Source organism: Anas acuta, chromosome 9 (genome assembly GCF_963932015.1).
Source record: "Anas acuta chromosome 9, bAnaAcu1.1, whole genome shotgun sequence".
NCBI lineage: Eukaryota > Metazoa > Chordata > Aves > Anseriformes > Anatidae > Anas > Anas acuta.
Genome location: NC_088987.1, coordinates 16,986,971 through 17,272,087, shown reverse-complemented (window position 1 = coordinate 17,272,087; position 285,117 = coordinate 16,986,971). Strand labels below are relative to the sequence as shown.

General features: G+C 42.0%; 10 protein-coding genes and 1 long non-coding RNA gene across 35 annotated transcripts in view; 4 read left to right on the top strand and 7 right to left on the bottom strand.

Annotated features, from left to right (window-relative positions):
• WDR33 (WD repeat domain 33) overlaps window positions 1–60,786 on the top strand; it is a 66,694-nt gene extending 5,908 nt beyond the window's left edge. The window contains exons 2-23 of one of the 2 annotated variants that reach the window (XM_068692565.1): window positions 11,368–11,592; window positions 12,941–13,009; window positions 13,450–13,554; window positions 14,232–14,327; window positions 14,810–14,961; window positions 16,719–16,816; window positions 41,839–41,965; window positions 43,016–43,170; window positions 43,305–43,383; window positions 43,877–43,987; window positions 44,439–44,533; window positions 44,760–44,768; window positions 45,423–45,509; window positions 45,750–45,889; window positions 46,229–46,381; window positions 46,708–47,754; window positions 52,424–52,526; window positions 52,806–53,268; window positions 56,882–57,048; window positions 57,179–57,271; window positions 58,130–58,315; window positions 60,122–60,786. In XM_068692565.1, the coding sequence (XP_068548666.1) occupies window positions 11,389–11,592; window positions 12,941–13,009; window positions 13,450–13,554; window positions 14,232–14,327; window positions 14,810–14,961; window positions 16,719–16,816; window positions 41,839–41,965; window positions 43,016–43,170; window positions 43,305–43,383; window positions 43,877–43,987; window positions 44,439–44,533; window positions 44,760–44,768; window positions 45,423–45,509; window positions 45,750–45,889; window positions 46,229–46,381; window positions 46,708–47,754; window positions 52,424–52,526; window positions 52,806–53,268; window positions 56,882–57,048; window positions 57,179–57,271; window positions 58,130–58,315; window positions 60,122–60,354 (3,972 nt within the window). In that variant the 5' untranslated portion in view covers window positions 11,368–11,388 and the 3' untranslated portion in view covers window positions 60,355–60,786. Of the gene's footprint in view, window positions 1–11,367; window positions 11,593–12,940; window positions 13,010–13,449; window positions 13,555–14,231; window positions 14,328–14,809; window positions 14,962–16,718; window positions 16,817–41,838; window positions 41,966–43,015; window positions 43,171–43,304; window positions 43,384–43,876; window positions 43,988–44,438; window positions 44,534–44,759; window positions 45,510–45,749; window positions 45,890–46,228; window positions 46,382–46,707; window positions 47,755–52,423; window positions 52,527–52,805; window positions 53,269–56,881; window positions 57,049–57,178; window positions 57,272–58,129; window positions 58,316–60,121 lie in introns of those variants that run through there. The other variant, XR_011099539.1, reaches the window with a different exon arrangement.
• SFT2D3 (SFT2 domain containing 3) lies at window positions 50,593–65,105 on the bottom strand. Its single transcript, XM_068692571.1, has 3 exons — window positions 63,641–65,105; window positions 60,951–61,039; window positions 50,593–57,248 (listed from the first exon to the last, which is right to left on the bottom strand). Exon 1 carries the CDS (start codon window positions 64,686–64,688, stop codon window positions 64,092–64,094), a length of 597 nt encoding a protein of 198 aa, XP_068548672.1. The 5' UTR covers window positions 64,689–65,105; the 3' UTR covers window positions 50,593–57,248; window positions 60,951–61,039; window positions 63,641–64,091.
• A 751-nt stretch (window positions 65,106–65,856) lies between these two features.
• Window positions 65,857–96,856, top strand: LIMS2 (LIM zinc finger domain containing 2). Of its 2 annotated transcripts, none has more exons than XM_068692569.1 (10): window positions 65,857–66,021; window positions 77,397–77,556; window positions 78,350–78,416; window positions 78,842–78,962; window positions 88,875–89,024; window positions 89,880–90,030; window positions 90,844–90,936; window positions 91,781–91,829; window positions 92,016–92,091; window positions 92,858–96,856. In XM_068692569.1, exons 1-10 carry the CDS (start codon window positions 66,011–66,013, stop codon window positions 93,003–93,005), a joined length of 1,026 nt encoding a protein of 341 aa, XP_068548670.1. In that variant the 5' UTR covers window positions 65,857–66,010; the 3' UTR covers window positions 93,006–96,856. The 2 variants fall into 2 exon arrangements, with proteins under 2 accessions (XP_068548670.1, XP_068548671.1); XM_068692570.1 differs by lacking the exon at window positions 65,857–66,021 and adding an exon at window positions 66,632–66,654.
• On the bottom strand, window positions 80,396–86,908 carry GPR17 (G protein-coupled receptor 17). 2 transcript variants are annotated; one of them, XM_068692568.1, is made up of 3 exons: window positions 86,776–86,908; window positions 84,931–85,091; window positions 80,396–82,296 (listed from the first exon to the last, which is right to left on the bottom strand). In XM_068692568.1, the coding sequence occupies exon 3, from the start codon at window positions 82,260–82,262 to the stop codon at window positions 81,228–81,230; it is 1,035 nt and encodes a 344-aa protein (XP_068548669.1). In that variant the 5' UTR covers window positions 82,263–82,296; window positions 84,931–85,091; window positions 86,776–86,908; the 3' UTR covers window positions 80,396–81,227. The 2 variants fall into 2 exon arrangements, with proteins under 2 accessions (XP_068548669.1, XP_068548668.1); XM_068692567.1 differs by lacking the exon at window positions 84,931–85,091.
• Window positions 96,857–98,385: 1,529 nt separating the features above from the next.
• On the bottom strand, window positions 98,386–147,147 carry MYO7B (myosin VIIB). Its single transcript, XM_068692538.1, has 48 exons — window positions 147,008–147,147; window positions 142,902–142,944; window positions 141,432–141,545; window positions 140,456–140,608; window positions 139,778–139,962; window positions 139,057–139,178; window positions 138,224–138,366; window positions 138,020–138,133; window positions 137,397–137,550; window positions 135,969–136,045; window positions 135,538–135,657; window positions 135,171–135,313; window positions 133,798–134,008; window positions 132,334–132,469; window positions 131,898–132,058; window positions 129,565–129,702; window positions 128,469–128,621; window positions 127,842–127,940; window positions 127,207–127,301; window positions 125,581–125,665; window positions 124,401–124,550; window positions 123,379–123,558; window positions 122,416–122,625; window positions 121,401–121,565; window positions 121,042–121,122; window positions 120,345–120,472; window positions 118,727–118,853; window positions 117,408–117,527; window positions 116,393–116,566; window positions 115,275–115,502; window positions 114,681–114,848; window positions 114,003–114,120; window positions 113,786–113,912; window positions 112,871–113,040; window positions 112,088–112,269; window positions 111,208–111,335; window positions 110,534–110,691; window positions 109,920–110,073; window positions 107,858–108,013; window positions 105,547–105,652; window positions 105,298–105,411; window positions 104,332–104,419; window positions 103,079–103,185; window positions 102,532–102,717; window positions 101,639–101,755; window positions 100,754–100,837; window positions 99,895–100,014; window positions 98,386–98,927 (listed from the first exon to the last, which is right to left on the bottom strand). Exons 2-48 carry the CDS (start codon window positions 142,917–142,919, stop codon window positions 98,844–98,846), a joined length of 6,351 nt encoding a protein of 2,116 aa, XP_068548639.1. The 5' UTR covers window positions 142,920–142,944; window positions 147,008–147,147; the 3' UTR covers window positions 98,386–98,843.
• Window positions 115,496–153,063, top strand: LOC137861317 (uncharacterized). Its single transcript, XR_011099540.1, has 7 exons — window positions 115,496–115,622; window positions 125,217–125,441; window positions 131,491–131,606; window positions 137,419–137,573; window positions 141,412–141,573; window positions 148,181–148,266; window positions 150,653–153,063. It is a non-coding gene; the product is annotated as an uncharacterized lncRNA (long non-coding RNA).
• Window positions 153,064–153,416: 353 nt separating this feature from the next.
• IWS1 (interacts with SUPT6H, CTD assembly factor 1) lies at window positions 153,417–170,421 on the top strand. Of its 4 annotated transcripts, XM_068692550.1 has the most exons (15): window positions 153,417–153,591; window positions 154,042–154,157; window positions 160,221–160,854; window positions 161,352–161,544; window positions 161,786–161,843; window positions 162,185–162,285; window positions 163,043–163,193; window positions 164,671–164,753; window positions 165,038–165,167; window positions 166,132–166,249; window positions 166,965–167,076; window positions 167,258–167,314; window positions 167,495–167,606; window positions 168,205–168,363; window positions 170,018–170,243. In XM_068692550.1, exons 1-14 carry the CDS (start codon window positions 153,558–153,560, stop codon window positions 168,331–168,333), a joined length of 2,028 nt encoding a protein of 675 aa, XP_068548651.1. In that variant the 5' UTR covers window positions 153,417–153,557; the 3' UTR covers window positions 168,334–168,363; window positions 170,018–170,243. The 4 variants fall into 4 exon arrangements, with proteins under 4 accessions (XP_068548651.1, XP_068548650.1, XP_068548652.1 ...); XM_068692549.1 differs by lacking the exon at window positions 168,205–168,363 and having other exon boundaries at window positions 170,018–170,421; XM_068692551.1 differs by lacking the exons at window positions 153,417–153,591; window positions 168,205–168,363 and adding an exon at window positions 156,317–156,371 and having other exon boundaries at window positions 154,071–154,157; window positions 170,018–170,421.
• Window positions 170,422–172,903: 2,482 nt separating this feature from the next.
• On the bottom strand, window positions 172,904–185,582 carry LOC137861311 (coagulation factor X-like). Of its 8 annotated transcripts, none has more exons than XM_068692555.1 (10): window positions 183,685–185,582; window positions 182,967–183,133; window positions 180,586–180,746; window positions 178,949–178,973; window positions 178,703–178,816; window positions 177,423–177,557; window positions 176,134–176,792; window positions 174,729–174,776; window positions 174,497–174,614; window positions 172,904–173,992 (listed from the first exon to the last, which is right to left on the bottom strand). In XM_068692555.1, exons 2-10 carry the CDS (start codon window positions 183,049–183,051, stop codon window positions 173,415–173,417), a joined length of 1,923 nt encoding a protein of 640 aa, XP_068548656.1. In that variant the 5' UTR covers window positions 183,052–183,133; window positions 183,685–185,582; the 3' UTR covers window positions 172,904–173,414. The 8 variants fall into 8 exon arrangements, with proteins under 8 accessions (XP_068548656.1, XP_068548654.1, XP_068548659.1 ...); XM_068692553.1 differs by having other exon boundaries at window positions 182,967–183,070; XM_068692558.1 differs by having other exon boundaries at window positions 183,766–185,582.
• Window positions 185,583–185,625: 43 nt separating this feature from the next.
• Window positions 185,626–196,514, bottom strand: PROC (protein C, inactivator of coagulation factors Va and VIIIa). Of its 2 annotated transcripts, XM_068692563.1 has the most exons (10): window positions 196,269–196,514; window positions 195,546–195,705; window positions 195,095–195,178; window positions 194,564–194,724; window positions 193,804–193,828; window positions 193,153–193,263; window positions 192,314–192,454; window positions 191,830–191,939; window positions 190,754–190,871; window positions 185,626–186,298 (listed from the first exon to the last, which is right to left on the bottom strand). In XM_068692563.1, the coding sequence occupies exons 3-10, from the start codon at window positions 195,159–195,161 to the stop codon at window positions 185,727–185,729; spliced, it is 1,305 nt and encodes a 434-aa protein (XP_068548664.1). In that variant the 5' UTR covers window positions 195,162–195,178; window positions 195,546–195,705; window positions 196,269–196,514; the 3' UTR covers window positions 185,626–185,726. The 2 variants fall into 2 exon arrangements, with proteins under 2 accessions (XP_068548664.1, XP_068548665.1); XM_068692564.1 differs by lacking the exons at window positions 195,546–195,705; window positions 196,269–196,514 and adding an exon at window positions 195,420–195,465.
• A 3,948-nt stretch (window positions 196,515–200,462) lies between these two features.
• DGKD (diacylglycerol kinase delta) lies at window positions 200,463–263,359 on the bottom strand. Of its 10 annotated transcripts, none has more exons than XM_068692539.1 (30): window positions 263,165–263,358; window positions 248,202–248,312; window positions 245,980–246,060; window positions 230,082–230,186; window positions 229,105–229,237; window positions 228,242–228,348; window positions 227,557–227,682; window positions 226,367–226,469; window positions 225,698–225,860; window positions 223,497–223,605; window positions 222,589–222,728; window positions 221,812–221,896; window positions 221,154–221,248; window positions 220,958–221,057; window positions 220,532–220,805; window positions 218,517–218,678; window positions 217,139–217,267; window positions 216,155–216,251; window positions 215,187–215,297; window positions 214,293–214,389; window positions 213,391–213,498; window positions 212,670–212,783; window positions 212,190–212,324; window positions 209,355–209,506; window positions 208,464–208,575; window positions 208,206–208,298; window positions 207,691–207,810; window positions 207,253–207,370; window positions 205,890–206,020; window positions 200,463–204,748 (listed from the first exon to the last, which is right to left on the bottom strand). In XM_068692539.1, the coding sequence occupies exons 1-30, from the start codon at window positions 263,315–263,317 to the stop codon at window positions 204,659–204,661; spliced, it is 3,654 nt and encodes a 1,217-aa protein (XP_068548640.1). In that variant the 5' UTR covers window positions 263,318–263,358; the 3' UTR covers window positions 200,463–204,658. The 10 variants fall into 10 exon arrangements, 9 of the variants coding, with proteins under 9 accessions (XP_068548640.1, XP_068548643.1, XP_068548649.1 ...); XM_068692542.1 differs by lacking the exon at window positions 263,165–263,358 and adding an exon at window positions 251,228–251,386; XM_068692548.1 differs by lacking the exon at window positions 263,165–263,358 and adding an exon at window positions 250,778–250,798.
• A 1,076-nt stretch (window positions 263,360–264,435) lies between these two features.
• Window positions 264,436–283,899, bottom strand: SAG (S-antigen visual arrestin). 2 transcript variants are annotated; one of them, XM_068692537.1, is made up of 15 exons: window positions 281,011–283,899; window positions 280,410–280,470; window positions 280,271–280,315; window positions 279,823–280,016; window positions 278,572–278,631; window positions 277,390–277,457; window positions 277,061–277,196; window positions 276,620–276,704; window positions 275,305–275,377; window positions 274,279–274,416; window positions 273,903–273,980; window positions 273,202–273,225; window positions 272,728–272,792; window positions 266,651–266,660; window positions 264,436–266,008 (listed from the first exon to the last, which is right to left on the bottom strand). In XM_068692537.1, exons 1-15 carry the CDS (start codon window positions 281,233–281,235, stop codon window positions 265,912–265,914), a joined length of 1,359 nt encoding a protein of 452 aa, XP_068548638.1. In that variant the 5' UTR covers window positions 281,236–283,899; the 3' UTR covers window positions 264,436–265,911. The 2 variants fall into 2 exon arrangements, with proteins under 2 accessions (XP_068548638.1, XP_068548637.1); XM_068692536.1 differs by lacking the exon at window positions 266,651–266,660.
• Window positions 283,900–285,117: the final 1,218 nt, after the last annotated feature.

Below are 285,117 nucleotides of genomic sequence, written 5' to 3'. Positions count from 1 at the left end.
CCCGGGGCTGTTTGTCAGCCCAGCTGGCGTTGCAGCCTGCAGCACTGACTTCCCCTGCTCCTCCTTTTCATTTGTTTCCTCATCAAATGTCCGTCTGTAGGGGCATTCCTGGAACTGTTAGCGAGTTGAGAAGATGCTTTGGGTTTTGACTAATGATAACAAAAAAAGGTTTCTCAACACAGTAGTTCCTTAAGGGGATGGCCAGTCTGGTCACACAAATCCTCTCTGGATTAAAGGAGGGGTATTACAGGGCGGGAACATGCAGCTGGGGGCAAGGCAGGACTTGATTTGGTGTCAGCAGCTTTAGGTTTGGTTCAGGTCATGACAGAACTTGATCTAAGCAATTCTCTAGGCTCTTTGTACTGAAGTTGACAGAGTAGTTATCGCCACGTTTAATTTGTGTGACCAGGATGAGGAGTTGTGCTTTTCCACATTGTTCTCCTTCCCCCAAACTCAATAAAATTAATTTCCTTACAAAATGCCTTTTTTTCTTTAGAGTCATGTTTGGAAGCAAATTGTTATGCTTCTTTGCAGAGACTGCTCACATTTTGTAGCAAGAAAAATCATAGATTGACCAAAACTGCAAGTAAAAGGGCTGCGCGCTCTGAGCCTTAATACAGCATACTCATTCTCAAATGTTTGTGCAGTTCCCAAATTGTAGAGCTGGGAGTTAAACTCATACTTGAGCCAGTCCTCAAACCATGTTTTGCAATCTCTTTCTGTTGGTGGATGCAAATATTTCTGTGTCTCAACAAATTTGAGCCTCATAAGCACGCTTGATCTATTTCTGGTAATATCTTGTGTAGAGCCTGGAGCAGTAAAGCTGTTGAGTATATAAGGATGGTAAGATGAAAATACCGGCCTAGAACTGCTGAGTGGGATGCTGGTTTTGCTAGGAGAGCTAGCTTATATTCTCAGGGCAGGTGATATGAAGTAGGAAAGAAATGCCAAGGGATTTTAGACCTTTGGAGAACTTAGTTTGCTGACCTGTGTCTCTCTGGGGATGTGTTCTCTTACTGAACTGCTGTTCTCATGGGGAGCTTGATTCTTCTTGTAACTAGGGGAATTGCGATTTGGCAACCTTAAAGGCTTTGTGCACAACTGATATATGTGAAATTGCATTTTCTTTACCAAAAAATGTGTTGGTGGAGAAGATGAATGTCTGTGCTTCTATTGACCAACACTAAATGGTAAACACTGCTTACTATACTAGAGAAGCTTAAATGCAGTGGTTGAGCAGTGTACATAAAGTCACGTACAGGCTTTGTAATCACACACAGGGATTTGTGAATCATGAGGAAGGGCATCTGGATGAGATGATGCCTGTGTGATTTCAGCTAAAAGAAAACGTATTTCTAATTCACATTTGTTAACATGGTTTTGTTTCTGAATTTAGTGTTTAGTAAAAACGATGCAATTCTGTTCGTTCAAGTGATTATAATGTAACCACATGAACTGGGCCTGGCTCTTTTTGTGCTGAGCTAGCAAAACTAAATGTCTTGTTTAACAAAATAAGAAAGTCTACAGTGCATAGTTGAATTTGCCAGAGCTGCCAGAAGTCTTAAATTCATGTTTGAAGGGTGTCATCTCTTTTTATTTCTTTGAGAAAGAGTGACTATAGAAAATAAGTGACCTGAGACTTAGTTCAAACTGTATGACAGGATTGTGTAATACCAAAAATAATATTTACAGAAAGAAACAAGTCTTAAAAAAACCTGAAATTAGTTATTTGGGGGCTCAGTTGTGCAAGTATGTGGTATATACATCAGCCATCACTGTAGAAAGTGTGTTCAGGGTTCCTTGATAGGAGAATCTCCATGTTTGCTGTTTTTAAACAGGCGTGTTTCAAATCAAGCTGCTTGGAAGGGCTCAACTAATGTTATGCAGACTTGCAGACACACAGAACAGAAGATTACAATTATTATTATTATTATTATTATTTTTTTTGCTATGGTCAGCTTCTTCCTCTTCAGATAGTTTCTAGCCCAGCAAGTAGCAAACAGGGTTTATACATCGACCTTCCACAGCAAACTGGCACAAGTTTACAAATATGCTAGACTTAAATCTTAAGTGGAATAGGTAATGGGAAACTGAGCGCTGCAGTTCTGTCTCTATCCATGTAACTAATGCCACGGTCATAACTTGACTTGATCAGAATAATTCAGAAGTGTTTTTTGCACTGTTTCCATAATTTAGGGTGTTTTTGGTTGGTTGTCATGTGTTTTTTTTTTTTTTTTTCTTTTGCTTGTTTGTTTTTAAACTGGCTTTCCCTGACTCACCAGTAAGTTAACCCTACAGTGCAGCGTGGGGTGTGAATTTCTGTAGCAGGGTCTGTAGGAATTGTTTAGCAACATTGCATGATTTGGTAAAGTTTGAACTGTTCTCACCAGTTCCTCTACTCTTGACTAAACGTGTTTCTTCAATAGCTGTGTTGGGGCATAGCAACTGAAGGTATTAATTTGCATTTTTTCCTGCTTATTTAACTGCTCCAAACTCTGGATTTTGGTCTGGGGAGGGACAAAAACAACTCTGCATCTCTGATGTATTTTTTTGTGTGCATCTACTATACGTTTTCATCAAGAGAATCAAAAACCTTTGAAAAAATCTCCTTGGGTATTGCTAGAATATTCCGGTGGGCCAGCATGTTACAGGGCATTTATTCTGCAGTGTGGCAGAAGCAGTATTTAGAATCTTCTCGTGTTGGCTTCACGAGGTAAGGACGTGTTGAGAAGATGGGGGCTCTGTCTTGCAGTGGTCTCTGCTCCTGGATGTGAGTTAGCCAGGGTGTAGACATGGCTGGGGAATGATTTTGAGCATTAAAATAGACAAATAAAATTCTTTTCTCTTGCAATGTTCTGTTGAAGTACAAAATCTTTTTGGAGAGAGAGGTAGAAAAGAGTTTTTAATTACAGTTAATAACTACTGAAAAAATCTCATCTTTTACTTTTAGTTGAGTTTATCACGATTCTCACTTCCTCTGTAAATGCACCTTTTCTTCACGTGATTACAAATGATAGCGTTGTTTTGCTTCCTCCTGCTGTTCTTGAGGACTTCAGTTTCTTAGTAATGGAAATTTAATATGCTGTTCTTCTGTTTTTATTTGGCAAAGAATCTGGTATGGCAAACAGCACTGCAGAAGACTGGCCAAGTAACATGAAGGAAAGAGGAGCGTTCTCTGGGTCACCACATAGATTTCCGTAATCCTTTTTCTTTGCTTTTAGCATTTGCTTTTATGTAAAAGCTGTACAAGTTATGGGTGTGTTTGCTAACTCTTCAGTGGAGAAAGGTTTTGAAGGACAAATCATTGTAAAAAGTTCCAACTTGTTAATTCCCAAGTCTTTAAAAAAAAATAAATAAATCTTCGATATTTTCTTGTCATTGAAGTTGCAATTCTTAGGGGTTCAAATACTCAAGTTTAATATTTTTAAAATGTTTGGTTCTGTTTCATAGTGAGAACAGCATCGGACTGTCATTACATGATGTAGACTTCATTTATCAGCTGAATCTCAGTAGATTGTTCCTGAATCAAAGATAGCAGCAGCTGCTGTGTTTTGTCCTGCAAACTGCTGTAGTCCCGCTGGTTCTTTTTCCCCTGCACTGATCATAAAGTTCTCAGAGGACTTTTTGTAGGATTTCTTTTCATTATTTTTTCCTGCTTTCTGCTGATTGTGTGTTTTATAAAATGAGGGCTTGAGCCTTTATTAAGGTCTCTCTTGCCAGGAGCTGTGTAGCCAAATGGAAGCACAGCGGCTGTATTTCTTCCTGTGGTGCCTAAATCCTAATTTGTCTTTAGAATCCAGAAAAGTTCCAGTTCAGTCTTACGTGAGATGAGAAGGAAAGATGATGACAAGCTGGTGGTTTGGGAGTTTACATACCTAGACAGCTCTTGAGTCGAGGGAGACCTAGGAACGCTTGAGGAATGGAGCAGCAGAAACCTTGTGAAGATGAGCAAGGAGACTTCGGGGTCCTGGCCTTGTGCTCTTGTGCATTCCTACCAGACCCAGCTGTGTCTTTTTAATTTGTTTCTTGCTAAGGTTATCATTAGCTCAGGAAGTCTAGATATAATGCCTAGCTGAAGAAGAATATCTTGATACTTAGGGTTAGCAAGCATGAAAGAGGTCTGTTGTGCTTTTAAGTTGTCTTTCCTTTGCTGTTTTTAGTGTTGTCATCCTGTGTTAAGTGATATAAAAGTCCAAATTTTGTTTCCTAGCAAAGTAAGCTTCAGAGCAAAGCAGCATCGGTAAACCACGTGTGCATGAGAACAAAGCTGGACAGCATTGCAGCCAGTTAAGATGAATTGCTATTGTATTAGTGACTCACAGTGGTAAAAGAGACAGACTGGGTTATAATTTAAATGCAGCTCTTGTCAAATGCCACGTAGAAGGCAAGATGAAGGAATTAATTGGTAGTTCAGAGAGGAAGAATGTTGTGTTACTATTAAAACTGATTGAAGTATTGCAAGTCAATTTTAATTTATGGCAAAACTAGCAGATCAGTAACATTGAAACCATAGGAGCAAAACAAATCCTGTGCATCTTCTAGCTGAAGTCTAGTGCAGCCTTGCCAACATCCATCCTTGTTTGAAGTGCATGACAGGAAACTTACTGTGCAAGTCCCTTTTGTGGGGTGCAGAAAGGGAGTTGTTCTGGGGCATCTGACTTAGGGAAGCAGTTTTCTCTCCTGTGGCCAAAGCAGTAAAGCAGGAGATGTCTCTGGAGTCCAGTGAACTGAAGTACTTTGATTTTTTTAATAATGTATTTATGCACCAGTCTTCTGCAAATGACATGTCTGTTCAGAATGAGTCAGGGGTTTAGTCTGAGCATAAGCTGAATTACATCTAAGATCTTCTTGGTTATTTGGTATTTACTTATCACTCGAAATGCAGATTTTGAAGGAACTGTTACATGTACATGTAAGTTAAGTGCGGCTGAGCAGACTCAACTGTTCAAGATCCTCAGGTTAACAAAGCCTGGGAGACACTTCCAGTCTGTAAAGTTTTTTCCCTTTGTAGCCCATTCTCCCTTGGGCTTTTAGATGTCTTCATTTCAGATTATCTGCTTGCATGCTTTCTCCAGTGTTCCAGAGAGTCTTGGGGTTTGTGTGTTTGTATGTAAAACTTGAAAGGTGTAGGGCTTCCTTTGTGAATCAAATGCTGACACTGCTTCTCCTCCTGCAGAGAATAAATCTTCTGAATCAAAACCATCAAAATAATTGTATTTTTCCAGGTCTTGCTCACAGTGTGTGTTTTTTTTTGTTTTTTTTTTTTTTGGTATGCTAGAAATGCTATGTGTTCGATTTCGATTGTTTCAGACTCTGTCATTTGTTTATATGTGTTTGGGGTGCGTGCATACAGAGCTGAAATGAAGGGGAAAAAGCTGTCAATGTAGTAAATTCAGGGCTGTGTATGAAACAGATATTTCAGGCCTCTCCAAATAGGAAGAGGTTGTTAAGACTTTAGGGCAGAGTAATAAATTTTGAGTTGGTCAACGGTGACTTTATCAACTTCCTTATTTTTTCATGCAGATGTAGGAGATGATATTTTATTATTTTACATCTGTTGGAATAGAATGGCCGGGACTGGAAAAGCTACCAAATCCTTTGCCCCCACTTTGTATGGTCCGAATTCAGACCCCATTCTTCTGGAAGTTCTTGTTACAGATAGAAGTATTCACTCACTGCTCTGTTCTATGTATTACGAGTGGTTTTAAAAGCAGCAGAGCCCTGGGGAAATCCTGTGAAAATGTTGATTAAAAGCAGTCTTGTATGATATAGGTCACTATTTCTGTCTTCAGTTTTGTGATTCATGTTTTAGGGACACTTTTATTTAGTTTCATTATAAATTTTATTTTAAATATTTTTTTCTATTTATAATAAAAATTTATAAATTTTATTCAAAATTGGTGTGAGATTTTAAAATACTCAAAGGACAGGAATTTTATGCATTTTCTCCTGTTACTGTAGGTTTTTTTGTCTTTTTTTTTTAAAAAGCATGTCATTGCATGGCCATGGGGCTACGTTGGGCAAACTTGTACTGTACTGTTGCATGTCAATGACCACTGCAAGCTTTTCTTATCTCTGCATTGTATGCTCTTTTTTTGTCAAAAGTCCTGTTCTGTTAAGGAACTACTTTTGTGTTCCTGCTTAACATAGCCAGTAACTCCTGGGAAAGACACCAGCGAGGTGTAGAACTGCAAATCTGTGCAACACAGGAGCTTTGGGTTGGCAGTGACCTCAAAGACCCCTGCCCATGGCCCAGGCTGCTCCCAGCCCCATCCAGCCTGGCCTTGGGCACTGCCAGGGATGGGGCACCCACAGCTGCTCTTGACAGCCTGATCCAGGGCCTCACCACCCTCACAGGGAAGAATTTCTTCCTGTATCTAATATAAATCTGCCCTCTTTTAGTTCAAAGCCGTAACTCCTTTCCTGTCCCTGCACTCTACCGTGCAAGTCCCTCCCCAGCTCTCCTACGGGCTCCCTTTACGCTCTTGGTTTCTGTGAGGTCTCTGCGGAGCCTTCTCTTCTCCAGGCTGCCCAACCCGAACTCCCTCAGCCTGGCTCCACAGAGAAGTGCTCCTGCCCTCTGAACATTCTCATGGGGTCTTCTCCTGGGCCCCAGAGCTGAATGCAGGGCCGCAGGGGGGGCGTCTCATGAGAGCAGAGCAGAGGGGCGTGATCCCCTCCTGCCCTCTGCTGCTGTTGGGGCACACCAGGGTACGGGCAGCTTTCTGGGCTGCGAGCATGCATTGCTGGCTCGTGGTCAGTTTTTCCCTAAACACCAACCCCAGGTACTTCTCCTCAGGGCTGCTCTCAATCCACTAATTGTGCGCAACATAATGTTATTTCTATTATTATGAAAAAATATATTTTCTATTATTTTAATTATTTAACTATGAATTAGTTATATTTGTGTTATTATTTTATTTATTTTATTATTTTTAATGTTACCGTTAAAAGGTAATAAAAAGTACTGTTTAAATTGTTTGAGATTCTTGAGTGCCTCACACATTTGTACCCTTTTCAGACTTTGGGTAATTTTTATACCGTAAATGTAATGAAGCATTTTCCAATAAAACAGGAGATTGAAACACAAAGTAGTTTGAGGAATGGGTCAAAATAACATATTCTTTATTAGCTCTTTAAGCTAGCATCCTTTTTTCTTCATATTTTTTTCCTCTTTTTTTTTTTTTTCCTGTGGAATTTTGTTTTGCACTGTGAAGGAGATGTGATCAATCTTTTCTTCAGAAAAATTGCAACGTGGAGCAGAATCAAAGTTACCTCTGCTGGGAAGGTTTAATTCATCGGCAGCTGGATCAATTGCTTTAAGCAGATTTCCAGTGTATCTTCAGGAAAGTGTAGTGGAAGTTGTTGTTCATGCTTTTTTTTTTTCTTTTCAGCATTTCTAGTAATGTGTATTTCTAACATTTGTAGATTATAACCATATCTGCTTCAGCAAATGAAGTAGGGGAGATGCAAAAATGTTGATTTAATCTTTTACTGGGGTTTGTTCCCTCTTTAAAGGAAGAACTACTTTCAGAATGCCTAATTCAGGTAATTTAAACCATTAGGAAGACAGTTTGCTTCAAGATTAGATGACTTGCAAAAACAAAATCTTTTTTTATCTAACCCTCCCCCGGTAATTTTGTGCTTCCAAGACAGGCTGATGAGTCTCACAGTTCGAAGCCCTTAGCCATGGTGGTTTGCTCCATTCCTATGTAGTGGAGAGTAAAATGAGCGGTATGAACGTATCTGGGTTTTGGTCTTTAAAACTTGAAACATTTTGCTAAAGATGGCGGGAGTAGCATGCATCAGGAATACGTTCCTCCACGTAATTCTTTTACAATGGGAAGAAGATTCCCAGGTAAGGAAGAACACTGGATGGTGAGATCTAGAAAGAGGTTTCCCAGAAATAACATGAATGTTTCAGGAATGGGAAGGACATGGAAGTGCCCGCTGCTGGTCTCCAGAGCAGAGATGAATGTTGTTTCAAAGGATGAAAAAAGGGAGAATGTTTTTGGAATGCCTTTGCTTGCAAAGTTTCAGCACCGAATAACGTGTTGGACTTGGTCTGATGTTTGTTATTTAGATGTACTTAAGGGTTTCTTAATGCAGGGTGTTGGTTATTCATCATAGGATTTTTGAAACTGGACAAGCACAGCTGTTAAACCTACAATGTATAACTGCTGCTTTCTTTCCTTTTAGTAACCTTTCTCCAGTCAAAGGAAGTGGGCATTACTGATGTGTTGAACAATGACTCGTTATGCTGACTTTGCACTGTGGGGCTATCTTGTACTTTCTGCCTGGGAAAGCTGAATTAGTTCTTCTATAAAAGTTTTCTTTTTTTTTTTCCACTGAATGACCTGAATCATACTTTGGACTCCAATGTGCTATTGCAATGCAAATAATGAGTTAATTTTCACTATTTGTTATACTGCAAAAGTGTTTTCCTTTAAAGTTTGTTTAACTTTACAGACAGTTTTTTAGCTGATACAAGCAAGCTAAGGGAGAGACTGTAGAGACATTGGTCTCAGAAGCACAAGACAAGTTAGGGTACTGGTAGCTTCAATATTAAACTGCTGTGTTTGTCTGACTCCAGTAGGAGTTCTTGGAGGTGAATGTTTCGTTTCGATCTGGTAACTGACTGCAGAGGATATACACACACCTGCATGCTATAGCTATGACATATGCAAAGATGACTTGGGTGTAAGGATATTATGTGAATAAAAAACATGATATTTGAGGCATTATTAGAAGGATATAATTATGAGCAGCTGGGTTAAATCCTTCTGTAAATTCATACAGTTTGCAACTGCATGTAGGAAGCTTTCTGTGATGGAGGCAGTGATCTCAAAAGCTGGAGAAAACATGTTTTTAAAAAAGAACATAAAGTCTTCATTTCCTTAATCCTGCATCATCTTGTGTTTTGTCACATGGTTTTGTCACAACCACAACCTCAGTGAGCAGGGCCTAAGTGTGAAGAGGTGTAATTAACATTCACATATGTCTTTGATAACCATAAACCTTTGTTTCCTCTGATACTCCTGTTAAGTGAATGGTGTTTGCAATAATCTAAGCCAGAGTCTGCTTGCAATAGCTTTGGGAATGTCCAGTCTAAAATGGCTCACATAGCAAATGTTTATTTAACTACACTTGAAGGAGATTTTTTTTCAGGAGATCTGTTTTTCTGAAATACGAGAGTGACGGGTGAATTAACCTGTTGCTTTGGAGCATTTCTCTAAGAAGGCATTTTTATATAAAGTCTTCTTGCAAATACCTGATCAAAGTGTTTTGGAAGCTGCAGCATGTGTGTGTCTGCATTCTTACTCTTGGTTCTTGAAATTCATTTTTCCATTGCCTATAAGGGAATACAGATATTGTGTGGGTTTGAAAAGTTACTTTTTTTTTTCCTGGCTTAAAGGTATCTTCAGACTTGAGAGTAGTTAGAACTGGATTTTTGTTTCTAGTTTTATTTTCCTAAGAGTTGTAGGAGAATCTGAGATAGCGTTGGGGTACTTGGCAGAACTTTCTCACTCAGGAAGTACGCCAGGAACTTAATGTTTCAGTAATGGTGTGGTGACAGTGAATGTTACTAGGTCTATCTCCAAACACTGTATCTTATTAGGCTGCTGGCTACTGAGCAGCTTTCAGGCAAATATGAAGGCTTTTTTATGTAAAAGTTCTTTTTCCAGTTACACAAATTGGTCTAATAGAAGATGCTATTCCTGCCAACGGTCTTAAATTTTTTGACCTCATTTAAGGAAATGTCATTTTAGATCAGACTTTTGTCTTCATAGCTAACAGCCAGATGTCATCGTTGATGCGTGTTGCTGTTCACCTGACGCACATTCGGTCAGCAGTAGGAAGGAGCGTGTGACTTGTAGGTTTGCAAAGCCTGTGCAGTGTCAGCACTGCCCCATACCAACAACCGCGTGTTGGAAGGGCAGCCTGCACCTCGGCGCTATTTCATACCCTCTTTTATATCTAACGCGTCTATCTTACCTTTATTTCGCTGTTTAAAAACTTGAAACATTTTCCAGTTACTGAGATTAAAAAAGGCAAGATAAAGCTGTAAGCTCAGTGGTTGAAATACCTTTCCAGCTCCCTCAAATTGAGGGTCTGAGTACTTTAAACAGGAAATTGCATTCATGGGCGTACAAGCAGATTTCAGTTTCTTGTTCTGAATTCTACCAGTTCCATTTTCATTCCTTTTATTAAACGTGCACTGACTCTGTAAGCATGTTAGCGTTAGTGCAAGTAAGGCTTCTCAGCATTGTTTGCTTTCTTCAATTTATTTTGGTTTAAAACTAATGCTAAACTACAACCTGGGGACAGAGGAGTGCTAGCTGAAAATTAAGTTTGAGTTTTCACTGGTTCAGCATTTGTCATTACTTAATCTGAAGTCAGTATTTACATTAAAAACAGTATATTTTGTAGTTTTCAGCTGTGAGGAGCTTGCTATGGTATCACTTGGAGATTTTACAGAATTAAAAATTACTTTTAGGCTAATTTTTCTGTGTCAGAAAAAAAATCTGTATTGCTGCTGGTGATGAGCAATGGCATTTTGCATCACTAGATTTGTACATTATTTTTGTTCTTATTTTTATTGCCTTTTTTTCTGTCCCATTAAACCTTCTTTATTTCAACCCACATTTTTTTATTTTTTTATTCTTTTACATTTTTTTCCCTGTGTCTCTCCCTCATCCCACCTGGGATTGGTTGGTTGGAGTGAGTGGATGGCTATGTGGTGCTGAGCTGCTGGCTGGGTTAAACCTCAACAGGGGCGATGTTTGGTTATTCTTAGAGCATCTTGAAAATTGCATCATTGATTTATTTTACAGTAATGGCATTGAAAGCGTACCTTAAGGCAGAAAGTTATCTGTGGTGTGTTTATGATAAACTATGTAAAGGAAATGCAATTTTATTTTTGCATCCTAGAGTAAGATTTTAGGGCAGTCCTTTAAAACTTCTTTCCTTGTTAATAGTTTAAATGGCAAGTACCATGGTGTTTTCTGCTGTATACTGAATCTGAAGTGTCACCTTGTTTGGAAGGAGCTGCTTGTTTCTTGCCTGTATTATTCTTATTGAGGACATCCTTTTCCTGCACAGTTAAGCAATAATAAAAGAGACTTAATAGCGATCAGTTGCAGTACAAAATTCCTCTCAATACTTGTTCAAAGCAAGTTGATCACTTTAAGGTGAGTGATATGTGACACAGAGGAAGAAAAACACTTGTTCAGAGAACGCTGCAAATGTAACTTAAAGAAGTCCTGTTTACTGGGTAGAAGCATTATTTATACTTAAGTTATTGGAAGTATTAATATTGCAGCTTTATCATTATTGTGTAGTAACCTATTGTTTTCCTTTTTTCAGTCTTTCAGAAACAAGACAGCCATGGCCACAGAAATTGGCTCCCCGCCCCGATTTTTCCATATGCCGAGGTTCCAGCACCAGGCGCCTCGGCAGTTGTTCTACAAAAGACCTGACTTTGCACAGCAGCAAGCAATGCAACAGCTTACTTTTGATGGAAAACGAATGCGAAAAGCTGTGAACCGAAAGACTATAGACTACAATCCCTCTGTAATTAAATATTTGGAGGTTGGTTAATTTTCTGGTTTTGTTTGAAAAACATTTTTCCTTCATGAAATGTGGAATTCCATTTTCCAGATGTCTGTAGAGCACTCTGGAATATTGAGATATCTCCTGCTGCATTTTCAAACTAAGTGACAAATGCCTGTAAACTTGGTACAGGGTGAACACACGTTTTTGGTCATTCCTAATAAAACTGCACATATACGCAACTGGATTTACAGTTAAATTGGAAACATCAATTTTAACATTGTCTGTCTTGGAATTACAACTTGGGAGTGCATATGAATGTCTTGTGCAATGTTCTGAGTTCTTGGTGGGCACAACTCAGTGTAAACAATGTAATCATTCTTTTATTTTGAAATAAAAAGTTCTTGAAGTGGGAAATAAACCATTTCCCTTTGTCCTCCAAAACCAGATCACCATAAAATGTATTTTCATTTTAGTAAATAACACTGTTTTGAACTGTGGTCTCTGAAAATCCTATTCTGTACTCCTAAAAGACAGAGAGCAACTTTAATGAAGTTTTCTGAAGCAGTGGTTCTGTGAAAAGTGATTATTTAGCTTTCCTGATGGGGTGGTATACATTTCTTCGTAAATAAAATTCTTTGATCAAGATGTACTCTACAAATGCTGACCATTAGCTCAGAAGACAGAGAATCAAATCTGCAGATAGAGGAATTGTTCAAATCTCAACAGCAACATTGCAAAGGTGTGATGAACTGAATTTGGTCTGCTGTGGCCAGTGCATGATTGTAGTTTGTAGATGTTAACAATTCAAAGATTTTTGTATTACTTAAATTTATAAGTTATTGTTTAAGATCTGTTTAAATACCAAATATTAAAACATTCTTAATATTTTAGGAATGCCCCCCCCCCCCCCCCCCCCCCCAAAAAAAAAAAGGGGGTGGGGGGTAGGTTGAAAATTCTGAGACTTTTCTTCTCAGAAAGAGTAGTCAGGCATTGGGACGGGTTGCTTGGGGTGGTAGTGGTGTCGGGGTGTTCCTGGGGCTGTTTAAGAAAAGGTTGGACGTGGTGCTTGGAGATGTGGTTTAGTGGGTGACATTGATAGTAGGGTGATGGTTGGACCAGATGATCTTGGAGATCTTTTCCGATTTTAATGACTATGTAAAATACTTTTAAAAAGTTGTTGTTGGCATGTCAAATTTAACATACACAAGGTATTTTTATCACTGGGTCTTTTAAGTTTTTTGCATTTCAATGCTATGTTATCTTTACTTGATGCTTAGGCCACTGTGCTTTGGGATTTGCCAACCAGGCTGTCCACACGTTATTTTCTGTTGTTTAACAGTGAAGTAGTGGTGATATGAACTAGAAGTTGTTTTTTTCTTTCCAGAATAGAGTATGGCAGAGAGACCAGCGAGATATGCGAGCAATCCAGCCTGATGCAGGATATTATAATGACGTAAGTAAAATCTTTCTTCTGAAACTGATGACGTTCTGTAGATAAAATTGGTCCAGAAAATCAGAGCAACTCTGCCTGTCAGCTGAGATTATCTTTCTGTCCACAAGAGGTCTCAAATATATGAAGGGAGTCTTCTCCTTACATTATTTTGTTCTGTTGAAATCTGTCCATGAGAAACTGCAATTGGGTAGCCTTTTAATTTATGACCATAAACTCTCATAACACAATGAGCTCAGTACATTGCTCTTGAAGATGCTTGTTCTGCAGATTAGAAATGGTAAATCATACAGACTTCTGTTTCATACAGTCTGCTTCCATGGACTTACTCCTGATAATATTCCTGCAACTGAAAAACTTGCTTTTCTAGAAATGGGTGTTGAGAATGCATGCTTTCCTTTTAGTTAGAAATGTCACTTCTAAATCTCTTTCTCTTTTTGTAGTTGGTCCCTCCCATAGGAATGCTGAACAACCCTATGAATGCTGTAACAACAAAATTTGTTCGGACATCTACTAATAAAGTAAAATGCCCAGTATTTGTTGTCAGGGTGAGTATAGTGTTGGATTTACTTAGTTGTATTGTCTTATTTTAAGGTTGTGATATTCTTAACTGCAGAGAGAAACAAAGGATCAGATCAGTTAAAGCATTTTCAAATAAAACTAATGTAGGATACACGGATGACTACTGTGCCTACTTATAGGCTTTTTGTGGAGGATTTTAGGAAACTAAATGGTAAGGTCTGAGTACAAAGTACTTCTTTCAGAGTTTGGGGTGCATTTAATCTTTTTTTCGGATTGTTTTGGGGACTAGTAATCAGATAAAAGGCAGTTAGGTCTTTGTGCACCTTGACTCCTGTAGCATCTTTTAACAACTTTTCCATTATGTCAGCAGTATTGTTTAGTATCGTCTGCTAGGAGTGTGTTGATGCCAATAAACTGTTTCTTCTCTTTGGTTAAATTGTTGGTGGTGGTTCGACAGCAGGCTAGCTTTGTTCTCTTGTTACAAAATTCAAAAACTGGTTTCTGCATTTTTGTCTATTTTGCATTCACTAGCCAATCACTTAGTAAATACTAGTTCTGAAATTCCCTGGAAGAAGCTTAAGATTTATTTAGAGGGTTGTGAAGAAATGCTACAGTTAAATCTTTAAAATTTAATTTAAAATTTAAATCTTTAAATTATTAAATAAATACAGTTAAATGCACAGTTAAATCTTTCTTTTTGCAGTGGACTCCTGAGGGGAGACGCTTGGTTACTGGTGCATCTAGTGGAGAGTTCACATTGTGGAATGGACTGACTTTCAATTTTGAAACAATATTACAGGTAAATTCATCTGTCAAGGTCTCTGTGCATTTCCTTGAGGTCCCAGAGCATGTTTTGGGGAAAAACTTTTCACCTGCTCCTCATCGTGGGCCAGTGATCTAAGTGTGGTAATGGAAGCCTCAGGGTGTTTTGTTGTTGTTTTTTTTTTAATTTTTATTTTGCTCTGACCTTATGTCAGACTGTGATGCTTCTCATTCCATTTCTGTATGCTTTACTAACTGTTCTCAGGGACTCACTACTCATACTAAAACAACATAATTTGGAAACAAAATGTATATATTCTTTATTTAGAGGGCAGTTGTATACAGTACAAGGGAATGTTTTTTTCCCCCAACAAGAATTTATTGAATCTCACTGGATCGTTACTGTTTTCATTTTTTTGTTTAATCTGTTTAAGTAGGAACTTGTTAAAACTTTGATGTTTGTTTGGGTCAGACAGTATTTGAACAAGTTTGCTAGATGTTTTGTTTCTGAATTTACAGGCTCACGACAGCCCAGTAAGGGCTATGACTTGGTCACACAATGATATGTGGATGCTGACAGCAGACCATGGGGGATATGTGAAATACTGGCAGTCCAACATGAACAACGTCAAGATGTTCCAGGCACATAAGGAGGCGATTAGAGAGGCCAGGTTTATACACAATATACCATTTTCTGTAGTACCTATTGCGATGATTAGACTGTTCTCTAAGTGTATTCTGGGTGAAGAAATGCATGGGTTCTGTCAGATTCTGGGAAACTTCCTGCACCACATAAACACAATATTTTCTTTTGTTTCCACATTCTCACCGTTTTGCTGGCACCTTTCTGAACTAGTATTGTCCCAGTATCCGCCTCTGCAATATGTTAGAGATGTATTTGTCTGCCGCATTTTGCACTGGTATTCTTTTCATTTTTATATGGTGACGATGTGTATCAGTTATTCCTTTTTATACGCACTGTGTAAGACAACAATTTCATTCCAAATAAAGAATTCAGTCTTTAATAACGTAACTGAATAAAATATAAAGCCTTCAGAAATAAAACACCTGCATAGTTCTCACAAAATAATAAAACACTAAATAAAGTGAAGAACTGCTTGGCTTGGTGAAGCCAAGACTTCCAGTAATACTAAATACCAACGCAGACTGCCACATACAGAAGTCTAATGTTAATACTGAATGGGTTCTTCAAGCCTGAAACTGTAAGCAAGCCATTGAAAAGAAGACCATAGGATATTCTCTTTGGTTCAGTGTTGATGCCTCAGATGTGCAAATGTCTATGCATATAAAAAATGGAATCTAAAGTGATACTATCAGTAAGATGTAAATGAAGGGTGTCTCTAAAGCAAACCTGCATATAATCTTTAATAAGATACGGAAGTAGAAGAACTGTTTTTAAAGTAAGACTGAAGAGAAGCTGCAGACCCCAAATGAAGCTAAAGCAGTGATTCTTCAGGTTCAGGTGCTGGCCCTTGGTGGTAAAGGTTCACTGCCACTAAAACGTGTTCCACTAAAGTCACCATTTTTCTTTGATAGGTGTAGCATTTTCTGTTAGTTTGGTTATGAAAAGTGCTTATGTTGGATTCAGTTACTGTCTGACTATATTGTGGCCATACATTGAATTTCTCTACTATTTTAAGCTCTCTCCTGATCATAAAGATCCTAAGATTTCAAGAGGGCTCTCTCACGGACTTTCACTGCATCAGAAAGGGAGTGAGTGCTGTCAGTTGCTGGGGATGTTCTGGCCTTAATCACATGGCTAAATAACTCCTTGCTTTTCCAGTGACTTCCATCAAGAGATGTTGACTGCTCAGTCTGGAAGCTGCTTCTGTGTCTGTAGAAATCTTTTCAGGGTGTCAATGGGGTTGGCAATAGAAGGGATATTTTTCCAAATTCCATTTACAATGAGTTTTATGTTTGTTTTATATATTGTTTTTTTCCAACTAGCTTTTTCCTATGACCAGCTTTCCCTTATTTTTGCTTTTCTGCTGCAAAATACCTGTGGCCGAAGAGTTTTTTCCCAAGAACTGTTCTTCTGTGCCTCTACACAGTGTCACTTTCTATTGGTATTGCCAAACATGAAAATCTAGGGTGACAGTTCCCAAGTCATTGGCATTGCTTCTCATGCTGCAGAGAAGGCACTACTATACGCAGTCATAGGTAGGAAGGTGCTAAGAATAAATTCTGGAGTTCTCATTTCACCGGGGACTGCAGTGCAATAGTAATCCTATGCTAAATTCATGTCTTGTGATGAAGTGGCAGGCACCATATTCACTTAAAAGTCCCTATGTTCAAATGCATCTTTCAGTGTATAACACCTTACAGTATAATTTTGCCCTGTCTGAGAAGCATAGATAATCTGTTAAATGCTGACTTCTTTCCCCTGCTGTGTGTCTTCATGTAACAGTTTCTCACCCACGGATAATAAATTTGCTACATGCTCTGACGACGGCACTGTTAGAATCTGGGACTTTCTACGTTGCCATGAGGAGAGAATTCTTCGAGGTATGTGTACCAAAAGTACTGATGGGGTATTTCAGAAGGGGGAAAACCTTTTTTTAACTAGGTGTTCACAGTACAAAAATACCAGCTTGTCTACATTTTTGTTTTACATCCCTATCTTCAATCCTCCAAACAATTTTTTGTTTGGCTGCTGTTGTAGGTGCCTTAAGCTCAGACCCGCAGTTCACAACGACATTACTTTGTTTACTGTCCACTTAAACTCTTAACGATGGGGGTGGATAGAAGGACATTTTTCTACCCCTGTTGCTTTTCTAGGTCAGCAATACATTTACCTTTCTCCAGGCTTCAATCTTTGTGACCGCTTTTCCTTCAGAGCACACATTTTCATGTTGAGGATTCCATGCTTTTCATGGGAGTGCCTTTCATTCTGATTTACGTGGAGGCAAGGTAGTCACTATTTCTCAGTTCTTAAGAGGAGAGCTTAGAGAAAACAACTGCGTTTTGATTGCATCATGCATAGCACATGCAAAGGATTTTTCAGTCCAACATCTGTGTACGCTAACTTCTGGTGCATTTCCGCTGATTGTGTAGAGCTTGCTCCCTTTCTTGCTGCAGTCTTACTGAATTGCAAAAATAGGTTTTGACAGCTATTCCTTTCTTGCAGAAGATGTCAAAGGTATATAGGAGGAGGATATATAAAAGGGTACCTTGAGATTGGGGACTGTAGGCATGTAGATAAACTGCAAAGAAGATATGCAATAAAAACATGGAATTATGCTTGTAGGTGTTTGAGCTTGTTCACTGCTTTCCCAAACTAAGGATTTTTCTTTTCTCTTATGAAATAGATCTCTTTCTCTTGACTCTTAAGCTCTTCCTTTACTAATGCACTACTTTCAAACACCGCCACCTGGAAAAGATACTGCGCTCCAGCATTCTTGCAACAATGATTTTCTATTGGAAGCTGTGTATAGGCATTACTGTAGACATGTTCTTTACAGGAGCTACCAAGCAAATTTCTAGGTGGCATCATTTAGATTCATTATTCCAAAAGCACTCAAACAGTATTGGGACGTTCTCCTTGAGGCTTTACAAAATGTCATTCTGCACTATACATGCTCTGTATCCTCCTCCAGGTTTGTACTTAACAACACATTTAAATTGTGTGGAGGAAATGGGGATTGCCTGCATGCAGAGTTGTCAAGATTACAAAAAACTCAAATTCTGCTACATTCTTAAAATGTTCTGCATAAAGTAGAAGGAGTAAAGCATTTAATTTACACCATAGAAAACAGAACTTACACTACATTTCCTTCTGTTACATGGTGTACTTGAACGCTGTGACTACATCTTAAATAGAATTTTGCTTTAATGTCTTGTAGTTCATATATATTACCATCTACAATTTTTAGTTGGCAAAACAGCTCTCTAAAGAAAATCTTTGTGGGTACATTGTACAAGTAGAAGCAGTGTACTTTGTTATATAAGTTGGAAATATTTCCAAGACTTCACATCTCTGGATAAAATTAGACAGGCCAGGTTACTTTGTTTCTGCTGTTAGATAAGTAAGGTCTGACAAGTAAAAACACCAAAAAACAAAACAAACACAACCAAACAAAAAAAAAGAAACAACCTACAAACACATACACTGGGTATTTGGGGAGTATCGGGGGGATGTTTCTGTAAAACATACAAGTTTAGTTTTGGCTTTATTCCCTAGCACTATTTAAGTGATCAGAAAACGTATTTGAGAGAGCTGTATGGGAAACACTTAAATAGCTTCCTTGGTGGAAAATACTTTCGTTAATTATTCAGAATCTAGTGTGTATGGCTTTCAGAAACTGATCTTAAGCTTTTTGCTTCTCCACGTGCATTTTGCCTTTAGGTAATACACTGCTTAGTACAGCCTTAAAAATCTAAATTATTTTGTAATTGCCCTTCCAAAGTTACAGTGATCTGCAAATTAAAATTCTGGTGGAACTTCACTATATTACATTATGTACAAAAAGTGTTTATATCAAATACCCTGATAAATAGTTTTTATTACCTTCACAAACCATGTTTCAGCTGTTCTGGTTAATATTGATGCTGTGAAGTTTAAGTTATACTACAGTATAGTTCAGATAAGCTTCACTTAGTATGTTGTAGTACTCTTCAGGTTATGTCACTCAATTACAAATTCAAATGAAATTGTCAATTTGCAGTCACATTCACAAAAGAAGAAAATGTATCACTCAAGGATAAAACAAATATATTGGTCTTTGTACTTCTCTGTTTCTTAGCAACCAATTAAAGAATGTAGTTTAAAAAGGCAGACTTAAGAACTGTAATGCTAGAGAATGCTTTTAAAGCAATTCTACAAAGAATTTTAAAGGTAGTGGGATAAGCTTTGGTATAGAAAGGAAAATGTTCTGCGGATTTACTATAGACACTTCAGTTTGCACTGGAATCAACTGATACAATTTATTTCCATTATTCAATGAAATTGTTCCCTTTACTCAAAAGCAGTCTAAACGAGCAAGTCTAGTCATAACTTCTAAGGGTTGAGAAAACAAATTGGAAGCGGTAAATTATGTGGGACTTCTTGTTTTAGAGGTTTTGCTGGAGTTCTTTCAGCTCTCTGTAGTAGGCTATGCAACGAGCTAATAAATAATACATATGAGCTAAATCACTCATTAAAGACGTTTTCAGCATGAGGCAGAACATTTTACCTGTCCAGCTTCCATTTTGGTCAAATTGAAAACAAACAGTGCACCCTGTCTTGTTCTTCATGCATAATGCCAGTTCTGGATCCTTTTTCTTTAATCTTCCTTAGAGTCCCTTTGCTGCCTAGCTTTTCACTGATTTATGTTGCTTTCCTGCTGTTTCTACCACCATGGCTTTCTGTATGGGGGTTTTCTGTTTTGTTAGAAGTATGTGCAAATCAATCAAGCGACTTTTTACTAACGTGAAAAAGTAAATAGGATAAAAATCTTCCATTCTTTGGGGGATCCTTAAGTCAGTCATCTTAAAGTGAATTACCTTAAAAGAGATTGAAGGTGGGGGAAATGGCATCATGTCAAAGTCACATACCTTCTTGTTTCTCCTCAAACTGATTGTGGTCTGTCTTTTCTATTGAAGCAAAGCTTTTATTCTAATTGTGTAGCAGTAGCTTCTGGCTATGTTACTTTCTATAATGTTATTTTAAAATGATGGTAACAAGTATATTTGGTGTACTTCCTAAAAAGCACTGGTAGGAATCTAACTCGTTGAATTTATTTTATTTTATTTTTTAAATACGAGGACATATAAAGCAGTCAATGGAATATCAGTATGTTGTTTTCCTGTCAATAGTCTGTGGCTCTGAAGGGCATTTCCTGTAATGACACATAACAAAACACTGTTCGATCTTCAGTCTAAGCAACTGCAGTGAAGTTAATGCCAGGACTCATATAAACAGTTCCCATTCTGTGTGAACTTACATGTCAACGGCTTTTAATAGTGCTAATTACACCTGAAACTTTTTTTTTTTAAAACAAACAAACAAAAAACATTCAGTGAAAGCTTGATGTCCCTTTTTGTTTATTAAGAAATTAATGTTATCAGCGATTTGGCAGATGGATGGGGATCTCTGGGCATTGGGTCTGTACTTTTGTATTCCTGAAAACATTTTAGGTAGATTATTTGTGAACATATGATTTCTTAATTATTCCCAGCATGAAACCATTGGTTAGGAGGCTACAAATTCAATTTTCAATGTTGTCAATTTCATTGTCACTCCTTCTTTCCTTCACACTGCACATAACATCCAGTTGAAATGGGTACTTGGGAGAACTGTAAGGTTCTCATTCTGAAGTCCAGGTTAGCTGTATGTTCTCAGGCTTCAAAGGTTTTCTGGCTTAAGTAGATCTCTTTACCAACAAAATAACATGTATGTTGTGTACATGCACACTTGAAATAGCTATACTATATTATTTCTCATTTGCTCACAATATCTGAAAAAGGTATCTCCACAGCTATAATTTTTTTCTTCCTTCCTTCCTCCCTTCTACTCTATTTTTTGGGTGTTCATAAACAAATGAAGTATCATGTAATGTCTCTAATTGTTTAAGTATCTTGTACTGTGAAGGGTGAAGGATCTCTTCATAGTTCTTGCTATCTGCTACCTTATTGAAATGGCAAATCTTGTACTTTAATTTTGGAGGTCTGTTCAGTAGATGAAAGGAACCAGAGAACCAGAACCATATCTTCATATTAGTCCTCCAATATTAAACATATTTTAGTAGCTAACTCTTAGCCTTGGAAGCAGCGTAGCTTCAAATTGTTACCTTTTCCTGGCATGTAATAGAACATTACATTTGATTTCTTTCACACCATTGGATGATGTGAAAGAAAAGATGAAAATAGCATCGATTTCTTTTTCCCTCTCTTCCATATGATTTTTTTTCCCTGTTTTTGTTACATTTGTAGGGGTAGAAAACCCATTAAATTCAAGAAATGCATTTATGCTGATACTGTGTAGAGAAGGCAAGTCCTTCAATTTTTTAACTTAAAAAAATATATATACATTTGAAATGTGAGTATAGAATCAGTTAAAACTCTTCTTTGTTGTTGGGCTTTAGTATGCCAGTTACACTTTAGGTCTTTGATCTTTGTGAATCTTCATTGCCAAAGCAAATCTTGGGATGGGATGAGAGTGGGAACTAGGTTGCAGCTAAGTCTGTTGAGGTACAGTTACACTCCAAACAGCTGTGCATCAAACTTTTCATGTGCTTTAGACACGAATACTGTTGGGGATCTCAGTAGGATGTTAATAATGACTCTGTGATGTGAGGGTCTCTTTTCAGAGTGATCAGATGATTTTTGCTCCATCTGACATATTTGGGCACTTCAGCTGTATGTGTAGTGCCAGCCCTGATGCTTCTTTTTTGGAGTTATGCAAGGTTCTTGACACAGTCTCAGTTGTCTGCTGCCATTCACTTTTTAATTTTATTAGGAAACCTCTCAGTTGCCTTTGTGAGATTGAGTTAGAAATACTGTACACAATTTCTGGCTTCATCAGTGGAAGTCATCAAGCAAAATGTATTTTCCTAGTCTCTTTTCTTTACTCTTTTTCCAGAGTTAAGTAGCGCTAGGGATTTGGAGTGTGAATAAAGATACTTTCTTGAGTTCAATCACTCTGATGCTTGTTAGGATGGTGGGTATAGTCCACATGGTAGATGGGAAGAATCAAACATCTTCTGGCACGAAGCTACTAAAATATGTTCATGTCATTTCATAACTCAGTATTATCGCTGAATGCGCTTTTCCAATGCTACAACATCTTGGTTTTCTCTATAGGAGATTTTAGTGAAATACCGAGTTCTGCTTGTATTGAACATAAATATGTCTCTGAGAGTTGAGAAACTTCCTGCTATGTTGGCTTCTATTGGGTTTCTATTTAAAAAGTGTTCCAGATTGAACAAAACCCTTTGTTTCAATCAACTACACTTGAGTTCATTGGTTTCTATAACGAAAAAGTGGTCGTTAGGGGGTAGCTTCATGATGCTTTTGCTCTGATCCTACAGCAGTTACAGGGGAAGTGAGAATATCAAAGACTGCCCTTGGGGCTTTCTGTCTCTGACAAGCCTGTAAGTTTTTGGTCTTTATTACAGTTCTGTTCTGAGTTATGTTATGGTTTAAGTACAACATTCTAAGTCTTAAAGTTCTGATTTTCATCTAGAATCTAGTATTGAGTTACCAAAAAAAAAAAAAATTCATAAATAAGCAATATAAAGGATTTTCAATTGATGTATTAGAGATCATGAAAGATAAACCACAGCACAATGCTTTTTTTAAAAACAAACAAACAGATACTTCTGTCAATATTTTCGTACTACAAGAATGAAGAGGCACTGTGTGTGGGAATGAGATTATTTTGGATTCAGCCTTGAAATGATTTTTTTCCTCCTGGTAAATATCCTGAAGTTTAAAGTTGCATAATCTGTCACATCAAGTCCAAGGGCAGATTTCACACTAAAAGAAGGTTTTATTTGCTAATCTATTTTGTTAAGCTTGGAGGGAATGTTGGGAGAATGCTAATGTTTCACAGAACAGCCAAGTCTTAGCACGGTTGAGATAACAGATGCTTGTAAAAGAAGTTATGTAATTGCATCAGTAGGGTTTCTTGCATCTACTTCCTTTTGTGTGTTTAATAATTACAGAGGGTAGGTGAATACTGGACTAGGTGAAAACTTTCTTGCAGCTTGTTAATGTAAATACTGTAGTGACTATTCAAAATGAACATATGTCACAACACCCTGCGTAGTGTTCAGGATCTCATCTATGGTGTGAACCACTGCTGCAGGTGTGTTTTATCCTAATGTTCTGCATATGGTTTTTGAGAGGAAAAGCAACACTTTAATCAGATTTCATTTACATTAATGAAAAAAATCCCAAACTGCATAGGCATTTAAATACTGATACTAAGATAAAAACATTTTTGATACCTCTGCGCAAGTGTAATTGTTGAACAGAATGTAGCCTGTATGCATTAAGGATGGTAGCTTCCTTCTAGCTACTCTCAGTAGTAATTGTCCTATTAAAGGTTCTCAGCAGAAACAGAATGGTCTGGAGTTACTCTTACAAAAGTGTTGTAACTCATCTTCTGATAAAATCTTACATGGATATGTACTCAAAATTAGGCACTTTTTTTTTTTTTTTAATGGAATCTAGACTAGATTCCTACAGAAATTTGCTATTCCTGAAGAAATGTTAGAGGTCATCAAAAAAAAAAATTCTCATCAGTGCATAGAAGCTTTCCTTGCAGGCCTCTTGATTTTTTTTTTTCCTTGTGTGTGGGGGGTTAAACAGACTTTTTAAACCATTCTGTAGTTACTGTACTCAAAAGCTTTTGTGTATCTAGGCAAGCATAGATTTTACCAAGCTTTTGATATTTTCTTTCATGTAATTTTAATTGCATGCTTAAGTTACTTAGTATATTAATCTCTGAGTGATATTCTGACTTTAGTAGTAAGAGAGCTCAAATTTTACTATATGAGTAGTATTTTAGTTAGGTTACTCAACATTACATGTTCATAAGGACAGCCAGGCACCAGAAGATCGGGAAAGCTTGGAAATATTTTCCCTAAAATACAGTGGTTCTTTTTTCTCTTTCATACTTGCCTGAAAAAAACAAAACAGTTCTGCTCGTCATGTTACATTTATAGGAAGACACAGAGCCAAAGCTGAAATTGGGATGCATGATGAAATGGGATTATGTAGCAGACCAGGAGAAAGGGACTAATAAGAATCCTGAAGGGAGAAAAAAAAAAAAGGGATGAAAAGTGCACATACACATACTTTTTTCCCTAATATCTTTAAAATTTTATGTTCTGTGTCATGACTTTGAGAGACTCAAGTGTGAGTGCAGTTAGGAACATATTCTGTTCTCATTTTGGAAATGAGTTTGCAGCACTGTTTTAGCAAATGCTGCCATGTCTCCTAGCTGTAAAGAGACAAAGCTGTCAGTACAGGTTGATTCAAAACTCAATGCTTTTATCACTCCCCAAGAAGTGGTGTGGATTCTCTTTTTTTGTTGTTGTTGATCTAACAGCTTTAAAACTAAAATATCTAATATTATTAGACTGAAGGCCTGCTCTGGATTGCTTCATTTGCTACATATACAAAGCACATGCGTGCTGCATAGTTCTGCAAAAAGTGATTGGTTAGAATAAGCATGCAAACATAATCAACATTTATTTTCAAAGCAGAATGCCACAACATTCCAAGTGACAAATTCATTTTACAGTGAAAATCCAAACTGTTATTTAATTTTGCTACTTCCAGATAAGGATTTTTTAATGAAAACAATTTTATGGGGAAAATATTTTCATTTCTACTGCTGAAAGTGTGTGTGTGCATGTGTATTGCAGGTAAAGTAACTGACAGAAATTTTATAAATTCAAATTTGATAGAGAAAAGTATTTTTTCACTTTTTTTCTGTAACTTAAATGCTGGGGCCATTAAGTGTCAGCTTCCAAAGAAGCACAGTCTTAAGGATCAGCAATTCAGCCGTATAGGAGAAAGCTACAACTTAAAAAAATATTTTCTTATATGATAAATTTCACAGAATACGTCATCAGTTCCAGAGTGTTTAGATTATTATTTGTAATTATTATCTGTATGAAAGCATCTGATACTTCTAGTTCTGCAAGAGGATATTTTCATACAATATTTAGTCCTTCAAGTTCTGGTTTATGTATGATACTACTAAAACACAGGTTAGTTGTATTTTTCTTTAAAATGTATCTTCTTAATGTTTGTCATATTGTATATAAATTAGTTTTAGTAAGGATATGTAAGTGGATAGGTAGAGCTATTCCAGAGAACAGCTACGGCCACATAAGGAAGTGGTTGTATCAGGTCAGAGTATTTTTCTGCTGTGGCCAAGCAAGGGGTGCAAGTATCTTGCATATATTGTCTTGGAAGATACAAGGTTATATCAAATGATTCTTTATAAATATTATGTAATACCCTGTTCTGACCATTCATTTAACACTCATACTATGTATCTTTTTGCTCACCAAAATAAGCTTTGAAAAGGAGCATACGATTACTATTTAAATATGAGCCTGACCTGAGAAACTGGAAGTTGTCAGTAACAGGGGACTGGAATATGAACAAACAAGATGTTCCTACCATGTTCACAAAATCTCAAAGTAAACTTATTTGCATTCAGGAAAGCTGATAGGTGTGTTCCCTTGCCTTCTTAAAATTGGAAAAAGTGTACTTTAGTAAAAAGTAAACCCTGCTTTCTGGTATGTGATGTCAGATGAACGTTTGCTATCTACCACATGTGGAATAACAATTTGCCTTGCCTTTTTGTTGAGAATGATGGAGAGAGAACATCTGATGTTGCCTTAAAATCTTACTTTTTAAACTTCCATCACTTAAAAACAAACAAAAACAAACAAACAAAAACAACTTCCTGTAAACACAGAGTCATAATGCTCAATAAACTAGCTTAACTATAAATGTTCTATTCCTCAGAGTCTAAGATAAACTGGGGGAAAAATGTAGCTCAGGATGTAGACTCTGTTGTTATTAATAGTAATTTCTAGACAATGATAGGGAAAATCAAGTGTAAATATTTATTTTATAAAGTACATTTGAAATTTTCTTTATAGCTGACTTTCTGTCCTCTCAAAGGTGATCCTATTCTGGTTTATTTTTCTGCGTGCCTCAAGATTTCAGGAAGGCGTGGCTTTGATAAGTATTTACTCTTCTCAGGTTGAGAATTTACATAGCAAGACTTTTTCATTAATATTGGTTTAACACAAGGCCCGATTTTCATTGAGAACTATTTTTCATCAGATGCTCATTTTTTTTCCAATTCATTATGAAGTGGAAAATTCATTTCCAATTCCAATTTCATATGAAAGTAAAACATTTTCTTTTGAAAAGAGAACTTCCACAGTTCTTTTATATTTAGAGATATGTAGCACAGCTTGATGTATAATTGGTATTCACAGGTAAGTAATTTACCATATAAATACAAATCTAAAGTTTGAGCTGAAACTCATTTGATGTTCCAAGTATGTTGCCATTATAGAAATAAGTATTCTAGATTAGTTAGTAGTTCTTAAAATGTATATACACACACACACACACAAAACATATCTCCTCGTCCAGTCCAGTGGAAAGCACATTTAAAATCCCATTTTATCGTGGGAGATTTTTCACGTTTTTTGCATTCTCTTACTGGTGTAATGAAAGTTTAGTAGAATTTTAGATACTGTGCTGTCTCTGTCCACAGAGGCTTTGAAACTGGATAAAACCATGAGCAACCTCTTCTGACTTTATAGCTTTGAGCAGGAGGTTGAACTAGAGAACTGAGGTTTCTTCCAACCTGACTTAATACTCTGATCTTAAGATACTGAATTCCATCTGGCAAAACAGAGGGAAAGAAAGGAACAAAAATCCTAATTATTTAATTTTTAGTTTTACTTCACTGTACTATATACATACCTAACTTCAGTCAGTATCTATAAAGATCTGGCCTTTATAATATTACCCAGCAGCAGACTTTGTATTTTAATGTTAGTTTTCTGCTTCCTTGTTTCTGTCCAAATTATCTACTCCTGAAATATATTGTATATACAGTGTTGTAAAGCCTTAAAATATGTGCAAAGGTAAAATAGACTGCTGTCAAAAAAAAAAATAAAATAGATACTGCTTTACTCTAAACTGAATGAGCATCATTTTGCCAATCTACTTTGTTATTACTGTTCTTGAACGTATGTTTCTCTAGAGCATCTTTCTAAGTTCTGCAGAGGAGCTATAAGTAGACCTCGTATGTTTGTAAACATCATTCTTTATGAATAGGTGAAATGGATGTTAAGTATATTTTTTCTGTTGAGCAACAACGTAAGAATGGTCATGACCAATTTAGTACACTATCCCAAGTCCTGATTGTCCTATATCTCCAAAGACAAAATATTTAATTTTCATGTTTAGGCATATTAACGAAGACTGTAAAATATTAGAACTTTGAGACTGTAAATTATCTTAAATAGGAAATCAGAAGTTATTTTGTCTTGAAACATGCTATTTCAAGCACTTGAAAAGTTCAAACTATATTTACTCTGGTGTTTCCATTTTTCTCAAAAATTCCATGCTTCTGAAGGAATAACAAATTCAAAGAAACTGAATTTGAAGTGCCATGTGAAGAAAGTGCAAAAATCCTTATGGGTTATTAGATGAGTTTAGAAAGGAATAAGCACATCAAAATCTGTAGATGTAATTCTTCATTCTGAATTGTAATTACTGACAAACAATTGCACATGAGATAATTTGTGGGCAGCTACCAGACACATTTGGATACAACATAGTACGTGATGATTCTATTTTCTGAAGATTGGCACGGTCTGCTGTTTGGTACGCTGCAGTGTGTCACTGCTGGCTGTTTGTGCCTGGTCAGTGAGAATCCTGCCTTTTTCTTTAGGCCTGCCTTCTTGTCTTATTCATACAGGATGCATAGGCAGAAATAACACTTAAAATTAGACCAGCTGGTATAGTTAGGAAAGAAGATTAAAATAAAAACTAACAACAAAAAAAATCCACATCTGTCCTAAGGACTCTAGCTTGCTTAATTTTAGGTCAGCTAACATAGCTGATAATCACCAGGTGTTGTCTTTTTCCAGCAGATCTCACTCTGTGGTCTTAAATTCTCACTGCAACAATTGCATCTTGCTTCTCTAGCAGTAACTGCACCTACTTAAGGTGAATATATGAAGTGTTCTCTCTCAATGCATATAGTCCCATAATCATTATTAGTTTGCTATTCCCTATTCTAGTGGTTAGAAATATCAATAATGTGAATGAATGTGCATTTCTGTAGATCACTTTCTCCATTGGGAAGTCCCTGTTCTCCTGACACTTGAAAGTAAGCATGTGGTATCGAGACTAGGAAAATAAAAAGCTAAATTTGCTCAGATGCCTTTTTTATTATGTTAGATTGATTTATGCTCCACAGTTGTAGTCTGGAGATCTCTGGGCAAAGGTAGGTTCTCTTTCACACCATTCAAAACTAATCATGAATATTACTTGTTTCCAAAGAAGTGGAGAAAAAATATCATTCCTATCATCTATGTAAGCATTTCTGCAGTATGTGTTATGCTTGCTGATGATTTAAAACCAGGCACTTACAAAAACGTAATCAGAATTTTTAATGCTAATTTTAAACTTCGAATTTGTGTTCACACTACAAAAATTGGAACGGTAGCGGCTTTAAATAGCAGGTGCTGTCCTGCCGTTTTTGTAGATATGTAACTGCTGCTTCCTGTCTGCAAAAAAAATCCTGCTTGCTCAAAGGCTTCTTTCTTCACATGCTGTGCGCTTCCCTCCAACTACCATTTTACTTTTCCTGCATCAAGGAATTCTTCGAGAAATATACAGTCTTCCTGCCTACGAGCACTTAACTTATATGTTTCAGTCTACGTTTTCATCATGATGATCTCTGTGCCCAGTAAGTCTAGATGGAAGTACTGGTAATTAAATCTCTGTTCTGCACGATGGTTGAACTTGCACTGGTGTCTGCAGAACTCCATCCTATCAGGTATTATCACTGTAGTACATCAGGTAACATCTAGAAAGCCATAGCACTTCACTGAAACTTAAAGAAGGTTCTAATTATAGTATTTTATTCCGTAGAAATTATTTACTAGAAGTACTAGTAAATAAGATCGGTAATCTCAGAAATTAATATTGAATTTAGTAGACATGAAGAGCATCAGAATATTTTTCCTGCCACGTCTGCTCTTTGCAATCCTTGCACAGACAAGAGGACTCGTGTAGGAGTGAAAAGCAAATTAATGTTTTCAATGTGTTATATAGTCTATACTCTCTGGTGACAATTACTGTGAATTGGACATCTGTGCGGCAGCAGCTGCTAATCCTGCTGGTTTAAGGAATGTGTTCTACCGATCAGATGGCGGGTGAATGGAATTCCAGTTCCAACCAGTCTGAATAAATTTGCTGGTAGTGGAAGGTGGTAAATTGTATTAATCATGTAGGACATCCGTCCCTCAGAAAAAGTTTCTTTTCATTCACTTAGAATAAAAATCTCTTCATAAAAACTCTGTGAGGTATGTCAGGCTTTTATTTAAAGTCTATTTGTTTGCACACAGTAGCAGGAATAATGTTTTTTGCTGTTTATTTTACTATAGGATGCATCTGTCATGCATTGCGTGTCTCACTCTAAGAACTTAGCCCCCCATGTTTCCTCGTGAGAAAGATGCACTGACACAGAGGCACAAACAACCTCACTTTTGTGCTGTCTTGGGGAGGTTAGGATACTGCTGAAGGCATACAAATAATTAAAGCCCAGTCTCCAGTAGATCAAGAAACTTTTCCTTAAGGCCAGGTATTTCCGAACCTGCTGTGTCTTTTCCTCCACTGTAGTGCTTGTGTCGCAGTCACCATGTTCATGACACGTTGACACTTGTAACACTGCATCTAGCAGCAGATAATTCACAAGGGAATATGTGATCCAAAAGCAGAGGTTAGTCTAATGAAGGTGTATTCTGTGTATTAAAGCAATAACTGTATTTTAACTTGCACTGAAAATAAACTGTTGACATGGGTTATACCTGCTAAAGCTTCCTCTTTTTTTTAAAATAATTTTTAAGGTTAAAATGCACTTTGATGCTCCCAAGTACAGGGTTGCTCTATTAACCAATATATTAAAAATCAAAATGTGATTTTGGCAGAGCTGTCATCTTTTTGCATCATTTTGCCAAGAAATACCTCTTTCAGTTTCCTCTGTGGTTACTTAATTATCAATGTCATGCTTTAATGTAGCTTGTTCGAAAACAAAAATGATGCTGTCTTCCATGTAAGTCATCTTTTTTTTTTGTCTCTACTTCTGTTAGCATTTCAATGGGACCACGTATGGAGAATTATCTGCATAACTGGAGATGAGACTTAACTATCTCTTGTGAAGTCACTACCTCTATTTATCAATAACTTTATTTTACAGAAGATTTCTAAAGTCCATCTTCCTTAAAGAGAAATACAGCACTTTTTAATTTCACAGCCTTTGTACACAGCACAGGCAGTACTGTAAAATGTTTTTTATTTGAAGAGCACAGATCAGTTCCTTTCAAGGGCTAGGCTAGCAACCTTTTCCTGGTGATGACTTTTCCCTCACTATTTACATTCTTAACCTGCATACTTTGTTCCTTCTTTTATTTTGCAGATGTGTCCCATTTTTTCCAAAAGTACTGCCTTTTTGCTTCTGTCTTCTGTCTTTACTTTCATATATGGTCCCAGTTCATTCTTATTACATGGACTGGTTTGTACCTTTCTGGTCTGAAAAGGTATTTTATATATACTTTCTCATTTCTTCATGTAAGATTTAAAAAAACAAAACAAACAAACAAAAAAACAACACTTCAAGAACTGGTACAAAAATATTGAGAGTAACTTAGATTCCTTAAGAAATAACTTCTTTCTGAATCACATCCATGCAGTAAGCACTTGTTATGTTTAGCCTTTTATTTTAAACTGATTATCTGCTTGACATTTTCTTTTGGTGGTTTGAACCCACTTTTTTTTTTTTTTTAAACACATCGGTTGTTGGCTTTTGCATGGTTGAGGTCTAGCTTTTGTGGTAGTGTTTTCATATAACGTACTGCTCTAAAAACCAAAAAGTAATCGTATCCCATAGATAACTTGTTTATATTTTCAACTTTTATTTCCAGAATAGGAATAATAAAAATCTTTAGTACTAATTTGATTGCTTCTGTCTATTCTTGTAACAAAGATGACTGAGTTAAAAATCTGCAGGCAAGATGAATGTTTCAGAAAAAAAGTTTTCTTTTTTTCCTCAGCATTGATGAGGAGATAATCTCTTCCTTTTCTCCTATGCTTGCACTTAAAAATAGATGGACATTTTTTATCCTGGATTCTTCTTTCTGTCCACATCATTTGGGTTTGCGTATTTTGTATAATGATTTAATTTCTTCCCTGCTTTTTTTTTTTTTTTATTTAAGAAAAAAAAAATCAAGACAATATTTCTGGTGCTTCCATGGAGGAGCATACATCCTGAGTTATTTGCCCCAGCTGTAGATGTGGCTTTTGAATTGAAGGCTTTTCTGCTTAATTCACAAGAATATCCACTTATTATATATGTGTAATTTGTTATGTTTTTATGATACTGTGCTGCAAACCTCCACATCATTCTTCCTATGCTTGTTTTGGAGCTTTTTAACATGCTACTGTGTACATACCCCTCTAGATTCAAATACAGATTCAGTCATAGACTGCATTACAGAGGGAAACAACACACTTAATGCTGGTTGCAAAACAAATGGCTTTTTTATTGTTATTTATTTGAAAGAATTAGTTTAAAAATAAAATCTAACCTGTAGTCATTTCAAGAAAAGTAGGATTCAAAGAAGCATCCAATCCATCTGTATTTAATATGGTGTGGTAGGGCTTATTTAATTGCTGTATCCTTTATTCCAATCTTGAAAGAACCGTCTCTTAATATGATATCATAGGCAATCTGTTTCACACCTGTATTTTTTTTTATGTGAAGAAAAGCTTTTTTTCCCCTGCACGTAAGATCAAATCCTGCTGATTTTGTTCACATTGCTTCTGATGTCAGCTGAAAAACAGCATTTTCCACTAATTGTTTTCAATGCTGTTTGCAACCCTATTTAAATTGATGGGTCCCCTTGGCCTTTCTGTCTCCTAACCACCTATTCGGTCTTTTACATTCTCCATTTTTTTCTCCTGATTTTTCATGTAGCAGAATTATTTAAGTACTCTTTGGATCGTTTTATCCCGTTTCTTCCTGTTGACATCTCTCCCTTTCTTTGTTAGGTTTTATCGCGCAAAATCCCTGGTAAGTTTTCAGCACCATCACACGCAGAGTTTTACTGTTTGATCCATTCACGTGCTTGTGGAATTTAAAGTGGTACATGGGTGTGCATGGTGTTTTATAGAGCTTCATTTATATTTATACAGCCACACGCTCTACACAGCAGTCCCTTAATTAGGGGACCTATTTTTAGAAGATAAGTAAGTTTTGGGTTCCCCTGCTTAAACAGGGACTTCAGTGTAATTTTTAAATCTGAAAGAGGAAAAGATTTTGCAAAAGATTTCATAACTAATAGGGGGCTGGAAAGAGAACTGAGTCCAGAGACGTAGTGGTGATAGAGGAAAGCTGAGGAAAATAAAAGGAGGTAAAATGGCATCAATAGTGCAGAAAACTGAAGCGAGACAATGACAAAACAATCCTTGTTTCTATCTCTTGTGAGCCCAGCTTTTTCTTTGCTACTTGGAATTTCAGTGGAAGCTATTAGCTCTGTCAAGTTCCTGCAACACTGTTCAAATCATTTTGCTCCAGCATTTTAATTACATTTTTGCATTGAAAATGTTTTTTTTCCATTTTAATCTCCTTGTTTCTCTTTGTTAGCCCCAAGCTCAGTAACGGATCAGACGTGTTTGTAAATTACCGTATGTTACATGCCATTTTTTTCTAATTTTTGTTACTGGTACACTGCTCATTTTGAGTGTTTGTCTCTCTTCATAATTTACAGCCCTTTCTCTCTTTTTTTTTTTTGTTGTTGTTTTAAAATTGGTCCCTTGCCCTTGAGATGAGAATTCTCTACTCTATTCAGCTTTTTTTCTGTACAGAAAGAACAGTGCTTTTAACTCAGGCCAACATCATGTGCAATGCTTTCTGCCGCCAGTTTACTTCAGTAGACCTGCTGCCTTCCTAGTTTGCTCAGTCCTGGTGGTAGTGTAGAGTACAAAGAGCATTTTAAATGATCTCTGTGTATCCCTTCTTGAATTTATTGTACTTGATAATTGCCTGGATTTCTGTCTGAAACCAGTAAATTCCTTCCTAGAGACTACACCAAATTTGACCGTCCTTCTGTTGTCCCCCCACCTTACCCCAGGTCAGCTCTTCACTTATTATTGAGAGCAGTTGCTCATGGGGTATTTGTTCTAGAACCAAAGAAGATACGTTCCCTAACTTCTTTTTTATCTAAAATCATTATTTCTTTGCATAAAATTATAAATGTCTTGTACTTACGGGATGTTCTATATTGGTAAAGTTGCTATATCAAATGTAGCTTACCTGTTTTTTTTGTTGGCAAGAAAAAAGGTTTGTGTATATGTGCTGTTCCTTGAAGTGAAAAGCACCTGAACAAGCATTCCTCTTCTGTGACTGCCCAGATGATTGTCGCTGTCTCTAAAAGTAATCTTTCTAGTAGAGGAGGGAGTTGGTAGTATCTCTTCTCTCAATGGGATTTAAAGTAGGAATTTGCCCTTTAGTAATAGCCATAAGTGACATTGAAACCTATTCTTTCAAACAAGGAAGATCAAGTTAACTGAAAGATCTTGGTAGTCCTTCTGGGTTGGGCATTTTTATTAAAGGATTCTGTGTTTGCTTGGGAGCAAGGGTGTATGAAGTTAGATAACTTCTCACCACCTCTTTAGCTGTGGTCCACCAAAATTAATCTTTGGTTTTAGCAGCTTGCTAAGAACGTTGTCTGCTCATGTTGGTCATAACAATGGTTTGAAATTGGGATTAGCCTCTAACCTAGGTATTTGAGCTCTGCTTTTCTCTTGTGACAGCCATAATTGCCAACAGACATTTAGAGAACTAACAGGATGCTAAAGAAAAGAAGTACAGAAAATGATTATTGATGGTTACTGTTAGCTTTTGTGGAAATACGTTTCTCTTCCCTAAGTTTGGAACTAAATATTCCATCTCTACTGCTTATGTCCTTGACTGAAATTGCAGTCGGAGTCCAGAGCTTGAGGTCAGCTGGTACTAAATTCTGCAGCGTGCCCTAGTTTCCTTCTTTTCCCCTACTTTTGCTAAATTGCCTTGATGGATTTTAGGATCCAAAAAAAAATTCTACGATAGCTTCAAGTTAAGTTACAATTTTGTCTAAATCAATGCTGTTTTTTTGGCATTCCTCCTTTCTGTTACTTCTAAAAATCTCAGACTTTCCTTAGGGGTGTGTTTAATACAGATCAGGTGTAACAGGCAAAGGCTTGACAAGCAGGTGGAAAGGCTGGAGATTTTGACACTTTGATTGGCAGCAAGTGGGTAAACATTTGTAGTAACTAAGTGATGAGCAAGTGTCTTAAACTATGCATTTAAAAAGAAATAAAAAAAAAAACAACAACACTGTAGCTACTGTTGGATCAGTGCATTTTAAATTTACCTCGCTTATTAGGCATCAGTTTTTAGTACATTCCCCTTTTTTTTTTTTATAAGTGCATGTTCTGACTGAACAACAGTGGAGTAGTTACTTTTGAGGTAAACTGTCGTGAAGCTTCGAAGTATTTGACATTCTAATCAGACTTGTGACATTGCTTCATTTTCTTTTTGAAGTTGGTGGTTCACACTACCAGCATACTCCAAAAACACCTGTGTAGTTTATGTTTGGAGGGCTTCACTAGGAACATTTTATAGTGAAAGCTCATGCTTTTCTGGGATATGTTTGGTGTTTTTACAACAAAAAAAAAAAAAAAAAACATGCTGCCCAGCAAATTTGTTTTATGCCCAAATAAAAAGACACAAATCTGTGGAAACTATGGACTAACGATCAACAAAATCATTTATTTATTTTTTTTCTCTCTCAAGTTTACACTTTTTCTTTCCTTGAGGGCCTGCCAGTTGTTCTATTCCTAGACACTGTTCCACTCACACAATTCCTGCATGGCATTATGTAGTAATTGCAATGTAGTATTAAAGAGGAGAGCCATCTTGTCTGATGGCTTCAGACTGCAAACACTCGTTAGATGCTGTGCAAACTATTTCAGATCCAGTGGCTAGTAACAGGCACTTGAAAGGAAGGTGCCAGAAAAAAAGCAGTATAAAGCTGTGGGACAGTTTCTCCATGAGGGAGTGTTTTTTTTGGCTCCTGTGAGCTGATTATGTTAAGAAGGATGAGAATTTCTCTTATAATTACTGTTCCTTTTTTAATGTCTCTTGTACATTTATTTTTAAAACCGTTAAATGTAAATACTGTTCTAAATAAATGCTTTCTGTCAATGAAAAGCAAGTGTGTTGCTGCTTTCGAAGTAGGCTGGCTAATTTTTGAACAGAAAACATCTTGTCCTAGCTACTTTACAGATATAGTAACCAGAAAAAAAATAGTATACTGTCCTATATTTTTAATTTTAAAGAAGCCCTATTGATTCTCTAATGAGTAACTGAAAAGGAATTGCAAGAAATGTCGTGGGAATTGTCCCAGACAAGTGTGCCTAAGCGTGAAGTAAAATCCAATTTGCGTTTTCATAAATATTTTATCTCTAACGCTGTTGAAAAACTGGTCTTTGTCCACACTAACGTATTTATTGAATAAGGTGTCGGACAGTTGTCATTTGGCGCATCTTTCCCTTTTATACTCTGTCCTATTTCTCCTGTAATTTCTCTATAGCTAGTTCTGAGCTTCCTGGCTGCTTCCTATTTAAAACTGATGATGACTTCTCTATTAGAAATCGTGACTGTTGCACTCCACTAAGCATTGTGCTACATTTCGAAGCATCATCGCATAGGAAAACTCTGACAGAGATCCACTTAGTGTTATGCATGATTTTTTTGGCTAAGTGCATAAAAATAGTGGTAAGCTGAAAATCTGAACACCAATTAAACAAAATGAATGAAAATGTTATGTTTTTACAAACTAAAACAACTTGTTGATAATAATTCTGTGATAAATCTACAGAAAACTTAATTATGTCTTAGGATTAGAAATTGTAAAACATGCATACTTTGAGGACAGTCATGTAGTCCTCACTGCCACAAAAATGTTAAATAGCTCTTTGTGTGTTACAGATGCTCTTCCCATTACTTCCAGAGATATTGCCCAACCTGCTCTCACACTTATTTTGTCTCCATATGTTTTGCAACATACACAGGAAGTGACCTGATTGGGTGTAGATGTGGTATGCTCAAAACTATTTTCAGAAAATTAAAAAAAAAAAAAAAAGGCAAATCCCTTTAAAAGGAAAGGTGTCTCTATAATGATTGTAGATTTTACTGTAAGTGTATTCAATGATTTAGGGCAAAAATAAACAAATAAATAAATAAATAAATCCTCCCCCTCCTCCCCCCCAAGATCTAAAATAGACATTTTCAGTTGCATAATTCTTGTTTCTGTTCAAAGCAAAGTATTTCAGCTTTGGAAGTTGCCCAGCATTCTGCCTTCACTGAAGAATTTAAACATTCCCTTTAACATGAGAGTAGTCCGTTGTTTGAAGACAGAACTCTGCATGACCCAGTTTCCATATGTACTGGGACCTAAATGTTTTTCCCGCTCTGTATAAATCCCTATTTAAGACATTGTCATTGAATTTCAACTGATACAAAGAATTCAGATTCCTGCATGCCATTGCTGGTAGTTGCATTTAACGTAAGATGGTTTCAGGATTTTTGCCGTGCGTTTGCCACTATGTGAGCACATAACTAGCATTATGTTCAAGCTCTTTCTTGCTAACTGTTGTAGGTTTTTGCAGAATTCAGGCTCTTCACCAAGTGGTGTTAAGTCCTGCTGCACATACACTAGCACATACAAATTCTGAACTCATCTACAGAACTGCGTTTTGGGGGCTTTTTGACTTCTCATATTTGAGTCTGATTACCTGTTCAGTAGGGTCGAACTGGGAAATCTATTGTTTTCTCACACCTGTTTCGTCAGAGCTTACCAAAAAAATAATAAAATCCTGTTTTAAACAACTTTTGTCTGAAAATAAGACAGTATGATTATAGAACTGTAAAAATGGGCTTTGTGAACAAGACTTGATTATGTCCTGTGTGGCTGCTGGTCTAGAGAAATATTGACAATACAGGAGACATTCCCTATGGGTAGATTAAAGCTCCGTCAGTCTCTCCAGATACCATTTTTATAACCTAGTAGAGAGCTAGAGAAAGATTCTGTGAGCAGATTCTGCGTTCAGAAAAGAAAATTTAATTTTAGGGAACGCAGATCTAAAAGTAGTTTGAAGCATTATTGTTGCAGGCGGAAAGGACCTTTTCGTTTAGTTTCTTATTCACCAACCTCCCACGCTATGCTAAAAAGAGAAGGCATGCTGTGTATGGAGAGGGTTTCTCCAGGATTCCTATTTGGAGTGGAGAACAGGAGGTCACCTTGCTCACAGGGCAGCTTTCAGGGGGTGTGTAGTTCTCATAACGTGATGGGACAACGAACAGAAGTTCCTGGAATTAAAATATCCTTACCCTTATTGCTAACCTGGCCAGTGTTAGCTAAACGCTACTTAAGAGTAGTATTCTCATTTCTGATAGCGAAGTGGTGCTCAGGTCCTAAGTGGGATGTGCACAGAAGCAGGGAATCTGCCTGATACAATTTCAAAAGCCTTCCATAAGAATGGAATAAGCAGAATAATCTAATTTGATAGTGATCCGGAAGCAACTAACAGAGTCTAAGGGAATTATATAGAGAACAGAACATCTTGTTGTTAACGTGGCTGTTTTCAGTTGTCTTTGATTTGCAGATGGTCTTGTTTCTATTGTGCTCTGTTGTGGACACCCTGGAAATAGTCCCATACAAAGGGCCTGCTCCTCTGAGGGGTGGCTTATTCTTTCAGGGGTACAGATTACAGGAAGGGGAGCACTGATGTGTGTGGTGAGAAAAAAACTTTAAGTCTGACTAATTCAAATAAAGGGTATGCAGTGCTATTTACCCCCATTTAAAATAGCCTATGAGAGTGATGAGCTTTTTGAGCTTTTTTTTTTTTTTTTTTTTTTTTTAAATTCTAAGGAAGAAAGAAACAGCATTGTTGCAGTTAAACGTCTACATTCATTCTTTAAAATATATGCTGTTAGAAACGTTCATCTGTGTTTGAATGTTACAAAAGTACAGGAAGGTGCTCTAAGGTAGAGTCACCTCAGTATGTGTATAAACATCTAAAAATTGCTGAGAAGGATCTAGAAATCCTACAGCATCATCCATAATGTCTGCTTGCCCATTTACCTGCCGGTGAAACGGGGCTCATTCCTAGGGGAAAGGAGGTAGAGGAAAAAGTTGAGCTACACCATTAAATATGGTATCTGTACACAGTTGTATTGTAAAATACATGGATCTGTTTACATGCTGATAAAAAGGCAGTGATCTGCAGCAGTGATTTTTTTATACTATATCTAGAATTCACTAAGTCATACATGCAGAAAATAGGTTGAAGGAACAAAATAAGGTCTTAAATTTCTGTGCACTTTTTCGTACTTGTGTCCTGCTGGATTTGATCAAAACCTATTATACGTGATCTTGTCACGTCTTGATACTCTTTTTCTACCAGCCAGAATGTCTGTTCAGAGTTCTTTAAAGAACGGTTCTTCAAATAAGTAGTCTAGAAGTATTAACAATCAGTATTTTAATTACCTAACTGGATTGTGACTACAGTTACTTTTTTCAGAAACTTATGTATATGAAAAAATATTAGAGAAAATTCTTTCATATATTTATTTTTAACACATTAGTTTTCATTGATTTTCTTCTGCAGAATTTAGGTTTTTGAGTAGCTTTAGTACACTAAAACTGACAAATGTTAGCATATCGTTTTATGCTCAGATGTTCTCAGCATGATTTTAAAAGAGTTCAATTTATCAAAAATTTTTATCTTCAGTCTTCCTCTTCTTTCAGTTGTTTATAATCCTTTCCTTATCATGATTTATAAACAGTTCCCACACTTCAATTCATTTGTCCTTTGAGCATCCCTGCAAGATAGGAAAATGCTCTGGCAGGCATCCCTGGTACAGGTGGGGGAAGCGCTGTTCAGATGGTGCAGTTCCTATCCTGGCCCACTGGCTCTGCTGGGTCAGAGATGCCTGTGCAGCTGCTGGAGTTACAGAGCCAGCTGTGTGAGCCAGCAAGTAAAGAATGCAAACTACAGAGGTTTGCATGATTTTTGCAGGGTGTGGTGCTTGGTGACGGGGATTCTGTACCACAGGTGAGTCTGGCTCCCTGCTCTGATCCCACTTAGGGCAGGACTTGGTCTACAAGATGCCTCTCTTGTGGGCAGGATAGATCATTGTGATTAGCTATAAAAGGAGGGTCCTATGCTTTCCCTACTATTGCTATAATACAAAGCCTGCTGGTTGAAAGATTGATCTCTAGAAACTTTTGGTTAACTGTCTTTATGATGGCTGTGTTTTTCCACAAGTGATACACTTGGTTTCTTCTGGTCACTGTGGTCAATTTTCATAAGCTGCTGGTGGTTAAATCTTGCTGATCAGTTCCTATTGATTTAGTTGCTCTGGTTGGAGGTTCCAAGTGTCTTGGCATTTTGTTACTACCCTTTAACTTTGTGGTTTAGAGCTGATATGCAATAACTGTCCAATCTGGCTTCCAAGAAGCTCATCACTCCTGTACTGCCCATCATCATCACTCCCTTTTGAAACTTTTTACAGGATGGGTACATCAGTTGCTCTGTTTCAAAGAGTGGCTCTGAACTTTAAGGCTCAGTCTGAGCCTTTCTTTCCCTGGGATACGTATTTGTGTTGGCTTAACTCATGTTAGATCTCCAAAGAAAAGCCTAAAGGAGGCATTGCACAGGGTGAGCTTTTATCCAGAGATGGCCTTCTGCCAGCATCACTCATTTTCCAGATGCAGTCTCACCAAGCAGAGAGCAGCTCTTTGTCTCTAAGCATTGTTCCATTTCTAAGTCTCTTTATTTCAGGAACAGCAAGGCCAATTAAATTCATGTCCATATGGGCAATTATTTTATTTTTTTCCTGGCTTTTTTTCTTCATATCTATGATATTACTGGAGTATTCTAGTCTGAACAGATTTTCATATGGTTCAGCCAGTTATAAACCGTAATAGAACATTTCTGTTGTTTCTTTGATGTCTTTCTGGAGGCTGAAACCAGGTACCCACAGAATACTGTCAGTTGAAAACTTGCAAGCATGAATTTGCTTTCCACTATTAAGGGAAAGTTCTTTCTTACTACTGGTGGAATTGCTCCTCCCAAATACACACACAGAACCAAGACTTGCTCAGCCTTCTGTTTCCTGTTTCATTTGAAATGGACTTAGCCAGAGCAAATCCAGACAGACAGTACCTTCTAGTTCTTTCTGCACCAGAAGAACCTGAGAGAAAGAAGAAACAATACCTCTGGGAGTGCCCCTGTGTTGGTAGGGAAGACCAGCACATGTACAGTCTTTGCAGCTTGAGGATCCTGCCCTTCCCTGAGACCAGCGTGTTCTGAGGCCAATTCTGCCTGCTGTGACTGGGGGAGGAGAATTGGCTTCCTTCATCCATACTTTCCATCCATTCAGTCCTTGAAGTTGTTATCTGTATGTTCACCAAAGTTGGATCCATTTCGTCTTGGGTCAAGAAGTTGCACTCACTTGATGGAAAGTGTGCTTTGTGTGTTTAAATTTCGCTTGTAAGATAGAAGTACAGTGCTTTTCCTAGCTGGACTTTTCTGTGCCCTCAGGAAAATTAAAGTCATTAATTTCTAATGTTTTGTTGAGTTGAGGCCTATATTGAGTAAGCTTGTGCTGCTTCAAGTTACGTGTTCCACCTTGAAGGAAGGCAGTACCTGGAAGAACTGTCTGACAGAACCTGTTTGGCTTTGATGCAACATGCTACCATTTTTCCATACCATTTTTCCATACCGTTTTATGACTTCAGTGCCTCTTTGTTACAGACGCCCCTTCTTTTCTCACCTTGCTTTTTTCTTTAGTTATCGCATGCTGCCTCATTTTCTGGCATTGACTGTTGCTGTTGGTTTTCTATTGAAGTGGGATGTCAGGGAGAGATACTAGAGAAAGAAATCATCATTCATTATTTCTTGTGTCAATTCCTATATTCCAGCTCAGAAATCTCCTCATTTTATTGTGTAGCAGTAATAGGCATTTCTTCGTGACAGATTTTGTATCACCTGAGCAGCACAGATTCTCTGGCAAGGTCAGTCAGTCAGTGTAAATTGAAATGACATCATGAGGGTTTTTCTCTCCCAACTCTTGACTGTTAGAAAAACCTGAATCCTTTGGGCCTGATAACAGGTTACATCTCATAAGATTTCTTTTCATCATGTGCTAATTTAGTTTTCAGATCCATGATTTAATTTCTTTACTTATTTTCTGACAGAATGACAAAAGAGTAGTACTGATAGGATGGGAACGCATACATGCTTGCCTTTCACTTCTACAGTACTTTACAGAAAGCAAAGTGTCACAGGGTATTTTCCTTTAACACCTCTACGGAAATGCTTATTCAGCTTGTGTTTAAAATACTGTGTAATAGTATGGGGCCAACCCCCTCTCCCCCCCCAAAATACCAGGTTCAGTAGAAATATCGTAGAGAATGCTTATGTTGAAGTGAGCTTGGTGTATGTAATCTGAGAAGATGCTCCCAGTGATTAGCGCTACTTAACTATCCTGGGAGAGTTTCTCTTTAGCTTGAATTTGTGTTTTGTGAACTGTGCTGTGTGATTTTTTTGTTTAGTTTTATATTACAGTTATATTAAGTATATTAAGTAAGCCCTTAATTTTTGGTGCCTTTTCAATTTCAGTTAAATTTCTAAATGAATGGCTTTTATATTATTAACAGGACATGGAGCAGATGTGAAATGTGTTGACTGGCATCCAACAAAGGGTTTAGTTGTATCAGGAAGTAAAGATAGCCAACAGCCGATCAAGTTCTGGGATCCAAAGACTGGCCAGAGCCTTGCCACTCTGTAAGTTCATGTCCACAGACTTTGCTTTGCTCAAGTACAAGCTATCTGCATAAAACCACTGTCTCTTTTTAGCTTTTTGCCTCGTGTCTTTTCAGCCATACACAATTGCTTCAAATAGAAAACTAGTGCTTTAGCTGTGCCAGAAAATCTAGATTAGATCAAGTCTGAACTCTGAAAATTGTGACTTAAATGTTCCTTCTTTAAACTGACTTTGTCTTTATTCATGGATTTCCTAGTCACACAGTTCCCATTTGAAAAACAAATGAAATATGTGTTTAACTGGCAGATTATAAATTTCTTGTGCTGCCATAAAAACATGAACAATAACTGAATTCTGTTTCAATGAGCACTACCAATTACTCTAAAATATGAAGAAACAATATCAAGGCCCAGGGCCTTTGCGCAGAAAGCTGTAGTATTCTGGTTTAGTGGCCTGAACTAAGTCTGCCCAGGTCTGGGCTCCCCAGTACCAGAGGGACGTAGAAGTACCAGAAGGAGTTTGGAGAAGGGCTCCGAAGAGGATCAATCAGAAGACTGGAGCACCTGTCACACAAGGACAGGCTGAGAGAACTGGGCCTGTTTAGCCTGGAGAACAGGAGATGGGAGATCTCATTAACATATATTTGAGTACCTGAGGGGAGGGTGTCAAGAGGATGGAGCCAGTCTCTTTTCAGTTGTGCCCAGCGACAGGATGAGAGGCAACGGGCACAAACTGAAGCACAGGAGGTTCCGGCTCGATAAAGGGGGGCACTTCTTTACTGGGAGGGTGACAGAGCACTACAACAGGTTGCCCAGAGAGGATGTGGAGTCTCTTCTCCAGAGATATTCAAAACCCACCTGTATGCCATCCTGCACAAGGTGCTCTAGGTGATCCTGCTCTGCGGGGGCATTGGACTAGATGATGTTCAGAGGTCCCTTCCAACTTCAGCCATTCTGTGATTCTGTGAACTACTTTATTGCCGACCTAAATATTTGCAACTGGTAAATAATCATGTCTGATTTATCTTAGAAACTGGTTTCTGTACAGTGTTTTTCTTTCTGTGCTTGCAGACATGCTCATAAAAACACAGTGATGGAGGTGAAACTGAATCTGAATGGCAACTGGCTGCTAACTGCTTCTCGTGACCATCTCTGCAAGCTCTTTGATATTCGTAATCTAAAAGAAGAACTTCAGGTCTTCAGGGGTCATAAGAAAGAGGCTACAGGTCAGCTTTTCTTACATTTTGTGAATTTTTATTAGTAAGTTTGGATTAAAAATGAAAGTTTTTGAGATCCTGATTTACATGAATTAGGAGTTCTTGCATTGTACTTTCTGATTGTGGCTTATTTTGTGTTTCAGCTGTGGCCTGGCATCCTGTTCATGAAGGGCTGTTTGCCAGTGGGGGGTCTGATGGCTCTCTGTTGTTCTGGCATGTTGGGTACGTGGCATTTTTTCCAGCGTATCGGAAAAGATGTTGATCAGATGTGCAAGCCATTATACCAAGCATAAAATATACTTTTCACCTTTGAATGCATGTGTATGGTATAATTTTGCTCTGTCAATGAGGATGTTTGTGAATAGGCTTCACTTCTGAAGTTGTTCTGTGCAGTTATATTTTAAAGGATACAATAGCTCATACAGAAAGTAGTCTTTCGCTGAGGGGGTGATGAATGATTGAAGTACCTAGTTTCTTAGGGTTTCTCATGAGATGTTGTAATTTTGCTTTTAAATATACAGTTAACAAAATTACATATACAGTTAAAAAAAAATCCGACGACTGAATTATCTGCTAAGTACATGCAACAGAAAAAGAATTGAAATTTTTAGCAAAGTAGGGGACAGAGGAATAGGAACAACTGAATAGCAAAAGTTTTGTATTGTATCTGTAGCAGATATTCATGTGTGTCATGATTGATATTTTGATGCATCAGGGTTGAGAAGGAAGTTGGTGGAATGGAAATGGCCCATGAAGGAATGATCTGGAGTCTGGCATGGCATCCCCTTGGACACATTCTCTGTTCAGGCTCAAATGATCACACCAGGTATTTCAAAGTATTTAAAGAAAAGATCTAAGGGAAAGTACATGCATTTAGAAACTGGAAGGGTGCATGACATTGGTGAGCAAGAACAGATCAGGATGGTTTTGATACACAACCTGTAGGGGAAGCAGAAAGAAACTTATTTAAGTGGGAAGGCACTGATGTGTTTTACATGAAAAGGTAGAGTGTTGTCTCACTTACCTTTCACCTAAGGAAGCCTTAAGAAATGAAAGGTTTGGGGATTGTGTGAGTTCTATACAGTTCGATATGGTAATTGTTGGGATTTTTTTGTTTGAACCTCAGAGTTCAGATGCAGTGCTGAACTTGATAAGGCAGATTTGAACCCTTGTATAGTCAAAAAATTAAAATTTAAATAAACAAGCAGTAATTACATTAAAAGTACTTAATGTTCTTGACTTTCTACTGAGATCATATCATTTCCCTTCACCAACAGCAAGTTTTGGACTCGAAATCGTCCTGGAGATAAAATGAGAGATCGTTACAACTTGAATTTGCTGCCTGGAATGTCAGAGGATGGTGTGGAGTATGGTAAGGCAATTTCCATGAGCATGGAGAAAAGAGAGTTTGGGGTTAGGAACAAGCCTAGGGCATTTAGCTAACATTAGAGTGCAGTTTCTGGGTAAGGTGATGAGACAGTATAGTATTGGTGACTAGCTAGATAAAGATATCTTTTTTTTTCTTTTACATAAATAATCTCATTCTCTGTGTTATCAGCAAGCACTACTCCAACAATTTGTTGTCTTTTATTCCACAGCTCCAGGAGGTAAGATGTGCTCTGTCAGTCACAGAAAGGAGGTTTGGCTCTCCCTCTGGCGCTGTCTCCAGATTACTTTTCTTCTTGGAAACTTCATGTGACTGCAAGACTTTCCTCAGTCCTGAACTACACCAGGAAGACCTTTCAAATTATACAACTTGACTCAAATCTTTAAAATTTTACCCTCCTCCCTTTTAAGAATTCTTGTAATTTTGTGCTGCTCAGGGTTGCCCAGCTCTACAGCATTGCCTCAGCAACCTTTTTTAATTCCCAGGATTGCATCTGTTTATTAACGTTTCTTATTACTTGCCCCTTTGGGTTTGGGAATGACAATTAAAATGCATTATTTTAATCTGATTTAAATTTTAAACTACATGCATTTGTTATTGCAAAAATGGGAATTGGTATGAGATGATATTTCCTTTTCAGACCCCCTACGCTAAATATTGCTTTTCTTAAAAGTATATAATGTCTGTTCTTTTGGGGTGTTTTATGAATCTGAATTGTCAATTCTTTTAATATCTGTAATTAATGTATGAGATCTAAAAACTGACCCAGCAGCTGTGAAATGCATAATGGTGAGAATGTGAGAAGCTGAAAGAATTTAAATTATAACGTAATGAAAAAGTTTTTGAAGTATAAATACTTATTGTTTTCCTGTAGATGATTTGGAACCCAACAGTCTAGCAGTTATCCCTGGGATGGGAATACCCGAACAATTGAAAATAGCCATGGAGCAAGAGCAGATGGGTAAGTAGCAGCTATAGGGAGGCATTTTCCTGAGCCATCCAGATGCTGTTTGACTTCTCTTTCATCCTTTCATATAATTGGGTAGCACAGCTGTTGTTTTCTGAGGTTCTTAACTGCATATTTTCAATGGAAAGGAAGAGTTGAGAACCTTGTGGTCTCTTCTGTTAAATAAGCTGTAAGGAGAATAACAAGATTACTCTGTAACTTGTATTGCACCTTTTGTCTTTCCTGGTGTTAAAGGGAAAGATGAGTCCAATGACATTGAAATGACAATCCCAGGACTGGATTGGGGAATGGAGGAAGTAATGCAAAAGGACCAAAAAAAGGTGCCACAGAAAAAAGTGCCCTATGCAAAACCAATACCAGCACAGTTTCAGCAGGTAAGTACTGATAAACAACAAACACTGGAACCACTTATAATCCCAGCTTCAAAAAGTTTGTGGCTGTTGGAGTGTTTGGATTTCTGACATCATCTCTTGTATCAACATCCAGTGCAAAATAATTTGCCACATTAGTTAAATTATTATTTAAGGATAAAATATTTTGTTAAATACCCTGTACCTTAAAAGTTTATAAGATATGGATGTTTTATTCAGCCTAATCTTCAGCTTCTGGATATCCATAATGTTCAGCATTCTGGCATACCTTTTCCAAGTGCAGTGTTATGTTATATTACATGTGTAGCATTCCTTAGTATTAAGTTTACTTATTCTGCGTAGGCATGGATGCAGAATAAAGTTCCTTTGCCTCCCCCACCTGAGCCACTGAATGATAGAAAGGAAGATATTAAGCTGGAAGAGAAAAAGAAGACACAGGCAGAGATTGAACAGGAAATGGCAGCACTTCAGTACACAAACCCACAACTCTTGGAGGTAAGTACGTAAAGCCAGTTATTCGTTGGAGCTCAGCACTAAGTGTGTAGCTTGCTTTTGCAGTCTTGTTTTCACTTTTTCTCAAATGCGTCTAATTGAATGAGAATTGGATTCAGTGCACGATGCTATGATGCCACCAGTAAGGTTTCCACATTTCAGTTAGTTATACCTGTTTATGACTCTGTAGTTGTATTTCTGTTAATTAAGAGGACAGTACTAAATCTTTCCAAACTCCTGAGGACGAGATAGCTGCTTCTGATTTTTAGTTGTTTCATGTTTTTCTGTGCTTAGTTGATTTTCTATGTCTCTTTTTCTTTTTTGGACAGCAATTGAAGATTGAGAGACTTGCACAAAAACAAGCTGAGCAAGTGCAGCCACCACCTCCAGGAGGTTCTCTTCATGGACCCCAGCCTTTTCCAGGGCAAGGCCCAATGTCACAGATGCCTCAAGGATTTCAGCAACCCCTTCCACCTCAGCAGATGCCAATGAATATGCCTCAAATGGGACCTCCTGGTCCACAAGGACAATTCAGGCCTCCAGGACCCCAAGGACAAATGGGACCTCAGGGTCCTCCATTACATCAAGGATCTGCAGGTCCTCAAGGGTTCATGGGACCACAAGGACCTCCAGGCCCCCAGGGGCCTCCACAAGGAATGCCACGGCCTCAGGATTTACATGGACATCAAGGAATGCAGAGACATCCTGGCCCTCATGGGCCAATGGGGCCTCCAGGTCCACAGGGTAATGCTGGTCCACAAGGCCACTTAGGACCACAGGGCCTACCTGGGTCTCAGACTCATTTAGGACCACAAGGTCCACCTGGCCCACAAGGTCACCTGGGTCCTCAAGGTCCACCTGGTGGTCAAGGATTGCAAGGGCCACCTGGTCCCCGAGGAATGCAAGGACCTCTTCCTCATGGCATGCAAGGAGCTCCAGGATCTCAAGGGATGCAGGGTCCTATATCACAAGGGCCTCTGATGGGACTTAATCCAAGAGGGATGCAGGGTCCACCAGGACCCAGAGATAACCAAGGACCTTCTCCACAAGGGATGATGATGGGTCATCCGCAAGAAATGAGAGGCCATATGCAAAGTGGTTTACTAGGACATGGTCCCCAGGAGATGAGGGGCCTACAGGGACCCCCGCCTCAAGGTACAATGTTAGGACCGCCACAAGAATTGCGTGGGCCACCAGGTCCACAAGGCCAGCAGGGACCTCCACAAGGCTCTTTAGTAGGGCCTCAAGGAAACATGCAAGGACCTCAGGGACAGCCGAATCCTTCAAGGGGGCCGCACCCTTCCCAGGGCCCTCTGCCTTTCCAGCAGCAGAAAACGCCTCTGTTGGGTGACGGGCCTCGTCCCCCGTTTAATCAGGTATGTGTCAATCTGTATAACAAGGAGAGTGTTCAGAGTGTAGGAACGATAATGTCACATGGTACAAATGCTGAGCAGGAGCAGAGGGTCTGGAGGTTAAATGGATTTACAAGATCCTTTTAACAAGGTCCGCCTCAGGAGAATCTAAATGATGATTAAAAAAGTTATGGAGCTTGGAAACAGCAGGGGTAACGGGAGAAAAGGATTACTAGAAATGCTGATAGAGAAATCAGTATCTGTTAGGAAAAATGTAACCATAAGAGAAACTCCAGATTTTTTAGTTTAAGGACACTGAACTGTCTTAAATGTGGAATTTCCTAGGGATGTAGGTAAGCACTAAGAAAGGTTGAATTTAAGCAAACTGAACATAAGAAATGTGTTAATTAAAACAAATTACTGTTGACTCTGAGTTGTCCCAGAGTACTTTATCAAAACTATGGGATGAATTTACTATAGATGCTGATGCACCTGGAATCAGCGTAGGTCTGGTTGAGCTTTCCAGTTCAAATTAAATGCACAGGAGCATAACTATCCTGCTTCCTACACTGGTGTAGAAATTGTTTCGCCACCTTTATACCTTCTGGGCCACGAGTTAAGAGATTGGCTCTGTGTACCTGAGCTTGTTACTGCACCACATGCTGCAGAATGCAGGGAGGGGGCATGGGCATTGGGCAGGGCTGGGTAGGACCAGTGGGTTGGCGGGGTGGGCGCTGGGCTGGAGCTGCTGTGCTGGCCATCAGGTGGCCCTGCGTGGTGCTGCCACGGCACGCAGCTCCTGCAGGGCTCAGCAGCTCCGCAGTGTACCTGCACTCAGCTCACCTGGCATACTGGAGAAGTGTTGTTTGTACAGGCACTGATCACATTTTCAGGGATTAAGTCTGGTTCAGCACCAGCCCATCAGGTGCTGTCATGTGTAACCTGCTGTGCCCTCTTCAGCACCGTTATTACGGGGTTATTCCATCTCGTAATCACCAGAGATACAGAGAGCTTACTGTACTTACTGCTCCTTACAAGTTCCCTCTTAATCATGGCACTGGTTTTGTATTTAAAACTTCTTGTTTATCTTCAGCTTTAAGGTGAATTTTGAAGGGGATGTTTGGGAAACAAATCTACTTATACGACTTTAAGTAACGTGGATTTTTTTAAAACAAAAATAACTCTTCAACTTGTACTGAACGGTTTCTAGCTAAAGCTTTGGACAGATATGGATATACTTTGTGTGGAGTCCAGCATCAATCACAATAATGTGTGATGACATTGACATGAACTTTGTCAGTGGTTGGACTTCAGAGATCAGAGTAGCCTACAAATTGTGTATTCGTTTGAGTATTTTTTCTTACATATCAGCAATAACTTCCTGGGGACATCTGTAAATGTGTCACTGAGGTTTCAGAAACATCCAAGTTAAGAGAACAGGAATTGGTCCCACAAGTATTACTCATTTAATGCATGCTACCAGTTGTGGGCTTTGCTGTTATCCTAAGGAGACTAATTTCTCTGTCTAATAATCCTTACAGAGCATGTGTGTGTTTACATGCATGTGTTGGGCTGTCCTCGTCTGACCCTGCTGTAAACACTTGCGTCAGAATTCAGGAAGTTGCTTGTGACAGATGAACAGTTATTTTCACTAAATACTGCTCTCTGGAAGTCTTAATACTAAAACAAAAAAAAAAGTTGACCATTTTTTCCTTCCTTTTAGCTTTAGGAGGCTAATGTCTTTAGAAAATGAACAGATTTTAAAATTCATAATGTTCCTGTCAGGTTTTGGTCTTGTTTGCTTCTGCGTAATACGAATATAATGGTAGTTCCCTACCTTGGAAATCTTTAACAGTAAGCTTTGACTTTTTTTTTGGTCCTAAATTTGATATTTCTCTTCTGTAAATTTGTACAAATTACTGACCTTCCTTTGCAATAACAACAGAGTAGGAATACTTATTTGCTTCATCGAGGGCTTGTGAAATTAATACTGCATATTTGTAAAGGTTACTGCATATTTGTAAAGGGGGCACCGTTACCTGCAGAGGTTTACTGCAGATGTGTAGGCGAGATGCACATCTCTTCCTGAACGTGGGATCTGCTACTTTCTGCAAATACCTAACGGAACAGAAAGCTGGTTGAGAAGGAAATTGACTGAGATATGGCAAAATCGTGTTCTGGAGACGGGCACGTTGGTACTGAAATGCAGACGGATAAATACAGAGTGTTGCCAGTTTGGCAGAAGTACTCTGGAGCCTTTTTTTTGCTATTGCTAATTCAGAATAGTTGATTGTCCGATATCTAATCCTTCTGGTTAGACGTGCGTCTCGCTTGCTGCTTAGGTGAGTCTCGTCCATATAGTGGAAAACTTTGGGAACTTGTGTTTTAGTTGAAATGCATTTTTTTTTCTTTGGATCAATACAAAACATTCTTTCCCCCTTGGGCGCATACGTTTAACTACTACAGATAGCTGTCAAGGAGTGGCTGTGCTCTTTGCACGCAGAGGCCAGACAAGCCAGTAAGGTGGACGAGTTTTGTTTGCTTCTCCAGCTTACCTGCACTGTGCAGAACCTCAGCACGCCCCAGGGAGCCCCGATCAGGAGGCAGCTCAAACACGGCCGCTTCCAGGGGCTGGTGGCAGCTCTGGGTGCAATCCGTCCTTCCGAGCTGTGCAAGTTAGTTTTTCGTAACAATTTTGGGACCCATAATGTATTTTAAAATTAAAAGCATGCAAAAATGCATTGTGACGGTTCTGTCTATCTTGTCAAAGCATAGTTTGCTTGGAATAGAGGGTTTTGGCAAACGCTGGTGAACTTCTTGTAGCGAGTACTAAGAAATAATGATTTGGTTAAACAGTGACAGTTTAAGTTTAAGAAGTTCAAGACTTTATTGTTAGTTAACATATGTTAAATACATCAGAAATTATAAAACTCCAGCAAGGTTTTGGTCAGGAATGGCAGAAGCCCCGTGAGAGCTGGATCTTTCCTAGACAGGCATTTTGTTTGTTTTGGACTCAAGTTGTCATTCATTCCCTAGGAAAGTTGTGTGCTTTTTTCTTTAATAAACATTGGAAACAAGCTTTTTTTTTTCCCCAAAAAAGGCATTACAAAAATACTCAATGCAGAGGTGATGTTTGTAGTACATATTTGTGTGCTTTTGGTCACCTATACTGCAGTTCAATATAAAAGTTTAAGAATATAAAAGCAGTATATAAAAATGGCATTTCAAGCTATGGTAGGAAAAATGCTCAAATGAACTTCCTGCTACTCTGCAGCACACAAAAATACACCCAAATAGCAGGATTTCTCAAAAGTAGGTTCAGACCATGAAAATCATTTAACTTCAATTCCAGGAGAGCTGAATCAGTACAATTACAACGAGGAAGTGTAATTGTCAGTGTACTTGCAAACGGCCTGCATCTGGAAGGTTTTTACCAGCCAAAATAAAGGCCAAGTCTAAATCTCTCACTTGAAATGTTTTAGGAAAAAACACTCTGTGTTTAGGGTTCTCTTGTATGTGATTTAGGGGGGATTTTTTTTTGGTGATATCAACATAAAAGGTTTTGTGTACCAATTGTGCACGTTTCAACTGTCTTGTTCAGTGATACATTTTTATTGTTGGATAATATTGCTAGGCAGTAAGTTGTGTACATGCCCCTTTCTAGTTTCAGTCAGATACAGTCCCCAGGTGTCAACTTTTTATCTGGCCTTTCCTGCTGAAAGGCAGAATGAGACAGTTCAAACATCTTGTTTCCCAGCCATGTTTTCATATTGGGTCCAGCGTAATTTGGTACCTGCAGAGAAATCTTTCAGGGGTCCGTAACAGTGGTGGAATTTAAAGAACATTACCTTATCCTTCAAAATCCACAAACAAACAAAGAAGATAAAAATAACCAAAGGCTTTACATCTACTTTAGTTTTTCTTTGGGATGCTGAAAGTTCCACAAACCTCTGCTTACCGTGTTTCTGCCTGAGAATAGCAGGTGACTGAAGCTTCTACTTTTAGACCTGCCATTGCTTAATAACCCATTAACAACTTGTTTCGTTGTGCTTAGCCAAGCATCCTAAGGGTTTTAATACTTTTCTTTTGATTTTAACTTTAGAATCAGGAAAAACAAAATTGACCACCACGTTAAAAATTAAACTCATGTATTTCCATGTAAAGCATTTACACAAATTTAAAACAGAGATTCTCTGATACCACCAGCAGTAGTTGGTGGTTATTCCCCCACCCCAACATTGCTAATATTCTTATTTTTTTATTGTTCCTTTTTTTTTTTTTTGTTCATTTCCAAAGCAAGCTTTTGGTCCATGTAGCTTTATAACGGCATATAAAAAACAGTACTAGTATTTTTCAAGCAAACATACACAGTTCCCTTGTCTTTTCGAACAGGCAGATAAAATGTGAGCTTTAATCATCTTTGGTTGTCATGGATAAAAAGTTAGTCTTTGAAATGTTAAATTTTCTATAAAATTATGTATGCTGCTCAGACAGGGAAGGAAGAGAAAACTGTTAGTGATGTGAGCCTCTGAAAAACGAGGCTGAAACCACTGGGAAATCAGCTGTTCCTATTGTAAGAAGATGTGGTCTTTGTTTAAGCAAATAAATTTGGCTTACCCCCGTAGGAAATGCTTAAAAGCAAAAATGCTCATGCATGCTAATTCATATGGCTTCTCCTGTTATATGCTAATAGGACGGACAGAACCCAGGTCCTCCACCACTGATACCAGGACTGGGGCAGCAGGGAGGACAAGGTCGTCTCGGCCCTCACAACCAAGGACCTGGTCTCAATAAAGGTAATTAAATACATTGTCTGTTCTTCTGTGAGTAATTCTCCAAAAGGAAGCTGTTGAAGTGCAGTGCCTCTAGATAGAAAAGGGTGCAGCAGAACAAAGGACCTTTGCTGAGAGGGAAGCTTCTGTAGGCTTGGGCTGGAATACAGAGGAAAAGTTTTTCCCCAAAAATTGTTTAATGTGAAATGTGTGGTGTATGCTTTCTAGAACTGTACAAACTAGAGCATCCTAGAGCATTTTTAGAAAACATTACAGAAATCTGCTATGATTTTTTCCCTCAAGGTGACTCCCGTGGTCCACCAAACCATCACATGGGCCCTCTCTCAGATAGAAGGCACGACCAGAACAGTGGTGGTCCTGATCATGGGCCTGAGAGAGGGTTGTTTCGAGGTGGCCAGGAGTGGGGTGATGGTAGAGACAGCAGGGGCATGCCAGATAGACGAGGACCTCACCCAGATTTCCATGATGACTTTGATCGACCAGATGACTTCCGTGACGACTTCCATCCAGATAAGAGATTTGGCCATCGATTACGGGAATTTGAGGGGAGAGGAGGCCCACCATTGCAAGATGAGAAATGGAGACGAGGTGGACCTGGGCCTCCCTTTCCTCCTGATCACAGGGAATTTGAAGGAGGGGGTTCAAACCGTGGCCCTCCTGGTGCTTGGGAAGGAAGGAGACCTTCAGATGATAGATATCCACGGGATCCTGAGGATGCACGGTTCCGAGGAAGACGAGATGAGAGGTAAGGATATGTCAATTCATTGTTTTTGGGTAAGGGGTGAATGGAGGGAATTCTTTTTTTCCTGGTTTCCTTGTCATTAAGGAGTCTATCTGTTTCAGATTTATAAACTGGAAACCAATAAGGAAATGAAAACTCTAATATACCTGAGTATAGAGTCCATAAAATCATTCAGTAATAGAAGAAAACTTGAAAAATGGTCATTGTACACAGCAGCTTCCGTGTCTGTAAACAGTAAGTAAAGAGAAGGGAGGAAATTTGTAGAGAAGATCCAGTGACACAGGATGAAGATTTGAGATCGTTTTGATGAAAATTGAGAGGAAACTTGAAGGTTAAAGTGACAGACTTTTGAACACTAGAAGTGGAATTTGAGACTTGTCTCCAGTCACAAACCACAGGATGACTGTGGAGACTGTAGAATGAGATGTAATATACTTGTAAGGAGCAGGAACAGTGATCCTACTATCAAATATAAGGGGCAGAGCTACAGCATCTGTTGGACTGTTGAGACTATTTTCTCATGTTTTTGCTTGTAGGTATTTTATTTCTCTTTCTGACTGATTTCTTAATGCCAAACGAAGAACTCAAAAATAATCTAGTTTATAGCAATGTCCATGTCATTGCTCGCAATTTCCAAATAAATCACAAAGGGATGACTTTGCTTCTAGTTATTACTGTAAATATGGAGGAATTACTCAGCTGGCAAGATTACCTGTCATTGAAATTGCTCCAGATTTATGCTAGTTTAACGGAGTTAAATTTGGCCTCCCAGGTCTAAGCCTCTCACTGACCACCAACTCCACATGTATAAAAATGTGTACTTGTACAAATATATTGTGGTCTCCACATAATGTGAATTTTGTGTGTTTTAGTTGCCTTTTTAATCATTTTCTTACATTCCTTTTACTTTGCATCTATACAGCTCTTCTTTTAGCTATTTTCTACCTAGCTCTGTAAAGATGTACCTTCCTTTTGTGTGAAGAGTATGAAAAGAAATGAACAGTAACTAAAAGAAGGTAACAATTAAAGCCATTTAAAAAACAAAAGTTAAAATAGAATCCAAGCTGAATGGTCTGCATTATATAATTCTAAAAGACATAGCAGACAACATTTTTAGAAGCTCAGTAGAGACTTTTGGATCTTATATTGGAAATGTATAGGGACTGGGAAGTATTTTTTTTATTATCCTGATTTTAAAAAGGTTTCAGGAAGAGAGTCCAGGAATGTTTTGACCTGTGAATCTGACTTCTGAACTAACAAGAGTCTGTTTGTCACAGTGCAAGTGTTTGGTACAGACCATTTAGTTTAAAGAGAGTCAGCACAGGGCTATAAAAGGCTTATTGTGCTTACAAGCTTAATGAATTCAATTGAGTGAAGGTGAATTAGATGCCATTTACTGCAGATGCTCAAGTGAACCTAAGAACCCCAACTACTCACTTAGCTGACTTGGTTTGGAATTTAGATTGTAATTGGTTTGATCAAGCATGAGAGGGAAGTGTATGTATGTGTGTTTCTCTCTAATTTCCCGTCCTTTTCATCCCTGTCCTGTTCTTACTCTACCTGTGCCTATCAACACGATGCTTCTACCGCAGAGACCTGCCTCTTCCTGCCTGCTAATCTGCAGTGTATAGCTCTGTACATTAAGGTCCTAGGCCTCAAGGAAGAAGATCTGAGAGCAGTCAAACAGGAACTGAGCCCTATACAAGGCAGGGTTTTACATGTGACTGATATGAAACAATGAAAAAGGAGATACAAAACACAATATTAGGAGCTGTGGCTATGTCAGGCATAGGCATGATAGATTTCAGAGCTAAACTTTGTCCATGAGGTTGCCTGGAAATAAAAGGCAAGGCCCTATTCCTGGTAGCCATGGGACCTCGTGTTGCAAATCTTGGTAACTTACAAGCTAAGCAGAATCACACCAAGTCAGTATTAAAAATGGGAGACCCTCTAAAGAGTATCTAGAGGACTGTGCTGTTTCAAGGCTAAACAACATTGCTATGTGGTTATTTGAACCATTTGTACCTGAAACTGTTCAGTTTGTTTTCACAAATAATCCAGGTTAATGTAAAATGGTTCATTGTCCATATACAGCACTCCCTCCATCCACTGTTGCTGTACAGGCACAGCAGCCTCCTTTCTGTATTGTGTTTGTTTTCTGGGAGGTGGAGACAGACCTATTGTTTTTAATTAAAAAAATGTAAAAGTTTAAAAATATTGTATTGTGTTATGACTACTGTTAAAATATTTAAATTTGTAATTAAAAGGTTAATGTTGTTAAAATTCTAAATAAAAGTATCTAAAGTTTTGCTTGTAATAGGATGCACTGTGTCGTTAATGAGCTGGGGAAGGGGATGCTGCACAAAGCCACGACCACCTGAATATTACGGTGCTGCAGTTTGGCCAGTGTGGAACTGGGAGAAGAGGGGAGGTGGGGGGCGGCATCAGTGTGAACGGGGAAAGAGAGAGCTCAGCATTATCACTGCTGTCACTGAGGGGTGGGCAGCAGCAGTGTGGGAATGCACTGTGAGGACTCCCGAACCACTGTGCCTACGCCACCTAAACATCCCCCCTGTGCTCGCACAGAAATTGTAGGAGCTGAGCTGTAACCTGAGAGAGCCCTACCAGCTGGTGGTACTGCACACCTCTGGAGTTGCAGTAATACACAGAGCATGTATGCAGTCTGACAAGCACTACAAGTGTTTAAACTGGTACTGTAAAAACCAGACCTGCTAGCATTCATGCAGCCATCTGTAGGCTTACCTGAAGTGGCACTGACAGTTAAGAAGGAACCGTTCTCCTCTCTGAAGGTCTGTGTTTAAAGCCCCAGTGTGATACTGGAGGAACTATACTGATTTCAGATGAGACGCAGAACCCAGTCCTATCAAATTACTGAAGATGCCATGGTACTTACAAGAAGGATATTACTGACTTCAGGCTCATAACTACATTTTGCAAAACAAAATTATTTGTTATTGCGGTTGGATAAGCTGCTCTTGAGGTTGTAAAGGCCACTGTGCACACTGCTCAGCGATCAGCATTCCTACAGAGCCAAGTACAGGCTAGAATCATTTCCTGAATCTGTAAACTTTAAAAAAAAAAAAAAAAAAATCCTCTAAGAATGGGATGAATAAGATAATGTTCTAGCAAAAGAGACCAAAATCAACAGGAATTTGTGCTGGAATGTTCACTGTAGCCTCGACTCTCATTGCTTGCATTTTTTCACTTTGTTTTTATCAGTAAAAGGGAAGGGAAAAGTAAGACCATCACAGCTAAGGGAAATTCACTTGTCTTTTTCCTTACCTTACCTTATACCTATCATCACTCAGTGATTTTTTGTTTCCCTTTTCATTAAATTAATGCAATATATTTGACAATATTTTTTCTTGTGTGAAAAAAAAAACGACACATTAGAAGAATATGAGGAAAAATATTAAAGTTCTCAAGGGCAGAAAATAAGCACTTTTCCACCCACAAATCCTATTTGAATGATTGTATGGTGCTATAAGTATTAAGTGAAACAGTTCAGAAAAGGATTATTAAGCTGAAGCTGTCTCAAGATTATCCATGTAAATTCTGCCTATAAACCACCTTTGTACCATGTTCTTTCTTGTAGCTTCAGAAGAGGAGGACCCTCAAGACATGAGGGCCGGGGACCCAGGGGGAGAGATGGCTTTCCTGGTCCTGAAGATTTTGGGCCAGATGACGCTTTTGACTCTCCAGATGAAAACGCAAGAGGAAGGGACCATGGTGTTCGGGGGCGAGGTCGTGGTGCACTTAGAGGTGAGGGGAACGTTCTTCCACACTGAGATACAAGGATAAGGAACCAAAGACATTTCTTGGGCAAATTGCAGTAGTTTCATTAATACGATGTCTCTTCTCATTCTTGTTCCCTGCATCTCTTACTGCTCAGGGGGCCGGAAGGGTCTACTTCCTACTCCCGATGAATTTCCACGCTTTGAAGGTGGGCGGAAACCAGAATCCTGGGATGGAAACAGAGAACCAGGTAAAAAAATAATTTAACAAATATAAAAAAAAACATTGAGGTTTGCTTCTAATAATAGACTAGACTTCTAAAACATAATCACTTCAAGAAAAATGTCACTATTTTGCCTGTACTTCTTATGCTGACTGTTAGTCTTTTATCACCAGAGAAACAAAAGGTAGTTCCTTGGACTTCTAACTTTAGAAAACACTTAACCGTCCACAATTTTACTGTCACTAAATGCAGCAGTCTCACTGAATAAAAAATGTTTGTGGTTTTAAAATCTTAAGTTGAAATCTTATACAGTCCAAAAGCTGCATGTTGTTTTTCACCTGTGGGTGACTGAGGCATAACTTGTAGATTTTTGAGATATATATTAATGCCAATAGGAATCTTTCGCTTTGATGCCATCGTCTTTATTGTTTGCAAAAATAATGTTTTTAGCTGCAACGTGTGACAGCATATTGATATGAATATTTGTGTTACTAAAGGAACGTATATAATTACATATAGGGTCAAAACTGAAATTTAGAATGTCATGGAAAAAGTGAGCACAAATGACATGTGAATCATGAAAGGAGCTTGTGATCATCTCTAAAATGCGTGAAAATATACTGAAAAGAAAGCTTTAAATCCTTCACTTCTTTCTTCCTCATCATCTTTTAAAACTTTCTTATCTTTAGATTTCTTGCAACTTTTACTCATCCAGTGTTTGCTTGTTTGCCTTTTTAGCAGGTGGGGGAAGCTTTATGCAATTCTAACTCAAAATTTTGTGCACTATAGCATGGAAAGTGTGTACGTTTATATGACTGCCTCTGAAAATGAGAGATAATGATCAGATGAACACTACTTAATGATCCTGTTTTTTCTCATGATCAGGTCCTCGTCCAGATCATCCTCCTCATGACGGGCATTCTCCAGCTAACCGAGAACGTTCTTCTTCGCTCCAGGGCATGGACATGGCCTCATTGCCACCACGTAAACGTCCCTGGCATGATGGACCAGGGACCTCTGACCACAGAGAAATGGATGCTCCAGGTGGACCCCCGGAGGAGAGGGGCAAAGGTAAGAAGTCCCTTATATTGAAAACCTTACGTAACACTGGCACATTTTTCAACAGTAGTCTCACTCAGATTTTTTTTAAGAAGCATAAACTCTTGACATACACAACACACAGAGATGCAGCTCTGGAACTTAATGTTGCAGAGTGTTTTCTTAAATAAATTTTAAAAAGTAAAATACTGCTTTTCTCTTGTTTGAAGCCTGTCATTCACTAATTTAATTCATTGATGTCTTCCGTTTTAATTGATCTTTATTATCTCTGAATGTCACCTCTTACTGTATCAAACTTCACGTTTCCAACCTGAACTGGCTCTTCTCCATGTCAGAGCCCTGATCTGCTCATCTTTTGTCTCTGGAACGCTGTTCTGTATCTTTTGCTATCCTTATTACCTTGCCTGTATCTTTTTCAGTTTTAAATGGGGTAACAAAGAATTGCACATGCTATTTAAGATGTGGTTTAATTTCTTCAGTTCACTTGGTTTTATTGTATTTCCTCCATTCTTTCCTAATAGCTCCTGATAATCACATCTGACTTTTTAACTATTACTGAACATTCACATGACACTTTCTTCAGTTAGCTACTGCAACCCACTAAGTATTCTCTTTTGAGTCTAAGAGCTGGTTCATAGCCTATGACTGTGTATCCAGTTTCCAAAATAATCTTAGCCCCACACCAGTTCTTGGCCCCTTTTCTTATAAATCTGATTGCCGTTATCTTTTTAAATAATGTCCTTATATTGATTACCCACTGTTTTGTAGCGATTAGTAACCCTGATCCTTCTCAGTTGCTTCCAAATGTTGAGCTGCCGGCCTATAGTTGACATTTTTGTCAGCCCTCTGCTGCACAGTTTTGCCTTTGATGCCATTCAATGTCATCCTGCTTCTGTTATTGTAGTTCTGAAGCTCATCTAGTTTAGAGTGTATGCCAATCCTCTGTGTGGACTGTATTTGCAATGTTGTATTAACAGCAGGTTTCATCATTACTTCACAGATGTTCTTAGTAAAACTCCACTGGTAAACTCCCTCTATATCATTATTTTTCCTTTCAAAACAGAATGTTGTGTTTTCCCAGTTAGCCATAGCGTGTATGTCCATAAAGCACTTTTACCATTTATTTTTTGAAAACACTGCTTCTGTTATTTTGGGCTAATGACCTGTTTTTTTATTTTTTTATTTTTTTATTTTTTTATTATGATTTTAACTTACATATCAGTACTAAAATGATCTATGAAAAGTAGAAAATCCTGAAGTTCCTGGCAGTAAGAGCTTGTGTAGTTTATATTCACACATAGTAATAAAATCAAGCATCTTCCCATTATTTCTAGAAAAAAAAAAAAAAAAAAGGAATCTAACAGTAACATTACTCATTGTTCTCACCAACAACCTCAACTGATCCATCAGTGCAATGTTGTGTTTAGGAGAAAAAAAAAATATTTTGCAATAAACACATACAAAGAACCACAGATGGTCTTGAAGGATAACAATCAGGTATGCCTGGCAGTTTTGAGGACACTATGACTATCGTTGATCTGACTTATTTAAGTACTTGCTGACTAGATCAGACATATCAGACAATCTCTTATAATCCCCAAAGTATTGTTTGATTGCTGTCCATCTTCTGGACTGTCACGGAGATACTGAATCTATTTAACAAAAAAATGGATAGAGGGAGCAGGCAAAAAACTGTAGGTCTCAACTATATTCAGTTTCTGACTGTTTGTACCACCAGAGAGCTACCTAAGCAACAGTGTGTCTGAGAAGAGATATGGCTTCCACTTCAAAATCAGTAACATTGTGCTTCATTTTTAGGACGTGGCAATTCAGGACCATCACAGAGAGTGCCAAAATCTGGGAGGTCTAATTCTTTAGATGGAGACCATCATGATGGATTCCACAGAGATGAAGCTTTTGGTGGAGGACCTGCAGGAGGCAATAACCCTTCTAGAGGAGGAAGGAGTGGAAGTAATTGGGGAAGAGGAAACAACATGAACTCTGGTCAGTCAAGAAGAGGAGCATCTAGGGGTGGTGGAAGAGGCCGATAGAAGAGGCTTTGACTGGGTCACACCCAGTCCTTGCTGGACAATATTTAAATAGACTGCTACTATGGACTCAAAGAGAAAGTAACCCTGCAACAACACAAACCTGGATTCTTAACTGGGATAACTGAATGTGCATTAATTAGTTCCTAACAAGGGTCTTTTCCTAGATCAGCCAACTGCTACTAGCTGCAGTGTATTGCAGCTAGCTTTCTGTTTTGTCCTCTCCATCCCTGTTTTCCTCACCTTCTTTTACCTACTTTGTTTTGTGAAGAGCTGGAATTTTTTTTAGTGTTGAGACATGGAGCACCTCCACAGATTTCAGTTCACCTCCAGACAGAAACTTGTTTCTATATGTACAGTTTGTCAGAAGAGTTACATTGTTTTTTTTGTATGAATACAGAATGTAATTTGTGCAAAAATTAACAAAAAAGTCAACGCTGTGTGATTCTTTACTCACCTATTACTATAAAGTGTCATCATTAAGCAAACTTGTGTATCAGATGGAACAACAGAACTACCTCCTGCAATCTCAGCTGTTTAAAATACTAATAGCTTATTCCTATTTTTTTGGTTTATCATGTATAGAGAACTTTTTTCACCTTTAGACACAGCTGTCTATGAAAACAAGTGATGCTGACGTTAAAATTCCAAAACACAGGAAATCACCGCTGCTTGCTAGTCTATCACCCTGAAAGAGAAAAACGTGGAACACTGTTTAGAAAAAGTTGTCATAGACATAGTGTGAGTTATAACCTGGCCCACTAGCAAAACAGACAGCATGACAAGTCATTCTACACTTCATCTGGGTGAGTCAAATACATGTGTTCGCAGGAGCAAAACATTTTACACTTAAAGGAATTGGGGAAGAAGTTTCGGAGCTTGATTAATATGGATGCATATGTTTTACAGTGGCTGTAGCATATATCGCTTAAAGATACGGGTGTCCAGCAGAGTGATCCATTCAAATACTGAAGTGCAAACCTTGATAGTTGATGGCTTTCATCTTAACATTTCCAAATACTTTTAGGGTATGGTTCCCTAGTTTTACTGGGGGGGAGATGAGCAGAAGTTACTTCTATTTCCCCCATTTCATAATAAAGCTGCTTACCAACCACGACTTTCCAATTTCCCCATAAACTGTTCATATCAATCATCTCCAGTCACCAGGCTCCTTTAATGTCTAAAGCCTGAATGAAAAGTTTATTACATAAGGACATACTCTAAAGGCAGCTCTCAGAAAGGTCCTAAATTAGAAGTACAGGACATAGTATAACAAAAACTAGCACTACCTGTTTTTTTTTTTTTTACTCTCTCCACTTGAATTTCAAAGAATGGTTTCAGTTGGAGGGGACCCTAAAGACCACTTAGTTCCACCCCACCTGCCCACAGCCCAGGCTGCCCCCAGCCCCATCCAGCCTGGCCTCAAACACCTCCAGGCATAGGACAAACACAAGCTTCTCTGGGCAGCCTGGGACAGTGCCTCACCGCCCTCATGGTAAAGAATTTCTTCCAAATGTTTAATCTAAATCTACCATCTTTTACTTTAAAGCTGTTAGAATATTCATGATAACAAGGCAACGTAGCTCTGTAGCTGACAAAGGCACTGCAACAACTTAGCAATACGCAGCAGCTATTTTATCTTGACTTATGCAGTCACATTTTTTTTTAAAGACTGACTTAAGTCCTTAGGATCTACTTTTTTTAAAGAGATCAAAGTGTAGATGCTAAAATGCTGTTCTCTTGATTTGGTCATGGCTAGTTTTTTTTCTTAGTTTTTAACTTGTAGTGTGCAAAATGGCATGTGAAAATTACAGTAATTAACTGAAAGGAATCTGAAAGGAACTGACTGGGGAAAAAGCTGATGTGACAGTTTTTCCTTTGAGGGAAAAAAATACGTTGCTTTTACCTCTACCTGTAGAGGGGCTGTGGTTGCTTTTGGTGTAGGATTGCTTTTAGGTTTTGATGATTAATGCTGACAATTTAATCATCAGCAAAGGAGAAAGCTTTTTTTTTTTTTTTTTTTAATATAAGCCCTATGTATATTACATACGCGGCTGAAAGTGACTTTGCTAGTAGTTAGAATACTTGATTTAGAGGATGAGCTTTTGGCCCTTAATTAAGCTACAGTCCTCTGCAAAAAAAAAAAAAAAAAAAAAAGTGTACCTAGTAACAGGCAACACAGGTTTCTGTATTTAGACAAAATGGAAAATGCTTATTGTACTTGGTGTTACATTCTTCATGAGTGCCAGCTTTTTAAATTAGGTAGAATTTTTGAGATATTCTGTGGCCATGGAAGGTGCAAAAACAGTCAAGAGATTAACTGGATTAGCTAGCTTTCATATAAAATCTTGAAGACCACAGCATATCAGAGGAGACAGAAGGTTCCCAGTCTGACTGCTGAAAAATGGATTAAATTATTTAATGGGAATATGCTTCTGTCCTCGCCAGGTGAAGTTCTTTCACCAGCACCGCATGTAGAATCCTTACGCTCTACCTGCTAGCTTACAGCTTCACCTTGTCTAACACTTACTTTGATACTGATGTTAGAAATAAGAATAGTTTTATATACTATAGCTTAGGAGTTATAAAAGTGAGAAAACTAATTTAATGCTATTCCAGATGGCTCTGACCTACATTTTTAAGGAAAAAAGTGACCAGTAGTTGAACGTCTATACTGACATTTGGTACACAAAGAGTTTTATTAAGACAATCTATGTACATTTAAGTACTTCCATTTAACAATTTTGGTTTAATTAAGAGCAGCTATTATGTTGATAGGTTAAACCCTACATAGCGATAGTGGACGTGTATTGCAGTGTGTGGCTCTGTGTTGTATGTGAGGCATGTACACTCAACGAGACAGCCACTGGGGCTTGGAGTTGGTTAGGCCAGGCACTCCATCTACCTGCAGCAATGCACTGAAGTACCAAGCACTCACCAGGGACCGCCAGCCACCTTTGTACAGCTGCTTGGTTTCTGGATTGAAACAGAGCTATGCTGGCTGAAGCAAGCTCCGACCAGCAGCAGATCTGTTTTTGAAGGTCATGCCGTGACAGCAAGCGGTTCCTGACCAGTTTGAAAAAGTGAAAAAGAAACATATATCCAGAAGAAAAGTCTTAAAAGACGAAGCTATCCCTTTGTGGTCCGAGTATTTGGTACCTCACAGCAGCTGTACGGCAGCCCTAAGGTTAGCACCTGCCACTTGCCCACCGCCACGCAAGCCAGACTCCCCTCACAGCTACGGCTAGGCGTTGTGACCCGCAGCCCCACCACGCTTGGTTTCACTTACTGGACGGCATTTTAAGGACGGCTTTTCTCTATGCAGTTTATGGGCACGCAGTGCTCGTGTTCACTACGGGTCCGGGCTGGCTGACGGCTGTGCCCGGGTTTGTGTTCGGCCCGCGGGGCTCAGCGCGGGCTGGGGGCAGCGCCAGAGCCGCCGGCTGCGAGCCGAGCCCCGCTCCGCGGCCCCGCCGGGCTCGGTGTCCGCGGGGGCTCCGCTCAGTTCCACGCGGGGCGGCCGGGCCGCCGCGTCCCGCTGCCGCCGCTCTCACTCACGCTTCGCAGCAGCCACGCGGGTCCGGTACTCGCGGGGGGGGCCGGGGCTGCGGGGCTGACTCGGCGGTGAGGCGAGGGGAGAGGGGGGGGGAGCCGCGAGCAGCCCCCGGCGGGGGGCGAGGCGAGCGGCGCGGGCGTCCTCCTTCAGCCTTCCTCCTCCTTCCTCCTCCTCCTCGCCGGGCTCACAGCGGCAGCACCCGGCGGCGCAGCGCGGCGCCCCCGAGCCCTGCGAGGCGGCGCAGGCCGGCGGCGCCCCCGGGCAGCGCGTCCAGGAGCGCGGCGGCCGCGGCCCCGAGCTGCGCGGCGGCGCCCAGCGCCGTGAGGGGAGCGCTGCGCAGCCCCAGCGCCGCGTACAGCGTCCCGCACAGCGCGGCCCCGTACAGCACCGAGCCGCGCCCGGGCCGCCGCAGCAGGGCCGGGCCGCGCAGCAGGGCGGCGGCGGCCAGCGCGCAGAGCGAGCCCAGGGACCAGAGCAGCGCGAACTTGCGGGCGCGGAGCAGCAGCAGCGGCGCGTACAGCGCGGCCAGCCCGAAGCAGAGGGCGGCCAGCAGCGCGCACAGCCCGGCCGCCGCCAGCCGCTGCCAGCGCGACAGCCCCGGCAGGCACGGCTCCGTCTCGGCCGCCCAGGGCCAGCCCCAGCCCGGCCAGCCGCCCGCCCCGCCGGCCGCCGCCTCCTCCTCCTCCTTCTCCTGCTGCTGCTGCTGCGGGCTGGCGGCGGGCGGGCCGGGGGCTTGGTGCCGCGCCAGGTAGTCCCGCAGCTGCTGGCCCAGGTCGGCCATGGCCGGCTCGCCCCCGCCGCTACCGCGCGCCGCCCGCCCGCCCCGCCGCCATCTTACGCGGCGGCCGCATCCGGGCTCGCATCGCGGCCATCCGCGGCGAGGCGGGGCGGGCCGCGCCTGCGCCGTGCTGCCAGGCGCTGAGGCGGCACCGGCACCGGCGCTCGGGGGCCGCCGCGGGAGGGGAGCCCTCGAGGCGGGGGCGAGCCCGGTGAGCCCCGCGGGGGCGGCCGGTGCGGGTGGGCAGCAGCCTGGCACCGCCCCGCGGCTCCCCAGGCTCAGCCCCCGCAGCCTCACGTTGCCTCGGGGGGGGCTGGCAGGAGGCGGGCGCTGCCCGCTGTGAGGCGTTCAGGTGCCGTTACACCGGGGGAGACAAAAGTGGATGGGCTGACTGGGAGCTCGTCTGTGTGCGCAGCCACAGACCGACACTCACCCCTGTTGGCTGCTAATTAACGAGGTTGCCTCTTACCCGGTTTCCAACCAACCGTTAAAATATGAGCATCGATCTCAGTCCATTACCCTGCTTTAAACAAAGAACTAAAGATACTCAATCCATTACCTGCTCAAAGTATTAAAAAATACCAAGCGCTAGATCAACCTGTATGATTCTAAATGTTCACCGGAGGGCTGAACAATGGGATGTTCGGACACCATGAGGCGCAGGGAGCACAGTTCCCATCAGCAGCCCCAAGCTCAGGAGAATATTTGTGGCAACGGTGGGTCACACCGCAAGGGGCTGCCTCACGAGATGAAGTTTTAAAGCAGGCTTGGACAGCAGCTCCCTGCCCCGTTAGCACCGCGGTACCCGCCGGAGCTGTTGGGGCGCCCAGGACACGGCTGGGTCCCTGGCAGCAGGGGCTGGGTGCCACAGGAGCGGGGTCCCGGCGGGGGATCGCTGCCGCCTCGCTGCGTTTCAGGTGGCCTCCGGGCGGGTCTGAAGCGAGCACAGCGAGTGTGGGACCCCCCTCCCGGCCGGCAGGAGGATTTTTTCCTCGGGAAAATGTCCCGCCTGGCTCCCCAGCGCTAACTGCCCGCCGGGTCACGGCTGCAGGACCATGGCCGCCTGCCTGCCTTCCCCCTCCAGCACCGGAGCGGGAGGCGGGCCTGGCCCCGCCGCCTCGTTGCTCAATTTTTCTTCCCTTTATAGGAAAAATATGCGCGGGGCCCGGGGGGGGCTGCCCTGAGTCACCGGGGGCCGCGGCTGCCGCCCACGCCCAGGGGCTGGGGCGGGGTCTGCGCTGCCCGCCGGGGCCGGGACCGGGGCCGGGGCCGAGCCGAGCCGAGCCGAGCCCCGCCGAGCGGCCGGGGGCCCCGGGCGCGCCGCCATGACGGGCAGGTAAGGCCGGGGCAGCCCCCGGGGCGGCTCCGCGGGAGCGCAGGGCCGGCGGTGGAGGGGCAGAGCCGGGCGGCCCCGCCGCGGATCGCCCCGGCCCGGGGGAGGGCAGAGGGTGGGACGGGGCCGGGAACGGAGCGGTTCTGGGCTCAGCGCCGCTGTGGCTCGGGCCCCGGCAGCCCGCGGTGCCTCACGACCCCGCCGCACAGCGAGCGGCTCCTCCGGCCGCTGCCTCCGTGACCTCTGCTTCGGGCTGGCCTCGCGGATACGGGTCCGAGCAGTCCTTAAATCTGGAGTTTGGGTCTCCTCCCGCGCTGTCTGACGCCGGGGAGCTCTGTAATGTCCCTGAATTGACAGATGTAAACGAGAAATCAGCGGCGACAGCGTTTGCTCGCATCTTCTGAGGGGTCGCACAAGTGCTTTAGTGTTTGATCGCTTCTTTTCCCGTCCGTAAAATAAACCCCAGACATTATGAAGCAGTTTGGAAACAAGCTTGCTTTTGTAAAGTGTCTTGAAAGACGTGAAGAAATAATATCAACAGTAGTAGGATGTTTATCTAAGGTAGTCATCACCCTGAATCCTGCTGTCACCGTGATTCTAAAGCACTGTTATTTGTGACCAGAAGCCCCGATACAGGTCAGTTTGTCTCTAAGTACTCGCTCTCTTGTGTAAAGTCTTGATGTCTGGATTGTGCTGCTGCTTATAGTCACTTGATGTGTCTCATATTTGGTGGGTTGCTAAGTATGCGCTGAATAGTTCTGTCCTCATCTGTCATTTTGATCAGTGTTATTTTTGCTGTCTGTGATGACAAATTGTTGTTGATAGGTGGTGGTACATGCTTAAAAACCTTTGGTTTTTGCCTCCTGTCTTAAGGTTATTTTTTTTTCTCTGTCTAAATTACCACTTTTTGTTCTTCTGATGTGTCACATAGGTGTGTATTTGCAAGTTCACAGAAATTTCTCAAAACTAGAGGAAGGCTGAGGTCATGGTACCCATGCAGCTCCTAAATAGAGACAAGAAAGGGAGGACCTGGGAAGTGTTGTCTGTGAAAACCCAACTTGCTTTATTCCCATACAGCTTTGGTGTGGGACTGTTTAGAATGACATGTTCACCTCGGGTGAAATCACGCAGCTACAGGGGACAGTGGGAAATGACTGCGCACAGCAATCCTCATCTTTTCTCCTGTGCTTCTTCAGAAACTTGCCTTTTAAGTTATAAGAAATTATTACTGTGTTCATAAGAAGCTCTGACATGAAGCATGAGGCTGGGTGGAATGTTCCAAGGAAGCTGAGCAGGGAGGGTAGAGTGCACAGTTCTGCAAAGTAACGCAGGATTTGTCTCCTTTCCTTCCAACGTACTTCAGAGGGTTGTTAAAGTGAGCAGGCCTTGGCTTTGCTTTTGAAAAGTCAATTGCATGAATGCAAGTGTTACTTAAAGTTTTCAAAAACATTTATACTGGAAAGTTTGTCAATTATGAACACTTGTGAATTTCCTAGGACAGAGCGATCATCTCAGACTGGCTGTTTCTCAGCAAAACGGAACCTGCTTTTGGTTTTCAGTGTCTGGGAAACACTGGCACGGCTCAGCACCTTGCCTGACTGATGCCGTTTGGCGAGCACCATGTCCAGCAGTGTAGGTCTGACACCTAAGTCATGGGAAGGAGCTCAGCATGGAGAACAGGCTTCCTCAGACCAACCCATGGGTCACTGAGCTGAGCTCTTGCTAGATGTTGTCTGATGTTTGTTACGTGGTAGTTCTCAACATCTGCCTACAGTATGTAGACATGTTCTGAAACTTTTGAGGTTGAGGGCTTTTGAGGTTCCAGAAGGAGATGAACTGCTTCACAGCTGGAGCTTCTCCACAACATTGAGCAGTGGGAACCTTCCAGAGGCAGGAATACGACATCAATGTGTCTCTAGTCTTGAAACCGTTGACACACCAAAGGGGATGGTTTTGTTTTGGTTTGCTCTGTAAAGCGAGGAAGACTGTAGGGAGGATGTGCAGGGCTGAAACGTAATTATTTTTCGCTTCACTTTTCTTGTCAAATAGGAACAAATACGGACTCACCGCTAGGTACTGTGATTACTGATGCATTATTAGTGATTAAGATAGGTGAAAAATCAATCTTCATTTTGAAGTGTTCCGTCCTTTTTAGCTGCAGAATGTGTCTTCTGAATTTAAGTAGCTACTGTAATTTGATTTACTGATTTCTAGCATTAGGGAAAAATGTAGTTTCAGAAAATACAAAGAAGGATGTGTACTTCTATATATTCATAGTATGAAATTACTAAAAATAAGTGACTATTTAGCAAGTGAAATCCAAATACTATGTGTGTCCTATTGTGAGCTTACATTGCTCGTATGTGAGGATGTGTTTTATTAGAGAACTCTGATGAGCAGATTACTGGAATTTGCAAATGCTAGAGCTGAATGCCATGTCTTGACAGAGCAGTTTTGCTTCCCTGTATCTTGATGTTAAAGTAGCTGTTACAGCCCCTAATTCCAAGAGTAATCTGTGGTTTAAAGGGATGCTGGCAGCTTAAAAAACAGAACAGCCTCTGTTTGAACACAGCTGTTCCAATTAAGATCAAAAGATAATAGGACAAAAGAAATTAGGGAAATATATGTTAATTTTACTAACTTACATATTGTTTAACTACATTTGGAAATAAACTCTGAAAGATAATGTATATTGATAAGATAATGTATATTGATAAGATTGTACAGATAATGTATATATATATATATATATATAAAATATACATACATATAAAACCAGTATGTTTCTAAGCAACCTTTCTATATTTTGCAGTGGTGAGTAAAATGCAATTTATATGATTTTTGGTGCCTTTAGCACCAAATGCTACTGTACTTCTTTACAACTAAGTGCATGAAGACAGCTTCAAATCAATCTTGCTTGATTTGGTGTGTTTGCTCCGTCTCTTAGTTTTTGCCTTTTTGAGTATTGTTTTTTTTTGTTTCCCTCTTTCCCTCCTGTGTTTTGCCTAGTTTTCTTTGTTGGTTGTGACAGAATCATTCCTAAGAAAGAGGAGCAGTGAATGACCAGTGGGCAAAACATTGTCAAATGCTCAAAGTAGGAAATAAAACAGAACTGAAGATAATTTTATTAAGACTTTACTGCTGTGCTGTTGCTTAGGGAACATAAAGGTAAAAAAATGCCTGTGCTGTATTGTGTTGCCTTTGGAAATTAGTATAAAGATAATAAAAAGCCCAAGGAAAAACATTCCCTTAGTGCATGTTTCAGGACATAATTATTTTTGTGAGAGATCTTTGTCATCACTAAGCTTGGTCTAATTGGGATCTGGATACGCCTATGTACTTCCTGCAGTCAACAAAAGAAGAACAGCTGCATTTACAGATATGCTTATTGATTGTTCCTAATCCAGTTGAGGTAAGAAATAAGGGTATATTATTTACAATTAGCCAGTTTTTGACTAGATGCTTTTTAATTCATTAGAGAGCTGCTGCTGTGCTTGTGCTCCATGTTATGAAGTAATTGCAAGTAAAAAGGTTTGATGGATGAGGAGGAGGTGAGAGTATAAAGGTTGGTAGTATTTAAAAAAGGTTCTTTGTGCAGGATAGAAAGTACCTGGATCAAACTAATAGATGTCTCATCTGAGCAGCCATTTCTACTTTTGGTTTGGAAAAAATGTGGTTTTAATATTATAATTTTTTCCAGCTAAGTCTGTTCTCTGAGGCTCTCCAGATGCATTTTAACTTGTTGAAGGATCCCTCATAGTCTGTTCCTGGGGACACAGAGGTGCTTCCCTGAGAACTGCTTGTTAGTGCCTAAAAGGAATCTAGCTGCTTTCTGCTCTGCTTTGGCCCAGAACGTAATCTGCTGTAAGATTTTGTCATTGACCCTCTCCCTTAAAAGTGATCCTTCAAGAGGGAAAGAAAACCAAAACCACGCATTTTCACATTTTCCCTATTTATGTGCAGAACAGTAAGAACAGAAATAGGAGGGAGTGAGCACGTGTGTGTTTGAAGGGGTGGAAGACAGGATGGGTATTGTTTTGATTCCCCCTTGCTTCAATCCCCTTACGCTGTTTTTTGAACAAGGGACTCACTGTTGTCTGTGGAATATTGGCTATTTGAAAACCAGTAAAATAGCTCTGTAGCAGCCAGGATGGTAAAAGCTTAGGTGTTTGAGAGGGGAGGGGAGGTTTGGCCAGATTGCTTAAGGCTGTGGGAGATAAAACGGTGCAGTGGCTTGATATTTTGCTTTGTATTAAAAGTAAAAAAGGTAACTTAATATTGCATTAAAAAGTGTTTTATCACTGTAAAAGGTCAGCAAAATGACTCATTTTGGAGGATATTTTTATTCTTCCTTTCCATCTTCTGGTTTTTATTTTATAAGGTTCCATTTATTCTTCTGGTCTGTCACGTAGGAATGAATAAGGAACAAATGCAATCTGCAGGAGCCAGTAGTGGCAGATTGCTGTCAGACCTGAAACTTGCAAAGACATGTAGGATGAATTGTAGACTTTAGGTTACTGAAATGATCATGTTCTCTGTTTGTGCCTTTTCTGGTGGATCCCAGTAAACCTTTCTGGTTTTGTTTAGAGAACAGAAAGGATCTCTGCTGGTTGACACTTATCTAATACTTATGAAATCATCACTTCTCCTTCTCTTACTTATTTTTCCTCCTACAGCTTGCCAAACTGTAGTCATGGAAGGCATTTTGCTATCATGCTACAAAAATCCTCCTTTTTTGTAATTTACCAGAAAATGATTTGTTGGGGATGACTGTTGAGATGGGTTTCATGGTGATGCTGATCAGATGACACTGATTCAGCTGTGCACATTGTCCTCCATTAAAACTGACTTCTGTATTCTCCAACTTTTTATTCTTTTTATCCTCCCTGCCCACTGTGCCCAGAGCCCTTTGTGCTCTGTAATCCTTTATCTCCCTCGCAGGGGCGGGTGGAGAGGGGGAGCGTTGGAAAGGGCGAGCTCCTGGTTAGGGCCCTGCTCAGTTCCCTTCCCGGCGGAGAGCTCTGGAGGCTGGAATGCCAACTATGTGCCTTCTGCCTGCTTCCTGACCCTCCGCAGCACGCAGCTTCTGCAGGCTGCAGTGTGTCGGCAGAGCAGGAGCCTTTACTCTCCTGGTTCTTGGAACATGCTTCATCCAAGTGGAAGGCATGACTCTGCTGCTCGCTCTGCTGCTTGCTCTGAGTTTGCTTTTCTGTATGTCTCTGTTGCTTTGATCAGCGAGTCTTCTTGAATTAAATGGGTTAATTACGAGAAGACTGGGGATTTTTTTAATACAATGTCATCTCCTGGATGATGGAATTTGTACAGGTACAGTATGCCAGGCTAACAGAACTGGTTGCTGCTGCAAACTCCTCGTGTGCTGCCTTCAGTAGGTAATTACCAGTGGAACACAGGAAAGAGGTTGTCTGATCTTCAAGACCGTAGCAGAATGGCAGATGAAGTGTGAGAAACAATGCCTGAGCAGAAGCGTATGCATCCTGCTTCAGCTCTTCTAAAATGTAAAGGCAACTCCCCAAAGGAAGGTGACTCACTGAGTATCAGCGCTGCTGGTGTTCTCTCCGGTCACCTCTCTGCATTCCCCTCCACAGTGGCACTGGGTGCCATGGCTGGCTTGAGGCTGCAGGGGCTGGCATCCTCCAAACTGTACCAACGCCGGCAGGATCGGCTAAGTGGCACAGGCTCGCTCCTGAGCAGCAGGACAGATACAGCAGCTGGGAGACCTGGGTACGTCTCTGAGGTGAAGGGAATGGTGTTGACAAAGCATTTCCAAGATTTGATACATGTTCATTTTCGGTGGTGGGTTGTTCCTTTTTTTTTTTTTTTTTTTTTTTATAAGCGGGAATTGTATGCACACAGCAAGAGGGGATGAAGTCTGTTTTTATTTCCAAGAGGCTTATGAAGGAAAGGACTTTCCTGACAAGGAAGCTTTCAGTTTTTAACAATAACAGGAAAGCAGTAATGGAGAACCTTTCCCATTTGGAAGCCCTGTGCTGGACTGTTTAGATCCAGTGTCAGGGCTGGTCTTGTTAATGGTGAAGTGTTTAGGTACTGTGAGAATGAAGTATTTCTTTCACTGTTTGTGAAATGCAGTCATTTTTCAAAATGCTGATATGATTTTACTGCACCTTGATTTTTAGGGCTCAGCAGTCTGTTTATTCCGTAAATTGCAGGCTAGTTGATTTTACTTTTTGTAAATGAGTCCAGTCTATCAGAAACTGAAGCTTCCAGTAGAGCTGCTTCTCGAGATTGTTTAGAGCATACCAGACAAAGCTTCTTAAGTCTACCCAGGCACCTACATGGCTCGGCTCAGTGGGTGATTTTCCTGCTTTTCAGACTAAAATTGTAATTGTCTCCTCAATTTTCATTGAAGTTAACTTTGGGCAGAAATTAATTAATATTTAACACTGGTCAGATTAATTCAAATGTAAGTAATTTATTGCATTGTGGGAGAGCTGTGAGCTGCTGCAGAAGTACGGGATGTGAAGTCTGCGTCACTGGCAATAGCAGAGAGCATGCAGCAGCAGAGGTTTTCTTCTGGCAGCCAGAAGTTTTGTATTTCAGTCTTTTCTTAGCTAGAGATAGCCCTGATGCTTATCTGCAATAGAGCAGTTGGTTTGAACCCTGCATCCCTCATTAGAGTAGGAGGACAGTAAAGAAATGTCAGCCCCGGTGAGAGGAGAGGATGCTGCTCAGGAAGAGCAAGAAGCACATAAGGGAGTGGTGAGAGAAAAGAAAATAAGCGTTGAAAAAGCAGCAAAGAAACAGACCTGTAACACAAAACCACTGTGACATGATGATAAGAAGAAGAAGGAGATGATGTGAGACGACAGCATTCTTCAACGTGTAATTTGCTTCCAGCTGTTTGACGTTGTTGGGTTATGTCCCTCCTTCATGCCCAGGACAGTAATCCAAAAGCAGTGTTGCTGCTCCTTGGTGGAAATTGATGAACCCATTTGAGAATGATGTGTTTTACCAGTGCTGGTGAATGCCCATCACAACATGGTCATTGTAGTTCCTTTGACTAATGGAGGTGGAGAAGGGCCATACAGAACACGTATGTGAGCAGTCCTTTACCAGGTCCATGGCGCAGGTGAAGCGGTACATGCCTGATAATAAACAGGTGCTTCTGGTGTGCCAGAGGCAGAACCTGTTCAAAACATGCACCCTTCTTGGTTGTCACTGCTCCCCTGGGCTGGGGGAAGGCTCTGCCACGTGTGTGTCTATTGAAGTAATCAGTCAGGGGTTACTGGAATCGAGTAACTACATCGAGGGGGGCTGCTAAGTACTTGTAGCACAGGATTTTTTCTGTGTGAATACTGACAGATTTCCATTGCTGCTGCTGGTCGCAGAGGTCTGCCTGCTGGTGGTTTCCCCTGCAGGCCACCTGTATGGATACTGAGCTCTGTTCTCAGCTCAAGTGTGTGAAGCAGTGGCATCGTTTTGCTTTTAAAATCTGTCTTCTGCAAATAGCAAATTGCTGTAGCTGGTAGGTCAAGGAGGGAGTGATGAGAAGCTCTAGATTTTTCTCCATATTGTGATGTAAGTTGCATTTGTATGTTATTTATATTTATATATATATACTTATATATATACATATTTATATAATGTTTATAATAAATTTATATAATGTTTATTTCATTGGGAGGTTGGGGGCTGTGCAGTCAAGAAGATATGCTGAAAGGCAGAAGGAGAAATTCTGAAAATATTGAACTCTGCTCAGGTTATCAAATGTACAACATATCACACATTTAATACATGGGAATGCTTTTTTTTTCCTCCAATATTTTAGGACATGTTTAAAAAAATCATTTTAAATTTTAATAAAAATACTTTTGCAAATCACATAACCTATTAATAATAACCGTAAAGAAATTGAGCTAGTTTGAAAAATGTATCCAGATAAATGTCAACCACAGAGCAGAGATTTCGAAAGAGTGATAAGTGTAGCTAAGGGCTATTTTTCAGCAGTTCGTGACCTGATACACTTCCTCCTTCTTATTATTTTTATTGGTTGTTATCTGTGAAATGAATCATAGCCTGGTATTGTCCCAGTAAATATTATTTTTTTTCCTTTGGTCGTTGTCACCATTAAGGACTTAAAGCCCCAAATGCTCAGCCATGCCAGGGGGATGGGAAGGAGCCTGGAGTGCTCCAGTTTTTCTCTCAGCTACTGGCTCTCTGATACAGACACATGACGTTTCTTGGTGTTGTGGTTTAACCTGGCCAAAAAGGGTAAAATGCTTGTGGGTTGAGATAAAGACAGTTTAATAGGACAGAAAAAAAAGAAGGGAAGATAATACTGACAATAACGACGATGAAAGAACACACAAAGGAGGTGATGAACAGTGCAGCTGCTCAGCACCCACTGACTACTGCCCAGCTCCCCCAGTGTTATGGCCAAGCACAAGCCCTTTCTTTCAGCTTCTCACCAGTGCTGCATCCCTGGGGACAAATGTGTGAAAAAGAAGGTAACATTATAGAATCTGGAGCATTTTAACCAGTTGTCTTGGTGGTTAAATCCAACCTTTTTTTACGGAAGTAATACAGGCCCAACTTCCAGAATCTAGAAGAGAATGTGATATGAGAACATGGCATTTGACAGACAAAAGATGTCTGAAACTGTTTGTGGAAAATAAATCCATATTCACTTCAGTGATCTAAGAAGGTAGAATGCTTTCGAATCTTTCTACAGTAACTGTAGCGTCAGCACAGAATAGGTCTCCTAATAAACTTCTGCTTCATACAAACAATGATTTTTCTTTTGGAACTTGCCAGCAATGCTGATACTTTACAACTAATATTTCTGAGAAGTCAAAGCGTGAGAAACCCTCTCTTAATTATAATGGTCACTATCTGGTTCCTGTAAAGTCAGCATTTTAACCAAGAGAATTAGTTAAAGGTAAGGCGCGTAATGATAAGAGATGAGAAGGCGTGCTGTTGAGCACTGCTATTTTGTTGGGTTTACACCGGACGGGAGAGCCTCAGGATGCTGAGCTGGTCATGTTCTAAAGCCCTTCCTGTCTTTGTGTCACCCGCTTATTGTTAAAACAGAAGAGGATTTTATATTTCGCTGTGTTGCAAAAAATTGGTGAGCAAATAGAATGCAAGAAGCTTTGAACAGTGGCGGCTGTCTTTTGTGGGAAGGACTCGTATCTCAGTGTCTTAAGATTGTCACAGGAATTCAAACTTCTGTGTTCATGCTTGGCACCACCACCGAAAGGAAGTTTTTGGTGTTGCTCATTCCCTCCCCGTGCTACTGTCATAAGTGTTTCTGCAGCAGTGCGGTAAACTGGATTGTAGAAGTGCTCTGAATTAGAACTGTCCAGATGTTACATTGTTTAGAAGTTAGGGTTTACTGTGCAACTCGCTGAGATTTGCTCAGTTTTCTCCCATATCCCAGAGTAACTTTTTCACTGATGTAAATGTGAAATTGTCTTAATCATGGCTTTTGGCTAGCTCAAGGCTTGGAATTCAGGCATCAAAATCTTCAAGAGAGAAGCAGGATTAGTTGGGGAGGTTGTAATTTCAAGTACTGTTGCATACTTGGTGCATGATTTAACTGAAGAGTGGCAATTGAGAGTAAGCCGATGAGATCAGAGGCACAATCTCTCAGCTTCGGTACAAGCACTGATATTTTTGTGTTGACCTAATCTTCTGCTACTCTGGCAGGATAAAATGTTTCTTTAACCCACGGTCTGTAGTTTATAAAGTTCCAGGATTTCCTGCTGGTCCCTAATTCCGGAGCATGTCCATTTTTTAAAGCTCCTTCCTATTGCAGTAAGGAAACAAGTTCTAACAGCTTTCTCCTAAATTGGCACTCCATATGTGAAATGATGGCCAGTTCCTTGCTCCTTGTCGCCCTGGGAGCTGCGGTGGCAGGAGGAAGGTCTGCCCCGCTGCCAGCCCCGCTGCCGGCCCCACTGCCTGCTCCTTCCAGTGGTGCTCAGAGCCCAAAGCGCTGGCATACGAATGGCAGCGTGTGTGTGTAGGGATGCCTCTGACCAGAGGAAAGAGAATTGCTGCAGCTAGGACATGGTTTTTGAATTACTGCTCTTCGTAGACAGATGTGGAAAGCAGAAGGTCAGGTTGTAGAATAGCTCTAACAATGGAAATGCAGCTTTTTGCTACAGTAACTTATCACATCTTGAGCAAGGATGGTTCTGACCTCTAGGTGTGCAAAAATAAACCATTTAAATAGCTTGGTACATGAAAATAAATTCTATGATATTAAAATAAAGGAAAATAAAAACCTTTAAACCAAGCCATCTTTTATTGTATATACATAAATTGTATATTGTGGTTCAGGAAAACTACTGCAAAATATTTCTGAGATCTTTGATGTGCTGAAAATTATTTACATGTATTCCCTTGCCTATAAAATTGCCGCCTTTCCAATGGTTAAAAGAAGGATTGTATTGAAACAAGCAACTGAGACTCTTTCCTTATCATAGTTTTTTCCATCCTGTTTTGGACATGAGATACAGGATTTTAAACCTACGTTCTCTTATTATATAGAGAACTTCGATTACCATGGTGGCAAACATGAAAATCTCTTTGGAAAATGTTAGGTTGATTCCATGTTTTAGGGGAGAAAGATGAAACGGTCTTTTGCATGATTTGGAAGTGAGGTGCTTGTTTTGTTTTGGTTTGTTTTTAGCCTTGCTTTCTGAGGAAAAAAAGCTGATGTTACTTATACTTGCCAAGCCAGTCAGGGGGGTGACTTTCTGTCCAGACATTTTTAACCCTTTGACAGTTTCAACTAATTTGTCAGGAAGACAGAGACATTGTACGTAATTATTTTTCAATGCATCTTGTATGTAAAATGTACCTTATGTACATAAGCTGCTTGGTAGAGGGGAAAGACCCTGTTAATTCCCACAGCGAAGGGGAGACTGTAGTGGGAGGTTGATGCTTACTACACGTTAGAAAATCTGACAAGTGTGCATCCTGAGACCAGAAATCCTGAGAATTCAGGATTTATTGGATTTGCTGCTCTCAGAACTACTGGTTTGTTTTAAATTGTGGATATTTGGTATGAGGATGACATAATGGGGTGAAAGACTGGTGAAGCAGCCAAAAGTGTGCAATAGATATCTCTGCTACATGAGTTCATTTAGCCACAAAGGGGCTGGCCACCCTGTGTGAGTTGCAAGAACATTATTCCTAGCTGATGTCAGTGCTGAATTGACTTGCTCATTTTTATTTTTTTTTTTGTGTAAAAGGGAGTTTTTTTGTGTAAAAGGGAGTTTAAAGCGGTGGAAATGTTGTGTTTCTAGATGTTGGGGAAACTTCGATGGTGTAAGTATACTTGTGGTTAGCTTGTGGCATTGCTCATGTTCCTACTCTTGTCTTTATTCCAGTAATATGTCTGATGCTCTTGCAAATGCAGTATGTGAACGCTGCCAGACTCGATTTGATCCTGCCGAGAGGATTGTGAACAGCAATGGGGAGCTCTATCATGAAAACTGCTTTGTCTGTGCTCAGTGCTTTCGTCAGTTCCCAGATGGACTTTTTTATGAGGTGAGGTCATAGACTGTGTGTAAGAGAAGAGAAGTATCATCAGTAAGGCAAGGAATTAGGTGAAAATTGTGGCAGAAATAAGAATTCTCATCTTTCCTCTATGTTAATATTTTTTTGAGGGATTTCGAACTTAGTTTCTTTATTTTTCTTTTTTCTTAAATACTCCTTCTGTTCATCAGTAACAACAAAAACTTTGTTTGCTCTCTGCGTAAGAGACATATCAAAAAGAAAACACTAAATATTTCTTAATATTTCATTAGACTCAAGTGATTTTTTGTGTTTATTTCCAGATATTTTGTAACAAACTTTTCCAACTGGCAACTGACATTGGTGAACCCATTTAAAAACAAAGTTTAAATATTTTTGGAGAATCTGTGCAAGCATATATTTTGAATAATACATTATTTTAAATGTGCTGCATTTTTAATTTGCTGTGGGTATGTCTCATGCAGGAAGAGTACTTCCAAATACATGATTTAAAGAGGAAAAAAAAAAAAAAGAAAAGTCTAGGAAAAGATCTTGGGACACCTCAAGATTTTTTTTTTTTTTTCATAAGAGCATTGCTATTGATTTAACTGTTTGCTAAATGAATTCACTAAAAGGCTGAAACCGTATCTGGATGTTGCCTTAAGAAAAACCTTGGGAGTTTAAAAACAGGTTAGAAGGGAGACTAGAATTCTAAAATGTGACTTACCTTGACCAATTAATCATTTCAATGGAAAATCATGCTGAACTATTTGAACTGAACGTGGTTCACTTATTCATGAGGACTACTTCTCTCTTTTGTTTACAGTTTGAAGGTCGGAAGTACTGCGAGCATGACTTTCAGATGCTGTTTGCTCCTTGCTGTGGGGAATGTGGTAAGGTGTCCAAATACAGATCTGTGTAGCCTCATCCAGCTATGGATTTACTACAGCTAACCTCAAGGTTAGGGGCAAGTGGCCCTTCTTTTAGCAGTGTCTACCTTGCAGCATATGCATCCTTGTCAACACCATGGAATAACAGCTACAGGGCTGTGCAAACCTTCCACCTCTGAGTGCTGTCCAGCCCTGGGCTGGGATTGTTGGAGTCATTTTAAGGAGCAGAAACTCTGGAGAGAAACAAAACATATCATCAACAGTGATTTGGGGCATCCCCAAATTTGGGACTGTGGGAAGAATTATTTTTTCTGAAGTTAGAATGTAGCAGTTCTTGTGGGTTCAAAAGGGGAGAATTATGAAAGGTGGTACATTTTTGATAAAACTGTTTTCTGCCTGCATCTCAAGGTGTTGCTTTTCTTTTGTAGGTGAGTTCATCATTGGGCGTGTTATCAAGGCAATGAACAATAACTGGCACCCAGAGTGTTTCCGCTGTGAGCTCTGTGATGTAGCACTTGCTGACCTGGGTTTTGTGAAGAATGCTGGCAGGTAAGATAGAGCAGGAGCTCTGGAAGTTGTGTCACTATGTTATCAATACAGTAGTGAGATGTGGAGAGTGTTCGGTTGACTGTATACTGGGAGGTAAAGCTTGAAAAGGTAGAAGAGATGCTATAAGGAGTAGCTTGTTAGGAGATGGGAAATGGAATGAAGAATAGTGTTCTTCATTCAATGAAACGCATAGAAAGCAGAAATTCAAATTTTAGTAGCAAGTGGATAGGCTCTGGAAAATAAAGGAATTATAGGCCAGGTAGCAAGTGGGAAAAAGGGATTATGTGATGCTGGGTAGGCTATTTGTCAAGTAAGCTGCAGAGCAGCAAATCAAGGCATAGCAAAAGTCCAAGAGAATAACATGAGGGTTACATCAAAGCATATTCAGCATAAGATTCTACTGGTCTTCAGAAACTATTCATTTTACATATACAGAAACATAAAAACAGGTCTTAAGGTTGATTAATGCATTTAATTTAGAAGTAAGAAACTAAAAACATAGAAGGAAGCCTGTACAAAAAGAAATCTAAGAAAACAAAACTCTCTAGCAGATAGCACCCAGTGTTGCACAATTCACAGTTAATTTCTGGCTGTCATATGTCTTGGACAAAGCTTACTAGTTTCCTGGAGTTTATATTGTCACTAGCTGAATGGAGGGGAAATAAAGGTTCTGTATTTGTATCCTGTGCAGTGGGATATCCTCAATCCCTTTTCTGTCCAATCCTGCATGCAACTTCTGTGCCTTAGTTTTTAGAGTTGGGCATAATAGATTTTCTTTTGACACCTTAGCTTGTTAGAATTTGTGCTGTTGTCATACCACCTAGGAGAGTTCCTGGGTGTTTTTAGGAAAGCAGCTAGGATTGAAACAATTCAGGAAAGAAAAATAGGTTTGGTTTCATAATTTATGGACCAAACCTAAAATGGTAAGTAGCTTGTTCCTAAAAGCATAGGAGAGGGATGTGTGCGCCTAGGTATGTGTTTGTCCAAAATGTAATTCACCTATCATAATTTCTGCTAACATTTATCACTATAGCATAGAAGCTTTCTGCTAGTAAATACTATCGGAAACTCGTAGGTCCTTTTTCCACTTTCTCATTGTACCTGGTCTTGTCTGATGTACTTGTCATTCCCAGACATATTCCACTGGATGCAATTTATATCAGTGAGGCTAGTTAAGGTAATCCCTACTTTACCTGCAGTGAATAAATAGTCTTGCTAGATAAATTGCAGAAATTAAATAAATGTAAAACACCTCAAAGGTAAGGATCTCCTTTGGGCACATGGGACTTCATTACACTGGAGGTATTTAAGAGGCATGTGGATGTAGCGCTAAGGGACGTGCTTTTGTGATGAGAGCTGGTAGGTCAGGTTGATGATTGGACTTATCTTGAAGGTCTTTTCCTACCTAAATGATTCTATCATTTGTTCCTATATTTGCTTTTCTTCACCTTCACCATTTTAAAGACAGAAGTTCATAGTATGTAGTAAAGGTGAATGCTGTGTTCCTAAACTGCCTTCTTCCATTCTTCAGTTTGAGTGCTATCAAGACATCTGATGTTTTGCATGGAACTACATAAAAGATAAGGTGTAGTGAATGTTGCCTGGCTCCTGTCTGAAGACATGGAGCCATGGCAGAGGGCAGATAGAAGTAGTAGTGTGAAGCTTAGAGCTCATCTCCAACTCTGAATGCTGGGAAGCAGTTAAATTGTGAGTACTATCTGAATTCTAGTCCTGGTTGGGAGCGTTGCAATATTTTGCTTTTTTATTGCCATGACTTAGTACCAGTTTTCTGTCTGTGATGTATAAACACTTTGAATTTGCAACTTGAACAAAATGTGCAAGCACGCTCTCTCTTCAGGCAGATCTACTTCAGGAATGGGTCTCTACTGCTGGTACAATTCCAAAGTAGGCTGTATGCATTGTGCATAGGAAGAGTCATTTCTGAATGCTTTGGGAATTAAGTCCTTTTGAAAAAAGAAGCTGTCCATTTAACAGCCTCTTTGCTCCCTTCCTTATTCCTAAGTGTTTAACCATGAGTTTCACATCTTGGAAATCGGTAGGACTGTACTTGTGTTTGCAGTTTCACTAGGACAGGAGCATGTGATCTCAGTTGTCAGAGGGGTTTTTACTAATTTTAGTTCCATTAAAATGACGGAACTTCCCTCGTCAGGAGTGAGCTTCACTTTGGGTAGACTGTCATGCTGCATATCTGCACTCTGCTGATTTTGGTGGAGCAATGTTCTCATGTTGAAGCAGCGGTAAAAGTCACAGCTCAGATTTAGCACTTAGCGAGCTTTCATTTGTCTTACCCTCATACGTTTGATGCAATATTACAGTCTTTTTACCACAAAACAGGTTGCACAAAGCATCACGGAATTTCTCAGCTACAAAAAAGTACATGACTGGGTCAAAGGCACCGTTCAGACTCGTGAGGCAGGAAGTGATACGGTTACTGAGTGCTAGCACGCGCTGCGTTTCACAGGAAGTTTTGGTCCCGTTGTAATGGAGAATATAAATGTAGCGGTTGACATGATAAGGTACAAAACAGATCATGAAGATCATTAGGACCATGATGATCATTTTGATAGCTTTTTCCTTCAGGTGTGTCTCAACTCTGTTCCCACTCTTGAGGCTTCTGATGATTAGTAAGTAGCAGGTCACTGTGGTAACAAATGGGAAAGTGAATGCAACTGCTAAGGACACAAGAGCATGACGTGATGCCTTTTCTCTGTAGAGCTGCAGGCAGATGGTTGTGTTGTTCATCTCTACTGTCTGCACGCTGAGCAGCAGAGGTGCCATTGCAACACCAACTATGACCCATAGAAATGCGCATGCCAAATGGGCATAGAGGGACCTGCGAAGCTTGATGGACTTCACAGGATGCACAATGGCTAGGAAACGGTCAACGCTGATGCACATGAGGAAGTAGATACTGGCATACATGTTGAGGTAAAAAAGGAAGCCAGTGAGTCTGCACGGGATCTCGCCAAATGGCCAATGATTGCCAGAGAAATGGTACACCAGGCGGGTGGGAAGCACCAGCACAAACGACAGGTCTGCCACTGCAAGATGCATCAGGAAGATGTTGGCAGGTGTGCCAGACTTCTGGTCCCGGATGAAGAGCCAAAGAGCCAGGGCGTTGCCAACAAAAGCCAAGATGAAGTCTAGGAAGTAGAAAGTGGCAAAAAGTATGTTCTCGAGGTGTGTCTCTTTGCCACATTGCTCTGAAGCTTCCAAAGAGAAGTTTGATTGATTTGAGCAGTTGAAAAGTAAGCTTGAGGGATCTGCTGGGCCATTCATTTTTCACCGCAGTTTTGAAGTACAAAAGAAAAACCTGAAGGAATTGAGACAATATATTACAAAAAAGCCTGGTTCAGGGGGTAGGAGGGGAGAAGGAGGAGAGAGGGAGAACATAACGCAACAAAACACATGGAAAGCAGTGATGTCTCATGTTTGCTGATACAGATATTTTATAGATCATGTCAGTTTGAGTTTAATCATTTATATAAAAATTCTGAATACCTCCTGCTCAGCTGGTATTCCAGCCCATTAATTCCTGTTGAAGAAGCAACCATAAAGAGCTAGCTAGCTGGTTATGAGCTTGTCACCAACCTGTGCTGAGATCAGCTGAGTAATAGTCACATGCTTATGTATCTGGTTAATGGAAAAGTAGAAGTGGGTTCTGCATGTCTAGCTAGAAAGTACTTGCTCTGTTTAATTTGAAAGACTGATTTAGGACTGAAGAGATCCTAATGAATCAGCTTTTCTGAACACACACACCTGTTGTAAGGTGACCTGCAAGAGTCCTGTTCATAAAAGTAGTAGAAGACAGGTCAGGTATTGCTATTAAAAAGAAAAAAAAAAAAAAAAAAAGGAAAAAAAGCAGGTTTCCTGAAAATCTTTGATAATTATTTAAGTCTGATGTCCTGTATTTGTGGCGAGCACGTTGAGAACCAATATAAAGGGAAACTTTTTGGGTGGGTCGCAGCATCTCATTTGAACAGCAAAAAGCACTGCATTGATTCAGAAAAGATTACTTGTAATGGCCATGCTGCCAGTTACTGTCAAAGTGCCATCCTTCCCTTACAGCTTTCTTCCTCTTCCAGCGTAACTTTCTCTCTTTCTCCCTCAAAAGCCTGAGCTCCACTGTAGCTTATCCAGGAGCTTTTCCAAGTTGGAGCGTGGTAAAATTGGGCTCAACTTTGCCAGTCTCCCTGGTGTCTGCAGGGTCCTGAACAGCATCAACAAAAGGCGATTAGATTTTTCTGAGCACCTACCCAGGGCTTTTTGTATATTTCTCATCTGTCAGTGCAGGTGGTAGGGCAATGCAGGCAGTCTGACTTCCCAGCACTGCCTGTTTCTTGGATTCCTCAGATGTGTTGCCGTATCCACAGCAATACCTCCATTGAGCTCACTGTTGTATGTTGTGCTGATTGACCATTGCTCCATAATATTCAATTCATATTCAAAGGATAAGTAACTAAGGAAGCTGAAAAAAGCTGAGGCAATGTTGTACTCCAGCTTCCTGTTTCTGTGTACTTTTTTAGCAGTCATCAAGGGAGCGGCAAATACAACTGTATTGGAAAAGCATTATTAAAAACACTGAAGTAGTGAAAGCTAGAGACAGAAAGAATTTCCGTTGGCTTGAGTATCTGCTTTGCCTAGGGAAGCAATAAAGTGTCTGTTGTTTCTCTGACACCTTTGTCACCCATGAAAATGTTTTTTCTTTAAGATCGGCCTGCTCCATTTTCCTCTGCTGAAACTGACATTTTAAGATGGTGGCTGACATCATTACCTAGAGTATGTAGTCTTGGGCAAAAGCTGTGCTGTGTGCTGAAATCTTATGTCATTAGACAGCTGATCCAAGGTATTAGACAATGCATCCAACTTGCCAGTAGAATTTACAATTAGGATATTGGTGGCTGATTGAGGAACTGAAATGGGTGATTAGAACAGACCAGTATATTGGAAAAAGTAATTACTGACTTTTGTTTGGCTGCTGTCACTTTCAGGTGAGCAGAAAACTACAGGAGTTAGAAATGAATGTGCTGGACCACTTTGCTTAGTTCAGAGTTGAAGAGACAAAAGTCAACAGAAGGGAGAACAAAGAAAATTTAGAAAATGAAATTTCTTCACATGGCCACAGAGGGGCCTTCTTACTCCAGGCACTGCCTAGCTGCACTGTATGTTTATGGCACAGAAAAGACTAGGTTTGACTCCGGGTTATTACTACCTACTGCCGGTTGCGTGCTAGTTCATAGTCCTAGAGAAGGCAACCACTTATTAGCTTGGCATCACTAGAAGTGCATGTGCAAAGATGACTTTTTTTTCCAAAGAACATTTAATTTTATAAAAATATGTGACGTCTTCTACTATGCAGTTCCTGCTAATTCCACGTACAAAAAAGAAAACTCACTGTTTTCTGTCTGAATTTCCTGGGGTTGCAGAGGAGCCCACAAGTTTTGTTTTTAGTGTTTGTTTGTCCTTACAAAGTAAAACCTGCAAGTATTTTTTGAATGCAAGTGTTTGTGGTTTCTATGTGTTACTAAAGTTGTATGCTCAAATACTTGTCCCGCCTGGATGGAATTAGTTTAAATATGTATTTTTATATTGCATAGCAAAGAAGTATGCCTTTGCTGGCTGTTAATCTACAGTGGTACCTATCTTCTTTATTTATTTATTTTTCATGTGTAAACAATGTAATGAAGTGGTCTTTGTATATACATACACACTTGTCAGTGATGAGGTGGTCTGATGGTTAAGTATTACTCTTTATAGGGTTATGACACCATTGAAAAAGCAGGAAATGTTGGACTAGACCAGCTGAAATAGCTGAAGCGAGGGGAACTGACAGGGATGTCGCTTGCCTTGATGACAGTCATTTAAATCAGTTCAGGAAAGCGGTAATCCCTGGTCACAAGGTAGATGCTAGCGGTTTAGCAGCCTGATGCATCAACCATGTTCTTACTTGAGCTTGTTTCCTGAGGAGGATCTCTGGAATTCAGATTCAGCTAGCTGTCAGTGCAAGCCCTGGAATAGCCAAGGCATTTAAGTCAGGTTTTTTCCTCGGTGATGTCAGTGTTGACTCTGCCATTGATTTCTATCTGGACATGTTTTCACTGCAAAATACTGTGGGGTGGAGTCTCAGAGCAGATGATAAAATTTAAATCTATTCTGTCTCCTGCAAACGAGTGCCTTCACATGAAGGCTGCTGTTACCTTATTTACTTTTTAGATGAAGGTGAAGGAAGATATTTTTCATTGCCTGTTCAAAACTGTAGAAAAGAGAAGAGGGTCTCTGATTTTGTGTAGGTTTTGAGTTAGAAAGGAATTTATATCACGTTTTTTATTTTCTTTACATTTCTGTTTGTTGACATAGAAAATTGTGATGTTGTACTTCACTAGAACAGAAAAAAGTTTTGCTAGTGATAATTTGCTGATGTGATGTGAGAATTAATTGTTGAGCTTATATTTAGAATTGTGTGGTTTTCAACAGAAAGCTGCAACTTTACAAAAATAATTACAAAAATGACAACTACAAATATACAAAAAAAAGTTTTTATGTATTTGTAGTTGCAGACTGTAGAAAGCCCTTTACTGTTATTGAAAGCTGCATTTTTGTTTTGCTTGATTCTATCCTATCAATTTAAATAACTGTTTACTTGTTAGACTTTTTCTTTCTTTTTGGCTTGTTATGCCTACACAAATACATACTCTTCAGTCCTAGAAAACCTGTTGTACTCGTCTATATGAGTGCTGACAGCAAATTAGCAATTTTCCCAAATGGCCTAGAATGTGTAGTTTGTGCTAAGGTACATAGCATAGTGCAAGAGGCTTTGACTCCACAGACAGAACACTTCTTTAGGAGTCTGGCTCATTATCCCCTTGCACCCTTGGTGTTGTGTGAATATGAAGTGATTTACGTGTTGCTGAACAGAGCACTATTCTGGAGTAAGCCATTATCCCAGGCCTCCCAGGACTGAGCTGTGAGAGGAATGTCACTTCTCATTTGAAATGCAAGCATACTGACCAGATTTTCTGTGCCTCTTTCTCTTCAGCTCAGAAATAAGCAAGAAAAAATCCACAAGGCTGTCAGGATAGATACAACATGGTTACCTTTTTTAACAGATGCTCTACCTATTATTAATGCAACAATTAATAAACAGAAAAAAACAATTAGCTTATCATATGTTATTTCCCTAGCTAATTTGGAGATTCTGTTACAGTGTCCACTGCAGGTTAAGTGTGAAGTATATGTTGAGGTTTGTGGTGGATTTCAGAAATTACTGTTCCCATGCTCGGCTAGAGCAGTTTCTGCTTTGGGAATATGCCAGTTCGTGGCGTTGTATGTTTATGGTTGCAGTGTTTTCTCAAATGAGAGTGTCTCCTATCTTTCAGTGAAAGTACTTTTCATTAGAAATAGTCCAGTTCTGACTGATACTATTCTCCTGAAAACCGCTCTCTGCTGAGCCTCCCACCCTTCAGCAGAAATATTAGTTCCTTATAAGCATCAAAGCAGTGGCAGAGTGTGCAGGGCACACCACGTAACTGTCAGTTTTCCAGGCACAAACGGATGGACATGAAATACAGAAATTTGAGAAGTTTTATGTTTTGGAGCAGTGATGTAAAGAAGAGTGAGGATAATGAAGTTATTATTTGAACTTGAAAAGACGCTGCCTGTTCTTAGTTTCAAACATTTCAATTACATTCATCAGGCTCTCCATGTGTGTCTTTCCACCTCGCTGACACCAGCTAAAACTAACGCCACTAGGAAAGTTCCTTCATTATTCTGCTAACAGAAGTTTGTCTCTTACCTCTTTACAGTGCAGTCCTATGGGTGGAGTATAGGGTCCTTCTGGGGAAAATCTCAGGGAACTCCTTCTGATGGCAGCAAACCAAAAAGAAGCAGCAGTGGTGAAACAAGGAGATGATCCAAAAAGAGCACAGTTGCAGAGTTGCTGAGGGTGGAGAAGGGAGCCCCTCTATATAGTGTCCTTCTAGCTCTGATAGTGCGTTATCAGCTCAGTCACACAACAGAGCAGGGGAGAGGACACCCCTGCACTGAAGAGCAGTCTTCTTCCCAGCTGAGCCCTTGGCATGGGGTTTGCTGCTGCTGCTACAGATATGAATATACTGTATGAATATTCCAGTGTTCATGGTGCTCCTGTGGTAGCTACAATGGCTAGTACTGAACTCCCAGCCTTTAACACAGACTTCTTGGAGTCCCCTGATTATTTTAGGAGGGTGGAGAGAAGTATTGTTTGGGGGAAGTCGGGTATTAATAGACACAACAGGACATTTCAGAATGGGATAATTCCATAATGGTGGGAGTGCAGAGAGGGAGAGGGAGAGGGGCGGCTGCTATGGTAACAGCTCAGCCTGTCCAACACTTCCCTTTGCTTGCAATAGAGGAGGGTCTATGGGGCGGCTGAGAGGGTTTGTGAACGAGGAGGGGTTGATAATGGTTTATCAGTGCAAATGGGTGAAGGCACCTTATTCAGCTGAAGGAGAGGGGGCTCTTTCAGGACACTTGCTTCAGGGTCCCTATGTCCTGCCCCATATAATTACGCTCCATTTGACAGTGCCGAATAAAATTGATGCCTTTATGCTGAGATGAGCACAGCTGCATGTTTCCTTATAATGGGATGCTGTCTGCTTTTTCTGGACTCCGTCTGGGCAGACAGTAGTTCCAGCCCTGGAGAGAAACTCTTGCTGACAGGAGGGCTCAGATTTGGAGAGAATAATAATGATACTTAGCACTTAGACAGGCGCCTGCCAGCTGAGGGTCACAAATGTTTGACGTCTCACAACAACATCTGTGTTGTATCCTGATCCCCATTTTACAGATCTAAGGGTAAGGGATTCATCATACGAGAATTTTGGAAGGGGCCCTGCAGTGAACCCACCATCTCAGCCATAAATCCGCCCTTTCCGATTGAACTTTTCCTTTTGTTTGGTGTCTGTTGAGAATGACCTGTAGTGCTCAGAGTTTCTCATAGTGATACTGTGAAAGGAAGTAAGCAGGATCTCTGTTTTGTGATTGTGAAACCAGCAGAACTCATTCCTCTCTCATTTTTGTTTTACCATAAACTCTTCCCAGCCTGCAGCATTGCTGCTAGAGCAGTAGGCAAATAAACCAAACAGTTTCTTCCCTGAGCTTCTAAGCAATTGAGATAAAACTGCTAGATTCCTTCAGCCTTTACCAAAGTCCCTTTTATGCCTTTCCCCAAGTTTTACTGCCACAAATTTGGCTTATCTGCCTATTCAGGGCTGTGCTTATAATGTTTTAGAACAAGAGATGGAAACAGTTACGTTTGCCACTTAAAACTGCATAGTTCTTTTTTTTTATTAAAACTTAGGACAGAGGAGCTAGGATTCAATAGCTTCTTGTTTGTCCGAGCTATTGAAAACTAAGGAACTCAGCCATGGTAAAGGCATTCAAGCAATGTGCTGTGATTTAATAGTTTTTAATTATCATTCCTCAACTTTCCCCCCTCCCCTTCCCCCAGTCCTGTAATGCCTCTGATATGGCTGGATGCCATAGTTATTAACAGAGAGAGGATGTTGCCACCTTTCCTTGTCCACCTCTCAGAAAGGATTGGATCTAGAAGAGCTGGAAGGACTACCTGGAAAACTGTCAGGTGACGGTAGATGTAGAACATCTATGATATGGTATATAAGTCAGGGACTGTTGGAGGAGTGTTCTGAGGAAATATGGCTTGGAGACTGTTCTATCTGCGTATTATTTTCTGTGCAACTGGTGTGACAGACAGGATACTAAACTAAATGATGTTCAGTCTTACCTCAGAAGATATTTCTCCTGTTACATAAAGTACATCTTACAGCATGCAGTATACATTTTTTTTAGGAGGAAGAATGTCCTGATGTTTTCTTTCTTTCCTCTGTTAACCAGGCATCTGTGCAGGCCATGCCATAACCGTGAAAAAGCTAAGGGCTTGGGCAAGTACATCTGTCAGAAGTGCCATCTGATAATTGATGAGCAGCCGCTGATGTTTAGGAACGATTCCTACCATCCAGATCACTTCAACTGCACTCACTGTGGGTATGTTTTTGTATTCTAAACCCTGACGACAAAGAAGAGAGACAAACAGTACAGTCAGCAATGCAGCCCTTTCCAAGGCCTAAACTTTGCTGCCTTCACATTGTTGAACAAACAGAAATTATTTGAGGAAATATGAAGACATTGGGAAAGGCCAGAACTGCAGTTTTATTTTTCTGTTTGTTGTTCTTCTGTCCTGTAGTGAAAATGATAACAGTTCCTTGGTGTGAACTTACATCAAAGGCCGTGTGCAGATTATAATCAAAGTGCTGTACAAAGATAGCTGCTACCAGTCTACTCAAAATAGTTCCATTTTGCATTTCTGGATAGGTGGAAAAAAAAAGACTTGGAGAGGTGTGTCTATCTTCTGGCACAGTCTATTATTATCATGCTGATACCTGTCTGACATAAGATACTTCTCAGAGAGCTTTGTACTACCCTTGTATGGGTAACAGTGCTGAGGAATAAGGTAAATTGGTTGCTGCTGACCACTGCTGGAATAGTCCTTTTACCTGAGCTATCCCATTCAAAGAAACTTGAGTCTTTGTGTGACACAATATCATTGCATGTGAGTGCACCTCATTCTTTCTGCCAGAGTATCTAGCTGGAAACATGATACTCCATGTGTGTTCTCTTATCTAGCAACCTGAGAAAGAAAATTTAGAAAAAAAACAGTCAACAATAGCTGTATTTCACTAGCTGAATTTAATGATGTAGTATTTACAGCATAAACATTGCCATAAACATGAACATTGCCAAAATATATTAACTTTCAAGCTTAGTCTTCCAAGGTATCATCTCAGGCTTTAAGGAGCTTCACTTGGTGTTCTTACTTCAGGGACGCATTTGTGTTTTCAGGAAGGAGTTGACTGCTGAGGCCCGGGAACTGAAGGGAGAACTGTATTGCCTGCCCTGCCATGACAAGATGGGAATCCCCATCTGTGGAGCGTGCCGCAGGCCCATTGAGGGACGAGTGGTCAATGCTCTGGGAAAGCAATGGCATGTTGAGGTGAGGCTTCTCTGAATCTGAAATGTCCTTCAGGAACCATTTTGGAAGAGGACTAGCACTGTTTGGAAGCTGTAGATGATTACATGATGTGTAACATAAGAATTAGACAGGAAGCAATTGCTTATATTTCAGATTGTCTTCACCTTATGTGAGTGAATGAGTATAGCAGGTTCATCAGAATTGCACTGCAAAACTTCCTGCAGAATATGGTTCACAAAATAGGGTTTACTTACTAACAAATTTAAATAGTTACTTACTTGGATATACTAACATACATTCTTTCCACCCCTAGTTAGAAGGTTTGTTACAATGTTAGAATTTGTAATGTAGGCAAAAGCAGTGCAATTCTCACCTTTTCAGGTCATTTTTTCTATAACTTTCAGCTGAGTTGTCTCAGCTTGCTCTGAAGTTTTGTATTGATTTATGTTTTTGGTGACAAACCTCCCAAGGCTGAACTGTGAGATAGATGCTACTGCTCATTTGGACTGCATTCATACCAACCCTATTTTATGTTCCTGTTTCTTTTCTCTGAAACAAGCAAGATAGTATTTCACAAGTCTATCAGTATTGACACAATGTGATTCCCTTTCAGCAAGTGTTCTACTTATCTTTAATGTAATTCTTAGTTACTAATAACAGACTAAATATTTCCTCTTTCTTCTCACTCTCATAATTTCCAGTCCCAGTTTTATTAAATCATTAAGTCTCCTCTACTGAGCTATGATTTGCAGCCAGAACAGTACCTATGCAAATTTTTCCCTGGTGATAGAAAAGTCACATTGCTCGCCACTGAGTGTCATCTTTCTTTCACAGCATTTTGTTTGTGCCAAATGTGAGAAGCCATTCTTGGGGCACCGACACTACGAGAAAAAAGGACTGGCTTATTGTGAAACTCATTATAACCAGGTAAACTCTGCCATCTATTCTGTGGGCACACACTCTGGCTGCCAAATGCTTTTTAATCTCAATTTGTAGAGGCACATAGCATTAAGAAACTAATGAGATTTAACTGAAAAAAAATAGGTTTTCTTGGTAGATATGAAAAGTGATATTGAGAACAGAATAGAAATGTCTTGTGGAGTTTGACTTTTCTTTGTTCCATTGAGAGAAGAAATACTGACTATAGGTAGCAATTAAAATCCCTTTAATTCTACTCTGAAGCTATTTGTATGGACTTCTTTGTTAATTACTGACTTCTGTGGGCCTGAGATTTTTGTTGTGCTGCCTAACATGTAAAAAAAGTATGTTTCACCAGTCAATACGAATGTATTTTTTCTGTATGATGACAGTGGGCAGCTATGAATTTGTTATTTTCTTCTCTCAGATTAGTTAGTCTCTTTCTTTTGTAAGAGATAAGTGTTACATTTTTGAAAGTAGCTCTAGGTTTTGTTTTGGTGTTTACAGTGTAACATCAGGAGATGTTTGTCTTCAACGAGTATCATACTTTACAGATCCTGTAATACTCAAATTGTCCCATGTACAGGACTTTAAGATCACATAACAGTGGTAGAGTGTGAGGCATCAACAAAAAAGGTCTTGTAGTATTTAGTAGTATGAGATCCAAATGAACATAGAAAATTTGGCAAGTGTATGAAAAGTTATTCAGAAGACTTAAATTGCTATATTTGGGGGCCACTGCAATGTCTGGTAATTCACTAGGTAGAATTTAGTGTTCCCACCAGCTGTGTGATTTGGGGAGCATGAGTAGTCAGTAACATGAGTTCCTGTTCTTATTTCTTTTGCTGTGCAGCTCTTTGGCGACGTCTGCTACAACTGCAGCCACGTGATAGAGGGAGATGGTAAGATTTGTTCCCTACTTGTTTTGGGTCGCTGTCCCTTTTCTATTTGTTAGTGCAGCTGTTGCAATCCCACAGTTGCAAGGCACCAGTGTTTCTTTACACATCTGGCCCCATTTGAATTTGGATACAAATCTGAATTCAAATAATCTGGCAGTTTCCTTTTATTCTGTGCTTTTGCTTTTGCAGTGGTATCAGCTCTTAACAAGGCCTGGTGTGTGAATTGCTTCTCCTGCTCCACCTGCAACATCAAGCTTACACTGAAGTAAGTCAGTGTTTATAGTTTGCCCCTGAGGCAGGGTATCAGCTTGGGGGTGCCATGAGCCAGTGCCCCTCTGAAGGGCAATGACCCACTGAGCAGTGATGTTTTTCTCTGTGGGAGTGGGTATTTTCAATCCCTTGGATTTCAGAACTGCAACAGAACTGGGACTCAATGTATTCTCTACTTTATTTTCCATCTGTTCATGAAGGAAGAAGCTGTTCTGTGAGAAGATTGAAAAGCTCTAAATACCTGTAGCTTCCATGGTTCCTAAGTCTGTATGCTCCCGTCACTGACAGTACTTGCAATTGCTTAGATTAACATAACATTTTCTTTCAGAATAGTTACCCCAAATATGTAGAAGAGGAATAGAAAACAAAGTGATCCTACATTTTATTTTCTCACATTCAAACCCCTTAACCTGCTATGCTGGATTGGCCCTACCGGTCTTGCACATGAAGGAGCTCTAATTCATCACAAAGGGGACCTTTCCATTTCCATTTCCATTCCAAGATAACATTGTTATTCTAGGCTGTTAAGTACAAATGCATAGCAAAATCTTGCTCCTTATTAAGCTAGCAATACTAAAGGCCCTCATTCCATGATTAAAATCTGATCTTTATACTTGCATGACCAGACAAGGAGGTGAGGTGTTTTACAAATGCAGTAGAAAGCAAGCAGCTGCATTTATGTAGATGCATGCAGACTTAATTTAGTCAGGGATATAGTTTGAAAATAGTGCTTTAATAGCCCTCTGTTCTTTCCATTAAAGGAATAAATTTGTGGAGTTTGACATGAAGCCTGTATGCAAGAAATGCTATGAGAAATTCCCACTGGAGCTGAAGAAACGCCTGAAGAAATTGTCGGAGCTGGCATCCAAGAAGGCACACCCCAAAGCTCTGGATTTAAACTCTGCTTAAACAGGTCTGTCAGCCTAGTGACTGTACCCTTACAGTCGTAAGATGCTGCTCACAGCAGCTATTGACTTCAGAGAGAACAAGTGAACTAAGAACAAGTGAAAGAACTAAGAACAAGTGAAACCAAAGATAAGTAGTACCTTCCCCTGCTTCTGGTAATGTGGCTTGCATCTTTACTATCCCTTTTCTTAAGCAATTTTCTATTAACACTGGCACAAAGAGCAGTTTACAGGCTGGTTATTAATTTGCTAATAACTTTTTTTTTGCCTTTGTTGAGCTGTACACAATCTTTCCTTACTCAACTGAACTGTACTTCTCTTTCCAGTCCTCTAGAGTCTAAAGAATTTGGAAATACTGGGTGAGAGTTGGGGTGGAAGAAATATGTGGTTTGCTCTTTTTTTTTGGGGGGGGGGGGGGGGGCGGGGGGTTAAAATATAAATATTTCTCTTCTTACCCTGGGAGAAGACTTTTTTTTTTTTTTTTAAATATCCAGGCAAATACTCTGAAAGCTGTCACTCCTTGTTACATGCAAGATGCAGTAGGCATTGTTCAGATTCCTACTGAGCATATATGGATGCTGTACTATCCTTCTGGTTTGCAGGTTTACTGACTAAGCCCAGAAGCCAATAGTTATTGTACTCGATGGCATCTATGTTGCCTACTTGTCTGACTCAGGACCAATGATAAGGCAGCTGAAGAAGTTTTCTTTGCTGCTTCCCTGTTCAACAGTAACAGGATTGCAGTTACCAAGGCCAAGTCAGCCTCTTCAAAATAGTGGGCTCTCCATTAGGAGGTGGCTATGGAAAAGGACAATTATTTTTTTTTAAGAAACTGACACTACATTTTTCTCAGTCTGTTCTCTACTACATCATGGGTACCAGAGCTTCCAGTGGTCAACACAAAGCATGTCCTGTCCACTGACACAGCTGACGTTTTCTGAGGCAGTGTGGCTAAAGCTGTAGCCGTTCTTTTGCATGGTGAAATCCAGTTTATAATATGGTATTAAGTGCCTCAGTTTCAAATCCAGTCCTTCTCACTTTATTTGAAAGGCAAAAATATACTCTTAGGTCACTATCCAGAAAGCAGAGTTACATGATGGAATTTCTAATATTTAGAGTTGATAGCAAATGCAATTTTATGGAGGAAAAAAATAATAAATAGTTTTCTTAAATTTTTTCAATCAAGTAAGAGTTACCCATCAACTTTCTTCTTAAGATCTGAGCGTACTTAAAGAGAAGACCTCAGACCTCTATCTGTACCTCTTAAGAGTACTGTTTTCCTTCCTAGTTTCTTTCTGCTCCATAGTTTTCCTTATCACTGGTGCAATTTCAGTGGTCCTACTGCCTCTGCTAGTACAACCTAAGGTGCTGAGAAACGTACTGGTCTTGAACATTCTCAGTACTTCTTTAGGGGTGAGCCATCAGCAGAGCTGTTCTGAGTCCACCTGTGAGCTACTGAGACCTTTGGTGGTAGGTCCTGTGGTTTCCTTTGCTGAACTTAGCTGAACAACCTGAGAATCCCTTTCCATGAATATTTGGAGACTACCTGCCCTTTTTGCAAAGTGAACAGGATGGAAGGCACTGGAGGACTGCTGTCCCACGTGTGACTTAAATCTGCCCAAAAGCGTATCGTTTAGTAGGTCAAACGAACAAAGCAGGTGGGCCTTGGCAGCATCCTGCAGCCCCAGGTGAATTAGTTAGCAAGAAATTAAAGCTTCCTCACTTTTGGCATGTGTGAGCAGCAACTGCCTTGGGGGCAATAAGCTGCCTTAGAATAGCCTTCAGTGCCATCATACTCTGCTCAGAATGGATCTACGCAAGGTGATAGCTAAAGCACTGATAGCTGTTAACATGCAGGCTGTAGCCACTACCCATGAAACTGCACCAGCGATATGTCATAGCAGTGGTGAGAAATCCTGCTTAACTCTGTGCAGGTAAGAATCCCACCATCTCTTAGATACTGGCTTTCCTAATTCAATTTCCTTCAGCTGCTTTGCTTTTTTGTTGTCTTAATTTACCATAAGCTCTTAACTGGGGTATACTGCATCCACTGTAACACTGATGAGGGGATAGGCTTTAATCTGATGGTAGAACTCCTGCGTTGTCTTCTGACCAATGTGCACTGCAGATTACACTAATAGTAGCTGCTTTTGTCACTGCTTTAGGAGAACATGTGACTTGTCCCTGTTCTCTCACTAGCCTTTAAATGGTCTTTTAGTTAAGGGCACAAAGAACAGCATGTCTTTTAGTGCAGTAGTGTGTGGCCACTGAAAAGACTGGTCTTGTAAGCCTATTCTTTGGCATTTGGTTGACACAGTAAAGTGCAAAACTTCTGATGTAGGTGCAATTCACTATGTTATGCAGATTCTTCTCAGCATAAAGCGTGGAGGTCTGTTCCGGTAACCTTAGTCACAGGCCACACCTAATGCCAAATTTGAGCAGCTGTGTGTCTTCAGCTTCCTGGGAAAATGGTGGAGGAACGCAAAGCTGTGTGTTTACTGGTAAATGCAGAATGGCTGTTTAACTAGCTGGCAGTAGGAAATACTCTTTTAGTGGCCACTCAAGTTCAGCAATGGAAAATGCATGCATGTAGAGGCAAATGGAATTACTACTGCGAGTAGAGATTTAGTGTGTGCTCTCACTTTGTCTCATGTTAGAAATTCAGTAGACCAAATATGCTTCAGCATTCAAAGGATAGTTGATTGATATCATTTTCTTTCATAAGCTGTTCAGTTCTTTACAATTTGGATTTTGCCCTTCAGAGCATTTCTCAAAATTAGTGGAGGGAAAAATCATCATAGCCATTGATCTCTGTAAGTAGCATATTGTGACGATCTGATAGCATCTCTTAAATTATTATTTTTTCACAATTACCTGTCTTATCCTGCCATGTGCAGAGATGGAATAATTAACGTTGCTGTACCTTTTGTGAGACAGTGGAATTGAGGGAGTAGGACAAATAATTATAAATACTTCAAAGAAGTGCATCTTCCCTCTACCTTTTTGAGTCTAGTTTTTTAGAAAATAAGTAGAAGGTAATGCAGACTTTAAAGTTCTGCCTAGTGTGTTGACAGGCTGACATTACTTTTTTTAAATAAAGGCCAGGTCTTGGTCAGAAATAAGCTGCATGCTTTTTTCATTGCTGTAAATAGACATTCTGACCAAATTCATCCTAGGTGTCATACCACTGGAGAGCATAAATTTATATCAAGGCTGAATTTGGCTCAGAAGTGTATACTGACTAAAAGCTGTTGTCTCATTATATACATTTATAGTTTACATTCATATTTATACTGAATTACAATGACTAATATTCACTGACTACACTTGAAAATGGTTATGCTTTTAAAAATCACAGCATGTGAAGCTTATTTGTATTAAAAGGGTATGTTAATCACTTGCTATCTTTCTTTATGGCAAACTAATCTGCTATCTAGGGTTTGCATCCCAGCCTTTATTCTCACAACAGTCTGTGCAATGTAGGCAAATGTTCAGCCTTCTGTACAGAGAGCTTCTAGATGTTGTGTGTTTTGTATTAGATGATGTGACTGACGCTGTTAAATCAGTGGTTAGATGGTGAAGGAATAGGTTGCAGACAAACGTAATAAATGCAGTTGCACTAGTCTGTAAAGCACCATGAAGTGCTAAGGATGCCACAGACTGAGTAAAGGAATTAGCAGCTATTAGTCATGGTTCAGGCCTTGATGATAAGTGTAGATTCTGCACAGTGTGGAGCTCTCGTTTTATCACACATTGCTTATACTGTCTAACCTAACATGTGACTGTGGATTGAAATACTGTAATACTATACCTGTTTGTGTTCTTGTAATAAAGTTAATTGTAATACGTTTTAAATCTTTGCACACACACAGAGAAAAGTAAACCAATTTGCATATAGTACCTTTACAATTGCAGTGCTGACCAATGGAGCATTACACATCATGAGGAGCTCTGAGGATTGCCCAGATCTGATTCAATGTTGTGTTGAATTTACATTTTGGATGTGTTGCTTCAATGGTGATGTGTTAATTGATGAAGATATGCAGAAAAGGGATATCATTTTCTTCGAGGTTATGCCATACTGCCATACAATTTGTATTGCATATATGAAAAGTAGATGAGGTGCTATGATCATTTACAGACTGTAGTGGACGGTTTAAGTTGCATCGATCTGGAGTGAATACTCACTTTACGTGTTGAAAAAGACATTGTGGTTGATTTTCGTCAGAGTTTATTTAAAAACCAGAAACAATACATTTTGGATGCAAAATTTCTTTTTTGTACAGGTGAAGTATTGAATGCTTCTCACTTACAGTCAGATCAGACATAAGATGACAAAACAACTCAAAAGTCATTAGTCCTAAAAGTGTCCACTGCCAGCAATGGACATTACAGCAGGAATACCTAATTGTTTGCAAAATGATCAACTATCTGACAAGTGTGGCACTCATTCATATGCACAAAGAGGATGGGGCTCTTCCCTGCCATGCATGTACAAAACTCCCTTTAGCGTTTGAATTGCACACACACATATCTGAGGAAACAAGGGAACCATTGTGCATACATTGGCAAATTAGTGAGAGATCTAGCAGAGCTGCTTTTCCAGTGCTGCCAGATCATGTCTCAAGGAACTTGGTGTAAATGCTTTAAGACATGTCCATGTTTCACCATACGCAAAGGAGGGGTTGTCACTGAGGAATGGGTGCTTGTTCTCTGGTGGGGTGAGCATCTATATAGTGACAGGCTTACTGTCACTGCGGTACATATGCTTTATGTGCTCTGGTTCCTGACGGTCCAATGCTGTGTTTTTACTAAGGTCTGTGAACAAGCACTGAATCAAATTACCACTCAGTGCCTGAAGCAGGAAACAGCTTTAATTTCGCTTGATCTTTTCTACTATTCTTGTCTTGTGAATGAGTGTCTGCATAACTCCAAGCTGAGGACATTGCCATATAGTAGAAATATGCCTCTTTCAACAGATGTCTGTTACACTGAGTTCTTCAGTTCTAATTTGCACTGACTAAGCATATCTATAACTTGAAACAGGAGCAACTGAATAGAAGTAATGGGCCCAAAATCCAGATCCATTTCAGAGTTTATGCTTAATAGACAAAATCCAGATCCATTTCAGAGTTTATGCTTAATAGAAATTGAAGAGTAGAAAGCAATTGTTAGTTTCTGAGTGTTTTATGAATTGTTGGACAAAGAAAACTACTTATTTTAACCAAGGCAGTGATAAACTAGTGGACAGCCCACTAATTTAGCATCACACAGGAGTGACATTTATATCGTGACAGTAAATGGTTGTCATAGTCTGCTGTAACTTCGGTACATAATTTAGTGGTAAAAGGATGAAAAACATTATTTTGCCTTTCAGGGTGTCCTATTATCCTTATACTAAAGGGCATTTATCCACTTTTAGAATTTCCAGTAGGAAGGAAAAGATGTTACCTTTATTTGCAAATTATGCATTTGGTAAGAGTGTAGGAAACTAAGGGGGCTCTTCTCTCCAGAAAGAAAAAAAAATCTGTTAATGTGTCTCTCTCTTTGAAAATGGAGGAGATCTGGAGTATTAGATTAAAATAGAGCTAAATGTTCTCTGAATCCAAAGACTGAATGGAATTCTAACACTACACCTAAGAAAGAGAAGCACTGAAGATATTTGAAAGCACATGCTCTGTGGAGCTTTTCTTGTGGTAATATTTCAGCAGCACAGTTCAAATTCAGTGTGTGATCAGAAAACTGATCAGCAAGATTAATATTTTTAAAATAATTTTTCTTCTAGTAGATGAAATTACAGGTAGTTTGGCACTGATGTAGGTCGTGAATTCTGTTTCTGCTTTCAGGCTGGGAGGCTCTTTTGCTTGTTTACAGCATCCATTAGCACACGTACATAGGATGTTAACAGGTCATCCATTTTGTAACCCTGTCAGAAAAGAAAGAAGTCTTAAGTCTCTCAAATAGCCCCATAAGCAAAAATAACTGTCATTTCCTCTCTGATTGACCTTCTTAGATACTTTACTGCATGGATGATGTACTACAGGCTCCCCAGGGAAGTGGTCACTGCACCGAGCCTGTCTGAATTTAAGAAGAGATTGGACTGTGCGCTTAGTCACATGGTCTGAACTTTTGGGTAGACCTGTGCGGTGTCAAGAGTTGGACTTGATGATCCTTAAGGGTCCCTTCCAACTCAGGATATTCTATGATTTTATGATGTCTATACCAACAGCTATTGCTGGTTTTATAATTATTTATCTATTCCTCCATCCAGTCTTCCTTTCATGGATATAGAAAAGCACAGCTCTACTGTCAATGTTATATCCTTGTCATTCAAACCAAGATTTGATACTATAGCTTGATATCTTTTACTTAGTAATCCAAGGTTTTCCATAAGAGAAGTTAGAGCTTAAGTGTTTTAAGGTTTTCTTCACAATTTTACCTTTTACCTTTAAATATCAATACAATTATGTTTGTCTGAGTCTGAACAGTCTGAAAACAGTTCTTAAAGAGTTGGTACCATTCATTTAAAAGAGGAAAATCTTACAAGATGTCATTGTATAGCAGATTAAACCACACAAGATGAAAATCCTCCTACACAGTTTTGTGTATAAGTGCAGTCGTTTTTTTTTCCCAAACAGAGAGATTTTGATGTATGGGAAAAACTTGGGAATTTGCTATTTTTCCTCATTTCTGTGGCTTTCTTTTTGCATCAGATAGCATTGCAAAGCACTGAACTAGTTCTAAACTGCAGTTATACTGACATGAACAGTAAATGTTTTTGTATCTGCACTGGTTTTAATGGTCTGTTTTGGCATCATCGTTCTGTAACAGGTCTGGATTTAAAAGAAAAAAATAGGAGGCTCTTGTCTGTAATTTAACAAAACCCTTCTTACCAGAGATGTCTCACATAAGATTCGGTTTCCTCGTACCAGGTTCCCTATTGTCATGTGAAAGTATGTGCTCCCACTGCTCCAATTGGAGATTTTGTTAAAGGGATAAACTGTTAAAATTTCCTGTAAGGAGAAACAAACCGATTTAACTGAATTGTGCAATATTTCTCAAATGAATATAGGCTGTTATATACAAAAACATGTAGAGCAAAAGCATTCTATGCAGTGGATCAAGGTAGGTCTTGCATCCACACTAGTGATATATGGTATTCTCACCAAGCAGATGCATCTTAAGTCTTAATCACTCTAAGAGACTTCCTCTTATTATGTGTTTTCTTTTCTTTTCTTTTCTTTTCTTTTTTTTTATGTCCATAGCCTGCTGCCATCATATTTACAATAGTCTAAAACTCCCTGGATATGTATTCTCTTATGAAAAGCAAATAGTGATACTTCGAAATGTTTTTGCCTGGGAACTTGGTAAGACCAGACAGTTTGGCTAGGTTAGAGGGCTGGCAAACACCATCATTTGACATGAGCTTTCAGATAGCTTGTGTTTCCTGCAGAGCATTTTACTGAAGCAGTCTCCCTAGTATAGTATCCATCAACCGGATGCTACCATTTTGTGTAGATCCATCATTATTACCATCGCTTTTTTCAGAGACACTCTACACTGTAACGATTTCAGTGCAGAAACTACAAAGAAGTGGTCTGAGGCTATAACATCTTCTTCAGTTTGTTGCAGAAAATGAGTAGAGGGACTGGACTCTGTCCTCTTTAACACTGAGGAGAAGGTCCTGTTGCTGTCTCTAAATTAGGAGTGTCAGTGAAACCCTTGTTTAGGTTCTTGAGAAACAACCGTTACCTTTGTCTTCTGATGTATCAATGAGACTCCTTGCTTGTTGATTGCAATCAGCACAATATCTGGGAAATTTGGCTCGGAGGTTTGCTATAAATGAGCAACAGAATAGAAAATAAAAAGAAAATGTGAAAAAATTATCTGTATTAGGTGTGGTGACACACGTAACGGTGCCCAGCACTGCTTGTTCTCTTTACCAAATAAACACTGAAACCTGAAGTTCTTCAGTATTATGTAACTATTGCTAAGGATGACTTTTTTGGGTGTATAATTATAACTTGAGATAAGTAACTCACTGCTGTAAAAGCAGAATCAAGCCTCCTATCAGCCTAAGAAATAATGGACCTAATGGTTGATTGCAGACTAGTCTGGTAGGAGCGTAATGAGGAGAAATTAAAGGTAAAAAAGGGGGAATGATCCCTAAAGGTACACAGAGAGTCAGACCCCAGAAATAGGAGATTGGGCAGCATTTTGTTGTGGAGAACAATGACAAGACAGTACCTATATAATTATTCCCCCCACCCCCATTTGCTACGCAGTCATAATATTGGGTATTACAACTGGATATAATGGTAGTTGTACTACCACTGTGTCTTACAATTGGTCCTTCCTCAACAGTGCATATGGCAGCATGATTTCTTTGCAGTGTACCCCTACGTTTGGCAGTTCTGCCCCTTCCAGAACCAGAACAATACAGCCAGTAAGTAACAAGCATTGTTCCGAAGGGATAAAGAACTGATCTCCCCACTTTCAAGGAACCACACTTTCCGCAGGGAATGATGGGAACCCACTTTTATAATGAATTCTCACACAGATACTTTACTATGGTCAGTCCATATCTCCTAGTGCTGGTGTACTACCAAAGCTGTTCATACAGGCCTTTAAACCTACCTTCACCTCGAAGAAGGCTGATCCAAATGTTGGCCACCGGTATATTATTTTCAAGAAGGCAATCTTGGCCTCGTCCACAGTTTTTTCTTCATGTTTGCTATATGCTGCAATAATGCTCTGTTTAGAAGAAAGGACACACAGCATAGTCAGCTGGAGACGGGCAGATTTCCACTGTCTAGCATTAGCACTAGAGAAGGCATCAGACCATCAGCAAGGTCAGTCTTGTGCCCACAGCAACAGAAGACCATGAAAATCAGTCGCCTACCATGCCATGGGGCAAAGTGGGACCAGAACCTCCCCAGTGTTTCTTACTAATGAGTTGTGTGAAGGAAGTCCAAGAGCTCAAGGGAACAGATTCCAGGGCAGAGGGGTGATACTAGTGTTCCAAGCAGACATAAATCTCATTTTATACTGAAACATTTAGGGGGGACCCTCCCTCTGTTTATGAAGTATGTGCTGAAGCTTTCTTGTCTTTTGGTGAAGCAAAGAGCCTTTTGCTGTGAGTAGCATGTACACAGTGCAAGGTCACTGATTTGCTGGACAACCTTTTAAATATTTAGCATGTCTTAATTTTCTGTTTCTTTACAAGGTCCTCAGATCACCAGGCCCATCACTGACTTTCAATATCTAACTCTTCTTCTGGACGTAGAAAAGAGATAAATATCTCCAAGAAAAATGCACATCTCAAAGCAGTCCCAGGCATGCAGATATCTTTCAGAGGTTTGGTAGAGATGATGACTACATCTGGATCATAAGTGGCAAAACAGCATCACTCTACAGTGCTTTCAAAGATTCAAATCAAAAAAGTAGTGTGGATTGATGTATTTCTTCTCTCATAAAGCTCTATCAAAGAAGTAAGAATAATGAAAGCCTTAAGAAGTGCTATTTCTTACCTTCTTCCACTCATCTGTTGAGATTGCTCGGAGCAGATTTTCTGGCACCAGCTCCTTCAGGATTTTGGGGATGACTGCCAACTGTGTGCGGTCATTGTTAAAGCGCACTTTATAAATCAACCCTGCCAGCTGGACAGCTTCATCCTTGGAACACTTGTGGTAGCCTCTGAGGTACTTTGGCAACTCCTGGAAGAGACACGCTCTGAATCCAGATAGAAAGGGCTGAAGCAAACACTGACTTATGCATAATAAAACTGTGAGGTCAGGGTGTGGGTCTCACCAAGCACATTCCAAGAACTTTTGGCTCCTTCTGGAGTTTCTCCACACAGTCATGGAGGAAAATGAGCATGTCCAAGGAGCAATTAGATTAAGGAGCTGTGCTCTGTACATAACTGTACAGCTAAGGTATGAATACTAGCACATAAATCTGCTTCGGAGTCTGAACTGTGCTCCCCAGTGAGTGAGAGGGTAATACTCCCAGGCTTACTTTTTCAGGAGTATTTCTTTGCTTATTGCTGATACATTTACACTTTAGGGAGCTGGTTACCTGGTGGTAATGAAAAATTGAATCAGCTTTCAGGTCTTTCCCAGGAGTTACATTCAACCACAGCTTTCTCATGAAGTACACTTCATAAGCCACAGACATAGCAGCACCTAGGGAAACAACATCTTGTCATTGTCCTCTGTGTCACTGCAGAGTTCCACAGTGAGTGGAACTCCAGTTGTGAGCTTCTTTGGAAATACAGTTCTGCTTTTAATAACAACAAAATTACAAACAACATCAACAAAAACAGCACAGAAAAGGACATTTTAGATGGCCAAGGAATTGTGACTGGTTGTCAGTTCCTGGACACCCATCATGCATCTGAGGTGCAGCATTAGACTCTTCAGAGGTGGATGAATAATTGAGGATCCCAACAATATGAGTGTGTATTCCTTGCTGCTCGTGACAGCTATTTGCTGATGTTCAGCACACTTGAATTCTGTTACAGTGATGCTGGTGCATTCCCCAGTGGATGTGTTTATAGAAATGAACTGTGATTTAGTGCACTGACATCTTTATGCTGTGTTTTTCAGAGATCCTAACAGCTGCATCAGGTGTGGGGAGAGGAGGGAAGCTAGAAAGTCTTAGATACCTAGTGCTTCTGGAAGTTGAACCTCACTGTCCTGAAATAAGCAAAGGTCAGGGTCAACAAGTATGAAATTTGAGGGGAGCTTGAGTTTGCTGTGGATTTCAAAATGTAAGTTATGCCTGGGGGTGAAGTGGAAAGAATTGCTGTCATTACTGTTATATTTTTTCATGCTAAAAACACATTCCTCTAGCAATACAACTTGTGGTCTGGTTATCAACAGGTAGTAATGCAGACAGCAATTTTCTAATGACCCAAGGAATGGGAATGACACTGTGAAGAACCTATTTACATGTATTGGCTGATCCCTGATCTGGCAATGTATGAGCCTTGAATCATAAGCAGGATCAATCTATCTAACTTGCGTACATTCAGGTGTGTGTTTTGGATGCAATAAGTCAAAGAATAATTTGTACCAATTTAAAATTTATGCAGAGATCCTCAGACAAGATATTCTGGTGTTTCTGACAGCCAGTGGCCGGCTGCATGAGGTCACTGGGTCTTAATGCTGGTGCAGGCAGTAACTATGTATGTACAAACAAAAATGGTAGTAAGACAAACTTGTCACACATTTGGCAAGATGGGATAAATCCTACTGGGTAAATTTGCTGCTTTTCCAGTTCAACACATCATTTCACACAGATTCTTGTCATGCTGGCACTCCCCTTACCATCTTTCACTGGTTTGTTCCTCCTGTTCCAATCTGTCACCTGCCTTAGCGAGTCAAAGAAATAGTCTGCTTCATTCTGACTGATCACCTGGAAGACGCCAAGAAACGAAGGGCAGAAAAGGATTAGTAGAATTTATAAAATACTATCTGTGCCCGTATACACAAGTATTTTCTTTCCCTTTCTACAGCAAGACAGCACAATTACAGCAGGAAAGACAGAGGCAAGGGGAAACAAGTGGAGAAACAGGAGAAGGAGGGCTTACATGATTTCTGTTTCATATGGGAAGGTTTATTCCATTTTCTGTTGCTTTTTTCCTTCCAACCTCCTTACTGAAGTCAAGCTGAAAATGCCTACCTTATCCTAAGCGATCTCATAATAAAATATTGGCAGATACTGGGTTCTTCTTCTCAGGAACACAGCATATCAGAATCTCCCTGTGCTTGGACTCAGTATTGCTTTTGCCGTGATCACAGTCTTCAAGCAGTTCCAGAGAGAAGAGACCTCAGCAAATCAGCTACCCAAACTTCAGGGAAGGCAAGTTTTGAGAAACTAGTGAGCAATGACTGGTGCTGGTCAGCCAGTGCTTTCCCTAAGACTAGTGAGTACTGCAGATATACAGTGCATCTCTTGGGCAAAGCCTGAGTTCAGAAAAGTTGAATCCAGCAGCATGCAACATGCAGTTTGCTACCATCCTAGCAGCTGCAAGAAAAGCTATGTCCTCTGCTTTTAGTACCACGTGTGTACCAGTAGACTGAAAGAAACTCTGCATCTGCATCCAGCTTCTTCAGGAGACTCAAGTGTCAAGTGCTAGAATTTCTAGACTAGGTTGTATTCCTTCAGCAAGACAGAAGCAGTAATGACTGGCTCTGTTGCTTCATTTCATATATGGTTGCTGAGGTGGCCTGAGGGAGAAGTAAGAGAGGAAGAGGGAGCCTGACTACCCCACCATATCTGAGAAAAGTTACCTTGTCTGCAATCTTGACAAAGAGGCTGAAGCCTTCCCAGGAGCTCAGCTGTAATTTGGAAGCGATGTTCTGACACAGAGTCCGGATTTTGGTATTTGTTCCCACATCAAATGTCTGTGAGATAACAAGACTTAAGTTACACAGAGGAGAGGAACAAGTAAGAAGACTGAATATCTTGAAACCTGTTGCTGATTAAATACATCATGGCTGGGAAAATGGTCAAGGCCAGGAAAACAAGTAAGTTCTCACCTCTTCTGTTTCATTGGGGAAGCAAATCTTGTGTGAGATCTTGGTGTTGTTCTGTAAGATGGCCTCAACCTCCACAGGATGAGGTGCCCACTTCCTGGAGCCATTCCTGGAAAACACCACCACCAACATGAGAGAGATCAGTGCTGGTTGTTTCAGGAGTCAGTGTTCCTCCCAAACAACAGATTCCATTTAAAATGCTTAGCTCTGTGACATGGGGAGGGCTCTAATGGACCTTTGCCCCACTGCAAATTCATTGTATTAGGAGCAAAAACTGAGGAGCTTATTAGCATGTATATTACAAGGCTGTTGTACTCTGCAAGGAGGCTGTACGAATAAGGCACCTTCCTACCCAGTACCAGCAATCCTTCTGTGTATTCAGCAGCTGTTTTCCTTACTGTTACTGAAGTGTGAAGATAGTGGCCATTTTATTTTAACTCTTGCATCAGCTAAAAAAATTTGCATACAGATACAAAATGAATATTACAGCTCAGGATACAAGTACTGGAAAAGCTTGGACAGCTGCTCTAAGCATTATGGCTTATATAAGAACCGGCATGTAATCACTGACTTGTGAGATGCTGAAGCTGCACAGTCCCAACTCATTGAAATTATATCTCAGAATAGAGCTGTCCTTTAACCAGAGGAACTGGGTCTAGATTAGCTGTCATGCTACTTGGTATGCTTAAAGTGAGGACAAGCCTAGCACGTTACCTTCCAGGGCTGGTCTTTTCCTGTCCCCAGTGGCATAGGGCAGGCTGTTGGGAGATGTTACATACTGTAGCTTTCTGCACCAAGCTCTTCTCTCACACGGAGTCAAGCTCTTATGAAGAGAGCTTAGTCTGACGTCCAGCTTTTGTTGTGTAGTTTTGGAAACACTTTTTTTCCCCAGTAAATAAAGTAGCAGTTGGAGAAGGAAAACCTGACTGTAAACCCAGAGTTGAACAGTATGTGTTCTGGTACTGCACAGGCCCTGTATGGAGCATGGACTCTGTCATCCATTCCTGGCCATGCTGCAACAGGAGGCCACAGGAGACCAAGGATGTGTAGCAGCTGAGCTGGAGGCATAGGGCCATCTTCCCTTGCAACCTCAGCTAGGAATTCATTGCCAAAGAAATACATGTATCTGCTTAACACCCATCAGAATGCTCTGTTTCCCTGGCCAGGAGTCTGGGGATGAAGCAGTAAAGCTTTGTGTTTGTGGAAGAAAAGGTGTACCTAAGTGCTCAGTGGGCTTTCACTCCGTGTAATTGGAGGTCAGTCCTTTGAGCTGTCTGCTCTCCTCTTAAAAGCAGGTTACTCATAAGGAAAAAAAATAAGTGTGGGTGCAGGAAAGCAAATGCTCTCAGAAAACAACATTTTGTCTTTGTTTCTCTTCCCCTCCCCCAGACTCCAGATTTGGGGCAGTTTAACAAAAAGATCTCTCCTCCAAAATAGTCCATTATGCTTTCCTCTCCCTGGTTCACCACTCTAAAGAGGCTCTATACAGCTCACCAGGGCTTAGAGCATGAATAGCATATGATATAGGGAGGCGGGAAATGTTCAGTCTTCTCCATGGAAAGAATAATGAATAGCATTCCTCGCCATGCATTTTTTTCATGCATCTCAAAGGCACATTCATTGTGCAGTGACATTTCCCCAGCAGTGCCAAAACTCATCCACTGCAAGGGGGGCAGCCACTGTGTTAGCAAATTCCTTTCAGTTTGCGTTACTAGACTTTTCTTTTAATTCTTGTAGCTCATCATTGTCTAAGGAGTAGCACTGCCATATGGCCATGTGAAGTGGCTTCCACTCCCAGCAACATAGAAATGATGGCCCTTGCATTGCACCGAATTGCACCCATCATGCAGAGCTTGGGAAGCACCACGGGCTGGACGCCCTGCTGCTCCAGCCCTCACCAGGACAAGGATAATGCTTAGCACTCTGAGAAGTGCCCTGGTGTGAACAACCATGGAAGTCTCAGGGCTTGGTTTATTTGTGTTTCTTCGAAGAAAAGAAACTGACTGTATTGATCTTCTTTTCCCAGCAGGGATCTGCCCATGGATAGCCCAGCTCTGGGAATTGAGTGATTATGTGTAATGCTCAACTTTTTTGAAATGTTGCTAACACTGAAAGAAAGGAGTGAAACTGTGACATGGACCTCTCTTAGTGGTTCAGAGTCCCTAGGGCAATGAAAAGCAATGACCATTTCAAAGTAAAAGATGTACAGAGAGAAAGGAAAGTATGAGTATTGCTGTTTTGGTCCATGTGATTTTCTGGCACCCGATTCATGATGTTTGAACATTTGGGGTTGGCTGTATCTAGGACTGTGTACCTCATCACTGTCTGAATCCTCCGACTGCACTCCATGGCCAGTGGCTCTTTCTTACGCGTCTCCACGAACTTCTGGGCATGTTTTAGCAGTGACTTGCTGGGTGGGAACAGGCCGGTGCAGAGCCAAAGAAGCTGCCAGCCCTTGGTCACACTGTACCTGTGAACACAAAGCAAATGGTTCTGCTGGAGCTGCACGTAATTCTTCCTTTGAGCACACACCAGCTTTAGGGAAGAGAAACACTCTCCCATCATGGCACATGGTGGCATTCAGCAGAGAGCTGCAAATCAACAGAGGCTCCGCACAGGAGCTGACAGCCATTCTCTGTGCAACAACCACAGCCCGTATGTGAAGGTAATGCTAAATCCTGGCTGATAAGTATTGTAGCAGTTGCAAATCTCATGAATAAATACAAGCTCCAGTTTAACAGTCATCTTGGCAGCAGTGACCTTGGTGCTATTCCCTGCGAAAACCACTGTCAATTTACTGTTCAAGCTCACAGTTGTTTGGATTGTGTTTTATCAAGCGTTTTTATTTACCTGCCCTCTGTGCTGGGCAGCTTTTTTTCAGAACACAAGCACTTTGCTTGCAATTTACTTTATCTTACATGTGTTCCTCTTCTGAAAAATGAGCAAGCAGGTGACATCGTGTAGTGAGGTAGTTACAGCTCTTAAAAATGACAGTTTCTCCAGCCTCTGGGTCTGTGAAATTTGCCAGCCAAAGTTCTTCTGGCATCTCACCCTAATCAGTAGGTGGTCAGTGATTCTGCTTTCAAAGCCAGGAGCAAAACACACTTCATCTGTGTCCCAGGGATTGCTCCAAAATGCTAAGTGGTGTTGCTTGGGAAAGCCAGTAGGTCTGTCTCTAAATTGGCATCAGGACTCTGCAGAATAAAGAGGTCCTGGCTTCTTTATTCCCATTTACTTTTCCAGTTTTGCAGGTGAAGAAACACTATTTTAATCCCATTTATACTCTATAGATCAGTGGTGTTTGTGTCTGTTTGAGAGCAGGACATGGTCCACAGGGCAGGAGCCTGGGAAGGATAAGATTTGTTGCTGTGGCTGTTCTAAAGAAAATATATGGAAATAACCACTTTTCAAGCATTTTCTCCACCTCTCAAAAAAAACACTGAATGACCCACAGGACTAAATTGGTAGAGTATAGCAGGAATGGCACTGGCACCATGGTTACAGACTGTGCATTAAATATCCTGTAAGATTTACTGCATGCAAGGAGATTTACCATTTAATAGTTACACTCATGGTAAGAGTTCCACTATATAATATATATATAGTATGAGCACAGTCCCACTATACTAATTTGTACAGTAAGAAAAAAGACACAAATAAATAGAGGCTCCTTCTCTAACTTTTGCAGTGTCACAATGCAGTCAGAAATTGACAAACCATTTTGTTAATAATTAGAATTGTTTTATTAATATCTTAAGCTTCTTTTTGCAATTCAACTCCTCTGAAAGTAAGTCAAATTAGTATTTCATAGGTTGGGAAGCAAAACACCAACCTGTTTCCGAGACTTACCTGTGTGTAGGGGCTCTTGTGTAACTATGCAAGCCAGTTGTGTAAGCTAATTAATGTAACTATTCAGAAGGATTCACTGGTGGTAAAAAAAAAATTTAGTGTGAACTACATGCTTGTAAAAGGGAAATATTGTCATTGGGAAGCTTAAAACAAATGGAGGGCTGGCAGAACCGTCATTGAAAGCATCCAAGAACCCTCTGCAATATCATGTTTTCTCCACAGGCTGCATTAGGACAAAAAAAGGCTTCAGTAACACCTTTCTGGCCATAGTGCACAGAGATGAACAATGAATGCTGATGGGAGCAGCTGAAGGGAGATGAATAAAGGTCCCACTCCATGGCCTAGCAGTGCCAGTCAGTGGTTCTGAGTGCTCTGAAAAGGTGAGCCCCACAGAGGGTGGCAGTCCATTTGCACACCCTTCTGTCTGTCCCCACCCTACCACAGGTGTAGCAAAGTTTCCTGATCACCACCTGCACTTAAGAACCCTAGGGCCTATAGAAGAAGGCTGTTTGAACTTTGGTGAGTACCTGTTTCTGTTCTCAGTCAGCTGCTTCATGATCTGACAGTAAATTTCATCCCGCAGGACCTCTTCCTGAATAGCTGCCACGAATATCTGGTCAGTGACTTCCACAGAAGAGTGTGCCTGTTTTGATGGGTAGTCCCCCATGAATTTCATGATGGGTAAATGCTCTGTTAAGGACAAAAGCAGGTCATTTTTGAAAGATAAATGGGAAGTCTTACTTGGATCCTAATATGTTAAGCTACTCTGCTGAGGTGTGAGTGGGAAATACTGAGAGGAAGGTCTGGAATATATTCTGTGATCGTCCCCTTTCCTTGAGCAGCAGTTACTGCTTGTTCTGGGTATATATAGTAAATCCCACTCACCCCTATAGCCCCGTTCTCAGTTAAGTAGGTTGTCACCAGTTGTGGAGTATTGGGAGGAATAGAAACTCTGTAGACAAGGGAAAAATGTTAAGTCATGCAGAGCTGACTTAATTCAAACACACCATCCCTCCTCTGATTAATGTAAGTGAACCACAAGTAATGTGGATGTGGTATTATCTCAGTGGAGGTGAGTTTAGTGGAAGCAGCTCTTTCCACCAAGAGTTCTCAGGTCCCAAAAAGAAAAGTGAAAGGATATCAATGAAGGCCTGACAAGCCAGGTCCCGAAGATCAGGGTCTGTGCATGCTTTCTTCAGCAAGGGCTGCTTTAAGGGTTCCTTAGAGTGTGCCCACAGCTGATTGCGTCCACGAGATTTCTGGAGAACAGCTTTGCTAATGGATTCCTTCTCAGGAGTCCTGAATGAAGACAAGTGCAGGCAACACAAAATTACTGGATCAGTATTGCTGTGAACATAGATGATGATCAAAAAGAGAGATCTCTATGCATTCTTTCCCAAGACAGTGTTTTCATATTTGCTTTGATTATGCAGGTCAGCAAAAAGCAGGAAAATGTAGCTTCTTTAAGATCCAGAAAGGAGGATGGTGCAAAAAGAAGTTTTTCTCCCTCAGATGTTGTGTAAATGGTAAGTTCTAGCTAGTGTGTGCTCAAGAATGGATGAGAAGTAAGCACAGGGCCTGCTGGAAAGAAAATAAAAAGTTCCAGCTGGGATTCTTCTACCTGTCCCTCTGTATTTCTGCAGACAAAAGATAGAAGCAGGCTATATGACTGAATCTCTGTATGTCCAAAGTTACACTTCATTACAGGGAACAAAGAGAAGAAACCCAGGCAGGAACTGATTACATCCTAGTTGTTCTTCAGTGATCCTTAAGCCTAGAACTTTCCTAGGGCCCATGCTGCACAGGGAGCTTCACCTGAAGTGTTCATAGGAGAATTCCTCCAGGGTGTAAGGCTTCACTTTGAGATCCTCTTCATCAGGCTGATCCATGTAGGAGTTCTGTGAAGCTGTCCTCCTCTGGTCTGGAGACATCATCAGCAAACTCTGAAAGGACACATGTACAGATGTCACATGGACAGGTCTCTGCACAGCTTGTCAAGTGTTACTCAGCATATATTTGCAGATGGTATATACTAAGCTTGGGTACTGTATGCTGTAGGAGATCTTCTGTCTCCTCAGCAGCATCTACAAAGGCTCAGGAAAGACTTGGGAGTAGGAGACTCAGGGAAGTGACTTCCAGAGTCCCAGCAAAAGTAACCATCATAATGTGAGGAATTATGGAGAGCATAATGCGTATTAAAATTGCACCTACTTAACACTGGTGTGGGGCTTTTTGCCCACTTCTTCAGTTTATAACTTGTTAGCACAGTAGCCAATATGCTGAGTCTCCAAAACTGAAGAAAAAATTGTTAACAAACAGTGATCAATGGGAAACCTTGTGTTGAATCCCTGGAAGATCATGTTCTTTTAAAGCACCCTGCTGTACTTTGCAGGAAAGCTTTTCTGCAAGAAAATTCAACTGCACACCTATTAATTGCTACAAGTTCCATGTACTGAACCCTCTAATAGTGAATGTACTATTATTTTGAAGGTCATTGCTTTTGTGTAAATGCAGTCTTCTTAGAGTTTGGGCTAGGTTTAGTTTTGTTTTCAGAGATGACAGAATAAAATGCTTTGTTTCACTGGAAGATACAGAACTTGTCTGAATTCAAAGGAATGATTAATTTCCATTTATAAATTTAATCCTATTTAACACTTATCTTCCAGTCTCTTGAAAGACTGTACAGCTTTCTTACCAGCACTTGACTAGAGGGTTTTGTGAGAGAAGGAACAATGTAGATCTCTTCCAAAAATACATTCCCTGTTTTGCCTGTCCTTTCATTCTGGGCATAAATCCAACCAGAGCTTGCATCTAGTCTTTTATCCTCGGTCAAGATTAGCAAGTCTCCCTTCTTGAAGGACAGGATGGCAGGATCTTCTGAAAAAACAGAATAAGGGAGTACTGTTCAGGCTTGACAATCCAAGAAATGGAAAGGCATTTCAACATGAAAGACAAGGGAATTGTATTTTGAAGGTCTGAATTCAATTAGCAACAGAAAGTGATTTGTGTAAATACAGTTAATCGTCCAATAACACTTCATAGAAATCACTTAAATTTTCTCTGCCAGACTGATTTTGGTTCCAGTGAAGGCAAAAGTAGAACTCCATCTGAATCAAATGGATACAGAATTTCTGTCTAGAGCTGGCAGTAGAGCATGGAAAGAAATTCCAGTTTACCACCTGTGAAAGTTTTCTGGAAAGTATTTCCAGGGAACCCAACTCCAGATACCTACTATAAGCAGGCTGAGTTGTTGGCCACCTATCTAAACAAAATATACACGAAAGTAGACTAATCTGTAAGTGAAGGTCTTGAATCACCTTGCCTTACACTTGGCATAACTGTGCTGATCACTGTGCGTTCATCCTGGAGCAGAACAAGTCTTGCTCAAGTTCTCCCACTTCTCTGAGCTCTTCCAAAGAAGTGCTGTGGGTTCTCTCAAGGTTTCTTCCCTACTCTGTTGAAAAGTTCTAAAGCTTACCTTGGGGTCTCTTCTCATTCATTGCCACAGCAAATCGTGATCTCTTCTTTAGTCCTTCCAGAAACATGACCACCAGTTCAGCAATGACAATGCTGTTTACAGATGTCAGAACAAACTCCTCGGCACGAAGTGTGATGAGAGTGCAACTCTGTCCAAACGATTTCACTGCCCTGTGTATTATTGAATAGTTAGTTACCAGAGTGTCTGGAAAACTTACAGAGCCATCTGCAATCACAGCCAAGGAACCTACACCTCCTTGTAGTAGACAACTGCCTTAGAGTGAGCATTGGTAGATCCTAATTTGTCTTCTTGTGATTTGGTAGGTCTGAAGAACCGACATGCTTCAGGTTCTTTGGACTCCAGTATATTATGTACAAAAATGCTTCAGTATAGATAGCAGAACACCTTTCTTTTGGATTAACTGGGCAACTAATTAAATATGTTTTCATCCTCGCAGAGGTATTCTTTTTGTATGTAAGACCCTAAGCTCTAAATGATCTGATGCAAGGATGTGTGCCCTGAGTGAGCCAATGATTACACCTTTTTTCTCTAAGCTATTCTGTTCGGCTCCATCACACTTGAGAATTATAGGAACTCCCCACGTGTACAGCTGTTGATGGCTTAACTGTGCTATTTGGGTCATTCTTGTCTCACACATCTGTGTTTCCTTACACCTTTCCAGTTGAGCAGTGTCCTTCCACTGATCAGGAAGATTTGGCCATTTCAGTATTTCCTTTACAAGCTGCTAGAATGTGTCCTTTTTTTTTCCCAGACTTAGGCTAAACCACCATTCCAGGCTCAGATCAAATCACTTAGGGGGACGGCAGAGAAAGTACACCTCCCTCCTACATGGAGACCCCTTTCTGAAGGTGGGCAGGGCTGCCTTCTTCAGATCTTGTATTTCTGTGCACTCACCGATTGGTGTGGATGCCAGTTATCTCTGGGAAGGTCAGATCAAGGATCTGCTTTTCTGACTCATCCAAGAAGCAGATACCTTTCCAATTTACAGCAAGTATAAAGTGGTTCTTGGGCAAGCTGGGACCTGGAAATGCAGAGAAAACTACTCAATGCTATACAAGTCCTTCTCTGTTGATTTTATAGTTGTCCTCTACTCCTAGGCTGAAGACATTACCTGAAAACTTAGTGACTTCAAAGAATCTGGAAAAAAGCAAAGGCCACTGAAAGCGAGCAAAATCTACAAGCTGTTCTTTCACAGTCTGACGGGAAAGACGATCCTGCGTGTATGGGGCCTGCAATAGAAAAAGGCAAATTTTTCTCAGTAAATTCTGAGTTACATAATCTGCAGACAATAAAGAGCAAGTTCATTCCACAGGTTCCCAACAGCCCTTTGCTATCATTGATGTCAAGAGTACCTGGTGAAATTCAAATAGGGAACAGTCTCCAGGGGACCAAGCCACAAGCAGCTAAGGCTGCCCATGAACACGTGGATTTCAGGTTTCCCTCAAAACCCCACTGATGGGTTAAAAGTATAACACGTTCTGGGTGCCATGAAAATTACTCAGGTAACCTATTTGCAGACCAAAATTATTCTCCATCCAGTGCCCATTCTGACTCAAATGTCAGATGGGAAATAACCTTAAAAAAGAGATTTAACTGTACTTTGTTCTGGCTCCCTGTTGAGCCCTATATGTAAGAATGAGTGGAAAGATTCTCCTCTCTCCCAGTCCTAACTATTTGGGATAGACAAACAGATGTTTTTCCTTCTTCCCTCAATAGAATAGAAATGATGAAAGATGCAGAAGCTGGTGCTTGAGAGTAGTTACCCAGAAGTGCCAGACAAACCTCTTACCTTAGCATGTGCGTAGGTTATAAGGCTCATCCACTTTTCCAGGGACTTGGACTTCAGCTGTTTCACTGGGATGCAGTCATGGAGTGCTTTCTGCACAAGTTCATTGTGGATAGAATCTCCAAACTGGATGTAACAATATTTTGCACCGATCTCCACCAAATCCTCCTCCTGAAATAATTAATTCATTAAAAGAGGCCTAGAAAAATGTCACAAAGTCCAGCTAGCTTTGTTCAGCCTTGAAGGCACTTTAGGAACTGATTTTTTCCCCCACCTTTTTCTGGATAACTCTTGGCAGCCATACAGCATAAGGAGAGATTAACTTCATACAATCATAGCATCAAAGAGATTATTAACAAAGATATTTCAAAGGGACACAAATTGTTCCTCTGAACATGCCTCCAGTTGCCACATGAACTGAGCTACAAAAAAAAATCTATTACAGCTGCCAGCGTGACAGCTGGCATAATCACCTTGACAAGAATTGTCCATTAGACGGAAAGAGTTGTTCACAGCCATTAGAAACTTTGTTCATCCTCTCACTTTCTAATGTTCGTTCAGTTTTGTCTCTTTAGGAGGATGAACAAGGAGACCCACCTTCTCACAACGATATTCTCCAAACCGGATGCCACGAATGACTTGATGGTAAATGAGATCTGTGCTGATGGGATCCTCCTGGGAGTTGTGCCAGGGGGTGAAGATTTCCTTCCTAAAGTAAAGCCTCCAAGGTGCATTGCGTTCATGCGTGCCCTTCTCCTTTGCTAGCTGCTCACATTGAGAGATGGCATCTAGGACATGATCTCGTCCCCCACCCAGTGACCAGACCTAGAAGAAAGGGACACTGCATTTACTGGCATATCTACTTTGCATCTGAACAAAGGACAACAAGCCCAAACCTCCTTGGTCTCCTGACAGAAAAAAAAAAAGACGAAAATCTCTGAAAAGGTAAGCAGATGGATGTGCAAGTTACACTTTGGCAAGTGTGTATTTTTAAGTGCAGGGATGGTATTGGAAAATATAAGGTAGAAGATGAGATGAGACAGCTCTGCAAGGTTTGCAATCTTCTGTTTTGTCTCCTTGTACTTCTGCTTATCCCTTGTATATTCCCTTAAATGTGCATGTAAGTGTTTCTGTAATCTAAACAAACGTGCCATCTCTGAAATATTTTTTTTTTGCAATTGGTACCTAACTCTGAGCACCAAGATATCATCCTGTTGTGTATATCTGTTCCCCAGTATTACTGTTAAAAGAGAGAGAGAGAGGGAAAAACAAAACAAAATGGAGGCTAAAATGCCATCATGTGAGCTAACAGTAGCAGCCCTGCTGCAAAGCTGGTGGCTTTCAATGCACGCACCACGTGGTAGGGACTGTATCAGCAGCACCATATGTAACACAAGACAAGAAGGTTGTGTGCAGCAGCGCAGGTAGGAAATACATGTAGGCCTTTAAACAGGGCACCCTAGTATATGACCTGCTAGTTTGACCCCATTCCAGCAGTTCTGCAGTGCTGCATGCACAGCCAGCTGTCGGTGGGATCCCAGAACTGGGGGAGACCATAGTGCTGCACTGCCCTGGTATTCAGCTGGTGTCCAGAACCGATTTGATTCAAGCATTAGGATGGGGACAGAAATGCTTTCAGAAGTCACAGGGATTCCATGCAGCTGTAACTCCACGGAAAGAGAAGGCAGCTCCAGTTCTAGTTTTCTACACCTTACCTTATCAAACACAGCAATGTAGAGTGAAAAACCAAACACATCCTTCAGTTTGGTTTTATCTGCTATGAAATGACAGATCTCTTTGGCAATGGAAGCAGAGTCTGCAGGGACAGTGATGCTTTGGCCGTTCATCAGGGTGACATTAAACACAATTGGTTTCTTCTGCTTTGTTGCCTGTAAGTCAGATATAAAGGAGAGAAATAAATTATGTGCAAACCTTATTTTTCCATAGAAACTGAAGAAGGCATTTAGATTTAAGAGCTCCGCACTCTGTACACCCTAGTCAACAATCTAAGTAAACCTTGAAAGCCCACCCAGTTTCTTCAATGCATAGTGAGTTTTAAATATAAACGACCTCTCTGGAACAGCACTGGAATCAAGTTCACAGCTCAGGGGAGCTGATCATTGCATATCAGCGTGGATTGATAGACTTTTCCTGAGTCCTTTTTAGCACGTTGACTTTTAGGTGCAGCCTTATCTGCATCAGTGGACAGATAGCCTGCAGCAAGCATTTTGCCCAGGAAGATGCATGTTAGGCAGCGGAGTCACTCAGGTTTAGGAAGAACTTAAACAGGCATCTTCATTTACGGTTTATGTGACTTCTAATTTTTAGGCTGACATTTAAAGGAAGGGGGTGGGCAATGTAACAGTATCATATGCACTTCTGCCCTCCATTTTAAAAGCACAAGCCCCACTCAGTTCTTTCCAAAAATATGTAGAGCTTCCCTCAGTAGATGGTTCTGGCCTGTAGCTCCTGAGTGGATGGAGGTATCTCGCTGCAAATCACGTGGTGTAGCTCTAACTTACATTCTCCAGTGGATTTAGGTTAATGGAACAGCTAGAAAACCCATAAGAAACCTTAAGAAGCTATACAGACTAAGGCAGTTGGTCTTCAAACCCCTTGCACAATTCATTTCCACTATTGGATTTAGGAAGATCTGTTTGCACAGATTAGTAAATGCAGTCCAGCATAAAATGACACAGTTCAATATAACTAAGCAAAAAGAGATGCTACCTGAAGTTCCAGCCAGCTTGGAGGTTCAGTCCTTGCTCCATTGACATAGGTACGTCTCAGACGTTCAGCACAATATGGTGCGTAGCCTGAGGGCCCCTTGTGGATGAAATTCAGCAGGTACTGTATGCACAAAGCATAAAAAGAATTAGGAAACACTAATGTCCATAAAACACTAGAAACCCTCTTTAGCTGATAGAATATATTAGAATGATGAAGGCTACCTGCATTCTGCAAGCTTTTAGACTGAAAGGAAGGCTTGTGTCAGTATACGTCTATTGATTGTGTTTAACTGTACCAGAAATACTAGGCAATTGAGAGTGTTTATTCCTATGCTTATGCTACAGACAAGGGTTAGTGTTTCCAACTGAAGAGCCTGAGATCTTGTGACATTCTGTATGAAGAGGGCTAATGGCATGTTAGGGCTGCTGATTATGGCTACTCTTAGTTTTATTAAGTTCTCTGGTAATATAAATGGTTGAAGTCCATGATTAATGGAAGAGAAGGGTTGGAGGAACTGAGCTTTTGGAGTTGTAGGGCTCAATTACCTTGGATGATGTGGTATAAGCATGGATATATACGACCAAGCAAGTATTTACATACTTGACTTGTATTTATTGCAAGCGTGGGTCTACGGCTTGTGTCTGTTTTTTGTAAATAGTGACCACTTGGCAGCATTTATGAGTAATCATTTGAGCAAGAGTATCAAATAAAGGCTGAAGATTCAGGGATATCTATGGATTGTGTATGCTTCTAATACTTAGAAGGAAAGCCGATGTCAAGTTGAAGCCACAGTTTGTTTTTCTGTGGTGAGGTGGATTTATCAATCTAAATTTAGAAATTAATGTATTTTAAAAAATGATGAAAGAGCCCAAATCCAAATCTATTGGATTTTATGGGGCTTGGAGATGTAGGGTAAGAACTAGTGAAATATAGGGGGTGATTTTACACAGGACTCCTGAGTATACTTAATGACTTGGATCGTAACTGAAGATAGGTTTTAAATGCTGGAAAAGCAGGAGTGGAGAGGGTAAAATCTGCCAGATTCTTTGGAGATTAAAGATCTAAAATGAAGGCTGGATCAACAACAGTAACTGACTCGTATGGCATGTCAAGAAAAATAGTTTAACGTGAATACAGTGATAACTTTTTTAAATTACAAGGTAAGCATATGAGATGAGATTGTTTCTGCAAAAATCACAGTGCCAACTGCTATGGCAGCCAAACAGTTTACATGTCTATTTGTATCAAAACACTACCATACAAAAGAAATGAGATCAGCTGAGGCATTTAAGCTGCTATAGGAGAAGTGAACAATGTACCTTCAAAAATGTTTCTGAAGGAGGAAAGCAACCAAGGCAAAGTGACAGAAGTATCCAGCCTCGAGCATAGCTGTTCTTGTTGCTGTTTTCAGATAGTTGTTTGCAAATCTGGCAATAAATCTCATCTCTGTAATAAAACATGTGAAAGCAACAGATAATGATGATTAACAGTCTTTGGCTACATTTCCATCACAAGCTTGGCATAATGAAGTAGATCTGAGCTAGATTTAACTACGTTAACTAGGATACCACCTGCAGTGTGTGACAGTAAATTACTGTGTTGTTGCTTTGGTAGAAAAAAGGCTCAAAATAAGCCTACTGTCCTTTGAAACCCCTTGTTACTCATGCAGTTCAAGTGCAGTTTCCATGCTGGAATACCTCCCATGATAAGCTGGGGGGCTGTGCAAGAAAACGAGCTCCTGGTTTATCCAGATGCAAAATGGCCTTGCTGTCTACTCTGTGTGAAACTTGCTCTAAGCTCTCCACAGTACGTGGCTTTTTTCTCATGGCTCTTGTTTGTCAGATCATATGTAGATTTTGAAATAAGAGGGGGAGAGGGAAGGATATCCTTCTTAATTTTACATTTTTAGAAAACTTGGAGCAAATGATGTGAGGCCTCAGACAGTAACAGAGAAAAGGGTGCTTCAGAGTAAGCTTCTGAAAACGCAAGTTGCCTGAAGCAAGGATGTATGGGAAACAGATGCAAAAAGCTGCATACAAATAAAACTCATTTTAAGTTTTCCCTTGGAACACACATTTGATGAGTTTGATGTGGGAAGATGCAAGGCAGATGAAGTTTTTGCTCACAGGTAGCACATATGATGAAAAGCAGACTGAGGGAGCAGATGGCTTGTGGCCATTATGATACATTGATTGAAGGCAATTTTTGCCAGATGGGGATCTGCTTCTGGGAGCATTTTGACTGAAACAAAACACTGAGGTAGAGAGGAATGCAACCTATGGCTGAGGTCAAGGCAGGGCCTCTGCCTAGGTACATTGTAACAGAAGTGTGTTGCATAAGCTAAAACAGGCCAAAATGGAAGAGAGAATTCACAAGGTTCAGACAGAAACAACCAGACTGCCTCATCCTCACACCATGCTTAGGCTAATGCCCAGCCTCATGTTGCTTGTGAGCAGAATTCCCTGTTTAGTGTCTGAGTTGCTCAGGAAACCAGCCAGTCTTTGATTTGAGTACATTGCTAGAGGCCCAGAAACATGCCATTGAGAAACTGAGGTTATGAGCATGTCTTACACCTAGTGTTCATAAACCCCTTATTTCTTACTCTCTCTTAGGTTTTCTTTTTCCTCATACGAGGGCGTGCATGTATTATTGGTTTACAGCACTGAGCTCTGCTCCATTACGTACCCAAGAGAGATTCAGAAAGCCACACGTGGAGGCAGCTGACCTAAACCGTGAGAAAGGTGAACCATCTGCTGAAGAGGTGCTTGGCCTGGAGTCTCAGTTGTATGCGTCTAGCTTGGACTTTCAGTCAGGAACCCCGAGAGGTGAAAGTGGGACATTTCCAACATAAGGAAAACGTCTCAAGGATTTAGGAAAGGGGATTTCCCTGATGTAATGGGTCCCTGATCCTAGAAGGGAGAGGTGCAAGTTTCCTACCTGATGGCAGGGCGCAGAATTGCATTGCCAATGATGAAGTGCACTTTTTCTAAGTTAGACATAGGTCTTTCAGAGATCGAGGTGTCCTCCTGGAAACCCTCTTCTCCACTTCTCAGCTGGTCTGTCACCTGAAAGAAGCCAACCAGAACTCCTGAGTGCTCTAGAAATCTTCCTTCTTACCAGGCAACTCTCCCAGAAATGAGAGACATTCTTTCTCAGTCTTTCTGGCTAAATCTTTTCCTACTCAGTGCAAAAGTGGTTAGGACCAGATCATATTTCCCCCCTCCTCACAAACTTAGTCATAAAATGCAGTATTACAGTGCTATTATTACTGGCTAGGTAAATGTTATTGTACTGTCTTGTACAGCCCTAAGCACATGGTGGTTCTCGTTCCGCACAGGACTTTAGGCAAACTGTTCTGTAATAGCAACAGTTCCCAACAATAAATTGTTCACTGTGTTCAGGAGTTACTCTCCAGCAGGAAGGGATGAAGGGAATCTGCCAGATAATGAGTGATATTAGTGTACATGGGGATAATTTCAAAAGAAGGATAACAATGCACCAGGTATCCCATAAACACAGCTGACCTTGCTTGGCAAGGGAATGAGTTCCCAGCCAGGACGCTGCTGTCACACATTTGTCAGACAGGGGTCCAGTCAAAGAGACTTAGGGGAAGCCATTTATTTCCAGCTCTTACCTTCCCTGTCAACTTGGAGGACCGTTTCAGCTTCAGGGAAGAGATACCCTTGGAAATCTTGTTATCCTTTCTGCTTTCTCTCTGCAACACACAGTACCATTATGGGAAATTACTTTAATACACAGCAAGAACTATTCATTAGGAAAGGAAAGATGATCAAATAGAGATGTTTTTGTTTTGTCCTCTCTTGCCAGAAGGAGCTGCTGTGTCCTAGGACTGACAGGGGCCCTTTTGCACTTCTGGTATTTCAAGACCTGTAGCATGCAAAGGTTCGTTTGCTTTTCTCAGTCTTGGTAGAACATCAGAGCAATCAAGGAAAGCATATGAAAATACAAACATAGCCTCATAGCTCATCTTACCATGCCTGGGCTGTCGCTCTTGAACTGGACCTGGTTTTTCCTGCCAAGTGTGTCATATATCTGTGTCATCACGGAACTGTTCTTGGTGACGTTCCTGGCAAACATTGCTGGCTCTGGCAGGTCCCCCATGAATCTCAGGATAATTACCCAAACAACTAGAGAAGCCTGCAGTGACAGGAAGCAGAGTCAGACAGTGTCAAGAGAATGAAAGGCTTCATGCCATTTCTTCCTCTTTAGATTAGACCACTTTCTTCTTTTACCCAGACAAGCTGTTAAAATCCCGTCTCTCCCACTATTTACACCTAAAGTTTACTTTCGCATCATACCACATGTGAGCAACATTCATGACACTCTCATGAAGTGGGTGCAGTTCTAGTGGGATTATCAGATTTGCTCTGTGGTTGCTGAACCCTCACCATTCCCGTTACTGGCACTTTGCATGTGCACTGCAGCCAGAGTGGAACAGAGAAACTGTCACTGCACTCTGCATTTACCCACCTGGGTGGACAGCAATGCAGTGAGCTCTTCTAGAAGCCTGACACCCAGAACTAGGAAGCCAAATAATAGCAAAGTTTTTGCAGCACGGGATCCTCCATTCTACAAAGCTGCTTAGCATCAAGAAAAACTCCCCTCCTCCACCCCCCTATGGTTCAACAGGAAAATCTGGTGCACAGGCCTCCTGTCCACTTCTGTCACAGACAAGCAACCCTAGCAAGAGATGGGTGAGCCCTGATGCTTTCCTCTCCCCAGTCCACTTTTACCCCCAGTGGGTATCTGGAGAAGTCAAAATAAGCCTCGGTGTTCTCTCTGTTGGCAAACTAAAGGTGAACAGATATCTTGTGCTGGGGAGGTATCCGTGTGAAACGCCTGCCTGCAAAGCACCACAAAATGCTGATGGAAACTACTATTTTCATACAAGTGCTTAGGGGTATTTGCTTGACTCTAAAGACTCTGGTTCCTAGGGTTGTGCCTGAGGCAGGGGGAACAGGTTCACCGACACGCAGGAACAAGATACCAGGACGTTGTCTTTATCATCATGGTAAAGTAGCGGGTGTCGCAGTGGTCTCCGGATGTGTGTATGTGTAGACGACCCCTGAAAATAAGTGGCGGCAAATTTGGGGAAGGTGTACTCCTCCAAGCCATCTGTTTCCTCTTCTAGCTCCACACTCATGGGAATTGTGTCCAGGTCCACCTCTTCCAGCTTATGGGGCTTTGTTTCCAAGTCCTGTGCAGAACATGAGGAAGAAGTGTATTTTCCTTCCCTCTAACCTGATATTCTTATTTTATGTTATTTATTTATTTTATTTCCCTTTTCTTTCTTCTCTTTCTTTTTCTGCTTAGCCATAGGTCCTCCAGAATGTGGCTTTACAGTTAAACCCAAAGCCATTTTCAGCTGATACCAATAGACTGCTGGGACTTGGGGCTTGTTCTGAGATGCATCTGTTCTATATGGCCTTCCTGCCCTGGTCTTCAGCTGGCCAAGAACATTGATGGTTGGAAAATGCAGATACTCTTCTATCACTCATATCCTGCGCTAATCCAGACTATTCTGCTCTCCCTACCCCATTCTATCCTCCACTGTTATCAGGACTAGTATATCTCAAATTTTGCTTTTCAGAAAATGGGGTAATTTAGGTCATAAACTTCCAGCTTGTGTCAGCTGGAAAATCACTAAGAGCAATGGCAGCAGAACATATGGTCAGTGCCAAAATGGAGAGAATGGCTCTATTTGGTGGGGGGCTGTTGGAGGAAAGAAACAAATATTAAGTGGCTTTTGAAGACACACAGTTCTTAAACTGCACATGATCAAAAACTTTTGGGAGCTGATCTCTGAAAGCAGTTCCTGTCTGGATGACTAATTTGGGTGTATCTTCCACTGTACAAAAGTCCATTAAACAGAATTGACAGAAATTCAAAGAAAGCTGATGGATTTACACAGGGAATGAACATGACACATTACCACTCTGCAGCTCCATACCTCAAAGCCCAGGGGAGCCTGTCCTTCTTGGCCTCCAATCATAGAAGGTAAAAACCCAAAAATTTTGTCAACCATCTCTTGGTCACTGATAACCTCATCATTTGCTGGTCTGCTGGCAAAGACATCTGTCCTCCTTTGTCTTTCTTCTTCCTCGTTTATTTCCAGAGTAGACAGGTGTTTCTTTAAACATAGAATTTGGTTAAGCATAACTGGAACATCATTCTGATACAAAGAATGGGTGCAAGGATGAAAGGCAATTACAAAGGTGCTATGACAGTGAGGTCCAGCTCTGCTAGTGCAATGCTGGAATGTGAGGGCAAATGTTGCTTGTGCTAAGCAGTCACAAAGACATATCAACAGGGCTTTGCTCTTACAGCTATCCCAATAGACTGCTGGTCTATTAGTAATAACGCACAATTTTGAAGAACTGTATCACTAAAAGAAAAAATAAATCACTTTAGGAAAAACAAAGTATTCCTAATAGTAGAAAAATAATACATGTTATTTAAAATTTTAAAATGTTTTCTGTCAGGAGGCTGTAATAACATTGTGCATGCTTGGCTAAAGTGCCAGCTCATATTGCAAACAGAAACGTGCATGTGTTTACCTTGTCCCATTTCTAAATCATCCTTACAAGTAAGTTTACAACTCTGTGTCTTACTATTCTCTAAAATATAGCAGTATTCAGGTCTTTGAGCAAGTCCACATGTAAACTGGGCAAGCCATCTTGTCAGCCAAACTACGTAGCGTTCAGTGTTCCTTAGTTGACATGCCTACCTCTTCAAACCTGGTAGCTTCTTTTAAAACTCTGTTTTTATACCTCAAAATAAAATATTCCAAAATTAATATCCATATTCAGTGCTATCCTATGGCAACGCTTGCTGGTCACTGACTCTCAGAACCTCATAGAAACAACATGATATTCATGAGGTATCTGGACAGATACGCATACCTCCCTCTTCATTCTTTGCAAAGTTTGGCAAGCAAACATGCCCCTTGCATTGTGCCTGTATAAGACATACCGCTTTCTTCCACGTTCCTATTTTTTGACGTATTAGATAACCACGGCATGCAGCTTGAAACTTGATGACACGAGCCCGGGTTGTTTCATACTGTTTGGCAAGCTGACGGCTCCGGTAGAGGGCCTGCAGGCGCCCAAAACCCAGCATAATCTGTAGGAGGTGGGGAAGAAAAAAAAGTGATTGGTGTTCAAAGCAAGTGAGACTGGGGTTAAGTTGGGATGAATAGAAGATAACAAAATTCAGTAATTGGATAAAGCCACTGGAAGGGATTCATGGGTTACTGCCATCTATAAAAGAATGCTTTAATTTCTTCTTCCAGTGGTACGCTTTTGAAACTAGATGAGATAGAGTTCTTTTGAGGAGCTTTTCTATGGAGTGGCTTCAGGCAGCGTCAGCCTGAGATTTTGACAAGGGAAAGAAGAGAGTAGAAATGAAACTTAGTATACTGGGGAGAAAAAAAAAAAAAAAAAAAAAAAGCAGCATGGACTTGGGAGAGATAGGTACCTTAATACTGAGAGAAGCAGCAGAAATGGACAGGGCCAAGTGCGGGACAACACCCTGGCTCTTCAGATAGGAATTGTGTTACTTTGATGCAGAATAGAAGATGTTTCTCACTGAAATTGGCAGTTTCTCCTCTCACTCCTTACAAATGGGATGTTCTCTTACATAGTAATAGCAATCTCTCCCATACAAATACACAATATGTGGGCACCTCCAATACAATGTAGCTTTCCTTAACCACAAAAGCCACCATCTGTAGAAGTTCAGCTTATTAATTTTTAGAGATCGATACAATGATTTTTTTTTCTATTACAGATTCCCAGTTTTCCTGTAACAGTTGTGGAAGATCCTTTGCTCACAGCTTGGTAGTGATGCACAAATGCTAGCCCTGGACTCCTGACTAGAAGTGTTGGAACACTTGGGTGCCAGCTTGCTGCAGCCAGGCCTGCCAGAGGTTAGTTGTGTTACTGTTTCACCGGAAAGCAGAAATGTCACAAGTTCAGCAAGCCCTGAGATGCCCCCGAGTCCTCCGTGGACCCGGTAAGTCCTGACATTCTGCCTCTTCCCTTTTCATTTGTGAATATCTTCATTCAATCACTTCACTCAATCTTACAAAGCACAGTGTATAAATACACACACACACTCACACACACACACACACTTATATATACACTCTTACCATTCTGAAATTCTTCCGGCAGCAGTAGCCTCGCCAGGCTGCCTGAATGGCTACAGCAGACTTCCTCTGTTTCAGAAACTGCTTCCTAAGCAAACAGACAGGTGAGGTGACAAGCAGTACGTTATTTCTGCTGCTTCATATGATAAGAATAAAGAATAAGGGTGTTTTTTTTTTTTTTTTATGTGTTTTTAATGTTTATGGGATTTCTAGACTCTGATCTCAGGCTTGACTGCTATCTAAGAATGCTAATGTCAGGAAAACTGTTGTTAAACTTACTAGCTCAGATACTAGTAGCTTGCTAGAGCAAGCTTGAAGCACAGCAAGGGCTGTTCTTCTTGCTTCCAAGTAGCCCAATAAAAGTATTATGTTGCAGCACAAAGGTTAGTCTGGTCAGAAACTTTTGTACCATGTGCATCAAAATTATCCTTTCTCAAAGCATTTTGTCTGCTTACACCTTCTCCATGCTGATGCAAATGCCAGAAGAGACTGTTTTGCCCAGTTTCACCCAGGCTCAGCTCATCCTGCTAGTGAAGCAGCACCATGAATCACTCAGTTGAGCTCCTCAAAGTGAGAGCTTTCATATTTGGTTGCTATCCATTTGCTAGTAGAAAGCATGAGACAAACGTATTACTAATCCACCTTTTTCGTCTGAGCTGGCTTTGCCCTTTAATGCTGCAAAAATATTCATAGCAACTGCAGACCAAATTCATTGCTGTAGTAGGAGAGTTCTGTAAGAGCTGAAAAAGCCTTCACGTAAAGCAAGGATAACTCTCCCATCTAATGACCACTGCTTCCCAATGTCCTAACTGCCAAGGCTAGGAGCACATCTGAGCAAGAACTTTGTATGGTAAAAGCTGTCACACAGTGGCTGTCAAAGCTTGCACATAGCTCTGATAGTCTAAAAATAAGTCAGGTGAGTTTTTTAGAGAGGGGCAATACTCTTGTAGATAACAGGCAGAGTTGGACAAAAAGGGAGAATTTTATTGGCATCTGTGTCCTGTGTTATAGTTATTGCTTCACCACTGTCAGGAACGTTTTCTAAACCAAACCAGGAGTTAGTCTTATATTATGGTTCTGGTTGGGCAATACAAAATTAATGAAAAAAATCATGATGTAAAGCATTTTAGCAAGGGCGGCAATTTATCTGACAGTGACTAAATTTTAGTTCTGAAGATATTTCAAACTGAACTAGAATTGTGCATCTTTGTCAAGAAGGACTAGTTAGTTTTCTATCTTTCCTATTCTTTTCTACCTATGTCTTTTATCAAAGAAGCATTCTAAAATAAAAGATCCTACATTCCATGCAGACTTCCTGCTTTCCAGATACCTCTCTCTGCTATTTGCTGTAAAGATTAAGTGCAAATCCTACTTCCAGTCCTTCCCCTACATACAAGTTGCATGTGCAGCAGTCCTGCATTTTGAAAAGCATCACGATAATAAACTGATAGTACAGATAGAACAAATCTTTGTGTAAAGTCTGCATAGATGCACTGTTACATGATGAGCATTGAATTGAGAGGTAGCAGAAGGTATGAATTGATACATTTAATACTCAGGAATGCTTCACTTAGGATATTAAAACCTCACTAGAAACCAAAGGAAATCCCATTTTGTGAGATCACTGACCTGTCCTTGAATCCTCTCATCACCTTCTGGATAAGAAGAACTTTATCTGTGAGTATTTTTTGTCGTTGCAACTCCAATACTGTGTCATGGTGATCCTGTTAAAAGAAAACATTGATATGCCAGCTGAATAGACACAACTTCTGAAAACTGGACACATGGTCTGAAAAAGACACAGAATCAGCATGACATAGTGCAAGCTGGGATTAAAATGTGTTTGTGGAACTGCAGTAGGAAGAGTTGTCACTATCTGGCCATACCATGTCTGGCTATAGCAATAAACAATCACAGAGTCTGTCTAGGAAAAGACTGCTTTTACCTTGCACAGGGCAAGGACTTCCCCTGGGACAGTGTGTTGGTATCCATTGTGCTCCAGGCTTGAGCAGTACAATACATTGCTCTGTGCTGTTTCAGCTGCACCACTGGAGCACAGGAAAAGGATCAGCCCCTCCTACACTAAGCTTGTGTCCATCAAATTACATGGTCTTCAGGAACACAGATCCGGTCTCAGATTCAAGAGAGAGTTTACAGGAGAACCCTGTCCTTCTGGTTCACCACTCTTACATTGACAAGTCAGGCTTAACTGTGAAATGCCCAGTTTTTCAGGGGAAGAGGTAATAAACTGTCCTTTTACTTACTTTAAGGAAAATCTTGGTCTCTCCAGCTTGCCAGCTCTCATCCTTGCCCAGCACTGCTTCAGAAATGCTGATACAGCACTGTCGAGCATCATTCTTCAGCTGATGTGCAAAAGCATCATTATATTAGTGCTTGGTTGGACACACAGTGGTGGTACTATGTAAGGATCTACTGCCTTGCATTTCATAGGGCAAGGAATACAAACAGAGGAGGTCTGACAGACCTCTGGCCTGACAGGATAATGAATGAAAGTGGTTTGGCTCAAATGGTCAAGAAACAGAGGAACATTAGTGTTTGGTGGAGCGTTCCAGAGTTAAATTGCCTGGAAGCACGTCAGTGACCTCAGAAGTGTGTAATTACAGAAAATGAAATATCTGAGGGCAGTAGATATGCCACCGTGCCTGGGATGTCTATGTGGAGCAACTCCAGGACTTAAAAGCACCTCTATTGTTTCAACTAAGGTCCAATTGAGCATGTAAGTATTTAGAGTTTTTTGTAATTTACAGTTACTGTGATGACAGCTGTCTGAGCTGTGCCAGCAGTAATCCAAGAACTTTCTACCATGGGAAAGACTATAGCTTCATAAGGAAAAGTTAGATTAGCCTTAAGTCCAGCTTGTGCTAACACACCTGTTGTTGAACAGACCGCGGCAGGAGAGCTCTGTATCTGTCAAAGAACTCCTCAAAGGTGTAGCGAATTGGGTAGCCAGCTTTCCTGATCTGAATGGTCTCCATCATCCCTGAATATCGCAGCTGTTTAATACACAGCTCCCGGTCAAATAACTGGAAGAGAAAGCAGACAAAGATGAGGCTTAGTACAAAAAGGAGCTGTACATGCAGCATTCCTCAAAATATACATATATCTATTAACCTGTGACCTCTGAGGGCCTTTAAAATGGCCTACTATGGCTTTTCTTAATTGCACTTCTCATTTCAGTGTCCTAAATTAATTCATTACAGGCATAAACATTTCACTCCAAACGGTCTTCAAAAATTTGTGTTTGTTGGCAGTGGAAGCAGTCCATTAACTTCAGACTGTCTTCAGCAACCATTTTCAATTCTAAAACTGTGATTTCAGGTGAACAATAAATTGTTCATATTGTTTTGCAGGTGTAAGTAACTGTAGTAGAAACTTACGTTCTTTGGGCATACATAGCATGAGTGCTGCTATTTTTTTTGTAACACAGATTAAAAATAGGCTCACTGGGCCATATGCAGTACTTTAAAAATGATTAAGTCACTTGACAAACACCATACAAGAATTTGGTGTAGAACTGGGTTGTGATCTCCCAAGTTCCAGCCAAGTATCTTAACGACACACTTGCTCCTCTTCTTTTGTAATGTCAAATCAGGCTACATCACCTCCCTCTCAAATACCAACAGCTCCCTTCATCTTTCTCAGGCTATTTCATAATATGATTGTGGCTGAATCCTATTTTGTTTTTCATTTGTCCTCTTGATTGGGCTAGGAACTCTCCAGTTCGCTCCTTATCTTTACAGGACTGGCTTTTGCAGCTCCTCTCAGGAACACACCTGTGTGCTTTTTTGCCATCCTCCACTCTATTACTCTATTACTATATCCTATTGCCCTTTGTCTTACAGTAATGGCTTGTACTCCAGCTCTTCTTGGCTGAAGTACAGATAGAAAATGCTACATAGCAACTGATACCTTTTAATCATAAAAAAAGTTTACTGAAGGCAAGAGCTCAGAATGTTAAAGCATTACCAGTGGTTTCTTGTAGTCATTCGGTTTGATGCAGCGGATGAAGTATGGCTGGCACTGACCAAGGATTTTCATGAGTTTTTCTAGGGATTGCTTGAACTGTCCTCCCAGAGTAGAGACCCGTTTGGTGGTATCCAAGCCCTGGGAAGAGTAAGCACATGCTGACTGCTACATCATTCATTGTCAGAGGGCCAGATGATAAATCTTCATATTTTTGTACGAGTAATGGTATCAAACAAATGCCAGGAAAAGTTATCTACCTATATGGGAGTTAAATCTGTCATCTGCATCTTATTTGGGAAGATTATTTTGAAGAAACCCCACTGAAGTCCTTTACTTACTTGGGCAATAATTTCTAGCAGTAGGGGTGGCTGTGGTGGAAGAAATTCCTCCCACAGGGGCCCACATAGGCCTGTCTCCAACCAAGGCTGTGCTTAGTGTGGGGCCTGGGTGTCAAGCCATTATTCATGGATGTGTGCCTGAAAGTTTGGTAAGAAACAGCCACTTCCAAAGCAATAATAACCTCCAGGCCAGGCATTTTGCTGCCAGTTCATAGCTAAGTAGAATAGCTAAGGATTCTGAGCAGTTTATTCCTTATTGCTCAGGATGGTCTCCTTGCTCATTAATGCTACGGTAAGTAGTGAAAAGGCAAACTTCTACTGGGGGATAATGTAAAAGCTGCTCTATCTGTGGCTGCAGATACAGTGCTTTATGACAACTTTTCTGACAACTCCTGGATTTAATTTTGCTTACAGGTGCAATAGTGTAACCCCAGAGGGACTGCACTTGGCTGCAGTTAGCTCCTGACTTCCCCTGCTTCACTGTAAGCACAGTTCTACCTCTTTCCACACAGATTATACCAATAACCCTTAGCTGCTGCTTCTATGTTTTGAGAGCATATTAAATTACAGTGACAGCAGTGCAGATTCCAGGTAACAAAAAGATTCCGTTGGCCTTTTTCTTACAGGCTTCTTATAAGCTTGGAGCTAATCTTTGAAACACAATACTGCTATATATAAAGATGTTTTTTTTTCTCTCCCCCTCCCAATCACCTCCTGTTTAAAATAAATAAACCATTTAAAGCCCAGTGGCTCGCATCACTTTAATGGTCTTTATAGTACGTTGTTACTCTGGTTCTTACATTTTAAATCCCCTTTTTTAACACTCAAATTGCCACTTTCTTCTTTAAGCTACAGGACAATGCTGCCCTCCAGCGACCAAACCCTCATGCCTTGGAAAATAGTTCCTGGGAATGCTTCGTAGCAGCTCTGATGCGTTTTAGGGCTAGCAAGCTCCTGTTTGAAGTGGGCAGCATAACAGCATATAGACGTTTAAACTGTACGAGAGTTAAAAGCAATTTGCACTCCCAGACCTTCGAGGCTTTTCTGCTGTACCACTAAATCAGCGGGACAGTCACAGAAGGCTGATGTCCAGGCCCTCATGGTCTCACAGACCACCTTCAGATACAACACTGTTAGCCTGTCTTGTTGCTGGAATGGCAGTGAATTTTCTCCCCTGGTGAGTCAGGAGAGAGACTCTGACACCTCAGAAAAGCACTTTTTTTTGTTTGTTTGTTTTTTGTTTTTTCTTCTGGCACTTCATTTCCTGTTATTTTCTGTAGCCTGCTTCTTAGGCTCCCCAGCAGTGGCCCAACCTATTTGAAATGAATAGAGATGCATCACCTGACTTCTATGCATTTTGAAATAGACAGTAACCCACATTTAGTAGCTCCTTTCTTGACATGCTACTTTCTAAATGTTCTCCTAAGGAAAGCTCTTTTTTCCCATAACATAACCTTCTTTAAAAAGACAAAAATCATTAGAGCAATGCAGGTGGGCCTGATATTTAATCTTAAGTTGCTCATAACGTTTAATAAATGCTAAGCCATTTCTCAGTTGCTGCTTGTACCACTTCTTTCTTCTCCCACAGGTTTTTAACCTGTCCATAGCCAGATGTTCTGGACAGCAGAAAGCCACATTGAGATAAAGACTGAGGAAGAAAGAACAGGATCAGAAAACAATGCCAGGAGAATAGGCAGATAACAGGTAAGATAGCAAACTGACTGTTTACTCTCTACCCTGAGAAGGAAACTCAGGAATATAAACACTAAAAGCACTCCTGGGAGACAGGGCTGACATTACATTTGTTTACAGCATGAATGCCAGATCCTGACTTTTATTCCAGACTCCTTTGTTGAAATGGGTTGAAGAAAAAGGTATGCATGAAAATGTATTTGCAGAGACAGTGTAATAAAAAGAGGAGGCCAAGAACAGCCAGAGCATTATGGAAGGGAGGAGAAATGAGTTGTTTCTGCAACCCAGTGTCATTTAGCCAACCTTGTAGGCTTGGTCATTTCCAAGACGCCGGATGGTCCCACGTCCTAGACTAGGTGGGGTTGCTTCCACCTGGAAAATCTGCCTCAGGAATTTGTTTTTGGAGGAATGAACCACCTGCATTACATTAGTACTCAGTGTGTCCCGATTTTTCTCTAGGAAACCTATAGGATGGAAAAAAAAAAATACAAAAGCTTGTTATCTCTGCAGTCAGCTGGCTCTAGTTCTACTTTGGCTAGCTAAAATCTATTTCATTTACAGTAACTTGCTGATTAGTTTAGAGTAATCCTCCTGATCTTCTGACTTCAGCTAAGTAAACATGAAGGTTTTTAACTCCCATCCTGAGAAATCACAGATCAGCACTACCCTGGAGTGCTACACGTCCGTGGCAAGCTATGCTTTTCTCTTCACCCTCCACATCTGGCAGTGACAGGCTCACCTTTTGATTCATAAAAGACAGCCCCAGCAAAGTGGTTAATGCCAAACTTGGTGTCATGGTCACTCTTAGGTGGGATATAGACTTTATTTTTGCCATGGAGGGAATTGATTTTGATGAGCATGGTAGCATCTGTGCCCTGGGAACAAACACAGGCAGAAAAAGACAGTTAAGTAGATCCCCTTTCTGCACTGGACTATGCTCAGTGAACAAATAGACGTGGTGCTCAGAAATAGCAAAGGCTTAAATTTTGCTCATTATTTGTATAATAAATCTGGAAGAAGTCAGTGCCAGAAGTACCTTCCCTTTTACACAGACCTTCCTCTCAAGCATCAGGACAGAACACAGCACTGGTGTGTAAGGCCTAGTGTTTTAGGACTGTACACAAGGCTCTATAACATGACCAACATCACCAGGCATGCTGAAAATTTCTCAGATCTTTGATGTTCACAAGCAGAATTCCCCACCAACCTTCCCATGCCATCCTAACCAGCCATGCTCTAAGGGTGCATGTTCCTTCTTCCAGGTAGGCACACCAAGCCTTCTTTCACTCTCCAACTGGTATAAGACTCAGAAATCACCAGAAGAAGGCTGCTGAAGCAGATACCAGTCAGCATGCCCAGATTGTGACTTCCACAGGCAGACAGCTTCTCTTCAGCTGATGCCATCACAATCTCATCCCCTTGCAGTGCACGTGAGGCTAGCTCTGCTCACTCACCTGTGCTAGGTTTGTGCTGTGCTATCTGAGAAGCCATGTGCTCTGGGAATCAGAGGAGTTTTTTCCTCCTGACTGCAGGACAGTTAGGACCACCCTCTTCTCAGGGTAGAAAGGGGAAAGTCATCTGTCTGTCTGTACACAATCCTCTTAAAGGACTACCAGTAAGCTGAGGCAGGGGCTTGCTGTTTTGGATAAGCTGATGTTGCCATCTGTACTAGCAGTCCTGCTTACCCTCACCATGCTCTGGAGATGAGGAAAATGTTCTTCAGGAATGTTTGAGATAGGATCTTCAACCCCTGCTCTCCTGTTTGAGATGCCTGCCTTTTGTAGAATGACATTTTTCACAATGATATTGCACAGCTGTGACCATCATACAGGAGAAGAGAAAGCTGCCATCCAGACCAACGGCAGAACAATACTCAAACAATATACAAAACTAAATGTTTCCTAAAAGGGCACTTCTAAATGATCAGGAGTCCTTCCTTCTCCGCTTGGAACAACTATAAGAGTTTCAACAGCGAGATACCAGGAAGAGCACACTCCAGCAAAGACAAAAGTATTCATATAGCTAATTTAAAAGGGACATCTTTTAAGGGGGAAGATGTTGCCTCTCAAATGTCTTGAGACATTGCCTCTCAATGTCAGAGACATTATCTCTGGAAGTGTTTTTGCACTCTTCTGTGTAAAGCCAAGCATTACTGATGCGCTGTGGTGAAAACCAAACATTACAGGTGAAACCATAAAGTTACCTTTGGGAACTTGCTCTCTTCATCAATGAGGGAGATGATGTTCATGGGTTTGAGTGCAATGATTTCCAGAGCCTGGTGGTTGTCAGGGAATTCAATGTTATTCCAGGCAATGTGCTCTGCAAGGTATTCCTCTTGTTCCAGCTTGAAGACATGGTGCACAAAGAACTGCTGAAGGTGCTCATTGACAATGTTAATGCAGAGCTGCTCAAAGCTGTGGAAAGACAAGGTAGGAAACCATGGTCATCCCTGGACCTCAGCCAGTGCTGCACTGCTACTGCTCCGTGGTATTTGTTTAAATACATATTAAATACATATCTAGATGTACTACTGCTATATTCCACAGTGTTAATGACTACTACCACTGCATGTTGTCAGTCTTAGGAACGTAAGAGATACATTTTCGGCTGTGATAAAGATGATCATAAATGAGCCAACTGATGACTGAGGGTTGATGGGTAAGCAAGAAAAGATCATGTATGTGTTTCAAGAAACTCTAGAGTAAAGGGGACATATAACTGTGAAAATAGCTTGACCTGTTTTTACTTGCACTGGCATTACCGCTTCTTCTGTCAGTTAGTCCTAAATGCTGCACCTGAGTTGCATTACCTGGTAATTGCTGTAGCACAGTGTGTGCCTGTGGTGTACTCAACACAGTGAGGCCCCATGTGGATTGCAGCCTCTGGGAATAGCATAAAGTAATGGATAGATAGATATAGATAGACTGTGAAAGATGTAGGCTGTCCTGAACAGATCTTAGACTGCATTCCAAAGGTCAGTGAGGAATAAAATCTTGCTGAAAGCAAGCAAAGTACATCTGCTGAAATGAATTGGAAGAAATTGCCACGCAGAATTTAGAAAAAATGAAAAAACATGGAACGTTTTAAGTGATTTATCAAGGAGGGGGTGACAAAGGTGGAGTGAAATAGAATGACAGAGATAATATTAGTTATATTAATAATTATTACAATATTTATTACTGTAATTAATAATAATATTTGCACACAGTAATTTACTACATCCCTGACTGTAGCATACCCTGCTACAATAGTGCTCGCATGTTGTCTGTGTCACAAAATGGAGAAAGCTTCTCTACTCTGGTCACCAATGTTTGTAGACTGCAGAGTTTGTAGACTGCAGAGATGTGGCAATGGCTGCAGCAGAAAGAAAACTGAAGGAGAAGGCAGAAATGTGACCAAGACTGGAGACAAATGGTATCTGTGCAAGATCATCACTGGGAAAACTCAGTGATGGAAATTTCACTGCTTCTCTGAGAATGAGGACAATAATGAAAGAACATTTCTGTTTCTTCATTCTTTCTATTTACATCAGCTGCTTATCAGCTTCCCAGTGGAAACGAATTTAGAGCCTCTTACCTGTTGTTGCTAAAGTTTTCAAACCCAAAAATGTCCAACAACCCAATGGACTGATGCGTATTTTTAGGCTTCTCAGAAGTTGGGTTGGAAATGGCTGAGTTGATCTTATTCACTATCCACAGGAAAATCCGTCCATATATACCCTGGCAAAAAATTAAAGAGCAAATGGAAAACCATTGTTACAGTCTTTGGACATATCTCAATGCTTTCCTTCGTGCTACAACAATGATGTCAGACTATGCCTGAAGACTAGGAGGGAACAGAGCCCACTGGGTGAATATTTATCACAAAAGGCTCTTTCACTAGTAAGACAGACAGCTTTGAAAGCATTCCCAATCTTAAACAGAGAATACGTAAGAACCAATACCTTCACAAATGCGTCCCTTCCATCTGCAGCTTGAGCTACATTCAGAGGCCTGGACACACTTTCTCCTCGAACAATGATTGAGAGGTTTGTGAGACTGTTCTGAAGTTCACTGGAGTCCACCTGGAGGAATGGGAATGGCAGTCTGGTCATTCAGGTGGATAAAGGAGATCCAGCAAAGAAAGTCTGTTTCAGGCAGAGGGCTGTAACAAACTGCTTGTCCAGCAGCATTCATGACAGCATTCTGCTGTCCTAGACTGAAAGCTCTCCTAGCTCAGACACATCTGCAACAGAATCATTTGAGTATCAGCGGGAAGAAATGCCCTTTTTACGTGCTTCCATACATAAGCAATCCACAGAATCATGTTTTGTCAGTGTGCTCAGGGAGCATGGGTGAAGGAGAGAACTAGTAGGAGAAGATGAAAGTCCATTACCTCAAGCAATTTGGTTGCAATCGAAAAGTGTGGTGAATCCATCACATCAGAGCAGTCCAAGTTGTCATACACAGCCGCTGGAATAAGGAAACAGTCAGTCTTGGGGTGAATCATTTCTGTCGGGGTGGGGGCTGTGCTATTATTGCAGCCATATTTCTGTAACCCCATAGCTCTGGGAATGTGACAAAGCAATCAGTTCCCTGATGAAGCTTCCAGGTTTGATGATTTTATTAAGAAGAGTTCTGATTTCAGTCAGGGATCCTGGCATGTATGGGGTCCTCACAACTGCTGAACATCAGGCTAAAAGTAGCAGCAAAGCTGACAAGGTTATTACTTTTAAATGGTAGCAATTGGAGATCTGGAGAAGTTATATCTTCCTTATGAGGAAAGGCTGAGAGAACTGGGTCTGTTCAGCCTGGAGAAGAGAAGACTGAGAGGGGATCTCCTCGGTGTATATAAATATCTGAGGGGTGGGGGACAGAAGGATGTAGCCAACCTCCTCTCAGTGGTTTGTGGGGATAGGATGGGGCAATGACTGCAAGTTAGAACACTGGAAGTTCCGCACTGACATGCGAAAGAACTTCTTCACGGTGAGGGTGACCGAGCATTGGAACAGGCTGCCTAGGGAGGTTGTGGAGTCTCCTTCTCTGGAGATATTCAAGGCCTGTCTGGATGCCTACCTGGGCAGCCTGCTCTGAGGAACCTGCTTTGGCAGGGGGGTTGGACCCGATGATCTTTCGAGGTCCCTTCCAACACCTACAGTTCTGAGATTCTGTGATTCTGTGATATCTGACTTCAGAAAACGTTTCTGAAAACATTTTTCCTTATATCTGGCTTATGGGAAATTTAGACAAAAAAGGTTGTCTAAATGTTCCATTTTAGCAGCCAACGTTACTCCAAAGATCCCTTCTGGCATCACTGTATTGAATCCTCTGCATCACAAAGAGAAGGAGGCCTTTTCTAAAATGTGAGAGCTCCTGGCGTCCTGCTGCTGGGTGTATGAGGCTGTGCCTGTGCCATACAAGAATTGCATTCACACAGGTGGGTGTTCACCATACCCAGCCCGCAGATGACTGCTATCATCTCCACAGCAAGCATGACTCAACTGCTCTTCTGTCCTCTGGCTCGCAGAGCGCTACAATCAGCAAATGTAGCATGGCATTACATTATCTAGTGTTTCAGTTTGCGTGATAAGGGTTTATTTGTAGCTATGGAAACCTGAGTGTGACAAAAGTAGATGGATGTTTTTCAAAAAATTACCTAATGTTTAATGGTGCTTATCTGCCTGCCCCTCCAACCCTGTCCACCCGCCTGTTAATGCACGGCAGAGGAGCACAGCCTAAGCTGCACAGTGGGAAGCAGACAGCATCTCTAGGCCTTTAACATTGAGTCTGAGGAAAGACCAAGCACAGACAATGCTGAGTTTACCTTCAAACTCTACATTCCCCAGGTGCAGAATAGCAGCCAGCAGTTTGCTGATGTCCCAGTGCTCAGAGTCTGAGAACATGAGGATCTTCATAGCCGAGCGGATGTGGGCATACTCCTTTGCGTCATTCCGGCCATCACAAGATGTGCAGTTGCCCTGCAAGACACCACACTCAACAAGTAAGGAAAATCTCTTGTTTCTTTTCAGATCATATAAATATCAGATATAAGGATGAGGATTCTTGACACTGTTTCTGCTTTTTCGTTTTCTCCTAAGGTATACGTACTTGATTAGCTTTCTCCCTGGCATTCATCCGAAATCTAAGTGCCTGTGAAAGCAGGAGATATTTCCTACCTGCTTTAAGATGTCCTTTATGTTTCTTAAGGCTGACCTGGATGGAAGTCTTTGGACTGCCACAAGCTGCCGCCGTGGTAGATGGGTGGACGTTACAATAAGTCTCCAAAACCGAGACTCACAGCACTTTCGATGTTACTGCTTTTGGTACTCTAAGGAAAGGACTGCTGATACTCGGTAACTACCCATCTGCAGCTCCTATTGATGGTACTTGTTTGCTGGAAGAAGCAAATGGCAAAGGGATAATGGAGAAGGAAGTAGAGATTGTTACCATAGTGAGATAAGTGTACTCTGAAGCAGTTCCCAGATTCAGCATCTTTTTCTGCTCCAGATTCATCCCCATTAGCATGCAATAGAAGATATGATAGTTCCTCTCCTCTGGAGCCTGGAAAGAAAGGAATAGGCCAATATAGCCTTGTTAGTACAGGCTTGTAACACAGGAGCAGGCAAAATGGACATCTGCAAGTGGCCTCACCTGCCGGCAAACACGTGACTTTTCCAGAAGAAACTGTTCTATCTGGGCTCCTTCTATCACACCACTGCGGTTGAAGCGGATATCAATGTATTTCCCAAAGCGACTGGAATTATCATTTCGAACTGTCTTGGCATTTCCAAAAGCTGATTGGCAGAGGGCAAAGGTAGTATCTTGATTACTGCAGTTAATGAACATTGTGTCTATTTTTAATCCTCTTCTGTTTTTCTGCTGGCATTTTACAAGTTGTGCACCACATGATAGTGCTGACAAGTACTAAAGAATACATGGACTAAGGCTCCCTGCTGAGATGACAGGCAGGCATACTGCACATCCAGATAATTGGGCCCTAAAAGATATATTCAGGTGATCCACATATACACTGTATCTGACCAGCCAAGAGAGCTGAGCACTTCTTCATTAAGACCTGCAAAAGGACTTTCTGGGTACTCATCCAATCCCTCTACTGAGAAAGATGGATGTCTTAGGGACCTACCCTACAGATGTATCTATTCTTGGTCACTTTGCCACAGTCTGGTGCAAATGCCAAACAAGGGGGCTTTACCAAAAGGTCTCTGCCTTTCCAAAGGCTTTTGTGCTCCCTGCAGTTCTGAGTTACCTGCTATGGTGGCATCTCCTCCTGCAGCATGGGAGCTGCTGTGGACCTAATGGGGACATGGCAGAAAAATATAGAGAATTTCTATGCTACATTGTCAATACTTGAGGGGTTTTAGCTGTTATGCAAATACAGCAGTTCTAGGGTCTGTTCCTGAATTTTTCCTGACGCAAAATTCCTGTGATAAGGGTAAATCAGGCCTTTTTGCTAAATAACCCACCTTCCAGAATAGGGTTGGCCTCTAGGATTTGCTGCTCTATCCAGGAATGCTGGCCACTGACAGCTGCCAAAAACTGTAGTATTAGCTTTGTGCTTTCAGTTTTCCCAGCTCCAGATTCTCCACTGCATAAAGAAAAAATATCATTAATGGTTTCATTTCTTCTTTTTTGGCTAGGGTGGCAAATAGCAGACCAAAGTGGAAAAAATAAATCCTACTTATATTTACATTGTGAATGGCAGATCAGGCTTTCATTGAGGACTAAAGGGTGGTGTTTAAGGAAAGGTTGGACCTGGTGCTTAGGGACATGGTTTAGTGGGTGACATTGGTAGTAGGATGATTGGACCAGAAGATCCTGGAGGTCTCTTCCAACCTTAATGATTCTATGATTCTGAGTTTCTATGATTCAGGAAATCTCTGCAGAAAACACAGGTAGCACAAGTATGGTGTCCCTACAGTGAAAGATAGCCTTACACCACAAAGGATCAGATGTGCACAATGTATCACCATATTCAAAGAGTCTGGGGGAAAACAATGGACTCAGGAAATCCCTTGTGTATGTTCTACCTTTTGAAGCCCTGACTGAAAATGAAGTAGCAGGGGAGAAAACTCTTATCTCAAGTCTTATCTGTGCCTTTGCATTTGGAAGATTTCCTATGTCCTCAAAGGTGCCCCAAAAACATGCCAGATTTGGCTTTCTGCCACTCATCTTGAGTCCAGTCACCTGATCACACAGCACTGGTCTCTCTTATTCCTCTTCATATTGAAGTAACAATTGTCAGCAATGGCGAAGACATGAGGTGGCAGCTCTCCGATCCTCTTGTTGCAGTACAGCCTGATATAATCAACTGTGTAGAGAGGCAGCAGCTGGTATGGATTCACCGCTACCAAGATAGATCCTGTGTAAGTCTGGAAAACAGTTATGAGCATTACCTCTAGCAGCAAACCTGCAAACAAGAATACAGCCAAAGGCACTCACAGTGTGATACTAAGCAGAGGCAGGAGGGAAACCTGGGAGATCCATAGTAGCCCTTAGGTGAGGCCTAAGTGCTAAGGTCTGGTTGTTACTAAATGTTTCAGGATATCTTTTTTTTTTTTTCCAGAAGGAATAATGATAACTATAATCTCCTGGTCAGATCACAGCTCACCTCGCTGTCTAAGGCTAAAACACAAAAGCTCAATTTGGCATGGCATTTTTCTGTGTTATCATAAGATGCTTTGTAGTGATTTTTAAGCTGCTTTTCTGTTCTGGTGCAGATGTAGCTGGACTTTGCACTGGACAAAGTTATGGTTGTGGGGCCCTATGCACGAAAAAAGGCTTGCAGGCAGCTCAGGTTACCCTGCTGAAGGTGCATTAGAGGTTATTGCTAGAAGTAGCGTGCTTGGTAACCTTGGCACTCACATAGATTTTGTGCTGCTGGTGGCGGATGAGGAGGTTGTGCACCATGCCTGCTTCATGAAGATCTCCAAGGCGGATCATGTCTTCCACCCCTTGGACAGAGGATGGGTGCATTGGGCGCACCATGTGCATGTTCTGGGCCATGACCCAGTGCTCCTGAAAAAGGCAAGGCAGAAGTTTCAATGGATTGTGCTGTTACCCAGAGGCAAACAAAGGAAAGCACCATGTTAGACCAGAGCAAGCTTGAACATAGTCCACAGTAAACCCAGCATATTCTAACAAACAGCTGACTGAACTACAGAAATTAGCAAGTGCGTTGCTCCGCAGGACTGGATGATTTAAAACCTTAAACAAAGCCACATAGGTGAGTTCTGGACATCACAGAATCTTAAAGATCATTTAGTTCCAACCCCCATGCCATGGGCAGGGATGCCACCCAATAGATCAGGTTGCCCAGGGCCTCATCACACCCAACCTTGAACACTTCCAGGGATGGGGCATCCAGAGCTTCTCCGGGCAGCCTGTTCCAGTGCCTCACCACCTTCTGAGTGAAGAATTTCCTCCTAAATTGTGAGTGTTCACAATGCAGTTCTGTCAGATCATTACAGCCAGAACATGTTTGAGGTAGGGGTAAATCTCCAGCTCAACAGACTTTAGTGGGATCATGATTTTACCTAGAACTCTACTAAATTTAGGGATTGCAGCTTGTCCATTTCCTGTTCTTAGCTACTTGGTTATAACCGCTAGCTCAAGAAGATCTAGATCTTTATACTGTTGGGATCTGTAGATACTAGGGAAGCATCACCCTATGTTGGCCTTATTTTTATATTATTTCTTTCAGTGTATCTCACCAGTCATTATCGAACTCAGACTATTTGTCTAGATGAAGCTGTGGTCTGATCCAGTACGTCCATTCGTTTGTATTTTGTACTTTTGATTTTTATGTTTACCTTCTACAGAAAGTTGTAGCATAACCCACCTTGCCTTCATCATCCTCCAACAAGATCCGTCCTGAGTCAGAGTCTTTCACAACTGCCCCAATAGGGACATTAAATTCACTGCTCGTCTGAGTTTCCAGCCACACATGATCACCCTGGGGGGGAAAGAAAAGTCATTGTCAGGTAATGTGACAGACTTCATGCCACGTAGTTCACATGCGTACATGTCTTGGTCTTATTTTTCTATTGCTTTAATTTCTTCCGCACTGTTTAACTGGACAAGTTCTTACCACTTGCAGGTAGTACAGTCTGATTGTGATAGCATTGGGATCTTTGAGTACTATTCCCAGCACCACAGCTGGCATGGAAAATGGCTTTGCCTGAGTCATCCAGCCCAGCTGTATTACAAGAGGATATAACATAACGCCTTTTACAAGGACCGTGATTACTCAGCTCCACTACCTCGTAGAAACTGGGGGGGGGCACTGTGAATGCTGGTAATGTGCCTTGGCAGCCTCACAGTAGCTGTGGTATTCTTTCAGATGAGGTGCTTGAAAACAAAGGCATTCTTGGGAGGAAAAAAAAGAGGGACAGGATAGATAGCTGGAAGTGCAGAGAGCCCCATTGCAACAGTTTATATGTATTTTTTCTGCTATCTTTCAAATCACTTACAAATGTGGTTGCATCCGTGATCTGTCTTAGGAAAACAATGCATTATTTGTTCAGCCCAGCTCCTCTTTACATTTGTGGAGTCGTGGCAACATCTTGCCTGCAGAGCCAGCATGCAGGGCAGCTCTGCTGTCGCTGGAGGAAAGGTGTGAGCTATGGCTGTCCTTCCTCTGGCATAAGCACCACTGCAGTGTTGCCTGAGCTACTGCCCTGTTTGTATTCCCCAGGAATATCTATCTACTCTTGCTCCAGTCACTAATTCAGATTTAAACAAAAAAATTACTCCAATGACTAGAATGAAAATGGAACAAAGCTGTAGGTTGTTATCTTCAAGGGGGTATGAATTGACTTACACTTGATGAGGAGCTGGCTTTCCAGCTGACTGGCTTGTTGCATACAAACTTTGTTCTCAACGTAGCACTTACTGTCAATGTTTCAATTTTTTTTTTTTACTGAAAAAATATTTCTTTTTCATCTTAAAGTACTTTGTGGGCTTACGTTTAAAACCAAATAACCGGAGCATAAATGTCTGTAAACGTCACACAAGATTATAAAGAACATTACAGTGCTCCAATTTGCACTGACTAAAATTCCAGAGGTAATCTGCAGTTTCAGTGCCACACCTTGTGACAGAGGTCACCAGCTCAGCATAAGCACAGCCCGGCTAGCCCAAAGTTGGCATGACGCTTTTGCATTTTTAGTCCAGATTGATATTATTTTATATCTTGTTGATATGGGGTTACTTCTGCTATTCTTTTTGAGATGAACAAGGATGTTAAGGTCCTTTTTTTCTTCTTTGGGCCTCAGCTAACCAGTAAATAATAGCAAAGAATAGGACTTACCTTTCTGAAAAGGATCATTATGTTTCAGATCACTGTATGCAACCTGCAGTCCCAAGAAGAACATAACATTAGGCTCAGGCTTTGATCAGAACAGGCAGTGAAATAGAAATGTCCTTGTAAAGAGTAAAAGCAAAAGGCCTTAGAATCATTCTGTTTATGGATTGCATTAAAACAAAATAGATAATCATAAACTGCACCAGCTGTAGAAACAGTGAAATGATCTACTCAAAACAAAGTTTTTACAGGGTGGTGATCTGTTCCAAGTTCCTCCACATAGCCCTGGAGATGCTTGCAACCCCAAAGAAGTATATCCTCATACCAAATGGTTCCTTCAGTCAAGCATTAGGCATGTTTATTGCCTGAACTTCAAGTTCAGGTCACAAATCAAAGGACCCCACAACGCAATGCAACTCGCTGCACAGCAGAGTTACCTTTGCCTGGTCCATTGTTCAGTTGCTATGAGCAGTAATCCCAGTGACACATTTAATTCACACTCCCCTAAGCTGCTCGGTTCCTTCAGACCATCACAGCTTGAACCTTCCGCCATTGAGAAAGTGATATCTAGAGGTAACCTTCCTTGGTGGGAATGGGAGTGATTGCAAGGAAGGCATGAGCAGCAAGATAAGGAACCGGAGGGAGCCACAATAAAATTAGGAGCTTAAAATCAGGAGCTTAAAAGCGAAAAGACTGGTGAACAGAAATCTACACCACTGCTTTGATTGAGGGGTGATAGTGTTTAGGCTGTGATCCTTAGTTCAACCAAGGAACCTAAATCTTCAGAAGGTGCTTCCTCTCCCATAGGCTACTACAGGTGGAATCTGGGAGATTCCAGGACTGTGATTTGCTTGCTGCCACTCTTGGTACAGCAGGAAGGCTGCTAGATGCCTTTTACTGGGTGGGGGAAATTACAGGCAAAGGCTCTTCACAAAGTTCACTTTTAATGTTTACAGAGTGTGAAAGGCTTTGGCTGGGACTAAACCCTAGAAAGCAGACCACATTTAAAACTGAGTAATCTCTTATCACTCATGCAGACTTACAGTCCAGATAAAGAACACTGAGGAATGAATTAAAATATGATGTTGGCCATATAATTTTAGCAGTTGATAATGGTGAGCTGGCTTTCAAACTTCCACTGTGCAGGTAGTACTGAATAAAACTCCAATCATTGCTGAAAGCTCTGCAGTAACTTGAGGAAGGCATATTCCCTCATTCTCCAGAGTATCAGAGACGAGGAAGCACTCCTCTGTAGCAGAGCACACAAATTAAGCATTCATATATGGCTCTATTAAACGTAACCTGGGTGAGTTCATGTATGCTGATCCTGTGCTAAACAGTGAGTCCAAAAGTGCAGTCCCTGCAGCTGGCAAGCTGTGCATCTGAGAAAGGGCAGGTACAGCCACAGGACTGGAGCATGTAACTAACAATGATTTGATTTCATTTATTCTTTCTTCCTCTGCTTGCTGCTCTTCGCTCCAACTCATTGCAAAGTGAGCTAGGTTCACCTATCCACCAAAAGGTAAGTTGTTATTTTTTTTCTTTTTTTTTTTTTTTCCTGTTATCTTTTCCTACTAAGCAAAAGCCATTCCCAAATGTAAGGCTGATGAATAATTTGTGATTTGGTAGCTGGTGTGTGTCCAGGCCTGCACAACCTCATATTCCAAACTTCTCACAGCTGTGTGACCCATTCTCCACTTCTCTAAAGGATCTCTCCCCTTACCCATTGTTGCAGCACACCCAATTAGAAGGCTCAACTCAAAGTTCATGATAAGAATAAAATACTTGCAACAAGCAAAATGTTCCGCAAAATGCTAACCTTGGACCAAAAATTAATTCTGTTTCTACCTTTTTATGATCTATTATTAATGATGTTTTCTTAGCATTTATATCAAGCAGGTTTTACAACTTCCTGCTTGGATGATGCTCAGCAAGGACATATTGAATCATCTGCATCCCTTCTGCACATTCCTGTTTGATGGCAAACCTCTTGTAAACCATTTTACAAGACAAGTGGACACTACTGGACAAGAAAATGATCTTTGGTACTTATTCTAGCTAAGTCCATGATATCTTGGAACACCCCCCCAAGAAGTAGAGAGACACCTGCCCCGATTTTATCTTTACACTCAAATTCAAATTTCTTATTTTCTCATTGACTTTTGAGAAGTTATTTTGTTCTGGCCCTAAATTAAGATAGGATCTTGGACAGGTTCTCTGAAAAGTTTGTGAAAAACAAGAAAAACAAAGATTAACTGAGCTGGATGTTCTGTTTTTTACCTTTTCTATACAGATAATCATCAAAACCCCAGTTTGCAGTGCCATTAATGTAAATGATTGATGGGATAATTCGTAAATAATTTCACTGAAACCCTTGAGATTTTTTTCTTTTTATCATGTGTAAAGGCTTTAAAATGTTATGGTTAAATTTTATGATAACTATTTACAATTCTATGTAATATTTTGTATACATATTTTTGAGAGGTACCCAGATTTCCTTATTTTTCTGATTTAATACTTTCAATCATTTAATGGTTTATCATCACTTTATGCTGCAGCTATGGGAGTTTCTGAGATTTAAAAATTTGCAACTAAATTACTAGAAAAGTGTTTAAAGTAATTGTTTGATTTTGGAAATTCATGCACTTTAAAAATGAAAATCAGCATTAAAAAAACCTTAAGCTATAGTTTGGGGACAACATTGTTTTCTCCCTCATGTTTTAATGAACTTTTGTATTCATTGTTGGAAGAAAAGTCTGTAGTGGGAGAATTAGGGCTCATTTTATCATGTGCTGCCCACTTTTTTACCTCTGTTATTTGGGAAGGTGTAACTAGCTTCCGTAAATCACAGCCTTAGTTAAGATGGATGGGTGTGTAAACCACCTTTCCTTCAGACTAAATGCAAGGAGCAACTATACCCATATATGCCAGATACTGCCACTGTGTGGGTTATATCAATGTCCTAAACATAAGGAAGGTTGTTATGGTAGCAAAATGGAAACTAGGAAGTACTTTGGCAAGCTGCGTGATCTTTGTGCCCTATCCATGGCTATAAAGGGCTATACAATAGCATGGATCTAACAAGTTTCTGAGCAAGCCCAGAACAATTTACCGCTTTTAAAATCATCACAAAATATGTTAAAAATAACAATTTATCAAAATTCGAGAATGTATTTGTGACGCCAGGGTAAAAAATATCAAGAGATGTCATCAAGAGATGACAGACTATTGCAGTAGAAGTCCAACGCTAACGCACATTTTAAAGCAGAAATTTTAAATGCAATTTTCACATGTGACCCAATAACAGGAAGGGAAGTAGAATGTCCCAGAACAAAATGTGGCACATGGAGAAATGGCAACTGCTGTGTACAGTACAACACACTATATTATGTGACCATATTATGAATTCCCCGTGAGACTAGAGCTGCCTCCAGAGCTCATCTATAACTAAGATGATTCTGAATTTTGTTGCACTCCTATGAAAACTTAGCACTGCAACGTTCTTTCTGGCTGCCATTTTTCCCCCTGTTCTTTATTACACTCTCTCAAGAAGGAATTTCCTTCTTTCAAGACCAATTATTCTTACCACCACATCCTCATGTCCTTATTCATGATGTGGGAACTGGATTTACATGCTATCTTCCAGTTGGGGTGACCTGTTAGTATGAGTGAAGCCAGGTGGTACAGAATCACAGTACGTGGCAAACAAGACAAGGATGAGCCATGGTCAGCCACAGTGACTCACAATTGATAGGTACTTTCTAAGCTGAGACAGAAACCAGAATACTGCAACCAGGCAGAAATGTCCACCCAGAACAAAGAGGAAGTGGTACAAGCAAACATGAAGCACAGCCCTGCTGGGTCAGATCAAAGGCGTAGCTACCTCCAGTGGCCAAGAATGGACATATAGAAAAGAGATCCCAAATAATCTCAGGATACACAGGTTCAGCACTTGAAATGCTTTTTCCCAGATAAATCATGATTGACCAACCCCCCTCCTGCTTGAATGGCGGCTTTCCCACAACACCTGTCTCTCTCTGTCAATTTTCTTTCTGAAAGAAAACAATAATGCAGCAATAAACCAACTTGCAGCCCACAGGATGGGAAATTACCTTTCCAGAAGAAATCTTCACTGTATGGTTTCTGCAGCTTAGTTCCCTGTTTTTTCATAAGCGTAGGAGTAAGAAGGAAAGGGACGGTGAGCCTGGCATTGGTGCCATTAAAGGATCCCTCACCAAGTGGCAGCTTTCTGCTGCGCAAAGGCGGAAATAACTGAGGCACAGTTATTTATTACAGGACTTTGCTCCCAGTTCAGCATATATGTCATTTGCAAGTCAGGTGTTCCAGTAAGCAGCAAGGCTAATTCTTGCCTGGCTGAACCTTAAACTTCAGTCTCTCCTCCTCTGTGCCTGAATCCTTTCAGAATACCTGGAACGCACTCCCAGTAGGAAACCCTTTAACATCTGGTCTTGTGCTGCTCAAACACCACTGACTTCCCTGAGGTTCTCTTTGAGTGACCCTGTTAGATAAGTGAAAACTGGGCCTGTGTCTCTCGTCTCTCCCTTTGGTGTTGTGCAGCTCTTTCTGCAAGGTCAGAAAATGCACATCAGTCTGTGTTGGACTTGGACTTGGACTGTGGTGGACTGTGTTTCACAGTACCTAGAGCTCAAGACAAAACGAACTTGGGGCAGTAAACTGAAATACCGATGGTTACACACACACCTAAAGGGACTGGGATTTGTAGTCTGTTTAAAACATCCTGGTTTTGTTATCACTATCTCCTAACAAACACTCTGTCCCTGTGTTCCAGCACCTAGGTGCAAGTTAACTCCCTGGAAATTAACTCCACTTCTCTTTCCACATGAGGACGGGATGGCTAGGAGTTTCCCACTTTCTGGTTGCTCCAAATGCACTCTCAGCAATCCCATGCTCTTCTTGCATATGCTTTTAAATTCCAGCACAAGATGTGATGTCTGGGAAAGAAACAGAAAGGTAGTATACCTGGAGTGAGGCAGGTACAGGGTTTCTCCAGCTAGAGCAAGTATCCAGAAGTCAGGCACATTTCATCCTTGAACTGCAAGCCCAAGCAGTGGGGATGAGTTTTTTTCTAGACCCCCTAACCTAACTGCATTACCTTCCTTCGGGACATTGTACACAGTGGGTGGTTTGCCTCGCTATGCATTACTCTGTATGACTCTTATTAAATATGCAAATGCAAATGTGCAACAATTGTGAACATGTCCTGGTATACCTACTGCCTGAATTCTTACTTTCTTGTTTCCTAGGTTCAGTTTGGCTGCAATGTGTGATGGGAAAGATAACAAAAAGACTCTGTGCCTGAGATCCCTGGGGTTCCATAGCAAAATCGGAGGTAAGCATTCAAGCGCAGGAGTAAGTATGTGGGAGTAAATTATGCTTATCCATGTTACATCTTTGTGTTTTAACGTTAGCCTCTTTACCTGAGTGTTTTGTTTATGTTTTACAGCAGAAATAGAGCATAGGCCCTTCAGGGCTCAGAGGCTTTTAGACAGTAAGGAAACCACAAAGCAGAGGGCATTTTTTAAGTTTCTAACTCTGAGAGTCATTCTCACTCAGGGATTTTGCCTCAAGCTAGTTCTTTAACAGACTTTTATTTCTGATACAACAGTTTTTAGAAGTCTACAAGCTGTATGTGATTAACAACATCTTCTCAAGAAGTACTGATTTTTTTAGATGAAGGTCAAAAATCAGCAAATAAATCAAAGTACATACCTTTATACTGCCAAGGTGGATGTCTAAAACAAAAGCTTTTTGTGCAATTAGACTGCAGGAAAAGGTGCCATACATGTTTCTTCAGCAAATGAAACATACCTGCTGAAATTCGAAATGCAGCGTGGTTTTGGGCAGAGAATCACATTCTAGAACAGTACATTTTTAACATTTGTGACTGAAAGACAGTAGCAGTGCTATTACAGAGAGTACTACAGTATTTCTGTACTGGCATGAAATGTAAACAGTATGAGATGGAAACACAGGGAACTCAAAGTGGTCTGAAGTAAAGCATAACTCATCATATGGCTGAAATACATATCGGAAGGGAGGTGGATCTCCACAGTTAAGTCTAGACATAGAAGAGGCAGAAAACATAAGCTAAAGGAGCAGAGACTTGATATACCAAGCAGAAGCAGCCTTGTTTTTTTGTAGTACACATGTACCTAGTGAGAGATGAGCAGGCAGCTTGCTACTGGCTTCTTCAACAAAAGTGCCTGTGACTGAATAGGGGGGAGCTCAGGTCAGGGTCACTGAGCTGTGTGAATATGGAAAGATAACAGGAGTTTGCCAGGAGTGAGCAACTCTGTTTACTGCTGAAGACAGTTTGGTAAGGGACTCTGCAAGGCATAGACACTTTTATAGTTGTAACTAGGGGTAACAGAGGCACTGGAGTAATTTGCAGTACATTTTATGCACATGAATAATGCACTGAGAAATGTGACAAATTAAAATTGGATAATCCCAGGTGAAATTAATCCTACTGTTGTGCAGAGCAATAGGTCTACTTGGATAGACATGTGTTAACAGAACTGCCTCTTCCTGACAGCTTCCTAATTAAGAGATTGATGTCAGGATCAAAGGGCTTAATTTGCACATAGCACTCCCTCTCACATTTCCTCTCTAGCTAAATCAAAGTGGCCTTGTCATTTCTGTATCACCGAGCCCTAGATGCCAAGCATCATTTTATGTTAAACTAGTTATTTTGATGAGGTTTCTGATGGGAGGTGGATTGGATATAACCATCTCCAATGTAAACAGTTCATTCGGAAGCCTTCCTGTCTACAGTAACCGCCTCCCTCTAAGCAGATTTGTAGCTTTAAGTCACTGATGTCTGTTAACTCTGAAAGGCATACTGCAGGGACAAAGCAAGCTAAATAAGAAGTACATACCAGAAAATGATTTTTCAAGTGCATCCCTTGATTGTCTTGAGCAGTCTGTCCCTCAGGGAAAGGCTTATTTCATTCCAGCCAGTTCATGATGGTGTACAGAGAGGCAGACTGTTGGGGCTCTGGGATCTGTGTCATTACACACCTCCACACACGCCAAGTGGGTGCTGCGTACTCTGCTTGCTAGAAGGCAGGTCATTCTCCCCCACTGTGCAATCCCATTATGGTCTGAGTGCCACTCCATCCTTCCTCTTGGGATGCAGCCAAGAGGGTATTACAAGAGTACATTACAGGCCAGCAAGTGCCACATTCTGGCTCATGAGGGACAAAGACATGTGCACACACGCTTGCATGCTATTGCACACAGATGTTACCTGCAGAATGGCTGTCAGAACCGACGTCTGACTACTTGCCACTGCTGAGATGAGGGTGCTTAAGACACAGTCGCACCCTGTCCAGCATGGTGCGTGTAGGATGTCACAACAGTAGGTTTGGGGTTAGGTGGTTTCCTTTCAGAGACATGGGGAATTCATTACTTTTAGGGAGAAAAGCCTATGCCTCTTTTCACTTTCAGCAAATGCAGAAATTCTTTATTTTCTCATCTCAGCCTAATTACAGATGGAGTTTGAGACAATGGCTTGACATCACTGCAGAACATGGCATATTCATAAATAATTAATTAATAATTAATTTCCAAGGAGGGTTTCCATCATAATCTGATGCTGCTTTATAACCTAGTAGGCTTCCATGTTTCATAGGCACCTTGGTACTCATTCAATCTCTTTTTTGTTTGTTTCTATTTATGTTTCCCCTTGATCCTTATTTTCTATGACATTATAGGTCATAGAAAATGGCAGGTACTTCTATGGCAGGTATTTATATAGACTGGAAAAAGAAGAACTTGAGAGCAGCCCTGCAGAGAAGGATTTGGGATTCCTGCTGAACGAGAAGATGGACATGAGCCAGCAGTGCATGCTTGCAGCCTGGAAAGCCAACTATGTGCCGGGCTGCATTAAGAAAGGGGGGGCCAGCAGGGAGAGGGAAGTGATTGTCCCCCTCTATTCTGCTCTTGTGAGACCCCACCTGGAACACTGCATGCAGGCCTGAGCCCCCAGCACAAGAAGGATGTGGAGTTCTTGGAACTGGTCCAGAAGAGGCCCACTAAGATGATCAGAGAGCTGGAGCACCTCTCCTATGAAGAAAGGTTGTGGGAACTGGGCTTGTTTAGTTTGGAGAAGAGAAGGCTCTGGGGAGACCTCATTGTGGCCTTCCAGTACTTGAAGGGAGCATATAAACAGGAGGGGGAATGCCTGCTTATATGTGTTGGTAGTGATAGTACAAGGGGGAATGGTTTTAAACTAAGACAGGGGAGATTTAGGTTAGATATTAGGAGAAAGTTTTTCCCTCAGAGGGTGGTGAGGCACTGGAAGAGGTTGCCCAGAGAGGATGCCCCATCACTGGAGACATTCAAGGCCAGGCTGGATACAGCTCTGGGCAGCCTGCTCTAGTGGTTGACAACCCTGAAAAAAAAAGGTTGAAAGTAGATGATCTTTAAGATCCTTTTTAACCCAGACTATTCTATGATTCCCTGACTACTCCCAACTTATTTCCTACTTTACTGCTTTGCAGAGACCTTTATTTACCGTGTTGTTATTAGTCAGATTAAAGTTGTCATTACTTCTTTCTATTTAGTCAGTTGTAAAGAGCCATTAAATTTGTTTAACAAGTCAGATAAGTGAAACAATGAGAGCCTTCTGTCTTATACTGGCATGTGCCTGCTCCTTCCAGAGAAGATCCCAGTGAAAGCACACAGTGTAAAAAGATCTAAAAGCTGTACATCACATAAAAGAAGGGAAAAAGGGACACAATACCATTAAGAACACAGTTCTTAGGAGTGCTAAGAGACCATGGAGTCTGTCTGCAAAAGAGCTGTGAAGAAAGAAACCTTTTGTTTTTATGTATGCTGCTTTTCAGAAAAAAAGAAAAAAAAAAAAAAGCCTTTTTGCTAAGAATATAGTAAGAATATAGGATTGTATCAAAGAATCATTTGACAGTGTTTCCACTACCAATTTCTTCTTCTAAATGAAACACAGAAGATTCTGACACTGTGAGTAATGACTCAAATAAGGGCATTTAGCTGTATTTAACATGGTAGAATGAACTTCATGTATTATAAGTGTGTTTGCTGCTGTGGTGTATGTGTTAATAAGGGCTTAACCTCTCTGCCATCCATCCTGAAGTGTCCATAGCATAGAAGAAATGATGACTCATTTTCACTTCAGACCAGAGTTCTCAGCTGGCTGAATTTTGATGTCCCTGAACAAGAGAGAAGCATGCAGGATTATAAAAATAATTGATGTTTATCAGAAGTATCCCAAATGACACTGCTTCAACAGATGTTGTTTTCTGTTTGTCACACGAGAGCCTGTACCCCCTGAGAAAATTAAGATGTTTTGTCACAGAACAAGAAGAGGCAGATGAGCATCACATGGATATATTAGGCTTTCTATTTTAAAATGACTCATCAATGACAGAAGATGGACCTCGTAATCCTCTACTGACATATTGTAGGTGTTCCAAATAATTGAATAATGCAGCCGCTCAGAGGATAAAGGCTCCTAAAACAATTCCTGAAACAGACATGGATCTTTCTACCTGTTTACTCCGGAAGTCAGCAATTAAAAGACGTCTTTAAGGCCAACTTTCAGTTGACTCTGGAGGCTAAATCTGGAGGCACCACCCACACATGAACTGGATTGAACTGCAGCTTCAGATAGGGCAGGCAGACCTAAATTCATGCAGACAGCCAGGCCTCAATATCCAGAGCCAGCCTCAGGTATCCTCTTTGGTCTGCAGTACCCTAACAGCAGCCAGTGCCCACCAGCGCATCCAGAGCCCACAGTGTGCCTGCTGCTGAACTCTGGTTTTGCTCTTCTGCCTTCTTGGATAGATTCAAATTAATTCTTGTTAACTGGATCTGCAGTGAGCAGATTGATTCTGCTATTTTTTAAATGGTAAGATCTTTGTTATTCAAGGCCACAGCTGAAACTTTTGATCTCCCATCTTTTATCAGTCTTGGAAGTGTTTTTACCAGACATTCCTTAGACCAGCTGAAGGTAAAAGTTGGGTAACGAGTTTAGTTCTGGACTGTGTGTTAACAGTCACCTAATATTTTCTGTGTTTCTGTCTCTTGCAAGTTCCCCAATGCCCATACAAGGAACCACCTTTATTAAAACAACAAGCATTTTACATTTCTGTACTCGTTTCCGCGTTGATACAAGGGCTCAGCATCGTCTTTTTTTCTCATAGCCTTCTTCAGTTGCCTCAGTACTTAACTAAAACTAGTTTATAGTACAAGAAACAAAAAAAAAAACAACAAAAAAATGCAAAAAAAAAAAAACAAAAAACAAAAACAAAGAAACTAGAAATAAGAAACTCTGAGCTAGCTTCACCGCCCCGCACCCAGCGATTACACGGGGCGGGAGCACCCCACCTCCCCCTCACACCGCCCGCACCGCCCTAAGATGGCACCCACCCTCCCGTCCAAGTCTCGCGAGAGCGGCCCCGCCGGGCCGCCCGGGGCAGGGGGCTGGCGCACGCGCAGTGCCGGCCGTTGGCCGTTCGGAGGGGAGGCGCCATCTTGGGCCGGGCTGAGCCGGGCGGCGGAGGCGCAGGTCGGTGAGCGGCGCCCCGGGGGCCGCGCCCCGCCGCCAGCCCCGAGGGCCGAGGCGGGAGCGAGCCCGCCATGGAGAGCGAGTACTACGGCGGGGAGCAGTCAGGTAGCGGCGCTGGGCTCCGGAAGGGCGGGCGGGCACGGCGGGGCCTCAGCGGCCGCGGGGAGCGCCCGGGCCCTGCGCTGCCCCGCGCCCTGTCCTGGGTCGGCGCCCGTCAGCGGCCAGGGCCGGGCCCCGCCGGGCTGGGACGGGGCTGGGCTGGGGCCGGGGCCGGGGCCGGCCTCCGGGGCGTTATCGGGCCCCCGAGGGCATGTGGAGCCGCTGCGGCCGTGCTGCGAGGGCTCTGCGGAGACCTCCCGTTCCGGGGCTCCGGGGGGCGTTTGGTTCTGCTCCCGGCCGTCCTGCCCGGGGGCTCTCCGCCGGTGCTCCTCGCTGCTGGGGGTTATCTGCCTTCCTGGTCACCCGTCGCGGCTGTCAGGGCGCTTCTTGGCGCTGGGAGACGTCACCGAGTTTTACTTTTTAAATAATTAATTTATTTGTTTCCATTCGGAGTAGATGACGGTGGAGCTACTCCGGTGCAAGATGAGAGAGATTCAGGATCTGATGTTGAAGATGAAGGAAATGAGCAGCATTCTGGATCTGAGAACGGAAGCGTAGGGCACCACTCTGAGGTACCATGGGAACTTTGTCTAGATAAGGATTGCTCTCTCATAAACTGATAGTCATTTTAAAGAAATATTGCTCTTTTAACTGAGACTTTTACATTTTTTGAGTTGTTCTTAAGTGTCCTGTCTGGCAAAACTTCCCGAAAGGGTTGTGTCACGTAATCTCCTGACCAAGAAGTAGGGTAGTATCTTTTTATTTCAGTCCTAAATTGTTATAATAGCATTCCCTGTTTTGTACTAAAAAAAAAAAAAAAAAAAAAAAAAAAAAAAAAAAAAAAAAAAAAAAAAAGTGTAATATTGCCGTACTTGATTGCAAAAAGATAATTTTTTGGGCTTGAAAAGGTAAGCAATGGATTTTGAGGAATTCAGAACTTTGCTTTAAATTCTGCAAGGTAAAATGCATGGTAAAACCATGCGTTACGGAGCATATGTTTCATTAGCAAAGAATGAATGCTTTTTTGTCTCTAGTCTTTCTTCTTGAATGTGAATGTTACTGCTGAAGACTATTTTATCCTGTATTTTTTACTTTGTCATTTGCAAAGGAATAGATTTCTTTGTGGAAAGCCAGGTTTCTAAGTGGCATTTGTCTTTCCTCTGAAGAGCTTTTTGCTTTGAGAATCCTACCCTATGAAAAGGGTGGTGGTGTTTGATCTGGGGTTGTCTTTGGAGGGGAGACGCTTAACTTGTGGTTTGATTAGTGTAGTTGGAAAGAGATTCTGATAAAAATGAAGGTTCTGTGTCTATGACAATTATGGGGTTAACGGTAATTTTAAGGAATTTTTTGTCTTGAGATAGAATTACATCAGGTCTTTGTAGGGCCTTCTAGGAAGGACTAATTTTAGCTTTGACATCCTGTCTTCTGTCAGCAAAGTTCTGTTATGGAAAGCTTTGTGATGCTCTTCAAAGTTGAAATCAGAGATGTTATACTCTGTTCTGCCAATTCTGTTTCATGTTGTATAAAGATCAGGATTGACTCTGAATGGGTTTTCAGTGGTTATCCACTTTAAAACTCGCTTAAAATGCAACCTAACAGAATTATAAAGGTTGAAAAATAACTCCAAGATCATGTGGTCTAACCATCCCCTACCTCACCTCTGTTGCAGTATAACTAACAATCCTTTTTCTTTTTTCTTTACTGAATTCGTAGTATCATCAGAGTTAGAAAGTAAATGAATATGTTTTTAAAGAGTATAAAAGGGAAGTTCTTTGCACTTACTTGAATTTGAGTGTAAAGCAGATTTGGATTTTTTTAAAGCTGTTGATACTTCTTTACAGTGGAAGAAATTGAGTTGTCAGGCAGCATTTGCTGTTGTGATAATCAGGATTTCAGTGGGGGAAAATGTATGGTTTTGTGTGTGACAGAAATAACTGTCTTTGGTAAGGATTAAGTGCTTCTGTTTTAGTGGAAGGAAATTCTGATGAGAGCATGGAGAGTCATGTTGCTGCTACAGTTATGTTAAGCTTTTTCTTTGGTGTTTGAAGACTTGGTCGGTTGTTCTTACTCTTCTGTACTCCTGTGATTTTTAAATTTTGCTTACTGTGATCAAGTAATTGGAAATCTGGCCTAAAGAACAGTCAACTATTATTTACATCTTTGGCATGACTTTTTCTGATTTAAATAATCAAAAATACTAGGACCCGTTATCCTTGCTTACGGACCCTCTTCATGTACCTCCACTATTGTAAGGGCTTTGTTCTGTGTTGGCTGTTGAATCTTCCTCTGTAGGTAAAACAATACAGAAAGTACATTTAAAAAACACACACATAAAAAGGATTTTTAAGATTTTAACCACATCGAATCAAGTACTAAGGCCTTTGAAGGTTCACGTTCACTATAAGACACAAAGTTTTAAGTATTTTCTTTTGTTACGAACTTTTATATTCCTAGTAAATTGATGTTTTCTGTACATCAAAGTGCAACTCAACTGATAACGTGGAGCTGCTGTCTGTAAAAGGAGAGTAGCTTTCAGTAACTTACTTATCTTAAATTTTCTTATCCTCTTATTTCCTTCATCTTTAGGAATATGTGGGAGGAATGACACTCAAAGGTAATAATACCTTTGAGACAGCCCAATCAGTTAAGTCTATTTAATTACTATTTCGTCTCTAATTTAGAACTCAAATTTAAAGAACTGAAGTTTTAAACTTTCCAACTTTTTTTTCAGGTTCTTAACTTTAAAGAAAAGGGGAATCCTGAGGAATTACTTATGTAGGTCTCAGGTATGTGGGTTTTTCTTTTCCACAATTCTTTTCTGGCTTTCCTTCCCCCAGTCCCACTTTATCTATAAATGTTCTCCTTGATGTCCTTACTGATTCTGTTTCAGACAAATAGAATTAGATAACACATAGTTTTAGTACAGTAATGAATATTAAATCACATTTACAGTGTTTGTACAAGTCAGGCTCATACGGAAATCTTTAATGGCTTAGATCTTACACTCTAACCAAGTTGCTGCTGTCTTCTTCATTAAGTTATGGTTTGACTGTGACTGCTAAGAAATGCACAAATATCTTACATTTCTGAAAACAGAAGCTTCCTGATCTGCCCGTGAAGGTCATGTATACCTTAGTTTAACAAATGTCATTCATAAGATTGTAGTGGATGGGTCAATTCTATTGAACTTATTAAACTACCATAATAGTACATCTTAAAAGTGGCTGCATGTTGATCCCATAAACTACTTGCTGACTGAAGCTTTATATGGAAGGATAACACTGTAAATTTGATTTTTATGTATTCCTTACTTTATACTGTACTAAAGCCTCATGTTACAGAATTCTTTCAGTTAAAAAAATTAAGGACATCTCAATTAAGAAGTTTATAGATAAAGAGGAGGAAGAAAAGAAAGCAAAGGAATTACAGAAAAATGTGGTAGCAATTACCTGAGACCTACTTGTTTTTGAGGATGTCTAAACTTTTAATTAAATAATTGGAAAAATAAAAATAGAATATTCCAAGATAACATAATTGATTTCTTTGAACACACCTTTTTAGAGACAAATCATTTTAAAAGAAAAGGGGGGAGGGGTGGTAGGGGAGAGATGCAGGTGGACTGTCCTGCAGAGTTTAGTCATCTCATTGTGAAGTTGCACTTACTTCCTACATGAAATACATTCCAAAACATTCACAGATGCGTTAATTTATTCAGAAGACCTTGCACCAACAAATGGCTGTGGACAGGGCCTGTTTGTTCTGCCTAGGTTCTGAGTGAGTCAGGTGTGTCTCCCCTCCGCTTTAGAAGCTGCTCAGTTGCGTTGATGTAGTGCTGAGTCTGAGGTAGCACGTGTCGTCCCACTGCAGGGCTGGCTGTCTTGGCTTGTCCAGCTATGTGCTTTTGGGTTAGCTTGAGTTGTGCTTTACAGGTTCAGGACTGGAGTAGATGATACCTGTCTGTCCAACCCGTGCCGGGACACCTGTTACCTGTGTTTTCCTGAGTTCTCTCTTAAGTGGTTCTGTAGGTGATGGTATCGCAGTGGAGTTGAGAAGCTGTAATTACCATCATGATCCTGTGGTGCAAAGCACCGTATGATCATGGTGTGAGCTAATTAGGATGTGTGGATGCTTCCCCTCCCCAAATAGCTTCCCTCTGAAGAGTGACTGTCAGTTTGCATAACAGATTTGAGGTTCAGTATGTTGTAAAATGCTTTAGTAATACTGCTATATAATTGGAATGATTTCTTACCAAGTATTTTGCATAGGAGCTTCTTTGTAGTTTAGCAATGTATCCTGAATAGGAGCATGCGTAACCTGCAGCTATGCTTTCAACCTTAAAAATGTTGAGTGGCTAAGAATTGTTATAAATTCAAGTTGGTTCTTTAATTCTGTTTACTTTTTTGCTGAAGACTTTCTAGTCTGGTAGATAGTAAACCTAATAGTTTAAACAGAAATATTTCTGTTGATTTCTTTGGTTTTGTTTAGCAAAATCCTTTATTGCTGCTGACATAGTTATAAGTACCTACTCAGTATCAGCCATCTGAAATCAGGAAAAAACAAATAAAACCACCAAACATTAAATGGCACAGAAATAAGGAGTGAAGAACGTGTATTTTAATAAGTGTCAACTTAAGTGTAGACCTCTGCATTTCTTCTCCTCTCAGTGATCCAATCTGTAACATAGTTGTAAAATCTGGATTTCCTCTTCCCTTTGCAGCTGTAGCTTTTTTTTCTTCATTAATACTGTGAGAGAAAATACATCATCTTGATGAAGAGCACAAAATAAAATCCTGTGAGAAACAGGGAGCAGTTTGGGTGTGTGGTGTTCCTCAGTTCTGCACCCTCAATTCTGTAACTTCTTCCTATTTAATTCTTTAAAATTCCAGTTTCAGATTTCTAACTGAACTGTATCTCCGCTCTGTAAGGAGAAATGAGAAATACCGAATGGTGCCACCAGCGTGGTTCAAAAGGCTGACACCACTGTAGGGTCACATACAAGCAGGAGACAGAAGAGTACTCGAGTTATCACAGCTGCAGTTCTATAGCTAGTGTTAGGTAACTTGGAAGCAGTGAGGTGGTATTTGAAGTGTGTTTTAAAATTCTGTAGTCCTGATTTTGTTCCAGTGTGTAACTTTCTGTTAGTAATGTTGCAGTTGTTCAGAAGTTGTCACTTTATCAAGTACTAGCTAAGAGAATAAATGCATAAGATCCAGAATCTTAAAAAGTGATGTTATTTATCAGTTAATATAATTGTGGAAGGAGTAATTCCTAAAAGCTATTATTTGTTTTATTTTAAAAGTCCTTTTTATTCATATGTCATAAAGATAAATAATATTGCTTGTCATACCTGTAGGATAGATACACCTGTGTTGTTGTGCGTGGGTGTGGAATGACCATACAAAATAAAAAGAGGAAGTCTGTCCTATCAAGGAGAAGAGACTGCTAACAAGAGACTTGGAAGCTCTAGGACATGTAGGTCTTAAAGCATCTCCTAGGACAATAAATACTCAGTTTGCAGAGGTGCTAGTGAAAGGAGTCCGCAGCTGAGAAGAGAGAATCATCCCTGAAAAAAGCTTCTCTGAGTAGTATTTAGGAAAGAGGCTCTCATCAGTGTTCTTTTCAGCTGAAAACGGGATTATTGTGACAGTGACTGCTGTAGACATGCTGAATTAAGGCACGGGAGTTCAAGAGAGTCCAATTTTGTTTTCTTAGGCAAATGCATTTTTTTCCAAGTGGAACTTAGATCTTCTAGGAAAGATAAAACTGCATTCTGTCATCAGTAAGGATAGAGACAGGTGGCTTGCTGAAGTTTTCCATAAATGGAATGTTTGGCTCTGTTGTTACTGTGTAGAAGACATAAAGGATTGCGTTTCAGTAGTTTTCAGAAGGTTGGTGTGTTTATACACACAAGTTATCTCAGGTATCCGTGTAGGCATGGGAGCTGTGAGCTTAAGGGAGAGAACTGTTGAACCTGTTCTTAGGTTTTTACCCACCGAAACCCAAAGCTTCTTAATAATGCTCTTAAGGCTCTAATTAAAACTTTATTCCTGTTTTTTATAGGCCTTTTGGTCTTGGCATATTGTTAAGTAAGGAGAGGGTGCAAGCTCTCTTGAGCTTTACTCTGAAAGTAACACATGCAGTTTCAGTAAAATGTACTTCGTACAAAAATGTCTATTTGAGATCTTCAGAAATGACCAGTGTGGGAGTCTGTTTACTTGCCTTATTTTGTAGGATTTGGACTAAACCATTTTGAAGGCCTCACTTCTTAAAATGAAGTAATTAAGTATTTACACTCGAAGGACTGGACCCTTCTTGGGCCTCTTCACTTGAGATGTTTTTTTTTTTTTGGATTCTGTTTCTAAAATAGGATTGAGTAGCAGGATGGATGGTGTTCTGTTGATCTCTTAATATTTTTCTTGATCTGTAGTATACGATAGTGAGTCCTTTGACTCAAATCATCTAATTTCTGTATATATTTTATATATGTAAAATAAAGTATTTCAGTCTGCAGTACCCTTGGCAATCACATGGGAGGAAGGACAAGCAAAAACACAAAACACTTCTTGTTTTCTTTTTTTAAATCTTTTTTATATAGATTTTTGCTTGCTTGCCTAAAATTACTTTTCTTTTTTCAGAATGAACACAGTGATGGAGAAGAGGATGGGCAAACAGGAGAGCCTCATATGACAGACTCTGAAAATGAAGATGTACCGAGGCAAAAAGACAGTGACTCAGATAACGAGGAGCCTCCAAATCACAATGCAAGTGATTCAGACAATGAAGCAGATCATGGAGGGAAAGACAGTGACTCTGATGCTGAGGACCGTCCAAATCAGCATTTAAGTGACTCTGAAAATGAAGATGCCTTAAATCATCAAGCTAGTGACTCTGAAAATGGAGAACCTCACAGGGATCACAGTAGTGACTTTGAAAATGAGGAAACACAGAAGCAGCCGGCCAGTGACTCGGAGAGCGAGGAGGTCCGCAAGCAGCCGGTCAGTGACTCGGAGAGCGAGTCTGCTCCCAGGCACAAACAAGAAATAGAGTCTGATGACAGTGATGGGGAGGACAGGAAGGAGGAGGTGCAGAATGATTCTCATCATTCAGATAACAAACGTGCGAGGGAAGGATTTCAGGGCTCTGACAGTGAAGAGGAAGGTCCTAAGAGACGAAAAATCTCAGACAGCGATGAAGATGAGAAAGAGGAGAAGACTGTGAAGAGGAAAACAGCCATCCTTTCTGACAGTGAGGATGACACTGAGAAAGCACGTAAGCAACTTTAGTATGAAAATAAAAATGTGACATGACAAGTAGTAGCGTTATTGTTAATTCCTTATTTTTATGTGAAGAAAGCATCTAAGATAAATGTGAAACCACAAAGTGGTTTTCCTTTTAAAGTACAACTGCTTGTGGAGAAGGTATTGTTCTCACTGCATTTCTGTGTGAATATGTATATAATGTTTTGGAGTAATAGGTAGGTTTAACACAAGTAAAAGTATATATATATTCTGCAGTAACATTGCTTTATGCTGGCACATGTTTTCATGTTGAGTATTTCCATTGTACTTCTTTACTTTGCTGTTTTTTCTCTATATTTTCTAAGATACACTAGGGGTGAGAGTAAGTTCTGAAATGACAAGTTTGTATGGATGGTGTACTGTATGTAGTTAGTTACCAACTGAATAAAAAAGATTTTAGAATGGACATAATTTTTTTAAAATGGCAATTATGTTTGGGCAGGCAGTAATGCTTCTTTCTGTTGGCAGCTGCAAAAAAAGTACGAATCCTTTCTGATGTTGAAGAATCAGATAGCGATGCTGCCTCAGAGAAGTCTGATAAAAGGAAGAAAAATATGGTATCAGATAGTGAAGAAGAGGAAGAAAGAAAAGAGAATGCTGGGAAGAAAACAGAAGAGAAAGATCTGTTTGGCAGTGACAGTGAATCTGGAAACGAACAAGAGTAAGTGCTTCTGGGAATATGAATTCCTTCAGGGCTGCAGGTAGTGATGCTGGTCACTGATGGGGAAATGGAGGAAAACCAACCAGAGAATGAATGTCTGCTTTTATTGGTAGCGTGAAGAGGAAGGGCAGTGTGGCAGAATGGAAGGTGGATCTCCACTCAGCCGTATTAGAAATTTCTCAGGAAATGCAGTTCTCACTACTGCAGTATAAATAGATAAGTGTTACTATTACCTTCACAGGAACCTGATTGCAGATATATTTGGAGAATCTGGTGATGAGGAAGAAGAGGAATTTACCGTAAGTGCTATTGGGGATGTTTCTTATTGGGTTGCCAGATGAAATCTTCATGGGAAGCTATTCCCGGAATGCCTGTTGGGGTTTGCATTTGTGTTCAAGGATGTACTGTTTTGGGATGAAGATTTTTATCTGCTGTACTCATTGAGTTAAATAACCTTCACAGTGCTACTACTGGGAGAGCCATTGTTGTGACAGTCATAGGTGAAATTAGGAATCCTTTGTTCCTCTTTCAGGTAAATCTGAAGGGGATTTAGAGGAAGCATTTAGAGTGTAAGAGTCAGGCACCTGCGTAGATGCTTTGTCTTAATTCCTACACTGACTTACACTGCCTTTACCATCAGGGCTTTAACCAGGAGGACTTGGAAGAAGAGAAGGGTGATGCAGAGATGAAGGAGACAGCAGATGAGTCGGACTCTGATGATAACATCAAACGAGGGAAGCAGTAAGTGGATATGTTACGTACTCCTTTGTTAATAGAAAATGCAATATTTGAGCAAAAAGGTTCATCCAGAACTTGGCTAGACTTCATGAAAGGCAAGGAAGGGGCTGTGTGTCTACAGAAAGCATGTTTTTATAGACCATGACTTTCTCTGCTTGTACAGTTCAGTCACTTGGCAATCCATAGCAGATTGCCTATGCTGCTGCTCCTGCTCCAGAGAAGTAGTAGTATTTTGTAGGTCATATCAAAACCTGAATGAAATGAACATCTAATGAAACAAACATCTAACCCTGCTCCTAGCATCAGGCCATGCGAAGGAGCGCTGGAGCCACAGTTTTGTTTCTCTGCTGCTGTAGGGGATAAGGTGTGCCAAGGCTTGACCCCAGCTTCTCTCCTCTTTCCTTCCTGTCTGATCCATTAGAGTTAGAGCAGTGTATTGCAGGTACAGGAAAGCTAAATATTTGCTTCAGTGACAACTTTAGCACATTTTCAACCCTGGATGTGTGCATCTCTTTAGGTGTTTTAATAAGGTCTTTTACAGACTTCTGAGGGCATCTCAGAGCTGCTGAAGCCCTTTTCTAGTTTCCCAGTTAGCATACTGAGGAGATCTAATTATCTTACGGGGGGCATTGAGACATAATGCTTGTAGAGTTCTTAGAGATTTGTGGAACGGTTGTTAAAGAAATACAAAATATTTTCTACAAAGGTGGTGAAATCAACCCTCTTCTGACCATCAGCAAACTTTCTTCTTGCGTTTCAGTATGGACTTCATGTCAGATTTTGACATGATGCTGCAGCGAAAGAAGAGTATGAGTGGCAAGCGTAGACGAAACCGTGATGGTGGAACTTTTATTAGTGATGCAGATGATGTGGTCAGTGCTATGATTGTGAAGATGAATGAAGCTGCAGAGGTGAGTTTTCTAGGTTCCAAAAACACCAATTTTCCCTGTGCAGTCAGTAAAATAGAGGTATCTGTTACTTAGAAGTAGCAAGCTGTACGCTACTGAAAGCTTCCAGTATCTAAACAACTGTTTAATGTCATTTTGCTAGTCTGAATTACTGCTTCGTTTTAAAGATGATATTTAGTTAACTTGGTAAACTGATCAGCTGGGATCAACTGCCGTATAAAAAGGGATGAATACATGTTATGTAAAATGTATGTATATCAAATCCTGAGATAGGGACTACGGTTTGATTTCACCCTGCAATTAGTAGTATATACAGTACTTAATTGTTTGTTCCTGAGAAGAAACCTTTTCTGAAGGGCTTGAATGACAATAATGTGGTAGATGATTGTAGAACAATAGAGTTATACCTTGGCAGACTGCTTCTTTCAAGGAGTTGTGTTTTATTACCAGGGTCTTGCCTTTTGTTATTGCTGTACTATTGTTGAAGTAGCAGTCAATTTAACAGCATGGTGAAACTCATTAAAAGCAATTGGGGGGCAATTTTAGAAAGAGGAGTCTTTCTTAATGTGTTTGGGGAAGAAGGGCAGAGTAAGATAGTGGTCTGGGAGACAACTGTGGCTTTCTTGGTCGTCAACAAGATAGTGGTCAAATGTTTTAAAGCAATGAAGTTTGGAATACTGGAGAGAGGAAGAGCTGAGCTCCAGTGCTGTGGTATCTTCAGTTGTTTAGCATGTGCCTATAAAGCTATTCTGGAACAGAAGAGCATTAAAAGAATCTCCTCTCTCACAATTAAAAAAAACCATTGTGTAGAAAGAGCCTTCAGTGAGTTAAGCACCTGGAAAGGTACAAACACAGCAGGAGACAAATCTGTTGATTGTAGTGGGTCTCTCTGATATTTAATCCCACGTTTTGAATAGATAGTGAGATAATGGACTGAGGTGGTAATCACATCATTGTTTTGAAACGGAGACAGCTTTTGTTCTAGCACTTCATACACGTATGCGTGCTTTAATGTTAATTCTACCATGCATCCCTCTAAACCACCAGGTTTTATAGTTACGTTCTTAGGTGATGTGAATGCATGTATTTTCACTTGTTACTGTTTTGGTTAGTTATTTGTTGTAGTTTGGGTGAGATTTGCTATGAGCATTTCTAGGATAGCTACGCATAGCTAGCATACAGGACCCTGCAGAATTCCAGTTTATTGCAATAAACGTAAATTGTGAAGTAGAAACACAGGTCATTCTTTCCAGGAGAATGTTGATTAAGGTGGGGATTTTTTTTTTTTAAAGAGAAACTATTGTATAAAATGTATTTTGGAACTGTAGGAAGATAGAGCCAGGTTATAAAGTTAGTGTGGTCCTGCTAAAGGCGAATTCTCCAGTAACTTACTACTGACCTTTTTCCTGTAAATACTGCAGTGGATGGGAGTTGCTGATTTCTTCTTTTGATTGACTTGCAATTCTTCAACTCTCTACAGGAGGATCGACAGCTGAATACACAAAAGAAACCTGCACTAAAGAAATTAACTTTACTACCGACTGTAGTTATGCATCTTAAAAAGTGAGTCATTCTTCCAGATGATTATCATCTTTGGGAATATTGGGAACTTGGTAGATTTCATAGGGTGACGTTACAGTTGTATTGAGTATGCAGTGAAATGCTTTTCTTAGTATCAGGTAAATGCTGGAGCTAGGTGACCTCAAAAAAATGAAAAATGATCCCTAGTTTTACCTGTTAAATTAACAAACTCAGACATACTGTGGTGTTTCAAGAACCATCACATCTTAAGATCTAGGTGTATTCCTGTATGACTTCATGGTTTATCTATACATTAAACTTTCTAGGCAGGACCTCAAAGAAACTTTCATCGATAGTGGTGTAATGTCTGCCATCAAAGAATGGCTTTCTCCTCTTCCAGACCGAAGTCTGCCAGCACTGAAGATAAGAGAGGAGCTTCTGAAAATCCTGCAAGAGGTTTGAAACTGATTTCTAACTGTATTTGATTGGTAGCTTCAGGTTTTTATGGTCATGCTTTACAGAAATGTGTGTTGATAACTGATGATGATGTTACTGATGATCCATGCAGTGTGAAATGTAGGGGGAAGCAAACAGCAAGTTAAATAAGTTTGGTTTAAATTTCACATCGCTTTTAATGAGTATTCCGTATGTTGTAGATATGCCGTCTATCTGAGCAAAATTTGGCTAGGGAATTTCAGACACATAATCGTTACAAAATTTTTGCTTATGTTCACAATAAAGCAAATAGCTCTGCTGACAGTCAGCCAGGAGATGTTTGTCTCATGGGAGCCATACGCGTGAAGTTCCCTATCCTCTATCAGGGAGGTACATGCTATGGCTTTTGTAGATTCTTGATGAATCTAAATGTCTTAGTGACTTATCTTCCCTTGTTCTTTGTGGCTCATGTTGTGATTGTTCACTTTAAGTAGCCTTTGCTACATGTGTAAAATTAGTGTGGCATAGTCTTGATAGCAGAACAGAAGTTAAATTTCTCTTGCAGCAGGACTGCTTGACTCTATTCACTGAAGCTTTAGAAATTTGTTGTTGCATAAGAATTTGCACAAATTCTGACTGATTTAGGTTATAATTGAATATGTGGCTTTTGCCATGTAAACTTTTATCCTTGTAAAATGAATGCTTAGAAGGCAGTAATTCTGTTTTGGGGTAACATAAACACATGAGCATTTGGAGTAAATACTTCAGGAAACTTAGCTCAATTTGTGTATAAAAAATAAGAATGTTCAAGTAAATTTATGTCTGGGTGTTTGATACTTGAACCTTTAACTTATTCCTAGTGGAAAAGTGCCAAAACACTTTTTTCCAAGATTACTGTGAAGGTAGGTTTTAGTTTTTGCAAAGTTCACACCATTACTGTTCAGACATCATTTCTTGTTTTTTTTTTTCCCAAACTTCCTTATAGCTGCCCAGCGTGAGCCAAGAGACCCTGAAGCACAGTGGCATTGGACGAGCTGTGATGTACCTTTACAAACACCCCAAAGAATCGAGACCTAACAAAGATATGGCAGGGAAGCTAATCAGTATGTAAACCTTTTGTCTTCCTTCATTTAGATTTCACTGGTAATTTAATTTCTGCATCAGTCTTTCTGTTGCGTGTTGTTATTGTCTGTACTAGAACTAACTCTGCAGTGTAGGAATCTCATTAATCTGTGATAGCTTTGTTTGCAGAGCTCGTATTGAACACTGTTGCATTAATGTCTGCATGCAGTTTTTCCTGTTCTGCTGTAAAACTAGATAATCAGCTTTTATGTTGCCCAAATTCTCTCTTGGCTAGTTGTCCAGACCTCATCTACCTGTTAGCAAAGGAGGAAGGTGCTCCATTTATTCCATGGAGGAGAGGTGTTAAATGACCATCTAAAAATTTACTTCTTAAACAGCTGTAGTCATGTGTAGTATATTCCATCCTGAATGACTGCAAACTAATTCCAAAATTGATCTGTTCTTCAGGAAGTATTTTTCATATTTCTAAAATAACACTGTGGCATGCGGGAGTTTCTGGCACTTAAATATTTCTAGAGCTAAGAGAGATTCCAAAAAAGCAAGCAATAGCAAGAGACTTGATGGATGAAAGCAGTTTGTTACTGTCCACAAGGTTGGATTTCCCTGAAATATTAAGAGTTCAAAAATCATCTGTGTGGTTGAAGGGAAGTAGAAGTGAACATTGAAAGCTGTGTTTAGTTATCAGAATGGTTTAGACAGAAATTTGATGTGCTTATTAACCTATTTATTTACTAGATGAATGGTCTCGACCCATCTTTGGCCTTACCTCAAACTACAAAGGCATGACAAGAGAAGAGAGGGAACAGAGAGATTTGGAACAGATGCCTCAGCGAAGAAGATTGAGTAGGTAAGAATACCAGAGAGAAACGAAATTTTCTTTCTAAGTCTCCAACAAGAAAAGTTCTGTATAAGTAACAAGGGAAATAAAAGAACAATGATTTCTGATCTTTCTTCTCTTACCACAGTTGTCTTTTTGTTGCTCTCTTTCTTCGCGTGTGGATGCCTGTAAAATCTTATTTTTCTTGCAGCTCTGGTGGTCAGACTCCCCGCAGGGATCTGGAGAAAGTATTAACAGGAGAGGAAAAGTAGGTTGCAATTTTTATTCTTTTGACTAGAAAAAAGTATTTTAACAGTGCTAAAAATGTGCAGTTTGAGTTTTTTTTAAAGTCAGTGGTTAAGCTCGTTTTTCCAGAGGTAGAATACTATCTGTAGTGCTCTTCCTATGTGAGATTTCTGTGTCTAAAAACAACATTTCTCTTTTGCAGGGCTCTTAGACCTGGAGACCCTGGTTTCTGTGCCCGTGCGAGGGTGCCAATGCCTTCCAACAAGGACTATGTGGTTAGGCCAAAGTGGAATGTGGAGATGGAGTCCTCTAGGGTAAGTGCTGCAGTGCAGGGCATAGCGTAGTCTCTTTCAGTGACTCTGTACCTCCAGCTGTCTGGGAATCTGTCGCCTTATTGCTGTGGTTACTGTACAGTACAGCAGTTCCTTGTATGTGCCTCTTCTAATTTGAGTAGACAACAAGCTCTGCTATCCAATGGGCTGTGTTAAGCCCATCAAATTCTTCCACTCAGGTATCATTGCTTCTCTTACCAGAAAGAGATTTTCATCCTATCTGTTCTAGAGCTTTTCTCTAGGGGTAAGAATCTGATTATAGGCCTCTTAATTTTAGAACATCTTAAAATAAAGCAGCAGTTTAATTAGTATGTCACCAATATTTTATCTTTCTTCCATTTTTTTTGTATCGTGTTCTTTTTTAGGATGATTTTCCAGTTTGTGAAAACTTCAAAGTTTTAGCAGGCTTCAGTAGAGGCCTTGGCTGTGTTCTATTTGTTTTTTCTATCTACCTTGTATGGTTTTAATCTAAAGGTTGGAGTACGTGGTAGAACACATGTAAATGGAAGAAGTAATAATTATTGTGATTTTTTCTGCTGTTATTTTTACTTCTTTGCATTAATTGAGATATTATTTCTAGCCCGGGACTATTAAGAGAGGTATTAGTCGCTTGGAAAAACACAAGAGACGGTTTGCTGAACAGAAACGACTCAGCAAAGTTCATCGGGCCATCAAGTTCAGCATTGAAGGCAACAGGATGCCCCTGTAGCCATGACACTGCCTTCCCCGAGTTTGAGAGGTATCCCTCAAGGGAGGTGTGAACAGTGCTTGTGCTTCAGCTGTTGGTAGTTTGCACATACGGGAAAGGAGTGTGTACACCCTAACTTCAACTTGGAAAACTCTCCTTGTATTCTCTGAAGTCTGTACCGAGACCTAAATGGTAACTTGTGCAGGAAACAGGACGTTGTAGCACGTAACGTCTGCTATGATGCCTGCCTCTGTGGCTTCAGGGTGTCCGAATGAGAAGTATTAAGTGAAAATACCTGTGCTCAGAAATAGATTTGCACCTGTAGCTTTGGGTGCTCAACACCAAGATGAGCGAGACTGAGCATTGTGAAACCTGTTCTCGTTTAGGTTCTCAAGGTTTGCCTGACCTGACACAGGAGGTCTTAGCTCTTAATGTCAGACTTCGTAGCACTGTGTACTAACACCTGTGCCTGTTTTACTGGTACTAAACAAGGTAGTTCTTATGCCTACTTATCCAAGGTCACTGACTGATGGGAGAGTTAGGGGGTGGTTGACAGCAGGAGGAGAACAGGGCAGAATTCCCTGCTGTGAATGAGATCAGTCATTGACGTACATCAACATGAGAACTGTTTGGGCAATATCTTGTCTCATTTCAGTTCTTTTCAGTGAGCAGAGGTGTCACAAACAGTGACAGAAGGGTAGCTTCATATTTATTTCTGTAAAAAAAAAAAATCTTTTGAAAATCAGTGAAATCCTAGATACAACTTCAGTGGATAGTTTTATGAATAAAGTATTAAATGAGGGTGAGGAACCCCACCTCAGCTACCTCAGAGATGGGAACGAGAGGTTCAGCTCTTCATAGATGGTTTTGTCAGGTACTAAGTAGCATATTCTGGATATCTGGATATTTTTTCCCGGACTTAAAAGGTATGAAGTTGCTATTGTTTCTGTTGTCTAGTTAAGGAAAATTGCTTTTGAGAAAGTTAAAGGGATCATGAGGTCGCTCTCCAGTGGCGTTTCTCTACAGAATTACTGTATTTGTGTTAAAAAAACAAAACAAAACAAAAACCTGCTGTGTCATCTCAGTTTCTCAGCTGCAGTTAAAATACGGAGATGAAATGCAGCAACTTTCTGACAATGTGTATGGTCAGCCTTTCTCAGGCATTTCTTTTGCTTCCAACCTTACTTCCTTCTTTTCCAATAATCTCTTGCTTTTTAAGTACTAATCAGTGACTTCTAAAATAAATTGCAGTTTGGAATTGATATGTCAACTCAACCCACTTCAGTTACTGTGTAGCCATATCTAAAATCTTCCACCCACGGGAAGCTTGTATGTGGTGAAGGATGTTTGTTGTTAAACTCCAGCTGATACAGATATGAAACTATTCCAAACTGTATATTCACCCAGTGTGTGAACAACTAACGTGGTTATTAATCCTCACAATGGGAAAGCTTTCCTCTGTGGTGTGTGTGTGTGACCACTTCTGTATATGTGATGCATACACTGGGGGGATTATTTATCTGCTGGGGTGGGGCTGAGGGGAAAATGTGTGCACCCCCTCCTCACACCTCCCAGCCCCCACACCACTGACTGCATCAGATCCTTCTTGCAGGTCGAACCTTGCATGCGTTGCTTTCTTGAACCTTTGGGACATCTGCTTTTTTTTTTTTTTTTTCAGTGGTAATTATTAGTTTTATTTTTTAAGTTCCAGGGGACCTCTAAGAAAGGGGTGAGTCGACTGGACAAACAGATGCGGAAATTCACAGATATCAGGAAAAAAAGCAGATCGGCCCATGCAGTGAAAATCAGCATTGAGGGCAATAAGATGCCATTGTGACCCTTCACAGAATACCCCATGATCTCTGCTGTAAGACAATACACCCATAGACTCTTGGGAGACCTTTAAATTTTTTAACAACTTTTTTTTTTTTTCAGTGAATCTTTAAATTGTTGGTTCAGGTTCTGGTATAAGATAATGTCCGAGGACTGTGAATTTGGGGACTTCTTTCTCCTGATTGTATTTAAACTTGCTCTATTGTGTCCTTTGTACAGACCACATATTTGTTGTATTGCAATACTTTAGACAATAAAACATCTGTTTTTTTGGGGGGACTGTCTATTAATTGCTCAAGACAGTGTACACGTGGAGTCCTGAGAAGACAGTGAATATCTGAAATTTCCCCCAAAAAAAGTGTACTTGACATGTGGAAAGGCTGATAATCAGGAATTTTGTGTTTACCATTTTGCATTTCTTATTTGTTCAGTGATATTTAATATGTCAGTGTATCTGTCTTTTGAGAGATGCATATTGGAATTGATAACAGAAATACCGATCATCTTCTGCTTGAAGGATTTCACCTTTCATGAATGCATGATGCAAAGTTCAAGAGAAGACCAGAAGGTTGACTGCAAAAAAAATCCAGCTGCCTCCAGTTAAAATGGTTGGTGTAAGTAAGGCAACAATATTCCACTTGTATTGAGCCTTTGTGCTAACAGCAAAGCCTTCAACAGTGACTGCTTCTGGAGAGCAAATGACTGGAGGAGGAGCGGGAGGGCTTTTCTGTGAGGCACCAGAGCACAGAGTATGTGTATGGTAAGCCAGGCTTTGGAGTCAAGGGTGTTGAGACTGCTGGAGAGGACTGTCAGAATGCTCAGCTCAGGACTCCGCCTGTGTAGAGCCTTGGCTGCTGGTTTTGATGCTGCTGTGACTTCATTTAGTACAGGTGAAAGACACTTATCTTTTTTTGTCCTGCTGTAATGTCTGGGTGGAACAAACATGTTGTTTGTAGCCTACTAAGGACCTTCTGAAAGGCTTATTTTATCAGTGGTAAGGAGAAGGCTTCTGTCTGCATTAGGTAGATAATGCTGCTATTTGTCCCTGAGGCTGCGGAGCAAAACTGTACCTCTGCTCTGTACCATTGCCTCTGAAAGTATTTTTGTCTGCTGAGCTTGTCTACAAGGAAAGGATCACTCCTTGCGCGGAGAACTGGCAGCTGGCATTTCAGTAAGACCGTTGGTTTATGAAGACTAACGTGAATTCTGTTAGGTAGAGATCATGGTGTGGAATGACATAAAAAGCACTTCGCACCCCCAGGGTCTGCTGGAACTGCTAATGGCGAGAATGTGAGTGCTTGCATTTGAAATATTTAACAGTGGGGGGCTGTGATGCTAAAGTAAAGCTCTATGTTAGGACATGAACTTCGAGCACAAACTGAAGAAGAATGCCTGTGCTGAAGCCTGCTAAAATAATTCCAGTTGCAAGATTACTTCATCTGCTCTTACCAGGTATACTTGTATGACTCAGTAGCTTACCTCAGGTGTGTGGTTTTTGTTTTTAGTCTGGTAAGTGTTCCAAGTTTTTTTAATTAAGAATTTATTGAATGATGGGTTTCTTTACTGCCATATTGGCAGGTGCAAACTAAGTGAAAGTAAGTGCAGTATGGATCTGTTCCTGCCCAGGTTTCATTTGGTCCTGGTGACCTATGGATTAGGAGAGCTTTTTACTTTATTTTTTTTTAGACTTTTTTTTTGTAGTAGTTCTGGTACTGCAGTCTGGTACTGCACTCAGGGGTGGGGGGGAGTCATGTGCTGTTTTTTCTTAAGCATTTTCTTGAAGTACAGACCATGGTGGTCTTGGGTTGCCTCAATATGCAGTTTCTTGTCATCAAAATTAATCGCAATAGTGCTATATCATATGTTCTATAAGACAAACAAACAACAAGGGTTTGTTTCTTACAGAGTGGGAATAATGGACTTCTATAAGGCTGTGAACAAAGCTGGAGACCTAGTAATGTACATTTTTTTTTTTTTTTAATTAGAACTTAATAGTGAATTGTAAGAAAAGTCCCCAAATCAAAATGTCTTTGGACATGGGTCATAAAGACCATCTGTTAATTGTAGCAGAGAAAAGTGATTGTGTATGGCAGTGTAGGTATGCAAAGCAGGTAACTATTTGGGGGAATCTTACTCTGGCCCATGGATATTTTGTTTCATCTGCATCTTTGTCATTGAGCACTTGTATGAAGCATGTGGAGCTGCTAATGATGTGGAGAAATAGCCTCTTAGAAGAATGGCTAGGTGCACATAGTTAAAATTTTCTATCATAAAAGGAAGATGTTTCTTATAAATGTGTAGGATGTTTTTTTTTATTTCTTTTTCCCTCCCCAGTCAAGTGTGTTCACAGATACTTTGTGTTTGAAGTGCTGGTTTTCAACACATACTGTGTGAGCTAAGTAACATCATTGCGTAGGGGGTGAGGGAGTCTTTAGAATATATATATGTATATTTTTTTCCTTAGAAAAAAGGTATGAAAACAGGCAGCTCTGTTTGTCTGCTGCTCCTGCAGCTTTGTGTTCTGTGGTACTCTGCCCAGAGCTGGATGGGTGAGGCGCACACCCCATCTGCACACCTTTCCTCACCAGCTGCAGCAGTTCCTTCTTCCTCTCACCCTGTTAAAGTAATGATTTTCTTTCAAAACTCTACCAAGTAATTCTTCTGTTTAGCTGCAGCCAGGTGAGTTCTCTCTCCTAGAGAGTTTATCCAGTGCACTTTGTAATACAAGATTCTATTCAAACATTGTTTTTGTATCAGAAAGCATTTGTATTTTAGTAAAATGAATTGTATTTAAAGTAACAGTTGCACACATGATAAAACTTCATAGATCCTTAACTAACTACTGTATCCAGCATGGTGTTTCATAACTATAGAACAAACACTATGAGAAAAGCACGTTATTTTTAAAGGGACTAATTCACATACAGGACCCTTAGCTTGCTTTTGTGATGTGAATGTATTATTGAGAACCAGAAGGTTTATCTTGCTCTAAAAAACAAACAAAACCAAGTAACAACAGCAAAAGTACAACCTCTTCGGAAGGTTTGGGTTTGTTTGGAACTTTACATAAACAAAAAGTTGCAGTTGTCTCCTTTGTACTTAAAGGATCAATTCTTTATTATACGTAAGTATTTTGCTTAATAATGCTTGAGTCTCTGTTTACCATAGTTTGTTAAATTGTTCATTCTTAACTGTTCACTAAGGACAGGAACTGAATAGTGTCTCAGACTGAAACACTAATAAAAAAATCACTTTTTTAAAAGATGCTATTAAGAAAAGTTAATTGAAAACTTTTCTGAATCTGCTACACTGTCAACAGTCTCTTTAATCCACGCAATGTAATTGGATACTCTTGTATACACACCATATTTGCCTTTTTCAGCACAGCCCTCGCCCCAGCTTACAATGCCTAAAAGGAACCAGGTGTTGTGGTAAGGTACTACAAAAGGGCCACCACTATCGCCCTTACAGGCATCTGCAGTCTCAGTGGCGTAGCCTGCGCAGAACATGTTATCGGTGAGGATTCTGTCTGTTGCCTGCTGACACGTGTCCATGCTTACAATGGGCAGCCTGACTTTCATCAGGAAGCGCAGGGTTGAACCCCTGCCGTGAGTGGCACCCCAGCCGCTTACCATCCCTACGGTGCCTTCCTCGGACAGCAGCGCTGCCAGGTTAGGGCTGGGAAGGCAGATGGGGAGCACGTACTCGTTAAACACAACATCACTGCTCAAGTACAGCAAGGCGATGTCATTATTGTAGTCATTTGAGTCGTAATGCGGGTGAGTCCAGCTCCGTTCCACACCAATCTTCTGTTCATGCAGTTCTCTGCGATACTTGTCAAAGTCACCTGTGGTCATGGAAAGTTAAAATGTGAACTGTAAATGGCCTGAACTGCAGCTTCAGGGGCTAAAAGGAAGTTCAGTGGATTAATGCTTTGACCTTTTGGCCCAAGAAGCTACAGGTGAAAACCAGAGCAAGCTCTGTAAAATAACCTTTTATATTGCAGCTGTGATCCCACAAATCAAACTTACCAGTTAGCTCTTTAGGGGCAAAACAGTTATTGACTAGATAAATAACCATTTACAGAGAATAGGGATTCCTGTGTAGGGATTTAACTGTAAATCCTGTCAATGCCTTTCTGCCATAAGGTTTCAAATTCTTGTGAAAACAAAAGGGAGTAGCTGTACACCTTTACACTTGATTGTTGCCAAGGAGGAGGCAGAGTAAATCCAAATCTGCGTGGGCAGCTCTGGTTGTTTCTCAACCAAACCTTGCTTACGTACAACATAAAACGTATTTTAAGAGGTTACCTCTAGGTTTATAGAACATACAGTGCATGAGCAGTACTTACCCACAGTAACATGGTGTGGCCTAACGAGATCAAGGCAGTGAGCAGCTGTGACCACCCAGCGGCTGTTGATTAAGCTCCCTCCACAAAAACCGTTTCCTCCGCTATTTCGGATCAAAACCTGTATGGAAGAAGAGGAGAAAAGTGTTATTAATCAGTGCAGCTACAGTGCATCTAGTAAAGACGATGACACTAAAACTAATAAATCAAAAAGCTGGAAAGAACAGATGCTTACAAATGACCTGAGCTCAAAAGAGTGAAGGAGGAGTAGACGGGCATTCATCTGTGGAAAAAAGCAGCTGATTTTGTTTTGAGATCTGGCTTCAAATTGGTTCAGGGGGAGGGGGAACTAACAAGGTGTATTCCATTGAGAGTTTGATGAAAAAAGACACTTGTGGTTGTCTTTATGAACAAGACATAGAAAAGGCTTTTTATTTTTCCTAGTTGTTAAATGGATGTGGCAGCAAGACTGGAGACAAAGAAAAAATTATTTTTCCTTTTACTAGTAATAAGCTTTGGAATACTAAGCAGAGAAGAAAATGAGACCTAAACCCCCAGTCATGCTGCTTGGTCTTAGTTTGTCTATGCAGAATGCTACGTGCTTTCAGTGCCTCAAGTAATCCCTGCTATTTCACATTGTTAAACCGAACAAAAATCTTAAATCGGTACTATGCAGTTCCAGTGAACATAATCACCAAATGTTAGAAGAAGCAGCAACAGTCTGGTCTAGTGCCTAGCGTAACGTCATGTTTTACATGTGCCGTATGGACTTAATTCTGGGTGCTTGTAATGCTGCTAATTCTGACCAGTAGTGCTAGAGTAAAACACTGAAAAGTAGCAAAGAAAACAACCTTGAAAATTCTGTCTTCAGAGATAAATAGCAAGAATGAAAAGTGTTTGAAAGATCCTTTTTAAGAAGAGTGTCCTTCACCTTGAGCCTATTATTGGTCCACCTGTAAAACACCTCCGGATGGGTGGAAAGGGAAAAGTGTCAAATTAAAGCAATAAAATTGATTGACAGAACCCTGAGGTGTTTTTTACATCAGTATGTTAACCTTCTAAGCAGAAGCCCTAATAAAGTATACTGAAGGAATTGAGACAATATAAATAAGCAAAAATTAGTAATAACAAAGGATATTAAAAAAGCAGAGTAGTGAAAATAAGGGAAACGCTTCAGCCAAGTTCCCCAATTTGATACATGCCACTTGCTTTCAGTTTGGAGCCCTCAATTTTACCTTCTTACCTGTAACAAGTATGAAAAGCTCAGTACACGAGGCTCACCTGGTGACAGAAAACTTTTGTGAACATACCATCAGCCATTCCAAAAGGAGTCAAGCAGCAAGAGCCTCAGAAACAAAGAATCTGAATAACAGAGCAAGAAAAGATCTGATTTATTTAGTTAAGAGTATATTAAGCTCTGAACACAAGTGCAGAAGACAAGGCTGGGAACAAGGGAGAACGATGAAGATGACAACTCAAATATATATGCTCAAAAAAACCTGTAGAAGCTTGAGATCTTACCTCTATAGGTAACACACTTTTCTATTAAAAAAAAAAAACACAGATGCTTATAATGATTGGTGAAACCTGCAACAGATGGTCCCCACAATAAAGAAAGCAAAAGTTTTGGTATTTATTACCTGCCAGGGGCAATGTCCGCGATGACACAACGTTCCTCCACTTATCCTGGAGCCGTTGTGCTCTGAGGTAGAGCTGCTGTTTGGCTGGTTGTGCTGAGCCTCGCCTGAAGCGTTTGTGGTGCCCCTGCTCTCATTAAGCCCATCGCATATGGTCTGAATTGCCCCGGTTTCGTTTTGGCCCATGCTCTGCCCTGTTTGGTTCTGCCCAGAAGCATTTTGCACTGTTTCTTCCTGCCTGGCAGCAGCTGCTGTGGTCTCATTGTGCTGTGCAGGGCCCAGGGGCAGCTCACTCCACCGCAGCCCAGGCCTGGCTGGCCCCTCCGTGGCTGCGTGCTCAGGGGCAGCACCCTCCTGCCCCAGCTGCTTCTGGGTGCCCGAGTCCACCGGTGTCTTGGTGCAGCTGGAAGCATCTACTCCCACCTCCTTTGGTCCAGCAGCATCCTCCGTAATTGTGCTTTGCTCAGATGCATCCTTTAATGTTTCATTTTCCCTGGCAGTGCTTAGCTCCATCTTAGAGTGTTTGGCTGTGCCCGCCGTGCTCTCATTCCACGTGGCCACATAGATCCTGCTCTCACTCAGCTCCCTTGGGATCCTTGCTTGCCCCAGAGCCTCCTCTCGCATGGCATGCCTGGCTTTAATCAGGCCACACGGAAAGGGTCCTGGAGGGAGCAAAAAAGAGCTTTGAGCTTAGGCTGCTTGGTGTGGTGTCACACAGAAGCAGTACTACTCCTGTCCGAGAAAAAATCAAACTGACTGTTAACAGCCCAGAAACAACACGATGCCTTGATGTCAAGCCCCTGTCCCTCAATCACCCGATCAAGGTGCATCAATTAATTAGTGAAAATCCCAGCACATGGCCAGGCCTCTTCTGAGCCAGCGGCATCAACCCCAGCTGGTACCACCGCCTGCCAAGCGGACAGAACGGGAACCCACAGCGCCCAATGCGACACGCCGTGTTGGTGCACAAACAGACTTGGGAAGAGCCCATGCTGCTGTCGGGTCCCTTCTCAGGAAGCTGAAGGGTGGCGTCAGCACGCAGGGAAATGGCTCTGATGCTATGCTGCCTTCAGACCGTGCTGCCCCTGGGCCCCTGCTTGCTCAGGGGGGCACTGCGTTAGAGAAAAACCTAAAGTGCACCTTAATGCTAAAGGTAAATAAAACTGACATTTTCTATGCGTTAAAGCAGCTACTCAGTGTGTAGCTCTTCTACATCTAGTGAAAAGAAGAAGAAAAGGCAGCGCCTGCCAATCTGCGCCTTACCTAACGCAACTGAGCTGATTACACCTCACCTGCTTGCACGCACCTCTTCCCGTCCTCGTGCAGGGCATAGTCCTTTGCGCAGGAGCATTCCACATGGAAGGAGCGACTGCTGTCCCTGCAGTACTGCCAGCACCCACCGTTCTTATACCAGCACTCGAACTTTTCTGTGAAGGAGACAGGTGGCTGCAAGTGCTGCCAACAAAGCCTGAGCAGCTCGCAGCTGCTAGCAGTAGGGAAGAACTGTGTCAGACTGTGGGGAAAAAACTGCTGAAAACTGGAATGGAAACAGCAGGAACTACTCAGAGGCCCAGAAAAAAACCCACACTGATCTATGTAGTAAAACAAGCACGTTGCCATACATCTATTTTAGTTCTCCTGTTTGTACCATTTTATTGTTTATTTGCCTGCTTTGTTCTGAGGCCACAGCTGAGCTCTAGGCCTTTCTGCCTGTAAAGCAGGAGCAGTAACATGCCTGGAGGACCCCACACTTCTACATGCATCCACTTTTGATCCTTCTACAAACCTTTCCTACTGTATCATAGCAGTTTTAAAGATCTGAGTATTTTGTTGGGAAGCCAGGTGTTGGGGAAAACTTATTTATGACTTGCAGTTTCCACTTACGTGATTTCATGTTTCAGTCATTTGCAGACTGGCCATAGCATTTCAGATGACCAAGAATCTGGTAAGAGACATGTGACTTTTCTATTTCATTTCTCATCATTCTCACATTACAACATAAATACAGAATTTATTTTCTTTGTCTTGTTGTTCTTTACAACAAGCTTTGGCTAATTTGTCTGATGGATTTACTCAATAAAATTAAAAAGAGAACAGAGCTTCACCATGAAATATGGGGCCTCACCATGGAAGTACAGCCTTCTATGGAGTTGCTGAATTTGTTACCACTGTAAAGTGATAAAACTAACAAATTTCCTGCCCTTTCTTGAAGGAAGACAGGAGATGGACGTGTGCTTTCCTCTAGGCTTGCAAAGATCAGCAAGAGCCCAGAGCTGCAGCTGCTGTGTGGCACAGGCTGTGCCACCCTCCTCTGCACAACACAGCTAGAAGCAGATACAGAGAGTCGTGACTCCCTTTCTAAGATGGTGTTGCCCCAGTGCCATGTCCAAAACCACCATTCTAACGTGTTAATCTTAAACAGCAGACCAGAGATGTATGGGACACGTGAAGTCAACACTGATAATCTCAGTGAAAAGCCTGTGAAAAGGTTCAGCTCAAGTGTCCAAGAAACAAATTCCAGCCTTAACCCTTCCTTCACAAAGAATGTCAAAGTTGGTGTTCCTGTACTCACCTTCTTCACAGTTGTCTCCTCCAAATTTTGGGGGGCAGATGCAGAAGTAATTGTAGTGTCGTATTTTGCAGACTCCACCATTCTTACAGGGATTTGTACTACATGGATTTAAACCTAAGAAGAAGAAACAAGCCACAGCGTAATTCCAGGAACTAAGAGAAGTCTGGTTTTGAACTTCCACGTAATTCTTTGTATTTAGAAGGAACACAATAAAGGGATTTTTTTAAAAATTCCTTTTATACCTACCTTTGTAATTGAACCAAAACTCCATCTGCAAGAAAAAATCACAAATAATAATAAAAATAAATAAATAAAACCCAGTCATAAAATGGCCATACTGGCTACTTGTCATTTAGAAAACAGTCTATCTAGGGTGCATGATAAGATTTTGATTAGAACAATTAAATATATTCCTGAAGCAGATCTCTTGCTCAACCCCATGCAGCTCTCTTTAGATCAGCCACAGAATGCATAAACTGGATTGTACTGGGATGAAAATCAAACAAAGCTTAGACCCATAAATCCTCCAGCCAGTTAAAGATCTGTGCCACCATCCTAGTAGTTTGAAGTGTACCCCCTGCACCTTCTACCCAAAATGTGCCCATGCAAGGCCCTCAGCTTCAACTGCTTCGCTCTTAAGAGCCATTTCTACTGCATAGTACTACCTGCTAAGTAGATGTCACCTAAGTAACTCAGGGTAGAGAGGAATCAGGCACCTCTACTTAAAACTGCAGTTCCAACTCCTGCTTCAGCAGCAAGGTCCCCAGCACAAGGCCTGGAGCCCCACCTCCCAGCTGGGTGCTAGGAGGCCATGAGACCAAGGTGCTCCTCCCATGTATTTGGGGGGATCTGATGATCATGATCAAGCAGGTGCCCTCTGAAAATACCAGAATCATGTTCGTGGACTGAGGCTCTGAATAAAGTAAGTTTTGCATACTTAAAAGGAATTGTGTTAACATTTATCTAACAGCCTGATAATTACAGCACTTGCTTAGAAAGCAAGATCTCACAGACTGCCTTGATATGTCCTGACTACAAAGCTGCAGAATCCATAGGGACCAACCTGCCAGAGCCAGGCCATAGGCTGCAGCAGCTTGGCAGGGATTGCTGCTGGTGCCTGTCAGAGCTAGGTTTCCCAAGGTGGCTCCCAAGTGAGTGTCTCTGCCTGCTTGCAGCTGTAAGCTTGCCAGGATCTGGCAAGGGCAAGAATTCCAGTCTGAAGCAGCAGCTTTTCCAGCTCTTCAGTGCACGGATCTTCCAAGGTCCTTGTCAGAGGCACCTGCCCAGAAAGGGTAGGTGAAAAAGAAAGGGTTCCCCTGGGCACCCTATACCCAGAAAGCAGCCCAGGCTCCTGGCAGTGTATTGGACAGTCCTGTAGACTGGATGCCTGAAGCCAAGTGCTGCAACGTGTGAACTCCTTTAAGCAAAGAGCTGCTGAGAAAGCCTCTCTGTTCAACAGTGCAGACATCGGTTAAATGTGCTGGTTAACTGGGGGCAGTAAGAGTGAAGCCATTAATGCCATTTTAACTTCTGCAAGACACAAAAATTACCTCTTTCTGAACAAGACTGAGGCAAATGGACCATGTAGTCCCAGAGTAAACCAGCGTTATGTTGTAACGACAATGTGCACACTGCAAATTCATCAGGAATATCTACTCCACTTCCCATACACCTTCCACCTCAGCCCAACTTACCTCCACACATTTTCTGCATTGTGGTTTTATAGCTAATTATATAGTGGGAACTTTGAGTAATACACAAAAATAAAAAGGATAAAATATTTTTTCCTATTGGTAAGTCAGTTGCAGTTAGAGTGCATGGTTTATCTTTTGGTGGGGTCTTGTTGAGGGCAATTCCTTGTATCTCACCATTAATTTCCTTACCGTTTTCTCCTGTGAATGGAAGATCTCCTTCGCCTCCTCAAACGAACACGTTTCCTCATTGCATTCTCTCTCCAAGTTCCCTGGACGAATCTCTTCCAGAAAATAGTTAGCACGCTTCTGGACTTTCAGCACCTCATGTGCTTTGTCTCTTGTCACGAACACTAGAAAAACGAAATCAAACAATTAATGACCAGAAGACCACAAACCTGCATCGTTACACTAACAGCCATGCATGCTTTCAGTTAGACAAACAAAATATAGGAAAAAAAAAGCAAGCTATGTAAACAGCACAACTGAAAATAAAATTAGTCTGTGTCCTAACCAAAAGCAATAGTAGTTTAAGTTTTATTTTAATGGATTTAAAAGATTCAGCTCATTTAAAAGAACCAGATCCATGACTTTGATTTTTTTTGCCTTTTTTCTTTTTTTTTTAAACTGTGCCAATCCCAGGCACTGTAACTGAAGATTTACTAAGTGAAATAATACTAAATATTCTTAGCTTGCTTTCTCCTGTGGAAAGGGCTTAAAAACTTTATATAAGACTATCCCTAAAATCTCTTGCTGTATTAAAGATTTGATCACCCTCATAATGAAAAACAAACAAACAAACAAACAAACAAACCACAAAACCTATTACTGTGTTTCAATTTAGGTAATTTACAAGTCTGTGGCAGTCAAGCTGTGGCTGTCAGCGTGCCCTGTCACAGCACCAGCAGCACTGTCTGTGTCTCAGAAGAGACCCAATTGCAGAGCAGCTTCCATTAACTCATAAACTTCACACCTCTGTGCCACTTGTTGGAGGGATGCCCAGCTCTGGGCAATGCCATTTAGAAGCAAGAACCTCCTGGTTCACTACTGAGACTTACAGACTAGCACAGGAATATTTTTTCCCCACAGAACTCCTGAGTATTGCAGCTTCTTTGGAGACTGACTGTATTTTTCTGCCTCTTTCCTGATTCACAGTGACTACTAGTTGCCTGGCTGTGTGTGCGTGTGGAAATAAAGCTGAAAGCAGAAATTTGGTTTCTATTCAATGTCACCTTTTTCAGATGTTCAGTAATGGAGACTTTCCAGGTAGCTACTGTGGACACAATAATACAGATGTGGACACAGTAATAGAGATGCCACTCCTTCATTAAAATAAATACATAAAGTGTCAGTTTTGTACTTGTGTTCAGTTCATTTCCACTTCACAAAGCTATCTGCTGCAATGGCTCAACAGCTATTAGTACCAACAAATTAAGCAAAGAGTGGCCAGAAGAGGGAACGCAGCAGTAAGGTCCTCCCCGTGTATCTCCTGCTGCTGCTACCAAGCCTTTGCGAGTGCATCTTGAGCTGAAGCACGGTGACCCCAGGACTGTCCAGCCAGGATGCTCTGAAGCAAAGTGAGGGCTCGTGCAGCCCTTGTGGACGTACTGATACCAGGTGCCATCTCAAATACCTCCAGACAGTTACATGTGGTGACTGAATTGAGCCCTGAGTCACTACTTAGTGTAGAAGGAGATTTTTGTCTTTCTGTTAGATGTACAGAAGTAGGCATCTATATCTAAAAGCCATCCATCTATGAAAAAACATGAAAAAATGATGGTAAGAAATGTTTTAAGAAGTTCATTCTCTGACAACGAGCCCACTTTTGCAGATGGGCCATAAGTTCACACATTTCTTTGCAGCTGCACGATCAGTATTTACAGCAACGACTGAAACTCTAGAATAATATCAAATTGCTTCATTTCTAGGCATCTAGAAACTGTCCACAATAGCTGAGAAAAGCTCTGGACAGATCCTGATGTCCAGTAAAGGCATAGTTGACTTTCACCTGGATCAGTGAAATCACGTTTTATCACCCTTTGAGTTCTGCAGTAATCTTTAAGGGATCTACCAATTTAAAGTACCATCACATAGAGGATATGCCTGTTGTAAGGCCCTCTGACTTCCAGATACCACTGCTACTGGTATCTTCTTCTGCTCCTCCTCCCTCAGCAAGGACAGCTATAATGACCTGTGAGATCCTGCCCGTTCTCACATGTGCTCTAAAAGCTCTCTGAAACCACTTCCAAATCTTTTATAACTGTAGTAAAATTGACATTCTTCTGAGAACACATGTTGAAAATGCCTAATTTTAGCTTCCCAAATTTAAAAACATCACCATGCAAATAATAATTCAGATTTTGGTTCCAACACCACAAAAGGATACAGGAAAAACAAGATAGTGGTCTAAGAAAGAAGTTATGAAAGGCTGATTTCTCTCAGAAATACACACAAGTACTTGTTTTTCTCTGACGTTTTTCAAGAAGTGTTTCTTGAACCTGTAGGACCCTGTGCTGAGATTCTCACAAGAAATCAATGAGGTTACATTAAAAATGTAATTCAGAAGCACCTACCTGAATACGGACAGCTGCTGTTGACAGAGCACATTAATAGAAGAAACATCACAAGCGAGGAACTGCTCTCCATTTTACTGAGCATTCGGGAAACTCTGACTTTCCTTCAGAGGGGAAAGGTGAATGAAATTGGTATATGGTCACAAAACCAGCAAGGGGGGATCAGACTGCAAACAAGACAAAGACAAAATGAAGTGCAAGCAAGAGGGCAAGAGAAGGGAGAAAGAGGGGAGAAAGAAAGCAAATTCTACTTCTACTGAGCTCATTGCGATGGGATTTCCATTGTTCTCTAACACTGATGTTGCACACTCCAACAGGAATCCCAACAGTTTGCAAGGCAAAATGCACAGATTGACCTAGCCCAGGAAGTGGCACAAGGTCTGATCCAAAGCCCGCAGAAGAAATACAAAAGCTGTGATGCACGCGGCAGGCTTGGATCAGGCCCAAGCTGAGCAGAAGCCAGTTCCAGCGACAGCCCTGTGCAGCCTCTGAAGGATCCCAGGCTGAGGTCCGAGCCGCACGCTTCAGCCAGCAGCTTCCAGCAGCAGCGGCTGTTGTGCAGCTCCTGATGGTCCTGTCAAGTAAGATCACAGCTGCAAACCCTGATTAGGAAACCATTTACCACATACCTGGCAGTAAAAATTACATGAGAGAAGTTTGCATTTCTTCACATTACCTTCACAGGCTGAATAATTTTGGGGGGCTTGACAGCACATACCTCTTTGGTATCTGTGTCACCTTCCAAAAAACAGGCTCAGAATGCATTCCCCTTTACAGAGAAGCATGCATTTATACTCACTTCTTTCTTTTATTTTTTATTTTTAGGGGAAGACAGAGGAGATGTTTGGATGCACACCAGGAACATCCATGAGGTCAAGAGGTTGATCATTAACCAGTCACAAATATTGACAGAGGAGAGACAACCTTCTGGCTTCTCTGAAACTGGCTTGCAATCCAAAATAAAAAGAAAATTGTGTTTCTACACACATACACAAGTATTTGAACTAAAAAATCATTAAAACATCCTCCAACAATAAAAGCCATTTCTTTCTAACAATGCTCTTCAGGAGAATTTGTTTCTTTTTATAGAAGATTTCTGACACTCCATCTTCTTTCAGTAGGTAGGATCAATTGATCTGGGAAATACAAAAGCTGCTCTTTGAAATATGTAAACCTGTGACTGTGTAGGAGGATTCGTAGCAGTCACCTGCAGGAAGGCAAATATTGCCTGGTAACAATCACAGCTATTCACTGACATCATGATTTCTGCCTTTAATTAAACCCATGTTTTACTAGCTTTGACCACGATATGGTTTTTCCTTGTAATTCAACGTCCAGCAATGTCAGGTTTCAGATGCTTGTATGTTCGGTACAGGCCTCGTCTGGAAGACTACTGCTCAAAGAAGTGTAATTCTTTAACATGCTGATCCTTAAGTCCAATACCATATTAAACAAAGGGAGAGGAAAAAAGGGCAGAGAGACAGGGATGACAGAGACAGGTGGCTGAATGTACTCTTCAGTTGCAGCTTACCTCCAACATGAAGCGCTTAGCCTACCTGTGGCTTCTTTATTCACGAATCAACTGCAGCAATTGCTAAGGAAGTATGCGGGCAGCTCGTAAGTCAGTAAGACTAAGTCTACAAGCTTAAGAGAGATTACACTTATTTGCTGATAGCATATTAAGTTTCTTACAAATTCTAATACAATTTTGTCGCAACTGAGTTGTTTTTTCATTTAACAATCTCATCACAAGAGCAGACAGACATTCTTTGCTGATCCCAACAAGGGTCCAAAGACTGACCGAGATGTTGGAAACTGGTATCACTACAGCAGAGTTGGTTTCACCTTATATCTACAATATTAATTTTATTTAGCAGGCTTATATGCCAAGATTAAAATCAAGTTTAAATTGTGTTTGTTTTAAACTTAATTTTGACTATTGCAACTTCCTATGGACTTACTGCTGCTATATGTCTTTATTTTGTTTACTGGTATACACACATGTAGAGATATAGGTGCAAACACACATACATACACACTAAAATCTATCCACAAGTATTAGAAATGCTAATTTAACCTGCAGCTGATTGTGTTTAATAGAACAGGAATGAACAACAGAGTTTGCCTAGCTTGCTGATTAGATGAGATTTACAGACATTAGGATAAACAGAGCATGCAAGAGTTTGGAATTAAACCTCCTTTTTGAGTAACAGCAGAGTTCCCATTTCTAAGGACTTGTAAGGAAGTGTGGTGGGGTAAAATCAGGCACTGGATTTGCAAGGAATAGCAAATATGGAGATCTATGGACCTGCTGAATCGCTTAACCTGCAAGCACTGGATTAAGACAAGAATGCATTTTGTTGAAAGAAAAAATATACAGATACAGAGCAAACCAAACAGTTATTGTGGGTATGTTAGAGTAAAGCTGAAATGACAGAACTGTATCACTAAGTTGATCTTCTAAATATTTTTTCCTAAATAGATCTCTCTGTTTCTCCCCCCTCCCCCCCCCAACCAATTCAGTTATTTTTCACTTAACAGATTTGGTGAACCACAGACTATCTTATTTCCTACAATGCTGTACAGCCTCTCAGCATAACGGTACTACTATCTCTTGCCTGTGACCTGGAGAAAGTACCAAGGAAAACACTACACAAGGTTAACATATACTCAATATTTAATACTGAAATCTGACAGTACATTACACTGCATACTGTTACTGTCACATAGCCACAATATCCCAGGCTCGCAGTACCAGAATCAACCCTTCCAAGAAGGTGACATCTCATCTATGTGGTGCTGAATCCATTCTAGGTACTGACTTACTTTGGTGTAGACTCCAAACTTCTCCTTTGTTCCACAGCCTTCACCCCAGCTCACCAGTCCTACCAAAAACCAAGTATCCTTATACTTAGTGATCATAGGGCCTCCACTGTCACCAATGCATGCATCTTTTCTGTCTCCTAAAGTCCCAGCACACAGCATGTTGTCAGAGATAGTGTGTCTCATCACTTGTGCACACTCGTTCCTGGGAACCATTGGGATCTCGATGTAGCTGAGGAGGGTTGAGTAATTCCTCGTTTGGATATCACTTGTGCTGCCCCAACCAGTTACCATCATCTGCCTCCCGTTCCTTGTCAGCTCGTGCTCTGCCAGATCCCGTGTGGGAAGGCAGATAGGGAGCGCGTATTTGTTATACATCACAGGCTCAACCAAGTGCAGCATGGCTATGTCATTATCACTGGTCTCCTTGGTGTAATTTTCATGCTTCACACATTTATTGACCCAAACGGTTTGCTCATTTACCTCAGTACGGAGACGGTGGTATTTACCTGGAGGAGTAAACAAGAAGATGAGAGATGCTCCTGAACCTTCTGATTTGTCAAAACAAAGGGAGCCTTCCTTCACCTTGGCCACCAAAGCACCCATACTACAATGGGGCTTTAGGACTCTACTTCACATTTTTAATTTGCTTGTAAAATAGACACTTGTTCATTTTATGTTACAGGTTAACGTTTTTTTACTTGATGAACACATTGTAGACCTTCCAGCTTTGCCTAATTCATGAATACACACTGTACTAAATGAATTAGTATCCTAGAGCTATGATCATCAGTTGAGAGACTGAAATTGCCTCTGTATTGCCCTGTTGCGTTCTTATTACAGCACACTTGCTCAACTGAAGAGATCTTCTTGAGAAGGAAAACAATCTTTTTGGATTCAGCATTAAAAGCAAGGAGATCGAAGCAAGCATACAGCAAAGCAAGACATTTATAACAGTACGTTACTTTTTTTTTGCTGTATAACCATTGTTTAGGTTGACTGACCTTCAAGATTTAAAGGATAAACGTGACTGACTGGTAAGACTATTCCTCTATAATCATGCATCTGTATTTTAAGGAATTTTTGATTCTAGGTTTCTATTTGTGCTACTTGACCATGGACACTGGTCATAAGCCAAGCAGTCAAGCAAAAGTAAGCAGGAAACTAAGTTGAAAAGGGACAGAAAGGCAAGAGCAAGTCATTTGTGTGTGATACACTGGAAAAGACAGGAAAAGATCTCTCTGATAGAATGAGAAGTAGCAGCCACAAAAAGCAATTAACAGTGGTTGCTGCATTTCTGAACTGTGCCATCAATTAATTTAAGCTTACAACCAATGCATGTTTCAGTATTTACTGGATTAAAATACTTATTTGGAGATCTGTCCACTTTGCACGTTCAACCTGCAGGAAGGCACGCATCTGAGCACACGAGATGGCAGGACACCCAGGCTGGCACCTCCCCTCTGCCCATGCTGCAGGAGTGTGACAGGGGTACACTTTCTTCCTTCTCAGTCCCTCTACAGGTGAGTTTGAAGTTGCTCTTTATTACCACCTTTTCAAACGTGTGCTTCACAATGCTGTCCTTCACAGTTGTTGCCCCCCCAATTAACATTTTACTTCCTTCAATTTTACTTGAATCCTTCCAGACACAAACCTTAAAGTTCCTCTGACTTTGCTTTACCAAGGTCTTCTGGAGCCTTTTGCTGTGCTTGAACCTGTTAATTGGTTATTGCTGCAGTGGTTTGTTTTCTGTACAAGAGTGAGAGTGTCTCCAAGCACAGGGACTTTATGATCCACAGCAGTTCCAGAAATAGATTCTCAAAAGACCCCATAACTCCAGCTTTGGATCTTGGACATCCAGACCAGTTATTTCTGAGACTCTCATCTTGTTCCTTTGCCAATGGCCATTGCCATCTCATACATGGCCTCAGTAGATAGCTCACACTACTGAAACTGCTCGAGTGACCACCTGTGTCATGCAGTACCAGAGCCTGAAGGACTTCTTATTACCAAGCCATCACTCACAAATCAATTTTTTACTGCGATCTCTTTGTGGTGGCAGTGTCCCAGCACCTGGGAGCACATTTCCTTGCTACGTTCCCCCACTCTGAAGCCACTGCGGCAGGGGGCTGACTGGCAGATTTCTGAGGATAAGAGGCACGGGTTTATTCCTGTCTTCACAGATACAAATCTCTACTTCAGGGCTCAGGAATAATTCGATCACTGTCAGAGCACCTCCTCTTGAAGAAGGCAGTTTAGTTGTGTAGGAGCTTCATGTGCTCTGTATACAACCATGGCCATGACTATCTGTATCCTGAGATACCTGTGAACAAGCAGGGGACAGCTCTAAGATGGGTGCTACTGTAGCAACAGTTCCCCCTGCATGCCTCACCTCTCCACAAGAATACCATTCTGACTTCCTATCCACACCTGGACATACCAAACCTGCAGCCTGTGTGAAAAGCACCCAGTTCCCCCCCACACACTGAGGAGATGCATAATCTTTTTGCTGCTGGCAGAAAAATATTGCTGTGATGTTCTACATAAATGAGCAAATGTGGAACCTGTTCTTTGATGGCAGAGACGGCATTCTGAATTGATGCAGATATGATGATGTTCACCTATCATCTTGGAACACACTTCTGGATGCAAACTGGAGATGCAGGAACAAGAGCCACAAGAAGGAAACTTGGGATGTTCTCAAATTTATCTTCCAAAACTTCACTTACTCTGAGACCTAAAGAGGACGCAGAGGGCAGACCTCACCGTGGCCTACAGCTTCCTCATGAGGGGGAGCGGAGGGGCAGGCCCTGAGCTGTTCTCTCTAGTGACCAGCGGCAGGACCCGAGGGAATGGTGTCAAGCTGTGACAGGGGAGGGTCAGGCTGGATATCAGGAAGAGGTTCTTCACCGAGAGGGTGGTTGCACACTGGAACAGGCTCCCCTGGGACATGGTCATGGCACCAAGCCTGTTGAAGTTTAAGAAGCGTTTGGACTGTGCTCTTAGTCACATGGTCTGAATTTTTCGGTGGACCTGTGTGGTGCCAGGAGTTGGACTTGATGATCCTTGTGGGTCCATTCCAACTCAGGATAGTCTATGATTCTTCGATTCTCCATTTCAGACACTAAGAAGCCACGTGAATCCTGCTACAAGGCTACTCTCCAAGCTCATGAGTGCAAACCCACATGAGAGCCTCCCCTCCAGTTTCACTCTTACAGATCATGAGCGGAAAGGTGCAGTAGGATGAGGCCTACACTGATGGACATCCCAGACTGATGGAGGTAGGTCTAACATCGTCTGTGCAGTCTTGATACAGACACATTCACTACTGTCATCAGGACTACATCTGCCCTTACAGACATGGCAATGTGTCCATTCAAAACTCTGTTCCATGTATCTCATGGTCTTAATGGTGGATATCTCTACAGCTTAGAACATGCATCCTCCTCTGATGAGGACTCTTGAGTTTTATTTCAGCCAAAAAACTGATCTTCTCAAACCATGGTTCTCAAGTGCTGACAATTGTCTTTGCCCACTGAGTATCATTTACGCTCCATCTTTTTATTCGGTTACCACAAGACTCTCTTGATGGATACCACCCCTTGTTTCTTTCCTGCAGAGAGATCTTTAGGCACTCTATCCCAGCTGAAAGCTTGTCACACTGCACAGATCTCTACCAGGACCTGCAGTACGAGGCGGAGTGGAGTGATTTAATTGCAGCCTCAGTATTTCCCCTAGTTAAAATTTTCCCACTAACCTATCTCCTCCAAGGTACATCAAAGCTACATCTAGCACCACTGAGCATTCGAACACCACCACATCTGATGATTGCTTTTCCCTAAAACATTCCAAGACTCTTTACCAAGTTACCTGCACAGGTTCCCGCTTCTTGGGCCTCACTGTAACTGAATACACATCTGTTAAGTGATCACTTCACAGGGAAGAAAACTACTCAGCAGTAACTGGAAGCGCTTGGGGATGTGCAGTCTGCGTGCCTATTTCCAAGCTAGTACATCCACTTCTACTTGATGTCCCTTTTTGGAAAAGGTGAATATTCTGGCTCTAAAAGGACACAAGGGTACATTGCATGTTTTTTTTTTTTTACTTTCATCCTATGCGTTGAACAATGGATGATGGACATAAACACTTCCACCCACACTTCCCTTAATGCCTCACATCTCGAATGTTTGCATATCCACAGTATATATGGAACATGCATACAGACAGCACATTTCCAAGACTTTCCCAATTACTGAGAACAAGCTCTCTTCATTAAAGGAGAAAGAAAGGAATTGAGCTCTTATGTCTCTAATGTCATCAACAGTAGACAGAAAATACTAATCCAAAAAAGAATTCCTACTTAAATGTGAATGGAACACTGATTATTTTTGTTTGTTAATTGAGAATTAGTACTGTATTCAGCAGAGGTTTTCTCATGCTTAACAGCAGCAATGCCAGCAATGGCAGTGTTGCTGCAGTGCCTTTCCTGCTCTGCTAAAACTCTCTGAAGTAGTGTTGTTCAAATGTATCAAAAGGCAGGAAGAGGCGCTGTGACATTCTCCTCTGGAGCTCAAGACTTCATATATGCTTTGTAAAGGTGGGCTTTTTTTTTTTTTTTTTTCAGTACTGGAACAACCTTGAATACTTTCATCAACAGAAAAGTGCAAGCAGAAGAGATTTCCCCAAATGGACTTTTCAATATTTCTACTCTATAGACAATCAACAGTGCTCAGAAGACATCAGCCCACTTCCACAGTAAGGCTGATACAGGCTCAAATGACATCAGGTGGTTTTACTAATCTTTTTTGTTTTATGCTGAGGTGCATATTAAATGCTTCCTAAACAATCCACTCTGCCATCCAGGACTTCTATCTTTAAAGCCTGCTGGTCTTTCTCCTGAGACGATAAATGCTGGGAATTAAAGAGTTGTATTTAGAAAAAAAAGGATGGATTTTTTTCCATACCAAGTCTTACTTTGAAACGCTCTTCTGAATCAGTGCAGTGTGCTGCCGTTAGGACCCAAGATGGATGGATGAGAACACCCCCACACAGAAACTTCCCTTTGCTATTTTGCAGCAGAATCTGAAACAAAGAAACAGAGAGGTCTGACACTGCAGGAAGCATGGCTCACAAAATATGGTACACATTCTTCTTTGTGGTTGCAAAATGTACAGATGCATCAAGCACCAGAGCATGTCATGTTCATTGAAGCCCAAGCTCTACAGCGGAGCAAAAGCACTGTGAATAAGGTCTCAGTGGAACACCCACAAAGATTTTTGAATATTCTTCCCAACTGAAGGCTGGCTTCATCCAAACCAGCAGATGACTATGCTGGTCATTGTAAGAAAGCACTTTGGTACTCCAAAACTTTGAAAGACAGAGCTCAAATGAGGGGATTATTTTTGTGTGCAAAGAACACCAGAAGACTGTGTGTCATCTCAGGCTGCAATTCTCATTTGATGGTGTAAAAAGGCCTTTAATGTCAGAGACAGACAGGCTCTGATTGTATGCATTCACTAGTTCCATAATATGCTCTGTGAGGTCTCCTCTTTCTCTGTGACATCCCAACCTTCTCTGTAAAGCTATGGCTTATTTAGCTGATTAAATCTGCTAACTTGAATTTACAACAGGCAAGGCTTATAAAAACAGATACCTGCAGAAGAGGAGAGATTACCTCACACTCCTACAATAATGCTGTTACAATACCTGGAGTGGGCATCAGGCAGCATGAGCTGCAGTGATTAAGTGTCATTCCCCAGCATGGAGTGACAAAGCAGGTATTTGTCATCACTATCCTCTCTCCTGACATTCTCGGCAAGGTAGAAAACTTGACAACAATGGCAAGGCCAAGAGTCTTAACAGATATTTCTTCTTGTTACTCCAACTTTTTGGTTGCTTTTGAAAGAGCTGAGCTAAGGGAATCTTAGCTTCACGTGATGCCACAACTAGCAACGTAGGAATCTCCCCAGAACAGGGAGGCAGGCAGAGCCGTTCTGACACAGCATGAACTGTCTGTTGTGAAAGATTCTTTTCTCCTTACCTGCCAAGGGCTGTCTCCCCTTCTTCCTGCTTTTCCCTCAATGAGACGGATATTGAATCCTGCTTCGGCTTCTATGTAGTCCGTTTTCACTCTTCCACAGGGGAATTCCACTACAGAAGATGCAGAGAAATTAATTAGCACAGAACAGCACACCCAACATAAAACCAAACTAAAAGCATTCCCTCCAGCTCCTTAACCTAGGCAATACAATCCATTGGCTTCAAGGAATTCCCTCAACGCTTGCAGAGGAGGTCCTTTTCAGATTGCTCTGTGTGTCTTCATGATGCAAACACAGACACAGGTTAGACTGTCAGTGGTCATGAAGTGGGTATGGATTTGGGAAACAGGCACAGAATAATTCTGCATAGAGTGGATGTTGTGAAAAGCAGTACAAAGTGCAGTGCAAATACTTCTCCTGTAAACTCCCCTGATTTCACGTTTGAATAACCCTCTGTCAAATCTCCTGTGAACATCCTGCGCTCACCTACAGGCTCGCACATGGTATGGTCATCTTTCAGCTGGTACCCAGATGCACAGCTGCAATAGCGGCACTGGTTGGCAGGGTCATCCTTGCAGAAATGTTCACAACCTCCATTATTGACAGAGCAGTTGGTGTATTTCACCTCTGGGGAAAAAAAGGAACAAGAGGCACGAGAAGTTGGAAAGCCAGAGTCACAGGAAGGTGAAGTGGCAAAATGACATCTTGATTCAAGTGAGCAACAGCTGACAGTGGATTTGGGATGACAGCTGCAGGATTTAATGGCACTAGGGCCCTTCAGACATCAAATAGATCTTGGTCCAGAATAAGACATTGGGGAAACTGGGAACCCAGAGATTACTGGCTGGGCAGGCAGACTGGAGAACAGAAAATTCTCACTGAGTACAAGTCAGATGGTGGAAAGCGTTGATGACACATGGTATATGTACTCCTAATTAAATACACTATGCAGCTTTTCTCCAGGGAAGACATCGTTACAGTAATGACAATAAAATATTGCAGTGGATTGTTTTTTCCTCTGTATTATAAAAAAAAATAAAGAAAAAAAAAGAAAAGAGAAGAAAGTAACTTCTATCCCATTTTACAAAAATATCAGAAATAGTAAAACACAGATTTCTCAGACCTCCATACCCTTCCCATGGCAACACAAACTTCATTTTGCTTTAGATAAGCACAGATAATCCTTCTACCACATCCTGAAGTAACGGAATTCACATCAATAATGAAAGCAAGCATACTGTGCAATGCCAGAAGTGTCGATTGCTATACACTGAGATCCCTGTCATGAAGAATATTATTTTATCATGGATTAAAGTCAGCATTACCATAATTGCACAACTTTCCCTCCCAGCCTTTGTTACAGATGCAGGAAAACTTTCCAATATTGTCCTTGCATGTCCCATTGGAACAAGGCTGCGGCTCACACTGATCTCCATCTGAAACAGACGCAGAAAAACTCAGCCCTTGGACCACAGATCAGACCAAACATCAACATGAGCAGATCCTCCCTGGATTCCCAAGTACCACACACCATTTCTGCCACTGAACGGTGATAACTCTGTGGTCTTAGCCCAGACAAGGGCATTTGCTTAGGTTTTGAATTACAGCTCTAGAGGGAGCGAGCAGAAGGGAACAAAAAGAGCAAAACCTGTAGCAGACAGGGCAGAAGCAAGTCACTGCAGAAGTAGAGAGCAATGGTGGGGCTCCTCTTTGGACCCACGTCAGGCAGAGTCAGAGTACCAGCGATCACTTTTGACCAGTGCCCTTGCTATGAGAAGGTGACTGATGATAGACACGGATGCACCTGAATTTTTTAAGAAGTTGCTTATACAATATGACAGGAAAACATTCTTTGCACACCCCATATAAAAAAGAATGAAAATATAAATCAGTATGATACATGGCAGCAGGAAGGAGGAGTACCAGCTAACCCTTGAGGAAACAGAGAGAGATGATTAGGAAAATCTTTTACTTACCTACATATTTGCTCCAGAAATTTAGCTGTAGAGAAACAAAGTTTATATTAAAGCTAGAAGCATATTTGTCACAAGCAAGGGATTTGAAGTGTATGATGGCTTTGGCCAACACAGCACAGCATTCCAGTCAACAGTGTTGGTCAAATTCTTCTTGGCAGTATAGCAACATACACTCCAACAAAACTGGCCAACCCCAACATTCATGCACTGCATGGCCCTACTCAGCACAGATCCCCCCTGCCCTGCTCACAGACCCATCAGTACCACAATCCCTCAACATCCCTACAGACTTTGTTTTCTTGTCTCTTGCTTCCAGGTAAGTCACCTGTGTTGCTGAAATAAAATCACGCTTGTGCCTAGTGAGGCAAAACAGAGGCACTGTGAAGACTGTAAAAAGAATCTGGTGTCTGAGGGACAGCAAAGACTGGTTCATCCTACGTATCTAGGATAGGAAGGACTAGGAGAAACTCATTGGTAGCAAGAATAGCCAATGGGGTCAAACAGGGATTGGGATTACCTAGCTGGGACCTAAAACTCAAAACTGGGCCAGGTGGGACAGACATGAGCAACTGAGTGTTGTGGTGCAAACAATCAATGTTATAACTTGGCAATCTCTGTCAAGCAATTACATTCAAAACCACATCTCTACCTTAGGAGTCAGGAGGGCTGACAGCAAGATCTCCCATGTCCCAGTTTGCAATACTTTAAGAAAACAATCTATTGGTTAAGTCTTACATTCCTCCTTACAGAAGCAACTTACTGTTGCTTCCCTGGTTTCGAATATCTCACTGGCTTCCTCTAAGTCACACTGCTCTTCCTTGCACTCACGCTCCAAAGAGCCTGGTTTGACCTCCTCCAGAAAAGAGTTTGCCCGCTTCTGGATTTTCAGGACTTGGTTTGCATCTTTGTAGCTGTAAAATACTGGAAACAAAAATGTGAAAGCACAAGCATGGAAGAGAGCTGGCTGAAAACTGGCAGTGGTCCTTCTTCAAGAACGCTATTCTCACAGAAACAGCCCCTCTCCAGCACTGCAAGGGAGCTTGCTCTAGCCTGTCAGTGCCGTGCAGCAGAAGCAAGCCCAAGCCTCTGCTGTGACGCTCAGCTTGCAGGGCTCACAGGCACTATGTCAAGGCAGCCACCACGGCCCTGCACTGTCTGTAAACCTCTGTTACAGGAATCCAAATCCCTTAATGGGACCAATTCCAGCCACTCCCTGTCGCTGACAGGGAGCAAGGAACACAGTTGCAGCAATTGGAAGAGGGTGAAGAGTACCTGAAAAACGAAAACTTACTTGAGGTACTACGCACTTGTGAAGAGCAGGCAGCCAGCAGAACACCTATGGTGACGAGCTTCCACATACTGCAGCAGAAGTCCCCTAAAAAAGAGAAGGTAGGTATGAAAGGGACTGCACTACTGAGCTGCAGCAAAACCCCCATGCTGGAGACTGTTCTACGCAGAGGTCAGCCAGTTCCTTCACTTATTTTTCACACAGCAGCTCCCTCACTGAATGCTGTGTTGTGCCATGATTTTCCCTTTGATTTCAGCTCCCAAGCAGCCGCTTGTTAGAGGCTCTTCAGACTGGTCTGCTAGTTCCCTTTAACCCATCAGCAGCTTACCCAGAACATTTCTTGCCTGCCCAACATCCTCCCCTTTTCACCAGACATTTTTTACAAGCTTTATGCCTCCTTAAATAAAGCTGTACTGTGAAATCCTGAACGATACAATACTTTTGAAGCACTTACTGCTTTATTCAGTGTGAATCAGCGTGATCTATTCTTCCGCCATGAGCTTGCTGGAACTTAGTTAATCCATAACTTCAGATATTTACTCTTTGGAGTGACATGAAGTGCTTTCTTTTTAGTCATTAAACAAACACGGCTCAGGGGGAGCTTGACAATTTACCTGCATGTAGGAGAAAAGTGAAATAGCTGAGGCATCCTTTCTGCCTTTTCCAAATCTGTTTTGTGGTGGTGTTTTTTGTTTTGTTTTGATTTCATTTTTTTTTTCTTTTGACTCTCTTGCAAATAGTAATGGTTATATTCAGTTTGAAAGTGTAACCACACCAGTGCTGAAGTCTCTGAGAGATCCCCACCTCAAAGCCCTCAGTCACTCCATGTGGACAGAGATCACTATTTTTGAGTCTTTCCACATTACTTTCTCATCAAAGTTTCCACCACAAGAAGTCAAAGCCTCTAACCCTCCTTACAGCTGCCTGCTTTGAGAAGGCAGGGCAAGAAGCTTGTGCCAGCTCACCGCATCTTTTGGCATACTGGATTGGCTTTCATCTGCACAAAATCTTCTAATGCATTTTGAACAGTAAACATTTTAGAGAAAAAAGCACAATTCTTTTCAGAATTTTTCATAAATCAGGGATGGTACAAACCAGCACTCCCTTTCTCTGAGGGCAGCTCTTGCAACAGCACCTCTGTGAGCCATACAGCCTGGGACATCCTCATGCAAATTACCTGCACAACCACGTGTCCCTCTGGATCCCGCAGCAGAGAAAGTGCCACCCCAGTGTCGGGAACAGGCAGGCTAGGCTTCTCTGGCGTCTCAGCTCACATCTACCGACACTGTTTAGGACAGCTCCAACTGCTTGAAAAACTTTTTTCGTTCTCCCTTACAAACTTGGCTGTGGACTTTTATCAAAAACAAGCTCTTTTTAAATACACAAAGTTCATCATTTCAAAGTTCATCCATTTCGGACTCATGCTAAAAAAAAAAAAAAAGTGGTATCCAAAACTGCAGTTGAGAAAGACGTCTACAGTAAAGCTCTGCTGCTCAATTCAACCACTCAATAAAAAAAAAATCAACTGAGATTAACGATAGCAGATTTTTTTCTGAAATTAAGTTTTATGAAACACCTGACCAACATGAAACGAAATAGGAAATCTAATAGGAATCAAGTGTATGATTATATATTCCACCTACTATACAAATATTTGTAGCTGACTTGGCTATCTAGAAATAGTGCTTTGTTGCCACATAAATTGCATGTTTTTCACTACATTTTCGCTTCCAAGACTTGGTATAGGTTGGCAATTTAGGACATGCACATCAACTGTCAACCTAAAACATTTAAAATCAATACATCAGCCTTTTAAAAACATTTTTGTTTTCTTATTTTTAATCTTATACTCAGAAAGAATGAACTTAATTCTTCATCAACCCTTGCATTTTGGGCTCTTAAACTCCTCCTTTGCCATTTCTCTTGCTACCACAGAACATGTATTATAAAAGCCAACACTTGGGTTCTTGCATAATCATTTAACTCCAGGAGCAGGGGATTCAAGAAAAGATGCTCCAGAATACATCAAGATTTGCCCACTTTTGCATGCCAGGGAACTGTTTCAATCTAAACAGTTACAGTGCTGAGTTCGCTACTTTCTAAACAACTTTCATTAAAAGAGCAATTTTTCTGAGGAGCACTACAGGATGGTGAAGAGGAACAAACAGAGAAACTTCACGGGACTGGTAAAACAGAGGAGGCTCCACATCATTCTAATTAACACAGTGGAAAGTCCTGATTCACACAGTATTAGGAACAGACAGGAATAATCAAAGGAAATCACTTCCCCAAAGTGAAGAAGTATCATGGATGGTTCAGACTTCATTGTTTAAAGATATCCTCTGTATAAAGCAGCCAAAAGCTTTGTTTTCTTCTTCTTCTAGAGGAAATTTTCTGGAAGACTCTCAAATGTGTTCTCAGCCTTTAGCTTCTTCAGCAGAAGTGCTCAATCTAGTTTTTTCTAATTAAAATTGTAATTTAAAATGTAATTTTCCATAAGTTAACAAAATAGAATATATATATGTAAATTAGATTAAAATGTTAATACTCAAAACCTTCCTTCCTTCTCAGTTAATCCAAATTCCTGTGTCTTTTAGGCAACACAGTTTAGTATCAGCATCCACCTTCCATACAGCACTACTCAACAGTGGAGTGTGGCAAAGCTACAAGACCTCAAGATCACAGCTTGTCAGCAACCCAGTTCTATGCTGCATCCAACAGTTCTTTCTGCTTTGCCATAACAGCTTTTAACATGTATCAAGCCCAAGTCTGAATAATTCACTGAGCAATACAATCAATAAGCATATTGCCTAAAAGCGCACTGGAGCCTCTCCCTGCCAAGAGCACTACCAAGGTCTCCTTCACATCTTGGGTACTGATTTCTTGCAAAAATTGCAGAAATCGTGTTCTCTGAGCCACCTTTCCCCATCAACTTGTGTAAAACTAGACACTGAGTTGCAGACACTAGAAGGGGAAAGATTGGGTAGTATGCTCAGCGCTAGATTAACGAGACCACTCTTACGCCTCTTGGAAGACAAGTTAAAGCTTCAGACCCCTGTGGCTACTCTTCCTAAGAGAAATGGCCCTTGGAAGCCACAGCTTTGCACAGCTCACACATGAGCACAGGCTCATGCTGCCAGGAATGCAGAAGCACTTCTCTGGACAGCCTGTGTGGCAGGGAGGTGGCTCAGAGCATATCCTCAGCAAGCAGGTGAGAAGTACTGCTGTAAATCCAGTTTGCAGCTTAGGAGCAAGAGGAATTTTACACCTTGTGCAGAGGGAAAGGTCTCCCTTGACAGGCCCTCCTAGCCCGTGATGCCCCAGATGCTATCTGCTCAACTGCATTCCCACTGGGGGCTGCAGCTGTGTGTGGCTTTTAATGCAAGGGAGACACTTGCTCTTGCTCCTCCTCAGACAGCCTGGTTGCCAACCTGCTTCTGAGGACAAGAAGCCTAAATCTTCCCCCTTCCCCACACCCATGAGGAAAAGCTGTATGCTACAACTGACTCTGAAGTCTATAAAACACCATGTCTTTGAGGTCATAAGCAAATTCTTCAACTTTTTCCTGTCTTATGAAGACACGACTTACTACCTACTAAAGGTCTTATGGTCTTAAGGTTTTACAACTTTACTAAAGGTCACCTGATAAGACAGAAAAATGTTGGAACTCTTCAGAGAGAAGTTGCTAGAAAACTACCATGTTTTTATTTTTTTTTTTTAACCTATAATTACCATTTTATCTTCATTCTGCCCACATGAGAATTAAATATCTCAGCTTGCCCAAGGCCCAGAAGGGCGCATGGTTACTAATCCCAACAAGGTACAGGGCAGCCAAACAAAGAATTTACCTTATAATGCTTAAGCTACTTTACAAGTAAGGAATGACAGGACTTGCTCTAAACCTGTTTGCTTCCAGTGTTGCCCATTCAGTGGGAGCAGATCTCCTGGACGGCTCAACTCTCCTGATGCTTTATACTGTATTTAAAAACAAAACAAAACACATAAGAACTGCAACGCAACAACACACATGACAAGATGGGGAAAAGCCAGAAAACACTTTTTTAAAAAAAATAAATCCTCATTGGTGCTTCAAGATCTTTATAGCACACACCCCTCCCGACCCATTCCACCGTCCCAAGTTCCATTAGATTGCTATCAATCAAACCAAGAGGACCGCAGCCCTGAGCAGCAGCCCTGATAACCCAGTAATGACACACTGAGTGGGGCAAAGAGTTTCTTCCTACTGCTTTCTGCCACCTAAGTAAAAAAAGACCACAATTATTTACCTGCATCAGAGGAGTAAACTTACCTTCTCCCTCTGCTGCTTCTTCCTTTGCATGTTTTCGGTGGTGCTTAATGCAGAGCCTGACACTCAGGTCCAGCACGTGTGTGAGCAAATGCAGTAATTTTTCTTTTCTCTTTATTACTAGAATTAACATTTTAATGATGAATTTTTACCATTTTCATCTTGCTACAGTATATAACATTACTGATTTCTTATGCTCGTGTCACGTAAACTATTCCCTCCATAAAAAGACAGTATATCCTTCAGTTTAACTGTCAAGTACAAGGTCTTTTACACAGAGAAAATATTCACAACCTTGTTACTTTCCATTTGCTTTTGCAACAGCACTGTGAAACTCTACGACCATCCTCTCAGTTTAAAAGCAACCTGTCTAATGTTTTCTGTCAACATCTTGCAAACACATCAATCGGTACAGATGGAAAAAGAAAGCCCATCACAACGAGATACGTGGACTGCTCAGCCAAACACTTCCAAATCCTTCAGCTTCAAGTTTACAGGTGTCATTTTATGGCAGTCAATTTCCACATTTCATGATAACATTAATTTCTCCCACATTTTTGTAAATATTTTTTCACTTGTTCCAGTTACTGTGTACATTATTGCCTGCAATAAATTGAAAGCACAGAGGCCCAAGCAGAGTAGAGCAACAACTGCTCCCCTCTCACCAGGGCACTGCAGCACCACCATCAGGGAGCTGTGGTCACCCCACACAGACTCCAGAGCTCCAGGAGCACACGAGAATTTCGGTTGCTCACTCCTGCCAGCACCAAAGCAGAACGACTAACTGACAAACAAATGCCACACCGAGTTTCTGGGAGTGCTTCCCATCCAGCTGCAGGTTTGCAGACGGTGGAACTACAACCAGGACGAGCGGCTGCAGACCCATCATTTCTTAAACACCTCTTCTTTTGCTCGCTGCAGACAGAGCCAATAAAAAATTAACTACATACAACTACCTCACATCAATTGCACCAACACAAAATTAATCTACAACTACTGCATTTACCATTTCACTTCTCTCTAAGGAACAGCTCTGAACTTCTGATGCAACTCAGGATAAAGCCATTTTATCACAGCACAGATTTTTATTAGCTGGTTCCCACCAAGTGGGCATTGCAGCCTTCTCACACAATGAAATCAGTAACAGAATATTTACTGGAAGCTCAGAAACATGTTTACTTTATATACAAGAAAAACTTATTTACAACAATCAACAGTAAACTATGTACAAAAAAATACAAGAGACATTTCCATGATAATAACTGTATAAATTAACACAATAAATAGGAGGGAAGCAGGTCCCATTCTTAAGGCACAAAACCTTCTTCCCAAGACTGTACAGGGATTCATTTGCTTCCCTATGCTTCTGACAGGATCACAGGAATGGCGCGGAGACCCCTGAGGAACAACAGTTGGTGGACGGTGATACAGACATGCAGTCACTGCTGACAGTTGTAGAAAAACATCATTTTTCATCCTTTTTTTTTTCTTTTTTTTTTTTTACAGTACACACATCTTAAGATACAAAATATTTTGTGTAAACAGTCTTTTTAAATCACATAGATAGTATGCACATTTTTAAATAACACTAAAACAATGAACACAGCTTTCCGTACGATTTGGTGCAGAAACGTTCCCAGGATGGGCACTGAAGGAGCTGGAGGCTCTTGCAGCAGGGCTGGCACCCCCCAGCCACAGCTCTGCTGTGCTGCAAGGCTCCCGCAGTGGGGACACACGCTCTGGGCACTGCAAGATCCCCCCCACAAAACCAGAAGGACTGCATTAGCCTAACAGCCCTCCCTACGGGCAGAGCAGGACATTGCTGACAGCTCCTTCATGAGCCCAAGCACCCTCTGGTCTCCACTGCACGCAATCCCACTGACCCAAATCATCCTAACACAGGGCACGCTATTCCCTAGAACCTGCCATTCAGGGTGAATTTCCAGGGCAGCGCCAGAATGTGAGACAACGTACTGAAAACTCATCCTAGCACGTGGAACCATATGCCCGGCTCACCGCAGACACTGCCCCAGCTCCTTCCAAATCACTGCCGACAGGGAGGGTTGATAAACAGAGGGTGGCACAAAGCTTCCACAAGAAGAGTGCTTTTAGGAGACTAAACATACACATGATGTGTGCAGTTCTAGCTTCTCTCAAGCTGGTGTTTTACCTGAGACCGCAGGAGAGTCTCTTTTTTTTGTTTTGTTTTTTTTTGGCAAAACAGATATGTCTACTGTCTAATCGTCTTTCCCGAATTTCTCTCCCACAGAAAAATGATCAGATGCTAGAAGAGGAACTCAGAATAACGTAGCCAGAAGCTCAGCCTGACTGCCTGCTTTGCAGATGGCTCTCACTGATTTTTGACATAAATCATCCTAATCTACTCACAAAATCTCTGCAACCGCAATCTGCGTTTTTCCCAGTGAGAGACACAGAGCTACAACTTTTTGTTAGATATAAACCTTAATACATATTCAAAGGCACTCAGGTTAAATATGGATCCCATTTTCTAGCTCTTAAAAGAAGGTAGAACTCCTTCCCTGCCTTCAGTAAGAAATAGACAGGAATATACTGGCTATGAACGCTTCGATAAAGCGTGCACCTACACGAAAAGTATTTGAACCTATCAACAGGACAGAAAATAAAAGTAAAAGAAAGGAAGATTGGTCTCTGCAGGAATCACCACCCATAGCACATGGCTAATGGCCTTCAGGCCTCTCCAGATATGGCACAAATGAAGGAACAAGCCTGAATTTAATAACTCTTTGGACTCCCGTTACTCTGAGCAGGAAAAGCAGAGAGGAGCTGTTTCTAATGAGGCAAGAATCTATCCCCCAGAATCTACGCCAACAAGGCAAGTGCATACTGTTTATACACCTTAAATCACGAGGTTCCCTGGAGAAACTTCACAGCAACAACAACTCCTTCAGCAGGTAAAGGAGCAAACACAGATCTCACCCCCTCTCCAGAGCCACAGCCTGCCTTGTGCGCCCTGCTGCGCTCTGCCGGGCAGACACACGAACATCCTGACCAGGCGTGCTCCCGGGGACAGGCAGTGGGCTGCACCTCACTGCCACCAGTGAGGAGGGATGCATCCTGGGGCTCTACTTAGTGGAGGTTTCTCCTCATTCTCACGCAGATGCTGCTCAGTGTCCCAACCGCTTTATGTCAACTATTCTTACTCATCTGATGCCTCAGGAATTCAATATATTAACAGGGTTTTTGATAAAGAAAAGATATGGCCAGGGAAGTAATTGGTGATGTATAGATAGAAGAAAAATTCAGAGCAAAACTGAACATATTTCTTGCTCAGTCCACAGTATTTATACCAGGAATTTTGCTAGTTTGATGAAGCATGTTTAGTCTTCTAACTTCTCATGAGCAAACCCTGTCAACTCACTAGGCTGAGAGGAGACGTGTGGCTGAATGAGTTAAAAACAGATAGGGAGAGTCAGAATAATCCTTGGTGAAACCTTAAAGAATGAAGTGGAGTTTGCCCAGCATGGTATCAGCCCACAACCTTTTGAAACAGACAAGACTTTACATAAAATAACTTGGTTGATTGTTGTTGTGACTACAGAGTTGAGGTCAGGTTGATAAAATCCTTAGAAACAACTAAGAAAAAGATGTCCTCAGGAAATTATCTTTCATGCCACTGTGTATATAACCATTTCTCTGTCTGCAGCCATAGGCAGACAACTGCCACTGTAATAATAAAAAAAACCAACAAACATACAAAATTACAAAGTAATTAAAAATTCCTGCTGTCTCTCCAGCTTTACAGCACTGAATGTTCCTAAATTCCTTCTGCAGTGATAAACATGGCAATATAGTTATGCATGCTGGTCTTCGGGCTTTAACAGTCACCTGACTGGGGTCAGGCAATACAGTGGAAATTTGAAGGCCGTCTAGGAACTCTGATTCAGAGGCACTGATTTTTCCATGCTCCACTGTTGGTGGTACCAAAGGCTATTTACCAACATACTCCAGTTTCCATTACGATGCTTGTCCACTCTAACAATTCTCTTTATCTCAGGACTCTTACAGGAGCCCTGATTGACAGGACGATTGCTCTCATGGAGGTACAACCCAGGAGGACTGAGCCACCCTAATCTTTTAGTATCCATCTTGGGGTGAAGGAGCAAGGCAGGAAGAGAGAGAATCAAGGTGGAAAAGCTGCTAGAACCAAGACAGGTCAAAAGATGCAAGTACTATGAATAGACTGTAATTTTTGTGACAAATAGTTTTCTGCAACTACAAGTTGAAGAAAAGCAAGAGATTTGTTTTCTGTGGCCACAACAGTGGGAACAAATGGACAGCAAGCCACTCCTGGCTCTTGCCAGTCATGCTGCTCCCCACGTCAAAGTGGAGCGACTTGTTCCATATCTTACTTCATTACATTACACTTCTTGCATGGCCCAAAAAGCTAGTTAGTGTTCCTCTCCCCTTCACTTGGTCTCCTGAAGCTGAAGGCAGCCAGAGTGGATTTCCTGTAATTTTTTGGCTCTTGAGAATTTTGTCTTTAATTAGCGTCAGGAATTTCCAAAAAATAGTTTGTGATGCCTGAAAACCTAAACGTTGTACCACTGTGACTGGCTGAAAGAGGAGAGCCAGGCCCAGGGGAAGACCATGCTGTTTTAACCACATGCATTGTCTGTTGCAAGGCATATGTGAGTGAGAATCACTGGGAGTTCATTGGCAAAGGGGAGGGCTATACTGGCTTTGAATTTCTGATGCAAATCACATGCAAACTACAGGCTTGTTAAAAATGGGTTAGTAAGACACAAGGACAAGCTCCGTCCCACTGAAATGCTCTAAGATACAGGTATGACATACAGATGAGCAGGAAAGTGTTCAGTTTGAAAAGACTGTCAGATGCTCCTGAACTAAGACTGGCCAATATATCTTTTGCCCTGAATAATTGTACTGTGATGAAGTTATCCAGTAAAGGTAGCTGTGTTGCAATTTTCAGGAGTCCTGCACTATCACTGGAACCAGAACTTCCCACGTTGGAGGACATGGTTCTTCAAACAGCAAGTGAGTTCTCTTCTGGGAGGCTCTGCCTCAGTGCAGGTAAGGTGCCTCTTGACTGTATGCAGCCGTACCCCACAGGAAAAAAGGTAGCACCATGCTTGGTTGATATGAGCTCTGAACAGCTGCAGTTTGGCTGTTCAGCAGAGACAGTTGTGAGCACATCTGCTCCGTGAGGTGACTGCTGTGCAGTTAGTGGGAATGGTAGACACAGGCTGTGAAAACAGAGGCTAAACCTCGCTGACAGGAGTATTCCGGCTCAGCTCCTTGATCCCGTGTAATATTCTCTTCATGTGGCCCACTTTGGTCACACCCAGGTCCTGGAAAAATAAAGAGAAAACCTTACCTTAAGAGAAAGTGGGGGAAAAACACCAGGTCACCAAGCAGTGGTTACAAACTAGTCAGCCAGTTACAGAGAGGAGAAAGCCAACCAAAAAGATTACAAACTTGATGGTTATATATGGAACCCCAAACCACATGTCAAAAAGCAACCAGAGCATGACAGGGTAAGGAACAGTCACAGAGCAGGAACAGAGCAATGGAAAGAAACAACTGCAGACCATTAGCCAGAAATGCAAATTGCTTTGACTGTCAATGCCAAAGCAGGAGAAAAGAAAGTGCACACAGATCTCAAGGACCTAAGCTTGTAGCCAGACGCATGCAGGAGGAACCAACCGATCACTGGTCACATCAAAACACACGTGTGAACACTTGAGTGCCATGCAACAAAACACACTGTAGCTGGATGGCATGCTGAGCAATCAGCTACATAAATTAGAGCAAGACTCAGAACAGAAAGATGGTTAAAATCACAAAGGAAGATCCAAGGGCCACTCAATGAATGCTATGCGCTACTTTATGACAAAATATTTGCCTGCTATATGCAAGTCACTATAATGATGACAAAATTATTTTGCACACGCAAAAAAACATCGCTTTCAATTTTTTTTTGCAGAGAAAGCATCTCCTGATGAGAAAGGTTGTACAACATGCTTATTATTTCAAAGATTCTCTCAATCTAGCAGTGTCATCAAAAACCATGACCATTTTTTCTTGTAATAAAAAAATTGCAATGATCTATTTAGTCCAGTGACTACAAAGTAAGACCCAAATTTTCCAAATCGCAGCATGTTCTGCAAAGATGGTACAGCAGCTGAGAAGTTGAAAATCCCATTCCATCATCAAAATCAAAGACTCTCAAGAACACTTTCTGTAATCCACGTGGACTTCTCCAGGAAGCTGTGAACAATTAGACAGCTGGTCTCTCAACTAACTGTTCTACCTCCCTGCTAGTAAACATCAGGTGACCTGAAATGGTGAGAAAACAAAACAAGGCCACAATGAACCCATTCATCTTGCCAAGGCATTTGGAATGAACAGTGGGCAGTTTCCAAGCACATTCAGCACAGAAGGTCATGCAAATGCAGCTGGCTATTTCTGACGAGCCAATCATGAAAGTACCTTGAGGTCCCTCCGTTCGAGGTGCAGGAGCTCAGAGCCCCGGACGTCATGCCGGATGAAGATATCCTTATACTCACAAAGACTGAGATGCTCAAGCCAGGCCGCAACCTCCTCCGTTCCCCAGAGGTGAACTGTTAGAGATGGAAAAGCAGGAGTGCATTGAGTACCCAGAATCCCAGAAGAGAGTGAGAGGTGAGGACACCATCAGCACTCAGTGCCAGAGAAGGAGGGCAAGCAGTACCACAGCCTCAAACCAAAGAGAGGGCAAGGACTGGTAGCACAACCTACAGTCTCAAACAAAGGAGGTAGGGCAGAGTAAGATCAGAGATATTCTCTTAAGTAGAGGCTATAGCTGTAGTAAAGCCAGGAGGAAGCACATGCTTGTTTTGACAGGATTGGATAAACTTTTTAAAGTTTACCCCCGTGTTTATGAGTAAAATCTTGAAATTCCTCTGCTTACAAAACCACAGAGTCATAAAATGTATAAAAAAGAATCAACCACAGGTTAGTTTGCTATTATGTATGAACACTTGTGGTCTGCAAACAAAGTGGCAACCTCTCTACCTAAAGTCTGAGGGAGAGAGGAAGGGCTTGGACTTCCACCTTCATGCACAGCCTCTAAATAAGAGAAGAATAAAGTTCCCAAATTCTGGGGTGCAATGGATGAGCACCAGCACATCAGACAGAAGGAGATTGTATCCACAAGTCCACGGCAGAGGACAGGACCCAGGAACCCACAGAACAGATAGCACTTCTGAATTTCAGAAGAAGAAGGTCTTCATAAGCACAATATAAACCACAAATCAACTAAATTAATTGGAGAGAAAGTGTCTGACAATTTTATGATTCACAGCCAGTTTTTATCTACTGATCAGTAGGATTAAAGGTCAGGGTTGCACCTGTGGTGATGCTGATCCCCTTAGACATGAAACTTGATTAAAGCCTGAAGGTAAATCAATGACAGAAACATCATTAACCATATCACAGAGAATCAGCAGTGAAAAGACTGGAGTTATGCGGACTTGGGCCCCACAGTCATTTTGATACCTAAAATGCCAAAATACTCAAATTCACTGCACTAAGCACCCTCTAAAATGCCCCTGAAAATGGCCAGACGTAGGCAGAATTCTTCAGAGGGTACCTCCTTTTTCTGCTCAGGAAAACCTGCTGTGTACTGGGAGATTGTGACTCAGACAGAACAATAAACTACTTTGCCATGTGAAAAAGACATTATACTCAAAGAAAAGGCAGATAAGATGCAAGTGAAACAGAAGAGGGAGAGAACATGAGAGGAAACAGAATTGGTAGGGTTGTGACAACACTAGTGTGACAGAGACAGGCAATGAATGAGCGGACTTGGTACCCGGCAATCCCATGCTACTATGAGTCTCCTTATTTTTGTTGTTCTTCTCCTTTTTAAACTTGGTCACCAGACGGAATTTGCCACTGCGGCTGCGTTTAGAATAATCCAGCATCTGGTTCTACAGGAACAAAAAGAGAAAATCAGGAAAACATTCATAGGTCCCCCTGCAACAAGTAAAGTCAAACTCAGGTCCACAACTCTGTAGAAGAGGAAAAAAACCTCTAAACTCATTCTGACCAAGACAGAGAAGGAAACAGAGAAAGTTGATCCCATGTCAGTCAAGGGACATTAGCAGGAAATTACTTTCTCTAAGCCTTAGGGAGTCAAGTTTCCTTCTTAATGATCTTTTCTCCTATCACCTCTACATTCACAGAAAGGCACACAACAAACTAGTGAAAAAGAGAATAGCTAGGGAAATACAGCCTTGGTCTTCCTCACCTCCTCATCACAGGGCTCCATAAGCTGCCACAGCCAAGGGATGTCTGCCAGTTTCCTCAGCTGGAGGTCCATGTCTGCCAGGGCTGCTTGGAGCTGCTCCTTCTGGGGAGGATCTAATTGCTGGATCAGAAACGGAAGCAAAGCAGAGTTAAAAGCCATATGGTGGAATGTATAGTCATGCCTTTTGTCTTGAAATTCCTTGCTAAACAGCGCAGTTCCTCCTTTTAAAAGGAAGCGCACGGCAGTGACCCTGCCCGGACATCACCGAGTTCATAATTTGTATCTTTTCTGAGCTCCAGACTTGGAGCAAACTAGCCTGACTGCTCATCATGCTAACGTAACAACACCATCCTAATTCCTGGATGGAATTCATTTGCAAGTCATTTTCATCCTGGGAGTCATTTTCACTGACTCGTTACAAAGAAGACAAAGACCAGCAAAAGTTGCTCGCCAAGGCCACAGTATGAGATGAGGAAAAGAGAGAGGCTGCTTTACTCCTGCTTTGTGCTTCTTACCAGCGCCATCTTGCCCGCCAGCAGCAGCTCTGTCTCATTATGCAGGGCTTTGACATTATTCACCATCTCTACAACAAGGCTGCAGTTCAGGCCCTGCGGGGGAAGCAATTCATGCGCAAATTAAGCCTGGAAATGCAGAGGTCTGAGCAGTCAAAGGAAGAAGTCTTAGAGAAGCAAGCCCTACTTTTGGTCAATCAGAAAAGGAGACCAAGAGCTATGGAACAAGGACAAAAAGAAGATGCCAAGTGAGTGAAGTACCTCTGTAGACTTGGATTTAGCGTAGACTTTGTCCATAGACTTGGAGCTGGCATTGACAGCATGGGCAAGCTCCTGTTCCATGTCCTGATAGGATTGGGCTATTTCCCGAATGCTAAAGAGAGAATTACAGATTGCATCAGCATGTGCTCAAAGCAGAGATCTTTTCTGACTGGGTATGTCCTTTAATACCCATCTGACTGACAGGAGCAGGGATAAAGCATGGGAGAGGTACAGGCTCTGGCAAAGCAGGGCTATTTTCCCTGCTACAGTGAGCATGCATATGCAAAGCAAGGCAGATTTCACATGCACAACTCCAGATGCATATTCAATTCTACACACGAGTTGGAATCAGTTTGAAATATGATCCAGACATTTTAATATGACCATAGTGATGTGAAAGGCAGCTGCACACACTGCAGTTTCATTAACACTTCACTGATGAGACTCTGGGCATTTTCCCTCAGAGGCCCAGACCAAGCAGCTGAATGTCCGAGTAAAGGATGAGCAGATGAGCATAAAGTGACTTCTTACAGAAATCTCTGCTGGGCATCATGGTTACAAGAACCCTGCTTGTCAACTGAGCTCTTAAAGAGGACTTGTGTTTCACTTCTGATAACAATCATTGACATTCGAAGCAATTGGGTTTTTTCACGTTTAAATGATCTGTGTTTGCTTGTGAAAGTGATACATTTTGTTCAGGATGACCTATGACAGTTTATACAACTTCAGTCCTCATGCAGCCGGGACAGTACATAATGAAAGAATGTACCCAGTGACATGGACCGGCACTGCCCAGAGAAGAGTGAACAGAGTCTCCAGAAACAGGGTGTCAGACAAGAACTTTGGGCACCAAAGGAGGGCTCTATTCACTAAAAGCAAATTGAGACCCACCTGTGGATCAGAGCACCTGCAGCTTGACCAAATTGGTTGATCTGGGTGGATTCTTCTTCCGACATGATCTCTGGTTGCAGTGAGAAAGAGGAGGGTCGTGACAACTCACATTTCTGTTTGTCCTCCCAGGACTTCAGGGTGCTCTCAAATGCCTAAAACCACAGCAAGCAAACTATAAGACATCTTATGTATCTCCTATAAAAACAAGGCTCTAAGTGCCAGTGACTGTAAAACACTTTGGAGGACCCAGTTGTTCAGCTGCTTGTAACTTTGCTAACTTTAGCTATTTGGGTTGAAATTTTCTATGCCACGTGCTTGCCTTGGTTTAATTTTTACTTAAGCCTTATTTTAGTCAAAATCATTAGGTCACTTCTGAGGACCAGACCAGAAAAATCCACCGATTTCCTAGTAGTGGCAGCCTTTTCTTTGAGTACCTATATTGCCTCTATACCTTGAACCAGAAACCAGAATTTTGACATGTATGCCTAAGGAAGTGCCTTTCGTTATTCAGTAAAAACCCATCCGATTCAACAAGCTTTGTGGGAAGGAGGGAGCAGCAGTATAAGTGCACATCTCTTCAAGTGACATCTTGGAGCTGGAAATTAAAAATGTTCAAGACTCCTCCTTATCTGGAAGTAAACTGGGCTTCCCCAGTAATTGGTGTACTAGCAGCCGAACTCTGAGGCAGAACCTGTCCCGCTTGCACTCTTACTGATCCTCTTGCTGCCATCAGCTAGTGCTTCAGAAAAAAAAACACCACATCCACTGCAGAAGGATCAAAATTGGATATGGTGAGAATGAAAACTGACATGTAGAGCCTCAGGGTAAGGAGAGATGAATTGAGCGCAAGAAATGGGAAGAGAAAAGATTAGATGAGAGAAGGCACTATGGGACGGGAAGGCCAAAGCAGGAAGCAGAATTCAGAGAAGAGGAGGATAATGATCAGGAGTGCACAGCATTCACAGGGAAAAAAAAAAAAATCAGCATCTGGGGAGCCAGAAAATGAAAGGAGATTGAGTGTGATGGGTGGGGGAAAGGGAAAGAAAATAGTAGTCATGGATCCTGGTCCTGGGAATTCAAATGAGATGACTACAGAACAGGTAAGGGGCACAGGACTAGAGGGAGAGGAGGTAGATGTCTGGAGAGGAGATCCAGTGTCCACTGGAACACAACTGCCATGGGGACAATCCAACAATCTGAAGACTCTTCATTTTTCTGCACCTGCAAATACCTGTGAAGACCTGTGGTAAAGTACTCCTTTACCCTACTGCTTCTCTTATAGGACAAAAACAAGCTCCGCCAGCTCTGTACAAGCTATCTGCTGATCTCAGCCTTGCTGATGACTCTTCAGTGCTCCAGGAGGCCACGAGGGAATCTGAGTTTTTCCATCTTCTGCTTAGGAAACCAAATATCCCAAATCACATTTGAAAAATGCTACCAAAGGTACAGGGTCACCAACTCGAAAAGAGGACCCCACTTCATCTACTACTTAGGACAGACAGACTGGCTCTGTGAAGGAAAGGGTGTGCAATGATGACCTCAAGGGCAGCAGGAGAATTAGGGATAAGCCCACGGTCAACATGAAAGCTGAATGCTGCTCTGCAAACTTGCAACTTGCTCCTCAGTGGCAGTTCCATGCAGCAGAACCTGGTTTGCAGGCAGGGAGGAGTGGGGTAGCACAATCACAGCCATGGTCCAACACACTCATGCACAACATGCTCACTAGGGACTTGTGTGTCCTGTCTGCCTTCTGTGCTTCACTCTCCTTTCCCACTGTCCCCACATGAAGGCAGCCTCTCCTTTTCTCTCTCCCACCTTTACAGCAGGAATCCTGTTCCACCTGACTCTGTGCTATCTCATCCCACTCCCCTCCAAGCTCTCAGTGTGACATTACAGAAGCTTTCCATCTCTCCAGGGAAGACTCTGCTTGCTATTCCCTTCTCCTCCTCTCCCCACCATCCACACCGATACCCAGTGTTCTCTCCCAGCTCAAGAGGCCTTGGGTATTTCCCTGTCCTACCATGACGGGAGCTCTGCAGTCCCACTTTTGCTTTCTTTCCACACTATCATACTTGTGACTTCCCACCAGGGAATGTCTCCAATCTGTATCTGGCTGCTTTTCCTTCTTTCCTCTTGGTTGCTCTCTCATTTCTTGTTATTCAGCAGGTGAGTCCTTTGCAGAGGACTTCAGTTTGCTCTGGAAACTGGGTAAAGGCATATTATTCTGGGAATTTTAATTTAAGAGTATCTATCAAACAAACTGTTTATCCACATAAAATTACAGAGTTGGGGGAGAACTATAAGCCTGTCTGTACCACAGCAATACCTTTATCCTTTCCTTTAACTTTCCACCATTCAGTAATACATTAAAATGGCAAGGACACTTCCTTATATGCTGGTACTTATCAGGTATATTTGAGAGTTAGGAGGTCAGACAGACACAGACTGATGAACGAGACATGAGACACTGCTTGTCCTGGTCAGCGAGGTATAAGCCACATACTGAACAGTAATGAGAAATTAAGATATTGAACAGCTGAATCTAGACATTCCACAGCACTCAGCGAGTCAGTCATCCTGTAGGAAAAACAGCATGCAAGTATGTTAAGAAATGTTGTGTCACAGGGCACCTAGAAAAGGATGTAAAATAAGCTTGCAAAAACCTTACTTAATTTGATTTCTCAATTAGTGAATGCAAGTTTAGCCATGTTCTTTGCAGGGGGTTTTATAATGTGTAGCAAAACATAATTCCTACATCCACGAAGATAATCATTCATATGTGGCCAGGAATATGTAACATCAAAAGCATGAGTACATATCCAAGGCTGCTCTTACCCTGTCTCGGGTCAGGGTTTGTGCCCTGTTCTTATGAACAATCCAAATGTAACCTGGAGGCTGGATCCAGGCTTCTCCATCCACTTGTACAGGAACTCCCTCTTCTCCCAGGATTGCTATCTTCACAGTCCGACACTGCAAGAAGTGATTGCATTACAGCTCTAAAATGCTGTTTTTTTCAAAAGCACAAGACATGCTCTTTCTTTCCAAAACATTTCCCCAAGTACTGTACAGGCATTATTTGCTATGTCTTTGGATTAATCTGTATTTGATTTGCTAATCTATCTCCTCCCACAGTGAATACTAGCAAACAATTCCATGCACAAATTGCCCCTGAACACACACCTTTTCAGCTTTGGTGGATGTTCTTTCCATGGACAAAACAGAGAAGAAAGGAGGGCTTTACAGACTGAAACTGGCAAAAACGATCACGCACTGGAGATGGGGGAGGCAAGCAGAGCTCACAAAGGCAGCTGATACCTGTGCAATCCGGTGATGCTGTAGGTTTATCACTCGTGACACTGCCATCTGCATGCTACCAAACACGGCTACCACCTCCAAAATCTTGTCATCAAAGGAAGGGGCTGTAAATGTCTAGGCAAATAAAAGGGAGAGAGAATTCAACTGACATACAGCTCTGATAGGGAGGTTTCCTTTTCCCCACTGGTGCACAATTGGTGCTTAATCTGTACAGAATTAACAATGAGACTAGAAGGTGAAGATTTGCAGTGACACAGGAAAGAGAAAAAAGAGCCTCAATATTCCAGCTGTGTTTCCAACGGCAGCTAAAGAATAATTCCAATACAAAGACTGTAGTCACAAGGGAATAATTCTTCTTTTAAGAGTAGGCACTTACTCTTTCATGTCAAATAATACGATGTTTGTGAGTGGATCTAACTGCCTTTGCCTTTAACGGGCTTTACTCCTCAGGCAGCATGAGGGGAGAAGGCCAATTTAACGCATTTCCTGGAAGCCTAAATGCCCTGGACAGCATCCGGTTTCTTTCTGAATTGCTACGGATTGCTTGGGTGCATAGCTGCTGACGATCGGCCTTTCAGTATCCTATCCACCTCAAAGAGAAAGTACATGCAGACAGGCTCCTTGTTGTCTTCTTCCAAGCACTATGGGACAGTCAGGGGCTATGACTCCAGAAGCAACACTAAGTTAAAATGTTTCTTGGACTGTCTTAGGAAATACTCACATCATCTTCCTTGGTTCCCCCCCAGAAGTTGGTGCCTCCTGCATAGCTGGGAATGTTGAGTACGGCAATTCCCTGGAGACTGGGCAAAGGGATTGGCCTCCCATCACACTGTACAGAAAAAAAGGTATCACTACTCTCAGCACAACAGTAGAGAACGCCTCCAACCACAGCATATGCTCTGGGACTGGGAACAGTTCAGCTTTCTTCAGTTTATTCTGATTCTGTGGGTAGCAACCCAATTTAGTGGGTGACATCCTTGCCCATGGCAGGGGGGTAGGAACTAAATGACCTTTAAGGTCCCTTCCAACCCAAGCCATTCTATGATTCTCTATCAGAGTAGAAGAATGTAATCATTCATGTCTCATGAATCACCTCTCCTCTGGTAGACACAGGTTTTAAAGAGACTTGTTTCTCATCCCCAAACAGGAATGACAGACTCACAGAATGACAGAACTGTAGGTGTTGGAAGGGACCTCCAGAGATCACCGAGTCCATCCCCCCTGCCAAAGCAGGTTCCCTACAGGAGGTTGCACAGGGAGGCGTCCAGATGGGTCTTGAATATCTCCAGAGACTCCGCAACCTCCCTGGGCAGCCTGTCCCAGTGCTCCGTCACCCTCACCGTGAAGAAGTTCTTCCACATGTTGGTGCGGAACTGCCTGTGATCCATTTTATGGCCATTGCCCCTTGTCCTGTCCCCACAAACTGCTGAAAGGAGGTTGGCCAAATCCCTCTGTCTCCCACACGTCATGTATTTACAAACACTGATAAGATCCCCCCTCAGTCTTCTCTTCTCCAGGCTGAACAGACCCAGGTCTTTCAGCCTCTCCTCACAGGAGAGATGTTCCAGGAGATACAATTAGGTACCGCAGTTTTAGCAACAGATGGATGTGCTAGTTCCTCACCTCCAACAACACTTTCTGCTCCAGGTTTTTATATGTTCTGTGCAGCAGCTCCTTGGTCCCCAATACTCCGTACCACATCATGTTTTTAGTACGACTTCTAAAGGTGCAGAACATAAGAGAAAAGGTCAGGACTGGCACTTAGCTGTTCACTTAGAGGTGAAATAGCCTATATAGTTTGAAACGGTACCTCCTACATCCTAAAATACAAATGTGCCTTGCTTCCAAAAGGGTCAAGCACTCAAAATGGTCATAGATTATGCTAGGAAAATATTCTTCTTGAAAAAAAAAAGAAAAAAAAACAACAGGTAGGAATTGAGGATGACTGAGTAACACACATTAACAAACAAGTACAGATTCCCCAGCACAGAACTGGTCAGTTTCAGACACCAGGGCATCCACAAAGTTTTGTGGTATTAGCTCAAATAAGTATAGCAAATGTACCAGTCCCAGGCTATACAGAACATCCTGTACTTGCCCAGATATGCAAAAATGCAAAGCCTGTGTCTTATACAGTGGTTTGTATTAAGTTAGTATCAAAGCCAAAATCAGCCTCTGTGGCACTGAGATGTGATTGTTTCTGAGCCAAACAGCAAGTCCAGGAGAAAAACCCTGCGAGTGAGATCATGAAGTGAATAGAACCAATGTACTGGATCCACACTGATGCAGCTAGTCAAAGATCTTATACTATCCAGAACAGCATAACAAATGAGTAACGAATCAGTAACTTATCCCCTTCATCATGATTTCAAACCCTGAAGGAAGATGATGCAGACAAGATTGATGATGTAATTATTCAGCACACTTTTAGACAACTGGCTTCAAAAGCATCCATGAAAACATAAAGTGGTCAGAAGCGATCACTTCTGGCCAAAGGTCAGTCCATGAAAAACCCACCTGCACTTCTCTGGGTGCTCATCACGTTTGTTGTTGAAATCCAAAGAAATCTTCGCATCCAGTCCAATTCCAAAGTAATTATTCATGACACACTTCTCTGTGTAACATTCACTGTCAAACAAACAAAAAAATGTTTGGCTACCTTGTATAAAAATGTGAAGAACAAGATGGCTGTATGCCAACACGTCAGATAAACACTGCTGGGAGCTGCCTAAAACCCACAAGGAATACCTTAAAAGTTGCTGTTGAGCAGGGTCCCTGGCCTGCAGCCTCTGACCATAGCCAGAATATCTGTAGAGGAATTCTCCCCTTGCCACCAAAACATACACTGAAGTCTACACTTGATTTACAAAAAGCTATGCTCCTGGTCACTGGGGTTGTGTAAAAGGACTCAGGAAACCCTAGCAATGCTAATTGCTGAAGCATGTATATGTTAGGTGTTACTTACAGACAGCTTGTCAAATAAGCTCAAAAGCATCCACTAGTGAATCTCAGGGGCACTGAGATTAGGAAAAAATATTTAAGTGTGTACCCACTGATTTTTTGCTGTTAAACAGTTTAGCACAAACAGCTTGAGAAAGCATTCACATCACATCTCCCACTTGTCTCCCACAGTGTGGCCTGCCCATGAGCTTTCTTTAGCCTCCGTGCTGGAATGGTGCTAATTCCCCCACATGTTACTGCATACTCACTGGAAATGGGAGTCATCCCTGAGTGGTGGGAGAAGACTGGTCTGAATTTCATTCTCTCACCTAAAACCTAGAACTCTTCTTCTATGAGTCTGATATGTCACTGTATGTCTAACTACGTAAGTTGATCCTCACTGGCATCAGCATATGAATTCGTTTACATAACTCTAGGTTGCTGCAGTCAGTTATTTAGCTCTCTAAACTAATCTAGTTCTCACAGCACAATGCTGGGGTTCATTTGGAAAGACCCACTCCATTCAACATCCTGAGCATACTCACAGATTTTCAGGCTCAGAGTTGAAGGGATCAGCATGGATCAACAATCGGCTGATGACAGAGCTCCCAGGCAAAGACCCAGACATGCCGGCACGGATATCTGCAGGAAAATTGACAACGGGGAAGACTGTGATAATAATAAACAGAAAACGTAATTTGAATCTCAGAATATATTAACTCCAGTCACACACTGTGGAAAGCAACTACCAATAGTGCTTTCCTCCACTCCCAAAACCCCATGTAAATGGGAAATAGGAGTGTATTCACTGCAGTAGCTATGTGCTCCAGGGTGGGGCATGCAACATCCTTGCTTCAAGGAGGGAAAGGAGGAGGACTGAAATTATTCTCCATGTCACTCAAGAATTACCACCTCCTGCTTCTAAAATTCTAAATCCTGCTGGCAATACAGAAATATGAGCTTTTTCAGAGAAAAAGGAAATGACCTGCTTCCAGAAGAAACAGTTTGAACAAATAAATTGGGGGAAGAGGTGGAAGGACAGCACTGCAGTGATGCAGAGAAGCTGCAACACAAGATGCGTGAGGTGGGAATTGTGCATATATGCCGGGTCTGTGTATTATCCAGTGACTTCAGCTTTCACATAAGGGGACTGCTGCTCCCCGTCCATGGCTGCCACTCTTCAGAAACCTCTCTCAGCCACCTGGCACCCTACCAGCATTCTCAAGGTCCCTCTGAGCTCAAAAGATCTTTGTAATCGATATCTAAATTCTGTTACTGCACTGTGTTAATAAAAATCTGTGTTTAGGTTTTCTCAGCTGCAAATTGATAACTATTACTAATTAATTCAAGTCTCCACTGTTCAGCTCTAGTAGGAAGTTATCTACAAAGGGATTTCTCTCCAAGTGGACCCAGCAAAAGAACATCAGGCAGAACAATTTGGTGTTTTCATACAGAGAGTTAAACCTGTGCTGTTGTCACCCATACTACATTTTGCTGCAAAAATGGGAAGTGGTGGGTATTACACTCACTTGGATAGAGGATTTTTGTGTTCAGCATTGGCAAGTTGTCCCGGTTTCCTGTCTGGGGAGGAAGAGATGCAGAGCTGCCCAGCGACAAACTTCCTTTGTTTATTTGTCTTTCACAAGGAGACTTGGATGCTGTAGAACACAACACAAACATGGCTATTGACAAACATGACGTGATTCAGGCCAGCACATAACAGCACAGCCCAAGCAGCAAGGCTGGACTACAAATCACTCAACAGCAAAACACTCTAGCCACTGTTAAACAAACAGCTGACAGAACAAGTCAGTAACAGACATAGATGTGGCATATGTGCAGCCGGAAAACCTCACAGATTGGAGGCACAGAAATATGACTCTGCAAATATTAGAAATGGAGATAAGAAAAAGCTGGTGACAGCAGCACAACAGACAGGGTAGTTGGCTCCCAATCCATACTCGCTAGGTTCCAAATATACTTGGAATGACTGGGGATCTCTAACAAATTACTCACGTAACACAGTTATTAAACCAACCTGGCTTCTGTTCTCTGTCGTCTGCAAAAGCTGGCAGCAGCTTACAGAGAAATGTCATCAGGTAGATGACATGAAAAATGCTCAAGATCATCTTTGTCCAAACACCGAAAGCCAAGAGAATGCAGATTACTGCTAAATTAAAAAAATAAATACCTGAATGCTAGTTGCTATATGCTAAGACCACAAATCAGCAGCCATCTAAAATGTAATGAAAATGTGTGCAGTTCTGGGCATCACAGTACAAAAAGGACATGAAAATGTTGGAGAATGTCCAGAGAAGGGCTACAAAGATGGTGAAGGGCTTAGAGTGGAAGATGTATGAGGAGCACTTGGTCTGTTCAGCCTGAAGAAGAGGAGGCTGAGGGGAGACCTCATCACAGTCTACAACTTCTTCACGAGGGGGATCGGAGGGGCAGGCACCGATCTGTTCTCTTTAGTGACCAGTGATAGGACTTGAGGGAATGGTGTCAAGCTGTGACAGGGGAGGTTCAGGCTGGGTATCAGGAAGAGGTTCTTCACTGAGAGGGTGGTTGCGCACTGGAACAGACTCCCCGGGGATGTAGTCACTGCACCAAGCCTGTCAGAATTTAAGAAGTGTTTGGACTGTGCTCTTAATCACATGGTCTGAAGTTTGGGGTAGACCTTTGTAGTGCCAGGAGTTGGACTTGATGATCCTTGTGGGTCCCTCATAACTTGGGATACTCTATGAATCTATGATAGTGTGTATGATGCATGGGGTTGCACACAGAATTGTGCGAAGAGCAGCATCTGAGGTTTAGAGCAATCATGCAAAAATGAGAGAAAAACAGGACTCGGAACAGTGTAACACTGCTACATGCAAGATCTGCGTGGTGGCAGCCCCAGAGTACCTTTCCGTTGGTTCCTCACTTTGGACACTCCATAGCTGCTACTGTGTGATGACTGCAAGGAGATTTTATCCTCATTCCTTAGCTCCTTGCCCTCTTCAGAAGCTGAGAGACTAAGGAGGAAGCCTTCCTGCTCCTGAGTCTGGGCATTTTGTTCATCTACGGCTGTAAAGAGAGAGAAAGTAGGCGATTACTTCACAACTTTTCCATCAAGAAACACCTCCCACTGACAAAAATAACAACAGAATGAGACTCTAAAGGTCCTGACTCTTTAAATGAAAGAATAGGAATATAGGAAAGCTTTCCTATATCGTTTGTCTCACCTAAACCCTGCTCTGAAGGGCTTTTGGAACTGGGATGGTTTAGCCTTCTGTTCTCTCTGCTGAGATCTTCAGCAGTGAGGTTCAAAGTAGAAGTGCCTGACTTAAACTTTAAGCCTTTTAGTCGGGCTTTCCACGACTTCCAGAAATTCTAACCAGAAGGACAATAAATGATAGATTAAACTGAATTTTGTTTGCTTGATCTGCGCTAGAACAATAGGATATGTCACTTGAAAAGGACACTTGGACACATTTCATCAGGAGGAAGAAAACAATAGTTGGTAAAAAACAATACAAACAAAATAATCAAATTACATACTTTGGAAGAAGAAAAACAGTTTGGATAAGTTGAACAACTGGAGTAAGTGGAGTTTGCCCAGGAGCTGGCAAGAATTAAATGCTAGCATGTTGCCTAAAGAAATCAAAACTTCCTTTCTATGTAAACAACAGTCCTCCCCAGTAAGCCCTCACATAGTGCAACTGATTTACCAGCTCACTGCTTCTGAAGGGTGACAAGCCTCCTCCCCTTCTTTCACGCTCTCTTCCCCTTCTTTGTGCTGACTCTGCAGTTCAGCAAAACTATCCACAAGGAAATCCAACCCACTAGCCTGGCAGAAAAGTAAAACTCTTCTTGCTGAACTAAGCAACCTGGCTGGGCTCCAAAAGAACTCCAAAAAGCATCAAATCAGCAGAAGATAAGCAGCAGCAAAGTGGGGCAGCAATGAAGTCAGGACCTCTACTTCACCAGAAGCAGGCTGTCTGCTCAACTTCCATCACTTCACATAACTTCACCTTCAGGGTATGTTGCATACAATATTGCCGTGCTGGAAATCCAAGTGATATTACAATGATCTACAACTTACTGCTTAGTTGTTCTTCATAGTGCACATTTAGGTGTGGATGGACATCACACATGCAACTTCAATGCTTTTATCTCTGGTAATAAGCTATTAAATACTTCCTTTGGTCTAAGTTTATCATCACTGAGTTTATGACTAACACCTGTGACACTGATGCCTTTCGAAGGAAATGAAATTTTAAGCCACAGGCTGGGGAGAGATAAGGGCCAAGATGGGAGAAGAGGGTCACCCGTCCTGGTATTTAACATAGAAATGGGATTGATTTGCATCAAGGTATTTCATATTATAATATGAATTTCATATAAATTTCATATTATAATGTTTTCCTAGTAACAAAGCTCATTTAAGAAGTTCCTGCTTTCTCTTGCCTCTGTGCTACAGTTCATTGCCCTTGCAGTTGTACCACTGCACTGTTTTACTGGGCTGTACTACAAAGAGATTGCTGAAACAATCCAAGTTAAAATACTTAAAATATTTTCTTCCCATGTATTTTCAGATCTGTTTTACACCAAAGCAACACAAACAGTTGCAGTGACACAATTGCGGTATGGGTGGAGACAGACAGGAAACTCAAACGAATAGAGCGTGGGAGGGTAGTAACTTCCTAAACCAGCCCTACGCGAGAGAACATGCCTTGAACTTCAGGTTCATCTACCAAGCAATGTTTCATACAGGTGGGCTTGGCAGAGATGGAACTAGGCAGCCAGGCTTACTGAGCAGTTTCTCTAGCTCAGGAACGCTGTTGTTAATAAAGAACCCTACTCCCCTCTGGAATAAAGGGAATTTATACTTCTCAAGAGCTCATAATAAGCCACAAATAGGACACCTAACACGTTACCTTTTTCTGCATGCTCTATAATCTGACGAATGGCTTTTTTCAAGCTGTTGGCTCTCAACATGAGCTGCTCCCGGGGGCGAAATATCTGGGGCCGTGCAGTACACGATGAGCCCACCGACCGATCACTAGAAGAATCACAAGCACTGCCTGACCCATCACCATCTTCGGTTTCCTCTGCAATGGTGGGAGGAGGATTTGGCAGAGATGAAGATGCTTGAGATTCATCATTCAGCGTCTTCAACAGTGAGTCCAGCTTTTCCTTTAGGACAGAGCACTACAAGGCAAAGAAGAAGTTTTAGCCAGAACTAACAGTAAACTTAGCTAGCTCAAGCTTTTAATGCCTGCTGGTGTGCCATTATCCTATTTCCCTGAAAACAAAGTTTTCCGCTTCAGAAGTAGAAAGCTATACATTTTTTCCAATTTTACCTTTCTGGCCATGACCTCTGATTCCTCTGAGCTTTCTGTTGCCTTCTCATAGGCCTTCCCTACTCGAGCCACAAAATCTTTCACTGTCTCACAAAGTACCCTAGACAAAGAAGGTAAGGAAAACAAAATCATGCAAGGATCATCTCAGGATTTTCACAGTGCAACTTTCACTTAGAGCAATTTTTAAAGTACTCACTTGGCTGAGGAGATGACCACTGAATGTTGGTCAGAAGTCAAAATTTTGGACAAATGAGCAGCCACAGAGTCTTCATAGAAGAGAATCTTCTGCACCTGGTGACAGTCAGAAACAAGCCACTGGGGTGCTGCTTCCCAGTAGTAAAACAACTGCTGCGTGTCTCTGGCTCCCCGGAGAGTACCTATCCTCCTATAGCCTCTTTTTGCCCTGGCAACGTTCTGTGGCTCAGGGCTCATTTACCCACTGAAGACCAGAATTTGATGAAGAAGCTAATTCTGCACACAGCAGTGCAGTTCTTACGAGTCTCTGATCAACTGTGGATTTACACTGAGCTTTTTACATTTCCTTTAACTGCTATTCAGCTTTCCACAATTTCAACATCCTGTCATGACAGCAGAATAAAGTCAATCATTTCCTCTCTCTTCCTGTTCCAAAGCATCTTCTCCTCATCCCCCATTACAGCTGTTGACTCTGGTAACCCAGCCTCCATCCTTCGCTATAACTTCATTAATTTAAAGGCCCAGGATCTTTGTAGTTCCTACTACCCCCAAGTCATAACTAAGGCCTGCTCCATTTGAACTCAGCCACTGTCTCCTATCCTGTCCATTCTGAGGCTGTTGCTCCCAGTTCCCTGTCCCCTCTGCATCTTGCAAAGTACCTCAGAATCCTCACTGAAATCTTCAGTGACCGTGGAAGTGGAGGCCTGGCGTGGGAGTTTGGTTTCATATACCATGATGCTCCACCTGTTGAAAAGGAGGCATCATAGCTGTCACTACAAGGCAGATGATTTCTTCTTTTATCCAAACAGGTCAGAATCTCAAGCAGAACAAACAGCACTTTGTTAGGGGAATGAATGATGTAAAGAAGCCAGAGGGATGCACTGAAACTGCAGAGGGGCTAAAGCGAGGCAGAAGGAGGGATAACACTATGAACACATATCCTACAGCATAAGCATATTCTCCGTCCTTCTTCCCTCTCTCACAGAAATCCTATAGTCATAATTTGATTCAACATGCCAGAATGCCAAAATACAAATCTAAAGTAAAGGGATGTTTTCAAATGTAAAAAGATGTAAAGCCTTTATCAATACTAGGGGTGAAGATTTGTTTCTGCGTTCAGCTTTCATTTATAAGCCAAATTTGAGATAAATTGCTCCAAATTTATCAAGAAAAAATAGTTTAAAACATCACAACTGTGAGACTGTCGAGAACTCTAGAACACATGAGATGACACTGGATGTCAGACAGAGTGACAATTTCACCCGTCACTATTCTGCTGTAGTGACATAGAAAGCAAGACAATCTTTTTTGACAAAAGGTGACAGAAGATTATCAGAAAAAAAATCATAACTGGAACTATAAAGAAGCCCAACAGAAGAGCAGAATCAAGCTCTCCCAAAATGATGTTTTCATGCAATTCAGTGTTGATTACCCACCTGTCCAACATTTTGGTACTCGCCCTCTCCAGCTTCTCCAGGATCTGGGGGAGCTGAGTATCATCATCACAGGCAGACCCCCAGCCTAACACACGAGCAAGGTCATTCCCTGTTCCCAACGGCAGCACTCCCAGCTGGCACTGCAGCAGAGAAAAGGAAAACAAAATTAATATTCAAAAAGGAAAATGCAAACCACTAACAGTCAAAAGTAACATGAGTGATTCCTTACACAGAGCAGTGGTTGAGAACTAGGTAGACCCTGGGAGAGGGGGAAAGCAACTGGATGGGGAAAACAGCCAGAACAGCACGCAAGTAAAGACAGGTTCCCTCTGCTTTTAGGTTGTTAACTTGAGAGAGGAGTGCATTACAGCTGCCACCCAGAGAACCTTGCTAAGATACTCCATTCTGCAGATACACTCATTTAACCATCAGGTGGTGCTATTGCCTTTTCTGTAAAATTAGCATAGCCCTCTACAAGACAAAATGGAAACAAATTAAACCCTGCAAGTTATATCTATTCCAATGAAGTTTCCAGCTATCCAAGGACACAGAAACACCATGAGAATTACAGGGGATAGATGAGGATTTCTACCCTTGTTGAAACGCTGGTTTTCTAATTGCAGCCATTTCCAAGTTTAAGTCCCTAGTGGCAACGGAGCAGGAGTAACTCAACTACTCTAAAAACTGGATCTTGTACAAGGGAGTTGGAGAGGAACACTGTAGATAGGAATAGATAAGCAGGGCTGCTTCCTGCAGAAAATTATTGCAAGAACACTATTGTGGTAAGCTTTCAGCAGTTTCAATCCTGGGGCAAACTACATCTGTATGATCTGATCAAAGCAAGTCCTCCTCAACCCCTGTTGTTTTTCCTTCTTTCTTACATCCAACCAAGCTCATTGGGCAGGTACCTGCTTGTGAAGATTGAGACTATCAATTTCGGAGAGAACCCAGCCAACACTTCCATCCCCACCGCAAACTAGAATCCGGAAAGTGTCAAATTTCTGGAATAAGCGTAAACTACAGAGAAAGGAAAGAAAAAAATCAAAGGAGAAGAGCAATCAGCTGTTACAGAAAGGAACAATAAACAATTCCAATCTAGGCTATAAACATGTCGGATTTGCTTAAAGTAGACTCTGATTTTGTAATGAATACAGGCCACTGTCAGATTACAAATGAATTCAAATAGTTATAAATAAGGAATTATAAATACAGCTAAGCAATTTACAATGGCTATTCACCACAGATACACATCCCAGACACACTCTCCTTCTAAAGCAAGGCACTTTTGTCTGAACAGAAGAGGAAACAAGCATGTGATAGCTGATTATCCATTGAATTAACTCCTTTTTGCAGATTTGCTGTGTTCAGCCTAACACTAGTTATTTGTCGCTATTTGGAGTGCTCTGATGTCACTGCCTCCACACTAAGGCCATGCCAATTAAAGCAAGGTTTGAAGAGTGGGAACTTTATGCAGTCATTCAGTAAGCAGACAACTGTAAGAGGATATAAATCCTCAAAATTTCAGTCCTCCTCCTGGGAAAGCAACATAAACCAATGCTCTGGCGTCTTCTCTGGCCTGTAGGCAGGCAAACAACTCTCTAGCAATACAAGTGTGAATTTCTCTTATTCACTCATTCCAGAGTATTAAATGTAAAAACAACCTCTCCTTGAGCTGTTTGAAACTATGTTTCTTAGTGAACATCCTCCAGAACTACTGCATGCTTTTATTTATTTGTTGAGTAAATATATATATTTATTATTACCTAAAGAGGATTTGCTGTAGTACATGAAAATCCTTATTTCTTCAACCATTACTGACACGTGAAAAACAGCTATGAGATATGACAACATCTTATGGTACTGTTTGACTGGCACAAGTTTAGAATAAATTATTAAGAAGTGGTCTTTACCCTGTACTATCACTTGCTTTTTAAAAGAGAAAAGAGCAGCTCTTTGATTAGCGTGCATGACAGCCTGAGAAAGTAATCGATTCCTTCTCTTCACTCCTGCTTAAAGGCAAAAATCTTCTCTACAATCAGTCCAACTGGGGTGAGGAAGAAGGAAAATATTTAATTTTAAAAGTTTTCTGTAAATTATTTATCAGCCAAGCACATCCCTTGGATAGCACGCTACAGTTTTAAAGGCCAGTCTTTTGCAATGCACTGTGGCAACAAACAGCTTTTTACGGTTCCAACTATAGATCCCAGCATATCTTAGTGGTCACTCATCCACTCCCCAGATTTAGCACCCTGCACCTGTAGGTTGCAGTAATAGACTTTGAGTCAATCATATCAAAATATGATAGAGGTTCATCTTGTGTTGGCTCTTATTTATAAGAAGTACTAATTCCTGAAAAAGTCACTCAAATTTGTTGCAACAGAAATGTTTAGAAGAAACAAACTGGGGACCTTTCTTGTTTGTTTATTTGTTTTAAACAGAGTTGCAGAAACAGTAAAGGAATTTATTCCACAGGTTGCTTGCTCTCTCTTTTTTTTTTCCTTACTCAATAGATTTTCTAGTGAAATCTGGTAAACAAGCCTTAAATGTCACCTAGATCCCAGGGCATAAACAACTTTAGTGAAAGCATTCATAAGAGATGTTTTTCCAACATCACCATAAAATCTTTAAGGAATGGATGTTTCACAAACTTACCAGGTTAAGTTACTTCTGAATAAATCTCATTTTGACAATATTCATTTGCTATCTGTGATACCCGATTGTTCACTCGATTTAACTCAAGTTAACACTTGTTAACAGTATATTAGGATGCCTGTTACAAGTCTGTTGTCAGTTTACTTCTGGGTTCACAATTTCCATGCTTGGTCTTCTTCCAGGGGAGTGTTTCTGGAATTTCCCCAAAATCCCTCAAGCTGTTCTGCTGTTACTGATGAATGGATATAACAACCTTTTTCAATAACATGTTTTGTTTTAACTAATCAATAATACCAAACACAGGGAGGGGAAAACCCCTCCAAACTTTGCATATGCTCAGTCTTCTCAGAGAAATAGGCTCCTTGTTACATCTGAGGATGACCTTATAATCAAATAAATCCTTTGTGCTTTTCTGGTATTTACAAGGAAAACATGCCTCTATAGAATAGTTGCTTACCCAAGGTGAGGTCCTCCATTCATGAGGTCAAAGACCTGGGCTGGATTCAGTAGCTGTTTGAATCTTCGTAGAAATTTTACTCCCTGGTTGTCTCCACTTTTTGAGTTGACAAAGACCAACAAAGGACTTGTGCAAGAAGGTGGGCAAGTAGCTTTCCAGAAACCTATGTTGAGGAAAGAGGTAGCAGGGAGGGAGGAAAAGCTGAGAGATGGGGTGAGGAAAAAAAAAAAAAAAACACAAAACACCCCATACCTTAACACAGCAATGAAGAAGCTAATACTTTCTCTGTGCTTATGGCACTCACTGGATACATGCCAAATGCACTCAGCCCTGAATCCAGCACAAACCATACCTCATGCTGCCAAATGTCACACTTATCTCCTAGCAGTATGCCAAAATTTTCAGCTTCCCCAACCTTCCCAAACTGCTTCTGCAACATAGTCATTCTCAATAAATTTTAACAGCTGCAACTCAGCAAATACTGACGTTACAGGGTAATAAGCAAAGCAAACAGCTCAGCACCATACTTCAGCAAGATCTTCTAGTCTGGAATTTCAGCAACACCAAAAGCAGAATCATCATTGACAGAGCCTGGGATTAATAGTGTTATCAGGAAGGAGCATGACTGAGAGGAAGAGAAAGAAGGCACTACTTACTAGTGATACTTACCATCTGAATCGATGCTGTTAAGAGCAGTAGGAGGAATGACAGATACTTTGCACAGCCCAAGAGGGCACTTGTTTGGCAACAACTCTTTACACGCTGTGTGTACCTGAAAATACAAAAAAAAAAAAAATCATTTGCACCCTTTTTGGGCACTGTGGTATAACTCATAGAGCCATCCTACAAGAGGTTGTAACAGATAGGAAGAAAGGAAGAGGGGAAGAACCCAAGGAAATGTCATTAATAAGGTCATGTTAAAGAATGATCTAATCTGTTTTCTACCAATTCTCCTCCCCTCTTTCCGTTAGCATGTGCTTTTTTGCCATCTGAATGCAGGAGACAAGCGTTCTGAGTGCTGGGAGAACCAGATAACAAATTATGTTTTTAAAAGCCATCCAGTACTCTGCTTTCAAAATTCTAGCCTCAGCTGAGATCCAAGGAAAGCCTTAGCTTCTTGAAAAGCAGCAAAAAAAGAAGCTGAGAACTCAAGAAAATGAAGGAGGAGCACAGAAGGGACACAAGAAGAAAGAGAAGAAGGGATGAGAAAAGCTAACCCATAAAGTAAATATGAAGTAGAGTTAGGCACTTCAGTCATTTCTAGTACATGAAGACTGCAAGACAGAGGGTTTGCTTGGGGTCTGAGCACCCGTCCCAACTCATTATAAATTTTGTGATACTTCCATTATTAATGTTATAGACAACTGGAAGCATAGCAAGATCTAACTACAGTGTTTATGTAAGAGAAACCTATTATAATGGGAAGGGAAACTGCTATTATTAAAATAACTTAGTATTCTTTATCATCTTTTTCCCTCCTCTCTTTTCAACTTGCAGAATTGCCAAAAAACAGCCCCTTAAAATCAAATACCTCCCATGCCTGAGGCATTGATTCATATCTAGAATAATTGGATTCTTCTATGAAAGCACACCATCAAAAGAAACTGAGCTTGCAGAGAAGCCAGGAACTTATTTCATGTCTGTCTTTTATGCATCACGGTGATGCTTTTCAGCACAAGTTAAACTTCTTTCTCTTGCAGGCTGTTTATCACCTACAGATTGAACAATCAGGTTCTTCATGGCAAAGACTGACAGAACTGGTGGAGATTTCATTTTAAGGAAAAGTCACTAAAAGAACACATCATAGAGCTGATCAGAGACTACCCTTTTACTGGAATGGTGACATTTATTCAACTCACCATGGCTTTGCACCAAAGGCAGCGCCAGTCTTGCAAACGCAGGACGCTGCCACAGGTTTTATCACACACAGTGCATTTGGCACTCACTGGCAGGTTTCCTTCCAACCACTGATGTGGCATCGAGATCTGCAAATGGGACAGAGGGAGAGGAATGAACGAATATGGACTTCCCATCATGCAATGTAAGGTAACAGGATACACTGTGGCTTTCAGATATATCCAACTGAAAAGTCTTTACATGCACTCTTTGAGGATAGCAAAGGTAATTTCTAGAAAACACCTAACAATCTTTTTTGGCAGTTCACAACATGCTCAAACACAAAGAGACCAGGTGATTTACCCCAGGCTACTGAGGAAACAAAGACTTGCATCAGACATCCCATATGCTAAGATATTTATCATTTATCTTTCCTTTGCCAAAAATCAGACCAGATTCCCTATGCCTCCAACTATCTAACATCAACTCCCCCTGGTCTGTAGCAGTTTTCTCTTGCTATTAAGGAGTCCTTGGTACCCTGGTCAGACTCTTCGCACAGAATCTTACACTCTGACAGTAGAGACCTTTCCCATATCACTAACACATAAAGGCACAATTACTACTTTTACTGTGCAGAAAGCTGCACAGAGCACATGCCAGTGCTTCATCATCAAGATTAAGGCTAAAGGAATTGTGACTAATGCCTACCCCGTCTTCATCTTCAATGATATCCTTCCCGATAGAGGCCAGAGTTGTCCACTTGCAATTATTGGTTGCCCGCACAGCACATCGCTTGTGGGCTTTAAACTTGCACACTAGAGAGGAAGAAAAGAACATATTAATCCAGCTTCAGAACATGTAATGTGGCAGTCTGTGTGAAATCTTTCCCAAGTGACCATATTTGCCTCCAAAAGAAAGCATAGGCACACACTACCCTTGTTAGTACAGCCAAAACTATCAACTGTAAGCATAATGAGTAGGATGAGCTAGCTATTAATTCTTGCCTCATCACTTTTACTAGTTCCTTGTACAAAGCTTCATTATCACCTTGTTAAACTTGACGTGATTTACATAGTCATACACTCCATCATCCTTTTACACAGTGTGGGTGTAACCTCATTCATGCTACAAGTATGAGCTGTCCACAGGCATGCACATCTGCTATGCTAAAGCTAAAAAAATAACCTCCTGGAATTTAAACATTTACAAAGGACTTTCTTAGGACTATTCTTATGAACAGGAGAATTCTCATGAATATTTAATCTCATATCTCAGAATTACGTACCTGTTAATTTCAGAAGCATCATTTTAATAAAGGATGTCAGTATTTAGGTAATGAAAAAAAAAAGCTATACTTCTGTCAAGTCTAATACTAAAATCAGCATGAAAATTTAATCATTTCTATTATTATTATTATTATTTATTTTTCATTTTTTTAAATACCAAGAATCTGATTCTGTCTTGTATGGAAAACAGACTGTTAACAATATTCCTCTTAAAAGATCTCTAGAATGTGGCATGGAGCCATAAAGATGACACTCCCAAAACAGGAGACAAAGAAGCACTCTTACCTTCACATGAGAGCCCATGTGACGTGACTCCAGATAATGCCTCCCGACACACATTGCAGTATGTTGGCCGAGCATGTGAGCAGGCGTACCAGTTATGCATCCCTGAGAAATGGTCCATGCTGTACTGGGTAGACTAATAAAATAGATGCATTACAACAAAATCTGAAGCAGAGACACAAAACCGCTTTTCCTTAGAACAAAGACTTTTGCAGAGCAGTCAGAAAAGGCAGAAGCAGAACACTTTACTAGGGAAGAGTTGGCCACATGCAGTTTACACACAGCACCTGTAGGTCAAGAAGCTCTTTAAGCCAGAAGAGCTCATGCTTCTGCTTGAAGAAGAAGCAACACCTTAATTCCTGCTCCTGTGCTATCTCCCATGCTTGTCTCACTACAACTGTGCGTAGGAAAATGAGCTGGAGAATTTATCTGCTGAAGTCGATCCTTCCCTTCTCCATTTTTTTTTTGTATTAAGCTTTCAGCAGGATCAGTTCCTCAATCCAGTTCACTGCATAGCAGAGGAATGATTTTGCTAGCATAATGGAGGGAACATTATGAGAAGTATCAGAGTGAGAAGAACTAAGGACAGTTTATTTTGCTGGCAGTTCTCGTCTAAATGCAGTCCCAGAAAGCAAAGATATGCACTGAAACAGGCAAAATAGCAAGCAAACAAGGTGCAACATAGGACAGGGAGAATAACAGAAGAGTGAAAAGACAATGGAAGGAGAACTGTGTTTCATAATCTACCTACATTCTCAAAAGAAAAGTGCTCTCAAAGTTACTAAGAGAGTATATAAAGCACACTTTGGAGAATCATTTCTGTGTATCTGGGATACTTTTTACAGAAGGCCTAATGCTATACCCGCTACAGTCAATAAAAATGACTTCTGTTAATTTCACTGAAGGCTGACTCAATCTCAAAACAAGCTGTTTTTTAGGAGAGGATGCACAGAGTATAAAGGAACACATTTTCCTATTACCTCAAAATGTTCACGGTTCTGTACAGTCTTCAGTGCTGCAATCCAATCTTCCATCTCTTTTCTGTTATCAGCACAAAGGATGAGCTTCCGACATGGAGTGATAATCTGAAGGGAGAGACAAAATTAATGTGTATTCTGAGCATGTCAGTGAAAGACAGTGAGAGAACACATTATTGCTAGTATTGAAGCTATTTTCAGAGGCAATGAGATTCACAACAGAAGTCATTTACACCTCTGAACTATGTTTCCCTTCTGCCAAAATTTACATTAATTCTTTTGATAAACTTACAGAACCACAGAAATATTAATTCTCATTCTTAATATAGAACTGAATAAAGATATGTCTCATATTCCAGTAAGCACAACGCAAATCAGGCACTGGACAGTAAAAGTTAATACATCACACGTGCAGACCTTGCATACTTTTTTACGCACTTAATGACTTTCTAAATTGGCATTAAATTTGCAAAAATAACAGCTTAATGTACCAGTTTCTATCAATTAATAAATTAAATAACATATTTGTTAAATTAGACTGAAAGCACAATACTAAGTATTTAAGAGGGAAAAATCCTAAAACTAGTCGACAAATTAACATAAATTTCATCAGATCAGTGACTGACATACCAAAAGAATGACCCATAAGGGCTGTTTTCCTTAAAAACTGACCTACATCCCCTGTGGTTCTGTGGTTTCTTAAGTATGCTATACCATACCCAGCTACAGTGTGATTGCAGAGCTCACAAACTCTAATGCTCTGTAACATCATACCAAAAAATAGTTTAGATTGATGACAAGTGAAGAGAGAGGAGGGGAGAAATGAAGCAAAATAAACAATCTAAAAGAGAAATGACAGTACTTTTAATCCTCTTGTCTTCTGACAAGCATTTGGGACAGAAAAGATATGCAACCCAAGTTCCACCAGCAGCTTGGGGTTGTGGTGAATTTGCCTCCTATAAACACTGTTTTCAGTCTGCTTCTACTCTGGGCTAACTCTGATGTGCTGTTTGCCCCACGTTAAACAAACAGTTCAGTGTTTAACAAACAAGTAGAAGACATATGCGGTGCCAAAGCTCCATTCTGCCCAGGAAGGCAGACAAGCCTGTGTGTAGCCTCCCACCAATGCTCTCTTGGTTTGTCAGATGGCGGCAGTAGAGAGAAATAAAAGGTCCTAACGTGGTCAGGGGACCACGCCTGCTATCCACAGGGCTATCCATTCAGCTGGGGTCCCAACTTGACAATAAATCAACGTTTATTCTTCCAAAGACAGAAGTGTTTCTTCTCCACACTATACTAACACTGTTTCTTTGTGTACAAGTCTGTCCAATTTCCATCCAACTGACTTTTTAAATAAGAACAATATTGAAGTGTTTGCAAGACCTGGATTTAAGAAAATCCGCATTAAGGTTGAGCATCATTAACAAAAAACAAAAGGATCTCCTTTGTGTCGATGTGGTGGTTTCACAACAAGGGACAGCTAAACTCCACCACAACTGCTCTCTCATTCCCCTTCTCCAGAGGAAGAAGTAGAGAACATATAACAGAAACAGGAGTTGAGAAAAGGACAAGGAAGTTGCTCAACAGTTACCATCATGGGCAAACAAGATGCAATGTGGAGAGATTAATATCATTTATTGCCTATCACTAGCAGGCTAGAACAGTGAGAAACCAGAAGCAAACTCAAAACACATTCCCCACCACCACCACCCTCTTCCATGTCCTTCCCTGAATAGCAGAGGGGAACAGGGAATGGGGCCTGTGGTCAGTCCCTGATGCTTCATCTCCACCGCTCCCTTCTTGGTCACTCTCTTCCCTTGCTCTATGTGGGGTCCCTCCCACAAGATGCTGTCCTTACCAAACTAATTCTGTAGGGGCTGCCCACAGGCAGCAGCTCTTCAAGACCTGCTCCCACATGGCTCTGTCCCACGGGGTCCATCCCTCAGGAGCAAACTGCTCCAGCACGGGTCCCCCACGGGCAGGCAGCAGCTCCCCCCAGCCCCCCTGCTCCTGTGTGGGCTCCTCTCCACGGCCTTCAGCTCTGACCAGAGGCCTGCTCCACCAGGGGCTCCTCCACAGGCTGCAGCGTGGAGATCTGCTCCATGTGGGACCCATGGGCTGCAGGGGGACAGCCTGCTCCACCAGGGGCCTGCACAGCCGCAGGGGAACTGCTGCTGGCTGCCTGGAGCACCCATGCCAGATAAACCCCATACAATCAACTCAAAAAGCTTCCAGACACTCCTTTATCCCTCTACAATTTGTACATAAAAAAAATCTTCATCATTTGCATTTCCAGGAAATTGTGTTGTAACATCTGCAACACCAGATTAATACAGACTAGGACTACGTTAGGTCGATGAGGCCAGTGTGACTCTCACAAGCATGCCACCAAGGTTTTGTTAAGCAGCACTAAAAAACCACACACGCGTCATCCCAGTATGTAACCCGTTAACTACCATTTTCCGGTCCATTTCTCATTTCTCTCATTATGATTCATAAAACAGGTTAAAAATAAAAACCTCTGAAACTGAAGAGCAGATTTCTTGTCGATATCAGAACAGCTCAGAGAGTGCAGTAAGAAATGAATACTTAATGAAAATTTAAAAAAAGATCTATCTGTAGAATTCTGGGTTATTTTAAGCCCTTCAGTTTTCACAATATATATTTCTTTTTATAGGTTAGACTGCAGTATTCAACTGCAGTAACACTAACTATGCTAAGGGGACTACCAGTAAATAGAAGAGCACGCCACTGCCACTAACATCACGTAGACAACAAATGGAGCTAAATGCTTTTTCCAAGCAAGGACTGGCCATTTATATTAGGAACAGTTTCAGCATGTAGCATTCTATTTTGAACAAAATTATCCTATCTGTATCAATGGTAAATAAACAGAAATAAGTATTTACAATTTTCTAAAAATAAAACTTCAAAGAACTTCTTCCCTTTTTCCTGAATTTTCCTTTTAACATTTCTAGTTCTGCTAAAATTTATTCTGAAAGAAGGCAATCACAGGAGTCTTTCTCTTTCCTTGGGAAAGAGGAAAAGTGGGAGATTAACTCTATTTCCATCTGAGCTCTATGTAAGAAAGGTTACCCTAGAGAAACCTTTTATGGAGCATAAAGCAGTACTGCTAAAATCAATGTGAAGTTAAAGAAGAATGAGCAGCATCTCTGAAGTCCTGCTAAGAGGAGGCAGTGCATGGCCTCACTTTGGCTGCAAAGCCAAGAACATCTGCAACTGTGTATGTACAGAGGTACCCTATGGAAAGCCCAAGCATCCTAGGACAAGAGTCCAAGGACCTTTCATTGCTTTGAAAAGAGCAATTTTTTATGAGGAGCTACCAGTTTATTCAACAAGTCACTGGCACGCTCCTGGGCAGTGGGGAAAAATAAATATTTTAAAATAGCTAGTAAAATTAATTATCATCAGGGATCCTATTTCAGAACATTCCCATACAGTGCTGTACCTTTTACTATTTCTCTTTATTAAAAAAAAAAAAGGCTAAAGCACAGAATTGCTTTTAAGTCACCTTGGAAGACATGAAATCTAAAACAGTGGTATAAAATACAGAAATGTAGATGCCTTGGTTAAGAATTCATTTCTGAGACCACAGACTTCATGGATCACTGGGGAGACTGACAAATATATGAATCAGTAATTCCTTCTATTATCTACTACAACACCTTAAAAATCCCCACATCCATTGTTAGACAATCCTCTGTTCATAGAGTAAAGTTAAAGTTTATAAGGCGGAGGACAAATAAAGAGATCAAGGAGATTTTCATACTTGAATCATCCAGACAGAGTCACAGAATTAAAATAAAGGGTCTATTGTGTAATTACAGAACTGTAAATAAAACACAGCTTTGTGCACGATAAATTTATGAAGAACATTCTCCATTAATCAGTATTAAATCAACATTTGCATTGGGATTTAGCAGTATCATCAGAGATCGGAAATAGAAGAATACAATCGCAAACCTCACTCCTAAAGGCAATATGGGACAATTCAGGCTTCACTGCGAAGGACAGATTAAAATTTTAATATAAGTAGCGTAACAATTCTTGAGGGAAATTAAGAAAGCATACAAACCTGTTTTTCTGATTAACCCGCAGTGGTGTTACAGTTAAACATTTTAATGAGGATAATTAGGAATCCAGGAACACGTTAGCGAGGACACTTCCTTCTCAGAGCAGCTCAGCAGCTCCTGCCTTTCAGGCAGCCCCGCGCACCTGGGGCGTGCTGGCCTCTCCCCTGCGCCGGCTGATGCGCAGCAGGCATTTCACAGCACTATTCCCCAAAAAGGCACCGCTGAGATGACAGAAACACACTCACACTCACAGGGAATGAAAATCACTCATCCTGCCACTTTTATCTCCTTCTGCATGAGCCAGTAACTTCAGCTCCAGCCGTCCACCTGTTGCAGGACACTAACGCAGGTACAAAGACTATTGCATACTCTGTGCTGTCTAGATGAGGCTGATGACCAGTCCAGTGTCTCACATCAGAAAGAAGCCATTCTTAGCATCTCCAGAAGAAGCCACAGCAATCTTCCCCCTGAAATCCTGTCCTCTGCCAGGCAGGGAGTCAGAGTGTTTGCTCTCAGCTACAGCCGTGCTGAGCCGATGCTCTGGAACACGAGACTTGGTCATCCCTGTTGGCAAGCGTGGCTACAAACAAGCATGGCCTGGCTATTTTTTTATGTTCCAGCTACAGCTTTTGACTAACATCCTGGAACAGCATATTCCACAGGATGACGACGCACTAGGTGAAGTAGCATTTCCTTTTATTTGTTCTAAATTTACAAAGCAGTAATGTCATCCAGTGACCTCTTGTTCTCATATAAAAGGAGAACACAAAAACAACGATCTGATTGCTTTTGAGCTAGGATGGAAGTTGTCTTGCTACGAGTTAAAAAAAAAATCAACAATAAAAAGTCCTAAGATTTATTTATAATCTCCTACATTTTTGGCTTACTTGGGGATTGGCAGAACTCTGAGTGTTCCTGCCCCGAAACAGCTCAGAATTTTATCTAGATCTGAGCTATTATGTATATTAAAAGTGCTTGCTCTTCCTAAAAAGGGAATATTAAATAAGTTTTGGATCCCAAATGCTACTGAGCTTTCAGGGCGGGGTCCTCCAGATTTCACTTCTTAGTAGGAACTGGATGCCCGCCCAATTGCAGCTGGGGTCAGAGCTCAGCACGTGGTGACTTTATTGAGACCTAACAATGACCAGCAAAATTGCTCAGTAACAGTCATCAAGAAAAAAAAAAAGCTGCCAATCATCTCATTGATCCTGAAGAGCCCTAAGGATGAATAAGAACTGTAGGAAGGCTGGAAGACACTTCAAATCAGGATGCAGCCTGAATTACAGACTCCTCACTGAGAATGAACCTCCTGAAATATCTTTGGTGAACCCATGGTGACAATCAGCCTCCACAAGTCTGCCAGAGAAACTCTCAACTTCCAAGCCTGCCCACTCGAAATCTAAAAAAATCTAAATCTAAAAAAAAAAAAAAAAGAAAAAAAAAGCCATGCCTTCATCGACTGTCTTGTGCAAATACTGACATTTCCCTGTCACTTTTCCAAAACTTAGCTTCATCTCCTCCATCTCTGCCTCAGCCAGCACATGCCCTCTTACCAGGCCGTAAATCTTCCCCCCCCATGTTGACCCACACTCTCCTGTCCAAAACTAACACCAGTTTTCTGACATTTCGAAATTTCAAATCGGGCCAGCTGGCAAACAACTGAGCCAACCAAAGAAAATTTCTCATTTCACGTTCTAAAAATGGACTGGATGTGCCTGGATGTCCTTCCCCACTGAACAGCTGTGAATAATTGGATTAGAAAGGCAGCCCAAAAAAGACTACTTATATGACACCAAATTTTAAATAGAAATCTGCTATACTTCACCCTTTTGGTGTTTCCCTGTACTGAACAACCTTTCTTCACTCAACAGCCAGAGAATAATCTTCATTCTCTGGTCTCGCTGCCACCAAACAACTTTATCATCTCTGCTCACTTCCTCCTTCAGCATTTTCTGGCTGCCCAGAAACTTCTCAGCAGAGAAGTGGCAGCCTGGCCAAACACGCAGTTGGACTGTTTGTTATCAGAGTGGATCTGGTGAGCTCAGTGACCACAAAAGACAGCAAAACAAGTTAAGATCACACTGGCCCAATCACGGAGCTGGCTGAAGAAATGCTGTGGTGAGGGGGGGCACACAACCCTGCTAAATATAGTTTTTCTGATGTGATACATTTCTCAGAGTAGCCAAAAGTGGGTGCATGAGAACACCTGCTCATTCTGACGGCTTCCTTTTACTCACATCCTGTTCAAATATAGTCTTATGTTCAAAGGTGTTAGCCATAAAACCCCTGAAGAGATCCTGGATTATTCAAAACAGTTGAGGATTTGGATACGGGGACAGCAGGAATTTCTGGAGCTCAGAAGGCCAAGGAACTGCAACCACAAAAATAAAAGAGCTAAGAAAATGGCTTGATCACATACAGCCAAAGCAGGGAAAATGTCCACCAGCTGCAGCTAACTACTACATCTGCTTCTGTATTTTGGAGTAAGCTCTTGGTATCCCTCAAACCCAAAAACTCAGGAAGGAAAGTTGTGTGAGATTATAATGAGGACCCAACCATTTCATTCCCTTCAGCTCCTGTTCTGGCAACAATGACAGGTAAATGAATAACGGCATGTGTAAAAACACCTCACCTGGCTCTTCAGCAAGATCCAAACACCAGCAAAGTCACTACACGTTTTGAACATGACTGCTAAACTCACAGAGGGCAAAATGGACTAAGTGTAAATAATGTAAGTGCTACTCCCTCAGCAAATGCACAAGGTTCAAAGGAAGGCCAGGCTGGATGGGGCTATGGGCAACCTGGTCTAGTAAAAGCTGTCCCTGCCCGTGCAGTGGGGTTGGAATGAGATGGTCTTTAAAGGCTCTTCCAACCCTAACCATTCCGTGGTTCTACGAAAAAGAGAGAAGAAAGGAAAATGAAAGACAGTTTCAGACTCAAACCAGTCCTTTACAGCTAAAACCTTAAAAGCCTAATGTCAGTTTCTGAAACAATGCGGAGCTGAGCATTAGGAAAGGAAGGCCTTAGGCAGCACAGCAACAAGATTTTAGGAGGTCTCTGAAGTCTGGGAGAGAGAAATAACATGAGTATCAACACTTAAGACTCATGGGGGACTGAGGCTTGCCTTCCTCCACAGACAACATCCCTCTTCCCATTTGCAGCTCAGCCTTCAGTTTTGCCAGCAAATTCAGCCCTGATAACTCAGGGCTCAGATCAGCTGGAGCTCCTTAGACCTAATCAGCACAGAAAATTTACAACCATCAATGCACACCCAAATTGTACCAATCCTCTCTCCTTGAAACCTGGACACCATCCATCCTAAAGGGGGAAGAGCAAAGAAGGTTCTCGTGTGACACTGGACTGTGGCTCTTCAGGGACATTTTTACATGATTAGGTTCAGGTGGTTGCACACTACAAAGCGCATCTTCTCTGAGCCCTGCTATTGGCACCTACTGCTGCTTCGCTTTACCCGCAGTGAAGTTCACTCCTGTTGACCTTCCATCTGTGCCTCCTCCCCATCCCCATCTCCCCTGATGTTGCAGTGGGAAAGCAGACCGGACAGAGCGTTCCCTGGGAAAATGCTCATCTCTCATACCAGGGTCACATTCCTACATGCCTCTGGAAACTCTATTCCTAAACAAGGCACATTCCTGTTCTTGGCAATCGGTAAGAGGAGCACAGACAGGGGGAGATTTTAGGACTTCTGTAACCGCTTCATAGCTGTCAAAACCTAGAGTATGCAAGAAGAACCTTGTCACTGTATGAAATGCAGACAAGCCCGATGATGTGTACATACTGATCACTAGAATTCTGTGTGGATGAAGAAAGAGAAACTGGGAATCCATAGGGCTGCCATGCCAAGTGCCAAAGCACACTAGGATAGCTCCATCACCCACCCACCCTTCTCTTCACGCAGCAGATGCACACATCCATCTTCTCTTCATCTGTTCTCCAAAGGATGCAGTCCTGCCAGGAAGAGTTCCCAAGCACAACTATGCTGTTCAGAAAGAGCAGCACATTTGGGAAGGTAAAGGGTATTTCAGAGAAACCTTCCCATTCATCCAAACAGAAGCAAAACCATGAAGAACAGAGGGGTAGGCCAATGTTCACCAGGGCTAGGGCTGCTGTCTCAGTGGTCTCATACACATCAAGGCTAGCAGCTAATAAATAACAAGACTGAGCAATAAAAGACCTTGTCTACAGTAGGAAAACGACTTGTTACTGACAGCTTATTGTTAGTAGCAGCTCCTCACACAACCCTATCCTCAGCTGCATTGAGAAGAGGCTGGTAGCTAGCACAAAAGGAGAGGAGCAGCTTTCCACATTGGGTACCCTGCAACAACCAGTCTTGGTTTGTGTACAGCAGTGAAACCATCACAAGCACGACAACTGGAGAGAGACCTCGTTGCTGTGATTATTATTAGCAAGCCTCTCCTTGTCCGTCAAAACAACCAGACTAAGGATGCACATAACAAAGAGTCTTTCTTCTAGAGCAGCTCCTATGTGAAAACAAACCTGTAGTGTTCTCAAACAACCTCTTGTTTACCGCAGGTTTTTCTGCCTTTGTGTCCTCACCTGGAAGGGGAAGAAGGCACGGGAATCTGCGGACTTGTTCAGGAAGGTGGATAAAACACCAAACACAGCACGAAGGTTACAAAGAGCAAACAGACATCACACAAAAGCTCCCATTGTTCAGGCACACGGGCAATAACAGACACTAATTTCAAAGCAGTAAACTTTCCTTTAGGGAAAAAAAAAAAGCTCCTCACAAACAGTCCCTTTCACTTTCCAGCTCTCTATCCTGTTCTCACAAAAACGTTTATAAATCGCAGTCTGACCTCTTTCTCTTACAGTAGCTTCATCTTTTTTAAGAAAAATCCTAGCATGTTTTTGAGTCATTCTGTAACATGCAGCAATAATCACCAGATCTCCCCACCCAGGGCAATTTCTTCCAGGTTCTCTAACTCTTCTTCCGCGTTTGTCCTCGCTTAGATGTGCTTTTCTCCAGATTTTTTCCTCCTCTGGTGTGAGCAGACTACTGACCAGTTCCTGCAGGAGACTGGATTAAGAGTCTCAAAAACACTCGACATGAAAGGATTTTAAATGACTATTTTCACTGACTAACAGTGACTCAGAAGGGTCTGTTTACCGAAGGGCTTTTTCTCAAGCTGAAAAAAAAAAAAAAAGTACTGAAGTCTGGATTACAAACTACTAAAATAGCAAAGTATTTTGAAATTGCAGTGGTTCTGACAGGAAATGGGGACCGAGCTGCACTTAATGAAGGGAGGGGGGGGGAAAAAAGCAGAGCGACACTAGACATGGCAATTCATGGCTTTAGTCATGTTTTCAGTTGCTTATAAAGGAAATTCTGACAGCTGCCAATATAAACAGAGTAAGTGCACTAGCAGAGTGTACGATTTCTGAACGTGTACACACATGGGTGTGGAAGAGACAACAACCCCCAGCAAAGCCTGACTTTCCAATGTGCACTGTAATTTTTTCCAATCTAGAGAAGGCAGCTTAAAAAGGAGGGGGGAAGAACCATCCTGTTTGTGAGACCTCCTTTTATAATCTTTCCCTTCTCCAAACCTTAACGTGGCAATCCAAGACTGCGTACGAAGGAGTGGGGTGAGGAACCATCTCCCCCAGGACTCTCGGTGACTGCCCAACGTAACTATGTCTGTCCCAAAATTAGTAAGTCTTTTTGCCCACTTTGAGAGCTGACGTCTTCCCCGTAGGTCTCTCAGCCCCCTGCTGAGGAAGCAGGGGAAGATGCCCTCCCTCACTAGGAAGCCCAGTCACTCTCTGCAGCGCAGTTTTAAGGTCCATCTTTTCCAAAGGGCGGAGGCCACATGGGGCAGACGAGGAATCTGCACGAACGTCAAACCACACAGACTTCCCTGACTCCTGTGAGCCCGATCTTGAAGAGTCCAAGCCTGACTTTCAGCAAGCAGCATGTAACAAAGGCCTTATATTCTTTCCCCTCGTAAAAAGTAAGTCACATGCCATTTCCTGAGGCTTATATTTCAACCCAGCACAAGTAACCTCTGATCCAGGTTCCTCCTGTTTCTAGTTCGTCTCGTTTCAAGTTCCTCTGCTTTGAGTTCTGTGCTTTACAGGCACACAGGTCCTGAACTGAACACAAGCAGCAGACCTTGTCTGACATGCAGCTTCAGCTGCTCTGTTCACTCCGTCAACAACAAACTGTCCATATTAAAACACTATAACAAATAATTTAATTTGACACAAAACCACAGAAGAGGCAAAGGCACTTTCACTTCATTGTGAAATGAATTTGCAGACAACAATATACTCTCCTCATCAGGAAGCACGTTCAGCACTTTTATCTTCTGTTAAAGCTCAAGCACTTTGCTCTGAGTTTTTAGGACAGGTTAATTACCCCAAAATGAAGATTCATGCTATTCCACTACAGCAGCAACAAGTCCTGGGACAATATAGCAAAAACACAGTCTGAAGGAGATCAGACAGTCACATAAAACTTCACAAGACAGAAACCGGCATCTTTGCTGCTGAATAAAGTCAGTTCTAAGTAACAAATCAGTAATAATAAAAATTGTAGCACACCTCAGGCTTCCATATGGCTGGAGAGTGAGATCCACGCTGCTTCTCAGGGATGACAGCATGCTCTCATTCAGGAGCACCAGCAGTTCTCTGTTCCTCAACCTGCTACAATCATTGTTGCCTCCAGTCATGCAAGTGCGCTGACGGAGAGGTATTACCCTAATCTCAACACTTCCTCTCTCCTGTGACATAGGTTAGGGTGAATCATCAGTTAATAAACAGTATTTCTTAACTGATGGGTGCAGCATTTCCAACAGCACTGCAGGCACATTTACCTTTACCCCCGTTCTGAAGAACTTATCTGCATAAATCCATACAGGAGAGATCACCTGAACAGTAAGAGCTTGCAGCACACTTATTCCAACGAATCTGAGCTCCCGCTGATCTGTTAGGCTGGCACAGGTGCTATTTTTCTCAATGCTCAGTCCAGAAAACTTAAGACTCCTGTTCTTACCTTTAATGTTCGATCTTCCTCTAAACTAGTGTCCACAGCAGCCTACTCCCCTGGAAAAAAAAAGACTAAATAGGTTGCTTGACATGCGATTAATAGGATTAGTCCCCTCTGTGGCCAGTCTTTCTGAGCTATGTTCCACTTGCCACAAGCTGATTAGCTGTCTGCTTAAGGAGGAGCTGGGATAAGTTTCCTTCTGGCAGCAGTGAAGTGGAGAGGCAGGCACTGACTGTAATAATATGCTGTTTCCTGTCTGTGGCTGAGCTGAGAGGTACTTCCCAATAGAAAAGGGTTTACAGGAGCACAGGAGTTCAGGCTCCACCTCTTCATGTGAGGAGATTTTAACTGAGGAGGAGGGACCAACAGCGTGGCTCCTAGTGTTTAACAGCATGCTGTGTCCAAACTTAACTTTCACTAAAGCACCAGAAAGAAGAAATCCAACTACCCACATCTTTCTCCACAGACAGAAGCTTTCTCTGATGGGATCTCAGAGCTCTGAGTAAGACGGGATGGGAAGTGAATGTTGAAATGTTGTTGAATGTAAAAAGTTACATGAATGAGGGTAAAAGTCCACACCACCAATTGCTATCAATAACTGGAAAACACTGACAAAAACAACATATGAAAATCATACTGAAACAGAAGATAGGTACCTGAAAAGATCTGATGGCCTTCCTGGGCCGCCTCCTGTTTATGACAGGTATCGTTCGTTATTATTAAATAATACACACGTTAGATGTTTCCCCTTCAGCTTCACACAAATCCTGCACAAGCCAGGGAAGGATCAATGAACTGATAAGGACTCACTCCATCTGTTGGGCCTGTCCCACTGAAAGCAGCAGGATTGATTCCTCTGGAACCTTATAGAACACGTGGAGCTTTCACCATACCCTGGTAAAGTGATAAAGCTGTATAAGGCCTGCCAGCACTTTTGCAGAGATACCAAAAAAATCTGGAAATCCACTCCAAAAATAATAATTTACTGAAAAGCAAGACATGTTCAGGCAGTGGTGATCTAGCTAAAGACTTTGCAACAAAGAGAGATGCTGGTGATTATTCTTAACAGACCAAAGGACTAATCTCCTGTCCCAACACAAGGGCGCTGTGTCATCTATCTGGGTCTAGAACTGTCCAACTTTCACACACTGTTCTCAAACAAGGTGAAATCCATAGGAACAAGGCAGAAATTTTAAGTAAGCATGTGCCACCAAACTAAGGCCCCAAATGATAGAAGCTCTGCTTTCTGTCCAGAGCCAAGGGAATGGAGAACTCCCAGCCATGCTGGATCTGGATATTACTGAAGATTCCCAAAGAAAGTGAAAAGTTTTTTAATGCTGGTATAACAGAGTTCTGCTCTGTTCTCAGTATGACAAAATGGTGCCTGGAGGTTTAGATAAACTACTGGGTAATTTTAGCATTGCAAAATACTTCACTGCACCGATTCTTGTATCTGCAATGGCAATCGTCCTTTTGTGTCTAGAAAATGAAACCTTTCCAGCCACGTGCTGCAGAGAGAAGAGAAAACTGCATCTGGTACACCATGTAAACTAGCTAGAAGTGACTATTCACTAAAAAATTCACCAGAAAGACCACTGTGGTGCCACCACAAAACTTAAGAGTGCATAACGTGGTTATCCTTGGGTTCGTACCACAGCAGATCTCCTCTGAAGCACTGCGTAAGACAGCAGCTGAAGCAAAATCCACTGGTGGGAGATCTGTACTCCAAGTGCTAGGGGATAATACATGCAAAGAACCAGTCACTTTCAGCTCAGACATCTAAAAAGAATTTAACTTGTAGACAGATGTTTTAGAAGGGCAGAGATGTGACGGAATTGGCAAATATTACATCTACAATCCTCCTGAGAGAAGGGAGGCCTGTTTTGGGGTTGCTATGTGATTTGTTCCTAGAGGCTTCCTGCTAAATAACTCTGCAGCCACTGTGCTTGACCTAAAGGAACAATAGCTAAACATAAAGCTTTTCCTTACACCTCTCAGGGGACGCAGCTGCACAACGTCTTAAGCTCAGAGATGCCCCTAGTCACATGCTCCCAGACCATTTTATGGTCATGCATCCATTAACTTTGGGTAGCAGTCCTGAAAACCGTTCTTACAGTGCAAACAGGATACATTCACTGAAAGACTAAGTAAACAACAGCGGAACCCATATTATGTCCTCTTCTTAAAGGAAGACGTCTTCATCTTAGTATCACTTCTCCGTCTCTCCTGCCTGCTCTAGCAAACAAATTAGCTGTCAGATTTATGTGCTATGTAAAAGGTTTACTGTCATCTTTGTTTTTTAACCTTATTTTTCTATCACTCCTAAGTGCTTTATCCAGTGTTTTTGTTTTCTGCCTCTTTTGTTAGTACCTAAGGAGTGTCATTCATGCAACTCTCAGAGCTGACCAACTCTCTAATGCCTTCAGTTGTATTTCTCTATTTAAAGTAGAATCAAGAACTGACCAATTAAAGTCATGAAGACTGAAAAGAGAACGAGCCACAGCGGTAAGATTCCACTAAAAAGCCCAGCTTGGAGACTCAGAGTGTCTGCATAATGCAAATTATCTTAGTGCAAAGATTAGGTAACCTGGACAACAAATACAGAAGAAGCAGACAATACCAAGTGTGAGTTTATACCACTTTATGAACTAAGTCTAATATCTCCAGCCCTGCAGAACCTCTGCCTGAAGCAATATAGATGCCTGAAGAGTGGATGCATTTCCTCGTTTCCTAAATCCAAAACTACTAGTTTCCCTTGAAGAAAAGAAACAGAAAGAAAACCAGAGCATGCACAACTCCAAAATAACTGTTTTACAACACTGTATGTTTGATGTTTCCAGTTTAGGACAAAAACACAGTACTGAACACCGCTGATTTGAATCAGGAAAAAATGAAGAACTCTGAATTTTAGAAAGAAACCAAGCTGGGAAGATTCAGAGTGGAAACAGAGTGCTCTCAAAGAAAACCGAGAGAAAATCGCAAGGAATCCAAAGCACCAACACAGTGATGTGGCAGACCAAGAGCAGCAACACTAGCCAACCTTTTGATTTTCAGAGTGTTTTTATAGCTCATGGTAAACCACAGTCAAACCCCTCTATAAGCAATGACAGATGGAGTAGACAGAAATTAAGAGGAGGATTCCTGTAGTTTACCTGAGCACCCATGATACAGCAATCAGCTGGAGACAGTGCAAACTATCTCTGCTGCTCGAGTGTCCAAATAACCCTACACCCTTTCACCCCTTAGTGAAGGGAAGGCAGGGACTGGAGGAGCCTGATAGTGTAGTCATGAAAGTAACTCCTCACTGCTGGACTCGGAGGCAATTTGAGAGAGCAAACACAGTGTTTCCTCCTGTGCCTACATCCAGTACCTTTGACAGATATTAGCTCTCTCCCAACTACAACAATAAACGAACAAGAACATTTTCTTAACCTGAAAAATCACCCTTATTTTACATATGGAAAAAACTAAAGCAAGACCCTAGAGAAAGGGTATTATTAACAGGAAAATAGCTCCGTAATCTTGAAAATGTATTCCCTATAGAAATCACCGCAAAATCCTTCGCTCTGTGCACACACACTAACACCTGTTACCAATATTTAGTGTCAGATGCAGATAGGCCTCCAAATTGTCCAACTGATCATGCAGAAAGTGTTTTCAAACCTACAGAAAGTGCTGGGGTTAATATGGGCATATGGCTGGTGTGGCAGCTGCTTTGCCCGGGTACTTCAAAGCGAAAAGTTACAGCTACGTAATGGAAATAACCTTTGCTAGATGTGTCTGTTTAAAGCAGTGGGCTGCGACTACTGCAGAGCAAGCCGTGCTGCTCAGCCTTGGTCACCACCTGCAGGATCAGCTTCCTTCCTCCACCTGGATTGCTCCCCGCTTCACCTTGCCTTAGACCAATGCTGTTTTCCTTTCTCCACTCTCTCTTCCCTCTCAAGCCCTCGGGAAGCTGCGTGGAGGCTACTGCTGCCAGCCAGCCCCAAAGCTCATCACACTGCTGCTTACCACTTGCCCTGAACGGCCACTGTTGCTGGCCTTCCATCCATAACAGGAGCACTGGCACCAGGCTGGGCCAAGAGGAACCAGGTTGCAACTCCAGTCCTGCACACCAGGCACACCCCAAAATGGAGCTCAGGTAGCACCTGCACCCCAAAAATGACCGTGTTTTTTCTCCCAGTTGCTAAGTTCAGGGAAAATGAAGCAGTGACACCACCACCTTTCCAAATTGCAAATATTTGGCATATTTTTCACATCTAACAAGTATCCTAAACCAATTTCACAGTTATCTGTGTGGCTTCTTTCTGTTCCTCCTTTTGCTTTGCCACTATATATAGTGTGCATATATAAACACACATACATCCACACACAAATAAAGTCAGAGAAAGAAGTTTACATATTTTCAGGCCTGAAGGGAAAACTAAATTCCTCTAGCAAGACCTCCAGCATAAACATCACCATCACCCCCAACTCCCTCAGCATAATAATTTTTTTTTGTCCTGCTGTGTAAATGGATTCCATCAAATCCTCCTGGCTTATAGGTAAGAGCTTCCCTGAATGCAAAATTTTAGCACCATACATAGTAAACTGAAGTATTCCCCATGTGCATGGAGATGAGTTATGGTTGCTGTAAGGAAAAAAAGTTTATGAGTTTTTATGCAAGTGAAAGAGGCTGTGAAGACTGTTCCTATGTTTTTGACCTACGCAAAAGAGAATAGACATGGGTGAAAGATGCAAGAAGAAAGGAAAATAATGCAAAAATCTTTCATCTTACCGTGAAGCTGTTGTTGACATTCTTAGTGCTGGATTCTGCCACACTGGCATCTGTCAGATCCACCTCATCAAAAATAATGGACTGGAAAGAAAAAATTTAAATCCCCAATGAATCAGTGAATCTGATGTACACACAGCAGATCCACTTCCCACTGACAGCAAGAGGGGAAACATAACCCCCATTTTTAAAAAGGGAAAAAAGAAAGACCTGGGGAACTTCAGGCCAGCCGGTCTCACTTCTGTGCCTGGTAAGATCATGAAGCAGATCCTCCTGGAAACTCTGCTAAGGCACATGGAAAATAAGGAGGCGATTGGTGACAGCCAACATGGCTTCACTATGGGCAGATTGTGCCTGACAAATCTGGTGGCCTTCTACAGTGGGGTTACAGAACTGGTGGATAGGGGATAGCTGTACTTGTGCAAAGCATTTGACACTGTCCCCCATGACATCCTTGTCTCTAAATTGGAGAGACATGGATTTGAGGGATGGACCACTCGGTGCATAAGGAACTGGCTGGATGCTTGCACTCAAAGGGCTGTGGTCAACGGCTCAGTGTCCAGGTGGAAACTGGTGACGAGTGGTGCTCCTTGGGGGTCAGTCCTGGGACCAGCACTGTTTAACAGCTCTGTCGGTGATGTGGACAGTGGGATCGAGTGCACCCTCAGCAAGTTTGCCAACAACACCAAGCTGCGTGCTGTGGTTGACACGCTGGAGGAAAGGGATGCCATCCTGAGGGACCTGGACAGGCCTGAGGGGTGGGTCTGTGCGAACCTCATGAGGTTCAACAAGGCCAAACGCAAGGTCCTGCACCTGGGCCAGGGCAACCCTAAACACAAACACAGGCTGGACAATTAGTGGATTGAGAGCAGCCCTATAGAGATGGACGTGGGGGTGTTGGTGGATGAGAAGATTGCCATGAGCCAGCAATATGCGCTTGCAGCCCAGACAGCCACCCATCCCCAGGGCTGCACCAAAAGCAGCAGGGCGATGGAGGTGATTCCCCCCTCTGCTCTGCTCCTGTGAGACCCCACCTGCTGTGCTGAGCTCAGCTCTGGGGCCCCCAGCACAAGAAGGATAAGGAACTATTAAAATGAGGCCAGAGGAGGGCCACAAATATGATCAAGGGGCTGGAGCACCTCTCCTACAAAGACAGGCTGAAGGAGTTGGGGTTTTTCAGCCTGGAGAAGGGAAGGCTCCAGGGAGACCTCCCAGCAGCCTGCCAGTGCCTAAAGGGGGCTGCAGGAGAGCTGGGGAGGGACTCTGTGATAGGGGATGTAGCGACAGGACAAGGGGGAATGGCCATAAACTAAAAAGGGGTAGGTGTAGGTTAGATGGTAAGAAGAAACTATTTACTCAAAGGGTGGTGAGGCACTGGCACAGGTTGCCCAGAGAAGCTGTGGGTGCTCCATCCCTGGATCCATCCCCTGGTTCAAGGCCAGGTTAGATGAGGCCTTGGGCAAACTGGTCTGCTGGGAAATGTCCCTGCCCATGGCAGGGAGGTTGGAATTAGGTGACCTTAAAGATCCCTTCCAACCCAAACTATTCTACGATTCAAAGGGACATGCCTGTATGTCTGCCTAGCATACTCCATCAGAGCCTTTTGTGACCTGAAGGAAAGGCTCAGCACCAGCAACATGAAGTCTAGTTCCAAACAGAGGTGCTCACATTTGCCTGTCTTCAGTCAGCAAATGCAATGACTTGACTTTTATTAGGAACTACTTAAACAACAACAACGAAAAAAAAAGCAACAAAAAACCACTAGGCTTAGTTCTTGCGAAAGGAGCCAGAACGATATCTAGTGAACTATCAACGTACTAAACCAGATGCATGGCTGCCTTATGGTTGTGTGATAAGTTCCCCTCCATTTCTTCTTTTCATTCATATTTTCTCACTTCTATTTCAGCTTCTATTCATTCAGTGTCCATTCCCTAATAAAACGTACCAAGGGATTAAAAAAAAAAAAGGTGGAAAATCAGTATCACAGGTCCACATGATGCTTTTCTTAAAAAAAAAAAAAAAACAACACAACAACACAGGATTTCAAAGTATGAGGCAAAACACTGGGAGCTTCTAGCAGCTGCAAAACCTGAAGATGTTGCTTTCAGAGCACGTGATCCTTTCTGAACTGAGGGCTGCCTTCTCATAGACACCCATCTGCCTCCAAGGGTCCAACACTGCCTTTCTTCTTCCCTTGGAATGGTATAATATTCTCAAGACCTTACCTTAGCAGTTTTTGCATAGTAGAGAGTTCGTCCTCGCAGCTTAAAATATCGTCTCTTCCAGCGCTGGAAGGAGCTGGTCTGTTTCATCAGCATCCCCTCTTTTATGATGGTCTACAAAACAAGGAGAGGGGAGGGGTGAAGCACACCTTTTACTTCCAGGCATCTTTCATGCTCTCCCAGTATATATCCATAGAGCAAAAGACTGCAATTTGAGATCAATAATCTTAGTGCCCTCTGCTGGAAGTGCTTAACAATTTCATTCACATAAGCAAGCGGAACTTATCAAGATTAAACCATCACAATGCATAACCCACACTGGGGTGGGGTTTCATCCTTGTCTCCGGTGCTATCACAATACCAAACCCAATAAATAACTTCTGACTGAACAAGCATCTCCAAGTCTAACAAAGACTTGGGGAACGTACCAGTTAAACTCACTGAGGTCAGATTTCAGTTGCCTTTCATTTAATTGATATTTGATCACAAGCACGCTCACACCACAGCATATCTGCCCCTGTCTCCAGTTCTGCTTTGCAAAATTATCTGCCTCTACCTGGCACAGAGCTGACAAGCTGCAGGCACACAGGATGAAGAGGGAAACTAGAGCGAAGAGGGAGCTATATCCAACTCCAGCATTTGGTATTCTTCAGATAGTCTTGGCTCTGCCTCAGTACACTCTGGCTGGCTGCCATTTCCCAGGGCTGGAGTGCCAAAACTGTCTACGCACACTGCCTTTTTTTTTTTTTTTTTTTACTGCTTTATAACTAGATTGACATACCAGCATACACAGTCCCATATGCTCCCTCACATACTATGCATACATAGGGGTATGTATTTAATCCACATGCACTTCATTCTACTTCGCCAAATACATTTGATTCCTTTGCTGAGGACAGATTTCGAATACCAACAGCTACATCAAAATAATCTCAAAGGCTCAGAAAGACAGAGAGCAGAGAAGTCAGAGCTGAGGGTTCAGCCCCGTCTTACTGCCTGAAGGTAGTGCCTTGGAACAGCAAATGGTGCTGCGTGGTGCCGTGAGAAACCCCCTCTCTCCCCAGGAACCCACTTCTTGCTGAGAAAGCCCGACGCGATAAACACCCAGTTAAAAATGCAGGAAACAAGTGGTCCAGCAGTCTTGTAAGACAGGTTATTCTGTGTCTCGATGCCAGGAAAATTACACAGCTTTAACATACTTGAGGTCTCCACATGACCCAGGTTTGTGGCAGTTAGGTCAACCAATGAGCATCAATTAATTCACAAGCGCAGCGTTACGCATCCACGGCCAGGCTACTACAGAGCACAAAATAAATACTCTTCCTGATCCAAAGGGTTTACATTGTTTTAGAAATCCTTTCCAGGGCACTAAACTTGCTTTTAAAATGCTATATATATTTCTAATGCGGGTCTTTCCTTTTTGAAACAGCTGCAGATTTTAATACTTTCCACACACGCTGGCCCTTGCCAAGCCCAAAGTTTCCTCAAAAAGCACTTGGAAAAAAAATGCTGACTATAAGAAGAAACATCCGCCTGACAACGCTGCTTCTCTCTTGCTAGACAGAGCCATCCTCACGCTGCCGGAGAGCTCAGAGGCCGGAGCACCACGGCGGTGCCTGTCCCCACAAGTGGCTGCAGAGGAGTGGGCTCCTGCGTGCGCCCAGATCCCAAAAGGAGATGCTGGCCTCGGGAGCTGCATCGGACCTTCCTCCACGGGGTTGGACAAGAAGGTTGAGTGCTCCCCAACTTTCTCCAAAGCAAACACCACCGATCTCGAAGCCTGGGAGCTGGCCCACCCCCACGCTAGTGAGCCCCAAGCCTCACCACCTCCCAGTGCTCTGTTTCTCCAAGCCACCTGCACACTGGCAGAAATACCCGCCGGTGCTCAGGCAAACACCAGCATGCCCGGTTCGAACAGCAATCCCCATGTTCCACTCTGTTTTCAGCAGAACGAAGAAGGAAAGACAACGCCCGGCCAGAGACGACGCTGACAACAAAGACAACCACCCCCCACAGCAGCTCCCTGCGCCCCGAAGCTGTGGCCGAGAGGCACCCTGGCTCCATGTCCCCCCGTCACGGCAGGGGCATGGCTATAGGAGCACACCCCCTGTACGCCGTAAGGCACCTGGGAGCGGCTTTAGTGTCCAGAAGTTCAATGCACTGCACTGATAGCCAGAAACAAGATGTCGGGCTTACTTGGAGCTGGTGCTGTGCGTTACCACGCACAGAATCCGAAACTCAGCCATGATCTTCCTCTGAAGCTTCAGCAGATGAGAGAACAGAGCTCAGAGACAGACCCCGCAGCAGCCCTTGCCGAAGCGACCCTGCAGGCTAGGCCAGAGCTGAAGGAACTGGGAAAGGTCCCCTCACCCCTACTCTTCTGTGGGCTTTTTACAGGATCCCAAAAGCATCATTTGCCCTCTGCGTGTCTCCATCTCCCAGCTCCAAGTGGAGCAAACAGCACTGCCCAGCTCTGCGGAGCCCCATGAGAACACACACGTTCATCTGTCTGCTGGGTTACTTCAGCCTCCAGCACCTGCGCCTCAAAGCGACAGATAAAGCAACAGCATCTGACTTACCTGGCTAAAGAAATCACACGTTTCTGCAGCTCTCTTTAGCCTGACACTACAGGGAAGGAAATGGAGCAGTGGCAAGAGATTTTCCAGATTAAAACAGAAACACGGAGGGATCTCTGTGGATTCGTTGGACAAAAACCACACACAATTACAAGAGGAGATGGAGAAAGTAGCTACTGAATCCTACAAAGTCCTGAACTGAAGTCAGAAAAGAACTGAAAAATTCCTGGGGAAGACTCCCAGGCTGCGAAGCCCACAGACACCCAGCCGGCCAAGAGTCTGATCAAAAAATAGCAATTCGCAGGAGATGGCAGGCCTCTGCTGCTCTGCTTCTTCAGAGAACTTAACCCGGGGCCAGCCGGAGCCGCGCGCTCCCCAGGCTGTCTTGCAGTGCCTCCCCACAGCTCCCGCCTGCCATGCTCAGCTCCCTGCAGCTCGGCGGGGCTCACTCACCTCTGCACAGGGCGTGCAGTCCTCCATGCCTCTTTTAAACAGCACCCTTTTTTTTTTTTTTTCCTTTCTTGCCTTTTTTTAACCCAAAAGGCGACGATCCCAGAGGTCGCCTCGCCCCTCCCTAAGCGGCAGCTTATGTCACTCGCCAGCCTCTATCTATAGCAAACCTCATGGCTCCCCAACTCCGACGCGAAAGGGCAGTGAGGAGCGAGCTCTCGCGCTCTCGTACGCACGCACTGCTCAGCAAAAACAAGGCTCTGCTTCAGAGCTGCCCATCTCTGCACGAGAGCGGCCGTTCTATTTATAGGCACGCCGCTCACGAAAAGAGTTTGGTGGGTTTGGGCGGAAAGGGCTGGAGATAAGATCAAGATGACTTTATAAAATGATTCAGACATTGCTGCCTTTCCCCTCCTCTATTTTAATTTTACAGCCAAAGGACTTGCTACTTGCGGAGGAATGCAGCTGAAGGAAATTAACTGGGGAAGGACCTGACAGCAGAGTGACAGAACGAAGTAAAAGGGGGAGCCGAACAGGGATTTCTGCTCAGCAGCCTCTCTGCAGCATGCTTAATCGAAGATCTGCTCTGACCAGGTTACTAACCGTGCTGCTCACCCAGACAAATGTGGAATTACTTCTCCCGCACAGGAAAAAAATTAAGAGTCGAAGCCATTTTTAGTGCCCATTTTAGTTGGATCCCATGGGAAAAGCTGCTGCCCTGAAGCACGGTGAGGTCTGATTAGGTGCATCCTACTGGGGATAAACACAAGTACTGCTTGGGAAGGATCTACCCAGGCTGCTTTCTGTCCAGCTGTGCCTCTCTCCAGCATGTGTCCCGTGGCGTGGCATTCCACAGGCAGACAGCACCATGAAAAAAAATAAAGTATCTTGAATCAAGCCCACGGGGATGTGCTGCCGGTTGCAGTGACCCCCATTTCTCCTACGACAAGACAATACAAAAAAAGGTTGCTGAACAAACTGACAGTTTAAAGCAACAATGCACAAAGCAGAGCCTTAAGCATCTCTGCAAAGAGCACGACTCGACAGCTGAAAGGCAGGGCCTAAGACATTTCTAGCATTTCATCATCTTTTATCTTTGGCCTTGAAGAAAAGTGACTTCCTGCAGAAAAAAAATCAGTTCACCATGAGCATACACAACCCTCCCCCTGCTACCACTCCTCCCTGTGTAAAGCTTGGCATTTCGGAAGGTAAATAATACCTCCTCACCTTTCTCCTGTCCAAACGGGTGCAGCGTGTAGGCCTAATCCTGGAGTGACGACACCAAAGTTTTGCCACTGGCCTCGGTGGGAATGGTGTCAAACGCCTCCAGGGCTTGACTTCCCCTCAGGGCGATCCCACCACCAAGAGCACGGAACCGAGCGACCAGCAGCAGCCGCACACCAAGCTACGAGACGCGGCCGTGTTTCTTGTAGCACTGCTTGCCTGAGGTGGCTCTGCATCCGCTAAGCCACATCAGAGACCAGAGATGAAATGCTTTTTATGCTGATAACGTGGCTGACTCTACTGAAAGGAACGATGGCACCGCGGTTCGGCTCTGCTCGGCGCGCGTTCCTGTTCCTCCCGCGTGCAGCACAACCCATGACACCAGGCGCAGGGGCAGCCCATCCTTTTGCGAGGCCTCGCTCTCTGGCCCCCTTTGGGAGCAGGGCCTTTGATGCGCCCAAATTCCTCATCGAGAACCCTCGACCTCGCGAGCCAGGCTGAGGGCAACCAGCAGCCGTAGCCAGCTGTCAGACTGGCAAGTGTCCTGTGGCACGGGGAGGCGCCAACTGCGTTCGATACGGAGGGCGAAGAACAATGCAACCTATTTTACAGCTGAGATCATGACATATTCTTAGGGACAGGCACTCAGGGCAGCGCATTTGAAACAAGAATTTTGCTCCGGTGGTATTTCTTTCCAGTGCTTTGCAGGAAAGAACTGCACAAAAGTTGAAAACACAAGGATTCGAAGCTATCTAAACAGCAACTAAAGAATCCTATACACCAAAGTCTCAACATCTGGATTTCTCTGTTTTCCATGTGTCTCCAGAATGTAAAAACTTCAGGGCACACACTGTTTTTATTTGTACGTACTATAAAACTTCGAACAGGCTGCTGATGCCAAACAACAAATAAATAACCAAAGAAAGAACTAATTGCACAGAGAAGAAGAGAACAAAATAAAAATGCAGATGCAGAACTGACAGGCTGTCTTTACGTACCTTGTTTAGGAATTTTTGTAAGGGTGAGGGTGGATGATCCCTGGGGACCAAGCAACCCTGTCCAGCCACTGACTCTGGGCGAGCGGTGGCAAAGGAGATGGGAGCAGCTGCAGTCACCCCATAAACACGGCAAGATACCCTTGGCAGGCTAAGGGAGGTAGGGATTTGGAGTGCTGCACCTTGCTTTGAGTAAAACAGTTTTAGTAGCTGCTTCTATAAAAGCTCTGTGGTCATAAATACAGAACTAATACAGATAAATTACAAAACCGATGAAATACAGAAAATCTGACAAAGAACCTACAGGAATAAATCTAACCAACCCTGCAGAATAAGACACGAGAGGTCAAAAGGCTAGGGGTTAACAAGCTAATCCGAGAGCAACATCCTTCCACCAGACAGTGGTCACACCCTGGAAATTAACTCCAGGAAGCTTAGAGGGGGGAAATGTGGATCAGTAAAGCAGTGCTAAGTATGGGACACACAGAGTGTTGTACAGACCTACAGTGGAGCACGAGCAACTTATGGGTTACTTGGTCCTGTTTGCGAGCTCCACATGTAACGCACTCGGCTCTTGCAAAAGCGAAAAACACACTGCGATTTCTGCCACTGGTACAAAAAGGACAAGACATTACGTGAGCTCACTGCAACAAAAGGACTTCAGAAGAGGGGAAAAAGGAAAAGAAAATCAGAGGTCAACCACAGGAATCAAATGCCAGAAGAGAAGCCAGGGCTGTGAGTCAACAGGCCAGCAGCAGAAGCAGTGCTCTCCACTGAAGGGGTACGGCCGATGCTGCCGCTGGCCATCCCCTACGTATGCTTCATTTTCATAACCTGTGTTTTACGAACCAGGGAGCACCCGTGGCAGGCTGCAGCACAGGGCTCAGTGCAACCTCCCCTGGCAATCATCTTCCCTGCTGTGCCTCGGCCATGCTGGCAGAGCTGGGGAGCTCGGCAGGCAGCTGCAGCACAGCCCCAGAGGGACCCAGAGCCACCTGCAGCGCTCTGCCAAAAGTGGGGGCACGGTACTGTGACACAGGAAGCACAAACTTATTCTCAGCATCACCAGCAAAAAACAGGAGTTTGTACCAATTGGGCTGCAGCTAGAATCAGCCTCAGAATGGATAAATAAAAGGTTCAAGCACCTCGTTCTTTGTCAGCGAATGCTGTGGCTGGTAAACAAGGAATAGGTCTCGGAACCAGCTTCTGTTCAATACCACATTCGCTGCTGCTGATGTTGATGATTTTCTCCTAGAAGGGGCGAGCACTCGCAGAGTGAAAAATTTAGCACAGAAAACCAACTCCGAAAGCAGGCAGAAAGGTTGCACATATATGGGAAAGGAAATACAACATAGCAGCATATCAGCACGCAGCTCCCTGGTGAAAGTAGCTGGGTTACAGAGCTCCAAGCGAAGCACTTTAAATAGATGAATGATCTGGTCAGCAACCCAGAGCGCGGAACGAAGAGCACCCCAGCACTCTCTGATTCAGGACGAGTTCGTAGCTGGACAACTCCTGGCACGCTACCGGCATAAGCCCTCAGTGTGCTTTCCGTAGGCTCCAGGCATCCTTCCCAAACACATTTATCAAAGAGGGGAGCTGAGCACGGAGCTCAAGTCACCCCAGCGCACTAAAACACTGATGAAAGAGAATGGTTCAAATCCATCTAGAGATAATCAAAGCCAAAAAAGCAATGGTTTAAAAGTTACCTGAAAACCTTGGAGCGAATTAAAAATTTTAAAGGGCACTAATTAAACATGAACTTCAGATATTTCAAGGCAAACATGAAAAAGCAATCTGCTATTTTTTCTATCATCTTAATTACACGTGCACGCCTACATCCCTTCCTTAGAGCACCAGCTTAACCAAGCCATGTTCTCCCCATACACGCAGAAAGCTCTGCAACACATCACCTGCTGGGAAACCCCCAGCTCCGGCAGCCGCCTGTCCCACGGCCCCACCCCAGCACCACCAAATCCCCACTCCCAACGCCGCAGCACACTGCTCTGCAGCTGAGAGGCAAGAGCCAGCAGCGCTGGAAGCAGCACTGGAAGCAGAGCAACCCTGCGCCGAGCCACAGTGCTGCACCCAGCACAGAGGAGCCCTCCAGCGCTACAGCCAGAGCTTGCTTAACGCTCTTGATCCCGCAGAGCCAAATTCTTACCCCAAAGCCCAGCCGGCCGTCTCAGCCCTCCCATCCGCTTCACCGCCAGGCAGAAGGAGCTGGGCACTTACCATCGCGGCACGTCAGGGCCATCTGGTAAAGCAGTATCGGGCAGGGAAGGCGCGCTCGCAGCTAGCACAATAGCGAACGTCAGGGAAGGCACATCCAGAATACAGCTGGGGATCTCATCCTCACGCTCATAACCACCCCATCCTTCCCATCCTGCTAAATGTCATGGAGAGCCCGGCCAAGTAGGAAGGAAAAGCCAGCAGAAAGTACCGGTATGGGAACCTCAGGACACGGCAAAGTGAAAGTCGCACCTTGAGGAGGGAAACTGAACCCCCTCCCCTGGTGTCAAGGAGGCTCGGAGAACAACAGGGCTTCCTCCCGCTGGGTCTGGATTGCCATCAGCTCTGCTACTGAATCCTGCGAGGAGCCTTATTTGGTAGCGGCTGGTAGAAGTGGGGCCAAATCCTGCTCCTTTTACTCCGACTGGTATTCCATGGGATTACACTGCTGCGAGCAGAAAGCAGCTTTTGGCCTTTGGCCATTTAATTAATACTTAAGGTATCCTAGAATTTATTTTTATCTCATCTGTAACAATCGTCGTTATCAGATTTTCCATATTTATGTATTAAACAACCTATGCTTTTAAGTTTTTTTTTCCTCATCCATTTAACATAGTTTTTAAAGGATACTCCAAAGTTTTTAATTTATTTTTCCATTTTCCCTGTTTTAATGTCCTGCAAATACCTCGGACCATGCCAAGACATCTCGATCATCACCAGCAACAACAGGGGAGATTAGCACAGCCCTGGGAACACCGTTTTGTTAACTTTGAGCGAAACAGAACAGAAGGCTCTGGCACGAGCTCCCAGAATGCTGCTTTTTAATAAAACCTCAGCAACAGAGCTGCACCATCAGAGAGTGCTGTGACCTGCCTCAGAGGAGAGCAGTTTGTAAAGCAGGCAACGCATCCCTCCTGGGTTATCTGCTGTGCTTCTGGCAAGAAGCAGCCGAGAAGGCTGGCCCGGGGGTCAGGAGGCTGCCCTGGTGCTGCAGCACCTGCCCGAGTTCCCAGCTCCCCTGGAGACACCCCAGGCGATGCCTGCATCTCACGCAGGACGGATGCATCTCAGCACTGCGTGTAGGAAGCAGAGGTGGTATCGCCTCTCCCAGCCAGGATACTGCAAGGCTAAAATTATCCCACCGTTTGAGACTCGAACACAACGTGTGCGATACGAACGTTATGTAATCAACACGGTGTTTCCTCTTGCAAAAAAAAAAAAAAAAAAGCAAACCGCAACATCAAAATAGGCAGCAGATGCAAAACTTCCCGATTTAGCAGAGAGACTGCGAGTAAATAAGATTTCCCCCTAAAACCAGAGGGACTACTCGCATATTGATTGATCACCTAACCCAGCAGCCAGCTTGCAGCCTGGCACGCCGCCTCGTTCCTCCATGGCAGGAGGGCAGTGAGCTGTGGTCCCCGCAACACGCCCCTCACTTTCGGGAATGCCTGACGTGAGAAGGGAGCACGGGAGATGGCAGCTGGGGGCAAGGACTGCTGCTGCTGCCTCTGTTCGTCAGCCCCAAGCTGACCTGTCCCCGGGTAGCTGTCCCGCAGGGCTGTGGAGCCAAGCAGAAGCACCTCCTTTCATTAAGGGGCACCTACACAAGTCTTCAGGGGAACGAGAAGCAATGACCACTTGGAGTGGAAGAGTTAAGTCGAATCCATTTCAATAAAGGTTTCTGACTTTGAAACCTTGAAAAAACATATTCCAAGAGGAAGAGGTTTTCTCCTCGAACGGTATTTTGCTCTGAAAAGTTCTGATGCTGCTGTGACAATCCCCAGCATACATCTTAAACTCTCAGGGAAATGGAGAATACAAAAACCTGTCATCTCACTTCTGTTTTCCTTTAAAAAAAGGAAGGTACATCTGCTGCTTTTGAAAGAATAACCATCAGATTTGTATTTTAAGAAGGTAAAATATGAATTTTACAGTGTTGTAGATGCTATACTGACTTTTCTTATCAGGGAAACTGCAGATAAGCATTTCACAATTTTCATTCATAATCCAGTACTCTTCCAAAATAAAATATAAAAAAATATTTTTTGGTAACAATAGGTTTGGGGCAAGTGAAGTACTCTAAACAGGTGATTTAGTTTTGTTTCAAAAAAAAAAAAAACTTTTATTTTGTCTCTAATTTTTTTTTGAAAGAACAGTCACCAGCCTCACATTGTACTTCTTGGCAATGCGGCCTCGGTAAATCTATGTTCTCAAAACGTGCAAAAGTTTGATGTTAGCTCTTTAGTTCCTGGAACCAGAACTATAGTTAGAAGGAGAAAAGCTGCAAGTGTGTGTGGTTTTGTGCTTTGTTTTGTTTTGTGTTTTTCTTTTTTTTTTTTTAAAAGGAAGTAACAGCTGTTGCTTTCACATAGCATCCAAAAATCTCCAGCAGCGAGGCAAACACGCAGTACACCAATGGTAACGCAGCACTGGGAGGCTTCCCAAATTTTGTCAGAACAGATGAGTCTGAAGAGCATGCAAAACAGAACGCTATTTAAAAGGCAAAAACGTTCCTGCAGCAGGGTAACACAGCCTGAAATCCTATCTTTGTCCTCAGCGTTCAGAGAAGGAACAAGTCTGTCTGTGGTGTTAATCCAAGGAAATTCACAGCTTTAAGCCTGTGTTCAAGAAGTTTGCTTTGGATTCAACCACAAGAACTTTGCAGCAACTGCCTCCCTTTTAAGTGAGGAGTTCCCAATTTTGACCAGAACTAAAGCATGAACCAGCACAATTTATGGCATGCAAAGCCATAAATGAAGCCATGAACGTGAAATGCCCTCTTCTAGACACCCTGTTAGCAGACAGCATAGCGAAATCAGACATTTCAGTATGTTTTAGCGGAGGGTGCCACAGACTGAATGTGAATTAAACCATAATTTCCTGAAAATTCCCTCCTTATTTGTGACACTTTTACAGTGTCTCTTTATTGAAATGCACTGCTTCTCATCTTAATACTGATTTTAATACTTGTATCAGGCTAACAAACTGCTCATTTTCCTTATCCTCATCTTTTCTGAGAAAATCTTAAAGCATTTGCCCTCCAGAAATCAAAATAACACTTCTTTACCTATAAAAAAGGACGTTTTTATCTATTAGCCAATACATGGAGAAATAAAATGAGCTTTCTTCAGTTGCTTCTGCTGCCTGCCATATGTTGGAGAACTCAGTTTGGGCTGCTGTGGGAGCTTGCACAAAGATGTGGAGAAACATTTTGCTTTCTCTTGTTTTTCCTTGCTTGTACGTTTGGGGGGGGGCTCCTAGACCTCAAAGCTAGTCATCAGAAAGAGAATCCCAACCTCCCGCAGCACCAAAATCCACCTATACCATGGGCTGCGACACAGCATCGACATCAAAAACTCAGCTACTGCACAAAGCCTGTTCACAGCAGCTGAAAGCTTCGTACCAGGTAATTTATCCCGCTTTTCATAGCATAAATTAAGCTGACATCTTTCTGCTACAGGAGCTAGACAGCTCCAATATCCAAGCTCAGAGCGCTGCTCGCTCTGTTTGCGAGTCTGTTGAAATACATACTGCAAATCTGTCTTAAAAAGTTCAAGGTAATGATGAATGGGTATAAATCTGAAAAGCTACAGAAAAATTGCTCCAAGTAAACAGAAGTTAGACCCATAGTCTAAACAAAGCCTCCTCCTGATGCCACCCAAGGGCATTGCTGAAATCCTGCCTGATAAACAAACTGAAACCTCACCACACCAACAGGGGCCCGCTGGGAATTACACCCAGCTGATGAATGAAACGAGGACGACCTGTTCATCCCTCCTCCTGCTTTCCAAGCTGTGTAACGTGACGCTTCCAACGAAAGGGCAAGTGTAAAGGAGGAAGAGCACTCCATTGCCAGTGCCCATAGAACGTGCGGTGCTCCTCTGCTTCACACCTTCAGCTCCTGGAACCACTTTTGATGTCACTTTGCCTTCGCCCACAGCAGGTCAGGACTGAGCCGGTGTTATTACCACTCAGTCGAGTTCCCAGTGCTGCTCAGAAGGTGGGACCTGGGGCTCCTGCTGTCACCTCACCTCACGCATTGTCCTCCTCTGTTTTATTTTGGCTCTTTCCTAAGTCCCATCCGATCAAAAACACTTTATCTTAGTCGACCAACCATTTCTTTGGCTGCACCAATGCAAGCCTGAGACCAGGAGAGGGGCTCCAAGCGGTGTTCTGTGCAGCCCGATGCTGGTACAGGTCCGACAGGTCTCAAAATGGCTGATCGAGCAGTCTGTGCCGCCTGCTGCTCTGCCAGCCCAGACAGCAGCATTACACTACAAGCTGTACCTTATCACGCTAGTGCTTTTTCTGTCCGCTGAATAACAATCATCGAGAGACTGCTAAACACACTTCTCTGCCTATCTTCTTCTCTTCCTCTAAAACTCCTTCTAGCTAAAAATAAATAAGTACATTAATACACAGTACTCAACTTTCCAGACACTCGGCTTTCCACTCCCCCTGCCCCGTATCCTCGCAAGGGGCAGAGTTTTCAGTTGCACACATCCAAGCTGTGATTTGTCTCCAGGCCCTGCACACTGAAGTCCGAGTAGCTACAAATCCAAGCAGCCCTGTGTGCCCCGCAGTGTTACTACCCCAGGGTGTTTCAGCAGAGCACAGCCAGGCAACCTGCAGGCTCAGAAGCAAGTCCACTGAGGTTTGCTGGTCCTGTGAGCACTTTCATTCTACAGCTTCTCTTGGGAAAGTCCAAGGTACAAGAACCAGAAGAAGCAAAAGACATCATCAAAGTGCTCGCAACTGACTGACAAACAAGTAAATTCGGAGGAGCTCCACAGCTACAGCAGGCTTCACACCCAAGCTGCCTTAACAGCAAGCTTCTGTTGTGATTTAACTGTACTTACAGGCACGATCTCGTGCTAACTGCAGCAAAAGATGTGGTTAGATGAGATTTACAGCCTTGGGGCATGGTAAAAGTCTTCCTGCATCTCTTACTGTCACTCTGATGGACCTGTCCAACAGCTCCTACAGCTTACTGCAGCCTGCTCTCCGTCATTCAACAGACAAATTAAAACTCAGGTCTGCTTCACAGAGGAAGCAACATCCTCAAAGCCTCCTCGTCAGAACAATGAGTAGCCACAAAGATGTCTTTGCTCCCTGCCCTCGGGGCAAGGAAAAGCACACATACAGCAGCATGCAGGAAAGATGACGGTGAAATATAAGGACATCGAAAAGCAACAGAAGCAATCAATCCTCGGTATCACAATACCTGGGCTGACTTAGAAAATTTGACACTGTTTAGTTGAAGTCTTCTGCAGATTAACACATGGGAGGCTTAATAGCTGTGGACAATATCTGTTTATAATCCTCGTTCTTAACATGTTTATGTTCACGTAATACAAGTGGCTGGTTTAGGCTTTTTCCAGCCATGCTGACGCAGGAAGTGATGTAAAACAGGGCAAATGATTAAGTAGGAACACGCGGACGTGTTCGGCTTTATTCAAACAAAAGTAAAATTCAGTGCACCTTTTACCTTCTCATCTTTAACACCCTGCCATCAGCTGGAAGTCCCACACCAGCACCGAGGAAGGCATTGCCCTTGTTCTTATCACAGACACCACCACAGAAGTATCAAAGTCAGACCCTGGCATCCTTCCTCCCTGCATGCACAAGACCCCTGCCCCAAGTGGTAGCAAGAAATCACAAAGCTCATCCACTCTCCTGCAGGACAAATTTCTGCTGTTCAGCACCCCCACCGTGCAGGAGATGACCACAAAAGGCTTCTCTTTCCACAGCCGATGAGCAGACCAGCTCAGGCCACCTGCAGCAGGTCTGAGATCTAGCATCCAGCATCACCCCGCTCAGAGAGCGGCACCGTTCGCCGTTGTGGCCGAAGGAACCGTCCCACCTGCCCAGTGTCCAAAAAGGAGGGAATGGCAGGGTCAGCGTGCTCGGCAGACAGAGGAAGCAGCTCGGCCACGCGTGATAAAGCGAGCCAACGGGCCTCGGGTCTGACTGCGCTTGGCTGCGGGGGGGAACTGGGACCAGTGTAGCAAAACGACAGTGAGCAGAACAAAACAGCAACGTGTGTGTGTTCAGAAGTAAGGCAAACTACCAAGCAGAAAAAGATCCCTGTGAATAATGCTTCAGGCTCTGCACCACGCACAGACATTTGCTCTCCTTTGCAGCAGAAAATAGATAAGCATCGTCAGCACCGGGCATCCCCACAGCAGCAACTGTGCCTGCCCATGCCCCAGGGACAACAGCAATGCGATGGCAGAAGAATAATGAGCCCGGCATTTCCAAGCAGAAGCACATCACACGACAATCCAAGGGTTACACGGGACTTTCACCACTACAGAGAAAAATCATGCAGCTATAGTAAAAATAGTACAGAAGAGGGCAACTCCCTGTGGGTGTTTCCTAGCCTAAGACTGAAGGAAATCTTCATGTTTTCTCTTACAGTAACAATACAGAGGAACTACAACTACAGCTCCTCCCGGGGAGCTAAATACCGTCACTATCCCTAAAAATGGCCCTACTGCTCCACAACCAGCCTAAGGGAAAAATGCTCTGGGGGAATCAGTGCAGACATGACCGCTGCCAGACCAGGGAGGTGAAGCGAGGTAGAGGGAGCTGGGAACAAAGGCTAACCAGCCACGAGACCAGTGCCTGACCAGACGGGAGGCTACACAGCACCGCTACAGAAGGGAACAATAGCAGAGGAGCAGATGGGGAGGACTGGGACGAGACCAGGACAGCAAGGGGCAGATGCTGCGGGAGGCACGCAGGGGATGCCGGCAGCAGCTGCACGGCTTGGAGCAGGGCTGGGAATGGGGTGGAGGTGATGGGCTCCCACCTGCCCACAGGGCGAGGGGCTTGGGAAGGGGCCAGCGGAGGAGGGCACGGCGTGACAGGGAGATGAGCCGGGGCACAGGCCCTCGAGGAAGGCACGAAGGCGAGGATGCAGGGGGAGAAGGGAGCTGCGGCCTCAGGGGGTGGGCAGGGACCGGCCTTGGGGGTCGAGCCTGAGGGGGCAGCTCGGAGGGCGCCGCTCTCGGCCCTGTGTGCAGCGAGGGCTCACGGCAGGGAGCTGCGAGGGGACGGGGGCGAGGTGCGGCCCCCGTTGGGACAGGACGGGACGGGGCATGGAACTCCCCTCCCCTCCCCTCGCCTCCTCTCCCCTCCCGAGCCCTGGGCCGGGGCGGGGGTCGCCGGCGGGCCCTGAAGGGCACTTGAGGGGCAGCCGCGGCGGCACCTGCGGGGGGTTCGCGGCGGGGGCGCCTCGGGGCCGGAGCTTCGGGCTGAGGGGGCCCGAGCCGGTCTCGGAGGGCGGGGAGGGGGTGGGCGGCGGGCGAGTGCCCGAGGGGCGGTTGGGGCTGGGTGGGGAGGAGGGGGGGGGGTCCCGGCCGGTGCCCTCGGGGGCGAGCCGGGCCCGGCCGGTCCCGGGGGCGGCGCAGGCCGGGAGGGGGAGGCGGAGGCGGCGCGGAGCCCGAGGCCCTGCGGCTCTCCCCGGCCGCCCCTCACGCACCTTCTGGCGGATCTGCCCGGACGTGGAGACCTTGCGGATGAGCTTCTGCGGCGAGCCCGGCTCCTGCTCGGGCTCGCTGTCCGACGACTCGTCCGCCGCGGCGCCGGCGGCGGCCGGCCCGGCCCGTGGCTGCGCGGTGCCCGCCGCCGCCATGCTGCGCCGCGCCCGGCGCCCCCTCCCGCCCCGCGCCGCGCGCTGCAGCCGCCTCACGGCCCCGAGCGGCGCGGGGCGGCCCCAGCGGCACGGAACGGCCCCGCACGGCCCCCTGGCGGCCGGCCCGGCCCGCGCCCTCCCGCTGCCACAGGGCGGCCGCTGCCGGGCGCCACACGAACGGTCGCGGCCCCGCTGCGTGGAGCCTGAGGCAGGGCAGAGCTCCCGCGGGCAGCCCCGCGCGGGCTGAGGCGACAGGCAGGAGGCGAAGGGGCTGCTTGCAGGCACGAGGAGAGAGTGAAGCGGTGTGGCTCCACCCTTTCCACAGCGCAGGGTGACTTTGTGACTGAAGTCATCACCACAGATGCATGTGAGAGGAAAAGCGTGCAGCAACAGATGTCCCACACGCATGGTAGCCACAAAGGAGAAAAGAAAAAGGGCTCTAAGGGTGCTTGCAGGTCCGGTTGCCAGGGACACTGAAGAAAAAGCCTTCAAAGAGGAGGATGGGGAAGGTGGTCACAAAGTGGCCTCACTCCTCTTTTTAATATCTTTAATGGAATTCCTGAGCACCAGCTCTCCAAGACCACCCTCTCCACTACCAAATTTTACTCAGCCTTACCATAGCAGTATGTCCTCGAGTCACTAAAAATTAATAATGATACCAGAGCAAGCAGTAGAAAGATCCTTCCAGAAATGGAGCCCACACAAGTTATACTGACTAGGAACACCTGAAAACAGTTGTGGTGATTCATTAGCAGCTCAGTACACGATGCTGAGAAAGAGTGAACCAAACCCAGTGCCTCTTGCAATTTCATCTAAGGTGAAACAGCTGCAACAAAGAGACAAACACCAACAGGTGGTGTGAAGGCAAAGCACTGATGGAGCCCGGGAGTCAGCTGTGGTCTTCAGCTCTCTGCTTTCAGCATCTTAACACAAGCCCAGTTTACAGAACATGATAAAGCAAACCAGAAGGCTTTGTTTTTAACCAAATCTGTGTTAGAGGCCACATATAAGGTTGTTTGGTTAAAGGCTTTGGGCCATTTCTAAAAGTAGGGCTTGTAACCCTGATGGTATCAGTAAGAGAAAACGTGCAAACAGGAAAAAAAAAAAAAAAAAAAACAACTGATCTTTGTTCAAAAAATGAGACCTAAATATAGCATCATTCTGCAGAAATGCCTGAGAGCACCCCATGTGTTTCTCCAAAGCAGACTGCTCTCATAGGTTATAGTTACCAACAGAAACCAAAGCCAGAGAGCAGGCAAGCTAAGTTTATCCAACCTCTGCAGTCTGAAGCAGGACGGAAGTGCAACTTGCTTACAGCAAGCTTTCGTGAGAGTCCGCTCCTGCTGGGAGGAAATGGACATCTCTAAAACGTGCCTCTCATTTTCTTCTCTACAAAGTGGTCACCACTGATAGCTAGGGTCTAAGTGGGAAGCTCAAAAATCCAGTTTCCAGTGCATAGGGTAAGATACATAAATTTATATTATTTACCATAGGCCCAATATTCAGACTTTCCAGGAGAATTGAAACCAAAGACATTGAAAAACGGAGTTAGAACAAACACAAGAAAAAGAAAACATCAGTCTTTTTACACACAACATGTAATTAGCTGATGCAACTCACTTCAGCAAAGGTCTACATGAGACTTCGGAAAGGATTAGACTTTTACACAGACAATGAGAATATCCAGATCAACAAGAGACACCAATGTTTGCAGAGTACAATCTCATTTCTTAGAGCACAAACTGATCTCTGGCAGATAGATGTAGGGAAAGCCTCCTCAGGGCAGGCTGCCCTGTGATTTCCTCCTTAATTTTATTGTACCCTCTTCTGAAGTACTGTTGCATATGGGAAACTAGATTATATATAGCATTAGCCTAGACTACCAGTTCTCTGTTTGGGGTTGTATATAGGGATCTTTGTTAAGAAATTCATGTACAATGCACATTTCCCTGATCTTTAATAACATAACTATTATATTGAGAAAAAGCTAACATAGTATCTCAGCATTACAGCTGCTGTGAAAGATGACTTGCAAGACATTAATGCTAGAGCAAATGGATATGAGCAATACATGAGGACAGTGCAAGCACTAAAAATATTAACTAGATGAATTTGATAAAGGAAAAATGCAAAAGCAAACAAAAGGAAATAAAATCAATTTTGCACAGTCCACTGAGGAACTTCAAGTCAAAGGCAGCAAGCCAGCCATTCAAACTAGAACTTAGTTCGCTAGCATTTAAAAAGCAGAGACTCCGTGAGCCCAGCTAAGTGTAAGCAGGCTGCACAAGCCATCGTTTAAGACCTCATCAGTGGTGAAAATAACCACCATTTTGTTAGGTGCCACTGAAGCAGATGTCACGGCAGAGCAGCCTTCCCGCCTTCCTCTGGTAACTAGCATAAGCATGAAGTGTTGAGTTTGCTACCCTTTTATGGAGCTAAAACTTTTAGTAAGCAACAGAGATTCATGATTTTACGTCTATTGATCCTTGAAAGACAATGTATGCACTCAGAACATGCAGTTTACCAGGAACCTAGGTCCTAAATTTCTAAACAATGCCAGACTATACAGCTTCTCTAGCAGCTTGCTGTTTTCATCACTCATCAGTTGAGGAAACGTTCTTGTTTTCTTCATCATCAGGCATATCTTTTAGCTGTTGACGAGCAAACTCCTCAAATACCATCTCTGCATCACTGAAATGGAAGAAACACAGGTCTTTCAAAATGATGTCAGCCATTTTTTTATACCAGTACACTGAAGGCAACGTGCTGGAGGAAGAAGAAAAGCCTGGAACAGTCTCTGGTGATGTTTCTTTTGTCTCCAAAGGGATTTGGATCATATTCCCACACATACTAACTTTGTTGCTGCTATTCTAAAAGCTAGTAGGAAAAGCAGTTGAATGGAACAAAGCAGGAGACAAACTGAGGAGGTTTTCATGAAACTCCTGCACTGAACCATGCTCATTCCAGCTAGCTGAATAGTCCGCAGCTTGAAAGGGTCTTTGTCTTGAATTAAAATGTGAAACCTTTCATCCTTATTTCTTCTGTGCTTAAAATATAGGCACATGGTTGAACCTATTGAGTTCCTAAAACTACAGAGCGTCAGCTGACCACAGACATCTCTTTCTGTCCAGCTGTCAGGCAAAACATAGTCTCAAGCGACTTTCACATGGTCGGTCATTGCTGTTCAACTGATAGCAATAACTTGTCAAGCCACATTAATTTTTTAAGCTCATGCTCTGTGAACCCTATGGATTTGTGAGCAATTTTGAGGAGCTTTCAAAGAGGCAATGCACAGCTGCAGCTAGAATGTGAATACCATTAAAAGAAACTTACCCATCCTTCCCTGTAGTCATCAGCATGCAGTAAAGGAGGAAAAAAGATACAGCAAATAGTTAGAACAACGGATGCTAAAAACAGCAAAATATTTATAAACAAGACAAAACCGTGACAAGCAGCAGGATTTGCAGCAATACAAGGATTCTGGAAAGCGTCAACATGTATGTGCATACACCCGTCAAAGCAAAACGTGATCTCCCAAATGGAAGAGCACCCCAGCAATGCTGCTAAGACATCAGAAGGGCTGAGAAATGAACAAATTTTTCCCATTTCTGCTTGCTAGCAGTCGCAGCTGAGAGAAACATCTGTGCACACGCTTCTCAGATGACAGCACTTGCGTGACTTTAGTCTTATAATTGGTCTGTCACTGTGCTTTAAGTATCCAGCTGATGAGAAGACGTTCTCATACAATAAGCATGAAGGTACTGAAATCAAACAGAGGCTGCAATACAGAAAAGATTAGGTGGCCTCTCATCAGGCAGATTATGCACATGAGGAGCAATACTCCTGATTTCAGTCTTGCCTAAACATACTCCCGAGACCTCTGGGACTTTAACGTGTTCCTTTGATGGGATCTTTGCTAACCACACTGTAACAAAACAGCATTCAGGCTTGCTAGTAGGATTCCTTGGAAGGTGTTTCAGCACAGCCTGAAGTAAGCAGAACAGACTACACTGCAGTGAAGAAACAGGAACATGGATTGTTTCGCTCTTACAGTTACTTAAGTTTTAGCAAGAAACGGTTGCTTCACTGGCTTATTTCTCATGAGTTTAAGTGAGGGAGCAAAGTGCATCAAAGCCATTGTTCCCCAGAAGTCACCAGGGATTTGGGATGCCTCGGTGATTGGGTGACCTGGGGAATTCCCACCCACAACACACAGAAATCAAAGGCAACAAGTGGTGATTAGCATTGCTGGAAAAGTCAGCATTACAAGCGTGCCAAGTAGGGCACTGTAGCCAAAATGCCTCAAAGGACTGATCACGTAAAAGTGTTCATGATGGTATTTATCCGGACTCGGAAAGGATAGCTTCCTCTGCTCACAGGGGCCAAGATGAAGTCTGGAAAGTCTCAGTGCACCCATACATGATTCAAATTGATTTAAAATGAAACGTTTAGAAGTTTTAAAAGTTTCCAACACATAAAGCAGTGTTGTCATTTTATTTTCCTGCAACTAAGAGTCTTTAAATAGTCCACCCTCTTTCCCCTCTCTGGAGTGTACTCGTCACTATGGGAACAGTGACATTAATGATATGGGCAAAGCTGAACAACATCCACCAGCGTGGTTTGAAGTTGATTTTACAGAATGGGACGAGGGGAGAAACAGGTATTGCTTTGGTAAGGCATGTTCTTTTCTGTCAGATAAGTACTTACTGTATCAATACACAGGTAGCGTGGCAGTATAGGAATACTTCTCATAAAGCTTATATGTCAGATTACATTCACAGATACCTGGACACTTTTCCTTTCAGGCTGCTATACTACACCCCATAGGCTTGTTAAAATGTCTGTATTACTACTCTAGGAGGAATTATGTCCACTCCACAGGGTTATCGTGCTGTCCCATGGCTTACTTGGCATTAAAACATTGAAGAAGTCTCAGGAATCTGAAAATAGGTTCTTTTTTTTTTTTTCTCCTTATTTTTAACTGGCATCCCAGCAATCATTTTGAGGGCTGGGATGGGAGGGGGCTGCGTTCAAGGACAGATGAGGCTCCCGAACGTCATCATACCCTCTGCAGAGGGTTTTCTATAAGCTTTTATTATGCAGCCACAGGAATGGCTCCATGTAATTAAAGTTGTGACATACGGTAATTTTCATTATAAGCTTGCTTTTAACCTCTTTTAGCTTCATGGTGAAAAGAAAAAAGGAAAAAAAAAAGAGTAGGTTATCTTACACTTCAAGACATTCAAGCCCTTTGAAAATTCCCTAATTTCTGAAAGTTACAATATCAGTCCAGGGTGGGAATAACGTTAATGTTAGAGGGACACGGTATTTATGGGTTTCTTGGAAGGAACCCTTTCATGCAAGTTTAACAAAGAAGCAGATAAATGACTATTTGTTGAATAACAGCCAAAACAAAGGTCAGTGTACAAGACATAGGCCCACAAAATGTGAAACCTCAAGACAAGGGCAAGAAAACCCCAGACCAAAGAACTCACGCTAAGAGCACAGCCTTGAAAAAAATCCCAGCAGGAGCTGGGCTGACTGCTGACAGGGAAAGATCTTGAAAGCATGAAGAGACATGGCCCAGTTTGACTCTATCTTTAAAAGAAACAGATCTATATCCATTCTTGTCAACAGGCAGAAAAGACAGGCTGCCAATGTGACAGGAGCTGCTTTGGCTAAAAATAACCCTCTGTGAAACACATGGGTCCAAAAACAGTCGCAAAAATAGCACACATGTAGCATGCAAATGCTGGCCTGCAAGAAGTCCAAGACAAGGAAGCTATAAATAAACATAGGAAAGGAAAGGTAGCAAGAAGGAAGAGCAAGCAATCAGCAAGAGCCATGCACTGACAGACCTGCTTTTTACTGAGGGATGACTGCTTCAGAGCAGACGGACAAATAAAAAGGGTAAAGAATATACTGTGAAATAAAGCACAGTGCAGCTGATCACACTTGCCCCCATTTGGCCCCCCAAAATAAAGCTGTGTTCTTGTGAAGCTTATTTTTTCTGACGTTCTGAGGTTCTCTACACTCAAGTTAGCCCTGCACAATTAAATACACCGATGCTACACGTTTTATTTATTTTTGCCATAAATCACTTTGGCTAGGAAAGAGAAAAGGATATCACCCCTCTGCAACAAATAAGCCATAAAGTCACAGTATGTGACATTTCTAATTCCACTGTAGCTGTGACTTTTCCTTTCTCCCAGCTGCAACCTAAGTGACAGTCAAGTAAGATGGGAGGTGCAATGGACAAATTGGTTACTGACTCATCAGTAAAAACAAAAAGGAATGGAAAAAGAAGATAAGGAGTGATCTCAAAATTCCCTGTGCAGGCACCCTTGCCTACACCCATTGCAGAGGCTGCTGAACAAGCCATCAAAACAAAATTATATCTTGTGGGGCCTTTAAGAGCCTAAACACTGTTTGCTGAAGCTCTATCTCTGTAATTAAGTCTTGTTTTGCTCGATTCCAAATTGGATGTCATTTCACTAATGAAGCACATCTGATTTTTTAGAGCTTATGACCTAAGGTGGTAGAATAAAAACTGCATCTCCAAAACATGAACTCACAATTAGAAACGGTGATTAGGCACAGGACACAGAAAGCCAGTAAGAGTTCTAGTTTACCATCTTCACTCGGGAGGCTCTTTTATTCCCTGTAATGAGCTGAGACACCACACTCCAGCACAGTTTTCAAATCAGTTATGCAGGCTTCAGAGAAATTTTCTTTTGTGTTAGTTTTCTTGTTTGAAGAGAAAGCATTTAGTTCTCCAGTTAACTGTTTGTAGGGCTTTCCCATGGGATAGCTCCTGGAACTAACTGCATTTCTTTTTCGAGTTACCCGAAACCTGCAATTTCCATCTGAAGAAAATGCACGAACCACAGCTGTCTTGTGACAGAAAGCTCCTAGAAGGACTTTGATGTAGTAAACAATACATGTATGTGGGCTGCACCTTCGGTAAGAGGATGTGTTGGGGGAAGTGATCTGAGAAATATTAAAGTTTTCCATTTCCTTTATAAGTCTTCTGCCCACATCCTTTTGAGTGTACTATATAAAAGAGTATACCAGCCATCCTTCGAAGTGATCTTCGAAGGGAGAACTGACTTCCATCCTTCCTCAAGCTACAAATGCTTCTGCTAAAATGATCTGCCTGAAGCACAGGAAACAGAAATGGGGTTCCTGCATTAACACCGAAACATGGTGTCACGTCCAAAAAAATCCACACCGTTCTAAAAATACACACAGAATTCTTTACAGTTCCCTGAGCCTCTAAATAGTCCTTGTTTAACGTTTTCAAGCTTTTCTCTGGATCCATGAAAGCTCCAGACTTTTGCAGCCCTGAGCTGCCTCCCCCAGCACCTCCACCACGCGAGGCTCCCTGTGGACACTAGATGGCCCTCACCAGCCACCTTTCCTGGGGTCTCCAGCACCAAAAAGGTCCCTGGCCTTCACCAAGCTTGTAGGCAGGGGAATTCCTGCAGGAAAGTGTGATGGAAATACTTCACTATGTGCAAGCTACCAGAACAGCCACGAAGACCCTTTCCAAAGCCGCTCTCCTACCACAAATCCCCACTTCAGATCACAATTAAGCGAGCAGCAATCTCAGTGATTTGCTGGCAGAGATTTGCCAGCCTACAGCATGGAACAGAAGCCCACTGCACATGCACAGCTGTGCCAACAGCAGCTTTTGCCCCACGGCAGCTTCCCCCAGTGTGGTCCAACTTTCTGAGCCCTAGAGACCAGCCCTGAGGACCTGATTTCTGGAAGCAGATGCAGTCTGCATGCAGCTGTATAGCGAGAGTCATGGGGCAAGCACCACTTTGCCGGGGAGCTTATTCCTGTGTTTGACCACCCTCATATTACAGAATTTTTTCCTAATGTCCAGTCTGAATCTCCCCTGGTGCAGCTCCATGCCATTCCCTCACGTTCTTTCATCAGTTATCGATGAGAAGAGACCGGCACCTCCCTCTCTGCTTCCCCTCCCCACGGAGCTGCAGACAGCAATGAGGCTCCCTGCTAGCCTTCTTTTCTCCAGACTAGACAACTTAAGTGTCCAGCCTCACCTCACAGGACTTGTCTTCCAGCCCTTTTGCCAGCTTTGTTGCCCCCCCTCTGGATGCTTAACATCCTTTTTATGTTGTGGAGCCAGAACTGTACACAATATTCAAGATGAGGCTGCACCACCACCAAATACAGCGGGAGAATCACCTTTTTTGCCCATCTGGCTTTGCTGTGTTTAACGCAACCCATTTAACACAACGGGGACTAAATCATCCCTTTCTAATGCTTCCAGTACAGAACATAGAACCTATCCCAGGTAACTCCTTTCATAGGCTCCTCCATCTTCTAGTAATTGTGTTCTTAAATACAGAGGCTTTAGGTAAGTCTTAGCCGAATGGGGAAAAAAAATGCAGTGCAGAAGCAGCCCTGGTTTTATGTTTGAAGCCTACACAACTCCATCCAAACACAGATGGCAGGACAAGGTGACTCATACAGAACAATCCCAACAGCGAAAGCTGGCATAATCTTGTGTGTTCAATATCTGCCCCAGATGCTGCACAGGAACTTCTGATTTAGTGTAAGCATCTTGCAGTTTCCATAGGTTCACCATTACAGAACAGAGCCAGTCAGGAACTGAGGAAGCAGGAAGACAAACGCTCAAGACAACCTAAAGACTTGGCATCCACTCCTAAGATTTAATATTCCCTGGGAAAGGTAGCTCCTTACACTGTACCATGATATATTTATTTATTTATTTTTTAAACAAGCAACCAAGACAGCAAGTTGGTTGTTAACCTTCAGGCAGGATCCCTGCCAGCTTTAAAGTTGTCACACTTGTGTTTATTGACCTGATTCTGAAGAGACATTCCTCTCAAATACCTATACACAGAAACTGAGCTTAAAGGCCACACCTCAGACACTGTGGCCAATGCCATGTAAACATAATAGAGACACTGTAAAATCCCCAATGGTTTTATCACCTTATAACTTTGCTTAGAAATATTTTGCTTTTTGTAGTGTTGTGTGTCTTAGGCATTTTCTGAGACATTCTCATTTGCTATATTAGAATCTGGATAGGAACTTGGATAGGAACTGCTGACAGCGGCATCCAGGGCATTTTGCATAGCAGTCATGAGATTTAACTGTGCTGTGCTTCCTCGAGTCCCTGTGTTTCAGTTGTGATTCCACAGATGAAAGACAAAGGGAACATGACCCACTTCTATCTTATTCCATCTCAGCATCCCTTCTCCTTCTTACACTGTGCCTTGAGGTTTTCTCTCCCACACACATGCAGCAGCCCCCAGTGCTGGCTTCCAGACACTGAAGGCTAAATGTCTGCAAGCCTAGCAATGGTAAGAACTTATCTGAGACAATAAAACAGGCAAAAATGAGGCACAACTGACCTGCTGGGTTCTTTTCCTCAGGTTTAGGGTGCATGAGACGGAACGGCAGCTCTGTGCCCACCTCACTTTGGGGAGAAGAGAGAATGCATCAGATCCACAGCCCCAGTCATGCCTGGTTCAGTCTCCCTCCCAGCTCAGGCCAGCCCAAACCTTCAACTCCAAATTTACTCATTCTTTCATCTTTTTTCTAATCCTAACTCCCCCTTCAAAAAGAGTTAAGCTCAAATTTCTGCACAAAAAAAGAAACACAAAACACATGCATATCCACCCTAACAAGCTGCGTTTATTACATGCTGAACATTGCGTGCATGTAAATTTGATGCATTTTTGCAACTGCATCGTTTTCACAGCTGAACTTGCATATTTCTTATTTCGATCAGCTTAGGGAATAGTTAGGGAGACGGGACGGAGAGTAAGAGGGTAAGAAGACAAATTAAGAGCTATGGCTACATGGTCTGAAAAGAAGACTCTTACCTGGAGGTGAAGTCTCCCAGCATACTATGGAAGAAGACAAGAAATATATAAGCATATTTAATGCCTTCCCATTTTGGTACTCTAGCAAACAGTGTTTTACTGGTGGACTATTGAGATCACCTCCCTCGTATATTCTTACTTGCCTCAAAGCTTAACCTCCAAATACACTTGTTTTTAAAAAAAAAGTGACTTTCATTTTTCATATCCTTCCCACGGTGAAAGAGTAAGTTCCTGAACCCCTGACCAAGTGTTAGGAAGGCTCCTTTGCTCCTACCTTCTGCTCTGGGAGAACAAAAGCACCAACAAAGGTTCACACACAGTTTCACTTAAGCCTTCATAAACTAAAAATTATAGCAATGAAATAAAATTGTATTGCAAACTACAGGTTCCTAATTCAACCTCTGGTCATGTGGCCAAAGTCTTACCATAGCTTTCCTAGAAAAAAAAAAAAAAAAAAAGCTTAGCTTTCTATAGGTAAGGAAAGTAATCCAACACCTCTGCCTCAAGAAAACTTTTTTTTTTTTTAGGCCAGAAATACACAATTTCAAGGAAGTTCATGCTTTAGAGTTAACCTAATATCCCTACAACATACACCCTTTCTCATGGTGGAGTGTCCCACCCTCTCCCCACTAGTCAGTGGGGTACACACACTTCCCTCTCCTAATTCTAAACAGATGTAGCAAGAAGTCTGGTACTCTTACCCTGAAACAGTGAGCTTCACTCGGACCTTGTAGGAAACAAGAATCCCCATCACTGTCTTGTCTATTCCATCCTTAATACTACCAGAGAAAACAAAGAGGTGTTAGGCAGTATGGCTACAGAGCAGCAGTACGTGGCAGGAATAAGAACCAGATGAACATTTTGTTATCCTAAAAATGATGGAGCAGAATAGCCTTAGGGACAGCCAATACCTCTCCAGATCTGTGATCACACTTCAAGCCCGAACAGCTATGATGGGTACGTCGGGCAATCAGATGGACCCATCAGGACAGGTACAAACATCTGATAGTTCAGTTCCCTCCATTCTCCCCTCTTCTTTATACCCTTTACCAGTTGGGACCACTTAAAACCACTCACATGGTACTAGAAGCCAAGTTGGTGTCCTCATCCTTCAGCTTTCCATCCAGGGCTATTTCCCGGGTCTGCCGGTTATTTGCTAGCAAGGGCAAAACTGTCAGTGTCTTGGTCAGGCTGCTGTTTGGCTGCACCTTCTCCCTGAAAATAAAGAGAGGTGAGAGGGAAAGCAATACACTCTGATCTGCCTTACAAACCCAAGTAGGGTAATTTCAGAGCAGATTACAAAGCCATCCACAAGGAGCCGTATTTATCTGTCCAGATTTAGATGTCTACATCTGAACTAGTCAGAAAAGTTTCCTTCATAATCAAACAAGCATTTGCAGAAAATCATTAATTTCACATTAAGGCATACATCTAGAAGTAGCTCAAACTACGCTGCAGACCTCTACATTTGGACAAGATGAATCCAAGTTTAGAAGACCGGTACAAAAAGGTAAAGATGCCCCCAAGATACAGAGAAAAAAAAAAACAGAAAAATACAAATGTATGGGTGTACCCAACCCTCCTCACAGAGCAAAGTTCAATGCTGCACTGCCAACACACTGCAAGGCATAACAGCAAGGGGTTCTCCACACCATCAACAGTCCCTGAGGTTTTTGTGAGCCAGCAGAAACCAAGTGAAGTGTAGTGAAAAAGACTGACACCAAGCTAGAGCATCCAGCATTTCCAGGCAAACAGCAGCACAGAAAAATGTTGCAGCTCCCTTTAAAGGTTTCAACCAATGGAGAACCCTACATAGGCCCTGCTAAGCATTTCTAGTAGGTAATTACTCTTCAAACAAAACAGCTTTTCTGCAACCTCCCCCAATCTCTGAAAAAAGGAGAAGGGTATCTGCTGGCTATACAAAAAGGAGAGCAGCTGCATTGACTACGGCTGGTGTCAAGACACACACACACAAGGCAAAGAGAGCACTGTAACAGCCAGCAACTGCCAGACTACGGTTAGGAGCACCTCCCGTAACTGAGGAGGGTAATTAAGAGGAAGGAAGGAGTATAGCAAGCATGGATAAGCAGAATATTCACTCACTGTGCTTCCTCAGAAGCCACCACTTTTGTATAGTAGTCACTGGAGTACAAAACCACATTGGCAACCTGCTCCACTTGGGGAGAAAGAAGAAAAGGGACAATTAGTTGTGCGTACAAATCAGAAACAACATAGCTGCCCCACTGAATCTCAGGAGTGGAAAACACGAAGACAGCAGAAAAATCCATACATTTAGAGCCTGAAGGGACCACCAGGTCAGGAAGCCTGATCTGGATAGACATTGGCCACTTGTGTGTTGCTGGGCTCTGTCTTGCCTGAAACACATGCAGCCTTGATTTGCAGATGACAAAGTCAGCAGCTCATGGTTTCCTAGGGGAGCCTGCTCTTTCCATTATGATCTCCCTCTCTAAGTGTGTCTGCTTTCACCTCTGGTCACTGGTATCTCTTGTCTTTCTATAGCCTATGCATTTGCATTCATGAGACGCCAGTATCAAGCAGACAGGATACCAAACTACTACAGTCAGGACCCTGTGGCAACAAGTGGTTTGTATTCTCCAATCCTAATCTAACACCAGAAAGGACATGGTAGTTTTGACTGAAACACTGATGAGAGAATCCGAAACAACAAAGTCTTTTTAAGACAGGCAGATGTGTGCCAACCTAAAAAGTTATTTGGGAGTTACTAGACAGTGCATGCAAGACTGGCACTGAATTGGTTACAAAACCCTCAGCTACTTTGTTCCTTTCCTGCTTTCTTTTCTCTCTCTCATCCTTTGTTTCTCAGATTGTCTTCCCCAGGCCCAAGAGCAACAGGGTTTGTGGGACGAAAACAAGCAGTCCTACAAATAAAGCACAGGCAGTACTGAAACTTATCTGAAACTCAGGCCCTGCCCTCAGCTTCCTCAGGAGGAATTACACCATCACTGGCAGAGTGGCCATTCCTCACATTGCCAAACATTTCTGAAGCCCTAGGCAAAGCTGTACACAACCTAGGCACGCTTACTGTTAGCATCCCACTGACCGGGGAGCTCTTCCCACCAGCCTCCCAAAGAGGTAGATTACCCCACAGCGCCTGCCTTGCTTACCATAAGTGTTTGTCCCTTCCTGCTTAGATTGTACATACAGATGCCTGAAATTAAGCCATGCAAGTAACCATGAGTCAGGAAAAAGGCTGCAGTGTTTCACTTGATGAACAGCAGCAAAGAAACAGCAACAGAGAGGGTGGATTAAACAAATTCCTGACGCACCCCATGCTGCCTGCTTAAGTAGTTACAAGCACTAAATTCTAGCTCTTTCAGCCCTCCCACCAAAGAATCTGGGATTCCTAAGAGAATCCTAAATAACAGTAAAAACTTACCCGTGACTTTGATCTTCTTCACGGTTTTCTCTGTGCTGTTGGTGACTGTGATAGTGACTGGAATGGGCTCGCCATGGTAGTACACCTAGGGGGAATTCAATGCTCAGAAACCCAGGCAGGAGGTTTCTCCCAGGCCCTATACCACTCCAGTCCACACAAATTCAATCTCCTTCACAGAGACCAGATAAGGCAAGGTGACCCTTCCCAAGGACTCATGACCCTTTTTTCAATGATTTTGTCTCAAATGGCTGATAATAGTGTCCCAGGCTCCCCCAGCAGTAGCTACTGACAAAAGGTACATCAAAACTGTCCAGTGGTAAGGCAAGTCAGTCTCAGCTGAGACAGAGTCTGGGTAACACACAAAATAGCTGCTTTAGGCAGCAAAACGCATATTGGTATTGAAATACTGTGATGTCCATACCCCAGGGGCAAACTCCTCACCTCTTTACTGAGGCAAGCTTTCAAGTGTAACGGCTTGTTGGACATGAAGAATTGCCACGTGGTCTCTGCACAAGGTTGGGGTCCTGGCTGTTCTGGAGCATATTGCACCTTTCGGATCAATAGGCGTGCAGAGTTCCTGAGAAGCAGCAGAAGACAACAGGTACGTTGTGCTTGGCAGAGGCAGGAGTTTTGCACTCACGTGCTTATGCCCAGGAAGTCCACTGACAAGTGGAACAAAGCTGAACAAGCAACCATGGTGCATTATTGAACATTCTGACCCTCTTTAAGAGAGAACAGCTGAAGACAGACAGACACATGTATTTTATTACCTCTTATGAATTCTCTCTTCCACATTCTCTGTTGAGAAAGCTTTCACCTCGAAGTCCACCCCACAGCTCTGCCAGAGAGAAAGAAATCAGTGTAACGAGCCAAGAACATCTGCAGATGTTCAAACATCTTCCTGTACACTAGAAACTGGCAGATTCCTGCCAACTGCAAATTCTTCTGGCCTCCAACCATTGTAACAAACCCTTGCTAACTGGTGTGGCAGCACTCACCTATTCCATGCTCCTTCTGATAAATAAGGCTTAGTTCCCAACCTCTGACAAATGACATCCCTACTACTAAAAGGCTTTCTGTGAGAGCACTGTTGTAGAGGTCACAGCATGCTACAGGAGATAACACTGACCAGCCTGCAAGGCTCTTCAGTCCACCCTGAGTTTCTGAATTTGCTTTGTAATGCCAATACCTGACTGGGGTCAAGCTTCTTACTTCCTGGTGTCTAAGGGCTGAGAGTGATCAGGCCAAGCTGATCTTTGCTTTAAGTCGTCTTCAACACTGCCATGGGACATCTGCGAGAGTCCCAGATAACTTCAGAGAAATATATTAAATTTTGCTACAATATCAATCCTTCCAAAAACACATAGCTTGTCCCTGTGGCACTGCATGCTACAACTTGCATCCCATCTTGCCTGGTTTTAGTCTAACCCAGATGTTCAGAGAAGCATCCCGGGAAGTACAAAAGGACTATTTTAAATGCTGTCAGAAACCTTGCAGAACATCTCATTATTTAGTGTTTTTTCCTCCAGGACTTTTGTTTTGTTTACACACATGTGTAAAACAGCCCATTTCTGTATTTGTTTTAATTCAGAAGGAGATCTTAACACATGCTATTTATAGGGATCTAGAAGCCTGCCTGACATTTTTGTGTGTGTCATTTTATGTGTGTCCAACCCACAAATCATGTGGTACCCTTAATGAAATTACAAGCATTGCAGATTTAGCACAGTCTTGCAGCTATTGAACTAGATTCCTTTTCTTATTGTGAGGAATTAAATGCCGACTCTGTGACCCACACTGTAGCTCTTAAAAGTCAGGTTCCTGACATTGGTGGCATAGCACAACAAACCCCAGTATCAACTTATTCCTCTCTCAAGTTAGCCAAATAAATTCACATGATGTTTTCCATACATCCTCAACCATGATAAGCACAAGTGTTCCATTTGTCTCACCTTATCGACATCACGAGGTGCAGGCTGCAAACAGACTGAACAAGGCAGGTAATCTGGGAACTGTGGGAACAAGGAGAGAAAAATAACCCAAAGCAATATTCAGCAGATTTCCAACTCTGTGATATTCTAATGAACTTGCTGCTTACAAAAGGACAACAGGCCACTTGCAGTAATGCAGCAGTCCTTTGAAGTTCCAGCTGAGACAGAAGCTGAGCCTTATGCTAACCCTGTAACAAAGTCTTTGTGGAAGAGAGGGATTAAACATAAAGAGCCAAGAAAAAAATGACAAAAAGTAAAAAGAAAAAAATTCAGACACATGAAGCTCCTGGGCTAAAATTTAAGCTCTAGAGGCACAGCTCAGATTAGAAGCTGGGCCACGTGGCTCCCCACCCAGGATCATCAACATTGCTCACAGCAGTACCAGTCATCACTGCTCACATGGGCTTGAAGCTTGAGAAAGCATTCTCTATTCTGGAAACATGGCTAAAGCCACAAAGACCAGCCAGCCACCAGCCAGCGTTTCTGGACTAGGCAGGGCCAGCAACTTCAGACATCAGCTGGGAAGACCGCAGAGCAGCTCATGGACACGTGGAGTGCAACACCCCATCAGAGAATCCAGCAGTTTGGAGATCACTGGGTTGTATTTGAGTGGTCAGCAACAGAGGACAGGTAACTATCCACTGAGCAGATTCAAAGACTTATTTATTCTTATTTATTGTTTTTTCAGAATATATGGTTTTCAAACCTGGATCTTCCTAAGGAATGCTAAGGCAGACATGTCAGTGAAAGTGCTAGAAGCACATCCTGTCAGATTCAGAATTTGGCAATAAGCTGTTTACAATGTCTGGTAACAAGCTTTTAATTTGTTTGTTTGATTAAAAAAAAAACTTTTTTTTTTTTTTTAAAGAAAGAATTTGACACTTCCTTTGTAAGCAACGTGGCAATGGTATAAAGTATTCCAGCTCCCCAGAATTGGGAAGACATGGATATTTAGAGCTGCAGCTAGCATAAAGCCATTGCAAAACTCCTTGCCTCTTACAAGTACATTTCACAGGGTTAGGACAGTTTGGATATTCTTGCAGTTTACCACTTGGTAACAAAAAAACCAAAACATTGCCTTTTCCTCAAAATTTGAGCCTCACTTAATATGAACTTAATATTAATCCTTGTCTTCAGTCCCTCACTGAGTGTCAACAGCCCAGTGATAGAAGACAAGGAGGAGAGGGTCAGAGGCTCTTACAGGATACTCACTGTAAAGAAAAAGGGATAGGCGTTTTTCCCCAGCTTCTTTAACAGAGATTCCTGCAAGTGGGTGAGAGAGTCTGGCTTGTCAGCGGTTGGGTACAGCTGGACCCTAGAGAAGTACAGGTCCCGTCGGAAGGTGAGGCCAATGATATCAATGTCTTCCTGGCCATACCGGAAAGCACAGGTCAGGGTCACGTACACTGGAAAGAAGCAAATGACAGGTAAAGCATGCAGCAGACTAACAACATAGCCAGGGTGGGAAGTAAAATCCTGCACTAGAGTCATGGAAACCCATTTTAACACTGTTATACGTGGTATGAATCCTAACTGCATTGTACAAGAACATATGTTACGTTGAGTAAGAAGCCCATTCATTGGGGAAGCTATATTAGAACCATTTTGCATTGCTGTAACAGTACGATCTCCAACACGTATGTTGCATAAACTCTCAAACCTTGTTTCCCCTTGAGCATTGTAGGATCTATCAATACAACACCATCTGAAAGAAAGGAAAAAAAAAAAAAAGAAAGATTACCAGAGGATAATCAGGGTTAAGAGAGCAGAAAGGATAGCATGTACGCTTGTGGACTTACCTACAGGTTCCACAGTCCCCATGTTGTCAACAAAGTCACGCTTTCCCAGGTAGATGGTCAGCTGTAGGGAGAAGTAGTACATGGTTGAAATTCAAAGTGTTGATGATTTGGACAGGGGGTGGATGGGCAGAATGGAAAACATGGTGTGGCACTGGAAATCTTCTAGAGAACCATTCCATTCTAAACTTTTACTTTTTTTTCCCCAACAAACATGCAATCCCCAAAAGACAACATTCCTATTCACATGTTTCAGGACTTCAGAAGAGAGGACCTAATGTGTAGAAGAACAACAGAAATACTCCTGGGATTGGATAAAGAACTATGGATTTAAAGATTTTTTATGCTATCAGAAACATAGTGCATCAGCTTTGTTTTAAACATTTACCAGCAGGAGTACAACCTAGGAAGAGTGAGAGGGGAGCTGCCTTCCTATGCAAGACCTACTGTAAACTTGGTTTACATCGTGCTTTCAAAATTAGCACTAAACACAGATCATGGTTCTTCTTCAGAAAAAAAAAAAAGGCAGGAAAGATTTGTAATGTCTCCAGCCTGACTACAACTGAAATCCATACCTACTTAGACACATGATTATGGTACTTACAGCTTTGTCACGGCTGCTTTTTTTGAAGATAACTTGTTTTGGAGGGGAACCAGCATTCTTCCCTGTCTTTTGAGACTCAGGGCAGCTCATGGCCAAAGATGGGTATGTGACCGTGGATGAATGAAGCTTTTCTGCCCCAAAGGGTCCTGGGAGAAATTTCAGAGGGGAAAAAAAAAGGATATGTGGATGAGATAAAACTGTAATTACACCTGGTGGGTACAGCATTCTACTCCCATGGTATAGTTCACCAAATGGACTATTTGAATGGGTATTCAAGTGCAGCACAGATGGTGGGCTTTTTTTTTTTGTTGTTGAAAACAAAAAAAACAAAACAAAACAAAAAAAAAACAAGGAACTGCTAAAATGAAATCTATTTAAAAACAGCTCTTCAGAAACATTGCAGAAGACCTAGAACTCATTTTTAAGTCAAACTCAAAAATTCAGTAGACCAACTGAAAATATATGGGAGTAAGAGAGAGAGATAGCTTGGCCTTTACAGGGATTTGCAGACACAGTTTGTGAAAAAGTCTGCAAGAGTAAAGGTAAAGGTAATCTGATCAACACAAAGTACTTCAATTTTTGGAAGGTACATCAAGACTTGTCATCAGAGGCTCTAAATTGAGATAAGAAGAAAGTTCAATCTCAGTCAATTGAATAAAATCTAGGAAATAATATCAGCACTTGTGAGTTTTGGCTACTTTCTGGGTTTTTCAAATTTTCACCATTGCAAGTAGACAATGGCACAGCAGCATCTGACCTGGGACATTTGCTATTGAACGTAGTCTTGAATGAATGCAAAAAAGCCTAGATAAGGAGCAAATAGTCTGCCCACAAATAGAAAACCACCTTTGATTGTCAAAAAGTTGTCTGTGCTAAGTTGGAGGAGTGCATCATGAAAGAGACCAGATATGCACCAAAATACCAAATATTCTTCTATGACAGCAAGTGCAAAGTATTACACAAGGAAAATGCAACCAGTCTGACGTACAGTCAGAGTTGTTACTATGCAGGAAGAAAGCCTTGGCGTAATCAGAAAAGTTATTAGGAAATTAACCAAGAGCACAACAGAGAATGTTGTTTATGCCATTTTAGAACCCCTGATGTATCAGCATCTTGGAGCCAGCATGTTTAGACCCAGAAAGGTGGTATACATTGGTAAAGAGTCAGACCAAACCCAACATGAGAACTCATCTTTACCACTGTAAATTTCCTAAATCAGAACTGAACGTAAGCCATCGCTTTCGGAGTATCGTTGAATTTGAATCAGAAAGCATCTTAAGAATATAACAGCCCAGCTACTTGCCCAGGAAGGTAACAAGTATAACCAGGGCATAAGGAACAGCTTGCACTGAAAAACAAAGCAAAAAGTTGGAATAAGATTCCTCAGGGAAAAAAAAAAAAAAAGTGAGTGGAAGGACCAAAAGGGCAGGAGAGATGTCAAAAAAGAGGTGCAGAAAACCTGAGTGGCACAAAATGGAGACTTTTTTTCACTTAGTCTTAAGTCAAAAACTAGCAACATCCAATTAAGTTGACAGTAAATTTAACATTAAATGAATCTTTTACCCATATAACACAAGATACAAAAGTACAATGTGTTACTGCAGAAGGCTCTGGAAATCAACAAGGTAAATAGATTCACAGGATTAGACATTGAGAGGGAAAAGGTTTTTGACACACGTTGGACAGGATGATCCAGGTGCAACCCTAACCCTGTAGTACACTGAAGCTGAGAAGCAGCATCAGGAAAGAATGATGCTTCACGTGTTTTATTTGTTCCCTTCTGTACACTGTTGGAATCAGCCTACTTTGGTCTGACTGTGTATCACTGCTTGCAGTTTTCCTCCATTCAGGTTTCCTACTTGTTTTTCCATTCTAAAACTGTTTCAAGAGTAGAAACAGTTTCTATAGCATATTTGCAAATTCTATGCTGCAGAAAAAGGAAATACTTCCCTTAGACCGCTTGAAGAATTGTAAGGTGGAGATCAGAGGCAGGCATTACACCTGCTTGAGAATCTGTATTTTATGAAATGTAAGTAGGTTTTCCAAGTCTGAAGTATCATTTGTGGTCAAACAGCCACCCTATTCACGCTCTAGACCCAAAAAACAAACCATCAAATAACATTAAATACCTTGCTGTATTCCAAATGCCACAGGAGCTGCCACAGGACAAAGCCGTGAACTCTTAAACCACTGAAGAAAGATGATTTTTCCACGCAGTTGTGTTCTATGCTTCTTCCCATCGACCACAGAAAATCACTAACCTCTTAGCAAAGAAGGAAGACAATTTGTAGGGGATTTGAAAGCACGTCTCTAGTTGCGTCCTTCCAGGATTTCAAGAATTAATCCCCCTCCAACAGCAAATATTGTACCTGGCCTAAGATTCAACTGGAAAGTGGTTAAGTCAGCAACATAAAGCATTACCTAAGGAAGCCCAGATCGTCAATGAACAGGTCTACAATGTCATCATCACATGCTTTGTAAGACTGCAGACTTACATAGAACAGGGTGGTTACTGAAAGCAGCTTTATTCTAAAGCTCTTCCTCTATCTTCTCCTTCCTAGGGTTGCAAGTCACCCAGCCTGATAAGAAGCTAAACAAAGGAGAGCTGTTTATGAAAAAGGGAGTTAGTTTGCTGTTTTACAAACTATCTATAAACACATGCCATTAAAAAGGGCTGCCAAACATTATGAACAATATATTAATTCAATCACTAGGCAGCTTATCTATTACTGCTCCACCAACACCCCATTGGCTTGCTGTTGGGAAATACATTGCTTGCTAGTACACCTCCTTTCCTCAATTTGCTTGCAAAAAGTGAAGCTCAGCACCGAGGATGCAAGACACACAAACTTTAATTTTGATCAATTTAGGTTTACTGTTCATGAATGTCCCAAGAATGCTCCCCCTCTCCTTCCCTCTCCCCCCCCCCCCCAGAAGTGATTTTGGTCTTGATATTCTACACAACATACAGTTTTTTGTTTTGCAAGCTCCATGAACAGCTGTAGCTTTTCTCTGGGCTGCATCTCTTAATTTGATTACAAACATCACGTCATGCCCTCACCGTTCGCCAGCCCAAATAGCACCTTCCACTGCCCACAATGCTGTGGTCACAGATCAAGCTTGCTTTGTGCAAACAATCACCAACATTTGCCTGAATGTAGAGGCCCCTATGCACAAATTAAATTAAAAAAATGAATGCAGAGGAAGCATTCCTCAGCTCTGTCAGCATTTTCAAAAATTCTTACCACATTTTATTATCTAGAGGTGGATTATCTGGGGAGCTTACTGACTGCTCTGGCAAACAAAAAACAACCTGCCCTAAAACATGGAAATTCATGTGAGTTCTTGATGGAAAGCTAGATCCTGTTTGTAGGTGGTAGAGAAGTGGCCTCACAAATTACCCCACAAAATTAACCCATTCTATTCAATCACTCAGTACCAACGCAAAAAGGTGAGTTAGTTAAGAGTCTGTGCTGCTGGCACTGCAAGATGATCAGTCCTCCAGGAGGGCATTCCTTTTACTACTCCTCTGAGGGCCTGGGAGATGCGGGCACATGTGGCAAATGTCTCCAAGACAGCTTGGAACTAGCTGCCCCATAACACAAATGCTTTGTGTGTCTGAAGAAAGGTATCTCCCCCTACCCACAACCACTTGAAGTGCAGCTCCACCTTTAGCAGCAGAGCAGTGCAGTGTGACAGCCTCTGCGCAGCAGGTACCTTCGTTTTCTCTTCTTTCATCTACAGGTTGAACCAGAAGAGTGAGCAATAAAATTAAAAACTATAGCAAAATAAAAAAGCTGAAATTGGTCACTGGAATTTCCTAGAAACCATGGTCCTAAGGAATTTCCACTTACACTGCTTATGGTTTTAGCTAGGTAGCCATTATCCTTGAGAGTGTTGAATATTAACCTATTTCATAACAGCATCAACAGGCAAAAAGAAGCCCTTTGTTTAAGAACATACGTCCACGTTGTAGAAAAATACAAGTGTAGCAGCCTGAATGATAGATGTCCTAAACCCATTCTGATCCTTCTCAGCAGAGCCTACCGAGATTTTATTAATTAGCTTAATCTCCCAATAATCTTTCATCATGCTGACTTGTCATTT

Bases quoted from the DNA above. Each gene is read 5' to 3' on its own strand.
- LIMS2 (XM_068692569.1), top strand. The intron at 89,025-89,879 runs GTATGTTTTTGT...TTGTGTTTTCAG, and splicing joins TTCAACTGCACTCACTGTGG to GAAGGAGTTGACTGCTGAGG. The intron at 90,031-90,843 runs GTGAGGCTTCTC...TTTCTTTCACAG, and splicing joins GAAAGCAATGGCATGTTGAG to CATTTTGTTTGTGCCAAATG.
- PROC (XM_068692563.1), bottom strand. From the start codon at position 195,161: ATGTGGAAGCTCGTCACCATAGGTGTTCTGCTGGCTGCCTGCTCTTCA. The intron at 192,455-193,152 runs GTAATGCTGACT...TTTTTTCCCCAG, and splicing joins GGGAAAGTTGTGCAATTATG to AGGTGAAATACACCAACTGC. The intron at 190,872-191,829 runs GTAAGGAGAAAA...TCTTTGTTTCAG, and splicing joins GGGGAGACAGCCCTTGGCAG to ATTCTGCTGCAAAATAGCAA.
- SAG (XM_068692537.1), bottom strand. From the start codon at position 281,235: ATGCTGTACCCACCAGGTGTAATTACAGTTTTATCTCATCCACATATC. The intron at 280,316-280,409 runs GTAAGTCCACAA...CCTTTCTTTCAG, and splicing joins GGGGACTGTGGAACCTGTAG to ATGGTGTTGTATTGATAGAT. The intron at 278,632-279,822 runs GTGAGTATCCTG...TTGTTCCCACAG, and splicing joins CCTATCCCTTTTTCTTTACA to TTCCCAGATTACCTGCCTTG.
- IWS1 (XM_068692549.1), top strand. From the start codon at position 153,558: ATGGAGAGCGAGTACTACGGCGGGGAGCAGTCAG. The intron at 160,855-161,351 runs GTAAGCAACTTT...TTCTGTTGGCAG, and splicing joins GGATGACACTGAGAAAGCAC to CTGCAAAAAAAGTACGAATC. The intron at 165,168-166,131 runs GTTTGAAACTGA...ACTTCCTTATAG, and splicing joins TTCTGAAAATCCTGCAAGAG to CTGCCCAGCGTGAGCCAAGA.
- MYO7B (XM_068692538.1), bottom strand. The intron at 135,314-135,537 runs GTATTGGTTCTT...ATTTTTTGCCAG, and splicing joins GAAGGGACGCATTTGTGAAG to GGTATATATGGACGGATTTT. The intron at 121,123-121,400 runs GTAAGATGAGCT...TGTGTGTTGCAG, and splicing joins AGAGCGACAGCCCAGGCATG to AGAGAAAGCAGAAAGGATAA.
- GPR17 (XM_068692568.1), bottom strand. From the start codon at position 82,262: ATGAATGGCCCAGCAGATCCCTCAAGCTTACTTTTCAACTGCTCAAAT.
- DGKD (XM_068692539.1), bottom strand. From the start codon at position 263,317: ATGGCGGCGGCGGGCACCGCGCAGCCACGGGCCGGGCCGGCCGCCGCC. The intron at 212,784-213,390 runs GTGAGTATTTCC...TTATTTGCCTAG, and splicing joins GGGGAACCAAGGAAGATGAT to ACATTTACAGCCCCTTCCTT. The intron at 204,749-205,889 runs GTACTTTCATGA...TTATTTTTCCAG, and splicing joins TCGAACGGAGGGACCTCAAG to GACCTGGGTGTGACCAAAGT.
- SFT2D3 (XM_068692571.1), bottom strand. From the start codon at position 64,688: ATGGCCGACCTGGGCCAGCAGCTGCGGGACTACCTGGCGCGGCACCAA.
- LOC137861311 (XM_068692553.1), bottom strand. From the start codon at position 183,731: ATGCATTCTGAGCCTGTTTTTTGGAAGGTGACACAGATACCAAAGAG. The intron at 180,747-182,966 runs GTAGGTGCTTCT...TCGTTTTTCTAG, and splicing joins CAGCAGCTGTCCGTATTCAG to TGTTCGTGACAAGAGACAAA. The intron at 178,974-180,585 runs GTAAGGAAATTA...TTTTTCTTGCAG, and splicing joins TCCATTCACAGGAGAAAACG to ATGGAGTTTTGGTTCAATTA.